The 288,358-nt window shown below is 39.2% G+C and overlaps 1 protein-coding gene across 1 annotated transcript; it reads right to left on the bottom strand.

The window, feature by feature from the left end:
- Window positions 1–102,609: 102,609 nt before the first annotated feature.
- Window positions 102,610–257,850, bottom strand: PHF2 (PHD finger protein 2). Its single transcript, XM_070738534.1, has 22 exons — window positions 256,499–257,850; window positions 184,567–184,652; window positions 169,220–169,334; window positions 159,132–159,292; window positions 155,592–155,733; window positions 152,869–153,055; window positions 151,123–151,285; window positions 147,945–148,032; window positions 146,098–146,204; window positions 143,431–143,522; window positions 142,856–142,945; window positions 141,104–141,532; window positions 139,761–139,880; window positions 137,889–138,007; window positions 129,861–130,039; window positions 129,387–129,460; window positions 127,220–127,377; window positions 121,079–121,356; window positions 117,332–117,427; window positions 114,464–114,573; window positions 110,074–110,335; window positions 102,610–106,121 (listed from the first exon to the last, which is right to left on the bottom strand). The coding sequence occupies exons 1-22, from the start codon at window positions 256,594–256,596 to the stop codon at window positions 106,033–106,035; spliced, it is 3,243 nt and encodes a 1,080-aa protein (XP_070594635.1). The 5' UTR covers window positions 256,597–257,850; the 3' UTR covers window positions 102,610–106,032.
- Window positions 257,851–288,358: the final 30,508 nt, after the last annotated feature.

Below are 288,358 nucleotides of genomic sequence, written 5' to 3'. Positions count from 1 at the left end.
CAAAGGGTTACAGCATTACTCTATTAAGGATTAAGCATTGAATCCTCCAAGACAGCCAAAATTTGAGTTTTACAATGCATTAATAAGAGCCATGGTGGCGCAGTGGTTAGAGTGCAGTACTACACTTCTGCTACTTCTGCTGACTGCTGGCTGCCAGAAGTTTGTCAGCTCGAATCTCACCAGCTCAAGGTTGACTCAGCCTTCCATCCTTCTGAGGTCGGTAAAATGAGGACCCAGATTGTTGGGGGCAATATGCTAACTCGGTAAATAGCTTAGAGAGGGCTGTAAAGCACTTTGAAGTTTAGTTTAGTTTAGTTTTATTGGATTTATATGCTGCCCCTCTCCGAAAACTCGGGGCGGCTAACAACAATCATAAACAATGTACAATAAAATCCAATACTAAAAGCAAATTAAAACCCCTTAATATATAAAAACCAAACATACATACAAGCATACCATATATACAGTTGTGACGGCCTAGGGGAAGAAAAAGTCTTAATTCCCCCATGCCTGGCGGCAGAGGTGGGTTTTAAGTAGCTTATGAAAGGCAAGGAGGGTGGGGGCAATTCGCTATTGCTAAAGTAAAAGCCCTTTTTAATTTTGAGAGATCTATTGGATAAATGTTGCCACCAGTACACCTATGTGTAATCAATACCTGTGATTGTCAGCAATAGACAGAACAGGAATGCTATTTTGATCAGTTCTGAAATTCACTAGTTAAAAAGGCCATTTCCTGCTTACACCCCAGGGAACGTTAAGTATCATCTCCTTTGTATATATATCATCGAGGCAGGAAATAACAAAACATTGATTTGGAATGAGCACACAGAATAAAGATCTAATTCTTGACCTTGTGTTTCTTTGGCAATTTGTTTACATACCTGGTAAAGATTTTCCTAAATAATTAATCTGTAGAACTTTAGAAGTTAATGGGAGTCAAGACAGGGGTTTATGTTAAATGTAAATGAGATTCATTTCACTGTGTACACAACTGACAGAACTAAATTACATAAACATCTTGACAATGTTTCTGCACCATGGGTAGAAGAAAAAACAGAAAATTACACTAAATCAACAATTTCAGATAACCCCCCCCCCCCCCGAAACATTTATCCTTCCTTAAAAACTGCCCCTCTTATTCCCCTCTTCCATTGAGCATTTAAAGTTGAATGAGAAGAATGCTTTGTCATTTGTCTTCCTTCTGCTGCAGAAGAAATGTCACTACACAGATAGACAAGTAAATATTTGTATCCAATTGCATTGGGAGAAAATCGGATGCATTACCTCCTGAAAGGATAACTGCCCTGCACTTTACATGGGACTGCAACTGAAGACCATCTGGGATTTAAGGTGGGTGCAAAATGCAGTTAAATGCAGGTCTTGATTGGCTCATATCTGCTCTGTGAACTGCATTGGTTGTCAATGTGATTTTGGATTCAATTCAATTCAATCCTCAAAGCATTTCATGGCAGGAAGTGGCTTACTTAATAATTCTTTCCAATTGTGTCTATATACCATGTCAGATGTGGTAGGGAAGAATCCTATTAGAGATTGCCATCTAGCAGAACCTAGAAAGAAAGCCTTTCTCTCATGGCACCTGCTGCTTGGAATATAGTCTCTCCAGAGATTAAATTTGGTGGCTTTTCATTTGCCTTTGAAAACTTGGTTATACCACCGGGCAGGGGAGGGAAACATATAACAGAGCCCAGGGATGGCTGTATTGATGTTGATGCCATTTTGGCACAAGTGCTTAGAACAGTGATGGGCCACCTTTTGAGCTTGGTGTGTCAAAATTCGCCCAAAAACCCAGCATAACTCAGGTGGTGTGTCACCTTGAGAAAAAAAAACCATAATTTTGTGCTAAAAGTGTCTGGTAACTGATTCCAGGCACTCCAAATTTCCTGTTCATAGTGGCACTCCCTCTTGATTCTCCAAGCGGCACCTTTCTCGAGTCTTACTTTCACTTTGCAGAATAGTCCCCGGACTCTTTTTTTTAAAAAAACTCCTGCAGGAGAGGGCGAGGCGCCCTTGCCCCAAAGACTCACTGAAACGGCGAATTCTCACGTGAATTGCAGGTTATTTCCAGAAGCCTGGGACAAATATCCTTGCAAAGGTTTGACAGAAAAAGCAAGCAAAGAGCAAACTTTAAAAGAAGGGAAAAGACGGGAGGGAAGGAGAAGGCAAAAGGAGGAAGGGAGGGAAGAAGGAAGGAAGGAAGGAAGGAAGGAAGGAAGGAAGGAAGGAAGGAAGGAAGGAAGGAGAGAGAGAGAAAGGGGGTCTTTGGAAGGAACAGGTTTCGTTCTAATGGAAAGAATCGGCTCACCCAATGAAAGGGAACGCGAAGCGACGATATTTCTTCATCTGGAAAAATGGACACCTGACTTCCTTAACGGCCACGTGTCACTGAAAATGGCTACGCGTGTCAGTGCTGACACGCGTGTCATAGGTTCACCATCACTGGCTTAGAATGTAGTATTACAAGCTAAGTTTGCCCACAGTGAGGCATTTAATCCTGACCAGCTCAAGGTTGACTCAGCCTTCCATCCTTCCGAGTTGGTAAAATGAGGACCCAGATTGTTGGGATCAATAGCCTGCTATTTGTGAATTGCTCACAGAGTGCTGTAAAGCACTGTGGAGTGTTATATAAGTGCTACAGCTATTTCTATTGCTATTACCTTTGAAATGAAATATGGTCAATGCCTTAGTAATTATATTGTGGTAAATTTATCTCTGTATTGCTATGCACACAAGACTTTTGTCATAAAACCACTAAGCCAAAACCCCACTTCAGCCTGTTCCACCAAGTCACTGATGTTCTCAAAATTAATATATTTGTGCTGTACAGGAGAGTGATTGTAATCTGATATGATATGAAGTGTTCCAACAGGCTTCTTTCACAGCTGAGCAAGGCAAAAGAAAGCAGTTTGATCCAGTCAAGATCCTAAACTAATTTACTTCAATTTAATATTCAGGTCTTGGCAAATTCAGGTCTTTTCTTGATAGGAGGTTGCTATGCAGATTAGTTGATTTGCAGATTAGGGGTGACATCCAGATTAGGATGTCACCCCTAATTTGCAAACATCAACTAATCTGCATACATTAACGGCATCAATTACTCAAGGTGTTACTCCACCAACTAATCAGGGTGTTAGAGTACAGCCAACCAACCCCTGTAGCAGCTGAGCCAGCACTCCACACACACACACACCAGTATTTATAGAGGGACGGCAGCTCAGACCATGCTTTGTTCGCCCGAGCACAAAGCCAAAAGCTCCAGCACCAGATGACGCATGGGACCTCATCGAAACGCCGCCAAGATTCTATCAACCTTACACAGAAAAAGACCCGAATATGCCAAGACCAACATCTGTCTGTCTGTCTGTCTGTCTGTCTGTCTGTCTGTCTGTCTGTCTCTCTGTCTCTCTGTCTCTCTGTCTCTCTGTCTCTCTGTCTCTCTGTCTCTGTCTGTCTCTCTGTCTCTCTGTCTCTCTGTCTGTCAATAGATAATAAATATATTTGCCACATGCATAAATTTTACATTCAGGAATATGAGAACCAATGCAATTAAGTGCATAAGACTGCTTTGATACACTACTAAATTCTCCTTCAGAATCATATTAGGGAACTCATAAAATGAAACAATTATATTTTTTTGATAAATCTGGTCAGCCTTGAGCAAATATTGTAATTCCTTTAGGTTGGAAGAACAAACATTTCATTATGTCCTTTTTTATGAGCCAAGTTAAAACGTTGAACTGCATAATTTCCAAAAGCCTCTGGGTGATAAATTAACTGCTTGCTTTTTCTTGCTGATTTAATCTTTTATCTTCCTTTCGTTGTTTAACTGTTTCATTTATTTTTATTATTTTTAGTGGTTATAGTTTGATTTCCTAAGCTCTTTTATGCATCTTATTTAGATGAAAAGGTGGCATAAATGAATAAATATACACATTTTAAAAGGAAAAGAAAACTCCCAATTATCATTATTAATTATCGTTAAAGTTTGCTGCTATTTTGAAAGAAAGAGAGGAAAATAGAAAATATTTATTTTCGCTACTCAAGGTGTTTTAGGGAGAAGACTTAGACAGTAAGTATCACACTGAGGGGCTGCCACCGCTGGCACTACCGGTATGCTTCTGGCGGTGGGTACAGGCGCACATGGGTATCTGGCACAAGCATCATGCCCCCAGCATGAGATTCAGTTTCTGCGCATGCATGCAGAAGGGAAATCTCACATGAGGACACTTGCACGCGTGAGATTTCCGCCTTCTGCCGCATGAATCCCAGCGACCGGTTAGGTCCCACAGAGTTGGCCTTCTCCAGGTCCCGTCGACTAAACAATGTCATTTGGCGGGACTCAGGAGAGGAGCCTTCTTTGTGGTGGCCCCGACCCTCTGGAACCAGCTCCCCCCAGAGATTAGAACTGCCCCCACCCTCCTTGCCTTTCATAAAGTTCTTAAGACCCATCTCTGCCATCAGGCATGGGGGAACTGAGACATCTCCCCCGGGCTTATACAGTTTATACATGGTATGTTTGTGTGTATGTTTGCTTTTAATAATGGGGTTTTTAGCGTTTTTTAAATTATTAGATTTTTTTCTTACATTGTTCTTGTTATTGTTGTGAGCCTCCCTGAGTCTACGGAGAGGGGCGGCATACAAATCTAATTAATAATAATAATAATAATAATAATAATAATAATAAAATAATAATAATAATTTCAGCAAGTTTTGCTGATTTCTTTGTTTCCGCGCATGCGCAAAAGCAAAAAAGCCCGGAAATTGCCAAAATCTCATGCATGCAACCGTCTTCATGCAAGATTTCTCTTGCTGCACATGTGCAACTGGCAAATCTCACACAGGGGTGTGCGGGGGCACGTTGGGGCGTGCAGTTGCACACACATCACCATTTTTACTAACTAATTGGCAATTCCAGTCATACTGGCTGCAGCCCATTACTGAAGTATCAGATATGTACAGAAAGAGAGGACACTCTACTTATTTTACCTCACTAAAATTATGTTTTGATGTTTTAATAATAAGATACTGTTCACAAAATTGAGACAAGAAGATTGAGTTTTAAATATTATAACCCAGATGGGGAAGATGAGTAATGGTGTGAGCACTATGTATTGATATATCACACACACAAAAATATTATTGGAACAATTTAGTGTAAACATACTCAAACTAAAAAAAAAAGTTTAGTTGTAATATTTAAATTTACTTTATATATAATCTACTTTATTATTATAAAATATGATATACTTTCTTATTGGAATAACTATTTTATTAGACATATAGAATTATGGTTTATTAGATTATTTTTTCTGCAATAGGAAGAATTATTTTATATATAACCTAATTGGCTTAAAAGATTATAAAAAAATTGCTTTTGGAATAATGAGCTCAATAGATTTATAAGATTCAAATAAGAAGTGAATTTGAGGACCAGCAATTAATATAAAGGTTATTGTAACGTTTTAATATTAGACAGAGAAAAGCTATACTTTAAGAGGTTTTTGGATATATAAGATGTTATATGTTTTTACAGTTACTTTGTGAAAGAAAGAGATATAAGAGCCTTCATTGAATGATTACAAAGTAAAAACTGCATCTCATACGATCCATCTGTTAAACCAGTGTTTTTCAACCAGTGTGCCGTGAGACATGGTCAGGTGTGCCGCAAAGCTCAGAAAGAAAGCAAGAGAGAGAGAAAGCAAGAGAGAAAGAAAGAGAGAGAGAAAGAAAGCAAGAGAGAGAGAGAACAAGAGAGAGAAAGAAAGAAAGAAAGAGAGAGCAAGAGAGAGAAAGAAAGCAAGAGAGAGAGAGAAAGAGAAGGAGGGAAGGAGAAAGAGGGAGGGAGGGAGAAAGAAAGAGCAAAAAAGAGGAAGGAAGAGAAAGAAAGAGGGATGGAGAGAGAGAGAAAGAAAGAAAGGAAGGAAGTGAGAGAAAGAGGGAGGGAGAAAGAAATAGAGTGAAGGGGAGGAAGAGAGAGAGAGGATTTTTTGTCCAAACTTTTTTTAGCGCACCCCCCCCCCCCCCGCTCAATGTGCCCCAGGGTTTCGTAAATGTAAAAAATGTGCCGCAGCTCAAAAAAGGTTGAAAATCACTGTGTTAAACTACTGAAGTTTGCAGATGATACAACAGTGATCGGACTCATTCGAGACAATGATGAATCCGCATACAGACGGGAAGTTGAACAACTATCCTTGTGGTGTGACCAGAACAATCGAGAACTGAACACACTCAAAACCGTAGAAATGGTGGTAGACTTTAAGAGAAACCCTTCCACCCTTCCACCTCTCACAATACTAGACAACACAGTATCAACAGTAGAGACCTTCAAATTTCTAGGTTCTATCATATCTCAAGACCTAAAATGGTCACCTAACATCAAAAACATCATCAAAAAAGCACAACAAAGAATGTTCTTTCTGCGCCAGCTCAGGAAGCTCAAACTGCCCAAGGAGCTGCTGATTCAGTTCTACAGAGGAATCATTGAGTCTGTCATCTGCACCTCTATAACTGTCTGGTTTGGTGCTGCAACCCAACAGGACCGACACAGACTTCAGAGGATAATCAGAATTGCAGAAAAAACAATTGCTGCCAATCTGCCTTGCATTGAGGACCTGTATACTGCACAAGTCAAAAAGAGGGCGGGTAAAATATTTACTGACCCCTCACATCCTGGACACAAATTGTTTCAACTCCTACCCTCAAAATGTCGCTACAGAGCACTGCACACCAAGACAACTAGACACAAGAACAGTTTTTTCCCGAACGCCATCACTCTACTAAACAAATAATTCCCTTAACACTGTCAGACTTTCTACTAAATCTGCACTTCTATTCTACTAGTTTTTCTCATCATTCCTATCACCCATTTCCTCCCATGTTGACTGTATGACTGTAACTTGTTGCGTATATCCTAAGATTTTTATTAATATTGCTTCTTCATTGCTTATTTGACCCCTATGACAATCATTAAGTGTTGTACCACATGATTCTTGACAAATGTATATTTTATTTTATGTACGTTGAGAGCATATGCACCAAGACAAATTCCTTGTATGTCCAATCACACTTGGCCAATAAAAATTCTATTCTATTTTATTCTAAAAAGAAAAAATTATATATGTTTGACAATAAGCTGGATTTTGTGTTGGAAACTATGTATTGTTTTTTAACTTTGTGTTGGAGAAACAAATAAACAAATAATGATCTGAGATATGTACAGAAAGAGAGGACGCTCTACTTATTTTAGCTCACTAAAATTATTTCTATATGATAGAGATGGTTGGGGAACACATAGAGCTCACATAAGCACCTTTACTTCATCTTTACAATTTTAAAAACAAGCAAATAAACCAATTGATTTTTCAAGGATCTCTCACAGTTACTACTGGTGTCTTTATGTATCATCTCAAATGAAGAAATAGCAAACCATTTTTGAAAGCATGTGTTAAAGTTGACTATTTTGCAAAGCAAACAAAAGGAAGCATCATTTATTAATCAAATTAAGCCAGGAGACAGAGGAATTTGAGGATACTGTTATAGATTGATTTTACTAAGATGGAGAGAAGAGCAAGGCAGAGTTTGTTTGTTCCACCAACCAACCTTCCTCCCTTCCTCCCTCCCTTCCTTTCTTCTCAAATTTAGAGATTGTTTATCCTATTTACTAAGTAACTTTGGGCAGATATTAGAAGGAAAAATAGTATTAAAATATCACATGACAGTCAAGTAACTGACTAATTTATTCCAATTCCAAGTTTCAAATGGAGATATTAACATCTGCATATTTATTAAAATAAAGTCCCATTAACTGGATTTGGAAAGGACAACGTGATTGGGAGCATTAATGAATCCTGTTATTTTAACAGGACATTTGGGAGAGAAAAAAGATGGGAACTTTTGTATCAAGTTGATGGGAAAACTTAACTATTTTAGTTCGGACCATTGCAAGTCTCCTGGTCAAACCAAGTTCACTCTGAAATGAAAAGATTCCCCACTTACAAGACAGAGAGGAGGGGAACAAATGAAGTTAAAAGTGGACAGGTCCTGGGGGGGTACCCTCAGCATTTAAGAATTGCCCTCCTAAAAATTGCAAAAAAATGTGACACTTTTAAGGGTGATGATGAAAAGGGACCAGCATGTGCTGCCACTGCCCACTCCAACTCATTTCAGCACTTTTGAGTTGAAGCAGCTGCAGGCTGCTATCAGTGATTTGGCATTTTTAGAGCTGAAAAGGCAGCTGCAGTGGAAACACCCCTGGAAAAACACATCAATTTGCTCACTTAACTTCAGCACTTAAGCCATCAACCATCAGTTGGGTCAGCCTCAAGAGAAATGAATGACATCAGTCAAAACAATAGGATATGCCTATCTCTCTGCAGTGATTATTCCCATGTAGTACAAAAACTTAAAATAATGTGTGCTTTGAAAAAATGTGATGATTGATTGGCCTCCATTAAGCTGGGATTTTTAAAACATTCCATGAACTCTTAGATAAAATGTCACTAAAATGTTAATGCAATAACCAAATTAATCCAATCTGGCTAGAGTGTGCACAAGTAGTTTAAAACATTAAAAGGACAAACCACTGTGTAAAATAAAAAAAGATAATCAAAGAATGTAATCAATGGAAGATGTTTATAGAGAGTAGATCTTACTTTAAAAAAAACCAAATCTCTATCCTTCCTGTAAAATTACTGAATTTTCTCTTTTACAAAAATATAGTTAAAATACAGGTTTTTAAAAACAATTGTGTTTAAGATTTTAAAATACTTACAAACTAAAGTTAAGCTGCTTTAACATGTGTACATGTTAGGTTACTTAAATTAGAAACTTTAGTGTTGTGAAGACAATACTTTTCCATGTGATTCTCTAAGGAAGCAGAAGTTGGAATTTGAATAAGGATAGAAAGAATATTGATACCTTTAAAATTCTATGTTGGAGAAAATTCTAGAGAATACAGTGGACAGATGAGGACAAAAGCCAATAAATCAACCCAAAATTCTCACTTAAGGACAGTGATCACAAATGACCAGAAATAAATTATCCTTCTTTGGACCCATTATGAAATGACTCGGCGATGAAGTGGACAGACTCATTTATGGTAGTAATGTATGTTTGTTTGTTTATTTATTTATTTATTTATTTTGTCCAATACACAATGAGGGTTTTAGTGGGTATATATCAATATACACATAGTAAAATACATGATGAAGGTTATAGAGGAGATACTCATAGTAAAATATATCTAAGAAATAATAGAAAAGAAGATATAGGAATAGAATATATCAATGAAAGAATAGAAGAAGAGATATAGGAATAGAGGAAAGGTATAGGAGATATAGGAGAGCAATAGGACAGGGGACGGAAGGCAGTCTAGTGCACTTGTACTCGCCCTTTACTGACCTCTTAAGAATCTGGATAGGTCAACCATAGATAATCTAATGGTAAAGTGTTGGGGGTTTGGGGATGACACTATGGAGTCCGGTAATGAGTTCCACGCTTCGACAACTCGGTTACTGAAGTCATATTTTTTACAGTCAAGTTTGGAGCGGTTAATATTAAGTTTAAAACTTTTGTGTGCTCTTGTGTTGTTGTGGTTGAAGCTGAAGTAGTCGCCGACAGGCAGGACGTTGCAGCATATGATCTTGTGGGCAATACTTAGATCTTGTTTAAGGCGTCTTAGTTCTAAACTTTCTAGGCCCAGGATTGAAAGTCTAGTCTCATAGGGTATTCTATTTTGAGTGGAAGAGTGAAGGGCTCTTCTGGTGAAGTATCTTTGGACATTTTCAAGGGTGTTAATGTCTGAGATGTGATATGGGTTCCAAACAGATGAGCTGTATTCGAGGATGGGTCTGGCAAAAGTTTTGTAAGCTCTGGTAAGTTGTGTGAGATTGCCAGAGCAGAAGCTACGTAGGATTAGGGTTACAACTCTTGAAGCCTTCTTGGCTATATTGTTGCAGTGGGCTTTGGCACTTAAATCTTTTGTTATTAGTATACCAAGGTCTTTAACCAAGTGGGGATTATCAGTGATAATTTGATTATTCAGTTCGTATTTGGAGTTCAGATTCTTCTTCCCAATGTGTAGGACCGAGCATTTGCTAGTTGAGATTTGGAGTTGCCATGTGTTAGACCACTCAGAAACAGCGTCAAGGTCTTTTTGGAGAGTAGTTGTGTTATCGGTGGTGTTGAAGAGTTTTACATCATCGCCGAAGAGGACACAGTTGCTTGTGATATAATCACAAAGGTCATTGATGTAGAGAATGAAGAGCGTTGGTCCCAGTACACTACCTTGGGGAACACCGCTTTTAACTGGGACGGGGGTGGATATGGTGCTTCCTATTTTGACCACTTGTTGTCTGTTTGACAGGAATGCTGTAATCCAGCTGTGGAGGGATCCTGAGATGCCATAGGATTTGAGTTTTAGGAGTAGTTTGTCGTGGACCATTGAATCAAAGGCTTTGCAGAAGTCAATATAAATTGCATCTGTAGATTTCCCTTGATCTAGATGAGTTGTCCATATATTTTTGCAGTGGAGGAGCTGCAGGTTTCAGGATAGTTTTTTTCTGAAACCAAATTGTTTGTTAGAGAGCAAATTATTAGTTTCGAAATGGAGAGTAATTGATTTGTTTATAATTGATTCCATGACTTTGCATGGGACGCAGCATAGTGAAATTGGTCTGTAGTTATCTACAAGAGAGGGGTCTCCTTTTTTGAAGATGAGGATGACCGTTGCTTTCGACCATAGCTTAGGAAGTGTGCTGGTTCTGAAGGATTTTTCAAAAATTATGCTTAGTGGTTCAGCTATGGCAGAAGAGAGCTTTTTTTAGGAAGTATGCACATAGACCATCTGTAGACCCAAAGACCAGGTTAAGGAAGAAACTTTCCTCCTGAAGAAAATTCATCTTTGAGGTTGCTAAGAGTTGACAGAAAACTACTGGCACTTATAACAAATTAATCATTTCACTGTGTGACAATCATGCAATAGTTCAGTGGTTTAAGGTAATACATAATATTAAGACTGCCTTATGAATGGGCTATTCCTAAACCAGCTTGTGATGGGTTGTACTGAGACTTTGAAGATTCAGGTTCAATTTACATTTATTATGGATACTTGTTGTGGGGTTTTAGCCAATCAGTCTCTCTCCATATACTTCAACTCATAAGATTGATGTTGTGTGATAAAATGAAAGGTATCCCCATGTAAACTATCACAAACTTTTAGAAGAAAGATGGGATATAAATTTAACAAACATTTCTCTGACTAGATTATGATCAGTCATGTAAAATTCATTGCTTCTTTAAGTGACTGATCCAGAAAGTCTGTGTTTTTCTTTCCTTATAATGCATTTATATAATGACCCACATTTTTGGAAAGTGTTTCTGTTATCTTTGTAGACCAAAATTGAACTCAAAAATAAGTGCAAGTCCCACTGATTTCAAAAGGCCAAAATACCGTCTCACCCTGGATTTTGGCAACAGTCTTGTGTATGGTTATTTAAAATCAAAATCAAGTTATGCATGCATTTATACAGATTGATTTCTACAGTCTGTTTACAAAAGTTCATTCCTCTGCTCCCTCCTTTTTGTGTGCGCATGTATGTGTTCTGGTTTCTTCACAATCAGCTGTACATCTTTGGTGAAAAGGAAAATCTTTGCTTTTTGCTTGTGAAACCCAGATGTTCTAAGGAATCTTCTCTATACGTCTGCTTCTTCCATGAACCCACTGCCTTTGGCAAAAGACTCATGGAAAAAAGAGCCAAATACATGGACTGGTATAGATTGATCCTCGGAGACACCTCAGTGGATGCGTGTCATTGGCTCACGTGCTTTGGCTTGCCAGCTGTGATGGAACGGACTAGGTTCTGAATGAATGACATTGCACTGTTGCTGCCGCCTTGCACTAGTAGGAAAAAATGTTTTACTTGTGAAATTATTTCCTTTGGAAAGAAGCAAGCTGTGTTATGTATTACTTGAGAGGTTATGGGTTACAAATTAAGTAGAAAACACTGTTTTCTGTTCAGTTTAAATTTGCCATGACTTTACATTTATGGCAGCTATTGGGATTTTTTTTCGGGGGGAAAAAAGTTGGACATGGAGTTACAAGATATGGACAATTTCATGGGATCTTATTCCCATTAATAAAACAAGTCAAATATTCAGACCACACATTCTGTCTTCCTCTCTTTCTCCTGACTCAAGAGAGTAAGAAACTGCAGGCTCTTTGAAAGAAACATCACCCTAAAATGAAATGCCAGAGTGCAAATCAATATAGACTGATACATACAGGGTTGACAATAATATCAACTTCTCAGGAATCTGCTACAATCCAAGATTCTTGGCTAAATCCACACCTGACATGTATAACCTCCTAAAACAGAAATGTCAAACTCACGGCCTGCAGGCGGATATGTCAGGGCCACGCCCACCCCCATTTTAGCAGAGGGAGGAGAAAGTTGTGATATGTCACGTGATGATGTGTCATCGCGAGTTTGACATCTCTGTCCTAAGAGGGGCATTTCCAACAAGGTGTTTCCAATGAGGTATTGTCAAGGAAATAAATAGTGATCTCCAGCAGCTATTAGTCCTACACAATCCAGCAGAAGAGACTCAATGATGGAAGTGATCATTGGAGAAAAAGGTGTAAAGAGCCTATTTCTGAGGATCTGACTTCTCTCTGTAGCAATGATCTATAGAAATATAGAAAGGTGCATTTTTGTCTGATGACTAAATGTCCTTATTTACTTTATAACACAACTATAATTAACTAAATTGTTTCTGTGCTTGTATTAGAAGCGATTGATCTTTTGAATTAACAGATACACATAATGTTTTGTAGAATGTGTTGTGATAGCTAAAAAATGCCCGCAATGGGAGACGGTGATTGTCCAAAAAATAATGACCACCAGTATGAATATAGGCAGTTATAAAATATCACCATGCTAAAAGACTATTTTACTGAAAAGAGTAGTAGATGCTTGGAACAAACGTCCAGCAGACGTGGTTGGTAAATCCACAGTAACTGAATTTAAACATGCCTGGGATAAACATATATCCATCCTAAGATAAAATACAGGAAATAGTATAAGGGCAGACTAGATGGACCATGAGGTCTTTTTCTTCCATCAATCTTCTATGTTTCTATGTTTCTAAGACACGGTGGTGTAATTGTTCCTTGCCACCTTTTCTAATTTCCAACTAACTTATTCTATCTTTATCGGGGGTTTTCTTTTTATCCTAAACATTTACAAGCAGAACATTTGGCTGCAGATACTCATCATTCTTATTTTCTAAAAAATACCTAAGAGCTAAATGGAGAAACCAGGATAATTTCTGTAAATATTGGTGGCGCTCCAACTCCAGTGGTCCTTGGAAGAAGCCAATTATCTAGGTCCTCAACAGTCTAGATTCAGGCCCGGCTACAGCACGGAAACTGCTTTGGTTGCATTGATGGATGATCTCTGGCGGGCCCGGGACAGGGGCTTGTCCTCTGTCCTGGTGCTTCTTGACCTCTCAGAGGCTTTCGATACCATCGACCATGGTATCCTTCTGTGCAGGCTGGAGGGGTTGGGAGTGGGAGGCACTGTTCTTCAGTGGTTCTCCCCCTACCTCTCCGGTCGGTTGCAGTCGGTATTAGTGGGGGGTCAGAGGTCGACCTCTAGGTCTCTCCCTTGTGGGGTGCCTCAGGGGTCGGTCCTCTCCGCTGCTATTCAATATCTACATGAAACCGCTGGGTGAGATCATCCAAGGGCATGGAGTGAGATATCATCAATACGCCGATGATACCCAGTTATACATCTCCACCCCATGTCCAGTCAATGAAGCAGTGAAAGTGATGTGCCAGTGCCTGGAGGCTGTTGGGGCCTGGATGGGTGTCAACAAACTCAAACTCAACCCAGACAAGACAGAGTGTCTGTGGGTCTTGTGGGTCCTCCCAAGGACAATTCCATCTGTCCGTCCATTACTCTGTGTGGGGGGGAACTACTGACCCCCTCAGAGAGGGTTCACAACTTCGGCATCCTCCTCGATCCACAGCTGACATTGGAACATCATCTTTCGGCTGTGGCAAGGAGGGCATTTGCCCAGGTTTGACTGGTGCACCAATTGCGGCCCTATTTGGACAGGGAGTCATTGCCCACAGTCACTCATGCCCTCATCACCTTGAGGTTCGGTTACTGCAACGCTCTCTACATGGGGCTACCTTTGAAAAGTGTTCGGAAACTTCAGATCATGCAGAATGCAGCTGTGAGAGCCATCATGGGGCTTCCAAGATTTGTCCACGTTTCTTCAACACTCCGTGGCTTGCATTGGCTGCCGATCAGTTTCCGGTCACAATTCAAAGTGTTGGTCATGACCTTTAAAGCCCTACATGGCATTGGACCAGATTACCTCTGGAACCACCTGCTACCGCATGAATCCCAGCGACCGATAAGGTCCCACAGAGTTGGCCTTCTCCGGGTCCCATTGACTAAACAATGTCGTTTGGTGGGCCCCAGGGGAAGAGCCTTCTCTGTGGCGGCCCCGGCCCTCTGGAACCAATTCCCCCCAGAGATTAGAACTGCCCCCACCCTCCCTGTCCTTTGTAAACTACTCAAGACTCACTTATACCGCCAGGCATGGGGGAGTTGATCCTTCCCCCTAGGTCATTACAAGTTATGCATGGTATGTTTGTGTGTATGTTTGGTTTTATAATAAGGGTTTTTAGTTGTTTTATTATTGGATTGTTACATGCTGTTTTTATCATTGTTGTTAGCCACCCCGAGTCTACGGAGAGGGGCGGCATACAAATCCAATAAATAAATAAATAAATAAATAAATAAATAAATAAATGAATGAATGAATGAATGAATGAATGAGAAAACAGGGGACTTGACAGAACTATAGACACATTTGATGTTCAGACATAATGTTCAGAATAACAGGCTTTCATATTACTCAGTTAAAATGGGCAGATTCACATAAATTGTTACATATGCCATATAGGACAGTGCAATCTTTTCTTGATAAAGTTTGACTGAAACATTCCCTTTAGACCACGTTGTAACAAGTGTGATCTTGGTGTTTCTAAGAGTGAACTGCATAGTTTCATTTCACTCTACTTTGCTCTCTTCTGCCATATCCTGCAGCTCTTCTGATAGCCAGGCCAAACTTCTGTTTCATTGTAGATTTTGTAGGGGTGACAATAGGGGCTGGGGGTGGGGGTTGATGCAAAGCACTTTGTCAAAGCAATTTTCACCTTTATGAAGCATCCAAGCAATACATCATCAAGACAAATTATGTTTCCATTTTGCTTTTATAAGATGAATTGCCTTACTGCATGAAACACCTAGTCAAGCCAAATCAAAGCTGCCACACATGGGTCTAATATAAATGTTGCCATGGTGGGTCAACAGCCAAAGAATGCTATTGAATACACACATACCAAGGTATGTACACTAGGTTTTTCATGCCCTATAAACAATATATAAAGCAATTTGTCCTTTATTTTAGTGAATGTTTTGCTGGATATAGTAGTTTGATAGTACATTTAAGAAACAACTAACTAGAATATATCTAGTTAGCTGTTTGATGGATGTGAAGCCTGGATATTTTTGTTTTTTATCTTTGATTTAATCTTCAGAATATTAGAGTTTGGGGTCTGCACAATTTTGTATTGTTCTTTCTGACATCTGTTTCAGTGTTAAGGAATTATGGCCATTGCAATGGTTCCTGGACTTTTTATTGAATTTTATGCTTTATACTTATCATCACAAATGTCAATATAAAATTATTATAATTTACACATTTAATTAATAAAATAATTTTGTGTTGGCATATGGGATGATGTAAAATAAAAGTACTAATTAAAACTTGCCATAAAATGAAAAACAAGAAAAAATCAATATAATGAATACAATAAATAAATAAAATTGAATGAGAAGTCATTAATTATAATGCAACAAATCCCCATGTTATATAGCCTTATAAACCTGATTGCGCAGAATAATTTTCACATTAATTTACAGTATTAAATTGGCAATACAGTACTGGCAAATAATCATCTTGTCAAGATTTTACCATAACGTTTTAGTGAAATCAGTTCAACATTTCTTTTCAAGGAGGTTTACACAATCTCTATCACCCATTTCAATCCCCTTTCTTGAGAGCATTTATTACTTGAAACAAGCCTGGATCCAAGCAGCATCTGGCTATCATCATCCTGTTCCAATTACATATTATCTTTATTTATTCTCTTGATGTTCTTTGGTTGTCCCGTGTTAGATCTGTCAATGGAAGAAGCTAGACACTTTGGAACTTGCTGGCAAGCAGCTCTTTATTATATACTGTAACAGTTCAGAAACCCAGAAAAAGTCCTGTCTGACAGCTACCCCTGTCAGCCAATCATATTCAAATACTTTCCCACCATAATGATGGATCTGAGTGAAGTCTACGCTTCACTTAAGTTGGATACATTACACCAAGAAAAGATATATTTGATTATGAATTAACATGCCTTAATTTTAACATATTATGCTGGACACAAGAGAAACAAACATGTATGGAAACAAATAAATAGTATTATAATTATAATTTTAGAACCAGAGAGGTGCATGGATAATGATGGTGGTGCAGTGGTTAAATGCAGTATTGCAGGCTAATTCCGCTGATTGCCAGCAGTTTGATCCTGATGGGCTGAAGTATGACTCAGCCTCCCATCCTTCCAAGGTCGGTAAAATGAGGACTCAGATTGTTGGGGGCAATATGCTGACTCTGTAAACCACTTAGAGAGGATTGTAAAGCACTGTGAAGTGGTATATACAGTAAGTCTATTGCTATTGCAATGTACTATTGCACAAGTTTCCGGAGAGGGGCGGCATACAAATCTAATAAATTATTATTATTATTATTATTATTATTATTATTATTATTATTATTATTATTATTATATTATTATTATTATTATTATTATTTTCCCCTTTTGTCATTAAAGTGATAATTTTTAAAACTACAGCTGTCTAGTAACTTAGTCTCCCTGTTTGCATACATGATGCCAATGTTGATCAATCCTTACACCTTCACAGTACATAGTACTATCTGTATAGTACATCTAGGGTTTTTTAACCTAGGTTTTTTTTTAAAATGTATGAACTCATTGGGGGGGGTGGGGGGGAGAGTCAAACTAGTTTTCTATTCTGCGTAGTACAACTAAGGTATGTACATACATGTATTTCTATGTCCTTGCACACATGTTGATCTAGAAACTAAGCAACACAAGTTTCCTGGCATTATAAACAAATAATTATGAGTTATGCATGAATACTATAGGTTTACTTTGGAAGATTAAATGTCTTTGCCTGTAATTTATATAATTAGTATTCGTGTATTAAGTGAATATGTCTGTCCTTCTTAATGAAATAATTCTGGCCATGTAACAAAACATGCGTATGACATAAAACAGTATAAAGCTATAGATGACTGATGACTTATGTTCTATGAATTATTTCATTAGTCAGTTTAGGATTCAGGATTTTTCTTTCTCCATATATATGTTGTTGTTGTTTTGCTGAATTTGAAAATTAAGGGAGACTAGGATAGATCTATTTCGGCCTTATTTTGGCCTCATCAGCTAGCCATACCCACTGGGACTTGAACCTGCAACCTTTGCCTTGTGAGGCAGAGAATTATCCTCTAGGCTACAGTATCCAATCCCTTCAGCTCTGCACCAGGGAAGGGTTACATATTTTTGTGTCGAATCACCCTGGTGTATTGAAGAAACCTCACAGCTCCTTATTTGCCTCTCAGCCCAACCCAGGGCCATTTCCAAGACAGTTAATTTTATTGATAGCCGACAATTCTATCTATATGTGTCACATGTTTTGGGTTTTTTTTGCTGAATTTGAAAATTAAGGGAGACTAGGATAGATCTATTTCGGCCTTATTTTGGCCTCATCAGCTAGCCATACCCACTGGGACTATATTGTCACTTTCAAATAGAATTTCCTTTCAGTCCAAGCCGCCCCGAGTCTATGGAGAGGGGCGGCATACAAATCTAATAAATAGATAGATAGATAGATAGATAGATAGATAGATAGATAGATAGATAGATAGATAGATAAATAAACTAGATTTTTGATATTATGACATGTGATTCTTAACAACAAGGAAACAACAAGGAAAATATGTCATACAAATAGACTTTCCTTACAAAAAATCTTGGATATAATTTATTCAACAATATAGTATGTGTATATGTATGAATATTTGTAATGTGTTAGATTTATTTTATTCACTTATTTAAAAGTACTTTTACATGGCTTCAACAATGAATCAAAACAGCTTAAAAAGCAGCAGTATATAATAAGATACATCATCATCATAATAATAATAATAATAATAATAATAATAATAATAATAATAATAATAATAATAGACCGTCTTAAGAAAATCAAAGCAAAATTAGCACTGCCCACATGTGTTTTGGGTGCTAATGCAGAAACACTTTGCTCCTCCTTGTTAGATGCATCATTTCCATCTAACAAATTGGTTGTTTAATGGTGTAGAATAGAGGATCAGCTCATGTTGTATTTTTCATCTCATGTCTGCTGCTACATATATAAAATAGGTTAAAGCTGGAACACCAAAGGCTCCCCATTTGGGGGTTCCCCTTACTAATTACCCACAGGCTTGTTTCCAATGCACCACTGCCCTCTTCTTCTTTGGATCCAAACATTCACCAAGGTTGGGCTGCCTGACTTAATGCAGTGGACTTTGCTGCTCAGTGTCGACCTCTAAAGAGGAATGGTGGATCGGTGGCTTAATGACATTGGAGAAGGTTTTTGGTTTAGCACTCCAACCTGGTGGAATGAGTTTATTTGTTTGTTTGTTTATTTGTTTGTTTGTTTGTTTATTAGATTTGTATGCCACCTCTCTCCGTAGACTCGGGGTGGCTAAAAACAATAATAAGACAATATAAACAAATCTAATATTTAAGTTAATTTAAAAACCCTAATTTACTAAACCAATCATACATACAGACATACCATGCATAAATTTTGTAAGCCGAGGGGGAAGAGAATATCTCAGTTCCCCCATGCCTGACGACAGAGGTGGGTTTTAAGGAGCTTACGAAAGGCAAGGAGGGTGGGGGCAACTCTGATCTCTGGGGGGAGTTGGTTCCAGAGGGTCAGGCCCACCATAGAGAAGGCTCTTCCCCTGGGTCCTGCCAAACGGCATTGTTTAGTTGACGGAATCCGGAGAAGGCTCACTCTGTGGGACCTAACTGGTCGCTGGGATTCGTGTGGCAGAAGGCGGTCCCGGAGATATTCTGGTCTGATGCCATGAAGGGCTTTATAGGTCATAACCAACACTTTGAATTGTGACCGGAAACCGATCGGCAACCAATGCAGACTGTGGAGTGTTGGTGTGACATGGCATATTTGGGAAAGCCCATGATAGCTCTCGCAGCTACATTCTGCACGATCTGAAGTTTCTGAACACTTTTCAAAGGTAGCCCCATGTAGAGAGCGTTACAGTAGTCCTGTTACAGAGTTCCTGTCACTTGTCTTAGTTTCTGCCCACCAAGTTTAAAACTATCTTATATGCTAGTAGATAGATAGATACCACTTTGGTGGAAACACAAGCAAGTGCTCTGTGCAGACATTCAGAATGATCCCTATCAATGCTGGATCTTTCTGGATGTAACACCCATTTGCAAGGTGAGTTTGACGACATTGCAAGATGCTGTTCATCTTTCTGTCTGGTCAGAACTACCTCTCCCTCTGTAGTGTACCATGGATACCACACAAGTGTGAACTGAGGGAGCCAGCAGCCAAATAACTACTCTGTGTTAACATTGTAGTCTCCTGGCTAATGTAACACTAGCATACAATAAATAAATAATAAATGTCAACTCCCAGTAGCTGGCTGCACAACCCTCTCAACATCCTCTCTATTAACACCTTCTCACCTCACTCACTCAGCAAGTGTAAAGAAAGAACAGACACAATTTTCTCCCAGCAAAAAAGTTGCACCCACAAACCAACTTCAGATTCTCCAGAAAATGAAAACAATTGCTTGGACTCCTTCTGTATTATTTATTTATTTATTATTTGGATTTGTATGCCGCCCCTCTCCGAAGACTGTAGTGGCAGTAACACACACCAAAGTTTCTTCCTCGTCAGGAACGGGATTATTTCTCTGCATGAAGGTTCATTAACATTTGATACATAGAAGAGGTGAGAAGATAATTTGTATTTCCTCATTTCTAGAGAATTCAGGATGGGTTTTCTCTGTAGAACACCCCCACACACACACTCCCACCACACACACACACACACACACACACACACACACACACTTCTTCCAAGCCACAATCACCTCAGCCATCTGCACCAACTGAGAGATTTAATACACAGCTCAGTTACATAATTGTTGTGGGAGGAAGAAGCTGAGCCAGCAACTGGCCAGGGTTACAAATAATGGGAATATCATAATTCACAAAATGTAGGTTATTATTGATAGTTAGTGCTATTTCACAATTGTCAGGAATTTCATTCTGGGAGCTAAGTTGTCATTTCTTTCCCTATTATAATCTCAATTCATATGACTAAGCCTTCTTAGCAGACTAAATGTGTGGCAAAAAAAAAAATATTGCCTTCCTGTAAAAAGAATAAAAGCACTTGAACAAACATTTTGTCTCTGTTAATATTCGTCCTCTTTGAGATCTGCAAATACTAGATGTTTGCTGCTGCAGGCTAAACTTACTCCTGCACAATAAACCACTTCTGCTTGGAATTAGCCAAATAGGTCCATAGTTATCCCCAATAGCATTATAGAGAGTGATTATCAACCCCAGTTGTCTGCCAAATGGTATTAGCCTTAACATTTCCATCCACCTCATCATTAAGCACATGTCAAACTCAAAGTAACAACGGTAATTTTTTGCAATTAAGGTCCCCATTATTATTTCCTTTACTTAAAGAGGGATCCAAAATTGCAGGTTTTAAACGTAACCACAAGTTGCTCCCCACACATTAAGTACCTTATTTTGCAGTAGGAACTTTTTCTGTACACTTAATTGACTATACATTATGTTTGCTACTGAAAGGCTTTTGATATACAAAGAAATAGTTTGTAGAATCTTTCACTTTTTAGAAAATGTTATTTTTTAAAGAAAATGTAGAGATAATGGAGTGTTGTTTTTCTTTCTTTTCTTTTAAAATCTTGCTTAAAAGACTTGGAAAACATAAGCAAAAATCATTTTAGCTAAATGAACATAAATAGTAGGTACTATGTTACAAATTAATATTGTTTGGTCCATATTTGTTTATTTATTACATCAGGGGGATCTGCCTAGGGCAAAAAAAATCAAGATGGCAGCTGCAACAATATAATCAAAGCTATTATAAAAAATAAATATTTATTTATTTTATTTATTTATTAGATTTGTATGCCGCCCCTTTCCGTAGACTTGGGGCGGCTCACAACACAATAAAACAGTTCATGACAAATCTAATAATTTAAAATTTAAAATAGTTAAGAAACCCCATTTTTAAGCAGACATACCTACAAACACACCATACATAAATTATATAGGCCCGGGGGAGATATCTCAATTCCCCCATGCCTGACGACAAAGGTGGGTTTTGAGGAGTTTACGAAAGGCAAGGAGGGTAGGGGCAGTTCTAATCTCTGGGGGGAACTGGTTCCAGAGAGTCGGGGCTGCCACAGAGAAGGCTCTTCCACTGGGGCCCGCCAACCGACATTGTTTAGTTGACAGGATCTGGAGAAGGCCGACTCTGTGGGACCTAATCGGTCGCTGGGATTCGTGCAGCAGAAGGCGGTCTCGGAGATATTCTGGTCTGATGCCATGAAGGGCTTTATAGGTCATAACCAACACTTTGAATTGTGACCGGAAATTGATCGGCAACCAATGCAGACTGCGGAGTGTTGGCGTAACATGGGCATTTTTGGGAAAGCCCATGACTGCTCTCGCAGCTGCATTCTGCACGATCTGAAGTTTCCGAACACTTTTCAAAGGTAGCCCCATCTAGAGAGCATCCCCTTTTACTATGCAGAACATGCGTAACACACATGAAAAGGGGTGGAGCTTTGATCACAAGGTCACAAAAGCCATTATGACTTTTTTGATATCTCAGAATGCCTCTAGGCAAAACTTGGCTGGTTTGGGGCTTGGAAACTAAGCAAGCTTGGTTGTATGACTCTGTGTGTGTGTGAATATCATTATATGAATAGTGAGCCATTTGGGTATCATTCATTTAAATACAAATAATAATGGTAATATTTGTTACATTAACCATACTTATGTAATTGTGGTGTTATTATACATATTTGTATTAGAGTACAGTATGTTTAATTGTGTGGGCACTTTTGAAGGTTAGGCTGAATTTTCTTAAACTGGTTTAAGACATCAAGTCAGGATGGGACACAAATGAGGACTCGCACATTGTGTCATTATCAGGCAAATCTTGCCCTCACGTAATTGTTTCCCCCTGTGGATGTGTGACAAGGGGTGCAACGGCCAAACTGTGCTTGGCTGCAGCAATGTAATTCCACTATCTGCCTCATGAGGTTGTCTTCCTGTAGTGAAAGGGCAATGCTTGCCTTCTGTTTTCTGAATTTTCTCCAGTTTGATTAAATTTGGCCTGCTTTGGATATTGTTGCCTGAAGACTTCCCCGCCAATTTCATCAGCCTACCAAGGATGTAGGGAGTATCCTCTGTTATCTTAACCTTATCCTAAAATAAGCAAAATGACTCAAATCACATTTTCTGCAATTATCTTGCAATCTGTATCATTTTCCAACTGTTGCACAGAAGTATTTTAACACATAGTTGGCCCTGGTGTAGGCCAGCTAACAACTGCTAGCACCACCGCATACGTGTTTAACTGCTTTGTTTCTTGAATGACATTTCCCATTCAGAACAGTGAAAGCAGATGGATTAACCAGTTTGAATATGAGGATGAACTAAACAGAAGGCTTCACTCTCCAAAAGCCAAATTATGTCATTCCTTTTGGAACTGCCCAGCATCTTGACTCATCCAATGCAATTGCTTAGTTAAATAGAGACTCAGAAATGAACTAAGAAAAGTAGGATAGGAGGTCAACACATGAAGGAATCCAAAGCCTGACAAAATGCAGACCTCTCAGGCCCTTGTTACAAGCACATAAACACTTTCCATATCAAGATACAAGGCCTGCTGAAAATGGCCTGCTGAAAATGTCCAGCGAGGTTGTTATTTATCAATTCCTAATTAAGCTGTTAATTTTCTGAATGGTTTTGGGGTTCAGGCAGGACTCTGATTTATTACAGGTCACGCTGACAGCGTCAGATCTAAAGCATACTCTGGGCAACACTTTAACCAGACAATATTGTCATTAATGGAGAATTTTTTAAAAAATGTTTTTCTTTGAAGATTTCATTGCTTGTTCAAGCAGGGAGATAACACAAACGTTATGTCAACAAAGAAAAGGTGACACTTCAATGTGCTAGATGGGTTGACTGATATCTGATATTCAGATATTCCATCTGAACATCCAGCATTCCAGTTAGATTCTTGTATTTCTTTCTCCCATCACATATAGCAGTTCAGACTCAGTTTCCTTCTAAGGGATATAGTCAAATAAAGCAATGTGCACAACTAAAATGGTGGAAAATGCCATCTGACCTCCATGGAATGTTGCATATTAGAAATATGTCTGGTAACATTATATGCTAGTCAGTCACCCAGTAAATTTTATTTTTATTTATTTATTTATTTATTTATTTAGTCCAATACATAATACACATTGAAGAGAATAGATATGTAGTAATATAACTAAAGAAACAAATAGAAAAAAAGATATAAAAGTATAGGTGAACAAATTTGAAAGGAAGAAAGGATAAATGAGATAAGGAGAGACAATTGGACAGGGGACGGAAGGCACACTGGTGCACTTATGCACGCCGCTTACTGACCTCTAAGGAACCTGGAGAGGTCAATCGTGGATAGTCTAAGGGAAAAATGTTGGGGGTTAGGGGTTGACACTACTGAGTCAGGAAATGAGTTCCATGCTTCGATAACTTGGTTGCTGAAGTCATATTTTTTACAGTCAAGTTTGGAGCGGTTAATATTAAGTTTTAATCTGTTGTGTGCTCTTGTGTTGTTGCGATTGAAGCTGAAGTAGTCATTGACAGGTAGAACGTTGTAGCATATGATCTTGTTCACAGTCTTACACTAAACCAGAAATTCTTAGGCCACAACCATGAGATGAAAACTGCATTCTTTTAAAAGGCATCATAAATAAGGGGGTGAGATTTTGATTTATTTAATTTATTTATTTGTTGATTGATATCCCACCTTTATTATTTTTATAAATCTCATGACTGTGAATATATCCGTTGCATCTTACTCATCCTATTTTCCCATGACATCAACCCTCTGAGGTGAACTGGGCTGAGAGTGAATAAGTGATCCATGGTCACACAATCACCTTTCATGGTTAAGGCAGAACTTGAAGTCAATGTCTTAACCACTGAACCACACTGGCTCTTGATTTATGATTAGGGCCGCCATCTTCACTTGTTTTTACTCCCTCACTGTGATGTCCATAAATGACAAGACTCCCAATGTAAAAATTCCCATTGGTTGGCCCATCCTTCATCTTCACAAAATCTTTGCTGCCCATCAGGAACCCTATCTGCCATTTTCCTGCTTTTAACTCCACCAAACCACTTCTGTCCACAACATCTGGGCTTTGACCTATCAGCCCCATTTTGTTCTATATATACATTTTCAGTTTGATCCCTAACTCCGAACCAGTCAACTTATGCATGGAACAGCTCAGGTATTAGAAGATTTGAACATTCCTAGCGATAAATGTATGTGTGAGTAGTTTAGTTGTATTTTTCATCTTAGGCCTTTAATTACACTGGCTTAATATTTCTTACTCTTGCTTATTCCAGAAGAGGAGAGCATGACTAAGTAGGTATCTATGTAATTTCTTTCCCTTTAGTAAGCAGGCAATGTTGGTATTACTAGAGAATATGTGCTTAGATTATCTATTTATAGTTATTACTCATTGGCATGCTTGGCCCTAACCGAATAAGCAAACAATAACTATGTTTGTTATTTAATTTTTATACAGACATTTAAGTAGTTGATTCTATTACAAAATTAAATCAAAACAGAACTCCAACATTCAATAAAGATATGATGTGTATTTTTTATACATCCTACATTTTTTGATTGCAAACTACTATAGGCAAAAAAAGTATAGGAATATTTTTTAAAGGAAGACTCATCAAAGTGAAAAATAGTATTAATATAATATATTGTTATTATATGTGATCCCCATCTTATTAATTAAATGATAAACCTATTAATAAAAAGCAACATAATCACCTTGGTATTGATAGCGCTTTGCTTATTTATGTTTAAATCTGTTTGTGCTTCTTAAAATAATTATTTTGGGGGGGAAGGATTGTGCATCAAATATTTTTTTTGTGGGGGATAGGTTTTTCCATGGCTTTATATGCTTTAATAACATTAAACCATTTTATTATTTGAATGCCACCGGAATGCCAGCAATTCTTAATTTAAGTCTAGGGACTTTCAAGACCAGGGTATCCGGTTTATGGAGATTATAATCACTCATTTTTATCCATTAGTTCAGGAAAATGCTGCAGCTGCTAAGGAACTACCAAATCCAATGTTTACTTTTTCACATATTATTTGGTTTTGCAAAAAATGTGATAAATTCAGTAGTCTGCAGCTGAGTTATATCTTTGTAATGGTTCATAACTGAATTCAGATACTATCCCTGAGCGGGAATCTTTTCACTTACTGTATAAAATGTAGTGCTAATGTTTTGATTCTATCAGTTAGATGAAATATTATTATAAACATTGATGACAATGTGAAGTTACTGTTGCCAGCTCTTTGGCATATGTTAGCCATCATATTTAATTTCTTTCCAGGACGTCATGATGTATTGTCATGCAGGTAACCCATACTTAACAACCAACCACTCAATGATCATTCATAGTTACAATAAAGCTCCCTAAAAATTACTCATAAACCCTTCTTCAAGTTACAATTTCCGTGCCCCTACTCCCACTATCATGTATTTCAGGCATTTGGCAACAAGCTAATTTTTATGACTGGTTGCAGTGACCCATTTAAGACAATGTCCCATAATCATTAAAAACACCAGACTAGAAACTGAGAGACCATGATTTCTCATCTTGCTTAGGTACAAAGTCAGCTGGATGACCTTGGACCAATTATTCTCAGCCTAGGGTTCTCAGCCCTAGGAAGGAAGAAATGGTAAACTTTGTTTGAAATCTTGCCAAGAAAACTGCAGGAAATTCAACACAAGATTCAACTCTGACTTGAAAGCACACAAAAAACAACCTCAAAGTTTATGTATGTCTTGCTTTAGTCACATTTGGAAATATGGCTTCCAAGAAGTCACTGCACGTCATCACCTTGACAAAATTAATTCATCCCAACATCAACTTAACATACTAATTTAGTTCTAATTTTTATCCACGTCATACAACTGCACACAGGTGTCACATTCATAGGACCTGACAGCAAGAAGCTTCACCTGCATGAAAATGAGGAAAGATATCACACAGAAATGCACACACATGCACACACACATTTTGTGAATACATGGTTGTCATAACACTTTTCTATGTAAAACATACCACAGCTATATGAATGGAATTTTTCCCCTCCTGTCAACTATATGTGAATTTGGAAGGACCCATTATACTGCATATAATGGCAGCAGTTGGAATTACTCATATCCAACATTGGAAATTAGAAACAGCCCCATCAAGCCCAATAATAATTTAAAAGATATTATTATCTTGAATCTCCAAAGACCTATTCTAGGGTCCTCTTTGTAGACTTTAGTTCAGCATTCAAAACCATCATACAGGACATTCTTTTAACTAAACTAAATCAACTAGCAGTACCTGAACACACTTGTAAGTGGATCACAAGCTTCCTAACAGACAGGAAGCAGCAGGTGAAGCTAGGCAAAATCACATCAGATACCTGAAAAATTAGCATATGGGCTCCCCAAGGCTGTATACTGTCACCACTTCTCTTCTCTCTATATACCAATGATTGCATCTCAAATAATCCATCTGTTAAACTACTGAAGTTTGCAGATGATACAACAGTGATTGGTCTCATCTGAGAGAACGATGAAACCACATACAGACGGGAGGTTGAACAACTAGTTTTATGGTGCAACCGGAACAATTTAGAACTGAACATACTCAAAACTGTAGAAATGGTGATAGACCTTAGGAGAAACCCTCCCATCCTACCACCTCTCACAATACTAGACAATATAGTATCAATGGTATAGACCTTCAAATTTCTAGGTTCTATCATATCTCAAGACCTAAATATCTATGTTTAATGTTTTTAAACTGTTTAATAAAAAACATTTAAAAAAAAGAAAGTACTGCAAATCATTGTAAAAATCATGGCAGAAAAATGTGAGCACTTTTGAAGCTTAGGCTGAAGATTTGTGGGTTTTTTTAATAGAAGAGAGGTTCATAAATAGAATATATTAATTTAGAAGAATTAGTAATATAATAATAATATAGTAATATAATAATTTACAAAAGATTTGAAAGTAGATATTGATTAAATTGATTTAAATTTAGATGTTTGCCACAGCCCAACCTTATTAGAAATTTGGCAAATATTTCTGTGTGTGTGAGAGAGAGAGAGAGAGAGTTTCTGTGTGAAATATGAGTAATCTGATATTTATGAGAGCCATGATAACTAACTGTAAAAAATAATGAAACTCTTGAATCAGTTGCCTCATTTGTCTTCTGTATTTAGCTGATCTTGTTAACAAGTACTGGTGAACTGATTGCAATCTGTTGAAAAGAATGAATAAATCAGAAATGAAAGAAAAACAGGGATTACAGAATCAAGGAAATGACAGGAAATGGAAGACTGACAAGGAAATCTTAGCAAGGGTGACCTTTTTGTGTCATAAATGATTCTATAAACTTATCCTCAGGGGAGACATACTGAAGAAAGGGCATCAGTGCTTTTATTCTTTAAAGTACCTATGGCCTTTCATGTTTTCTGAAAATGTTGTTCTCTGCTTTTTATTGACCTTCTGTGTAGAATATCCTGTCACATCAAGGAAGATACAAAGGGATAGAGAAGCTCTGAGATTAGACTAACTGTTGGGGTGCCCTTAAAATAACTGTGAGTCCCACCATGTGACATTTCATGCCATTTTCTTCTCATTTGTTTATTGAATTGTTTTCTTTTTTGTACATGGTTACGGGTACAAATATAAGAAGGTAGAAAAGTCAGTACATGGTCATATTCATTCCTAGAAAATGTATGCCTCAATAATGTGAAACCATTCATCTGTGATACCATTAAATTTAAACTCTGGTCTTACTGTATACTTATATAATAATAGGAATAGTTTTACTTATTTTGAAATTTAATAAAACAATATGCCTTCATACTGCAGCCCATCATGATCCATAAGATGCATGGATAAATGGATGGATGAATGGATGGATGGACGGACGGACATATATTACATATGTAAATTATATATATTAATTTACATAAATTATATTATACAATATGGGAATGTGCTGTACTTGATATGCTTTTGATATTGTCCTGTTACCCTTATTTTGCTGTTACCTTGAGGCATATATGAAGAAATTTTGAATTATTGAATAGCTATTAGGTCATATCAGAATATAAAATATAGAACAATAAGACCATGTGTCACAAATTAGAGGGGGGGGAAATAAGGCATTTACAAATAGAAAAAAAGGAAATGCAGATCATGTTTTTGTTCCATTATTACAATTTACCCCAATTAGAGCCACAAATGCACTTTTCAATTGTAAAGTTCTGTCCAGATCAAGAACCTTGTGATATTTGGGTTCTGGCTGCATATGAAATATATTGTTTTAATGTAAGAATCTCAACTAACTCATCAGTTTGTGTTTTTAGCCTTACCCATTGTGTCAACTGCCTTTTTAAAGACATACTAATTGACGATTGTGAAAGTCATAACCAAACATACCTGGAAAAGGCTGTTCTAGTCAAGGAAGGATATATATTTTATCATGTTTGCTTCTACTTTAACTGCTTTTCCACTGCTGAGACACTTGATTTAGAATTAAACCCAAAATGACAAGTAATATCCCTTGCAGCAATGACAAAGCTTAATAGCCACAAGTGTACTATTTCCGCAGCATGCTTTCCATTAATGTGCTAGGCTGACAATGAGCTACAGACAGAATGTGAAAGCCAGCTATGTTCTGATAAACGTCTTAGTAACTCATCTGTTGACAGGAGCTGTCACCTTAATTGGCCCAGCCAAGCTAAAATGAAACTGTTGACAGTCGTGTACTTATGATCATGGAAAGAACAATGGGCCACCCTCTCCTGTACCTCTTCTGTTGAAGAAAGCATCACTTACCTGTTTTTCCAGCTTCTCTGTGTTCACTTAACTACTTTCTTCCCTATTTCAACAGGGCACACAGGAAAAAGGAACTGATTGTTCAGTTATTATGTCTTTTGAGAAATACTATTGAGCCTTCCCTAAATATTTTTAGTGTGAAGTTTCCAAAAGACGCTCTGATTAATCCAGGAGTCATGAGACAGGTACTTCTGAAAATGATGTAATAAAAGCCCAACTTTTAATATTTTTATTCTGAAAATAGGAACACCAGGATTCAGATCCCAAGAACAAGTAAAATAATTAGATGAGTAAGTACTCCCCCAAAGTACACAGAGACTTTCTAGTTGTTCACAATCAGCCTCAGACTTGTTTGATTTTACATCACTACCTAGATGAGAAAAGCTGAATGCATGAAAATATAGGAAAAGGAGTTGAAGCTCTGCAGAATTTATCAGTGGGCTATTTTCTCATTAGCAAGCATTATTGCCTCCTTCTGGATCCTGTTCCATTGAATCTTTTCAATGCAACAGAAGAATTATAGATTCCCTTCATTGGAATTGCTCAAGCACACACTCACTGTCTCTTGTTGGGAAGCAACAAAACCACTGCTCATGACATGAACATAGTCATAGATGAGGAGGCACCAGCAATGGTATCTTCTTTATATATATATAAAGTGGGGGTCATGGGCATATATTCCTAATCATGATTAATAATAATAATAATAATAATAATAATAATAATAATAATAATAACTGGGATCAGCAAACATAATTCGCCGCTAAATCACGCAGTCCTAGGTGTTTGGGAAGTGCTCAAAATCCAGCATAGTGATCTCGTTTGTTGTGTTGTATCGACATAATAATAATAATAATAATAATAATAATAATAACAACAACAACAATAACAATAATGATAAATGATAATGTTCTCGTTGTTGTTGTTGTTGTTGATGATGATGATGATGATAATAATAATAATAATAATAATAATAATAATAATAATAATAATAATAATAATAATAAATACTTTATTGTCATTGTATGTATATACACGGTATACCCATACAATGAAATTCATGTGACACCAAAGCCCAATCTCAACTTACATAACAATCCAAAAGAACATGCTCAACCTGCCACAATTTCCCACCTGAACCATCCAACATCGACACAACAGACCAAGTAGTCTTGTCCAGCAGTTCACTGATGGTGACCTCCTAGTGCATTGTTAAGTGCAATAATAGTTCTGGGATAAAAACTGTTCAGAAAACATGTGGTTTGAGTTTTAATTGCTCTGTATCTTCTGCCAGAAGGCAGAAGTCCAAAAAGATTGTATATATTCCTAATCATGATACTAGCTGCTATGGCCTAGAGATGGACCTCTTGGCTCACAATCAGGAGGTTGTGAGTTTGATCCTAGGTAGAGGCAGATGTAGGGTCTCCTGCTTGAGCAAGGAGTTGGATTAGATGAGCTGCAAGGTCCCTTCCAACTCTGTAAATTTGTTAAATGATTATGCTCAATTGATGACAACTCCCAGATACTTTATAATTTTGTATCCTTTGAGGGTGCACACAAGGAGCTTTTGCAGAAGAGACGGAGTAACGACACGGACACAAGAGCTGGATTTAAACTGGGTCATTTTTATTAACATAAATTAGCATAATTTATTCAACTAAATTAGCATAAATTAACATACCTAACTATGACCCCACAATGGACCTGCAGGGTCAAACAATTGCTTCCGGGGCGAAAAATGACGTCAGATAAACTTCCTGGGCAACTTATGGGCGTAGCTCCATGCTAGTCCAGGTGAGGGACCCCTCCCTCACCTGAGACCCTGCCATGCACTTGCATGAGGGGGGTCCCGCCGGCTAACCCCTAACAGGGGACTTAAAGGTGCGGGACCCAAAGACAGGTTCCCCCCAACTGCTCAGGTCGCTTCCACCACAAGCTTGGAGAGAACCTGTCAATCATCCCCAAAGATGCCCAACGGAGAACACACAGTTGCTAAACCACCACCCAGTTTTCCGCCCCTAACCTGCCAACCCAAATGACCAAAGGTAAGCCAATTAGCCTAACAGGTGCGAGCACCCCCTAACCACACCATCCATCTCCCCGGTGTGGAATGGGCGAAAAAACGGCCCGGCTAAGAGGCAAAGCCGCAAAAAATTCCCATTCGGCCCCCTAGGGCGACTCACAATAGCACACTGCAAAATAGGGAGGGCGGGTGGGTGTCTGATCTCCTGACGAAGTCCGGGCGACAGGCTTAGCCCCGGGCCTGCGCGCCCTTAAATAGGGCCGGCAAGCCCCGCCCGGACACGTCAGCAGTCAGGCCACAATTGGCCTGACTCTCGGCCGAAGTCTCGCCTCGCGAGACTTCAGCCGAGATCCAAGATGGCGGCCGCCAGGAGTCTGATGTCTCCCCGACCCTCCTGCAAACGCCGCCAGCGGGGTGAGTCCGCTGGCGCTATTGTTTTTATTTTTTACTGCAAGACAGGCAGAAGCTTAGAAGAGAGAACTGATCAAATATCATTTTGTCTGCTCTTTTACTGGTCAGCTTTGTGGCACATCAAAGAGCCCCTGCATGCTATTGGCATTATGAGGCTAACAAAGTGAAGATGAATGTGGAGAGGTTTTAAAAAGCACCAGAGTGTTAATACAAAAGTTTCTACACTTAATCTACATACATGATTCTGAACTTTCAGAATAAGGATGGGACAAAATTTAACAAAATTTATCTTTTTGAAACTAAAACAATAAATGATCTTGTGGCAACTTATTTTTTTTTCAAAACAACCCAATTATTACATAGGTTTTACTGTGTCATAGTACATCTTATCAAACCTATGAAACGTTAGCCTGGGAAATCAGTGTTATGTATACCTAACTGTAATTACAGAAATGGAGGACAGTAAAAGGAAAGATTGGAAAAAGTGAGAAATATATCTGTGCAGTGCCATCAACCAAATTATTGTGGGCATTCAAGATGTTCTTGCTTTGTTGACTTAATATGTACAGTATGAAAAGAAACCATTGTATTAATGAGACATTGTAGAGATCTGTGGATATCAATATTTTGAATCTGCCATGTATAATTTCTCCAAGAGATACATCTTCCTCCAAAGTACAAAATACAGATCTATTTATCTTGCAATTATTTTTTTAAATGGAAGTAGAAAAATTGGCTATGCTTATTTACACTGGATTTATAAAATGCATTTAAAAAGTTTTTCTCACAAAGACTTTCAACAAAGCAGTGGCTAAGTATTTAATGCTGCTGTCATGAAGATGGTTTGCTAAAGTGAAATGGGTATTAAGTTGAATAGAGTGCACTATTACTAAATCTATGACTAAAGCAACTTTTATAGAATCGTATAATGGCATACATTCAGCTAACAATGTTGCTGAAAATAAGCAGTATAATTTAGGATTAAAGGCAACATTCCACTCAATCCCTTTTCCCAAACACAGATTAAGGTGGAAATTATTCCAAACTAAACAATTATTTCCAGGCAATTTCAAGCATCTCTTCATATAATTTCAGTTGTATGTCAATATTTAAGGTATGACATTTCCACAGGGTAGTCCATTTTTGCATATGTTTTAAAGACCATTTCTTACAGTCCTGTCTGTAGGAAGTGCAAAGGTTTGTAAGAGCAACAGTACCTTATTTCTAGATATTCTCATACCATCATTATTCCAAATAAACACTGTCTTGAATTCCTATCTCTCAAAGGAAGGTGACTCTCCTTTAATTTCTTTTTCTTTTTCTCTTTTTTGCTGTTGCTGTTGTTGTTGAATTTAATCAAAAGTGAATGTAAATAACACTTTGCAATTATGAGTGTTTAAATTCCAAATTTTTCGGACTAATCACTTTCAGAAACAAACAAGAGATTGAATTTATATCGCCTGCAGTTGTTATTGGAAAGGTATGGCCCAAGATTGCTAAATGAAGTCAGTCCCCCTGCAATTATGACCACTCAAGCGTGCTTTCAGCGTATCGTGCCAAATTAGGTAGATTTGAGCAATTTGACTTCCTGTAACAAATCTCCAGGGCACCTTTGAGAAAGTACAGACTGTTTACTAACACTCTCGGATTTCATGAGTAACTCTGGGCAAGAACCGTTTCAGCAGCGCCCGAGCACACACCTGTCAAACTGTGACAGCATGTGCTTTTCATGCCACATATGGTACAGAGAGCCCACTCCTCCCAACAAGTCCCGCAGTTGCCTGCTTTTTCCAATGTTAGTTGGATTTAATTCCATTGGACCAAAGCAAAACGAAATGAAAATACAAATAGAAACCTCGAAGAACTGCAATCAGCAAAATATAAATTGTGGATGCTTACAGCATTATACTTATTAATCATTACATTAATTCTCACTGTTTTACAATACGAGATGCTTTTGAAGTTACTCTAAATGAAAGTTTATCCTTTTGGAATATCCAATGCCATTTAGAATTCAAATCTACGCCTACACATAGACATTTGATAAGCACAATTTAAGCTACAGTTCATAAACATGTTCAAGTCTCATTGACAGGACTTAATTTTAGTTGAAAAAATAAACACAATTTTTATCTTTAAATTAATGTTCCATTAATTCTGGCTGAGTCATAGCACAGCAGAAACCTGCAGCTTGGCGTTTTTAGACAGAAGGACTGCTACGATAAAAGTTTATTATTATTTATTAGATTTGTATGCCGCCCCTCTCCGTAGACTCGGGGCGGCTCACAACACAATAAAACAGTTCATAACAAATCTAATAATTTACAATTTAAAATATTTTAAAGAACCCATTATTAAGCAGACATACATACAAACATACCCTACATAAATTGTATAGGTCCAGGGGAGATATCTCAGTTCCCCCATGCCTGACAACAAAGGTGGGTTTTGAGGAGTTTACGAAAGGCAAGGAGGGTGGGGGCAATTCTAATCTCTGGGGGGAGCTGGTTCCAGAGAGTCGGGGCTACCACAGAGAAGGCTCTTCTCCTGGGGCCCGCCAACTGACATTGTTTAGTTGACGGGACCCGGAGAAGGCCAACTCTGTGGGACCTAACCGGTCGCTGGGATTCATGCGGCAGAAGGCGGTCTCGGAGATATTCTGGTCCTATGCCATGAAGGGCTTTAAAGGTCATAAGCAACACTTTGAATTGTGACCGGAAATTGATCGGCAACCAATGCAGACTGCGGAGTGTTGGTGTAAAATGGGCATACCTGGAGAAGCCCATGATTGCTCTCGCAGCTGCATTCTGCACGATCTGAAGTTTCTGAACACTTTTCAAAGGTAGCCCCATGTAGAGAGCGTTACAGTAGTTGAACCTCGAGGTGATGAATCAGGATTTGAATCAGGATTTGATTCTTGGGAGGCAGAAGAAATGCCTGAAAATTATCAACAAATCGTAATAATAATAATAATAATAATAATAATAATAATAATAATAATAATAATAATAATAGGTACTTGGCACGCTGGGAGCAGTGCCAAAGGATCTCAGCAGACATTTGGAAACCATCAGAATTGACAAAATCTCCATCTGTCAATTGCAAAAGGCCGCTTTACTGGGATCGGCAAACATAATTCGCCGCTACATCACTCAGTCTTAGGTGCCTGGGAAGCGCCCAACTGGTGATGAAATCCGAAATCCAGCATAGTGATCTCGTTTGCTGAATTGTATTGACATAATAATAATAATAATAATAATAATAATAATAATAATAACAACAACAACAACAACAACAACAACACAGTACGAATCCCAGCGGCCGATAAGGTCCCACAGAGTTGGACTTCTCCGGGTCCTGTCAACTAAACAATGTCGTTTGGCGGGCCCCAGGGGAAGAGCCTTCTCTGTGGCAACCCCGGCCCTCTGGAATCAACTCCCCCCAGAGATTAGAATGGCCCCCACCCTCCCTGTCTTTCACAAATTACTCAAGACCCACCTTTATCGCCAGGCATGGGGGAGTTAAGATATTCCTTCCCCCTAGGCCATTACAAGTTATGCAAGGTATGTTTGTGTGTATGTTTGGTTTTTATAATAAGGGTTTTTAGTTGTTTTATTAATTGGATTGTACATGCTGTTTTTATCATTGTTGTTAGCCACCCCGAGTCTGTGGAGAGGGGTGGCATACAAATCCAATAAATAATAATAAAAATAACAACAACAACAACAACAACAACAATGCAGATGCAGTTCCATTGAGCACTACATGTTGAGTGCGATTGGTTAGACAGTTTTGAATCCATCTGTGGTGTTGCTGTCCATCCCACATTTTTCTACATGTCAAATGCCTTTTTGAAGTCCAGGTAAACCACATTGACAGCATTCCTCTGGTCCACTAATTTTATCATTTTTTCAAAGAATGCAATAATATTAGTCTGGATTAGATGTAGAAATTGAAGGAAATTTGCAAATATGGTCAAATTTAATGCGCTGCATAGAAATAATTTTCCCAAGGAAGGGCTTGATAGCATTCAATGTTGTAACTCAAAATAAGTATAGTATTCTGTATAAAAGAATATGGGAACTTCTGATACAAGCTTAGGAAAAAAACAATAAAGAATACAATATCAGTATGCGGATGATACCCAGTTATACATCTCCACCCCATGTCCAGTCAATGAAGCAGTGGAAGTGATGTGCCGGTGCCTGGAGGCTGTTGGGGTCTGGATGGGTGTTAACAGACTCAAACTCAACCTGGATAAGACGGAGTGGCTCTGGGTTCTGCCTCCCAGGGACAATTCCATCTGTCTGTCCATAACCCTGGGGGGGATTATTGACCCCCTCAGAGAGGGTCCGCAACTTGGGCGTCCTCCTCGATCCACAGCTCACATTAGAGAAACATCTTTCAGCTGTGGCGAGGGGGGCGTTTGCCCAGGTTCACCTGCTGCACCAGTTGCGGCCCTACCTGGACCGGGACTCATTGCTCACAGTCACTCATGCACTCATCACCTTGAGGTTCGACTATTGTAGTGCTCTCTACATGGGGCTACCTTTGAAAAGTGTTCAGAAACTTCAGATCGTGCAGAATGCAGCTGCGAGAGCAATCATGGGCTTCCCAAGGTATGCCCATGTTACACCAACACTCCGCAGTCTGCATTGGTTGCCGATCAATTTCCGGTCACAATTCAAAGTGTTGGTTATGACCTATAAAGCCCTTCATGGCATCAGACCAGAATATCTCCGAGACCGCCTTCTGCTGCACGAATCCCAGCGACCGATTAGGTCCCACAGAGTCGGCCTTCTCCAGATCCTGTCAACTAAACAATGTCGGTTGGCGGGCCCCAGTGGAAGAGCCTTCTCTGTGGCAGCCCCGACTCTCTGGAACCAGCTCTCCCTCCTTGCCTTTCGTAAAGTTCTTAAGACCCATCTCTGCCGTCAGGCATGGGGGAACTGAGACATCTCCCCCTATAGATTAGATTTAGATTAGATTTATTGGATTTATATGCCGCCCCTCTCCGCATACAGTTTATACATGGCATGTTTGTGTGTATGCTTGCTTTTAATAATGGGTTTTTTAGTGTTTTTTAAATTATTAGATTTGTTCTTACATTGTCTTTGTTATTGTTGTGAGCCGCCCCGAGAGGGGCAGCATACAAATCTAAATAATAATAATAATAATAATAATAATAATAATAATAATAATAATAATAATAATAATAATTAGAAGTACACAACTCTTCTGGTTTGAGGGCCAAAAATGTTCTGGGGTGCATAGGGCGCTCAGACAGCATCCTGAGAACAGCTGCATCTTTTCCAGGGTTTAGTGGAAGCCACTCTATTTAAGGGAGGATTCTGAAGACAAGGAAAAAGCTGAATCCTTATGCAAAGGCCAAGATTGGTGGAAATGCAAAAAATAATAGGATAAAAAAAGATACTGAGATGTAACACAGGTGATGTGCAAAATATCATTCCAAAAATGTTAGGGTTGAATGTTTGGGCATGTGGGGAACTGAAGCAGGGACACACAAAAAAAGCAATGACATATTTATTTATTTATTTATTTATTTATTTTATTTATTTATTTATTGGATTTGTATGCCATCCCTTTCCGCCCCTCTTCATAATATCATATAAAACACTGCTAGCTATTTGCAATCTGAAAAATATTACTTGATAGTGCAGCATTTATAAATTTTAGATCAAGTTGGCCACTTGTTATGGAACAAAATTGTATGTTAGAGAACAATGTTTTCATAATCACCTGAACACATCCAAAACAATTACAGTGGTACCTCATCATACGAACTTAATTGGTTCCAGGAGGAGGTTCGTAAGGTGAAAAGTTCGTAAGATGAAACAATGTTTCCCATAGGAATCAATGGAAAAGCAAATAATGCGTGCAAATCCTTCAGGAAAATCCCAAACTTTAGAAGGGAGGCGAACAGAGGGCAGGGAGGAGCAGCTAAAGGGGGCGGGTAGAAGAAGTAAGGCTAGGCTATAGGGTGAGTGGGAAGGAAGAAAGGCAAGGGGGCGCCCCTCCCTTTTCTTTCTTAAAAAGACACCATTTCAGTGCCTTTGCAAGCATGCAAAATCTTTACTCCTCCAAGCTGCCCCTCCCTTTTCTTTCTTAAAAAGACACCGTTTCAGTGCCTTTGCAAGCATGCAAAATCTTTACTCCTCCAAGCTGCCCCTCCCTTTTCTTTCTTCAAAAAAGGGGAAAAAAAGAAACCCCTTCATTCCAGCAGCAGCTGCTTGGGTTCGTAAGGTGAAAATAGTTCGGAAGAAGAGGCAAAAAAATCTTAAACACCAGGTTCGTATCTTGAAAAGTTCATTAGAAGAGGCGTTCGTAAGATGAGGTACCACTGTACTTAGTTTTTAGATTACAGTTAGAATTATGGAGATGGTGATAAATGAACTTTGTCTTGATTTTCCTTCTTCCTCTGTACATAGGAATAGAGTCCACCTGCAAGCAAATGAGTTATCCATAAGGAATGTCTCAACCAGCCTACATAAATAGAGAAAGTGAGCTATATGAACTTTAGAACAGTTAAGATATTTTCATGGTTTGGTACCATACCATGTGTGGTATGGAAAAACCAAAACACAGAGGGAGCAGGCTGCAGAGCCTTACATAGTGTTTCTGGCTGAGGAATTCTGGAGTAGAAGTCCAAACATCTTAAAACAGCCTAGAGGAGTTTTGGATATTTATATGGCCACTCAACTAGAAAATACTAACTCTGAATGGCTTACATGTATAGTAGTTACACACATAAAACCAAAGAAACCAAACAAAACATCCAAAACAGGGTAACCAAGGTCAAGCCACAACATTACAATTCCAAGTCACTTTAGGACAGGCTTAACCAATACTCAGTCCCAGTGCCTAGGTAGAAAACCAGGGGTTTCAATGCCTTCCAGATGGCCAGTAAAATTGAGTCATCTGAATCTTAGGGAGAAGGCAGTTCCTAAGGGCACTCAACTCCAACAAAGAAGATGTGCTTTCTGGGTTCCACTAGGAAATATTGTTCCATGGAAGATACCTGAAACATGCCACTCTACAGAATCTTGTAGGACAAGCAGAGACCATCAAAGACAGGTAGTCCTTCAAAGAACTCATCTATGTGCCATGAAGATCTTCATATTGCACCCAGAAAACCATAGGGAGACAGTGCAGCCCACAAAATACCATCTTTACATGGGTTTCCATGTGTGCCCTTAACTATCCATGTCACTATAGTCTGGACCAATTGGCTTCCTTTAGATTGTCTTACTTTACCACATCTGGACCATTCTGCCTTATTCCAAATTGTAAGTGATAAAGGGATGAATCATCATAAGCAATTTCTTCCAATGCTGGAAAGGGCATAATTGGTGCACAGGATGGATTTCAACAAAGTCCCTCTTGATCATAGCTACATATGTGCTTCCACTACATGCCACAAGAACCCAAATGAAGAAAATGTTCTCTTACCTAGAACTAAAGATGGAAAGTCAGGAAAGTCAGGTTCCAAACAGGAACCCCTAAAACCTACAGCCTCTTAGTCTTGGTAAGCTGAAGTCATTCCCCCACCCATTCAGATTCATACAGAATCCAGATGCTAGGAAAGAATACAAGATGCTGATGACACCCAACTATTTTGCCTGGTGTGACAGCTGAGCAGTAATTAAGGTCAAAGTAAAATACACAGACTGGAGTTTCAGAAACACAAAAATATATTTCATTAACAAGTTGGCTGAGAACTGCAATTACGGCAAAAGAATGTCTGTTTACTGCCAAAGAGTCTGAGTTATCTTCAAGGCCGATAACAAATGTCCCAAAAAACCCAAGGTTTGTAAATAATGTCTCCGAATTGGGCTAAAGCAAGGGTACTCACTATTTTTGCAATAGCTACAGTCTTTCATAAATCAATTTTCCAAAGGCTGGGTTTCTCCAAGAAAGCAGGGATGTTGGTTTAGAGAAAACTCTGGATCTGTTTCTCTTTCTCTGTTAAACCACAAACGATAACTCCTGCAAAGAACACTCCCCTTTTAGGTATGCTACAGAATTCCCTATTACTCTCAGCTGTTATCAAGATCTCATTCTGCGTCTGTGCAACTGTTCCTGTCTCCCCCTAATCCTTCATACCCACACATTTAGGTTGGATCATTAATCTCCTCATCCGACCCAGACAAGGCCCTAGCTGTGTTTCATAGTCATTGCAGGGGCATCCACTCTATCTCTGCAAAACCTTCAGCTTCCTTCAGCTTCCATCTCTCCTTCCCCCTCACTGTCTGAATCTTCTGATAGCCACACAGGTCTCCGATGCTCGGACCGACCTGGCTCATCTGACTCAAAGGCTGCTATCAGATGAGCTGGCTGTGATCCAACCACAGCAATTTCCAAGTTGACTCTCTCTTTCATCCATTATTCCTTGTCTGGACCTCCAGCCATTATTCCTATCATATAGGCAGTGAAGGGCTACCAAAATTTTTACTACCACACTGTGGGCATGGCTTATGCAGGATGCCCTGCATTTTCTTTCAACGTCTTTTGGTGAAAATTGGGTGCTCTGGGGTGGAGCTCCATTTTTGCTATCCCACTGCATCCCCCCTCCATCTGGGCAGCAGCCCACCCCTGCATATAGGTGATGATAGTCATAGCCATGAAGACTCTGTCTAATTCCTCAGGTCCAATAGGCAAGAACTCTCCTTAGAAAACCAGGGATTTTAAGGCTTCAAGGAATTTGTACCACCAGAATCCAACTCTGAGAGAATCCAAATGAATTTATCTAAGGATGTCTATAGTAATTGGAACTAGAAGGCGGTAACTTTGGTCTCAGTCATAGAGAACTCAGCTTAGTTTCCTTTTTGTATGTAAACCATTTCTGGGCCTGGCTACCAACACCAACTTATTTATTTATTTATTTATTTATTTATTTATTTATTTATTTATTTATTTATTTATTTGTTTGTTTGTTTGTTTATTTAGTCCAATGCACATTATTACAATTATTACAATTCTTCCTCTGCATGTGAAATCGCAATTGAATTTATATACTTTGGGAGTATAGAGTGTTTTGTATGCCTGCACTAGAGTAATTAAGAAAGGATGAAAGACTGTCATTCACTAATAGGCATTTCCCAGAATGCCCACATTGTATTTAAGATATGTCAAACTCTTTTTTCCTCTATTTTTTTTGCTTAGCTGCTACATAACACAATCACATTCCAGCAATCACATATGTACAAACAAATAGAGCCCCTTTCTTATTTTGAGGCACTAACAGCAAATAGCATTACCAGACAGGGCATCTAGAATAATGGCTCCATCTAGTTGCCGTATCCATAATAATATCTGAAGCTTTAATCCATCTAGGTAACTAGCTCTCCTGTGCTTTAAACAGCTTCATGAGCAAGAGCAGTGGGACATCTCATTACATTCATCTTACCACTGGATGCAACATAATAACTATCATTAGGAACATATTAGCATACTGAAAAGAATGTTTGTTATCAATTTTGATAATTGTTTTGCACACATACAGTCAAATCAATGTTTTGTTCAAATTAAATTCATTCATGCATTCTTCGTACCATAAAGGCATGGTGAAGATGAGTCACAATAGAGTTCAATCATCTGCCACTTCAATGATCATAATGATTAGTTTGTAGAAAGTGTAACATTAAAATTATTAAAAGTGACGAAAATGCATTGTTATTATCTGTTCACAATAATGTGAAGTCATAGCTGCCAGTACTTTAGCTGGTATTGGCCTTCCTACACATCAAGTTCTTACTAAGAAGAAGAATAGCACTTAGACTTATATACTGCTTCGTAGTACTTTACAACAGTCTCTAAGTAGTTTAGAGCCTAAGTAGTTTTGTTGTGAGCCGCCCCAAGTCTTCGGAGAGGGGTGGCATACAAATCTAATAAATTATTATTAATTATTATTAGAGAGTCAGCATATTGGCAATCATCAATATGACAATCAAACCCAAGAATTTGGGTCCTCATTTTACCTACCTCAGAAGGATGAAAGGCTGAGTCAACCTTGAGCCAATGAGAATCAAACTCCTGGCAGTGGGCAGAGTTAGCCTACTATGCTACATTCTATACACTGCACCATCATGGTTAGGATATCCAAGGATATATGACAGCCTAGGACAGTGATGGCGAACCTATGGCATGGATGCCACAGGTGGTACGTGGAGCCATATCTGCTGGCACGCAAGCCGTTGCCCTAGTTCAGCTCCAGTGTACATGTATGTGACGGCCAACTGATTTTTGGCTTGCACAGAGGCTCTGGGAGGGTGTTTTTGGTTTCCAGAGAGCCTCCGGGGGATGGGTAAGGTGTTTTTACCCTCCCCCAGCTCTTGGACCCCTGGGAGAGAAAAACATGAGCCTACTGGGCCCACCAGAAGTTGGGAAAGAGGCCGTTTCTGGCCTCCAGAGGGCCTCCGTGGGGTGGGAAAAGCTGTTTTCACCCTCCTCAGGCATTGAATTATGGGTGTGGGCACTCACACATGTGCGATAGTGCACATGCACTCTCTTTTGGCAGCTGAGGGAAAAAAGGTTCACCATCACTGGCCTAGGTTATCATAATTTATCAGCATAATATATGTATGTATGAATCTAAGCAATGTGGCTATCTGTCCATGCATAGATATTCTAGTGCTATCCATTGTTATTATTTTAAAGTAGATGATGTAAATTCTCTACAGCAGTGTTTCCCAACCTTGGCAACTTGAAGATATTTGGACTTCAACTCCCAGAATTCCCCAGCCAGCAAATGCTGGCTGGGGAATTCTGGGAGTTGAAGTCCAGATATCTTCAAGTTGCCAAGGTTGGGAAACACTGCTCTACAGAGATGGGGGGGGGGGGTTGTTATACAAATATAGTATTGTATTATAGTATGGTTAACATAATATAAGTATAAAGTAGAGATAGAAAAGATTTAAAAAGACATTAGGACAGAAATGGTAGGCACACAGGTGCACCTATGCACACCCTTACAGATCTCTTAGAAAAGGGGAGAGGTCAACTGTAGATAATGTAAGGTTGAAGATTTTGGGATTGGGGGAAGAAACAACAGAGTCCAGTAGTGAATTCCAGGCATTGACCACTCTATTGCTGAAATCGTATTTTCTGCAGTCTAGTTTGGATTGATTTACATTTAGTTTGTATCTATTGCATGCTGTTGTGTTGTTGTTAAAGGTGAATAGTCGCTAACAGGAAGTACATTGTGATGTATGACTTTATGAACAACAGTTAAATCAGTTTGAAGGCAGCGTAGCTGTAAATTTTCTAAACATAGTAATTGAAGTCTGGAGGAGTAAGGTAATTTGATGCCTGAGGAGGAGTGGAGGACTCTTCTTGTGAAGTATTTCCTTCAATTGTATTAATGTCTGTTATGCAGTGTGGATTCCATACAGGTGAGCTGTATTCAAGAATTGGTCTGACAAATGTTTTGTATGCTCTGGTTAGTAGATCGTTGCTTCTAGAGAAGAAGCTGTTTTGTAGCTCTGTGCTGCCATCTTGTAATTATCTAGATGTTTGCAGTCTAGCCCAAAGGAATATTCATTTTGGCAGACCTTTGTGAATACTGGACAGTAAACAAATCACATCCTTTCAAAATTCCAAATCCCTGACTCCCTATGATTGCCTGCATATTTTGTATCTCCACAGAAAGTGTTACAGTAATCATAAACTCATAATACTTGGAATGAGGATTAGTAAATTCATCCAGATGGTGCTGGTCATAAGTTTGCAATGCAGTTTTGAATCAATATAAATATATCAATACATTTACAGAAGGATTCCTAGCTTAAAAACCCTGGGGAAAAATAGAATGCTCATCAGGAAACCTAATAGATCACAACAGCACCTACACAATTTGTTAAAAATGTAAGCGTTGGTAACTTTTCAGTGAAGCTATATATTTTGCCAAACACCCAAAATACCCTATCTGTGATATAAGAGGCAAGCTGAAAATATTTTACTGTGAATTAATGAACTAATGTATGGATTAAACTCACAGCTGTTACTGGTGATGCTGGTTTAGGTCATTGTAATATATTCTGATAGACCCTGTAGCTAGGGGTAAGGGAACTTCACAAACTACAAAGAGTTCAAAGCTTTTGATTACATGCAGGTCCTTGAAGCTTCCAATCAACTGTTTTCTTGCATGCATGAACTCAATTGTGAAAGAGCACCCAAATGACAGAAGGCTAACTCCAGACTTGCGAGAAAGGCTGCTCCAACAATTCTTTCAAGATGTCTCTAATCAACTAACAGCAGACGTTGACTCAGCCTCCTGCAGCTATTCTGAACAGGTTTCAGATCTGGTATGTTTTTTAAAGGAACCATTATAGTTAATCTCAATACTTTGGAATATGAAACCCTCCAAAAAGGAGATCCAGACTTTGTACACATCCTAGTAGTTCTATTTCAAATAATGACTATTTTATTTCAGTTTCTCCACATTTTTGAGGGTCCTGTGATTTGTTGCACGTTAACCCTCAGACCTCATTCAAAGCCCCAATATATTTTCTTTCCATTTATCCATAACTGACTTTGTGAAGGCCCAAAAGTTGTACCTGCAAAAATGTCCAAGCTTGCTCTTTCTAACAGAGGATCATCAAGGCAACTTATAATGCCATGGTCTCTATCAGCCTTCTTCACCTTCAGAGTGAAGAAGACTTCAACCAGTTCCCCCTTTCTGGGTGGTAGAATGTGGAAAAATCTATAGCCAAGATTATAATATTTTTGTAGTCTTACTTTTGAATGTTATTTGATCATTGTTTCTAGCTGAGCATTTTTAAATGCTCCTGTATTTATTAGTAATTTTTGTATGCAGCCTAAGTCCGTATGATTTGTGTTTACATTTTCTCATTTTTGAGCAGTCTCCACAGAAGAAAAAAAGTATAACTTAAAACAACCATAATGATGCATTTATTTAATTAATGTCATCGTTAGGGCAGGGGTAGGCAAAGTTGGCTCTTCTATGACATGTTGACTTCAACTCCCAGAATTCCAGAGCTAGCATGATTGGCTCAGGAATTCTGGGAGTTGAAGTCCACAAGTCATAGAAGAGCCAACTTTGCCTACCACTAGTATAAAGGAAGGACCTTTTGAGACACAGGAAAGGGATGCTGTCTAAAGTCAGTGGGAGAAATGTATTTCAAACTTCTAAGATTGATATCAGCCTTACTGGGTAGAACAGACAACAAACACGACCAAATAAGCTAATTGTACTTTACACCTGGAGAAACTAGGAAGGATCTTTTATGACGCTCTTGTTCTACCCACTGTCCAGCTGTGGGCTATGTTGTCTCTTGACTGGCTGTTCCTAGCAGCATCTTTTCACCCTATCTTCCCATTCCATCTCCTGTACCTTTTTAATGATATGCATGATTAATCATTTCTAAAAAGGTTCTAATCAGCATCTAAATATGATAACAATATAGTAGAAAGAGTTCAAAGAATAAAAAGTATTTTAAAATAAATTAATCACCACCCTCATCTATTAAGAATCAATTTCCTAGCAATTAATATTTCAAAGAAAATATTCTTGGCAGCCACAGTTGCCTACTATAAGAGATGACCTGCCACCTAATTAATTCTGAGAAAATTTTCATATTATTATCTGACCTTGAAAGGAGGGGTTCCAAAGGAGATGGGCAACTATAGAAATGGCATGGAAAACATTGTAAAAATGAATGGACTGTTTGAATTGTACATGTGAATACATGTTTCACAATCACATATATAATTTCACACACAATAAGAATGGATCCAATCTGAAGTTTTGAAGTATATGGTTGTAGCTAACTATGGATGGCCAAATGTTACCCCCATCTTCAATTATGGGTTTTATGTAAGAGCTATTGTAGTTTGTAAAGTATGTTCTTGGTTTAATTTTGATAGATAATTTTCACTGACACATGTTGCTCAATGTCATAAATTATAAGCTTTGGATATTGCAGAAGAGACGGAGTAACGACACGGACACCAGAGCTGGATTTAAACTTGGGTCATTTTTATTAAAATAAATTTGCATAATTTATTAATTAAATTAGCATGAATTAGCATAAATTTGCATAAATCAACATATTCAACTATGACCCGGAAACAGTGGACCTGCAGGGTCAAACAAACACTTCCGGGGCAGAAATGACGTAAAAGGTCAACATTCCTGGGCAACTAAGGGCGTAGTCGATGCTGGTCCAGGTGAGGGACCTCTCCCTCACCTGAGACCCTGCCATGCACTCGCATGAGGGGGGTCCCGCCGGCTCACCCCTACCCTGGGACTTCAATAGCGGGACCCAAAGACAGGTTCCCCCCAAGTGCGCAGGTAGCACCCACCATGGGCTTGGAGAGAACCTGTCAATCATCCCCAAAGATGCCCAAGGGAGAACGCGCAGTTGCTGATCCACCACCCAGATTTCCGCCCCTAACCTGCCTACCCAAATGACCAGAGGTAAGCCAATTAACCTATTAAATGCAAGCACCCCCTAACCGCACGTCCATCTCCCCAGTGTGGAATGGGCGAAAAAACAGCCCGGCCTAATGGGCGAGGCTGCAAAAAATTCCCATTCGGCCCCCGAAGGCGACCCACCAGGCACACTGCAAAATAGGGAAGGGCGGGTGGGTGTCTGCTCCAGTGCTGGGTCCGGGCGAAAAGGCTTGCCTCGAGGCCTGCCGCCCTTAAATAGGGCCAGCAAGCCCCGCCCGGACCCCATGTCATGCCCGGCCACGTGGGCCAGGCTTTCCCGGCCGAAATCTCATCTCGCGAGATTTCGGCCGAAAACAAGATGGCGGCCGCCATTGAAGGGTCCGAGTCTGCCCGGCCCTTCTGCAAAACCGCCGTGGGCCGGTAAGTCGAGCCGGCGATAATGTCTTTAAAATAAAAGAAAATGTTTGTTAGATTACTATAAAGCAATGTGATCATCAAGATGTCCTCCCAAGAATCCTGTATAGTTTTGACTTAAATATTTAAGATACACTTCAGAGAAAAAAGAAGCCAGATGGAACTGATCTTTCAAAAAAAAAAAGCTGATTGAAAAGTCCTACTACTGTTTCTGCAGATGAAGTCCAGAAGAACCCATTGATTCTATATTGTCTTGGTACATAAATTTAGTCACTCAGAATCACAGACAGACATAAAAGCTGAATTTATGAATGAAGATGTATCCTCATGATCTCAGCTGTTGAAAATTCAAGTAAGACCTCTATAAAAATGCAGGTTTCCCCCCTCTCATAATACTTTACAAAGATTGGTAAGACCAGTTTCAGAATCTGACTCCAGTACTGTGAACAAGAAACTTTCAGAAACAAACAGAAATATCTTACAGACGAAGTGAAAATAGTGAACTCTAACCTGATTTTTAGCAGCTTACCGGACAAGATTATTTGCAAAGTATTTTGAAGCAAAATGAAGCCACCTGAACTATATTTTTGCACATATGTGTTAAATCACACATGTGCAGGAGCCACAACAATTAGAAGAAACCCTTGCAGTTTTGAGAATAAAGATGGATCCAAGCAGCCTAGCTCTGATTTAAAACAGATACCCAGGGCATTCAAGTGTACTGTTTGATTCAAGCTCAGATCTGTTTCATATGCTACCACAGCCTATCGACTTTGGTACTAATTACTATATGCATTAGAGTTTGTGACTAAATCTTAAGATTTATCTGCCTTTGATGGTGACTTTCTATTTGCTCTTTTGTTGAAAGCAACATTAATTTTCCCAGTTCTGAAGGATTCTCCTTTCAATCAAAGTTTTTTTTTTTTAGCAAGAAGTTATTTATATCCAATTGGTTCCTTAAATGGAATACAATGCTGTTGCATTTGGGTAATATATTTATAATTCCTGTCAGCTTGTAGGCACTTTGTGTGCATATGCATACATGTGTGTGTCTGTTTAAGCAGCATAAACAGCTGACAATAAGGCTAAAATTTGTGGGTTTTTCCCAATATACACTAATAGCTAATTATAATGATATGGTTTAGGGCAGTGTTTCCCAACCTTGGCAACTTGAAGATATCTGGACTTCAACTCCCAGAATTCCCCAGCCAGCATTTGCTGGCTGGGGAATTCTGGGAGTTGAAGTCCAAATATCTTCAAGTTGCCATGGTTGGGAAACACTGGTTTAGGGGTTTTTGGGGGGAAGCTTGGGGCCACATATAACTTCGAGGTTTCAGCATACTTCAGGTCTGTATTTTACTTTATGACAAACAGGCTCATATAGTAGAATTCAGGTAAGTTAAGGTCCACATGCTAATATTTAAACTTAAAATCCATTCATCATAACCATTATTAGAAAGTTAGACATTGGTATGTAATCAAAACAGCCACTCAATTTATTTATTTTTTTGAGAAAAAGTCAGCAGCATCAATTTCCAACCCACAGACAGCAAACCCGGCTAATACTTTTCTTATGTATTGTCTTCTTTTTAAAATCAGCCTCGGTTGATTTTAAATCTGGAGAAATGTTAGAAAGGGGAAAAGATCAACAACCCCACTACTTCCAATAGGCATCTTTCACTTCTGCTGCTCAAATTCCTTCCTCCCTTTAAATTTTTTTTAAAAGCTACACATATTTTGGAAAAATTATGTCTAATGATAATCGCTGTTTCCATTTGTTGTTTGCCTTCAACTTGTTAGAAGGGATGGATAGAAGGGCTGATGAATGGATGGATTTATCAACCTCCTTTTTCATTTTCTTATTTTCCTAGTTTTAAATTGGGTTTATTCTGTTTTTACATCAACCTGATAAAGTTATTTTAAAGAGAGGAGGAGGATTTTGTTGACTGTAATTGTAGAAGAATTACATAGAACTCTTCAGATTTCTATGATTTTCTATGCAATTCTCCTACAATGCCCATTTTGTAGGCAGCTTTCAATTCACATGCTCTGATTTTACCTAATCCAATGTATTTTAGTGCATTATTGTCACAAAGAAAAGTAGTTTAATCTCCAATTACCATAATCCACATGCTGATTTCATTGGAGAATTGAATTGCAAAACGGAAATAAATGCAAATTTCGAAAGATAATGAGGTTGAAAGGGAGTTTCTTTGTAAAAACATTAAGGAACTTTTCATTCCAGTGAAAACCAAGGAATTTTTCTTCCTTTTCTAATGTCGTGCCATTAAAACTGGACTTTAAATAATTATGCCACAGTTGTGTTGCTAAACATGCTTGTGCAATTCTATTTTATAACATTCCTTTTATTTTTTCATCTTTCTAATAAATTTTATTCAATTTTTAAAATAATAAAGAGAAATACAGAAACAAAAGTAAAACATATAAACATTTTACACCGATGGTGTCATCGGTGTACAGTTTTTGTGCATTTATGCCAATCTATCACATTCCTTTTAATACCAGTAGATCAGAAAAGAAAAGCTCATCAGGTCAGGTGAACTTGATGTTCTAGCATAGGTATGCAGATTTACACCTTTAATTTAATTGTCTTCCTGTGTCTTTCTTCTCTACTAACAGTTAAATACAATCATGCTTCTTTCTCAAATCAACACATTCAGGCATTGCTCTATATCTGCAACCAATTAGCCCAAAATGGTACCAATTTAAGCTATAATTGTCTTAATCTTCCTATGCTAGTAAATTCCTAAATCTCAGTTCAATATTTTGACAGTTCATTTATTTTATTTGAGAACACTGGCATTCTGTAGAACAGCACAGTGGAGGAGAAAGATAAGCACTGCCTTTTAATAGACTACAGAATAAGTTTGATATCTTTTTTTTAAAAGCAGCAGTGGGTAGGAGATGGATGCAGCTTTACATGTAATCAGTTTCAAAGGGGATGTTATTTTCCCTGTTTTCCATGGCAGCTTTTAAGATTAACTTCCACATTTTTTTTGTACTACACCAGATGTTGTTGGAATATAGCTAGTGCCCATCAATACAAGGCAGCATGGCCAAGGGTGAGGGATTAGAGAAACTGAAGTTCATCAACATCTAGAAGTCATGTAGAATACCTAGAGCAGGGGTGCAAACTCGTGTCATCATGGTGACGTTGCATGGTGTATCATGACTTCCCCGCCCTTCGCTAAACCGAGTGTGGGCGTGGCCAGTGCGTGACACATCAAGCCTATAGGCAGTGAATTTGGCAGCCCTGGTCTAGAGGGTCTTTGGTGATCTGCCATTGTCAAAAGAATGGCATCCTCATGTTCCTCTAGAATTGGTTATCTTGTATTTGCTCTCATTGTCATTACTTCCAATGTCCTAGCTGCTTATTTAATTCTCTCTCTTTTATTTTGTATCCTTTTAATCAATACACCTGGAGCAAAGAGAGGACAGAACTATGTTACTTAGTGATAGCAATTCCAGTCCAAATTGCCCCAGTAAGCTGTTCTACATTGATAACCATTCGCTCTAAATGAGTCTGAGGTGGTAGACATTAAATTCCACTTGGAATGTAAAATCCTTTTATGGGCTGTCTCACAAAATAGTTGCCCAGCACCAAACTTTACCACAAGGCAAACTCCTCCCATAATCTCCTTCCTTCTTTCCTTTCTCTCTTTTTCATATGAAGATGGGACACTTCTAACCAGAGGCTTTCCCCCCCTGTATCATTTCCAGGCTATACACAGAGCCAGAGGCTTACTTAGACATTCTGAGGTTTCTTTATATTCTTGATGGGACTTGTTGGATTATTACTGTTGCTGATGATGTTGTTGTTGTTGTTGTTGTTTTGATGTAAGGAGTAAACTACCCATTACACAGATCTGTGACTAATTGGAACATCAAAGCAAATAATATGTTCTCCTGATAGCATCATGCCTATTCCTTTAACCTTACCATTTTAAAACACTCTTACAAGAGTTACAACTTTCCATCCAATGTTGGTTCTTTCATTCATGAGCCACAGTGGTGCACTGGTTAGAGTGCAGTACTGGAGGCTATTTCTGCTGCCTGCTGGCTGGCTGAAATATGGTAGTTCAAATCTCACCAGGCTCAAGGTTGACTCAGCCTTCCATTCTTCCAAGGTGAGTAAAATGAGGACCCAAATTGTTGGGGACAATATGCTGACTCTGTAAACTGCTTAGAGAGGGCCTTAAAGCACTGCGGAGGACTATATAAGTCTCAGTGCTATTGCTATTAATAAATCTATATTTCTGTTTACATACCTTCATTTATTAATTCCACAAAGTCGACCATATTCATCCAAATTTATTATTTATTGACCTTCTCTTTTTGTCTCCCAGATGTACAATATATTTGAGTTTCTTTTCTTTCATTAGATAATTCATGTGAGTTATCATTTACTCTTCATTCCAATTCACAGTCTGTAATATATCATTGTTATCACTCGAGCCAATCATTTTAGTCAATAAGAGACTTTCACATAACACTTTTTAGGAAAGTGAAAATAGTGTATTATAGCAGACTACCAGCTACAGCCAGATCTGTGCCTTAAGCAGTATTTCTTGTTAAAGGACAGTACTGGGACATTCAGAGCCCATTGTGGTCAGTATGCCACAAGCACAGCAAAAGCTACTTTCATTCCCAGCATATTGTTCTATACAAGCTAGGAGTTTTATTTAGAGATTGCTTGGGAAATGGACATATGCTTGCCTGTATTCCATTAACTAGGAGGTACAAGTAGTGCACTGATATATTCAGAATCACTTTGGTGGAACATAATTGTAAACAGCCAAAGCCAAGCATCCTGTCTTGGAGAAGAACTACAAGCTTTCCATCCATTATAAGGATTGCTAAAGTGTAACAGAAGGCCAATGTCTTTTTTTTTATTCTGAGACTTAACACTCATGATCCCTGGTCAACTAATAATGTCTATGTCCCAGTAGGTTATCTGGTAGGTGAAACAACTTTTAGAAAATCTGTTTGGCTCCATGTTATGTATTCATGGTGAGTTTCTAGTTTTTAGTTACCGTTATTTAAAGAGTCTGAATATTTCTAATGAGATCCAAAACCCTACATTTTGTGAATACTAAGAGAACCACAAAGAATGTCAATAATTTATCATTTTCTGCATATTTTCAAACATCTAAATACTTCAGATTTTGCATGAATGTAAAAAAAACCCAACCCATATATTGCCATACACATTTCCAAATGTTCACCATTGAATAATACCTAGGTATATTTTGACACCAGCGTCGTAGATTTTTCCTTAGTTCCTGAAATGAATCTGTTTTTCAGATGAGATCCTTAAAATTCAATAATGTATTCATTATATAAATATGATTTTAATTCAAATATAATAATATATTTATACTGTCTCTAAAATGACTATGAAAATAAAGGGAATAGATGATAAAGAATTTGATGAACTATGGAATAGTTGGTATAAATGGATTGAAGATAGAAACAAGGCAGTAAAAATTAATAAATAAACTAATCATAATAATAATAATAATAATCATAATAATAATAATAATAATCATAATAATAATAATAATAATAATCATAATAATAATAATAAATTTATAGTGTCTCACTAAATAGTGGTTACAACCTAATCAGCTTGTCTATAGATTTTTTAAAAAGAAGAAACTTTTGTAAGCCTTTTGCAACATCATTAAAATTCAAATATATGAGCAGTATTTAAAGATTAAAATTGGCTGCTCTGGGGTGGAGCTCCATATTCACTGCCCTACTGTGTTTCTCCCCATCCAGGCAGCAGCCCACCCGTGGGTGCACATCTTACAAAGTCAGCAGAGTCTACATTTTTCACTACAGGCAGCCCTTGTAATGGTTAATGGGCAATCAGGAGACCACCACATACAGATAGGCTTTTGGAATACATCTTAGAATATATTTTGCACCGCAACAATTACATAATTAATCCGCTAGTACCCTGTTTCCCCGAAAATAAGACATACCCCGAAAATAAGGTGTAGTCAAGTTTGTATACGGTACGGTAGAAAAACATACGGTACCATTCAAAGCTGTTCATAGTGGTACCGTAATAATGTGGCGTCCCCTGCTGGCCCCTTCCATCGCTTTTTACTGTCCAGTACAGCAGACACAATCTGCTGCTGTCTCACCGCCATTACAGTCTCCACTACAGTGCGTAGACTGTAGTTCCTCTGGTGGCCGGAAGCTGCAATAGTGGGAGTATACTGTTGTACCATATAAGTGCCATCGTTTGTGTGTATGGGTGCCATACTGACAGGTACTGTACCGTAATCAGTGTACCATACGGTACACTTTCTTTGGGGATGTCAGATTTTCTGCCTGTGAATTTGTCTTATTTGAGAAATATAAGGCACCCCCCAAAAATAAGACGTAGCACAACTTTTGGAGCAAAAATTAATATAAGACAGTGTCTTATTTTCGGGGAAACACAGTAGATTTATTTTATTTATTTATTTATCATACAAATATAGTATTGTAGTATGTTTAACATAATATAAATATAAAGTAGAGATGGAAAAGATAAAAAGATTTTAGGACAGGGATGATAGGCACAAAGATGCACTTATGCACACCCCTTACACAGCTCTTAGAAAAGGGGAGAGGTCTATTGTAGATAATGTAAGGTTGAAGATTTTGGGATTGGGGGAGTTTAGTTTGTATCTATGGTTATAATCTATGATTCCTTTACATTCTGAGGGGAGTTTCCTGTGACAATTGAAACCGTTAAGTAGCAAGGTTCAGGGGTACTAAACACTATACACTTTATTTTGATCTGTATGGCTATGTAATCATCCTCTGCTACCATTTCTATATAATATAATAAAATTTTACGACAAGTTGCAGGCCCAGTATCCAGATAAATCCAACATAAGCAAAGTAATACTACAACTCACACAGGGAATTAAGTAAATTATTAGTATGTGAATAAATTTGGCCACCTTTAAGTTGAGTATGACTGCTGAGGTTCTCACCTACCATTTCTACAGCTAAACTGTAACATTATGAAAAACTGGCTGTTTATAAATGGTAAAACCGAACAAATCTCTCAACTGTCTAATGAGTATGTTATAAATTGATGTATATACAGAATATGGCTCATATATATATAATATTCTATTTTTAAAAGACTTTCAGTGCTTTAGACAAAACATTAGTCCCGCCAGACAAAACAGTGGGTGAAAACTGAACATTTCATTTGCACAATATCTTTTTTCACCATTGATTATAAACTGACAACTGTTTCAGTTTGTTGCCTGCAAAGTAAAGATTATTTCTCTCACCACTGCAGCCACAATATGGCACTTCAGTAAATCAGATTGGTTACAACATGCACAGCTCTGCTTCACAGTGCAATAACATCGAGCTAGTCACTTTAAAATACCTGCTAATAAGTCACTAACAGGAAGTTGTTGAACCCCGGACTGAAAGATGGATAGAATCACAGTATGCTGTTCATAAAAGGAACAGTAAATTATTCTCTTTTTTAACCTGTCTTTCTCAATGATATTTCACTCACTAAAGAAGATAAACTATCCTTTGTTTCAGACTTGGAACAAAGGGCTTAAATCATTTCTAAATTATAGCCTCAACTGGAAAAGTTTAATTTATTGTAATGTATAAGTTTCCAACAATAAGGAATCTCTTAATTTGCCAATTGGTGAAACAATTTTTAAAGCATTAATAACAATAGGACACAATACTGTAGTAAAAATTATTCTGAACTTTTAACTGTTTGATGCTGAGTATCTTCTGAGTTATCGCCAGTCTTTCTGCAACTATTTAAGTATCTATTATTTATTTGCTATGCCTAATTCTGAAATGGAATTTCAGAACTAACAATAGGGGCTAACAATAGATTAAATAATGTATTTAAAACTTTATATAATGATGGTGCTTATGAAGAAATGTTTGGTTGTTATTCTTCTAGAATATTTTATTCCTATATTTTCACTTCTATTCTTTCCCTAATATATCTTACTCAAGTATATCCTCTATAACCTTCATTGTGTATTATTGTAAATTGGACTGAATGAATGAATGAATGAATGAATGAATGAATGAATGAATGAATACATACATACATACATACATACATACATACATACATACATACATACATACATACATAGTTTCTGAACTTACCTGGAAAGCAATAAAATGCTTCAGTGGGGCTGGTCTCAAAGATCCAGTTAAGGATTAATTAAGGTAGGAGGGATAATGATTTTTAAAGTGTTTGTTGGTGTTCCAAAACATTTGTTCAATATTCATCCCTATTTAAACATGACTGTATCTACTGAATCTACTTTCATTCTGAACGAATACAGTTTTCCTAGATTTTACTTAATTGGATGCTATCCACTTATTAAAATACTCACTGGTCACGACTGCAATAAACTGAATTGAATTACGTCAATCTCTACTACTTTATAGTAAGTTAAATAGTGAGGAGGAGTCACTATAAGCACCGAAGGGCATAATAAAAGATAATTACATGAAAACAAGAAAAAGCCTTTCATAACTGTTTCTTATGCTTGTCCCACAAACAATAATAATGTATTTCTTTATCTGTCTACTTATCTATCAAATTTAAATGCCAGCCACCTCACTCTGAAAAGTAATGTTGTTGTTAATCAATCTTAAATCACCCTAAGTGCAGTACAAACTCCTTTTCATTGAATGATATGGACCTTTATTTGCCATATTAGTTCAGTACAATGGGTTTTTAACTTCCCAGGCTAGGGCTCAAAAAATGAGGTACCAACTAGCTGGGTCCTATCACTCCTAATCAAGCACCTTAATCACTATACCTTCCTGGTTCTGGTGAAATATAAATGTAAATGTAAGAATGAACATCAAATATTGGAGTTGTTACTTTAACTAAAGAAGAGAAAGTTGTATTTAGAATAAATACACAAAAACAGGGGGTATAGTATTTGTGTGCAAAGAGATGTGGTACATAAAAAGGGAAACTCCTGGGAAGAATTTGATTCTCCTTTTTTCAATAATTTTAATGCCTGCATATGTTAAAACACTAGATTTAGAGAAAGATTCAGAGTAGATTGCATGGCCTTCTCCTCAGTTCTGAGAATTAGGGAGTGACATTAGATGGAATGATGGAAGAAGACCAGTATGGAATGTGCTGCATGACACTGACATTATCCCCCAGGCAGTTCCTGGCAGGGAGTCTTCTATTGGGTGTACTCAGAGAGGATGCTGTCTCTAAGACAAAGAATGATGGGTCCTTGAAAAACAGGCCATGCTCTATCTGGATGGCAAATGAATAGTCCTTGATGTACAACTACAGTTGGGACCAGAATGTCCATCATAATTCAGTCAGAATTTGAGTGATCTCATTATTGGACCTGATTTTATTACGATTTTTACACAATAGTAAAATTAATCACTATGGCTCCATCCAGTTCGTGTCAAAGTCACCAGTTAAGGAGCTTCCGGGTTTAATGGATTAGTCCATTACATGTTGCCTGAGGAAATACCTATGAGGACTTTTTTCATGTTCTCATCAAAGAACTAAAGCAAATGATGGGAGCTCACCTGTCCACATAACAGAACTCGGGTCCTGAACATGGGCTCACTACATTCCAACCCATCATCCTAACCATGCGAGCCACCACACTCCCTGATTAATGACTGTGGTCATTCATTAAGTCACATGGTTGTTAAGAAAATCCGACCAAAGAATGTGGTTTTTTGCCATGATTGCAAGACACTGCAACTGATTGTAAATGCAATCCTGCTTGCCAAGCACTCAAATTGCAATGACACGACTGAGGGAAGTGGTGGATCATGAATATGAGCATAGGTCATAAGCACGTTTGCCCATGGCCACTGTAGTCTGAACATTAAACAATCGTAAGTCTAGGACCATCTGTATTACCATCTTCCCATCTCTTAGGGATCATTCACACATTCACATATGACAGGCAGTTGTTTTTAGTTACTAACATTGTTATCCTTACAATTTTTCTGGAATGCCATTTTGAAAATTTCAGTCAGTCCTTTGTTCAAAAATGTAAGATAGAAGACATGCTGACTCTTTTTCTTCCTTTCTTCTTTTCTTTCTTCTTTTCTTTCTTTCTTTCTTTCTTTCTGTCTCTCTCTCTCTCTCCCTGCAAGTTGTATGGAATCAGAATATATCTCTACTGGGAACCATATGACTCAGCCTCTTAATAACAGGTTTCTTTCATTGCTGGCATGTCAGTGATTATTCTAATACTGAAGTTTGATGTGGCAGAATTGAATGTTGATAGCAGGTTCTTGCTGAAGGCAATGATTTTCTCTAAACTGGTCCCAATTAATTATGCTCAGTGAGGTCAAAGATCAAAAGCCCTGGCTCCTCTGATTGCGGCACCTTGCAAAGAGGGCATAATCCTCAGAGGAACAGTTGACATTTTTTATTTTTCCCACACACAAATTGTTGGTGTAAGATGCAGTCTTACACCCCCCCCCCCGGAGATTAGAACTGCCCCTACTCTTCCTGCCTTCCGTAAACTCCTTAAAACCCACCTTTGCCGTCAGGCATGGGGGAACTGAACATCTCCCCCTGGGCACGTTTAATTTATGCATGGTATGTCTGTGTGTGTGTCTGCTAGCATATGGGGTTTTTAAATATTTAAATATTTTAAATTTGTCTGATTGCTTATGATTTGTTTTTACATGTTGTGAGCCGCCCCGAGTCTTCGGAGAGGGGCGGCATACAAATCTAAGTAATAAATAAATAAATAATAAAATATGGAAGACCTAGACAGGGCTTGATGAGCAGATATCTCCTCCCTGAGGTGTAGGTCTGATAAAATGATCGCAATGCTCTAATGTTCACTTTCCTGGATCCGTGGACTGGAGAGGTTGTCAGGCTACAAAGAAGCACATTTAGCAATGAACAGATTAAGCCAGCATGACTACAAATATATTTCTACAATAAAAATAATGCAATGTTGAAGGGACAGAGGAGAGGAATTAGTATTAATCTGTTCTAATCATGAAAAAAAAAAGAATAAATTTAAGCCACAGTATGCACAGAGCTCATCAGAATGGAATGGAATGGGATGGGATGGAATAGAATAGAATAGAATAGAATAGAATTTTTATTGGCCAAGTGTGATTGGACACACAAGGAATTTGTCTTGGTGCATATGCTCTCAATGTACATAAAAGATGAGTTCATCAAGAATCATAAGAATCATAATAATCAACACTTAATGATAGTCCGGGCACAAATAAGCAATCAAATCATATTAGGAGCCAGTTCATATAAATTGTAAGGATGCAAGCAACAAAGTTACAGTCATACAATCATTAGTGGGAGGAGATGGGTGATGGGAACGATGAAAAGATTAATAGTGTAGACTAATGTGTGAATAGTTTGACTGTGTTGAGGGAATTATTTACTTAGCAGAATGAGGGTGTTCAGGAAAAAAACTGTCCTTGTGCCTAGTTGTACTGGTGTGCAGTGCTCCATAGCTGTCATTTTGAGGATAGGAGTTGAAACAATTTAGCTCCATGCTAATCCAGGTGAGGGACCACTTTCTCACCTGAGACCTTGCCATGCACTTGCATGTGGGAGGTCCCGCCAGCTAACCCCTACAAGGGGAATTAAATGGGAGGGACTCAAAGACAGGTTGCCCCCAATTGCTCAGGTCGCCAATACCACAAGCCTTTGGTGAGAACCTGTCAATCATCCCCAAAGATGCCCAACGGAGAACACGCAGTTGCTAAACCACCACCCAGTTTTCCGCCCCTAACCTGCCTACCCAAATGACCAAAGGTAAGCCAATTAACCTAAACGGGTGCAAGCACCCCCTAACCGCTTATCCGTCTCTACAGTGTGGAATAGGCGAAAAAACGGTCCTGGCTAAATGCCCAGACCGCCAAAAATTCTTATTCGGCCCCCTAGGGCAACCCTAAGTAGCACACTGCAAGATAGGGAGGGAGGGCGGGTGTTTGCCTCCTGACAAGTCCGGGCGAAAAGGCCGAATTTCGAGCCTGCCAGCCCTTTTATAGGGCTGGCAGGCTCTGCCCGAACTCGTCATTGGTCAGGCCATTCTGACTGGGATTTCGGCCGAGATCTCGCGAAGCCTCGCAAGATCTTGGCCGCATGGCCAAGATGGAGGCTCTGCCTGCCTCTGTGTCCCCCGGGCCTCCTGCAAAATGTGCCGGGGGATGAAGACCACTGGCGGTATTGCAGGAGATGCGGAGTAACAACACGGACACAAGAGCTGGATTTAAAACTGGGTCATTTTTATTAAAATAAATTTGCATAATTTATTTTAAATAAATTAGCATAATTAGCATAATTAACTATAACCCTAACAAGGACCTGCAGGGTCAACAATTGCTTCCGGGGCGGAAAATGACGTAGAATAAACTTCCAGGGCAACTTATGGGCGTAGCTCCATGCTAATCCAGGTGAGGGACCACTCCCTCACCTGAGACCTTGCCATGCACTTGCATGTGGAAGGTCCCGCCGGCTAACCCCTACAAGGGGAATTAAATGGGCGGGACCCAAAGACAGGTTCCCCCCAACTGCTGAGGTCGCCAATACCACAAGCCTTTGGAGAGAACATGTCAATCATCCCCAAAGATGCCCAATGGAGAACACGCAGTTGCTAAACCACCACCCAGTTTTCCGCCCTTAACCTGCCACGGAGTGGGGGTCAGATCTCTATCTTGGCCCCCCGACACCCCTCTCTAACTGCACCAGCTCGCGCAGTGACCGCTGCAGGTCCTGTAAGAAGATGGTGTTCCCCTGATCTGACAGGTGAACACCGTCAGCCCGGTAAAGCCATGGCTGATCTAAGGTGATGAGGGGATTGGGCCACTACAACCCCACCTAACTCTCTGACCACCTTACCCAGGGCCTTATTCACTCTCCTCCTAACCCGGTGAATGGCCCTAAGGGAAATGGCATCCCTCCAAGTGATCCTCATGAGGATCTCAGACCACACCACTTGCGTGGTGGGCCACACAGTGCGAAGCCACCGCAGGTCTTCACGAGCCTGGCAGATCAAAGGTAGACCTCCAAGCATACATAGGTCATTGCCACCGAGGTGCAAGACCAACCCCCTGGGCGCAGCAATGGGATGCTGCCCTCCCAGTAGAAGCGGTAGGGGCCCTTCCCACCGCATGCCTCTTCTCCCCATCCAGACGACATTGACCCATCGGCCCAATGCCAGCTGGGTCCCCACGGCGGTTCTTGCTGCTTAGCGGCTGGCCCAAAATATCATGCTGTGACCGCAAAGCAACGCCGTCGGTCTCGAACTGGCGGGGCTATCTGGAAGAGGGCAAGGAGAGGTTACCTAGCCTAGGACCTTGCCCTGGACCCTCAGCTGGCCGTACATAACCTAAATAGGCCGCTGACCACCAGCAGCCGATCTCCCGAATCCTCTGACTCAGGAAACCTGAAAGTGCCGCACTAGTGGCAGCGCTGATACGGAACGAATGCGTTCCATAGCCGGCGGGATCAATACCTATCTTGACCATAGCCCTGGACACTAGAACCCAGAATTGATAGCAGGTCAAAGGGGTACCGTCCTGATGCTTAAAAAGGTACCCCTGCCCCGGTCCTCTCATGCTACAAAAGTGAGAAAGAGCGGCCACCGGGCACACAGACTGATCGGTGGCCGCCCTAAGTTCTATCTTAACCCCTCTATGTAACTGATCCGTCTTGGATTGTCTCACCAAAAGGGAGACACCCCTGTCCCTAAACTCTAAATCAGCAAACTGGAAGGCACGGAGCGACCAGTCAGCCTGCGAGGAGACCATAGCCTCGCTGACATGCAGGGCCCCAAAAAACATGACAAGTCGCAGCCCAAAAGAGACGGGCCTCGTACAAAGAGGCACACAGACTGTCCAAAGCTTGGTTAATAAGCGACAGCTGTTGCACCGTCAAAGCCTGGTGACTATCTGTAGGGGTCCCCTGTTGCTCCCTCACCCAGCCTTCCAGCATCTTCCGGATACGGAAGTCACAAGAAAAGTCCAGAAACCCGCCCGCCTTAGACAAAAAGGCGAGACCTGCTAGCTTGGACCTAATTGTCCTAACTGAAAGGCCATGCTGCCTAAGCTGGACACAAAATTCCAGCAGGTGTTCCACTGGGGCAGGCCAACTATGGGTGTAACACCTATCTTGCCTGAAATCCCCAAACTCCTTACCTGCATGCTGATAAGCCCTCAGGGTGTTTGGTGCCACTGAGAGGGCCATGGCCCTGCAGGCTTCTGCTCTCCACTGCTCGGGAGCCCACCCAGGCTCCAAAGGTGGTCGGGAAAAGCCTCTGGTGACACACGGGCCCACGGAGCCAGGGTCCGAAACCTGGACAACTGACCACGGGACAAGGCGTCAGCAATCCCGTTGTCTAACCCGGGGACGTGTCGAGCCAAAAATAAGGCGTTTAGGGACAATGACCTGTGCACAAAATGGCGGACAAGCCACATGACCCTGTCGCTCTTGGAGGACAGGGCATTCACAACATGGACTACAGCCAGGTTGTCACACCAAAAGTGCACGGTTTTGTCCCTAAACTGCTCCCCCCAAAGCTCTAAGGCCACTACCAAGGGAAAGAGCTCTAAAAAGGTCAAGTTCTTGACCAGGGGAGAGGCCCTCCATTCCGGAGGCCAAGCGGAATGACACCACTGGTCGCCTAAAATAACCCCGAACCCACGGGTCCCTACAGCATCCGAGCATAACTGCAACTCAGCTTCCAAGAGAAGCTCGTGCCTCCAAAATGACAGCCCATTAAAATGATCTAAAAGTCCCGCCACACACGTAGGTCATCCCTGACCCCAGTGCATAGGCGGGTACGATGATGGGGTAAACGCAGCCCCTTCATCGCGTTGTATAACCTCCGGGAAAAAGCCCGGCCGGAAACAATGACCTGGCAGGCAAAATTAAGAAGCCCCGCTAGTTCCTGTAGCTGCTGAAGGGTGACCTTCCGGCTACCTAATAATAAATCGAGCTTACCACGTATCTTGACCAATTTGTCTAGGGGCAATATAGAAGATTGCTCCTCTGAGTCCAATTCAATACCAAGAAAGGTAATCTTGGTAGCAGGGCCCTCAGTCTTCTCAGGGGCTAAAGGCACCCCCAATTGAGCGCAAAGGGCTTCGACATCCCGCATGAGAGCAAAACATTGCTCTGAACGTGCAGGCCCCGCTAACAAGAAATCATCGAGGTAGTGAACGACCGAACCCAGACCACTTCGCCTCCTGAGTGCCCACTCCAAGAAGGTGCTAAAGCTCTCAAAAAGAGAGCATGAGACAGAGCATCCCATCGGCAATGCTCTATCAACATAAAAACCACCTTCAAAGTGGAAGCCCAAGAGCTCGAAGTCGTCTGTGTGTATGGGGAGGAGCCTGAATGCCGACTTAATGTCACATTTTCCCATAAGGGCTACCCCACACTTCCTAACCATGGCCACTGCCGCATCAAAAGATGCGTAGCGGACCGAACAAAGTTCATCTGGAATGAAATCATTCACTGATTCCCCTTTTGGAAAAGATAGGTGGGGAATTAACCTAAATTTGCCACTTGCCTTTTTGGGGACCATGCCTAAAGGGGACACCCGCAGAGTTGGAGAGGGCGGTTCTGGGAAAGGCCCTAGCACCCGGCCCTCAGCCACCTCCTTTTGTATTTTTGCCCTAACAATGTCTTCATGTTCTACAACCGACCTGAGGTTGTCGGACATGAAAGCTTTCCGTATCCCCACATACGGGATCCTAAAACCCTCTGACAAGCCCTGCAGGAGAGCAGCCACACTCCAGCGAGGGTGATAATCCGCTAACCATTCCCTCAGAACTGGAAGCTTAATTGGGCTGGGCCCCTTTTCTCCTAGCGGGCGGGGGTTGCTTAGCCTGACCCCCTCCTTTCTTATCCTTCCCCTTCTTTGGCCTGGGACACACTGTAGTGGCATGGGTACCCCCACAGTTCCCACAAGCATGTCTGAACTTGCAAAAGGGGCGAAAACAAGCCCCCTTTGCAGAGAATTCATGACATGGGGGAGGGGCGGCTTTTGTCGCACCCCCCGTGGTGGCCTTAGCTGGGGTGGACGCTGGAGGCTCCTCTTCCATGAAGTGCCCGCTGTCTGTGTGATCACAACCCTCGTTCCCAGACATGTGGGTTGCTGCAAACCACAGGTCGGGAATGACCATGTCCCAGGGGAGAGTGGGATCGAATGCCACCCGCATCCTGAAAGCCTTGTCATAGTGACGCCAAATTGAGCCCTTGTACTCAAAATGAGCACGGGCTATTAAATCAATATATTTGAGCATCGAGGCAGCCCTAGCAGGCTGCCTCTAAATCACTATGGAGGTGTAAGTCAGATAAGCATACAGCCAAGAGCTGAAGCATCTACTGACTTTCGCCTTCTTAGGCTTATCCACCTGCACTTCCCCTTCCTTGTCCTTCTTGGCGACCTCCCTGTTAAGGAGGGAGAAAAGATCAACATATTCCCCCTTCCAAATGGTTTCCCTGACTGAGGGATGTAAATGAAAACCTAGAGGTGTGGATGGCAGCCCCCACGGGATGGCCCCCGCCCTAATACTGGCAAGAGGGTCCCAGGCCATGGCAACCCCAGCCCCTGACACCCCTGACCCCGACGGGGAGGCCGTCACTGGGGCCGAAGCAAGTGCAACAGAAGCTTGTGGGGCCCAAACCTGGCTACAAGTGACCGCTGGTGTACCCCAAAAGTTGACCCCACTCCCAAAACCCGGTGGAACAATGGCGTGTCCGGGCATCGGGAGGAGCAGTGTAGATGTTAGGTGTGGTGCAATCTCACCTGCCCCCAATGGGGTGGAAGCCATCCAGGAGGGCCCAGCTCCTACCGAGCCAGGCAACGATGTCATCTGCCCAGGCTGGGCCATCTGCCCGGCCTGGGCCGTTGGTTCATCAGGTGCTCTGCCAAGGGCCGCTGGTGCAGATGGGGAGGCACCCCCAGGGCCATACACCGACCGCCAACGGGCATCGAGGTCGTCCAACCTCTCAATAATCCTACCCCAGGAATGAGAGGACATGTCAGGATTGGTAACAGGGGATCCAGACCTCCTGCCCCCCCTTTGAGCCCCTACCCAGGGTTCCCCCCTGACTGGCTCGAGCCCTGGCCAAGGGCCTAACTGCCCTTCTAGGCCGCACCACAGGCTCGACCTGTGCAGCCGGGGCCCTCTGCCTTTTAGGGGCCATTGGATAAATCTACAGGGTATATCAAATAAAAAACCCCAGGCCCTGAGGCTCAAGGGCTGAAAAGGGCCTACTAGGCCGCACCCCCCCTGCCAACCAGATCCACCCCTCGTGGGGCCGCTAGAAACAAACCCCACCAAGGGGAAGAACCCTAGTGCAGGGGAAAACCCCCTCCTCGGTCCTGAGGAGAAATCCTAGGCCTTTCCCCCCCAACTCAAATCCAAAGAAAGCCTCCGATGAGGCTTTCTTAAAATGGCCGACGCCATGAGGCAAGACAAAATGGCCACCGAAAATGAGGCAGACACTCAGCCGAGTGTTTGCCTCCTGACGAGTCCGGGCAAAAAGGCTGAATTTCGAGCCTGCCAGCCCTTTTATAGGGCTGGCAGGCTCCGCCCGAACTCATCATCGGTCAGGCCATTCTGACCAGGATTTCGGCCGAGATCTCGCGAAGCCTCACAAGATCTCGGCCGCATGGCCAAGATGGCGGGGCCTCCTGCAAAATGCGCCGGGGGATCAAGACCTCCGGCGGTATTATATACAAAACTCAAAGAATTGGAGAATATTACAGAATGATCTAAAAGATTGTAAAACCAAGGAAGATTTAACTATAATCAAACATAAAATTAATTTGGTAACCCCAAGAGGAATTAGAATGGAAATTAAAATATCTAAACAAAATTACTTTGAATTTGCAAATAAACCAGGAAAGTGAATGGCTTACAAACTTAGAAAAAAGAGGGCAGAGAGATCAATTGAACATAATAGGTTGGAAAAGAAAAAAACATTGTACATAGTTTTTTTATGGAATTACTGTATATAATTATATAAGAAAGGAGAAATTAAAGAAGACATTAAAGACTACTTGGAGGGAAGGAAATTGCCAACTGTGTCAGAGAAGGATAGGAACATGCTAAACAAGGAAATAACAATAACAGAGATCATAAATGACATCAATAAATAAAAAAGAACAGTAAAACACTTGGACCAGATGGAATAGAGATTTATAATTTTTTTAAGGACTATTAGAAATGGATGCATATAATGAGGCAACGGAGAAGGCAAGGATACCAAAATCATGGGGGGAAAGCCTATATAACATTATAACATTAATGCCCAAAGAGGATACAGATAAACTATTAATTAAGACCAATTTGGTTAATAATACAGATTATAAAATAATTGTTACAATTAATTCACTTAGAGCAGAGCAGATTCTTGCCATATAGACATATTAGGAATAACACCAGAATCATATTAAATACTCTGGAATACTATGACCTACATAAAGAAAGACAACTGCCATTAATATTTATTGCTGCTCAAAAAACATTTGATAATTTGGATTGGCAATCCTTGATAATGCAATTAGAAAAGATGGAAGATTCTCTGGTTTAATTAAAGCAGTATATTTATTTATTTATTTATTTATTTATTTATTATTCATTTATTAATTAGATTTCTATGCCGCCCTTCTCAAGACACTCAGGGTGGCGTACAACATTAAATATAACAATATACAAAAAAATCTAGAAATACAGATCAGCCAAAATTTTAATAAGCAAGGACCTGACAGAAAAGGTAAATATAATGAAAGGGGTATGCCAAGAATGCCCCTCATCCCCACTCTTATTTTATTTTTTTATTTTTTATTTATTCAACTTCTATTTATTTATATTAGCATTAGAAACACTGTTAAGATCAGTAAGATGTAATCAAGACATAAAAGCTTTAAAAAATAAGGAAGGAGGAATATAATTTAATTTGGCCATATCATCACCAAATAGGCTTTTTAATTAGTGAGATCAAGAAATTTGAAAAGGTGTGCAGGACTAAAAATAAATAAAGAATAATAATAAAAAACTAAGCAGAACAACAAAACAGGAATTTGGAAGCAACAATGGATATTAAAACTGTTTAAAAAGTAAAATATTTAAGGCCATGGTTAGCTGCAAAATGTGACTCAATAAAAGAGGATAAATATACAAATATATGTATCAGAAGATGCATAAAGGAGATTTGGGCAAAACTACAGTTGTCATTATTGGGTAAAATAGCTATCAAAATGAACATTCTACTGAAGATATTGTTTTTATTTCAAATAAAATTAAGGATGATTTTTTAATGGAATTGGATAAAATAGTATTAAAAGTTATATAATCAAAAAAGAAGGAACAAATTAAAACTAAATTATTATATGATAACAGAAAGAGAGGTGGATTCAGACTCCCTGATTGGGAAATCTATTATAGAGCTGTTTCATTAAATTGGATGAAGGATTGAATTACACAAACAAAAGGATCTTAACCTTAGAAGGGATTGGATCTTCAAATTGGTTGGCAGGCCTTTACATGGGGAGGGGAGTATAAAACACATGCTTATTTCTAAAGATATTACATAGGAGAACCCTTATTAGAAATTTGGATTAAAATCAAGAGCGAGCACTATAGAAATATCCCCAAATGGTTATCTATAAAAAAGCAATCATATACCCAAACCTGGATGAGAAAAAATTGTAATGTACAAATTACCATATTTTTGGGGGTATAAGATGCACCTGAGTATAAGATGCACCTTAGTTTTGGGGGGAGGAAAATAGGGGAAAGAATCTGCTTACCAGGTATTCATCTGGCTAGCATCCTTAGCCTGGTCACCAAAGATCCACTCCTGGACCACATAGAATTATGTCACTATGCAAGAAATTGTTCTGAAGCAGGCTTTATTTTTTTCTATTACTAAATTACTGAGTATCTCATGCATGGCAGCAATTGCCCTACTAAACAAAATCCATCTGTCAGTTTGTTGGACCTCTGTTCCATTTTGGATCTAGGGAGCTTTTTATTTCCAGACAAACACAGCTAGATGGTTGTTTCCCATATGTCTCAAGAAAAAAAGCAGTTGCAAATTGCCGGCTATTAGTAATCCATGAATGTTTTCCCAGAATATTTTTAGGGAACAGGTGGGACCCAGGCTTTCCCAAGAAGGGCCCTGAGGGGATACGTTTTCTGGGCAGCATTTATTAAGATAAGACACACTGCCATGCTAAAGAATTCCATGTGTTCTTACTTCCCCTTCCCTTAAAGATTGCATGAAGAGTGAAATAAACTTATTGGGGTCTTTTTCTGGACTGCTAAGTATTAACCATAGCTGGAAAATATAAATGAACCATTCATCTTGCAGGTAAATGTTGCTGTTTGTTGCAACAGGCATATAATGGTTTTTCTAATGTTATGCGGACTTCCAGATGTGGTTGACTACAACTCCCAAAATACCCAGCCATCATAATCATTCCCCATACTAATTGGCTTCTGATAGCTGCAACTCCAACACATCTGGACAATATCAGGTAGGGAAAGTTGTTATTATTTTAACAAATCCTGGTAATTATTGTTTTATATTTAATTATATAATTGCAGGTTCCTGGCTTCCAGGTTATTAGACTCCATTATTATTATTACCATTTTAATAGTTCACTTTTATTTATGCTGCCAGATCAAGAAGCTGAAACCACAACAGCAAGTTGGAAAGGTTTCCTGAGCCTGAGTGTCTGAGAAGGGTTTTTTTTTCATCCACAGGGTGCATGGGAGCAAATTGTCTAATAAATACATGGAGATCAAAAGGCTATAAATCTGGTGCGCAGGTGCTATCCATTTAAACCTTAGGAGCTACTACCTAAAACTTGTGAGTACAAAGAAATAACTTGGTAACTGAAGGGGAATACGTGGGCCTGCCCAGAGAGAAATTGTGATGGAAATATAGGGGCTTGGCTTGATATATATCAGAAGCTGACAAAAATATGAATATAAACTTTTCTGGCATAAAAGTGATGGTGAAATTCGGTCCAGGTTCCATTCTCCCTTTTATTTTGAGCCTAGGGTTAACAGGGTTGCATATCGAGGGGGGTTTGAAAGGGTAGACTCCAGATGTCATCTTTAAAAAACAACAACAATCCAGGTTAATCCCAACTGAGAATGTTCTTAATCAATAACCTATGTATTCCAGGGCCATATGAGCCTTACTTCAACCTTTCAGTTCCATTTAACCATCTAATCTCTGTGCCAGGAGCTGGGACGCTGTTTTTTCCTGACTGTATTTGTATTACAGCTTTATTCCTATTCAGAGGAAGTGCCCCAGGTCACAGGGTGTTCAGCTAGGTAACCTCAAGGTCAGGTTTAATTGCCCTAAAAGGTGGCACATGTTAGTGAATGATCTCTAATGATTTAGAGCATGTATCTTTTTCACATCAAGATGCTTGGACTCTGAGGAGGCCTTATTGAGAGTAATCTGAAAATTAGTGAAAATAAAAACCATGCCCATAGTTACCTAAAATACCTATTTCCTTTCATTTTATGCCCCGAATGACCTTATGGCCGGGAGGGGTGGGGAACATTACATCTTTTTGTTTGTTTGTTTGTTTCTACTAATATGCAATTACCTGAGAGAAATGAGAGAGCTCGTTATCAGACTGTGGCATGACAAATATTATTGTTACAATTAAATGTCACCTAAAAAGGAAAGGGAGAGAGGTTTTTCCCAAGATAAACAGAACAAAACAAAACAAGTTGAACAATTCTTTGTTGGATTTTTATGGAAAGTCATCTCCTTCAGTAAAACATTGCCTTCTGTGTAACACAGGTTTTTTTTACTTAAAAAGGATGCTGTAAGAATAGATGCAAAAAATAAAATAAAATAGACAATTGGGAAATGATGAAATGTTGTATATATAAGGTGACCATGTTATCTTTTTTGCAAATAGGACTAGAAATTATTCTTCTGGTAAAAATGCAAAAAAAAATTAAAAGTCCCATATCCAACTTACTCTTATTAAATCTGTTTGCCATCCATTTTGTTACAAAATGATTCCTCTAAATTCTCTATGTTTAAAGGTATGGGTGTTTAATCTTTTTATTACAGATTGCAATGTGCTCCCCATGGAACTGCCTTTGAAGACCACATGGAACATAGTCATCTTAAAAAAGTAAAATTAAATCAGGTGTATCCCTGTATTTCCCCACAAAAGTCACTTGAAGAGGGGGGGGGGAGGGCAAATAAAAAAGAAGTAAATCTGACTTTTTCAAAATGTGTAATGTGTTTGGAAAAAAGGACCTTGTCCCTTGAATGTTAAGAATAGGCTTGAGGTAATAACTTGGGGACTCCTTGAAGATATTCCAAGAAATATTGTACATACGAAAGCAAAAATGCCACACAGTCTCTGTCAAAGAAGAAAAGTAAAGTAAAATGGAATTTGTCATATTTACACAAAAATGGACAGTTCTGTATATACAAGTTTGCAAGACTAAATTTGGAGTCCTATTACATTGTTCTAGTAATGCTGAATTGATTTCAGTATTATTTTTAGTCTCCTCCATATTGGTGATATTATTATATTTCCTTTACAACGTAATTGTCACAATGACAAAAACAATATACAACTGTCCTTAAAAATGTAATAAACTGATAGAATTTATTATCTGTCTGCTAATGACTTGGAAAGGAAAGGAAAGAAATATTGTCCTCATGTGTAATGGCAATAGCAATATAAACTTTCTTTTAGGATGGTTCGTCAATAGAATGTCCACCATGCATCTATTATGGGCAAGTGCTGCATTCAACACAGTTTTATTCTGATATTTTCCTTCCTTCCTTCCTTCCTTCCTCCCTCCCTCCCTCCCTCCCTCCCTTCTGTAAAAAATACTCCCAATAAAATCTTTGTGATACGTCTAACATATCATCTGTATGTATTCGAGCATACACATATTAGCATGCCCATACACAAATTATTTTTTCATTATAGGGTAACTCAACAACTGATGATTCCTTTTAGCAGATATATAACTGAGGAAAAGATAAACATCCTCTTGCTGTCAACAGATCAGCTGCTACAAATCACTGTCTTCATGTCTACTCTGTCTCTCTTTCTCTTTCTAACTCTCCCTCACCCTCTCCCATGTGATCTGTGTGAATCTGATTTTGGTCCAAGTCAGTGGTACACAATCTCATTTCCCAGTGACTAAAATCTATGCCCTGTTGATGAGAAAAGGAATTGGGGAGGAGGGACCATAGCCCATACCTGTATAACATAACACATGTATCCCAAAAAATCAAGTTCAATTCCAGGCTGAGGTGGCAAGACTTCAAAATGAAATTCTGATATGCTGATGCCAAACAGCACAAGTAATATTAAACTTTATAAATCAACAGTTTGGTTGGGCATAAGACAATTTCCTAATATCTTAATACCAAATCAAATATTTCTGCTCATTGAAAAGAGTACAGGGATAAAACTGCCAAATGTTTTAGCATACAGCTCCCACAATCTGAGAGCACAGGTCCAACAAATGGGTCTTTATAAGAATTACATGTACATTCAAAAACAACTGGATGGCAGCAGACTGTTCAGCCTCCCCCAAGTAATGCCCAAACTGAAAGCTTCAGAAGGATGGAATAACCAAACTGGGGAATCGAATCATTATCCAGATTAATTTCTTCTGCTTGATGAAATGTACCTGTTATTTTTTCTGTCCCTTTTATGAGGCAGGTATTTTGCTCCAGAGCAAGGACGCTGTAAAATATAATTTGCATTTGTTAAGATATTGATCCCAGTTGCACCACTTAAAGCCCACAAGTTTCCCCAAATTCAATAACTATGTTTACATGCAGTAGTCAAAGAGGAAATTGCATGTGAAAGCACTTTCTAAGGAGATGGTATTTTGTTGCAATTATCCATAAGCTGTATGTTTACATGGGGTTTTTAAGGAGAATTCAAAGCATATCTCCTTTTCGTGATGCATCAACAAGCATATCAAATGAGTGTTCAAATGCTTGTTCATTTCATAAAATAAGAACCAAATGGCTGAGTAATTTCCAACCCTTAAAATTGCTAGACTAATTCTATGGTCTATTTAGAACATATTTATAAAACCTTTTAAATAATAAAAGTCTAAGCTCAGACTTTTAAAAACCTACCAGATCAGTTGGACTCACATTTCCAAACATTGTGCATTGCAGGACCATTTTCCTAAATGCATTTTTTTCCACCATGGATATGCCAGACTTTTTCTCCATTACATCCATAACCTCCCTTGAGATGTGGGATTTATTTATTTATTTATCTACGGCTGAAATAAGTTGCTTTGGAGTAGCTGATCTACAAACACAAATAATTTGTTAGGGACAGATGGAACAATAACTGCACCTTCCCTTTTGTGGGAATTATATATTTGGACATCAAGAGGCAGTTATTTGCTATCATTGAATAAAGAACTTTCCCTTAATAGTAGAGCTGCTTCAGGTTCAGTCATTACTATTTTCTGGCAAAGTCAAACATTCCCAGAAGGTAGCAAATATTAATTAGATCACTCCTCTTAATTTGCTAGAATATAGGCTAGTTCCTATATTCCTGGGAAAGGCAGCTTCACGGATTACATGCAAGATTTCCAAGTTAGTTTTTTTAAAATTCCAAATTTGATCTGTTTAAGGTTCCAAAGAAACCTGCACCCCCAAACCAAACAGAATTACAATTTTCTAGACCACAATATATTTGATCTCATTCCACATCCATAGCCAAAATTGTTTGCATCTATCCGAATTGAAGTTCGCCTAAAAATAAGAGAAACATGAATTCTCTCACAACTGTATCAATTTGCAAAAAGGATTGTAAATGATCCCGATTACATTTAGTTTGGAATGTCTCAAATTCAATCCAAGGAAGAAGTTTTTAATACTGCAAGAGGACTTTTCTTATCTTTTCCTCATAAATGAATTGATCTTCCCAAACTATTGGTTCAGGCTATTATTGAGCCCATGTGAAAATTGCTTGCTTGCTAATATTTTCATCTTAGACCATAATTTCAATTAACATCTTAAAAAGTAGTTTCTCTTCCTAACATGTTCTGTGCAATCTTTCTATCCATTTAAACACAAATAATAAAGAAATAAAGGTGGAGGTGATCAGAGGTGGGTTGCTCCCAGTTTGGACCTGTTCATAGAACCGGTAGTAACATGGCGGCCCATGTCACTGAAACCGGCAGTGACCCAGGCCTGACATGCCTCTGAGTCGGTTCTCTCCATAGGTGCCGCCATCTCGGTTTTTGCTTCTGCGCATGCACAGAAGCTTTTTTTCAGTACTGCACATGCACAGAGGGTCATTTCCAGGAAGTGATGCACACATGCATGTTTTGGGTCTGGATGGGTGCCAACAGACTCAAACTCAACCCGGATAAGACGGAGTGGCTGTGGGTTCTGCCTCCCAAGGACAATTCCATCTGTCCATCCATTACCCTGGGGGTATTGACCCCCTCAGAGAGGGTACGCAACTTGGGCATCCTCCTCGATACACAGCTCACATTAGAGAACCATCTTTCAGCTGTGGCGAGGGGGACGTTTGCCCAGGTTCGCCTGGTGCACCAGTTGCGGCCCTACCTGGATCGGGACTCACTGCTCACAGTCACTCATGCCCTCATCACCTCAAGATTCGACTACTGTAATGCTCTCTACATGGGGCCAGTGTTCCCTCTAATTTTTTGGGGGGTGGGCGGAAAAGTATAGTGTCTGAGCGGCAGTCCCTTTGGGACTGGGAGGCACAGAAATAATAAATAAATAAATAAATAAATAAATAAATAAATAAATAAATAAATAAATAAATAAATAAATAAATAAATAAATAAATAAATAAATAAATAAATAAATAAATAAATAAATACTGTGTGTCTATAACAGTGAGCTCATAATAGGGCAACTCTATCAATATCAAAATGCCACTTAAATAGTTGAGCTAGTTTCAAACTAGATTTTGATTTTCTTTCTCTCTTCCTTACTCCCATTCTTTTTCTTTCTCTTTTCCTTCCTCTCTTTTTTCTATCTGTTTCTCTCTCTTCCTCTCTTCCTCTCTCTCTCCTTCCCTCTCACTCTTTTCCTCTCGGCTTCTGGGCAGGTTTGGAAAACTCTGAGTTGATGATGATTTTTAAGTGAGCGATTGCTCACTGCTCAGCTTAGAGGGAACTATGCATGGGGCTACCTTTGAAAAGTGTTTGGAAACTTCAGATCATGCAGAATGCAGCTGCGAGAGCAATCATGGGCTTCCCAAGGTATGCCCATGTTACACCAACACTCCGCAGTCTGCATTGGTTGCCGTTCAATTTCCGGTCACAATTCAAAGTGTTGGTTATGACCTATAAAGCCCTTCATGGCATCAGACCAGAATATCTCCGGGACCGCCTTCTGCCGCATGAATCCCAGCGACCGATTAGGTCCCACAAAGTTGGCCTTCTCCGGGTCCCGTTGACTAGACAATGTCATTTGGCGGGTCCCAGGGGAAGAGCCTTCTCTGTGGCGGCCCCAACACTCTGGAACCAGCTCCCCCCTGAGATTAGAACTGCCCCCACCCTCCTTGCCTTTCGTAAACTCTTTAAAACCCACCTCTGTCGTCAGGCATGGGGGAAGTGATATATTGCCTATATTGTTTATGTATGGTATGCATGTTTTTTTAAATTATGGGTTTTTAGTTTTAATTATTAGATTTGTATTCTACATTGTTTTTTCTATTACTGTTGTGAGCCGCCCCGAGTCTACGGAGGGGGCGGCATACAAATTCAATAAATAAATAAAATAAATAAATAAATGCACTTCCATCACGATGCGAACCAGTGGGGAAGGTAAGTAGAACCCAACCCTGGAGGTTATTATCCAGTATTGAAGCCTGCTCCCCAAATAATAAGTGGTTACAAATTCAAAAAGAATGAATCAATTTCATGATGCATTGCTCCAGTTCCAAAGCATTGTCATGTAATGAGTCAGTGTCTATTTGAAAGAGGAATTATCTAAGTTTTGAACGACTGCCATAGGACAATGTAGTCGCGTTCTTCCTCCAGCAATGTTCAGTTGTTTGTTTACCCTTGGAGTGGCGAGTCTTCAGGAAAAGACTGACTTGGGGGCCGAAGACCTTGCTCTTTGTGCTTGGCCTGCGAGATCCCCAGACCTAACCATGTGTAATTTTGTGTGTGTGTGGAGATAAGTAAAAGATTGCATTTATGTTCCATCGCTACCCACTAACCTTGATGACTTTAAACATAGATAGGCTGATATCCGCCTGGGAGAAACTCTCTTATCCATTGATGTTGCCTGTGCTGCAGGTGGTGGCCACATTGAACACTGGTAACACAGGAAATAAAAGTTGATTGTGACTTGGCTGGAGTTTTATATTACTTTTCCTTAATAAAATTTTGTGTCATGAAATTGGTTCATTCTTTTGAGTAACCCTGTAATATTCAGCTGAATTCCTCTGGAAGAAAAGAAGATACAGTCCTATGTCTGTTCATATATTCTCTTGTATATAACTGCTTTTCTGATTAGAGTTAGATATTAAATATTTTCTAAAATATTCTACTGAGAAGAAAGAGCAGGAGGAAAAAGAAGAAGAAGAAGAAGAAGAAGAAGAAGAAGAAGAAGAAGAAGAAGAAGAAGAAGAAGAAGAAGAAGAAGAAGAAGAAGAAATGTGAGTACTCTTAATATCTCTATAGCTGGAATTTATTTTTCTTTCCATTTTCTCAAATACATTTTCTCTTTTTCTTTTTTATTATACATTACACTACTAGGAGAGAGTTGGACTGTTTTCTGGGGAATTGTATGGCACTGATTGTAGATTGTAGTGACTGAGTGATTGATTGCAGAGCATTTTTTAAATCAACCAGAGAATTGCAAGCAAAGTGGTTAAAGATACAGATTTCCATTTGCTCCCTGCTGAACAGATTGCAATGACTTCCTCACAATTCCTCATCACCCATCTTTTCCAAAAACAAATCCCACATACTAGAGAAGAATGGAATTCTTCTCTAGAGAAGAATGGAATTATCTCAAGTTGACATTAAACATTTACACAATTAATTTAAGGAAATTCAAAAATACTGATATTCTTTGTAATATAAACTTAGAAACTATAATTAGCAGCCACAAAACAGCAAAGCAGAAAAGACAAAACAAAAACAAACAAAATTTTAAAACATATATTCAAACAAAGTTAAAATATTGCATATATCTAGAAATGGCCTAATTCAAAACTAAAGTATAAGGATGGCCCAATTCTTTTTAATTTAGGATAAATATGTATAAAATACTCTTTTATAAATATAAAAAATATAGGTTCAGGATTTACAAACCGAAGCAAAGTACTACTTTATATGCTGTATTTATGTGTGATATGCTGTACCGGCCGTTAGTTTTAACTAATTTTAGACGGATTGATATAATTCTTGGAACAGCTTTAAACCAGGCTGATGAAGAAGAACCCATTTAGACAGGCAATAAATTAGGGAAAAACAATGGAAAACCTGCATTTTTCCACATACTGCATTAAAAATCCTGAGTAGTTTTAGATTAAGTTTCCTTCATGGCACCAGACCAGAATATCTTCGGGACCGCCTTCTGCTGCACGAATCCCAGAGACTGGTTAGGTCCCACAGAGTTGGCCTTCTTCGGGTCCCGTCAACTAAACAATGTCATCTGGCGGGACCCAGGGAAAGAGCCTTCTCTGTGGTGGCTCCAACTTTCTGGAACCAGCTCCCCCCTGAGATTAGGATTGCCCCCACCCTCCTCGCCTTTCGTAAACTCCTTAAAACCCACCTCTGCCGTCAGGCATGGGGGAACTGAAACATCTCCCTCTTGCCCATGTTGTTCTGGTGTTTGATTGATTGTGTGTTTGTCTTTTATATATATTGGGGTTGTTTTTATGAATTTTTTAACCTAAAATTGTAATTGGATTGGTGGGTATTGGATTTGTCACTATGTACTGTTTTGCCATTGTTGTGAGCCGCCCTGAGTCTGCGGAGAGGGGCGGCATATAAATCCAATAAATCTAATCTAATCTAATTATCCATGGTACCTTAACTAGAGCACTTATAACACCAACTCCAATTAGGACGGTCCTTTGCTGTTTCCAGGATAGCCCTACCATGGGCCAGATCTAAGTATCCCCTGGGCCCGTTGTTTGACACCCCTGCTCTAACAAATAGCTAATGAGACTCTTCCTCCTTCTCACAAATAAATTACTATAAGAATATCCTATTGCCAAGTCAGAATGATTCACTATTGTTGGCTAAATATTTTTCTTTGTTTCCTACAGTGGGGCTGGGGGAAGAGGGAGAAAGAAAGATAGTGAATTACAATGAACTCGGGATTTTTTTTTATTATTATTATAATAAATGCTGTGAACAAGACCAAACAGGAAACTTTTAAGAGCTTATGAATTGTCTTGCTTTTAAACGAAAAATAATTGTTTATAGTATAGCAAGGGAGAGAAAACAGTCAGGATTTAATATCTGACAAGAGGCTTATCTTTCACCAAGATTTAAATTTCAGCTCAAAAGAGAAAGTTTTTGTGGATGCATCTGTTGGTTCGGCATTTAAGTCTAGTCAATTGATGCTTTCAAAACTAGGACCGGAAATGGTCTGCTGGTGCCTTGTTTGCTAGAACTTCTAGGAATGTGACAAAGCCAACATTTTGCATGGTCTGTTGAGCAGAGTTGTGTACTTGTAGGTGTTTTCTAAATCACATTACTGGCTGTGTGTTTAATAGTGAAGTTCCTCAAACAGGGTGCGGAGAGGGCAGGGCCCGTTGGACTAAATTGCTTGTAGTTTCCTCCAAATGTATTTCCACTCTCAGGTAAGGTGAAAAGGTAAAGCTTTATTATCCTCCTTTTTTCATTTCAGGGATAATAAGCCTTCCCATAAACAGTTTCAACCGAATGATTTTGGCATCCAATCAGAGGTGGCATGCCTGAGGATATCCATTTGAACAAACAGGGGGGGAAAAGAAAGAAAAGAACTGCCATTACCGCAGTAATACAGTCCATAAGCTCTTTTTCATTGCTAGTTAACCATGACTTTTAAACAAAAAAAAATTGCTTTGCATGCTTTTTTTATGACAGATTTATTACTGCTCTCATCATTGTCATTCAGCAGGTCGAGATGTTTAAAATCATGGGGGGGGGGGACCTTTCATTCCTAACTTTGCTTAAGGAATAAAGACCTTGTTGTTACAATAGCATTAAAAAAAATTATCAACCAAGGTAGAAAATGCTTTAGTTAGAAGACAGAAGAATGCCAAATGTTGTTGGGTTTTTTTGAGTCAAAAGTTTACAGAGAACTAGTGTATAAAAACAGAACTTAGCGTGGTCCGTTTTTTTCTCCAAACTTTTTTATTATCATGGCACCATGCTAATTTTTTATGGCAAAATAATATATGTTTATAGAATCAGTGGCAAATATTTATTTATTGTAGTTATGTGCAGACTCTCTGCAGCTTAAAACATAAGGGGGGGTAGGTATTCTAACAATAAAAAAAAGTTTCTAACCCACAGGTATAAAACTTGCCACATCACGTTAACATCAGTTCGGCGAGTGGAGGGAAATTCCCTCTACCAGTTCTACCATTTCAAACCAGCAGGAACCCACCTCTGCTCTGGACAAGCTCTGTGTTTCTGCTGATATTATTGTTAAGATTTCTCCATTCTTATTACCAAAATCATGTACTGTTAAAAAAGTTCACCCTAATTTGTGATCTCCTTCAGAGATATATATATTCATTTATCAAATGGCAGTTATACATTTCTGTCAAGATTAGAATAGGACATTATTTCTCAGGCTTAGACAATTATTTCTTGGCTGATGGGACCTGGAGAAGGCCAACTCTGTGGGCTCTTATCATAAGATGATCAGATGTCCCACTTTTGGTGGGACAGTACCAATTTTTAATATTGTGTCCCACATCCCATGGGGTTTTTTAAAAGTTCCAATTTTCTTTCTCTGGACTGCCAACAGCGAATAAAGCACTTCCTATCTCTGGGTCCTGGGAGAGGGAATAAACTTCTCCCAGTGCCCAGAGAAAGGAAACGCTTTAGGACCAATAAAATATGAATAATAATGGTAAGACCCCGGGTATTTCTACAAAGACCCCCAATTTTTTTACACGTTACAGATTGCCAACCATCAAAAGCATTCCCCAGAATATAGAGGACATGATTTACAAATTCAATGAGAACAATGAAGTGCTTTAATTTCTTGGGGGGAGGGGGGAATACTACTTCCTGTGCTGTCTTTATCACATTTGAATCAATTTTAATCATCTTCCACTCTAAGGCCTCTCTGGTAAATGTAGTTTTTAAAAGTCGTTTCCCGGCAGCCTTTTCGGCGCACCCCATTCAAAGTGGCGGCAGTTGGTTTGAGTGCTCTTGTTCAGCACTGGGTTTTAAAAGAGGAGGTGGCCATACTTCGCATGTGTCTTGAGATTTCTCCGGCAGGCATACTGTAGTATGGATTCCAATATTTACAGGGCCTTCAGCCTGGCTTGTCTATGAATATTGAGTGCAGCAATGGTGAGTGTCGAGAGGAGAAAGGCTATTTGCTTTTGGAAGGGTTTTTGGCTCATTCTGTAGCCTGTAGCTTTGCTGGCTGAAGAATTCTGGGAGTTGAAGTCCGTCTCCCCCCTCCCCCCAGGCAATGGTGTTCTGCTTTAATGAAGTTCAAATCTGGTCGCCTTATCTTATCAGCCACTGGTATGCATGAGGCAAAAGACTTTCCTGCAGGTAATCGGGTCCTAACCACATAGGGCTTTATATTTTAACATCAGCAATCCCCCTAGGTGTGATGTGATATAAATAGAGAACCCAGGCTGTGAAGGACCTATAGTGATTAACCACAGGATACGGTTGATGCAGCAAAACAACTTTATTAACACGGACAGAACCACTCAGGAGAACTGAAGAACAACACACTGACAGGTTATTTATACTTTTTGAACAACCAATAGGAACCAAACCTTGGTCCCACCAAAATAACGTCCCCTGTTGTTGCTAGGGTCATGACAGGACCAATCAGCATTTACCTATTTTGTTCCAACAACGGACCTGAGATGTAGATCTCAAGACACAACAGTGTTTCTATTAAGCTGATGGGGTGGAGGAGGAGTTCCTGTTGAATTTGGTAAAGAAAAGCACCACAAATAGAGCTATTTCAGGGCTTCAGAAGGCCAGGTATGATGAAAAAAAGCCCAAATTTGGTATAGTCTCAGAGAGGCCACACAAACTGGCAAAGATTACATTACATTTTGGACCCAATTAATATTTCATTCCATAGTCAGTTTAAAAAAAACACCCCTTGAGAAAATTTGCAGGCATGAAGTAAAAGAAGCTGCCCCGTTAGCCTTGGGGTATTCATATAAATTCTAGAAAATGAAATTATAGCTTTTGCTTTTATGAGGCAAAAAGCTACGCGTATAGTATGCAATTTGCACATTATCCCATGTCTTGTTTTATGGCTTAGCTGAAATGTTTATCTGCAACTTTGCTGAGAAATCTCCAGCATTCTCCCTTTTGCTATCCCACCCACAAATTCCATCCCTCCTTTCCCAGAGTCAGTCATATTTTGTATCTGCTGAGGCATTAATTTTTCACCCAAAGCCACTGAAAAGTATTTTACACTTAAATTGTCATAAAACAAACTGAGTAGGTGGTCAAGGAGCTGGATTAAAGCTGTAAGTTAATAAAAGGGCTCTTTGGTAGAATTTTATAATTCTTTTACCATAGATGGTAATAGATGACCAGTTTTGTCATTGTCCAGGTCCAATGTCCATCACACACTTCTCTCTTTCTCTCTCTCTTTCACACACACACACTACAATAACAAGGTGGGAAAGGGATGTTCCCATAGTCAGGTACTGTATCTCTGTCCACTTTATTTGTTTATTTGTTTGTCAAACATTATAGGATAGTAGTTTGTATAAACATATCATAAGTAAAAAGTAATGATAAAAAAGGACACTAGGACAGTAGGACAGAGATGATAGGCACAATGGTGCGCTTATGCATGGCCCTTTGTTCTTGCATGGATTTATATGGCTCATTTGCACATAGACTCACAAATTGTGCTGGCAAATTGTATTTCCGGGATATCTCCGGGACCGCCTTTTGCCGCACGAATGCCAGCGACCGATTAGGTCCCACAGAGTTGGCCTTCTCCGGGTCCCATCAACTAAACAATGCCATTTGGCGGGACCCAGGGGAAGAGCCTTCTTTGTGGCAGCCCCGACCCTCTGGAACCAGCTCCCCCCAGAGATTAGAACTGCTCCCACCCTCCTCGCCTTTCATAAACTCCTTAAAACCCACCTCTGCCATCAGGCATGGGGGAATTGAAACATCTCCCCAGGGCCTATACAGTTTATGTATGGTATGTTTGTGTGTATGTTTGCTTTTAATAATGGGGTTTTTAGCGTTTCTCTTAAAATATTAGATTTGTTATATATTGTTTCCTATTGCTGTGAGCCGCCCCGAGTCTATGGAGAGGGGCGGCATACAAATTAAATAAACAAACAAATAAATAAATAAATAAATAAATAAATAAATAAATAAATAAATAAATAAATAAATAAATAAATAAATAAATAAATAAATAAATAAATAAATAAATAAATAAATAAATAAATAAATAAATAAATAAATAAATAAATAAATAAATAAATAAATAAATAAATAAATATTGAGACAAACCATGACATACAATTTACTTGGATGTGAGAACCAAGTCATTGTCCAGAAATTCTGGTTGAAGCAAGCTATGACTTAGTACAAAATTTGAACCCAGCTTAAGAAACCTGCAGAATTGTTCATCCTAGATACATATCTGAGTTGCATATTGCTTGTTAACTAACAGTTCTTATTGTATAACAGTTCAGTAACCCAGCAAAGGCTCTCTCTGACAGCTAGCCTTTTATAGGGAGCTGTTAGACTTATAGGCAAGGTGTGATTGCACGCACAAGGAATTCGTCTTGATGCATATGCTTTCAGTATACGTGTATAGTGTATATGAAAATCCTTTCCATTTTAAAATTGGTTCAGTCATCAGTAATTTAATAGCAGTGATTCTTTCATTCCCCCACAAGAGAAATCACTGATACATTACAGTTCAAAACTTTGGATTATTTGTGTAATCATCATTATATGAATTATGATTCGTGTAATAAATGGAAAAGCCTCAGGGAGTTAGAAAGAAAGAGGGAAAAGAAAGAAAATTAGAACAAACAAGGAATAGGTAATCTATTCTTGTACTTTGAATATCTGGTACTTGGACTGCCTCCAATAAAATATCCCCAGTACATTTTTTAATCTTTGCAGTACTGTATACATAAAGAAACTCAAAACAAAATCCTAATATGAGCTTCTAAAGGAGATTTCAGTTTTTCACAAAAGTTTTTCAAACAATAAGTTATATCAAGAGTAAAGTCATTTGGAGAGTAAAGATCTCGAAAATGGGGGTTCGTGCAGCTGGAAATGTGCATTTTTGCTGTTATTTCTTTTGGCTTCACGAACGGCTATTGCCTGAACCTTCAATGTTGCTGAGAGTGCCTTCTGGCTCCCACAGTCCTTCTTCATGAAAGCACTTATTTCAGACTAATCTGGATAACAGAGTCGGAAGGGACCTTGAAGATGTTCTAATCCATGGATGGCAAACTCGACGTGTCATGTGACTTTTCACAATAATTTCCCCCCTTACAGAACTGGGGTGGGCATGACCTGCACATGATGCGTCCAGCAAGTCTGACCTGCACATGATGCGTCCAGCTAGTCTGACACCCCTGTTTTAGTCCAACCCCCTGTTCAAGCAGCAGACCCTATACCATTTCAGACAAAATGGCTGCCCAGTCTCTTTTTAATATAGAACACATGATTTGGTTCCAGTGAGATCTTTAAGCCATGGATGGGCAATTTTTTTATCTCCAGAGCTGCATCAAAAGCAGAAAATATTGGACATAATATATACATTGACCAATGGGAGATAATATGAAAAAAACCTGTTGCTATAGACCGTATATAAACTGTCGAAGATACAGTTTGGGAGGGGGGAGGGTTAGGGATATATGTTGTAGTGTCCCAAGACAAACATGCTACAAATGTAACTACAAATTGAAACATACAATGCCTTGTTTTCTTTGTTTTTAATATGTATATACCTAATTAAAAAATTCTAAAAAAACACAACAAAAGCAGAAATAGGCGTTGCATGCTCACACACAAGCCATGATCCATGTACCTACCTTACACATTTATCCACCAACTGCTGTAGCTTCTTTCAGCAACCTTGCTTGCTGACAGAGGACAGATGTTAGGCAAGTTCAGTCAAGCGTGGTTGCTTGGACTGGGAAAGCTTCTTGTCCTGGCACCTTAGTGATCCCAGCTGAAGCTGCTGATTGCCTGCTGTCACTGGCAACTGCTTTACTTTTAATAAGGTCTATTTGAATATATATAAATGCAAAAATTATTAGAAACATATCCTAAATTCCTAGGTCCGGGTGTTATCAGATTCATAAATCTGGGCTTAGGGAGGTAGAAACATTTTTCAGCATTTACAATTTATCTAATAGTAAGCAACATCTCTTAAAAAGAAATATTTTAAAACTAGTTGTCTTTTCTTTATCCTCAACCATCCTTTTTGTGATTATACATGGTGCAGTTTATGATTTCTGATTGCAGCTAGTAAGAAGCATTGCTATCTGTATTAAAATTGACGCCAACGTTCCACCAATAATACTCTTGGATTAAACCAAGAGAGTTGGATAATATCTCTGTGAAATTTAGTAGGGGAACAGAGTACCCACAATTCCTCTTAAGAAAATATACAAGCCTCCTTCTTTCTAATGTTTATGTCACAACACAGTGACATAAAGGAAATTATAGCTAATCTTAAATTGTCTTTACTTTTTTCTGCCTCTAATCAGAAAAAAACCCAATTGAGATAAATATTTAGCAAATGCAGGAGAGTAAGGTCAGAATTATTTCAAGTTTGAAATAACATATGTTGCAATAGGTCCCAAGCCTTCAGATATCTGCAGCATCTGAAAAGCAGAAAACCTTCTAATTCATTATCAGTATTATACATTTAAAGCAGCGAAGAAGCAGGGTTTCACATCATTTGTAGGGAACAAATTTAAACTGTTTACTGAACTGCTGTGAAATCTGCTGTTTCTGGGTCCAAACTGATGTCAGATGCTAATGGAAATCTCATCCTTTTTATGGGGAGATGGCAAGCTGCCATTGTTTAAAATAACACACATGCTTTTCTCTAATTTAGCTGGACTGACAAGATGAATGCAACCTTTGCAAGATTGATGTGGGATGGTGCCAAGTGTCAGTTTTGGAAAGACTCTCATTGGTCTGAGCAGAGAAACAGTAGAAACAAAATTTTTATTAGCGATAATTTATCTGCAGCGACGGACAGCTCCATCGCATATAATCCGTGCAGAAATTACCTCTTCACTAATGGCATCCTTTGTTTGGAAAGTAGTAGATTTATGAAGTGTTTCCAGTTGCTGGTCACTATAAAAGTCAATCATAAAGTATACTTACTTCTTCCCCTCACAAAAAAGAAAGTATACTAATAATTCTTACAGGTTTTCTATACTGGCAAACATTTAATAAATAATTTTGTCCCTGAGTGTTTAAAACTGAACTCTTTCCCTGGTGTGGGTGTAATCCGCTAATTCAGTTGAACTTTCCTATAAATGAAAGAAATGAATTTTTTTCCCTGAAAAAATGTTTAACTATTCTTCTGTTTTTATTATGCCTTTTAGTTTTTCACTGCTTGGACTAGGACAATTTGGTCAACAGACAGAAAAAAACCCCTCGCGCTGTCCAACAATTAATCAAACTTATTTTCTACTACAAAAATTGGATGCAGATGAAAATGTTAAGCTAAAATAGACAGAGTTCTGATATAAAATGAAGCTGGAATCATGAAAATCAGTCTATTTTTTTCTTTATGGCTTGGTTTCTCTTATACGCACATGAATATATTAGGAACCAACATATTTAATCCAAGATTTGGTCTGGAATGCAGTGCATTTATGGATTCTGTGACCTTTATGCCCTCCAGGAAAGGATATTCTCACATCCTTTGTGAACACATGTGAGAGGGATCGTGGAGTCCTAGTGGACAACCAATGAAATATGAACCAGCAGTGTGCAGCAGCTTCCAAAAAAGCCAACACAATTCTAGACTGTATTAACAGAGGGATAGAATCAAGATCATGTGAAGTATTAATACCACTTTATAAGGCCTTGGTAAGACCACACTTGGAATACTGCATTCAGTTTTGGTCGCCGCAATGCAAAAAGGATGTTGAGAAGGAGAGAAGTAACTTAGAACTAAGGAGAAATTTCCTGATAGTTAGAACAATTAATCACTGGGACAGCTTGCCTCCAGAAGTTGTGAATACTCCAACACTGGAAGTTTTGAAGAAGATGTTGAATAACTGTTGGTCTAAATTAGTGTAGGGTTTCCTGCCTAAGCTGGGGGTTGGACGAGAAGACCTCCAAGGTTCCTTCCAACTCTGTTGTTGTTGTTGTTGTTGTTGTTGTTGTTGTTGTTGTTGTCGTCATTACACAGCTGTGCCCTCAACCACAATGAACAAGAAAGCATACCTCTTCAGCAATTCCACAGACATAAGGAATCGTAAATTTATCAGGCTTCGATAACTTTAGTTGCGATGCACAATTTAAGATAATTTTTTGCAGTAGATAAGGGGAACCAGGAGATATGTTATATTCAGAAGACCTTTAGGTCCAATGTTATATTGCTCTCTTTGGTCAAAATAGATGGCAATGTCTTCCATGCTACAGCCCAGGGTTAGAATCCTACTAGTACTTCCCCAGTGAAGAAATAGAGAAATGAAAGAAAGTCTACGGAGAGGGGTGGCATATAAATCAAATCAAACAAATGAACGAACGAACAAACGAACGAACGAACGAACGAACGAACGAATGAATGAATGAATGAATGAATGAATGTGCTTGAAGGGAAACTACTTGCTGGAACAGCCACCTTGAGATAAATATGAAATATAAAATAAAAAGATTTTAAAAGGGACCTATATACTTTATTCTTACCTTTGTAACGTAAGATTGAAATAAGGGGGATATAAGAAGTGCTCAGGATGAAATGTGCTAAAGCTATTCTCCATGTTTCTCAAGTACTTCTACTGTAGCTATATTTCCAGTATACTTAATATAATGCAAACATAGGTTTTTATATGGCCAAGTGATATTCAAAGGAGAGAAAAAGCCAAATTTCATCAGTACAGCTTCTCATACTATTATCTCACAATATATATAGTTCTGTAAAAAAAGAAAAAAGGAGAGGGGGGGGAGATGCAATGATTCCTTGACAGCTAAATATTATTTAAGAGCTTTTTCCAAGGTAAAAAGGTTGAGAAAAGCTGGTGTAGAAAAAATGGTTTATCAAATGGGGAAAGAAAGCTTGACTCTAACATACCCCACTTCTTTTGAAAACGTAAAAAAATGATTAATGTTATCTGTAGGCAAGACACCGATATATACTGCTTGGCTGTAACAAAGTGCTTTGAAAAGATCTCATTTTTGCTAAAGGAAGGAACTACAGAGGAGCACAGTGAAGCCATTCAACCAATCAATTTCGGTCCTTTAAAATGGGTCATCACCAGCCATAGCAGAGGTGGGTTCCTCTAAGTTCTGACCGGTTCATCCAAACTGGTAGCAACCCACTGGTCACATCATAATGATGTGACAGAACCAGATTGGTTTGTGCCGGTCCATGGAGGCCGCCATTTTAAAAATAATAATTTTTTTAAATTTTTTCAGATTTTTTTTTCTTCTGAGCATGCAGAAGAGCTGAGTTTCCAGCACTGCATTGTCGCCATCTTGTTTTCAGCTTTTATTTTTATTTTATTTTTTGCCACTTCAGCCACACAGTGTGGGACGAAGCGAACAGCAGTGAAGCAGGTTAGAGCCCATCTCTGAATGGTGGGTTGCTCACGGTTCAGTCCAGTTCTGTGAATTGGTAATGGCAGCAGTGAGAGGCTCCATCCACCCTCCCACCCACCCACCCAGGTTGCTTCTGTGTATGCGCAGAAGTTTGTGCATGTGTAAGCATGCACGCGAACCAGTAGCAACAGATTTAAGAACCCACTACTGGTCATCACCTTGCAATATTATAGTAAAACAAATCTAATATTAAAAAAAACATATAAAACCCTATCATTATTTAAAAAACCAAACAACACATTCATACCAAACATAAAACAAAATACAAAAGAGCCTGGGAGAAAGGTGTCTCAACTCCCCCATTCCTGGCAGAATAAGTGAGTCTTGAGTAATTTACGAAACACAGGGAGGGTGGGGGCAGTTCTAATCTCCGGGGGAGTTGGTTCCAGAGGGCCGGGGCCACCACAGAGAAGGCTCTTCCCCTGGGGCCCACCAAATGACATTGTTTAGTCGACGGGACCCGGAGAAGGCCAACTCTGTGAGACCTTATCGGTCACTGGGATTCATGCGGTAGCAGACGGTTCCAGAGGTACTCTGGTCCAATGCCATGTAGGGCTTTAAAGGTCATAACCAACACTTTGAATTGTGACCGGAAACTGATCGGCAGCCAATGCAAGCCACGGAGTGTTGTAGAAACGTGGGCGAATCTTGGAAGCCCCACAATGGCTCTCGTGGCCGCGTTCTGCACGATCTGAAGTTTCCGAACACTTTTCAAAGGTAGCCCCATGTAGAGAGTTTTTATCAAGAACTAGAAGAATACAATATTCTTAGGGTTGTCTATATTTCTGACTTTTCTACAAGAGCCGTGATGATTTCTCCTTTGTAGAGTTTAATGACTCAATTTATTACTCAGATGTGAAAATTAAAGGTTGAATGATTCATACATTTAATGAAGATAAGAATGCTTTTTAAAAAAGTTTTGTTTAAGTTTTTAAACAAGCAATTTCTTATAATCCTATGCAAAGGAGGATATGAGTTTCAATCGGGTATATATTCGTCTGTTTTCCAGATGTTGACCGCTAAAGGTAGTTAGTGATTAGAGGATGTTGAAAATGTCTTACATCTAAATAAAGATCATAGGGCTGTGCATGTAATGTCCACAAATAATTTTGAAGAAATGATGCATGAGACACCACCTGCTTCTTTTCATTTCCATGAGAATCTGAAGAAAAGATCCTATTGCTTTAAGAGTTGCAAGTACTTGAACTAGCAGTTTCCTTAAGATGTCTCTTAGCTTATGGCAAGAATATTTTACTTGTTTCTTAATGTTGGAACTAAATTACTGGCAATTCAACCTTAGATATTGCAATTTTGCACCATACAAGTTTTAGGCAAGGCTCCAGGATCTTATGCAATGCCGGAAGAGATCTATAAGGATGGTGGTGCAGTGCTTGTCGACAAACCCACTCAGCTGTTCCAGTCTTTTTGGAATCAAGGAATCATTCCTCAAGAACTGAAAGATGTGTCTATCATACACCTCTACAAGAAGAAAGGGAATCAAGAAGTCTGTGATAATCATAGAGGAATATCATAGGCAAGATCCTTGCATGAGTGTTGCTGAACTGCCTGACTGATCACTTGGAACAGGATCTATTACCCGAAGCACAGTACGGTTTCCGCAAAAAGCATGGAACTGTGGACATGATCTTTGCAGTCCGACAGCTTCAAGAGCAGAATTGTGAATTGTACACCACCTTCGTGGATCTCACTACGGCTTTTAACATTGTCATTTGTGAAGGCCTGTGGCGCATCATGTCAAAATTTGGGTGCCCTGATAAATTTATCCTGCTAGTACGTCAATTTCACCATGGTATGATGGCCTGTGTACTGGACAATGCAGAAGCTTCAGAGGCCTTTCCCATCACAAATGGCATCGAGCAAGGGTGCGTGTTTGCCTTCTTTACACTTGTAAGAAGTTAGAAACATAGAAACATAGAAGACTGATGGCAGAAAAAGACCTCGTGGTCCATCTAGTCTGCCCTTATACTATTTTCTGTATTTTATCTTAGGATGGATATATATTTATCCCAGGCATGTTTAAATTCAGTTACTGTGGATTTATCTACCATGTATGCTGGAAGTTTGTTTAAAAATGAAGGCATCAAAGTTTTAGAAGCACCTAGATTAGGCAAACTTTATGAACCTCTGGCTGGTTCATAAAAGAAAGGAATAATGGTGTATGTCAAACCATGGTTCATTGGTGAGCTGTCTAAAGGAAAGCGATCGCATGGGGGGGACAAAGGAAGTGATACAAAGACACTTGGAAAGCCTCCTTCACAAGTCCCTTGATATTTACCTGGTGCAAGATCAACCAACATGGCACATATGATCCACCAAAGCTGCCAGACATCGGACGCCTGAAGAACATTCATAGCAGAAGAGAAGAGAACACTCTGCAAAGCCAGACCTGGAAATGCTGTGACAATGGGGTCCAGACATATCTGCCCAACATGTGGCAGAACATTTTGTGCCCATAAAGGCCTTACCAGCCACCTGCGGACACATACAGCCCACAACCCATTAGATGTCAAGATCTTCTTCGAACATAATGGATGGACATCATTATAAGAGGTGGTCGAATAGGAGGGTTTCTCCTAAAATCTAGCATCATTTCTACCGTTTTGAGTGTTAAGTTTCATATTATTTCAGTCACCCCATTAGGCTAGTTGTTCAACCTTCCATGTGGTTTCACAGTCATCTCAAATGAGACCAATCACTGTTGTATCATCTGCAAATTTCAGTAGTTTAACAGATGGATCATTTGAGATGTGGTCATTGGTATATATAGAGAAATGAAGTGGTGAGAATACACAGCCTTGGGGGACCCCTGTGCTAATTGTACAGGTATCTGATGTGATTCTGCCTAGCTTCATCTGCTACTTCCTGTCTGTTAGGATGCTTGTGATCCACTTACAAGTGTGTTCAGCTACCGCTAGCTGATTTAGTTTAGTTAAAAGAATGTCTGATATGATGGTATTGAATGCTGGAATATAGTCTACAAAGAGGACCATTGTATAGGGCTTTGGAGATTCAAGATATTGTAGGAGGTAGTGCCTTATTTTTTTTAAAAAAATAACGCATACGAGAAATGGGGTCACACATTCTCTGTGTAGATTAAATTAATTTTAATTAAACCCTGTTAAAACAAAATCACTGCTATATCATATTTAAGTTGCATTGTTTTAAAAAATACCAACTTTACAAGGACCAACCTTACCTAGTTTAGGACCACACAGAAGTAAACATATATGGCAACCCGTACTTCCCTAATTGCCATGTTTAAATGACAGTCAATAAATTGATTGATTTGTATTCTGTTAAATATAGAGTGCCTGCTGTAATGTGGAAAACATTCACTTCAGTACCTCCAGGGATAAGATGCTTGGTGACATGTTTTCTAGCAGCAGATAAGGTGTCCTTCCTTTGCTCTGTAAAAATCTGGCCAACAGTGTTCTTCTATCTGACATATGCTGCCCTTTTTAGCCTAATGAATTATTTAAAGGGGCATGTGCTTTCACAGTATTTCAGATCATTGATTTTAAAGTACAGTCTTCAGCTATTTCACACAGTGACCTGGGATACAGTCAGCAAAAAGATGAAAATGACTAAATTGCAAATCTCGAATGGTTTAAATCCAGCTAACCCTAAATTCCTTTGGCTGTCCATATAATGTGTTACATTGATTTAAAGCTCAGAACCAGGGAGGAAAATCATAACGAGTGAGAAAAATATGCCACAAATAAATGCCACTGAAAAACATCAAATGCCACTAAAATAGAAACATTTATTATTGGAGTCTCAATTTGTTCCCTACCTTGTAGTTTTAGCAAATAAAACGAACAAGGCCTGTCTATTTGCATAAATTCTTGACGTATCTATGTAAATGCTTGTATCCCTCAAATACGTGGGATTTGAGAAATTTGCTGAAATTTGCTGAACAATGCGCTTGTCCATTAAAAAGCCGATTAATAGACCAGGAAGGGGAGGAGGATAATCAAATGATTGACAGAAAGGAGACTTTCTTCAGCCACCTTTTCTTTTAGGGAGATAAATAGATCCTTAGAAAGACTGAAAGGTTTTAGATGAAAGATTTATACAAACACCCGTCAATGCTTTAACAGACAAAGCAGCTTGCCTACTTTAACCAACCATGTCATTGTGTAATTTACCTGACCAAAAGCTTGTAATGGACATTTGTAATGCGGGTGTTGAAAACATAGTGGAAATTGCAGACAACAAAAGATAAGGGCACCTTTGAAGGAGACACTTTATACTGATCTACTTTGATGGGCCACAATTAAGGCTCTCCAGGAAACATTATCTATTTAGTAATTAATGTTTATCTTTAATTTGTCAGTTCTACTATAGCCTTTATTTTAAGCAAGAAAAATGAGATGGCAGAGATATTAAGTTGCAAAATTGATCCGGGTTGGTTTTATGACATTGTTAAAGGTATTTTACCCTTAACCTTAAACATTGGTGGTCATCATAATTCAGTATGAGTAAAGACTCAGATTTTAAATCATGAAATTGTTACCTACCACGCAGATGGGCTGCTATATAAATGTATTATATAGTATTGTATGTATATAAAATAAAATTAAAATTCATAAAATAAAATAAAATAATGAAATGAAATAAAATAAAATTTATTGGTTTTAGTATTTTATTACAAATTTACTCATGCAAAATATTCTGCTAACTGAATTTAAAAGGAAAGGCTTTTTAAAAATGTACTGTGCATACTATATATTTTTGTTAAGAATTCAGGAAAAAACCTTTAAAAAGCAGATGCATATGTGTTGAACTAGTCAGTGGAAGGGAGAGATGCTGGCTAAGAAAGCTATATAACTGCTTAGATTAAGATTGACATCATGAGCTGTTAATGATAAATATTTAAGAGTATCATTTCAGTAATTTTAGAACCACTGATAAAATCCTTCGATACCTTGGCCAAAGTAAATTTGGCATGCTTGACACACCATATTGGTATAATAACCGTTATGAATTTAAACAGAGATGTGCATTTGTATCTGTTATTAATTTTACTAGCAGTAGTATTGGTTCGTAATACTGTAACATCTCTTTGGGCGATTTTATGCAGGGAAGAGAAAGATAATATCCCATTTGTCATGTTCTTCATGAGACAATGGGACTTGAATCATTGTTCTCAACCTAACTTACTTCACAAAATCACTGTATATTTTGCACATCAAAATAAGATGTGGTGAGTATATATATGCTGCCCTGAACTTCTTGAAAGACAGTTGAGAAATCAAGTAAATGCATGCTGTTTTGTGCAAAATAATAATGAACTGCTTTGTCTGGGAGTCCAAATATTATACAACATTACAACTAATGATTAGGCGAAGATCAAAAGAAATGAATTGCTACCCTTGGCAGAGCTTGGGCTTTTATTCTGTAACGGTGCCAATTCAGAATGAAGGATATAGTGAGCTATCAAATCACATGCAGTAAAGCTTCACATATTTTATCATTTCATTTCATTTTTCCCCAGATGAGCTTTTGCCACCCAGATAGGGCAAGCTAAATAATGAGATTTCCCTGAGGCGATTGTTAATTTACCCATCCCAGCACTTTTGGGGTGAGGGTCTAGCAGAGGAAATGGGATGTATATGGGCATGAAGCTATTTAGGCCTGTCTGTCATCACTTGGAAGAACCTCCGGTAGAAAACGTGTGCCAAACATATGTGGGTTTTCTACCTCAAAGTGCTGCCTGACCTGTCAATTACAATAAAACCGGCTGAAGACCTTGGAAGGCAAATTGCATACTCAGTTGGCTCTTTCTAGGCTCAACAATGGCGGCTCTATTAAACCCAGGGAGTCAATCTTCCTCACACCAAGAAAAGCAAGACCCTCGGGAATAGATGCCAAGCAAGTCATTGCCTAACAAGTGGTCAGGATCTTTGTAATATACACAGCCTGACTTCAAGTATTTGTGTTTACATCCATATTCCTTCTTTTGCCCATGTTCAATATATATATACACAAAATCAAGAGCTTTGGTTTATTTGCTTTAATCACACTAAAAGAGAACGGAGAACCCTCGTTTGATGAACAAGATGGCACACTGACAGCCCTCGGCTTCACGCCTGGCGTGCTGACAGGCAGGCTTCAAACAGAGCCGTCCCACCTAGTTGCGCTGAGGGACTAAGCCTTCATTTTGAATTGCCTGGTTTGTCCAACACAGGAGTCATCAGCATATCACTGACCGTTGCTCTGTTCTGAGACTTTCTGGCATGTCCCCTACGCCACTCAGGTTTTAAAGATTTCTGCCTAGACTTGAGATTCAGCATACACTTTGTGACACAAGGATAGAAGTGGTCAATATGTTAAATTAGGACCAGAGGATCCGAATTAAAGGCTCCTGGGTAACTTGGGGCCTTCGGTGGCTTTTTAGACAGGAGAACTATCAACAACTCCTTGAGCTGTGGAGAAGGTAAAATAGAAATCTAACAGGGAAATATTTCTGAAGGGAAAAAGGAAAAAAAAATGACTCTAATCAAGAGATGGCATTAATCACCTCAAAATACAAGTGGCTCTTTTTAAAAATAGACACCCAAGTGTCATAGCGTGGAATACATATTCAATAAATAAATTAAAAAGTGTTAATGTAATCATAGCCAGAATCTGGAATTTTCTCTGAAACACTCCGAGTCTACGGAGAGAGGCAGCATACAAATCTAATAAATTATTATTATTATTATTATTATTATTATTATTATTATTATTATTATTATTATCATCATTCCTGTGGATGATCTGCTGCTTTCTCCTATCTTCCTGGATAGGTAACCCATACTCAGGGCCAAGAGGTAGCATAAGACTTCACACTGGCAATAAATTGAGGAAGAATCCGGTCGGTTCTTTCATGCCTATCCTAATTCCTGCAGCTTTGCAGCTTTGAAGCAGATGGTTCTGAGGAAAAGTTTATCCTTTTTAAGGGGTCTTTCAGTTTCAGGGCATCTGTTAAACAAGCAGGGTGCTCATAGGTGCACATAGAATGTCTAATCTCTACGAAAATGTGAAGACTTCCTACGTCCTTGGTTTGAATGTTGCATTGACTTTTAGTGAAAGAAATATATCTGGAAAAATAACACTTTTGCTCGAAATTCCACTAAAGTGATATGGCTATGGATGAGCACATAGGGAGAAAGCCAGATACCATCTTTAAAGTAATTGTCCTCAGTCCTTGTAAAACATCTAACTTGACTGTCTTTACAACCCATAATGATAATTTCTTCTTCCCCGATACATTTGCAATATAGAAAAAGTACATGTTGTGGTTAGCTCTGGCCCAGCTCCTGCCCCAAGGACTGTGGATGTGAGGGAGACATCCACATGCCGTAGACCTGTTTTGCTCCCAGTGGAATCTGCTGATAAAGGCTCCTCTGACCAAGAAGACATGAGTGACAGGGAGGAGGAGAGTGTGGCAGACAGCTCAGAAGGAGATCAATTATCTCTCTCCTCCTTGGATTCAGAACAAGAGTTAATGATACAGCTACGCATGCAGAGAGCAATGCATAGGCAGCAACAACTGAGAGATTATCATAAAAGAAAATGAGGCCACCTGTGGTTGGGTGGGGCTGTGGTAATTAGTGAGGCTGCTATAAAGAGCAGCGTGTGGGTTTGGCCATTGTGGAGGATTATCTGATCGTTGTGTTTCGTGCTTGCCTTGCTGACTTCGACCTTAGTGTGTTGCTTTTTCCCCGCTTTGAAACTAAAGCAGAGCAAAGTGTGTTTCACTTTGTGAAAGAAGGACTGTGAATTGCCTCACAGCTGCAAGCTAAGTATCTCAGAACTGATAAGGGACTTGTACCAATTACCAGTTTGTTTGGAGACGAGTGCTCTTTGCTATACAAAAAGAGGGCTTAGTTTAAGTGAATTTTCGTTATAAAGAACATTGATTTGAATTTTCAAACGTGTGTTTGTCTGAAATTTGTATCTGACTTTTCGGGAGGATTCTGCCAGAGAGCTCGACAGAACAAGTACAATAGCAAAGGTCATTGCCCATAATAACGTAACTTTAATTTATTAAATCTGTATGCCACCCGTCTCTCTGTCACATGATGTTGTGCAGTTTACAATATAATAAAAGCACCAGTGTAGAACATTAAAGCAATAAATATAACATTAAAATTGGGATCTTTCATTGCTTTGCCTTTGATTTCTGCCATCAAAATCTTCTAAGGCAAGCACATGCTGGAGGCTGAGTAGGTAGGAATACACAAAAAGTTGTGTAGTCTTTTAATCCATCAAAACAGTGTAGGGCATGTTGGTCAGAAAACAATTTCAAAAATTGGACAGGGACAACCATTTATTTCCTACTTCTCTTTTTCTTGCCAAATTGCTGACATCTCCAAGTGCTGGGATGAGTTCAGCTGAAAGAGAAGATTTCATGAGGGATTCTATGTCAGAAGTTGAATTTTGGTGCCAAGTTTTTAATGTTTATGGCCTTAATTTCTGTGCATTGTGCTTTATTATTGATAATGTTTTGATTGTGTTTGGGAGATGTCCAGAGTCCAGTATAAGATAGGCAGCTGTTTTGGCCCAGCGCCTAAGCCCCAAATAATTACGCAACACACACAAACTTGGTTTGTTTTTAGAAATTAAATGCGGAGACTCCTAATAGACCTTTTAGGAGCCCAAAACACAAAAAGCATACTTTAATGTACAAATAGTTCAAAGTGTACAAAAACAAGGAATAACAAGGATGTCCTGTTATCTTACTGAGTCTTAAAGAGTTGGCAAAGTTCCTAGAGATTAGTCCTTGAAAAAATCCAAGCCAAATAAAGCAAACATTTTAGAGTCACTGAGCAGGCTATGAACACATAGGCTTTCTCAAAGCTTCTTAGGAACCACGGAATTAAAAATTCAAATCAAGATTCAGACTGGAAACATAGAGGTTAAATACTCAGGAACTATTCAGGTGAATTATAAGATTCGCAGTGCAAGCCTTCTGGAACTACGATGCAAGAATCAATTCAAGATTCAAGATTCAGGATTGGCACTATTCCCAGCAATTAGCCTCAGTGGGGTTAAGATTTAAGTAGTCTCAGGGCATGGCCAATTGGCCTGTAGCTCTACTCTCAAGTAGACCTTACTGCCTCTCAGCAGCTTTACTCTTGAGTACACCTCCACCAGAGTAAACCTTACTGCATTTTGGCAGTTACAGCATTTCGGCAACCCTGCGTGTTCTGGCATTCAGGCAAAGGAGGGGCTACTCCTTTCTCAGCCCTGCCTGATTTTTGCCTGTCACATCTTAGCCAATCCGCAGCCCACATGCAAAATAGGGCAGCATCCTCTGATATACAACAATAACTTTTCCTCCCACATGGGTTTGAGTGTGTATCTCTACAAACACACACGCGCGCACACGCACACACACACACACACACACACACACACATACACACACACATTTTCAAGCACTCTTTTGGTTCTTCATCACTCCTTTGTAAATAATTCACTTTCAAGTCCATAATCTGAATAAAATTAGTTACTTGAAGTATATACTGTACTGTACTTCAAGTAACTAATTTAATTTAATTTAATTTGAGGAGCGTGCATAAGTGCACTAGAGTGCCTTCCGACCCCTGTCCTATCCCATATATCTTCTTTCTCTAATCTATTTCCTTGAAGGTTTCCTCTATTACCTTCGTTGTGTATTATTGTGTATTGGAATAAATAGATAGATAGATAGATAGATAGATAGATAGATAGATAGATAGATGGATGGATGGATGGATGGATGGATGGATGGATGGATGGATGGATGGATGGATGGATGGATGAATGAATGAATGAATGAATAAATAAATAAATAAATAAATAAATAATGGCACCACAGGTTTCCAAAGGCTTTGGCTTCACAGACTGCTAGACAGGCCACAAAAGGCAGCTATATAATTTTTTAAAATAAATATTATAAAGATAGGCATCTCTCTTTGTTTACATGAACTCATTTGGATCAGGAGTCACCCAGTGTCCGTTTGAAATGCAAATAGAAGGTATTAAAACTTTTGATTTAAAGTTTGTCTGCTTGGAATAATTTACGTAGCTCTTGACAAGCTAAGGATGCTTCTGATTGCATTCTCACACTCATTCCAGTTTGTGCCATCCAAAGAGAAAAGAAAGGATAAAATCGTTCCTGCATGTAGCTTCTTTGGCCAACTTGTTCCCACTTTGGCAATTGGAAATCTGGGGTTTACTTACTTTCAAAATATCAGATCGCCCTGTCTACTTGGAGGTTTGAAACTGACAGTCCAGGAAATGGAGAAGAGGCAGCATATTTATACCAGATTTTTCTTCACAAATTAACTCACCAAGAAGAACTGCTAACTAAAAAGAAATTAAAGGACAAGGTCATGGTGTAGAGGTAACATTTCTTGAAAGACAGACCAAGCTGATTCCATGGATTTAGGGTTATTTCATTTCTACATGATCTTCCATTAAGTTGACATTGTTTTAATTGTCACTACTTCACTAGGAAAATCAAAAGGGGGAAAATGCAAGTATCTGCTAAGGATGTTTATAAACATTCCCTTCATATAAAGGATGTTTTCCAGCAGACCAATCTAGTAGATTAGCTAATCCCCTTTTAGAAAGTTTAAACAAGTTTGCAGATGCAAGTTGTTTTGTTAGAATCTGCTGAGACTAACGATGAAGGGATGTGCCTCTAAGATTATCCTCAATGGACACTGAGAAACTGGCATGTTTTAAAAGAAGGAGCCCAAAATGTGAAGGAGTTTAGAAAGCAAGACCAATGAGGAATATTAAAAAGTGTTTGTCTGTTTAGACAATGGAAAATATGGGAGAAGATTGGAAAGTGTACGTAAATGAGCAGATAAAGAAAGGACCCAGGATAAGGAAAGAGGACAGCTTGGTGTTCTGACAGAGCACATCCCATAATACTCAAGCCCTTGGTTTTGGGTGGCAATGGGCACTGGAATTTCATTAAGACATTTCATTGTAAAAAATGAGATTGGAAGACTGCACTGCTTAGCCTTGATAGTTCCTAAGGTCCCAGTTGCAGTTATTAAGTGACAAATACCTGAGTCGTTAAGTGAGGACCTCACGTGACCATGACTTCTTACCAGATTACCCTGGGATTTTGCTTGTGGGAAGCCAGCAGGGAATGTCAGAAATTGTGGTCACATGGTCACGGAAACACAAAGACTGATCGTAACTACCCTTTGTTCAACAACACTGTTGCAAGTTTGAACATTTTCTGAACAAATATTTGTTAAACAAGGACAACCTATATGCATTGCCTAATGAACTAGCACAGTAATCACATTATTTAATTAAAATAACCCCTTGCATCTAGAAGGGACTATTCAGAGAAGAACAGTACAGTGGTACCTCTACTTACGAACATAATTCATTCCGTGACCAAGTAGAAGGGTTTGTAAAAAAAGAAGCAATTTTTCCCATAGGAATCAATGTAAAAGCAAATAATGCATGCAATTGGAGAAACTACAGGGAGGGTGAAGGCCCTGTTTCCTCCCAGGAGATTCATAGAGGGGCCCCACAGAGGCTTCTCCCTGCCTTTTCTGGCCCTGTTTCCTACCAGGAGATTCATAGAAAGGCCCCACAGAGGCTTCTCCCTGCCTTTTCTGGCTCTGTTTCCTCCCAGGAGATTCATAGAGAGGCCCCACAGAGGCTTCTCCCTGCCTTTTCTGGCCCTGTTTCCTCCCAGGAGATTCATAGAGAGGCCCCACAGAGGCTTCTCCCTGCCTTTTCTGGCCCTGTTTCCTCCCAGGAGATTCATAGAAAGGCCCCATGGAGGTTCTCCCCTCCTTTTCCGCCCCTGTTTCCTCCCAGGAGATTCCTAGAGAGGCCCCACGGAGGCTTCTCCCTGTCTTTTCCAGTTACAGTTTTGGAGGCTCGGTTTTGTAAGTGAAAAATGCTTCTTGAGAAGAGGCAAAACAATCTTGAACACCCGGTTCTTATCTAGAAAAGTTCGTAAGTAGAGGCATTCTTAGGTAGAGGTACCACTGTACTTAATTGTTTAGATATGCAACCTTCCTTTTATATTTCCAGAGCAGAGTACAATATAGAAATCAGTAGTAAAATCCAAGCAGTTGTATGCATCTGTATATGCACGTTTGTTTCTGCAATCATAGAATAGTAAGATAGCAAGCAATGACCTGTGTTTGGAATGCCCAGTGGCCTATATATGGAAATGACACCCAGCAGCTTTACCTCTTTTTCAGCTAATAGGATATATCTATTCCAAATATGCATCTGATCAAGGTAATGAAGGCCAATGGGTTGAACAACATTCCAGATGTGGGGAAGGTATTATTCAAGAGTGCTCATATAAGTGGCATTCAGCCTATGTTAAAAGGTGTTAGGCCTTGTTTCGGGGAGACTCATGGGATCCCCATAATAGCTGGAAGAGACTCCTTTTATTATTCTAGATTAATACACAAACTGTGACTTTCTGGGCTGGGAAAGCTACACCAGTTTCAACTTCAATAACTTCTCAATTGGATTGAGAATGAGCTGCAGAAGGAACTACCTTTCAAGAGCATTCAGAAACTTGAAATAGTTCAGCTCTAAAATTAGTAATTGGAACTGACTGATAAGATCATGTTGCCAGCTGAATTGGAAGCCAGCCTATTTCCAAGCCAAATTCAGGATTTGGGTATTGGGTTTTTTTTAAAATTATAGCTCTAATGGGTTTAAAGTTGTTATGATACAGAATGAATTTTTGGACATTGGACTTAGAGGTCCTGCCGTATAAGGTCAAGATAGGCACAACTTCTCTGACCCAGTCAATCATTGCAAATGGGCATCCGCTTGAGAATATCTACTCCCGGAATAATCTTGAGACTGAATATGAAACTATTTTTGTTCTCATTTTAGAACTATCCTTTTTGCTTATTTTATGAAAAATAACTACTGTATAAGGTACGGAATCTCTGATGCAGAAGCAGAGCGCCATCTTGTGGACAATAAACATTAATTTTTTTAAAATGTCTTCTGAATGAATTTAGAAAGTGCCTTTCCAGACTAATTGTTATAAGAAATTAAATCGAGGATGGAGGATATAAAATAGATTATCATATACTTTTGCATTTTTTAAGTCACTGCTTTCAATATTGAAAGCAAAATCTGGATATGGATAATTAGCTACTTACCCTATCCTTGTAAATTTAGAATAATCTCCATTCATTTTAACACGTCTCACCTTTGTACAAGTTTTTGTGCTGAGCTATGGTACTCAAATGTTACAGAAAGCTCAAAAATAAATATTTCAATATCCAAGAAAAATATATTTCCAGTTTTGCAATATGTTATTTTCTATCTTTCCCACATACTCTATGTACAGGTTTTAGACTAAACCCTTGGTTTTCTGAGCATGCGTCCTGCCAGAAAAACTTATTCAGAATACTTACTCAGCATATTCAGAAAATGTATATCTACAACTTTGCTCTGTTATTGGGTACATTGTGGGATGAGAGGTATGATGAGGTATGATGAGAAAAAACTAGTAGAAATAGAAGTGAGACTTAGTAAAAAGTTTGACAGTGTTGAGGGAATTATTTATTTAGTAGAGTGATGGTGTTCGAGTAGTTCATTCAAGTAGTCCTTGACTTACAACCACAATTGAGCCCAAAATTTATGCTGTTTTGCCCCATTTTATGTCCTTTCTTGCCACAGTTATTAAGTGAATTACTACAGTTAAATTAGTAGGACACTTTAACTGAATCTGGCTTCTCCACTGATTTTGCTTGTCAGAATTTTGCAAAAGGTGCAAAATACACATGATGCCACGACACTGCAACTATCATAAATATGACTCCATTACTGTTCTGTCAGGCTCTGAATTTGAATCAAGTGACCACAGGGATCTTGCAATAGTCCTAAGTATTAAAAATGGTCCTAAATCACTTTTTTCAATCACTTTGAACGGCCAGTAAATAAACTCTTGTAAGTTGAGAACTACCTGTACTTTTTTATGGGCAGAAGGATTCTCATTTGCCTCCCAGTAGATACTTATGCCACTTGCTATCTTCATTAAGCCCTAATTGTATGTTTGCCTTACCAGATTTGTACAACCTTCAAGTGCACCATTGTGCTTGTTCCTAGGTCAAGAGGCCTCGCTTACAGACACCTGTTAATTCTGGTAATATACATTGCTGGGGATGCCTTGGAAGTACAATTAGAATTACAATGTCCAGAACACAGTGACATAGTAACCCATTGGGCAGCCATATAAAAGCTGTATAGAAAATAAATCCCCAGGCCCATATTACAATTCTTCATGAACAGAAAGAACAATTTTGGCTTGATATCACCAACAGTAAGGAAGTGCTCACGCTAATGGCATGGTTCCTTCTACTCATGGGAGATATAAAGATGTCAGCTTCATTTTTTGTGTTACTGTTTACTCTTGCAATTTAAATAAAAGTACATCCAGTACTGTTATGCCAGGCTCCACGTTACGAGCCACAATTAAGTCAGGAATGTAAATTCAAACATACACGCTGTTGTAAAGAAAACAAAAAAGCAGTTTATCCAAAATAAAGCTGTGCACATGCACTTTAAACTGAGCAAATTAGCTCACACACACAGTCCTTGAAAGCTGTGAGAGACAAAAACAAACAGAGCAGATAAGAGCAGCTGTGAGAGCGTCACAGCCGAACCTCTTCAAGTCAGTCCACAAGATTGAACTGTGAAATATCCCAAAAAGTCTGTGAAAGTCCAAGAACAAAGCAAACACGACGTATCCTTCACCCAAACAGATAAACTCCCACATGCACTCTCTGCAATGCTGGTAATTTATCAGAAACTCCATTAGCCTAATTGCCTTAGTCACAAGTGTTCTTCCTTATCTCCGACGATACTTTCACACTTGGTCCCTTCTAGCCATGAGCCTGCGCATTCTGGCATCTATCCACTGATCCTCCTCCAAGTTCGATGACCCACTAATGGGGTCATTAACTAATGGGTTGGCTGCATCCATCTCTCTATCTGATTCTTCTTCTCCCCCAGAATGTGACCTTGGCAAGGAAGTTGATGGCAGTAAGACAAGTCTCTGGGAACCTGAGGATTCTCCCAAACCAACATCCAAATTCCCCGTTGCAGGAGCTGACCCAGAGCCAACCACAACAAGTACATACAGATAACTAGATCAAAATTAATAGATAAACTACTGGCCTATAGGCCAGATGTGTCACACACTGTCCGCACCCACACCTGATTTAGCAAAGAGGGGAAAATTGATGATACTTCCACCATGATGGTGTGAGTTTGACACCCCTACTCTACAGGTAGAATGGCCAGCAAATAAACATGCGTCTAATGATCCCTAAATAAACTTTACGTGAGATGCTTGTTTTTTGACTGGTGCATTTATAACACAGCGTCATTAACACTACATTTCTTTTTGTTACTCGATATTGGAGTTTTCTGAGTGTTAATATAAAGGTTGCCCTACCAGTATTGTTTGGGATTTAGTTTCTGCTCGATGGTAGATTAGGATAGTTTCTTCTTTGATGTTTACATGGTGCTATTCCCTGCTTATCTGGATGTAGACTGCTAAGGAAGATGGCTGTTTGTTTCCTTCACTGACTTCTGGTTACATCTTTTCTTAAATGGCACATTGATAGAGTTTGTTTCTTTTTCTTTTTTTGAATTCAAATTTAAAAATAAAGTACAAAAACAAAGGTATCAGACATAAGCATATTTACATTTTATATTCTTTATGTACATTTTCATCTTTCCATATCTACACGAAAGATAGTCTGGCTGCTGTTAAGATATGTATAATTAAGCAGTATTTTGCTTTCATGTGTTGTCTTCTAATAATTCCCAGCAAGTATGTTTCCGGTTTTAATTCTACTTCTTAGAACTTGTGAAGCTTCCAGGAATTCCCAGGATTTGTTCTCAACATGCTGGTTCAGGAATTCTGAGAGTTAAAATCCACACATTTTAAAATTGACAAGGTTGAGAAACACCGCTCGAGAATTTTAATATTTTCCCAGTTAAAAGTTGGCTGGGCAAGCAATCCCTACTCTCCCTTGCATTGTTGATGTTATCCAGCCAGGTAATGACAGGTCTTCCAGAAACAATAAAGCCCAGAGAACACCAAGAAGCTAACTGTCCAACTCTTGAGCTGCATATATTCCTTACCATTGGAGCAAAGTAAAACGGCAGCAGTTGAAGCATGGCTGTTCTGAGCTAAGAATAAGGGCAGACCAACATAAGCAAAAACAGTGCTTGCAATATGAAATTAAAGTAAATAGGTCACTGGCTAAACAACACACAATAACACCAATAAGAACTAAAAGTCACTAGGATTATCCTTGTTCAGGGAGAAGAATGGCTTTTAAAAGATGCGAATTGACAATCTGTTATATGTTTCTTTATTGAAATTTTCTAGGACAGGAAAATTTTCATTTTCTGGGACCAGGATTTAACATCCATTTTATTAGGATGCCAATACTGAACTCAACCGATTGAGCAATATTGAGTTGAAGCTGAAGATGTGGCATATTTTTGGCAGGAAGCTATCTCTGAAAGCCACAAAGCATGGAATGCTCTTCAGCCTGTGGTCTGAGTCCTTCGGCATAGAAGTCAAATTAAATTTATTTATTTATTTTATTTATTTATTAGATTTGTATGCCGCCCCTCTCCGTAGACTCGGGAGGGGCGGCATACAAATTTATTTAATAAGTTAAATAAATCACCAATGGAGAACAACTTAAATGCAGTATATAAATAAACACACCAACACGAATTCTATACAAAACCTGAAATATTTTACTTTTAAAATTTTGATCTAAGTTTACTTAGATTTCATGGACTTGATACAAGAGCATTTGATATGAATTGGTAAATAAAACACTGTAATAGATAGCCACAATAAACTTTGTTAGAAATGTACATGTTGTGAAAATAATAATCATAAACATAAACATAATAATAATAATAATAAAACCAGCATGATGTCTGCGTTATATTATATAAATGCTTGACAATAACAGTATACTAGGGAAGCTTTAAAAAACTTGCTTAACTCTGGGGCCCTATTCAACCAACATTTTTGACGCCAAGAATTCAGACCCAGTCCCTCACCATAACTAGAAAGGTCAGTTAATAAGGCCTCAGTTGTTTTCTATAGCTGTTTTATTTTTTCCTCATGGACATCACATCCAGGTAATGTGTATATAAACAAAGCTCATAAGAAATGTACAAATATAAAAAGCTACAAACATTAATAAATTACATCATCACAAAACACAGAAACACTTCACAAGGTGCTAATAAAATAATTGTATCCCCTCATAATACAAGAATTGAGACAAGGAGCTGGTATTATAAAGTCGAAGATTCTTCTTCATATTGTATCTTAAATAGATAATTTTGTACTATTATTTGAATCTGTATAAGGCTGCACAAAGTTTTACTTGTTTTTCAGGCAATGCCAAAATTAAAAAAGGGAGAAAAAGGAATTAAATCGAGGACAAAAACAGAGTATCTCTTTCGGAGTCAAGAACCTAAAATACTCGGCAAAATACTCAGCAAAAAATCTGTATAAAGGTTAATGAACTATTCTATAGAAAGAAATGTCTAAAGATACTTTGCTCTTATAAAAAAGAAGGTACTTTAAAAAGCTATTTACAGGCTACATTCTATGAAAAAAATATGCTTTTAGACAAGTATCTATAATTGAAAATCTGGAATTGCCTGAGAAACAAATGCAACGCCTTAAGGCTACAATCCTGTACATAGTACTCTACATATGAGAGTAAGTTCTATGGAACACAACAGGTTTGATATCTGAGTAAACATGCATAGGATTGTGCTCTAAGTGTTTATATGCAGACAAGCTAGTTTAATGTAAAATATAATGCATTCTACACCAAACACTAAGAGAGTTCAGAAGCAACAAGTATCCAGTTAAACTGTTGATAAGTTTGGCTCTCATCTGGCCTGACCCTTAGGTGAGCACAGCCCTTGTTCCTTCAGACAAGCATATCTGAAAAGAAGTGCTTGGAGGGATGTGAATGTCAGAATACCTCTCTGATAGGGCTTGCACATTCTTGCTACTTCATTAAAGGACTTGTAACTGAGGTTTATATATAAACAGCTGATCTATTATATTACTAAATGGATTCATAAGCTCAAGAAGTTTGTGTGTATTCCTTTGTGGGGGAAATAACCTTGTTTGGGGCCCTTTTTTGTTCCTGATATGCAGCTCAAGGGTTTGGTCATAGATCAGAAAATAAGTGCTTAGGGTACCAGGACAAGAGCTTCTTTGCTAGATTTGTTTACACGATCCAGGGATTAATCCATGATCTAGGGAAATGGAGGTGAAAAAAAGAACCATTGTCTTCATCTGTTTCATCTCAAGATAACCTAAGTGATTTATGAGGTAAATCATCAGTCGTGAACTTAAGTGTGAACTGCTAGAGGGAGATTAAAAATCCCTTCAAAGAAATAAGGAAAGAGATTTGACTAGGGGTGCCATTTTATAAGATAGTAATAGCACTTAGACTTATATACGGCTTCACAATGTTTCAAAGGCGTCTCTAATGATGAGGATGATGTTATGCCTGCCACCCACTCATGTTTCACAAAGCAAACTGACACTTTGTCACTTTGCAGAACAAAGATCCTGGCAGCAGTATCTTGGGATGAACCTGGCATCTCTTTTCCTATATATTCTCCAATGTCACATGTTATCAGTGCATTATGATCAACCAAGCAGAAGCTACAATGCTGTCATCAATCTAAATGGTGGACTCTACCTTATTATGAAATTAAATTAATGGGGATATAATTTCAAAACAGCAATGCTAAATTTAAAAATATACGGGCATGGGGAAAGAAATACTTCCAGTTTCCATGTTCATGTAAACAATTTGTTAGGTAGATCAGGTGATAGAAAGAGAAACACCCCACCCCACCCCCATCAAATTCAGACTGGATGTAAACACATTAATCTGTTTACAAAAACACAGTGGCTCTATGCACACAATATGAGAAGCTAAAGCAAGCAATGACAGTTTAAAATGATGGTGCACGTAACCTACTAGCATATAGTAAAATTTATTTGATTTTGCTTTAGCTTCTGTAGGCTGTAAACATATTATATAAGTACAGTCAAGAATCAGTGTTCTCAGACTTTGATTTTGAGGTACCAATTCATTTATAATGTTTTACTCAATTACACATAATTGTGAGAGTTTAGCAGGGAGAGAAGATCTTCTGATCTTTAATTCCTATCATTAATTGATATTCAATTATGAGATCAAAGACATTGAGCATGGAAAACATACCATGGGACCAAAGTTAAAACAATATATATATATAAGTAACAGTGGGAGTGCTAAAAATTTATCAATGAAAAGAGATGCAAACCAACACCAACCAAAGCTAATTAAAAAACCCTTTTGATGTCCAAGGAACTGCATCAGTTCATCAATTATCTATATCCAAATCATTATCCAATTAAATTGGCTTCGTAATCCATAATGTTTTTTTAAATCATCTTGCATTGCACATAAAATAAATTAAGTCATCCATAGTTCTCAATGTCTGGTTATAGGGAAAGTTTTAGCAGTGCTGAAGTGCAATTTTAACTTCTCTTCTGAATAAAACATATTTATCATGAACCAGATAAAGAAAACTAGATTATTTCTTTATGCACATTGTTTCATGCCTGTATTGTATCTCAAATAGTCATGGTATAATTTCCCCCCCTGTCTACAAGTCAATGTGAGAAACTTTTTTTAAAAAAACTCTGCCTTTTAACCAGATACCTCTTTAAAATTGATTCAACTTTGATAAAAGAAGCATAATTGAAATGAATGTGCATACGATAAAACAACGGCTTTTTCCTCACTTATAAACAAGTTAAAGGGATACTTTCCTAAAACTGGAATGATCCTCAGTGTCTTGGAGTATTAACTTTTTGCGAACTAGTCACTCTCAGCAATTTGAGAAAGGACATCTATATTAAAAAATATTTATAGCAGTATCTGTACAGGTTTTAACTGCCGAAAGTTAAAAAGAATTTATTAAAGTGGTGGCAAAAAGTTAACTGGTATTGTCCCTAAGATGTTGCACAATACTACTGGAGTCCTTCAAGAGTTGAAGAGCTAGCGTGACAACTCAGGAAATGCTGAGCTTTGATAGTCCCAATTATGACCGGATTTTAAAGGAGAAGTTTCCCATTCCGATGAATTTTCAAAATCTTCCCAAGCCTTTGTTTAGCTGTAGCCATGCCCTTTTTTGTACGTTTCCCTGGAAGTAATAGAAGAGAGACATGGTAAGGCAGAAAACAATAGCAGAAAACCCTAGAAATTAAAGACCATAAAGGATGAAACAAATGCAACTGAAAATTGATTTAGTTTAGTTTAGTTTAGTTTAGTTTAATTGGATTTGTATGCCACCCGTCTTTGAGGACTCGGGGCGGCTCACAGCATATATAAGAGACATAATAATGCAATTGATCCAATTAATATAATTAAAAATCTTTAAAAATTCTAACTCAAAACATTCATTAACATTCACTCAATAAATCACACTAAAAACATAACATATTATGTTATACAGTATTATAAAATATTCAACTGCATTTCTCTTCAACACAAAAGCATTTAATATGCAATATCCAGTTAAATACTTTAAGCATCTCTGAGTCTATGGAGAAGGGCGGCGCAGAAATCCAAATAATAAATAACAATAAAATAATAATAATCTCTACCAGCCCGATAAGGCTCAGGATGAAGAGAAGAGTTTGTTTACACCTAAGCAATTCAAAATTGAAGTGATATTTTCATCTGATCATCCCCAAATGCTCTATTTTACCGCATGACTCTATGCCTTGGATTAAGCAGCACATACAGTACATCATTAAATCACTGCATACATCATTAAATTACTGCAACTCTAACTAATTTTTGCAAGTTCAAATGATCTATCAGAAATGACACACCACAGAAGGAACTGTATCGTTTTCTACACTAAAGTGTAGTCAGTGAAGGGCTACCAATTTTTTTACTACTACACTGTGGGCGTGGCTTATGCAGGACGCCCTGCTTTTTCTTTCAACATTGGATGCTCTGGGGTGGAGCTCCATTCTCGCTACCCCACTGTGTTCCCCCCCCCGTCCAGATAGCAGCCCACCCCTGAGTGTAGTAGACTTGTTTTCATCTGTTGAAAAAAAGCTTCTTAGTTATTCCATTTTATCCTAAATTATTTTATGAAACTGATACATGAAAGCTGGTACTTTTAGATTAGTGCTTAGATTTTATAACAAGTAGTAAATGCTATTATCTTCAATGTGTTTGAGTTTTTAAAAGTAGTCTCTATGTGACCTCTCCTGCATCCCCCCTTCATTGCTGCTTCTTGAATTAGAAAGGTTACAATTTTTTCTATCTTGGAACCTATTTCCTAAATTTTTCTATGGATAATCTGTTATACATTGTTTTCTCCAATCATGCCACTCTCATAATAAAACAAATACCCTATATGTGCCAATATACTGGATGGTCAATTCAAGTTATAAAAACAATTACTTTCAGATAAAAATGTGTACAAATATTTTATCTGAACAACTACAACAAAATCTCTGGGTTATGTTAATAAGCTGTCAGTGACTTGTAAAACCAAATATTGACTTCACATCGATTTTTCAGGTTGACTAAGAAATACGGAGATTATTCATGTTTTATGTTACTCAAAATCCATATGTATGCAATCATACTATTGAAAATACAGTGATACCTTGTCTTACAAACTTAATTGGTTCCGGGACAAGGTTCTTAAGGTGAAAAGTTTGTAAGATGAAACAATGTTTCCCATAGGAATCAATGGAAAAGAGATTAATGCATGCAAGCCCAAAATTCACCCCTTTTGCCAGCCGAAGCGCCCGTTTTTGCGCTTTTGGGATTCCCCTGAGGCTCCCCTCCATGGGATACCCCACCTCCAGATTTCTGTGTTTTTGCGATGCTGCAGGGGAATCCCAGCATTGCAAAAACAAGCGCTTCGCTGGCAAAAGAAGTCCGGAGATGGGGTTTCCCAGCGAAGGGAGCATCAGTGAAATCGCAGCATCGCAAAAACACCGAAGTCTTCAAAACACTTCCGTTGCCAGCGAAGCGCCCATTTTTGTGCTGCTGGGATTCCCCTGCAGCATCACAAAAACACGGAAGTCCGGAGGTGGGGTTTCCCATGGAGGGGAGCCTCAGGGGAATCCCAGCAGCGCAAAAACGGGCGCTTCGCTGGCAACAGAAGTCCAGAGGCGGGGCATCCCAGCGGCAGCGGTGGGTTTGTAAGGTGAAAATAGTTTGGAAGAAGAGGCAAAAAAATCTTAAACCCCGGGTTTGTATCTCGAAAAGTTTGTATGATGAGGCGTTTGTAAAACGAGGTATCACTGTACACTAAAGTCTTCTCCAAACTAATGCCATCAAATATATTTGAACAACAGTTCTCAGAATTCCTAGTCAAAGGGGAAAAAAACAGAAAAGGAAGCATTTGATTATTAAGAATAAACGAAAGATGGATTCAAACTAAATTTCTCAGGTACTGTAGCAGTACCGGGTTGAACCAAAGGCTTTTTCAAAGGTTGCGAGGATAAAGAATCAGGTATTAACCAAAGCCCCATTTTTTAAAAATGTAAAATCCAGTTGTTACTCATCTAGTTCTTCAGAAGTGTTCCACATCTGTTCACCTTTCCAAACATATATGAATAAATGTCTGGAATATTTACAGCACCAGGAAAGAAAAACAAAACGGATCTTGTGGAAGCCATCTGTTCATCTCTTTTCAGCTGAAATATCCATATGATTCCAAAGAACAAGATGCTTCTAGTTTATACTACCTGTATGGGGTTTTTTTAGCATATTTCTTTACTGAGAGTAAAGAGATTTGCCAAATACTATATGTATAATTGTTGGACAGCAGCTAAATGTTCTGAGAACTATATTTAAAGTTTATATACTTTGATTTTGGTTATACTTTAAAACAGGGGTCCCCAACCCTGTGGGTCATGGCCCATTATCAGACCGTGGTCTATTTGGAATTGGGCTACATGAGTGGCTGGTGGAACAAATGCAACTTGCGCAAGCAGCAGACCAGCAATCATTTACGTACATGATTTCGTATGTGTTTCGTTCTGCCACCTAGGCAAGTTGAGCTGCGTGCTCATGCACCAGCCCATTGCTCACAAAAGGGCTGCATGCATGTACGTCAACCTGCCACTCATGTGGTCAAGTTCCTTCCTCCCCCAGCTGCGTCACCAAGCTGCAAAAGTTGGAGGTGTTGCCTTAACAGATCCTCACATTTTATAAATCTGATTGAATGAATGCCTAACAAAAGAAAAGGTGAAATCTTTCAAGATTCTCCCTTAGACTGATCAGAAATGCATTCATTTTAATAAATTCAGATTAGTAGTGAACTTCAAAAAAAATTGCAAAACTATGGTGGAACATTTAGAAACGTAGCTGAATTTGAAAAGCTTGTAACCCAAAATTCAGAACACTGAGTAAAATATTATGGAAATGTGTCTCAAAAATTAAACATGTCAAAGATTGTATAATTAGATTCATAAGCTAAGCATGACAATTAATATATAACAATGAGAATACACCTGAGATATAAATACTATTTATTATGAATATTACAAATGTCTATGGAGATTCTCAGTCATCCAGGTCATGATTGTCTCAAGGCTGCTTTTTCAATATGAATATTACATTTTTTTAAAATGGAGAGCTTGGATAAAATAGAAAACTCACTGTTAATTATTTATTCTGATAACTTTATTATACCGCTTGTGTCCATTAATTACTGAATATGGATTTCCTACTAACAATGGTTTGTAAGGGCTTCATTGATAGAAAATCATATTTATATGCAGCATTAATCCAACGCAACTTTGAAAGTTATTCCATTTGATGTTGCTTGTAAATCTCTTCCATTTTTTTCTTTTTTCTTGCTCATGCTTTCGAGTTAAAAGAAAATAAATAAAATAAAATAGGATAATAATGAAAGACGAGTTGAGATCTGTAAGTTCGTCCAGAGTTATCCTATGTTAAGATGGGTGGCCAATAAACTTTATTAAAAGGTAAATAATAAACAAACAAACAAACACATACATAAATGAATAAATAAATAATTTTGAGCCTCACCCTAAAAAACTTTGATTGGCTGATCAAATCTTACACCATTCTTGAGACAAATCTATGGAAAGTACCTTTGGCAGCTGCATTATTCTGTGATGATGATGAGGCTCTCCGTTGTGTGAGGAAAACTCCTGGGGCCAAGGGCTGAGGGCCCCTGTTTATTTGGGCCACCCCAAGTGTGCTGGCACCAGCCGTGTACTCATGGTCTGCTAAACTACTGCTATGGCACTCCAGCCGAGGTTCAGGAGAGCTGCCTTCCTGAGGGATTTTATTGGCATTGTTGGGAGATAGTTTCTTTTTGGTATTCTTTTTCTTCTTGCCCTTTTGCTCCTCCTTTCACAGGATGAGAGAAGGGGAGGGGGAGAGAGAAATAACAGTCATTAGCTTTCAAAAGTGATAAAGGTACCTGTCCTGAGGTAGGAGAAGAGCAGGCAGAGCTAAACAAATCATTAGCCTAGAGCCATGATGGCAAATCTATGGCACAGGTAGCATGCGGAGCCATATCTGAGGACACGCAAAGCATTGCCCTATATGCATGTGCACACTGGATAGCTGATTTTTGGTGTTCCAGTAATGGACAGCCAAAATTTTTACTGCCACACTGTGGGTGTGGCTTATTTTGTAGGTGTGGCTTGGTGGTCATGTGACTGGGTAGGAGTGGCTTGCCAGCCATGTGACCAGATGGGAGTGGCTTGAACGATCATCATCGTTCAAGTGAACAGTTAAGTCCTCGACTTACAACCTCACCAGTGTCTCTCTCTGGGGTGACAATTTGCTTCTGTTTCCTGTGCTCTCCTTCCTGGGTCACCCCCTGCCTCAGGCTAGGTAGATAGGCTAGGCTGTTGAGAAAAGAGGGGGAAGGAAATGGGCCCCCTTCAACTCCTGCTGGTGCTGGTCTCCCTGCCGCTTTCCGAGGAGGAGGAAGAGGATGGGAGGGGGAATAGTCAGCTGTAGCTAGGCACACAGCTTCATTTCTGCCGGTGGAACTGTGTTCCACCCCGTCCTGCCTGCTGGAAGCCATTTTCACCCCCCTAGGCATCAGGAAAGCCTCCTACTGATAGGTCTTGTTGGGCCTCTTTTTCACTATCCACAGGCTCCAAAGGCTTTCCGGAAGCCTTGGGAGGACAAAAAAAACGGCCCAACAGTTCTACTGGAATCCGGAGGCTTCAGTGAGGTCTGCGCGCATGCATGGGGGAGGGCATTGTATTATGGATGTGGGCATGCATGTGCATGCTATCATGCAGCACACCCTTTTGACACCCGAACAAAAAAAGCCATCACTGGCCTAGAGTCATTACATTCCCATAAACTATAAGTCCAAACTCTCTTGAATTCTGTTGAGCCTTATCTAATGCCAATTTAATGCTGAATTTTAGTCGACTAGATTCTTGGGTATAGGCTTAAGCAGTAAATCTTCTGAACTGCAAAGTAAAATATGACACCAATTCTTTGCACCTGACACCTACTCAAAAAACGTATGCAAGAAAAGTGATGAGCACTGAGATAAATGCAGGCTAAGAGGTATTATGGAAGATTTTTTTAAAAATACACAAGGACCTGATTTTCTAATCTCACACCAAATTGATTTTCCAGAACCATTCATGGGAGTTGATCCTAAAATGTTCCACTGATATTTGGCTGTTGTATAACTTTTTCCATTAATTGTTTGTATTGTACCTCTGTTAAGAATTTTAAGGTTGCTGAAAATATATTAATAATTAGAAATGTTTTATACTGTTCAGAAATCATGTGATTCCTTTGTGATGCACTGACAAAATATTAAGAAATGAAATGCAGTATTTAGCTTTTAGATGTCATGCATATTATCAAATATCTTGCTAGACAGCCATTACACTTTTTAAACAAACAAACCAAAACCAGGAAGCCATGGACTTCATTGAGAAATGATGTGAAATAATATCACCCACAAAAAAGTGTAGAATTGATTTCTGAAAAGATATCACCTTTACTCTCCACAAATCCTCAATGCAGATTAATTACAGAAACTGATTCAGCAGGAAAAAAAGAAGATAGTCTACTTGTCTTTGGGGGGGGGGGGAAATCATCTTTGAGGCTAAGGTTTGCAGCAATCTGAAAGCTTACTTTGAAGGATATTTGGAACTGGAAACGGTGCAAAAAAGAGCAACAAGAATGATCAAGGAATTGGAGCACCTCCCTTATTAAACTAGGTTGCAATGCCTTGGTCTCTTCAGCCTTGAAAGACGGTGTTTAAAGGGAGACTTGATTGAAGTGTATAAAAGCATGCATGGGTTGGAAAAGGTGGATAGAGAAAAATTCTTTTCTCTATCACAAAATGCTAGGATGAGAGGGCATTCCCTAAAGCTCGCAGGTAAGAAAGTGAGGACAAATAAAGGGAAATATTTCTTCACCCAGAGGGTCATTGGTTTATGGAATTCACTTCCAGAAGACATCATGACAGCTGTCAGCCTGGATAGTTTCAAGGCAGGATTAGATAGATTCATGGATGCCAAGTATATCGATGGTTATTGAAACAGATGTCCAAGTGCCGCCTCTATGTTGGTTGAGGCAGGCAGGATTCCCTTGGGTACCATTTGTTGGGGGTCAAAGGAAAGGGAGGGTTTTGCCTTCTCTTTCTGCTCAAGATCCTTATATACAATTGGTGGGCCACTGTGTGACAAAGAATGCTGGGCTTGATGGGCTTTGGCCTGATTCAGCATGGCTCTTCTTATGTTATTATGTTCTACTTTACATTATTTATTATTTATTTATTTATTATTAATTGGGTTTGTATGCTGCCTCTCTCCTGCCGCCCCTGTATGTAGTCCTCTAATAGGTGCATTAGAACAATGCCTTGTGATGGGTTGGCATGTTTACCTGAACTGGACTGAAGACAATTCAAAAGGATACTTCTAGGGTGGCCACCTGGAGAGCAAATACAGTGGTACCTCTACCTAAGAACGCCTCTACTTTTCTAGATAAGAACCCGGGTGTTCAAGATTTTTTTGCCTCTTTTCAGGAACCATTTTCCACTTACAAACCCGAGCCTCCAAAACTGTAACCGGAAAAGGGGGTGAGAAGCCTCCGTGGGACCTCTCTAGGAATCTCCTGGGAGGAAAAAGAGCCGGAAAAGGCAGGGAGAAGCCTATGTGGGGCCTCTCTAGGAATCTCCTGGGAAGAAACAGGGCAGAAAAGGTGGGGAGAAGCCTCCATGGGTCCTCTCTAGGAATCTCCTGCGAGGAAACAGGGCCTCCAACGTCCCTATGGTTTCCCCAATTACACACATTATTTGCTTTTACATTGATTCCTATGGGGAAAATTGCTTCTTCTTACAAACTTTTTTACTTAAGAACTTGGTCATGGAATGAATTAAGTTCATAAGTAGAGGTACCACTATATGAGCAGTGAGCTGCCTCATTGGTGTTGTGGCCCGCCAGCAGCATGTGCAGCTGATAGCAGATCCCATTCAAGAGGAGACTGACTTAGTGAGGCACCAGTGGCCTGTGCAGCCGGTACCCAAGTTGGACAGTGGGGAGGAAGGCAAGGACTCGGTGCCAGAGGCAGAGGTTCAGCCAGGGCCTTCGGATCCTCCCGCACCTGATAGCTGTGATGAGGAAGAAGAGGCTTCTCTTCTTGATGCAAGAGCCCACAGAGCTCTCAAGAGATAGGAATGGTTACTCCACAGGAGGCCTCATCAGGAGTAAGCCTGGGGGCTAATTGGCCACTCCCCTAGTCTGCTTAAGAACAACAGAGGCAGGGAACAACAGTTTTGTCTAGTGTATCTATCTTTTGAGTGTCTTGTGAATCCCTGTTTCTCTGCTTGAGATTTCTTATCATGGAAGACTCCTGGTTATTTTGCCAAGCCTTTGGAAAATGTGTGAGATAGAAAGAACTAATTGCTTTGAGTTAAGACAGTTTGAACTTACATAAGCTGTTAATGAAGGTTAATTAGCAGCTGACCTTTTGCAAGAAGTGATTGCTTTTTTATTTGTGTGTGTGTCTCCACTGCTAAGCTAGTTATTAGCAGTGATTCATTGATTAAAATAAGTTTGTTCAAAAGATGTGCTTGTTACGTTCGTAACTGGGGGCAGAGCAATTGGAGAAGCAGTGAATAGAGGAACTGTGCAGAGAAAAGGAAGGCCAAATGGTAAGGCGAGTAGCAGATCAGGGGCTACCTTCAGGTATCTGCATTACCCTTTAAGGGGTGAAATCAATATCAGTTCCAAAAAGTCCTTCCACTTGAAAGACTAACATGGCATTCCAAGCAGAGTTCTCAAAATGATTTAGAGAGACAACGTTTAGCATTGGCTAGTTCTCCATATAATTCTGAGGATTGTGGAATGGAATAATTCTTCAGACCCAAAGCAGCCCCTCCTTTGATAAATCTTCTCATTAGTCATTTGTTCATGGAAAAACAATGTCCCATGAAATGTTTTTAAAAAGAAACATTTTGGGATAGTGATTATTATTTGGAAAACTTACCTGCTGAGATAATTTGGCAGCAGCTGCCGCCAGGCCAGTTTCAATAGAAGCAACTCTTGTACCTTCTCGGACTGGTCTGTCCTGCCGTGGTACTGATGGACCAACTCTTGCTAAATGCAGAAGAAAAAATAAACAGTAAAGCTAACAGGTAACGAAGTGCATATACAATTCTAATACCTTGCTAATGACAGGAATCAGTGTTCCCTCTAATTTTTGGGGGGGGTTGGGCGGAAAAGTATAGTGTCTGAGCGGCAGTCCCTTCGGGACTGGACGGCACAGAAATAATAAATAAACAAACAAACAAACAAACAAACAAACAAACAAACAAAAAACCCACCCTGTTTTGCCTCAGAGAATTTCAAAATAAAATACTGTACTGTGTGTCTATAACAGTGAGCTCATAATAGGGCAACTCTATCAATATCAAAATGCCACTTAAATAGTTGAGCTAGTTTCAAACTAGATTTTGATTTTCTTTCTCTCTTCCTTACTCCCATTCTTTTTCTTTCTCTTTTCCTTCCTCTCTTTTTTCTATCTGTTTCTCTCTCTTCCTCTCTTCCTCTCTTCCTCTCTCTCTCCTTCCCTCTCACTCTTTCCCTCTCGGCTTCTGGGCAGGTTTGGAAAACTCTGAGTTGATGATGATTTTTAAGTGAGCGATTGCTCACTGCTCAGCTTAGAGGGAACTATGACAGGAATACAACTATTTCAGGCACTACAAAGAAACAAATACAAACCCTGTAATATAAAAAATAAATCCTTAGCCCTGTGGTTAGAACAGTGGTTAGAATGCAGTGTTGCAAGCTAACTGTGTCCACAATCTAGAGTTTGATCCTGATGGTTTGAGTTTGATCTCCCATCCTTCCATGGCTGGTAAAATGAGGACTCAGATTGTTGGGAGAAATAGGCTGATTCTATAAACCACTTAAAGAGGGCTATAAAGCACTGTGGGGCAATATATACTGCTCAAAAAAATAAAGGGAACACTCAAATAACCCATCCTAGATCTGAATGAATGAAATATTCTCATTGAATACTTGGAGTTATATTCTGTTGTTTAAGTGTTCCCTTTATTTTTTTGAGCAGTGTGTATATAAATCTAAGTGCTAGTGCTATTCCTAAAAATACTCTGGCTGGACTCTCATATACTGTACTGTTAAACCTAGATTAAGTAAACATATTTCTATGAGCATATTATTAACTTCTTTGTAATTAAAACAAACCTTACCATGATTCCCACAATTTTTCTCCCAATCCAACCCTCCGCCCCATCAGGAAAGGGAATTAGTTGGGTCCTGAGTACAATATTGATCCTCGGCGTTTCAAAGAATTTTGCAATATTTGTGCCCAAAACCTCTCAGAATATTCAAATAATAATAATAATGTAAGTGAAGTGCTATTGTAGGATTCATGCACAAAATATAAAATTGGTTTGAGAAGATCTTAATTATATCCAGAAAACTTTGTAGAATTTCTTCAAGAATACAGTGATCCCTCGATTAGCACGGTCTCGATTAGTGCGAAATGCTACAACACGGTTTTTCAAAAAATATTAATTAAAAAATACTCCACGGTTTTTTTGCTATACCACGGTTTTTCCCACCCGATGACGTCATACGTCATCACCAAGAGTCACTTCTCTGTCTCTTTCTCTTTCTTTCCTGTCATTCTCTGCTTCAATCATTTTCTCATTTCTCTTTTTTTCTCACCTTTTTTCTATCATTTCTCTCTCTCTTTCTCTCCCTGTTGCCGGCGTGGTATATGAGAGAGAAAGAGAGAGGCAGAGGTCGGGCGCATTACCGGGAGGTGGAGGCGGCGTGGGGACGCTGGGTGCCGGGGACACCGAGGAGGGGGTGGACGTGGCCTCTCAGCTGCAGAGCCGAACAAGGGCGGAGGCAACGGCGGAGTCCGGCGCTGGGGCCATGCGGGGCCGCTCATCCAGGGGGGCGTGGACTGGCAAGTCGCCCTCCTTTCTCTCTCTTTCTCTCTCTTATACCACACCGGTAACAGGGAGAGAAAGAGAGAGAGCGGAGGGCACCTTGCCGGTCCACGCCCCCCTAGATGAGCGGCTCCGCATGGCCCCAGCGCCGCCCAGGCAAAGGGGAAACCCCAAGATCGCTTGCCGCTTGCCGCTTGCCGTATTGCAGCGAAGGAGGCGAAGCAAGGCTCCAAGCTGCAATACGGCAAGCGGCAAGCGATCTTGGGGTTTCCCCTTTGCCTGGGCGGCGGGAAGACCAAGGGAAGGTTCCTTCAGCCGCCCAACACCTGATCCGTTCCGCAGCGCGGCAGCAGCGAGGAGCCGAAGATGGGGTTTCCCCTTTGCCTGGGCAACGGGGAAACCCCATCTTTGGCTCCTCGCTGCTTCCGCGCTGCGGAGCAGATCAGCTGTTGGGCGGCCGAAGGAACCTTCCCTTGGTCTTCCCCGCCGCCCACACGCAAACTCCACCATCTGCGCATGTGCGGCCATGAAAAAAATGGCGCGCATGCGCAGATGGTGTTTTTACTTCCGCACCACTATAACGCGGAAATCGATTAGCGCGGGAGGTCTTGGAACGTAACCCCCGCGCTAATCGAGGGATCACTGTACTATGGTTTTGATCTCCAAAGTCCAATCCTTAAAATAATCATGATGTGCACTTCCCTTATCTCAATCTTTGTCTTTTGTAATATGAAAAGGTAGCATTAATAAATTAAATTGTAATATTAAAATAAAACAGACGATATTAACAGGCAAGCTACTCAGAGCAAGATATTTACTGTATTAAAATGTATTTAATTATAGTTCAATGTATGCCATATACATATATTGCTGAAATCTATCATGATTTTTTCTTCTGTATGAGTTTGCATTTAAAATATTAAAAATATTACCTGTGGGGCTATATGGTGCATCATCAGAACTTTTCCTCTTTTTTGATCGAGATTTGAACACTGGATTATCTTCATCTGATTCAAGGGAGGGATAAACTAAATCATGAAAAAGAAATAAAATTATGAGTCTAGTATGGGTTTAAAAAAAATATTGTGCTTGTAGAAAATGGACCAATGGACCAAAATGGACCAAACTCATCTCATAAAACAATTTGGTTGCATAACATAGACTTTGCCTTTCTCATGCTATGAACCTGAAGCAGCCACAGATTTAGCTACTGGCAAAGTGAAGCTTTTTCCTGCTTCTTGTATGTTTTGTAGCTGGCTGGTCTCCTAAATTGGGAAAACAGTAGAATAAGACTACTCAGATAATTACACAGGATGAAACAAAGTTCAGTAGAAAGGAGATAGAGGCCAGTGTGAGTTATGTTCAAAAACGTTTTCAAAAATATTTTTTGCTGAATTTAAAAAAAAAGTTAAACTGTCTCTTATAAAATGTTATTCATAGTCACAAATATCTAAGTGGACCACAATACTACATGCTTAAAAAGAAAAACAAAAAGCATCGTTTTCATTACAAGGGCAAAAACTTTAATCTTACTGCACATTGCCCCAATACATGAGTGTATGTGTATGCGTGTGAGAGAGGCAGGGAATTAAATGAAGAACGAACGAACGAATGAATCAATGAATCAATGAATTTAGGACTACAATTAGGACTGGCAGTTTGCCGTCTCCATTGGTTTTGTTTATCAGAAACTGGATGAAATTGATTGTAAATGGTGGTCATTATAATCTTGGGATGCTGCAACCATCATAAATGTAAGCTGGTTGCTAAGTACCCAATCATGATCAAATGACCATCGGGAGATTGAAACAATTATAAGTGCATGGATTGGTCGTAAGTCACTTTCTTTAGTTGCATTGTTAACTTCAAATGGTCCCTAAATGAATGACGTTTAAGATTACCTATGTGTGTGTAGGTGTGTATAAGTGTGTGTATGTATGTGTGTTTTATATGTAGCCTTTGCTTATTGATTGCCTTGTTTAGAAACTATCTGAAGTTATATCAGTGTTAAAAAAAAACACTTTTGCAACCAATCCTTGTATTTTATGATCATCACAGTGTCCCTTGGTCATGTGATTTGGGAACTTGTCAACGTATATCCATTTATGACCATGTTGATCATTTGAATGTTTTCCAACCACTTGATGACAAGCAGCATTAATGATTTACAAATGTGGCAACTCACTTAATGACCACATGGGAAGTTACTTTGTAAGTCTGTCATGGTCATGTAATTTTTCTACTTTGCAACTAAGGTACTTAGCAACAGAATTGCTGGTTTCAGTTGTGGTTGCTAAGTGAGGCCTCTCTCTCTCTCTCTCTCTCTCTCTCTCTCTCTCTCTCTCTCTCTCTCTCTCTCTCTCTCCAAGTTAACCAAATAACCTATCTAAAATGGAGACTGTTTTCATTTCTTCTGTTAGGCCAATAATGTTTATACACCAGAAGTAATTGCATCAGTTTAACCGCTGAATGAAAATGTGCTGACCAGATGTGGCACTAATGGAATGTTGGTGGACTAACCATCTTACAACAAAGCAAACCTATTAAGTGGTAGCATAAATACATAATTAGCAAGAATGTTGATCTCCCCAGAACAAACTTCTCTTCTTTCAGGATGTCACATTTAGAACGTGTCTCTACATTACACTTTTGCTGGGTTTTAAAGTTAATTGAGTTGTCTTCAGGTAATGTAATTTTAACATCTGTTTATGTTTTGTCAAATCTGTATAATGAAGAATCACCTTTTCATTTAATGTCAGAGAATTTCAATATGTACCGGTATATATTCATCGCATCAGATACTGAAAGCACAAATTACATCTTTTTAAAGAAGTTGTACCAAGGGCAGCTATTTTAATGCAATGTTATGCATGTTGTGCAACGTTGTGCATGTCCTTAATATCTATATATTTATTAAAAGCTAAATAATATTGTCTTTCTGCCTGCCTACCTGCCTGCCTAGCTAGCCAGCTATTTTATAGATAGTCAAAGTTTGTCACTTTTTTAGTTTATTTTTTTTCTGCTTTGAGTCAATCTTGATTCCTGGCAATAGCCTGAACTCTACAGTTTTCTTGACAGTATTTTCCGCTTGCTATGACCTCCTTCCTAACACTGAGAGAACGATTGGCCCAAAGCCACCCTACTATCTTCCATACCTAAAGGGAGGCTAAAATTCACAATGTTCCAGTTTCTAGACTGGTGCCTAAATCATTACATCAAACTGGTTCTCCTTCCATTGCTAAAGGTAAAGATGAAGATTTCCCCGGCCCATTTGTTTCTGACTCTATTAGGTGCTGCTCATTTCTGTTGGTTAAGACAGAAACAGATTGAGACAGATAGCACTGTCTGAAGATGTTTCAGTGGTCATGTGGCCAGTCTGATTTTAAGCCAAGGCATATACTGGTTATCTTTTCACCAAAGTGCTACCAATTTATCTATTTGTATTTGTATGTTTTCAAACACAGGAGGTGGGCAAGTAACAGGAGCTCCCCCTGTTGCACAATGTTCGGTCTTAAACTTGGGCTGTTAGCTTTCCAGTTGACAAGGTCAGTGTCCTTGAGCCCTCGCTCCCCACCTTCTACTATTACCATTCCATTAAAAATAAAATTATTCTATCTTCGATGAAACACTAATAAGTGCTTTGAATCACTCAATCATTAATTTTAAAAGGTAGAATACAGCTTTCTCTTTTTCTTCCCCTTACCCCAGAATTAAAACTGGGATGCTTTTAAAATTTGTAGAATTTAAAATAGAATAGACTGTTGATAGGATGATGAAGTGTAACACTGAGGTATCTGTCTACACATTTCTAGGCTGGGATTTTATGGTTGATAAGGGCAATAACTTTCTTGAATAAAAAACTTGGGAAAACAAATGTTATTTTGCATAGCTAAGCTAAAGTGATGGTTCTCAACTTATCCGGAATTTGCTTTAATCAACATAAAAGGAAAGATTTTATGCCAAGGCATCCGAAATTATCCTTACACATAGGAACATAAGGAAAAAAATAATTTACATTTTTGGCCAATGTTGAAACAGGGTACAACATATGAAGTCCTGGGTTGAACAGCTTTATTACAGTATTCTAGTGAGAAAGCTATACAGAATTAGCCTGGTACTTACATAATTCTCTACAATTTTGCTACCAAATTAAGGGAGAAGATAAGCATGTGAACTATATGCAGATCTTACTTACACCTTGGAGCTGATATTCAGTTTCCTTCAATCAGCCAGTGGTGGGTTACTCTCGGTTTTTCCCGGTTCTGTGAACCGGTAGTGATAGCGGTGGGAGACTCTGCCCACCCACCTGGGAGGCTTCTGCACATGTGTAGAAGCGCAAGCACGATCCAGTAGCAACAGATTTTAGAACCAACTACTGCAATCAACTCATGTATCATGAGCCTCAACACACCTTCACACATAAGTTTTTGTTACTCTTACTTTGAAATTTTGAAATCTCTCAGCTGAAAAATTTGGAGCAAACTCCCCCTAGGTCACAAAGAGAAAGCATTTGATGTTCACTTTGTATCAGCTGTGCAGGTTAGACCACCCAGAAACATTTGGGCCTCTGCTTCAGGAACTTTGACAAAAAATCAGGGTGCTACTCTTTTCCGACTCAGAAATTTCACTGCCTTTCTATGTTCACTATCCAGGGGAGACCTTAAATAGTATTTTCATACCATAATCAGAATCTTTAAAACAGGCATCTAAATGGTCCTGGTCTTCATCATAATCTTCAATATCAATATTATTTTTTGCAGTCTTTTTCAACAATCGTTTGCCTGCATTTTTGCTATTGCTACTTCCAGATTTTTTGGAGTTGGTGGCAGAGATGGAATTATTCTTTGCTTGATTGGCGCCCCATGAAGGCTGTAGGCAAGAGTCTGAAGCCTGGAGATTTGCCATTGATAACATTCCTTGGATAGCTTCCTGTGTGCTGGGAGATGCAGGAGGTTGACTAAAAGAGAAGGAAAAGGGAAAAGAAAAACCTTTCAAATTAAAGCAAGTATGGGAGCTAATTGAATAAATGTATAATGTTATAAATTGCATCTTATGTCATCCATTGTAATATGTGTGGCTTTTTTCCACAAACAGGTCAATCCCACATAGCTAAATGTGTAGGACAAAATTGGACATTGTTGAGAGAAACATACAGAAACCAACAGAAGGGGAATTTCAGAAGCACATTTGAAATGTGACAGTACTTTCACTTCCCACCTGAATTATAATAACTTTCAACATTTCTTTCTTCAAGGAAAAGATAAAATTGTTCCCTGTTGTTCTGCTGAAAGAAACAGTTTTATCAATTGAATGTTTTAATTGGATCCACCCATTATATTTAAATACAAAAGACCAAGGGACAATTGTCATGAACATTCTAGCATGGATGTTCAATGTTACACTGCATTGCTAAATTAGGAATGGTGGGTGGTTCTTTTCAATTGATTCAAATGCAATTGTATTTTTTTTCTTACAAGGTAAGTTGTTAAAAGAGATAAAATAGGTGGCAAACAATCCCAGAGAGAAGCACATATTTCTCTCCTTCTAATCTCTCCTGTTTTAGTTGGTTGTAATTGTTGTTTTGCTCTTTTTTCAATAACAATGGGCTTTATCAGTTTACTCAATTTACAAATCAGGGGAAAGCATAACAAAAAATCTAAATACTTCCAATTAGATTTTTCAAGTGAGAAACACTGCAAGGAAATAGAAATTTGCAGTATTTGAAAGCAAAACAAGGCAAGAGGTGAAAATACAAGAAAAATCCATTCTAGAACTGTCTGGGACATGATCAGATCTGCAATGTAGAATCTATGGATCACTTGCAGATGACAGTATAATTCTAGAGTTTACTCTGACAGCTTGTTTACAGTTCCACGCTGCAGTGTTGCTGATTCCACAGGGATCTGCCTGAGTGAAGGAAACATTTTCTCTGACTTCATCATAAGAACCATCAACCAAATATGCAACAGAAAACTTGATAAGCATGGAATGTTTTAAAACAAAGTTCCTTGGACTGACTAAACCATAAGTGATTTGGCTACAATTGTGCAAGATACACTTGGGATGGGGGAAGAGAGAAAGGGTGGATGAAAATGATTCTATTATGCTTTGGTATTGTGAGACAGCTGTTGCCATAGAAAATGTTGGGGGTAGGGTGAAATTCAACTAAATATCCACATACATACATACCCTACAATTGTGATAGTGAACCTATGGCACATGGAGCCATATCTGAGTGCACACAAGGCATTGTCCTTTGTCAGCTAGAGCACACATAGCTAATTTTTGGCCTTGGGGAAGGCAGTTTTTGCTCACCCCAGGCTTCAGGAGGCTTTGGAATGTGAAAAACAGCCAAACAGTCAAAACGGAAGTCCCTTTTCCTGAACTTCCAGTTTGTCTGTTGGGCCATTTTTTGCTGTCTCCAGGCTTCAAGAGTCTGGAGGCTTCAGGAGGCAATGGGGTGGGGGGTGGGGAGTGTTCAGTGAAGGGCTACCAACATTTTTACTACCCCACTGTGGACGTGCTTTACATAGGACACCCTGCATTTTCTTTCAACATCTCCCATAACAGAATACGTAACTTTCAACAACTCCCGTAACAGAATACCGTACGAAACTAGACTTACAATCCTGGGCCTAGAAAGCTTAGAACTAAGACGCCTTAAACATGATCTAAGTATTGCCCACAAGATCATATGCTGCAACGTCCTGCCTGTCAACGACTACTTCAGCTTCAACCACAACAACACAAGAGCACACAACAGATTCAAGCTCAATATTAACCGCTCCAAATTTGACTGTAAAAAATACAACTTTTGTAAGAGTTGTTGAAGCGTGGAACACATTACCAGACTCCGTAGTATCATCCTCTAACCCCCAACATTTTACCCTTAGACTGTCCATGGTTGACCTCTCCAGATTCATAAGAGGTAAGTAAGGGGCATGCACAAGTGCACTAGAGCGCCTTCCGTCCCCTGTCCTATTGTCTCTCCTATATCCTATATCCCATATATCTTCTCTTCTATCCCTATATCTTTCTTCTATTCTCTCATCGATTTATTTTATCCTATATTCTCTTTTCTATTCTTTCTCTAATTCTATTTCCTTGAAGATGTCATCTATTACCTTCACTGCATATTATTGTGTATTGGACTAAATACATACATACATACATACATACATACATACATACATACATACATACATACAATAAAATAAAATAAAATAAAATAAAATAAAATAAAATAAAATAAAATATTTCATGCAAATTGGGTGGTCTGGGGTGGAGCTCCATTTTCGCTACCCCACTGCGTTCCCCCCCCCATCCAGGCGTTGTGTGCATGCATGGAGGCAGCATGGGGGTTGTGCACATATGCGGGGGAGGGCATGGGTGTGGGTACGTGCACACACACACTGGTGCATGTGTGCACATCCTTTGGGCAGACAAGCCAAAAAAGGTTCGCCATCACTGCCCTAGAACCTAATGTCCCACAATCAGTAAAGCAATGGAAGTTGACAACAAGCTGGATATTCCAGAAAGAAGGCAAACCAAACTGCTATATGTCTCCAAATTGTCCATGAAGCATTGACAGGAAAGAAAAATAAATGTTTCAGACTGGCCTACACAACCTTAGAATATTGTCAAAAATGGGAGAGGGCGGGGGGGATTTCAATGCATACACGAGGTCTATTTCTGAGCTGGAAGACTTCTGCAGGAAGAAAATTTCAAAGGCTCAGCTGGCCACAAGCAATATTGTGAAGCTACTATTTCCACCAAAGGTGCTGCAAATTACTGACTGGAAGGGAGTTTTGCACCTGCCGTAATAATTGTTTATTTTGAATGCATACACAGCATGCATTCATATCAGCAGAATGGCGTGTTGTTGAAATTTGTATCATGCTAATGTATCAGCGGCCATGCAACTGTATTTATAAATCAATTTTCTTGTGAGGTGCCCTGAAGAAATGAAAACAGCAACGGTAGCTCTTTTTAGTAGTACTGGATATGGGTGAGCACTTGCTTCCCCTCATTAAGAAAATGAGTTCAAAAGAGAAATTCGTAAAAGGAGAGCTAATGCACCAACCTATTCTAAAATATGTCAAGACTCTGGAAAAACACCCTATGATGTTCAGCAGGTTATGTTTGGATCGTTTTTTGGATGGAGTTGGTGTTTTAAGGAATTTGTCCCTTTTGTAGTGCTATGCTAAAAATTAGCAAAGCTGATTTTATTACTATCATCAACTCCAAGAGCATTTAAGACAATTGTTTGTTTTCTCCAAGAGTTCACTTAAAACCTTGAACCCTGAATCAAATGTAAATGGACCATCAAAAGTTGCCTGCCAAATGGGAAAATTAGAGGGGAACTGCCTAGAGGAAGGTGAGTGTTAGCAAATAAATTGTGGGATCTGATCAAAACCAGTGGCTGGCAGGCAGAGGGAAACCAAGTTCTTCACAAACTCTTAAAGTGACAGAGCATTCAAGCACAAACATAAATGGAAGAGACTCCTAAAGGATTATGTTTTTTAAAAAACTGAATTGCCTGTCACTTTGCCTTGGGCTTAAAGATTCTGTTGATCCTATTCTTGAACAATTTCCTTAATATCAATAAGATCTGTGCAAGAAATTTTACATTGGATTGCCCCCAATGTGTTTTTCATTAAGGATATTTGTTAGCAATTCTGGATCGGCTCATAATGAAATATAAAACAGGAAACAATTATTAAACCCTGGAAAATAATATCCCCTTTTTGTACTTGTAGTAATTATTAGCATATATTTTTCTTTAATGAGAGCCAATACTGAAGCTTTTTTATACATAGTATAAAGTATGCAAAATGCAGGTTGCACAGTAAAAAATACTTATATCTAATTTTATCTGTTATGTATCAAGACAATTATTAGTTTTGTCATACTGCCAGTTTTGTTTTGAATAAATAAATTTCAACTCTTCAGTTCATGCCTTATATATATATATATATTTAAAGTTCTGTGTAATTACAAAAAGTTTCTCTGTGAAGAGAATATAATTACAATATAAATTCCAGTGCATTACAAATAATAATTATTTCTCTAACAATGAAGTATAAAACATAATTCCAGTTCTTTTATCCAGACACAGTCTGTTTATTTCCATTTCTGCTCTTTCAAGAATCCATTTAATTCAGAATAAATCAAAAAGGCAGCATGGTTGTGATAAAATGTACTTGAAACCTTATTTTGGGGGAGGGGGAAATTTGGTGAATCATTACTCGGTATTTTGACGTATTATTTCTACAGCACAGATCTAGAAATTTGTGCCTGTTTGGAGATTCTCCAAATACAGTTCCAATTTGCAAAGAATAGGTCCATTTCTACAGGGAGATCTAGCATCTCTCTAACTGTGAATCTAGTATCGACACCTGTATCTTTGTGTCTGGTATTGTGATTTCAGAAGGATAACACCTATTTAGAGAAATAAATTGCATCTGCTGCAATGATGAATACTAGGCAGTCAGCTCAACTGCTGTATAAGTTTTCTGAATTGCTCTAGAACAAGACTAGTCCCATACGTTGTGAGATACTGCGGTGCAGCAAAGCTCAGCCACCAGACAGTTGTGCAATACAAAGGATTGTGGAAACAATGGAAGGGGTATTTTGTCCACAAACTTCTCTAATATAGATTTAATGACATTTATCCAGATTTGCTTGACCAACTCCAAAATGATTTAGAAGTCCTTCTCAATGAAGTACAGGATGATTTATACCTTGAATTTTTCTTGAGTTTCATTTATTCCTAATTCTTTGTTTGAAGCAAACTTATAATGTTCTACTTTGAAATTAATTGTGAGATAAATTCAGTAGGGCAGCCCCTAGCAAAGTGTCCATTTTGTTTTTGTTTTTTGAAATATATTAGTCAAATTAATTGGTCCCAACAAATCAGAGATCATCAATTCAATGGATTACTAATGGTTGCACATACCCTAGGATAAATAACTTAGACTGGGAAGTGGAGGAAGCTAAGATTTTGCATTTGCTTTTGATGGGATATTGAGAGAGAATTTCAAAAGATAGACCAAATCGGACGACTTTCAAAAATTTGATTATACTAATGCAAAATAAATTGTGTAAAATGAAAATATTCCTGAATATTTAAACATTTTTCCCTAGAACTACATTAAATCATGTAATATTGTGGTGGCCTTTGACTGGGTTCTGATGACCAGGGCTTGTAGCAGTCATATATGATGCATTTAAAAAAAGAATTTATCAACATTGGTTAAATCTTTATATTTACCCAAAGCTTTCTCATTTAACCACTAAACTACATTATGTGAAATATAATTAATAAGAAACAGGTTTTAATTCTTCACTAAAGACTTTAGATTACTTTGCACAACCTTAAATGGACTAGTGAAAGGGAAAGTATCTCAGGGAAGCTTCTGCCTTAATATATTAAGATGCCACCATATTCACCATCAAATTTTAAAGTAAAGAGTATACACAGACAGAGAAAATGCAGTTTAAATGTGAAAAAATAGGTTGTGCAACTTGATTAGAACAGGAAAAGGAGATTTATATTACATGTGGGAATCCACATTCCTTTTAATTCCTTTTAATTTTTTTCCTGAGCTTTCAAAGCCAACTTTATCTAGTACATCCTTTCAATGAACCAATAATTATGAGAATGAGCAAATTAGATAGATGGGGGGGGAGGGCAGACGGAGATGGATATAGATATAGATATAGATACAAATATATATAGATATAGAGATAGAGAGAAAGAGATAGAGATGGTTATAGTCTCTTAATTACTCATATTTTTCAGAATATAAGATGCATACCTGTTACTGTTGTACTCTAAACCCCCAACTTCCTTGCTTGCCTGCAAAAGATCTAGAATGCCAGCTGAACTTGCAGCCTCTTTCTTGGCTTTAGAATTGCGCCCTGGCTTGGCCTCTGTGTCAATGTGGAGGGAATCTTCATCAGAGGAGTCATCACTCTGCAAAAGTCAAAGGAAGAGTATAACTCACAGTCACTCATACCCTAATCACCTCTAGAGAGGATTACTATAACGTGCTTTAGATAGAGCTGATCTTGAAGAGCATTAGGAGTACTCAAGTATTGTGACATACTTTGGGGATTGTAAAGATATTTTGCTTACTTTAACATAATTTAGATGTCTTTGATAAGTAATTATATAACTTTTAAACATTTTGTTTGATTAGTTTGTGCCCCCAGCATGGTGCATGTCATACCTCTGTCCTTGAGTTAGGTGGGCTGCCTGTCTGCTTTTGGATGCAATTCAACCTGCTGGTTTTGACCTTTAAAGCTGTTCATAGCATCAGACCAGGCTATCTAAAGGACCACTTCCTCCCGATTATATCTTCTGTCCCATTAGGTCCAGTAGCTGTGGCCATTATGGCCACTGTGAAGACATGTCTTCTGGATCTCATCAGATGGAGCTCTTTACAACTGTATTTTCCCCAAAATAAAATCCCATCTATTTTTTTGAACCCTGAAATAAGTACTTGGCCTTATTGCCATGCACTCAAAAGCCCGAATAGGGCTATTATCAGGAGATGTCTTATTTTGGGAGAAACAGGGTAGATGGGTATACTGTGGTTCCCATCTTCTAAGGAATTCCATCCAATGAGATCCAGAAGACATGCCTTCTCCATATGGCCTTTGCTATCTTGAGCATCATCCCACCTGCCCCACCCTGAGCCCCACGGGATTGGACAGCATAGAAGTCAAACAAACTGACAAACAAACAAACAAACATGATTTTTCCAATGATTTCTGGGAATCCATTGAAGGGAGGAGCTGGGACATGATTGCATTATAAGAATTTATTAGTATTCTCCTTCAGTCTTATTTATTTGACTTCTATGCTGCCCAATCCCATGGGACTCAAGGCGCCTTACAACAATATAAAACACAATATAATACAATGCCTTGTTTTTTCTACTTTTTATTTCTACTTCAATTATTTAATGATTGCTATATTGTTTTGGTTTTCAATATGGCTGTATATTGCCCAGAATCATGCATTCTGAGATGCTATATAAACCTGCTAAATAAATAAAAAATTGTACTAATTGGACTCAATGGACTTATTTGACAGATATTATTCGAAAAATGATTTTGCACAATAAACACTAGTTGTACCATAATAATATAGAAAGACAGGTTGTAAGTGATTCTATTGGATTCTGCTGATGTATTAAGAAGAAAACAATTCTTGTTTGCTTCCATATCCTCAGATCCGGTTCCTGAAGATACTCCACTCACAGCATTATTAGTTAGTTATTATTCAGAAAGAGGAGAAAACAAAATATCCTATGTTAGTTGAAGGCTACTAGAGGGGCACTAAATTCCAGATGGAAGCTTTTCCCCATAAACCAGCCAAATCACTCACCCAACTAGCATAACATAATTATATTGTTGTGAGCTGCCCCGAGACTTCGAAGAGGGGCGGCATACAAATCTAATATATTATTATTATTATTATTGTTGTTGTTGTTGTTGTTGTTGTTGTTGTTGTTGTTGTTATTATTATTATTATTATTATTATTATTATTATTATTAACAATTAGCTTGAAATAGGTACCCAGAGTTTCAGTAGAAAACTTCCTCTACCCTTTTGGGAGAACTTTTTCCCCCCTGTGTAACCAAATGATAAACACAGTATTATGTGAAAATGTATTTTTTCGTCACTGGAAAAGACACTCGGTGGAATGGATTCTTCCTAGAGCTTTAAATACATTCCATAGGACTGAACAATCCATTGAAGAAGATTGCAAGGAATTAAAAAGAAATGAACAGAACTCTCTTTACATATAGACAGATGTTAAGTTCTTCTGGGAAAGAAGTGTACATTACTGTAGGGAGAAAATATTTTTCTTGTCAGTGTTATAAAAAGCAATAAATATGCAGTGTATGTCTATGATTTTGGTAAGCGGCACAAATCCTATTAGGCATGAGAGTAATTATATACTGACAGAATACCTTGTATAATACTGATTCCACTTTTGGCTTCTTCGCTGGAGTGTGCTGTGTGGTTTCTTTTTTATCTGATAAAACTAGGAAGAAATTGAAATAGAGTTTTTAGCTTTACTAAATAAAAAACAGCATGTAAGCAATCCATCTCATTTTTAAAATGTATTTCCAATTACTCTGGTCATATTTCATTTCTGCACATGCACTTTTAGCTAAAAGGCCTTCATGCACATGTACTGAATCATCCCAAGATATAACAAATCTGCAAATAGGTTAAACAAAGCTGGGAAAAAAATAATACTGTCCAAACAATTAGACTCACACCTGCAACAGTCTGTGACTCGACATTTGCAACTCGAAGGGCCACACAGAGACTTAGCTAGTCATTACTTTGGACAGAAAGTTATCTTCATCTCAGTTTGTTTTGGTTTTGCTTTGCTGTGATGAATAGCATAATTTATACAAGAGTAGAAAGAGTCTTACATGATAAATCTCTTTTTGTGGCGTTTTTCTTCCTTCTAATTGGAAATTCATCTATCTTCAATTCTCCATCATCTGAGACATATTCATATTCATCTTTCACAGGTTTTGCTTTATCTTCTTTGAAATTTTGCTGTGACCCAAATATACCTGGATTCAACGGAGTTTTCATCCCCTTTGATCTATTAAAATAAAGGAAATTAAATCAGGAAGGGCAATACCGAAACAAGTTTTTAATAAGAAATGTCATCATATTAGAGCCATTTTGATCTACAATAAATAACAAACACTTAGAATCCACAAATGGGTACATGTAGAAAAGCAGTGCACTACATAAATACATTTTCCAATACTACCAGAAAGTAGCCAACAAGATATATAGTAAGATCAAAATCCCTTCTAGGATTTTTTAACCAACTAGGTATCTAAACCCACCACCGTTACATTTACAATCAGCAGCAGCGGCAGTATTCCAGTTCAACCCAGTGCAGAATGAATCACCACTACAGTTCGGTGCTGACTGAGTTTTTTACTTCCCTATCTAAGGAGAAAAGACACTGACCAATCCAAAGACACCCAGCCAGTTTCAGTGCACAAGGAACAAGTAGAATGTTGGTCTCACAAAGGGGTGGGTTGCTGCCCAGAAAGGGCGGGGGGAATGCAGTGGGGTAGCGAAAATGGAGCTCCACCCCAGAGTATCCAATTTGCACTGAAAGACGTTGAAAGAAAATACAGGGCGTCCTGCATAAACCACACCAACAGTGTCTCACAGCTTCTAGTCCAGCATGTTAACCACTACACCACACTACCTTTAAATACAGTCATACCTCGTATTACGAACCTAATTGGTTCCAGGGGGAGGTTCGTAAGACGAAAGGTTCGTAAGACGAAACATTGTTTCCCATTGTTCCCATGCAACAACAAAAAAACCCGCAAAAAAAACGCTGCCACCCGGCTGTCACCTTTTAAAACAGCCCGGGGGCTTCTCAGCGACCTCCTGAACACCGAACGCCAAACCCGAACTTCCGGGTTCGGCGTTCGGGAGGCCGCCGAGAAGCCCCCCAGCTGTTTTAAAAGGTGACAGCCGGGCGGCGGGGCTTCTCGGCGGCCTCCCAACGCCGAACCAGGAAGTTCGGGTTTGGGGTTCGGCGTTGGGAGGCTGCTGGGAAGCCGCCCGGCTGTTTTAAAAGGTGGCAGCCGGGCTGGGGGGCTTCCCAGCAGCCTCCCGAACCCCGAACTTTTGCCGAACTTCCGGGTTTGGGGTTCGGGAGGCTGCTGGGAAACCCCCCAGCTCGGCTGTCACCTTTTAAAACAGCCGGGGGGGCTTCCCAGCAGCCTCCCAACGCCGAACCCGGAAGTTCGGGTTTGGCGTTTGGCTTCGGGAGGCTGCTGGGAAGCCGCCCGGCTGTTTTAAAAGGTGACAGCCGGGCTGTGGGGCTTCCCAGCAGCCTCCCGAACCCCGAACTTTTGCCAAACGTCCGGGTTCGGGGTTCGGGAGGCTGCTGGGAAGCCCCCCAGCCCGGCTGTCACCTTTTAAAACAGCCGGGCGGCTTCCCAGCAGCCTCCCAATGCCGAACCCAGAAGTTCGGGGTTCGGGAGGCTGCTGGGAAGCCCCGCAGCCCTCTCTGCGGGTCCTTTTTGGCTGGGAGGGAAGGTGAAATGCCGGCAGCTGTAGCAGCTGCTACGAGAGGCATTTCACTTTCCCTCCCAGCCAAAAAGGCTGGCCTTCGGGGATAAAGGGGCAGGACTGCCCGGGCAGAAGGCGTGTCCCTCTCTGCGGCTCCTTTTTGGCTGAGAGGGAAGGTGAAATGCTGGCGGCTGTAGCAGCTGCTATGAGAGGAATTTCACTTTCCCTCCCAGCCAAAAAGGCTGGCCTTCGGGGATGAAGGGGCAGGACTGCCCGGGCGGAAGGCGTGTCCCTCTCTGTGGCTCCTTTTTGGCTGGGAGGGAAGCTGAAATGCCGGCGGCTGTAGCAGCTGCTACGAGAGGCACTTTGTTTACCAGCTTCCCGAAGGTGTGGGCTGGGGTCTTTCTGGGAGAGCAAGTGGCCCGAAGTGAAAAGAAACGCGTGGAGGCTGGTAAACAAAAGGCAGAACTTTCAGCTTCTGGGTGGATGGGAGGATCTAAGCGGCCGGAGGAAACAATGTAAAACGCCGCTCCCATCCACCCAGAAGCCAAAAGTTCTGCCTTTTGTTTTCCAGCCTCCACGCGTTTATTTCGGCTTCGGGCTGCTTGCTCTCCCGGAAAGACCCCAGGCCACACCTTCGGGAGGCTGGTAAACAAAAGGCAGAACTTTCGGCTTCTGGGTGGATGGGAGCAGCGTTTTACATTGATTCCTCCAGCCGCTTAGCTCCTCCCATCCACCCAGAAGCCGAAAGTTCTGCCTTTTGTTTACCAGCCTCCCGAAGGTGTGGGCTGCGGTCTTTCTGGGAGAGCAAGCAGCCAGAAGCCGAAAGAAACGCGTGGAGGCTGGTAAACAAAAGGCAGAACTTTCGGCTTCTGGGTGGATGGGAGGAGCTAAGCGGCCGGAGGAATCAATGTAAAATGCCGCTCCCATCCACCCAGAAGCCGAAAGTTCTGCCTTTTGTTTACCAGCCTCCACACGTTTCTTTCGGCTTCGGGCTGGACAGGAGGAGCTAAGCAGCACGGAGACGTTGCCAGCCCAGCGGCGTTTTACATTAATTCCTCTGGCCGCTTAGCTCCTCCCATCCATCCAGAAGCCGAAAGAAAAGATCAGAAGCTGGGGAGTCGGGGTGTGTAGAAGAGGTCCGCGGGAGAACTGGGGGGAGCTGCAGTGCCTAGACACCCGCCTGCAGCAAAACCACCCCGCGACCACCACCTTTGCCCCTAGGGGAAAGACCCCAGCCCATGCCTGCTGCTTGCTTTCCTGGGACGACGCAAAGACCACCTTTGGGAGCTTCCCAGCCGGGTCCCGTCCACGGAGCAGTGGCTGCGGTTCCCCCCAGTTCTCCCGTGGACCTCTTCCACACACCCTCGCCACCCCCAGCCTCTGCGCCGCCGCCCGACTGTCAACTTGTAAAGAAGTGAGAAGACAAGGAGGAGCTGGGTGCCGATGGCGGTGGAGGAAGGCAAATGCTGCCCGAAGGCTGGGAGGAAGGAGGAATACAGGAGGAGGAGGAGGAGGAGGAGGAGGGAGGCAGGGAGGAAATTCTGGAAATGACATCACAAGGCAGGGAAATCCCTGCTGCAGTAAGAGAGCACAAGGGAGAGCGCATGCCCAGTAGGAGAGCCCACGCCCCCCGGCTCGGGTTCGTAAGGTGAAAATGGTTCTTAAGACAAGGCAAACAAACCATGAACCCCGGGTTCGTATCACAAAATGTTCGTAAGACGAGGGGTTCGTATCATGAGGTACCACTGTATATTAATGGTATTAATAAGGTTCTACAATAGGAGTGTCAAACTGGATTTCTTCAAAGGCTGGAACAGCATTGTAGTTCTCTGTGGACCAGCTGGGAGTGGGTGGGAGACAGGCCAGGCACCTACTGCACACTCTGACAGCCAAAACAGGATCTGGAGGAGCCACATGCGCCCCCCTCACATCCCATTTTTGCCCTGGATGACCTCCTAAAACACTTTGTCAGCCAAAACATATTGTATTGTAAAATTAATATAATAAACGAGTCATTAACTTTTATAATCCATAGGTAGCCTAGTTGATAAACTTTAGAAATTGAAGTCCAACATATTTGTAGGGGAAGCCAAACTAGATTTAAGCACCCCATGGGCCAGATTCATCCCGCAGACCTTGAGTTTTGACACCCTCTTTTATTATTTATTTATTATTATTATTTTATTTATTTATTGGATTTGTATGCCGCCCATCTCCATAGACTCGGGGCGGCTAAAAACAATGATAAAAACAGCATGTAACAATCCAATTAATAAAACAACTAAAAACCCTTATAAAACCAAACATACACACAAACATACCATGCATAACTTGTAATGGCCTAGGGGGAAGGAATATCTTAAATCCCCCATACCTGGCGGCATAGATGAGTCTTGAGTAGTTTACGAAAGACAGGGAGGGTGGGGGCAGTTCTAATCTCCGGGGGAGTTGGTTCCAGAGGGCCGGGCTGCCACAGAGAAGGCTCTTCCCCTGGGTCCCGCCAAATGACATTGTTTAGTCGACGGGACCCGGAGAAGGCCAACTCTGTGGGACCTTATCGGTTGCTGGGATTCGTGCGGTAGCAGGCGGTTCCGGAGATAATCTGGCCCAATGCCATGTAGGGCTTTAAAGGTCATGACCAACACTTTGAATTGTGACCGGAAACTGACCGGCAGCCAATGCAAGCCAAAGAGTGTTGAAGAAACGTGGGCGAATCTTTTAGAATTAATTTTCAACATTAAGCAAAAGATTTTTTTTAAAACAGGGTTCATAACCTCAAACTGACAGGAGGAAAATTCAAAAGCAATATTAAAAAGAATTGCTTTACAAAAAGAGTAGAAGAAACTTGGAATCAACTTCCAGCAGAGATAGTGAGTCAATCCTCAGTAACTGAATTTAAACATACTTGGGATAAACACATGTCCATCTTCTGATAATTTTTTTTAAAAAAATATCCCTCACAGGGCAAACTTGATGGACCACTAGAACTTTTTCTGCCATCAGTTCTGTTTCCATATTTCTACCCCTTTCTCTCTCAAACATGTACACATATATGTTACAAGGTACTGTTCAGAAACATATAACCTTTATTATGGAAGTGAGATATCACAATTCAATAACATGAGAAAAAACAATATAAATACAGAGGGTAAAATTTATTCTCGTTATAAAAAAGAAACAATTTCAAGTTCATTATTAAAAATGAAACATTACTTATTCTGCTTATTTTCATTCTTCAATTCATTTGCTAAGCTACAAGTTTTATCTGTTCATGCACATGATTGAAATGTGACATAAATTGGAAGCCCATGGTGTTTGATTGAGCCAATCACTTCTCTTCCTACCCAGCCCACTGACAGGGTTGGTGTTGTTTGGAAAATAACCGGAGGAAGGAGTATTTGTCTGGATTGTATGATTGCTTTTTATAAGGGTTTTTTAAAACTGTTTTAATATTGGATTTGTATATGTACTGCTTGTTGTGAGCCACTCCAAGTCCTCGAAGAGGGGCGGCATACAAATCTAATAAATAATAATAATAATAATAATAATAATAATAATAATAATAATAATAATAATTATTATTATTATTATTATTATTATTATTATTATTATTATTATATACATTATAAAGTAACAAAGGCATCATGCTGCATTGGTTGCCAATTAGTCTCTAATCACAATTCAAAGTGTTGGTTTTAACCTTTAAAACCCTATATGGCTTAGGAGCTGATTACCTATGCCTCGTGTACCCCAGTTAGCATCTAGAAGCCACAGTCGGCCTTCTCCAGGTCCCATCAGCCAAACAATGCCGACTGGCAGACTCTATGGGAAGAGCCTTTTCTGTGGTAGTTCCAACCCTCTGGAACCAACTCCCCCCCCCCCCCCCCCGAGATTCATACCTCCGGAAGAGCTTAAAAACAGCATGGGGCTGTTGAGCCTGACCATCTTTCTTCAGCCCCTAATATTGATTGGTTGAATGGAAGTGTGATTAGGATTCGTATGGGATGAATGGATTGATGGACTAATTTAATTGTTTTAAAGTTTTATATGATATAGGGTCATGTTTTAGTACATTTGGTTTCTATTGTTATTGTGTATTATTATATTGTAAGCCACCCTGAGTCTCAGGAGAAGGGCACCCTATACATCAAATTAAATGAATGGATGGATGGATGGATGGATGGATGGATGGATGGATGGATGGATGAATAAATAAATACTCCACTTGTGGTACCTATGATATGTCTATAACAAAATCAATTATATGTCTGGTTTAAATAGAAGTATCAAAAATAGATTACCAAGGAATCAAACAAATAATTATGAATAAAACTTCTATCTCTTTCATGTGGCAGATGGCATTTATCTTTCTGCTAAGAGAATAAACTTAAATATAATTATCAGTGCTTGACCAGCATTGATAGACTAATATTAAGTGGTTTATTTTAAAACCTATCCGATGGACTAGATGTTCATTTTCTAGGAACTGATCAACCTCTATTGATCTTGAAAGTTAGAAAAAAATGTACTTTATTAAATTCAAATGCAACACCATCTGGTTCACAATATAATCATATATAAAAACTGTGAAATAAATAGTTCATATGCATTCTACAGACATACCCATTTATGCAGAAAAAATAATATGAAAAATGAAAGATACTATCAACCAAATGTTCTATTATTAATATCTACTAGTACTATCGAATTCAATCTTTGCCAGCCAGGCAGTATCATTAGTATTACTAAAAAGAGATTTTCTTACTTCTGAAGAAAAATCTGAACAAAGGTAGCAAAAATGAGTTCATTTATCTTAGTTGTCAAGACACAGCACGAAATAATTACTTTCAGGTTAGACTGAATGAAATGAAATGTTATTAATGATGGGGATAACATTGATTAAAGCAGTTGCAGATGTTTAAGACTGTTAAAAATTGAGAGGGAGAGTGGTGACATGGGTTTGTACCAATATGAAAGTACATGTTTATGGTTACAGATAAGTAGCATCTATTATGACTTCTATATTCCTTCCTATCCTTTCCCCAAATTGTAAATCAAAAGGATGAAGGCACACTGAAGTCAGGAAAAATAGGAAAATGAATTTATAATGGGTGCCTACTCCAGTAGAGAGTTAAATGACCAGGCAAGAAGGACAGATGGAAAGTCTTCTTAATAGCAAGTCAGCACCATAGCATCATGCAATGGCATGTGTGGGTTTCTAAATTAAAATATTCTTGAAGCTGTTCTGGGTTCCAACAGTACTTCTAACCAGGCATTGCTAGAACCATTCCTTCCCCATAGCTGAATGAAAGACCAGGTTCTTAATTATGTAACAAGGACTCTGTTCTGCAAACAGAAAATCATTACCCTAACTTTGAATCAGTGATGGCTGACTCGGAATTATGCCAAAACATTGGAAACTACCAGGATCTGATAACTGTACTGTCAAATCTGATGCTGTAAGTTACCAAGACTATAGAAAAAGGTTTATCTTTAAGGGATGGGGCAGTCATCCATCAACTCTTCAATTTGCCTCCTATGCTTACAATTTTGTCCCAAAATGAAATATTTATTGACAAGCTTTTTTAAGAGTCAGATTTTAATTAGACTATAGCTTTAGCACTTCTATATCTTCACAGTGATGAATCATTTCTGGATACATCACTCTTTTCTAATTAAAATCCAAAAGGCCTATATAGTGTTCCTTTGCTTATTTAGTCCTTAATTACACAGGCTTTTAAGCTCGCTTTGGTCATTAGGACTCTTATCAGCTCATAGTCAACAATAAAGTACAGTATAAATAATGCACATACATAACAATAGAAATAAATCAAACCATTAAATATATCTTGCATTATTTGAACAATAATTCAGCCTATGATCATCATAAAAGACAGCACCAAATGTCATCAGAACAATGTTACGTTGCAGTCACCTCCCATAAAATCTCAGATCCCTAATGTTTGGGAGTTTTTAAGTCAGTTCTTCTCTCCATTTCTGATTGAGAGAAAAGAGGCCCTTATCTTTGGCGTGTTTGTTTCCCCCCCCCCCCATATTATAGGACTATGGACAAACAAAGCTTCCTTGCCTCCTCACTTCCTCCTTTCCTCCCTCCTTCTCTCATTTAATGACCTGACCAATGAATCAGCTTGGGTTACTTCTGAAGCGATAGGATAGGATAGGATAGGATAGGATAGAATTATTTATTGGCCAAGTGTGATTGGACACACAAGGAATTTGTCTTGGTGCATATGCTCCCAGTGTACATAAAAGAAAATATAGATTTGTCAAGAATCATGTGGTACAACACTTAATGATTGTCATATCTAGTAAGTTATGAAATCTGGAAGGCTTGCAAAAATCAGAGCAGGTACTATTTTTATTAGTCAATGTTCACTTACCCAAGTATTTTCTTGTTGGAGAAAGAAAACATAAATTTATTGTCTTTATTTCCTGATAATGGTGTCTTCTCCAGTTTGTGCTCCTCTTCCATTTTTAGTAATGAATCAGGTTTACTGTTCTGAAAATTAGAGGGAAACAGTTATTATCTCAGATGCGAGACTATTTGTTGCTGCATAGAATCAATGGCATATAAATAGCACAGCGTACATCCCAGTTTGCCTCCCATAAGAACTGTTCTGAGTCATATAATCTGTTACAAAGTGAAAATACATATGTTGACTTAATTGGTAGTAGGGCTGCTCAGGAAAACCCTAAATAGTTTAGTAACACAGCAACAAGGGTACCGAAATGGTCCTCATGGTTGGCTGCCTAAAACAATTATGTTCCTTGGAGCCTTAAAACTGCCATGGAATTTTAACTGCAGACTAAAACATTGAGTTCAATTTTATGTGACAAAATTTAAGGAAAGCAGAAGGAAATTGGGAGTGATAGAAAACAATTATCATTCCACTGGTTATGTACGTAAGGGCCCAATACACTGGTTTAAAAAATGTGCTGTATCTTAAATTTCCAGCAACCAAATCCAATGGGCCATGATATTTCACAGACATGTGCAACTGGATCATAGGGAATACATCTTGCTTATGGATAATAATAATTAATAATAATAATGTATTAGATTTGTATGCCGCCCCTCTCCGGGGATTCGGATGAGAAAATGTGAATCAGGCTTCAGTGAAGTTTATGATGAGACAGGGCACAAGAGCTAGGATGGAATCTCACACTAGCTCAGTGCCTCTGAATGCTATTTGTGAAATGAATGTGCATCTATAGGATCAATTAAAAATGAATCAGTGTGAATGGGACTGTACATTGTACTAATTGCACAGTAAACTGAATTCTAAGATCTCTTGTGAATAGAAGAATTTCAATCTACAAAATGAAAATCCAAGGCACAATATAGGTTTAAAGAAGCGTCAGGATGCATTTTTCACTTATTTTCCTGCCTCGTTGCAGAATATTTAAATCTCCTCCTCACTATTATACTGGTATTTTAAAATTATTTGGAGACAGACTTTCAGCAAAAATTGCTTCTTTTTCCTCACCTTAGCAAAAGTTTCTCATAAGTAGAACTATGCTAAATAAAAATTTTCTTACAAATATTGACAATATTTAGTGTTTATCATACATACTCTATTATTCTGAACTCCAAACAATTTCTTGGGGCTAATTTATTTATTATTAATGATTTAATCAATTATTTTTACATACTGTGTTTCATATGCTGCATTAATTGCAAACTGTCTTTAAATATTGTTTGTTAACAAATGGGCAGCATATACTGTATGTCAACAATTAAATAAATAGTTGACTTTAGTTGAATTGAATAAATTCAATTGGAAATGCAATCATTTTTTGGCAATGCAATCCTACTACAAAACAAACAAAAACAAATCTGTCAATAAGTGAAATGGTTTTCTAGTATTGAGTTGAAACTGCAAAATATCCTTTTTTTTCTGTAACTCTTCCCCACACAACCCAAATAGAGAAACAAAAAACAAATTAACTTTTGGGTATTTTTTTTAGAAAAGAAAAGGTTGAAAGTGCTAATGATATGCAGGAAATCTTTCCCTCACTCTCAATTAGTTTTGTGATTATCATTTCTGAATACTCAAAAAATAAAAAAAGAGCTAGATATTTGAAAACGTTCAATCAAAAAAAATCTTCAAAAGCAGTTTGTTGGAGAAAAAAAAAGATGTCAGGAGAAATTTCAGAGAACATTTATCCAATCAGTATCCCTAATGAGCACTAAACATAAGTATAGTCCTTACTAAAATGTTTATTGATGCCCAAGATATGAGAGGCTATACCTTATATTTCCATTTTGCTTCTGTTTTCGATTTATTCTGCTCCCGAATCTCAAACTTTTCCACTTCATTTTGCTTCTCAGGAGATTCTTTAGTAGGGGTATTCAAAGCATTCTTGGCAGCCTAGTTAAAAGAAATAAAGAGACTGGCAGCTAATTTCAAATGAACAAAACATGTCTCTCTCCTACTGATTCCCATATGTCAAATTGGCTAATATAAATTTTCAAAATAATAGGAGTTGAGATGTGTCTAGAAATAATATGACACTGAAAAGTAAAGCATCAAAGGTCATCAAAGAAAAAAAATCATTTTAAAAGCATGACAAGGTGCAGATAATAAGGAAAACAGGTTAATTTGCTAATCTTAATATTCTACGTGCATATTATGAACCAATTCTCACAACTTGTGCAATCCATAGCCATCTCCAACATGTGGACTATTGAAAAACAAAACTTCATTACTTCATTAAGTCTTAGAAACTCTTAATGAAGTAATGGAGTTCTGTTTTTGATTAGTCCACATGCTGGAGACCTCTATGGATTGCACAAGTTGTGAGAATCAGTCCAAATTCTTTATATTGCCAGTGACACTGGTAAAGGTACTACAACCTTCCATCTTAGAGCCCCACTATAGTGTGGTCATCCACTGATTTATACAATAAAACAAACCAGCAAAGTAATTAAAAAGCACAGACAGAACACTGTCACTGTATCTCAGTGATGGGAAACCTTTTTTTCCCTCGTGTGCTTAAAGAGCATGGGCATTCACTAACGTGCATGTGTGAGTGCCCACACCCATAATTCAATGCCTGGGGAGGATGAAAACAGCTTCCCCGCCCACCAGACGGAAATGGCCTGTTTCCCAACTTCTTGTGAGCCCAGTAGGCTCGTGTTTGCCCTCCCCAGGCTCCAAAGGTTTCCATGGAGCCAGGGAAGGGTAAAAATGCCCTCCCCCATCCCCCTAGAGGCTCGCTGGATGCCAAAAATGCCCTCCCAGAGCCAAAAATCAGCTTGTTGGCACACACATGCACATTGAAGCTGAGCTAGGGCAACGGTTTGCATGCCAACAGATATGGCTCCACGTGCCACCTGTGGCACCCGCGCCATAGGTTCACCATCACTGCTATACCTAATTTAATGAAGGGAATCCATACCAAACCAGGGCAGCTGGAAGTCAAGGGCATGGACTGAGCAGGGTATATCAATTTTGGAAATTATGTTTATAAATTGTGCTTGGATATAGAGAATTTGGAAGCTTGTCTATTCCCATGAGCTAAAGAGGAGAGCAACTACCAAGAGATCTCTTTTCCCAAATTATTACAATACAAATATATTAACTCTGCTCACCTTTCCCTTCTTTGGTGTTTCAATCTTTGTTAGGGCCTCTTTTGTGTGGGCTTCCAGAAGGTCTAAATTTGGAATGGCTGGTGGAGGTGGTTCTTTAACTTTTTTGCCTTTTTTCTTCCCTTCCCCCTTTACTTTTGGTGTTTTGGGGGGCTTGGGGGGCTTAGGTGGCTTGGGAGGTTTAGGTGGCTTGGGAGGTTTAGATAGCTTGGTGGGTTTCGGTGCTTTTATTGCTTTGGGAGTCTTTTTCTTAGGGACTTTTTCAGCCGGTGGTGGTGGTGGAGAAGGTGGTGGTGGAGGTGGCGATGGTGGTGGTGGTGGAGGAGGAGGCGTTTGTGGTGGTGGTGATGGTATTTCTTCTTTCTCCACAGGAGTGATTTCCTCAACAGTCACATTAACACTCACTTCAGGTTTGCTGACTTTCAAAGCATTCTTCATGAAAAGAAAACACGAGCATATTGTCAGATCAACTTTCACATTTTTGTTGCTACAAAGAGCTAATCTTCTACATTATTTTCAAAGATTTCTAAAGATGGTTCTACTGAAGATTGGCAGTACTCAGAGAGAAGGCCAAAGTTGCTTCATGGTTTTATCCCATCTTGCTCCACTTGTGAGAACTATAGAAAACTGAGGATATAATCCATTCTATGGTTACTCTCCTATAGTTTATTTTTAAATTTCATGATAGGACTGAGAATATTGAATCCAAATGGTACGATTAATTGAAAAACAATTTATACCACTTACTATTCCACTTTATAATTTGCACAGTGCTTTTATTTTGTTACATGTAATACTGCAATAAAGCAATGCAATTTTGGTTATGTTTTTCCAGAAAAATCTACCTTATACATCAACATAAAATGTTGTATACTTTGGTTCCGAACATTAATATGGCAGGTTGCCTTCATTTCTTTGTATGTATTCTTTAGTTTATATACAAGATTATAGAAAAACTTTCTATAGTTTCTATACAACAATCTTCTAAACCAGACTCTATAGAAAAAGAGTCATGCAATAAATAGAGGGCAGCATATAATTTAATATAAATAAATAAATAAATCTGAACAGGCCTCACTTAAACATGTCTAAATAACCTTACACTATAAAAATGTTGTTTTTATTAAGAAAACATCAATATTTGATAATAGCAAAATGTAATCATTTTAAATATAGACATTTGTTATTCATTTGTTTTTTTTTAAATGTTAGTTTTTCCCATTTTTTAATTAAAACAATAGAACTAACATAAGAAATGAAGACAGCCTCTTATTTAAAATGCTAATTTTTCCCACCAATTCTTTTTTTTTCCAAATTGGCACTGCACATGAATGAGTGCATGAAGCGCACACGTGCCCACAGCACAGGAGGAAGTAAATTGGCAGTGAGGTTAGTTGGAGACCAGCCCTGAGTTTCCTAATAATTTTATTATTTTATGGTTGGGGGTCACCACAATACGAGGAACTGTATTAAAGGGCCGTGGCATTAGGAAGGTTGAGAACCACTGGTCAAGAAGTACTTGTAAATGTGTATTAGATAAAGCAAACTGTAATGGAATACAGTTGCTACATTTAAACATATACGTCATTGATATGTGGCCCGAAATGAATACTTTTGTCCCACATTAAACTACAAGCCATAGCTGTTGTAATTAAAGGAGAAGGAGTTTGACTGATCTTACAGACATGAGAATAACTTTTCTTGGTATTTTATGAGAAAATGCATGAGGTATTTTATTCAATAAAGGATTCTCACTTCGCTTAATCTTATTTCTTTGGCAAGGTCCTTAATCAGTTGTGCTGGCTTAAAATGTTCTGGGAGTTCATCTTCATGGTCCATTAAAGCCTTGAGTTGAATAAAACAAAATACAAAAGGTTAAAAAATCATCAAGAAATCTTATAAAGATTATGCTATTTAAAATCGTGCAGTATTAACTTTATGGAGCAATCATACAAGGCAAAAACCAGTAGTTTAGAATTATGAAAGGACATGTATGCATTCACATCAAGATCCTACATATAGAAAGGGTCCAGAGCCACTTTTGGAAAGAAAGTGGCATTTTAAAAATCTGTTTCCTTCCCAACCCAAATCCTTTATGTCATCTCCCATTTTCTTGCACTTCATTCTGCCGCATCCCCCTCTTAGAATTTCAAGTGCATTTCGTAAACATTCATTTTAATGATACGACACAAGTACATCTGAATGACAATACAAGACTGGGTGTAAAATGGCTCTGCTCTTACAGAAAGAAAATTCTGTTACCAAGAAAGTTATTTGCGTCCCCTTTTTCTGAATTGCCATGCAATCATATACAACAAAAAGATTCCTACCTGTTTTTTAGTCCAAGATCTGAAAGCACCATTTAGAATTTTTGCTCCCTGGACTAAATGGGAAGGAGGCTGCTTTCCAGCTTTGTGCAATCCTTAACAGAGTGGGGAAAAATAGAATTCCATTCAATGAGTGTGACCAATTGTGTATTTATGTAGCTTTTTAAAATCATACATGTAAGAGATTAAACTGCAGGGTGAATTGCTCCTGGTTTGCTTGTGCCTGTCAGTCGTCGGAGAGCCGGCCGCGAAGGTAGCACAAGGCTCCATCCACCTGCCCAGACTCTACCATTTGGGTTCTTTTACCCTCTGTGCTTGCACAAAGCATTCTGGCCATGCGCAGAGGGTAAAAGAACCCAAATGGCAGCATCTGGGCTGGTGGGTAGAGCCTCGCACTGCCTTTGCAACCATCTCTCAGACAACTGACAGGCACGTGTAAACCAGGAGCATTTCATCCTTGTAAAACTTGCAGTCGAAAAGCTTGTGAATTGAACTTCTATGATCATAAATCAGTAGTTCCGAAACCTTGAAGATTAGTTTGGAATCCGTACTTGAACTTCCTTAGCTTCCCATTTGTATTTTGCTGAGCTAATTTCTGACTTGACTATATGTGGAATCGATGATTTAGTGATGATATTCTTCCTGATAAAAGCTGTGTTGACCCAAATGGCAATGCTCATATTCGAAGACATAGAATTGAAGCCAATACTTCAATTCTATGTCTTGTAACATTTATGGTGGAGACACCATAACCATATCCCCTATTCCTTGTTGTCCCCTCTTTAATTCCCTAGCTAAAAATTGGGCAAATGAAATTTACATGGGCAGCCTCTCAGTACTCCATTTGTAGCTACTGGGTTCACTGGCAAAATAGGACAACAAAACTTTAATTTGGGTGACACATTATTTTTTCCAAAGTAAAGGTGTGAACATGATTGGAAACCTCCACAAAGCTAATCACTTGCATTTGCCTCAAATCACTAAGTTCTCTCAAACAAACTTGATGAAATTTACCCAGTGTGCCTGTTGGAAACACAATTTTTTAATTGTGAAAGGGGATTGGGAATTGAAGGACAAAAATGGGGGATAAGTGTCATTATAGCCCTTAAGAAAGCCCTAAAAATGTGCAGGAAAAATGATACTGTCATTTCTGATTAGCTGAGCATCATTCCAATGATGGATCCACAAGCTGTGAGCCCCTTACCTCACAACATTTATTTCCCACTCATGATACAATGGGTGGTGAAATTATGGAATTTGCTATCACAAAACGCTGTGATGGTATTAAAAGGCAGTTGGGCAAATACAGTAATTCTTCGTTTTTCGTGGGGGATGCGTTCCAAGACCGCCCATGAAAAACGAATTTCCGTGAAAGTAGAGGAAAGATATTTATTTATGTATTTAATGAGTATTTGGACTTTTAAAACCCACCCTTTGCATTAAACAGTCATTCTATAATGCTTCTCAGATGGAACTACATGTGATATCCTACCAGTTTCTTTAACAGAGTAGAGTAGTACTGTAGAAGAATTTTATGAATTTTTAATGGGTTAAAATTTTCAATTGATTTAATGGATTTAAGCCCCCTTTGAAACTCCGTGGAGTAGCGAATCTGCAAAAGATGAACCGCAAAGTAACGAGGGATTACTGTATGCTGAGGATTCACCTGTTAATTTTTGCTTCTACATTGCTACCATTCTAGTCCTTTCTTCAAACAGTCTCATACTCAAATCACTTTCAGGACCAAGGGTACTTATTAACATTAAGGTCAGTTTAGAGATAGTGTATTGTAGTACTGCAATTCAAAGGTTGGTCTTAAGCAAGGGGATATACGGTAGGTTGAAATTTCTATTCAACCACAAAGATCCACAGATGTGGACCAATCTTGACCTACTTCATATTGTTGCTGAACGTAAATAAAATTTTGGAACACTTCTAAATATGTCACTGAGATCTTAGTGGAAAGCAAGATATGAATACATAAATAAATATATAATTTATTTATTTATTTATTACTTAGATTTGTATGCCGCCCCTCTCCGAAGACTCGGGGCGGCTCACAACATGTAAAAACAAATCATAAGCAATCAGACAAATTTAAAATATTTAAATATTTAAAAACCCCATATGCTAGCAGACACACACACAGACATACCATGCATAAATTAAACGTGCCCAGGGGGAGATGTTCAGTTCCCCCATGCCTGATGGCAAAGGTGGGTTTTAAGGAGTTTACGGAAGGCAGGAAGAGTAGGGGCAGTTCTAATCTCCGGGGGGAGTTGGTTCCAGAGGGCCGGTGCCGCCACAGAGAAGGCTCTTCCCCTGGGGCCCGCCAACCGACACTGTTTAGTTGACGGGACCTGGGGAAGGCCCACTCTGTGGGACCTAATCGGTCACTGGGATTCGTGCAGCAGGAGGCGGTCTCGGAGATATTCTGGTCCGATGCCATGAAGGGCTTTAAAGGTCATAACCAACACTTTGAATTGTGACCGGAAATTGATCGGCAGCCAATGCAGACTGCGGATTAGGATTGAATCTGAGTGCTTCATTGGTGAAGTTTATCAATCCACAAAAAAGCATGCAGATTTTGTGGTATGGTTGCCAGCTTAAATATTAATGGGAAGAAACAAAATGGTATAGAACAGGAACAGAAAAGTTATTTTTATTTACCTTTAAATGATTCCAAGAAATACCTTCCTGTATACCAACATGCTGTTTCATAGTTGGGAAACTGGGTTAAACTGACAATTTTTAATCGTCTTTCAACTTCATATGCTCTAGGAAACACAGCAAAAAAAGCTTCAATTGCAAAGATCACAAAAAGTCTTCCCTCCACATCCAAAAAAAAAAAAAAATTCTACCATCATTGCCCAGAATGCATCAGGTATGGCTTTAATTTCAAGGCACTTATCTAGAATTGTCAGTTGCTACAGAAATACACAAATTCAAAACAAAGAATGTTTTACGTGATCTTTGCTGATTTTAAATGAACAGATAGCATTTATATAACTCAGTAATAATCACCAAAGGAATAACAGACTCCAAACAAATGTACATCAAAATTGTACGACACGTACAGTGTTGGATTTATAACACAGGAGGCACTACAATCTTATACATGATTCCTCAAAATTAAATCTGGCTTAATGTATCATACTCGTTTAGTTAAATGTAACATAACCAAAAGTTTGTTCTCCTGAAGCCTAACACAAAATTTACTCAAAATTTTTCAGAAGACTTGAATGTTAATTGTGAACAAATACAAGAAAATATTCAGAGGTTAGAACAGTGGAACGTATCAGTTTCATAATATTATATGACTGCAGTTACAGTAATTGAACAATATTGCAATAGTGTTGTTGCAATAGTGTTGTTTCTTTTTTAAAAAATGTTCTAATAAACCTGGTTCAACACATGAGATAAAAATACGGGAAAATGCTACAAGCTTTCAACGGTGCTTTAGAAAATTGTTACAAGTGTTACAAGTTTGGAAGAACAAGTTGGGAATCTATTTCAATATACAGTGTACCTCGGTACTCGACCATAATCCGTTCTAGAACTGTGGTTGAGAACCGATTTGGTCGAATACCGAATTTATTTATCCCATAGGAAATAATGGAAATTGGATTTAATTGGTTCCCAGCCCCTGTTAACTCGCTGGGAACCAATTAAATCTATTTTCTTTATTTCCAATGGGATAAATAAATTCGCTACTCCAAGCTGCAGGAAAGGTGGGGGCTGCTGGAAGCAATGAGGAAAGGAGCCCCCAGAAGCTGCCATCCCGGCAGCTTCAGGGGGCTGAGGAGCTCTCTAAGAGCTCCAAGCTGCAGGAAGGGTGGGGGCTGCTGCAATCTTGGCAGCTTCTGAGGGCTCCTTTCCTCATTGCTTCCTTTTATTACCTGTAAGCAGCTTCAAAAACTTTCTCCTTCCCTGTGGAATTTAATGGCTGCAACACGCGGCGATTTCCCTTCCAGTAGCAAGAGCGCCGGGAAGTCACGTAATGAAGGGAAGCTTCTGGAGCGGCAGCAATTGCTGAGATGGCTCCGTCGGCTTCCCTTCATCACGTGACGTTCCCGGCGCTCTTGCTACTGGAAGGGAAATCGCCGCGTGTTGCAGCCATTAAATTCCACAGGGAAGGAGAAAGTTTTTGAAGCTGCTTACAGGTAATAAAAGGAAGCAATGAGGAAAGGAGCCCTCAGAAGCTGCCAAGATTGCAGCAACCCCCACCTTTCCTGCAGCTTGGAGCTCTCAGAGAGCTCCTCAGCGCCCTGAAGCTGCCGGGATTACATTTCGTAAAATGAACAAAATTTTCTCTGGCTGTTCGGTATCTGAATTTTTGTTCAGATACCGAAGCAAATTTTTGCCGAAAATTTTGTTCGTTATCCGAAATGTACGAGAAAGGAAGCGTTCGAGTACCGAGGTACCACTGTACATGTTCAGGCATGTGCCTAAAGCTGTAACCAATTTTCAGCTTCTTTTAAAAAAGGAATATAGTTAATTATCTGCAATTGTCTTACCTCATCTGCATCTCAACACTTAAACTATGTAGAAAATGTCCTGCGAAGGCCAGGCAATCAACAGGTGTTAAAGTTGCATAAATCCATCCTTTTAAAAAAAAACAAGGAAACATATTATTTATTATAAATAAATAAAATAAAATAAATGTGTGTACCTCCCGCACCCTCTGCCAGCCAGCTGATTTTCAGACATTTTCAGATATTTTCAGATATCTGCCGTGCAGGTGCAGCAGGCGGGATATAAGAGGGAGGTGAACGTACATGCCCTGGGCGGAGGAGTTGTGTATGCATGTGCTGGGGTGGGGGAAGTACAGGGAGATATGGTGCGCGCACACACACACGTAGCCTATTTTTGGTCCCAGGAGCCTGCAGGGAGGCATCCCCCACAACCCATTTTTGTTTCCCGGAGGCTGCAGGGACACCTTCTAGGCCCATAATGGGGAGGGGGATCACACATACATGCACAGGGGGACCATAGAAACATAGAAACATTGAAGACTGACGGCAGAAAAAGACCTCATGGTCCATCTAGTCTGCCCTTATACAATTTTCTGTATTTTATCTTACAATGGATATATGTTTATCCCAGGCATGTTTAAATTCAGTTACTGTGGATTTACCAACCACGTCCGCTGGAAGTTTGTTCCAAGGATCTACTACTCTTTCAGTAAAATAATATTTTCTCACGTTGCTTTTGATCTTTCCCCCAACTAACTTCAGATTGTGTCCCCTTGTTCTTGTATTCACTTTCCTATTAAAAACGCTTCCCTCCTGGACCTTATTTAACCGTTTAACATGGCAGGCCACGTGCACATAAACAGGGTAGAGCGCCCACGCATTGCATTATGGGTGCCAGCACACATATACTTTCGTCAAGCGATACGAAAATGGTTAGCCATCACTGGTATAGAATCACACATGGAGGCCCCACAATATAGTCTGGAGGTTGAAACATTTAAATATGTTAAAGGATTAAATAAAGTTCAGTAGGGAAGTGTTTTTAATAGAAAAGTGAACACAAGAACAAGGGGACACAATCTGAGGTTAGTTGGTGGAAAGATCAGAAGCAACATGGGGCAATATTATTTTACTGAAAGAGTGGTAGATGCTTGGAACAAACTTCCAGCAGACATGGTTGCTGAATTTCAACATGCCTGGAATAAACATATATCCATCCTAAGATAAAATACAGGGCAGACTAGATGGACCATGAGGTCTTTTTCTGCCGTCAATCTTCTATGTTTCTATGATATCATGAATCAGCAAGACTAGGCTGGATGCACCACCCCATCCTGACCCTTTAAAAGGTCATAAATAACTGTAATGAATGCCATCTCAATCTCAATTTAAAATCCTAAATATCATGTGATATGTCATCTCCTAGAATTCATCTAAAAATCTGGTAATCCTCCAGGATTTGCATACTGTCCAGATTGGGGCAACCTGATCCAAAATGCCACTGCCTTGTCATTCCAAACAATAATCAGTCAAATCTTGCAACAAGACCGCTCCTTCCAGTAATATAACTGGGTCAAACCAGTCAAATAGTCCTTCCGCCTTGTGGCAGGGATATTGCACTGTCTAAGGCAAAACCCCAAAACTAACATATGATTTCCCTGATGTAGGTTGTGACACCTGGATCAAATCCATAGTTGCCAAGATAGTTATGAATTCCCAACATGTTATCAATTCCAAGACCAAGAAAGGCAACTTCATGCACAGAAACTGCAATGCAATAACTGTCCCATCTGATCCTTCATGCATAACTTCACAAATAAGGCTCCAAATCTGTGAACAGCACTTCTAGTAGGCACCCAAGAATCTCAAATAATAATTTAAAATAAAAGATGACTGATGAAAAATAGCCTAATTTGGGTATACCTAAGGTGTACAGAGTAAAAAAAAAAATGGATATTAGATATACAATAAGTACCCTTGCTTCACCTATTCCTGCTTATATTTGCACAATCTTTTGTGAGAACAGCTTTGTGTTCTGAAAACTGGAGTAACATAGGAGGAACTGACAAGGCACAGATGCTGGGAGGAAAGGAATATACCATGCCCTTCCTTTGTAATTTATTCTTTCCTATAGACATTCTTTGTGAACACCTTATTCTTTGCTAGACTTATCTCTGGCTTTCCAGTTGAGACCTTAATGATGAAAAACATTGAATAAGTCAATTACAAAGTGACTGAAGAAGAGTTAAATATGGAATTATCCATTCTACTACTCAGATATCAGAGTTATACAGAGTTATCCTGACCTTTGTAACATCTAGTCCAAGAATCAGCCCCCTACCAATATTCCTGAACTAAAAAACAGTTGAATAAATATGGCCAATTGTGAAGGATTCTGGGAAATGTAGTTCAATAATGTCTGGAAGGCTATTTCCTATTGAGATTCACCCTTTGAAAAACCCAAAACTGGTTAATTAAAAGATGACATGGGGGTGCTACTTATTTGGAATGTAGTCTCTCCACAGATACATAACTGAATATTGCATGCTGCAGAACCAATGGATTCATATTCTAGGGCAGTGATGGCAAACCTATGGCGCAAGGAGTCATATCGGAGGACAGGCAAGGTGTTGCCCTACGTCAGCTCCAGCTGATTTTCGGCCTTGGGAAAAGCCGTTTCGCCCTCTGGAGGCTTCAGGGAAGCTTCCTGAAACCCCAGAGTGTGAAAAACGCCCCATCAGACAAACCGGAAGTACAGGGAAACTGACTTCAGGTTTGCCCATTGTGTTGTTTTTCAAACTTCGGGGCTTCATGGAGCTTCCCTGAAGTCTCTGGAGTTCGAAAAACACCACAATGAACAAACTGGAAGTCCATTTTTCTGAACTTCCATTAGCTCGTTTTCACTGTCCCAGGCTTCAGTGAGGCCTTTGCACATGCACAGTGGTGGTGTGTGTGTACACATGAGCAGTGGGCAGCACAGGGTGTATGTACTCATGTGTTAGGGGAGTGAATGGGTGTGGCATGTGTGCATGCACTAGCATACACACACACACACTTTTGGCACCCAAACCAAAAAAAGTTCGTCATCACTGTTCTAGGGAAATTAACTGGAAATTTTATAACTCTATTTTATCTCTCATCATTTCCGATTTGTACTTCCAACAGACATGTTGAAAGCAGGCCTCTCATTTTTAATTTTTGACTGCAACCACTTCCTTACCTGATGGAATGAAGAGTGTTTGTCCTTGTTTAACTGTGCATTTGTAGCATTTATCCACCTGATCAGCAAAAAACATTTCACTGTGATTTGCTGCTGACTGCCAGCGCTCATAGAGGGAGATATTTGCAGAGGTTGGTTTGATGAGATAAAATATCTTTTCTCCCTGAAATAGAAAAATTATTTTAGATCAAGTCAGGTTTAGTTTCTTATCTTCAAACCTTTCTGAGCCTATCAGCTTTTGAAGAATGGAATCATGAATGGTAAGCTATTTGATTACATGAACCCAAACCTAAGAAATTTTTTTTCTTTTAACCCATTTCTCTATAGTAGAAAAGTAAAGACTAGAGTAGTCTGAACTCCCCAACATTGAAATATCACCTTCTCTCCTTTTTTTCAACAACAGATTGAAAGAATAGAAAGCACATTCTCATCTGGTATTCCCTGATTGTGTGTGTGCATGTATGTATGTGTTTGTATATGTGTGTGTGGATGTATGTATATGTACACACACACACACACACACACACACACACATATATATGTTTTTTACGTCAGAGATGCATATATATATATATATATATACACAGTGTTCCCTCGATTTTCGTGGGGGATGCGTTCCGAGACCGCCCGCGAAAGTCGAATTTCCACAAAGTAGAGATGCGGACATAAATACACTATTTTTGGCTATGGACAAGCCATCCCTTAACACTTTAAACCCCTAAATTACCATTTACCATTCCCTTAACAACAATTTACTCACCATTATTATTGGTATTCACCATTGAATAAGACACTTAGTAATCCTGATATTTATAAACATAATTATTAACAATAATTATTTTTTTGTTATTTATTTGCAAAAATTATTAGTTTGGCGATGATGTGTGACGTCATCGGGCGGGAAAAACCATGGTATAGAAAAAAAACCACGAAGTATTTTTTAATTAATATTTTTTGAAAAACCGTGGTATAGGCTATTCGCAAAGTTTGAACCCGCGAAAATCGAGGGAACACTGGGTATATATATGTACAGTATATGTTTTTAATGTCAGTAAGAACATGTGATACATATATACATACACATACATACATACATACATACATACATACATACATACATACATACATACATCTTCAGGCTGGTGCTTTTGGTTTTGTGCTTGGGTGAAGGGAGCCCGAGCACAAAGCCAAAAGCACCAACCTGTACTCTTGTATTAATTTGGAAGTAGGGCCACCAATCGATTTTAATTCCTTCTTGTTCCAATTTTTGGATTTGTTTTAATTTTCTTCCTTTCTCTAAAATTTCCTAATAGGTAACCATTTTATTTAAATCCATTGTGTTCGGGTGTGTTATAGCTTCCATGCCTGAAAACTAAATTGGTATTTTTGGGTAGTGATGTTTTTTTATTATTTTAGTCCAAATCTCATATATTGAATCCCTAATTTTGTGTTTTCAGAAATATGAACATATTATTGACCCATCACAAAACATGTAGAATTAACCACATTAGAATTAACCACATTTTAGATATTTAAACAATATAAGTTATTCCTCCATTCTTCCCCCTCCGTATATTGAATACTTTTTTCAATATCTATCTATCAAGATCACTGCCAGTACTACATGTGAACATATGCTGTCTTGATTTTTATTATTTCTACCTTCACGAATTGCAAACTCCGAAGTTTAGTGTTAATTTGTTACACTATTCATTTCTCATGATTAACTGGAATAAAGCATCTTACTTTTAAGATGTGATACCAGGCAGAGGCTCCACCAGAGTCAATATGGAAATCTGTGTAGCTGTCCTTCACACAAATCAGACAGTATTTGGTCACTTTTGGTTTCCCTAGTAGAGCATCATCAGGCCAATAATTTTCTACCCACGAGAGCTTTTTCACTATTTCAGGAGACTCTACAAAACTGGACATTCTGTTTTAAAACAGGAAAGAAAAATTAAAGCATCTGAACTCAATTAAAGGACATTGAAAGAACTTTCTTGATTCACACTCCTGTTTCTAAGGTCAGGAAGAGGCCTCCCTGCCAGGAATGCATTCCCCCTGGAATTGTATTTGTTATTGCTGTTAAGATACATCTCTTCTACCAGGCATTTAACTATTACTATATTTTTCGAACTATAACAAAAGTGGGTGGAAATGTCTGTGCGTATTACAGAATGTTGCAGCAATGGAGGAGGGAGGGAGGTTGGTGCATTTGCCATTGCTGGGGAACACTGGAGCCTTCACTGCCAAGCAGCTGATTGGCTATAAGATTGACCTCCCAGAATACCACCAATCAGCTGAACTAAGCAGCTGCTTATTGCAACTGCTCGTCGCCACTGCCAATCGGTGGTGGCAATCCCTCCACCTAGAACAGTTGATCAGCTGTATTCCAGGAGGCTGATCCAACCGTCAATCAGCTGCTTGGCAGCAAAGATTCCAGTGTTCCCCGCCAGCGGCAGCAGTTCAGCTCGCTGATCAGTGGTGGGCACAACAGAGCAGAGCCCTGATAAGCCACATGCTGAGGCTTCGATAATGTGCTAAAGCTGACCAGGCTGTTTGCTGCGAGGATGCTAGCCAGATGAATACTGGATGGATAATGGGAGGCAGAGGCAGATTTTTTCCCCCTTGTTTTCCTCCCAAAAAGCTAGGTTCATCTTAAGCTCCAGAACGTCTTATATGCAAAAACTATGGTAATTTAAATTTTACCATTAATATATATCCGTGGGATTCAAAAATATTGTGCATTTGGCGTTTGAATTACATTTAGGCACCTTGAGGTGAAAAGCAATCAAGAAATCCATTGTGTTCAAATGGGATACCATAACTCTTATATCAGATCTGATGGTTTACAATAGTCCAATTATAAGTGCTGTTGATTAAGTATCTAAACCAGTGCCATTGACATACAAACAGTTCTATTTGAGGAGGTTGAATGGGAAGATGCAAGAGGGAGGGACAACCCAAAAATATATTCTATTTTCTGAAACACGAAGGGAAATTCAGGAAAATGTGATAAATGAAATGGGGTGGATAGAAACCTATTCATTTTTACATACCAATTAGGAATCTAAATTCTACAAGTGTAGTTATGGTGTAAAGAAACCAATATTACCTGTATAAATAAATAGCTAATTGGTAAGCTTGGGAAATTCACAAAGTCATAGAAGTGTAGAATTTGATTATTTAATTTTGATGGGAAATGTTTAGAGTGGGGCATACTTATGAACTATTAGCTATTAGAAATACAGGGGTACAGGGAAATTTAACGAACAGTGACACATCCTAAAAAGAGCACTTTGCAGTAGAACTTTTCCTTACGGGTCTCATGTTTCTTCTACTTAAATTATTTTATTTATTTACGTATCACATTCATAAACTGTCCATCTCACCCTCAGAGCAGTTCTGAATGGCGTACAACAAAACATACAAGGATAAAAACTGTAGAAAAATGTTACATTAAGCAGCAATTAAATATACAGTTTCAAAGTATTTTATACTTTTAAATGTGTTTGCATTTAAATATAAACCTTCTTGAAGTGTACAATAATGGAAGGTGGTGCACAAATGTATTAAATATAAATAAATGAATCAGAACAGAAATTAAATGAAGGCTGTTTTAGCAAAGGATGTATTATCCCAGATGCATACATAATTGAAAAGAGCAAGGAAATAGCACTTTTGGAATGCTTATTTATTCAAAATGAATAGAAAACAACTTAATTAAACTGAGATGGAGATGTGAATTTATTTTTGAAATGTCTCTTTGTGTGAGGTATTAAGTGTAAAATGCTCTCACTGTAAACCTATTTTTTTCATTATCCTCCATGTCAAGGCAGACCTTAAGAGCTTATTAAAATGCTATAGTTTACTGAAGAATATATTTGCTAACCAGTTATTAAATCAGTAGTATATGAGGATACTGTAATACGTGCAATTGTCTGCAATAAAAAATGTCTTTCTTTACTATAGTTTCTGAAGGCTGGGGAAAAAATTAAATGCCTATACTGTAGTCATGCTGTTTAGGAAAAAAAATATTTTATATGTGCAGGAAAGGGGGTTACATTATTAAAACAATAAATAATACAAAGAACTGGACTTTACAAAATAATTTTTTCCATCAACCTCCAGCCTTTTTGTAATCTATATTAACTATCACTGCAGTCTCTTGACAAATAAAATGAAATTCTTTCCCTAGCAATCTTTTTGTTCAGTTGTTTGATTTTCTGAACTTCCACTCCACAAAAATTAATTTATATAGTTTGTTTATTTGTAAATACAAAATTTAAGCAGGTGGAGATGTAGATTTAAATAATTTCTCTGGAAAACGTATTCTAATCTACAGAATAAAGTCAAACTCCAGATTTCATCATTCCAAAGGCTAGAGATGTTACTATTCTTAAAAATATTCTAAATATGATGGGGAAAAAGAAGACCTTTATAATCTGTGACTTCACGTACTATCTCACCTTGTATCTGAAAACTCCAAGTTAGTTACATTCAGGACTCTTTTTCGATTTGTGCTATAATAGTAATCAACAAATTCTTTTAGTTTCATCTTGCAGTCCTTCTGTTTAGTGACATCTGTAACATCCACACTCCTTTCTGGTCCTAAAAAAAACAACCAACCCAAGAAATAGGAATGTAAACATGGGTACAGTGCAAATTATAAAGCAAAGTGTAATTCACAGATGTTCATTTCATGGGAACATGAAAATTTACCCATGCACAGGGGTGGGCTACTGCCTGGACAGGGGAAACACAGTGGGGTAGCAAAAATGGAGCTCCAGCCCAGAGCACCCAATTTGCACTGAAAGATGTTGAAAGAAAATGCAGGGCGTCCTGCATAAGCCATGCCCACAGTGTGGTAGTAAACATTTTGGCAGCCCTTCACTGCCCATGAATTTTTGGCACAAAAAGAACTGGAGTTGCAAAAAGATATTAAGAAATAGGAAACCTATTTTGAAAATTGATAAATTGAAATAGTTCACCTGGCAACCCAAGCCTATGGCTATTTTTATGGTTGCTCTGTCTGACACGTTCAATTTGAAGAATCCCAGTCCCATTTCAAAGGACTTTGAAGTGACTGGGAACACAAATATGTACCTCTCCTTAAGTCACCTGTCAGTTCCTAGGATTGTATGACAGCTGCAGACAGCAGCTAAGGAATCTTGGGAAAATGAACAACTATTCTATTATGCTGGTTCGGAAATATTTTCCTAATTAATAATTATTTTCAGGACAATTTATTTGTTATTCATTTTTCTAAGTTGATGTGCAAGGAAATGCACATGACTTATCAAATAAATATTGGTGGCATCTACATCCCTCCCATCTCCTCAATGTTGTAAAAATATGTGTTGATTGTAAAATACATTTTTTCTGTGTATCTAAATCAACATTTCCCAAACTCAACCTCCTTTGGGGAAGTCCAGATACAGTCCAGGGGAAGTCTAAAAAATCTTTTGGTCACATTGTTAAAATAAATCCACCAAGGCTTCACTGCACTGTTTCCATTGTTCATTTGCGTTCATTTTGGCGCTTGGTTTTTTAAAGAAGGTGTATACATTAAGATTTCACTAAATGGAAGTGCGACGAGAAAAAATTTCTAAGTCTAGAATGTTTAATCAGACTTTCATCAATACTAGTAATAACGATGTTGCCTAGTTTGGATAATGAAATCTCTGCAAGGGCAATCAGGCTTTTCAAAGGCTAAACACTTTGCTTTGTTCTCTTTTTCATGATGACCCTCTTCCTTATAACAGGGTTACTTCAGTCGATAGACAGAGAAGCAGATCCTACATATTAAATGTTAAATTTATCAGTTTTTCTTCTTTGTTTGTACACTATTTTTCTTTTTTCTTTTTGTCATTGCTAGTTTCAATGTATGCTTTTAGAATAGAATAGCAGAGTTGGAAGGGACCTTGGAGGTCTTCTAGTCCAACCACCTGCTTAGGCATACCATGTCAGACAAATGGATCTCCACTGTCTTCTTTAAAACTTCCAATGTTTACAACTTTGGTTTATTTAATTTTGCTTGTTTGTTTTTCTGTTTTCTATTTTACTGTTTATGATAAAACAACAATTTATTATGATTTTTGTTTGTTTGTTTGTTGTTATTGTTGTTATTACTATTATTGTTGTTGTTGTTGTTGTTGTTGTTGTATTATTATTACTATTACTATTATTATAACAGCAGAAATTAAAAGCATCCAAGTAATGAAGCAAAATCTGCCAGACAAGAGATGGATCAGCAAACATAATATTTGCATCAAGGCAGGGATGGTACCCATGCACAGGGGTGGGCTACTGCCTGAACAGAGGGGAACGCAGTGGGGTAGCGAAAATGGAGCTCCACCCCAGACCACCCAATTTGCACTGAAAGATGTTGAAAGAAAATGCAGGGCATTCTGCCTAAGCCACACCCACAGTGTGGTAGTAAAAATTTTGGCAGCCCTTCACTGCATCAAGGTACAAATTGGATGGGACCTGCTATAAAATTATAGTTGAAATGTTTATGCATACACCAGCATGATAACTTTATAAAAGAGCAATGTAAATATTATATTTGCTTTATATTATTATATGTTCATGAAATAATAGTCTTCGGAGAGGGGCGGCATACAAATCCAAATAATAAAAAAATAAATAATACATGATAAAATAATGAAATACATGAATTGTTGGTTAAATACAACATTACAATTTTGAAAAAAAGAAAAAAGAAAACTCAACCATTTTCTGAATGCTTGATGTATAGGAAAAACAAGGTATGATTAAGTTCCTTGTCATCAAATTAAATTTTGGTTGATCTAGCAAGGCTAGGGACAATAATGGGAATCAAAAGGGAGATAATAACAGAATATTATACAGATTATATACAAACATAATTAAATATAAAGTGCTAGTTTCAAGGCACTAATTAGTCCAGAGTGTACAAAAAGATGTGGATGATTCTTGCAAGTAACATTTTGTATTAATGTAGGAAAAGAAATGATCACATTGTCAACTGCATCTCTATAAACTGCCATAAAACTAATGCTAAAATATTCCAAATTTGGTGATTTCACAGGACTCAATCTATTTTAATGCTATTATCATTTTATTTAATTTTAATTTAACTTCAGAGGTTATAGGTGTCATACTATATACTGCATGACAAAATGATGATAAGATAGCAGCTATATAAGTGGAATGAAAAAGTGTCCTACATTTGCATATAGATACTGCTTCCTTGGAACCAGCAAGTCCATCACTAAACAAAGCTTTTGTTAAGTGGAACATCACATGAACACCCTAATGGCAAATTCCAGCAATCCCAATTGTAGTTCTTAAGTGAATCATCCACAGCCATTAATCAAGACATCCTGTGACCATGAAACGCGACTTCCTGCCACCTTTCCCATTGATTGTACATGTCAGAAGTGACTGGGAAGGATGCAAATGGTGATCACATGACCATAGGATATTGTGACCATCATAAATGCTAAGAATCCAAGTTGCAATCACATGACTTGGGGAGATGCTGTGATAGTCGTAAGTGGGAGAACTGGCCGTAAGTCACTTTTTTCAGCATTGTATAACTTCAGACAGCCAAAAATTGAACAGGGACTACCTATATACCTTTTATCAAAAAGTCAGAAATATAGTTGGTGTGTTCGTCTTTATTTAAAGATGTGTAGTTTTAGATTCATTAAATCAGGACTGCCTTTTAAAGTTGTAAATTAAGTCTGAAAGAGAGGACTGCTGGTAAAAAAAATTTATACAGGCTGCAATGTACAATTCTTGCAGTTGGGCCTGATATGACTACATGACTTGGGAAACATGAAGATACATTTTTAATTGGAAATTAAAAACAATGCAAAAATGTAAACTCTCCTAATCCCAAAGTTTTCAGACTACCAGTCCCTGTGAACAGCATGCTACTAACCATTTGATAGGAAATTGCTCAAAGTGAAAGGTCCAGGGATTATTCATATTTACAGTATAACACCGACAACAATACATACCAACATAATTTTCAACATCACTAACATAAAACGTTGGTGCCGGTACTGATAAACCCAAGCCATCCTTCTTTGGAATGAGAATAGGCTCTGTGAATCCGGTTTCTTCCATATATTCAACTGTTAGTTGGCTTCCAGTCACTTTTATTACCACATCTTCAGCACTAAAAATTCAAAACAGAACAAAATTTGCAGTCCAGTTATACAAAAAATTCACACCAAGCTCAGTATTTTCTTTTGCTTCAAGACTGAAACTCCTACTTTCTGTATTGATCCCATTGGCTTTATTTAATCAGACAACTACATAGTTGTGAAGAACCTAAAAATAATATCTTTCTTTTTTGTTATATGCAAGGTAATCCCTGAATTTATTGCTTCCTGGTTTGAAATGCAGGCTCTTCCAGGTCAGAAAGTTTGATTGTATTTTAAATAATTCATAATTTTCTGAGAAATTGTTTTCTGGTTCAGGATTGTTAATGGAACAGTCAGTCTTGGTTGATCTTCAAAAAGCTAGAGTTACATCTGCTTAGTGCATGGAAGAACAAACAGGAATTCCCAGGGCTATAGAATCAAAATCTAAAACACATTTAAACAAAAGTTTAAAGAAGTTAAGCCTAGGAAAATATTAGTGGTCATAGGTATGCCAGTTGGCTTATTCATATATAATTTGATCCTATATTCAGATTTATAACTTTTGAACTAACTGAAATCTGTTAATATCAATGACAAACTTACTTTCTTGGCAAGCAGTTTGTAAAATGAACTGTGCTACATACAATGTAATACAATATTAATATCCGTCTAAGCCTTATCAGTTCTACAATACTTTATTCAAAATAAAATTCACCAGTAAATTCCATATCCATAATTTTTGTCATAGCCAAAGTTCAATAGGCTTGTATCACTGTACAGTACTAGGAAAACTAATTAACAGAATTTGCCTGCTATTTAAAGCCTTTAACATTAATATTTATGTTTAAATAGAATAGAGTAACATAATTGGAAGGGACATTGGAGGTCTTCTAGTCCAGTGATTTTCAACCTTTTTTGAGCCACGGCACATTTTTTACATTTACAAAATCCTGGGGCACACCACCAACCAAAATGACACAAAATGACACCCTAAGACACTCTCCTCTCTTTTTCCATCCCTGTCTCTCCCCCACCCTTGTGTATGTGTATACACACTCTTGAACCATTTCCCAAAACAGGTGAGGGCTGGGTTTTTTTCTCTCTTATTCTTTAGGTGCTTTTTATCATATGCTTTAAATCAAGAGTCACTTCTCTCTCTCTTTTGTTTCTCTCTCTTTCCTCTCATTCTCTGTCTCAATCATTTTCTGATTTCTCTTTTTTCCTCCCCTTTTCGCTCATTTCTCTCTCTCCCTTTCTCTCCTTTTCTCTCTCTCTCTCTTGCTTTCTTTCTCTCTCTCTCCTTTTGCCTTCTTTCTCTCTCACTCTTGCTTTCTCTCTCTTTCTCTTTTCTTTCTCTCGCTTTCTTTCTCTCTCACACTCTTTCTCTCTCTTTCTCTTTCTTGCTTTCTTTCTCTCTCTTTCTCTCTCTCTTTCTCACTCTTACTCTCTCAGTAAAAAGTTGCGAGACTGGAACCTGAGCTTCCTTCTTCGCGGCACACCTGACCATGTCTCGCGGCACACTAGTGTGCCACGGCACACTGGTTGAAAAACACTGTTCTAGTCCAACCCCCTGCTCAGAAATGTAGCCCTATACCATTTCAGACAAATGGTTGTCCAATATTTTCTTTAAAACTTCCAGGGTTGGTGGATTCACAACTTCTGGAGACATGTTGTTCCACTAATTTATTGTTTTAACTGTCATGAAAATTCTTCTTGGTTCTAGTTCTCCTTGATTAGTTTCCATCCATTGCTGGATATCCCTCCTATGCATTTTTTCTTCCTTGAAAATATCTTGGGAGCTAAACATTGGCTTCCTTTTTATTCCCTCTTTCTTGGGCACCCATGGGAATCCTCAAGAATGTCTCCAGAGGAAGAAACTGAAGTATTATATTCAGATTCCCCCACGAGATCACACAAGCAGCAAAGTCCTTAGAAAGAAAAAGAACAGGCTGATCATTTGCCAAAGAAAGGAGGGATGGTAATATACTTATTCCTAAGCCTGGTTTTTTGCTGCATTTCTTGAAACGCAACATTTTCCAAATTGAATCATATTTTTTACTCTTGATCCATAGGCATCTTGAACAGAGCTAAGATTTCCAAATGGCTCAAAATATCAATAGCAATAGCACTTAGAACTACAGTGATCCCCCGATCATTGCGGGGGTTCCGTTCCAGGACCCCCCGCAACAAGCAGGTTTTCGCGAAGTAGTGCTGCGGAAGTAAAAACACCATCTGCGCATGCGCAGATGGTGTTTTTACTTCCCATCAGCGAGGAGCCGAAGATTGGGGTTTCCCCGCCGCCCACGCAAACTCCTCGCTGCTGCCGCGCCCGCCGCTCGCCCACCCTGAAAGGGAAAGCCCCCCCAGGCCGGCTCCGATCCCCCCAGGCCGGCTCCGATCCCCCAGGCCGGCTCCGATCGTTTTAAAACAGGCGCGCCGCTTCTCCGCTGACTCCTGGTGAACCTCCCCGCTTTAGGAGTCAGCGGAGAAGCGGCGCGCCTGTTTTAAAACGATCGGAGCCGGCCTGGAAAGCCCCCCCAGGCCGGCTCCGATCTTTTAAAACAGGCGCGCGGCTTCTCCGCTGACTCCTGGCGAACTTCCCGGGCGAAGGGCAGGCGAGCAGCGAACGGCGGGCGAACGGCAGGTGGCCGGGCGAAGGGCGGGCGAGCAGGTGCTGGGGGGGGGGGCTTCGCCCTCCCGCCAGCAAGAGGGGGAAGACCCAGGGAAGCCGCCCAGCAGCTGATCTGCCCGGCGCCATCTACGCATGCGTGCCCATAGAAAAAAGGGCACGCATGCGCAGATGGTGTTTTGACTTCCGGGTTGAAAAATCGCAAATTAGCCTGTTCGCAATGGTCGGGGACGCAATAACCGGGGGATCACTGTATATACCGCTTCATAATGCTTTATAGCCCTAATCGGTTTAAAGAGTCAGCATATTTCCCCCAACAATCTGGGCCTTCCTTTTACTAACTTCGGAAGGATGGAAGACTGAGTCAACTTTGAGCCTGTAAGACTCAAACTGCCAAATTGCAGGCAAATGGCAATCAGCAGAAGTAGCCTGCAGTACTGTAATCTAACCATTGTGCCACCATGAATCATCAAAACCATCCCATTTCTCTTTACAAGAATACTGTCTACTGATAGAGTTATGAAGCTTGACATTAAAGTTATTAGAAATTATGCCAGAGCATTGCGTCTACAAGCTATTTTGCTGCACCCTCTTCTTCAGCAAAAATATCTCACCATTTTCTTAATCACTCTCTTAGTGCCATGAATTAAAAAAGCGAAGTATTTTCTTGGCATTCTTCTGGAACTATTCCAGGGTGATAGAGAGTCTCCTAGTCAATTCTTCTTTCTATTCTACATTTCCAGAATAGTGAAATCATCTGTGTTAAAAGTGAACAATAATTGAGCCAAACACTGGACATTAAAGTTTTAGGGAGAGGGACCATGACACCTTCTCATGAGGAAAGTCAGACATTACTCTTCCTCTATCTCTGTCTAATCACTCTTAGAGATGTCCATGTGAGTAACGGATGCAAGATATAAGACAAATGAAGAGGGTAAAATCACAAAAATATAAATCTTTGAATAGGATCAATATGGGAGAAGCTACTGATAAAGACAAACAAAGAAGGCAAACATGTACATATTAATGTTCTACAATAATTGTTTATGGAATCAAAACAATTAAAAGTGAATATAATAGTTTAATGCATGAATGAGGAGGAAGCCTAAATTCAGCTAAAAATGGATAATCAAACCAATGTGTTTAAAAAAACTAAATCTTTTAAAAAATCAAATTATTATCTTTAAAAACAAAATGAAGATCACAGAACGGGAAAGTGAGAATGGGGGAAATAGAAGGAAGGGCAGGTAGTTGAGCTAACTATATCTAACATAAATTGAAGAAGAAACAAGGAAAATGGAAATGAAGATGTGGTTTGAAAAAATGTTTGAGGTGATCCTTGCAAGAGAAAAAATCATTACACAAAGTCTGCATATAAGTCTAATAAATAATAATAATAATAATAATAATAATAATAATAATAATAATCAGCAGCAGCAGCAGCAGCAGCAAATATATACTCAACTCTCTTCCTATCTTTTCTACCACACAGGATCTCGAAATCCATCCCAAAAAGGAGATAATGCAGACTATTGATCATTCTTATTTGTAAATAGACCTTTCAGTCTTTGAAGCTAATACTGTACTTTCCCTTTTGTCTGATGAATGACAACTCTGTTGTAGACAGAGACCATATTTCTGGCAAATGACAACATATAGTCTATGTCTTTCAAGAAAACAACTTTTTTGTCCTTACTCTGCTGTTAATATGTCACAACTGACCACCAAACACTGCAATCAAATGTTTTTTAAAATGTTCAGTCTTCACATACTAGAATTATACGTTTTAAATAACAATGTTATGAAAATATTCATCTACCCAGCACATCAGACTTTGTAATAAAGATGTGTAAGCTAGCATGATCATGATTCATTAACGTTTGGCTACTGCTCTTGTCCAATTGGTAACCAAATGCAAACTACCATCCCAGATTGATAAATGCTAATTTAAATCTTGTTTGGATCAGGGATGGGTTGTGGATCATTTTGCTGCCAGTTTTCTCCGGGTCACGCAGGGCATGCATGCATGAACATGTGCGCCCCTGCAGCAATCAAAAAGTAGTTTCTGCGCATGCGCAGAAGCAAAATCCAAGATGGTGGCACCCATGGACCAGCACCAACAGAACTGGCTCTGTGACATCACCGCCACTTTACTAGTGGTTCTAAAGAACCCGTTAGAACAAGAAGGAACCCACCTCTGGTTTGGATGTTTAGAGCAATGTTTCCCAACCTTGGCAACTTAAAGATATCTGGACTTCAACTCCCAGAATCCCCCAGCCAGCATTAGCTGGCTGAGGAATTCTGGGAGTTGAAGTCCAAATATCTTCAAGTTGCCAAGGTTGGGAAACACTGGTTTAGAGAAAGGTTACATGTAACATTCTAACCAGCTACCAGTTGTGAAGTGATGTAAAAATATCTTAATAGTAATATAGTCTCAGAACAGTCAATTTTGTCAACAGCATCTCAGTGTCCAAGGCATGTCAGAAATATCTGAATATTGTGGTCAAAGTTTCTTCAAAGAAGGCATGTCACTTTACTTTAGCCAACTTTATTTTATTAAGTTACTTTATGTACTACACCTAAAGCACAGAATTTCATTGGGATGATAACATGCATCCCTAAAGTACCAAAATCTTTTTAGAGTAATGCATGAGCGCCCTCTTCTGTGCCTCTTTGAAACTACACCTCTTAGTCTAAGCACACAACTGGCTTTCAAAGGGGCTAGCCAATGGAGCTATAAACTAAATTTTAAGTGAGGTGTTATTCATTTTCAGCTATAACTGGGGGAAGTAAAAAATTTTAACTAGCTTTTTAAACCCATGAAAATGGGTTTGCTTTGACTAATCCTGGCTTCCCTCCCCCACCATACTATTAACACTGATTTGTAAAGTTCAGACAAGTTCCTTTAGTACAGCTCTTCTTAATTACTAAACAGTAGTACTTAAGTCAATATAAAACAATGTTGAAAAGTTTCATTCTCTCTTCTCTTTTTGAAGCTACTTTTCTTTAGTTTAAAGATATATTACGCAAGTGAAGGCGGTCCTAGGATTATGGTAAATGCCCCTGTCCTCAGCATAATATACAAAACATTCTGCCTTTGATGTTCATTCACTTTGGACATCATGGATAAGGAAACCTGTATGAATGGAGTTCTAAATCCACTTTGGAAAGCCTAGTATGTGAGTGAATGGATGAATAAATAAATTAGTTAATTAAGGATCAAGTACAAGTTCCTATTAGCTTGCAGAAAAATACATGTAAGGTGTTACCGTATTCCCTTCTCTCTTTTTTCCTCCATTCACTAACAACGGTACAATGTCTTAGAGCAGTGATGGCGAACCTATGGCATGGGTGTCACTGGTGGCACGTGGAGCCATATCTGCTGGCACGCGAGCCATTGTCCTAGCTTGGCTCCAACGTGCATGTGTGTGCAGGCCAGCTGATTTTTGGCTCGCACAGAGGTTCTGAGATGGTGCTTTTGGCTTCCAGAGAGCCTCCGGGATTGGAGGAGGGCGCTTCTACCCTTATTTAGCTCCAGGGAAGCCTTTGGAGCCTGGGGAGAGTGAAATGGGAGTCTATTGGGGCCACCAGAAGTTGGGAAACAAATTGTTGCCAGCATGTATGGTGTAAAGAAAACAATCTTACACTTAACACCAAAAAAACTAAATAATTGACTTTAGGAGGAAGAAAGATGAATATTCACCATTGCACATAAATGGCGAGGAGGTGGAGAGGGTTGGTAGTTTTAAATTTCTGGGCACTTATATCTTGGAGGATCTCTCATGGACTATGAATGTTAATATGCTTGTGAAGAAGGCACAAAAGAAGCTGTACTTCCCAAGAATGCTCAGGAAGATAAATTTATCTCAGGATCTACTGTTGTCCTACTATCCCAGCACCATTGAGAGTGTCTTGACATATGGCATTCTAGCTTGGTATGGGAGCAGCTCTGTAGCGAACAAAAAAGCTCTACAGAAAATTATTAAAACTGCCCAGAACATCATTGGGCTCCAGCTACCCGCCCTGGATGACATCTTCACATCTCGCTGTTCTAGGAAGGTGCATACCATTCTCAAAGACTCTTCTCATCCTGCTTACAATCTTTTTGAACTGTTGCCTTCTGGCAGAAGATACAGAACAACTAGAACTCGGACCACACATTTCCTGAATCGTTTTTATCCCAGAGATATACTCGCACTTAACAATGAACTAAAGGTCACCATTAGTGAACTGTTGGACAATATTACTCGGTTTGTCATGTAGATGGTTGAGTGGTTTAGGGTGGGGAATTTGTAGTGGGTGGGACATTTTATTCTATTTTTTATTCTATTTTTATTTTATTTTTAAATTTACCTATTCTGATTTTACGTATGGTGGGACTGGTCTCTGGGTGTCACACGACTTTCGTTGCCAATGACAATTCGTTGTTTTTTTACAATGACAATAAAGAATTTATTATTATTTATTATTATCCACGGGGGCCTCCAGGGGGACGTTGTTTTCATCCTCCCCAGGCATTGAATTATGAATGTGGGCACTCATGCATACACAATAGTGCACACACACGCTATTTCGGCACCTAGGGGGAAAAATGGTTCACCATCACTGGCTTAGAGCCTTCTCCTTAATTTAAGACCAAACAGACACAACAGAAGGGTCTTCTTTGCTGTATAATGCAAGTAGCAGTTGAACATTAACGACCTAAGTCTATAAGGACAGATAAGTCCTGACCGCTGTTGAAGGAAGCAAGTTTTTTTCAAAAAATTCTGGCTGTTATTTTATTTTATTTTATTTTATTTTTGATTGATTGATTGATTGATTGGATTTGTATGCCGCCCCTCTCTGTAGACTCGGGGCGGCTAACAACAGTAATAAAAACAGCATATAACAATCCAATATAAAACAGTTAAAAACCCTTATTATAAAACCAAATATACACTCAAACTCCACAGTTCCATTTACAGAACTTCTGATTTTAATTCCAGGTCAAAACTATAAAAACAAAGAGATCAAAACTTTTACAGCCAGTGATTCTTCTATTAAACTGGAACTGTCATCTTTCACAGCAGGGGTCTCCAATCCACGGGTTGCAGCTCTCTACTCGGCCACCAGGCCATTAAAGTTGTGGGGGAGCACAGGTGATTGCGCAGCTCCAAGTGCATGAGCAATGGGCAAATATGCTTGCCCGCCACTTGTGCATAATCATTACATCTCTCTTTATTATTATTATTTATTTATTTATTTATTTATTTATTTATTTATTTATTTATTTATTTATTTATTTATTTATTTATTTATATTTGTATGCCGCCCCTCTCCGCAGACTCGGGGCGGCTCACAACAAAGTGAAAAAACAGTTTACAACAAATCTAAATTTCTACTAAAAACATTTAAAAGAAACCCCATTTTCTAAGCACACATACATACACACATACCATTCATAAATTGTATATACCCGGGGGAGATGTCTCAGTTCCCCCATGCCTGACAACACAGGTGGGTCTTAAGGAGCTTACGAAAGGCAAGGAGAGTAGGGCAGTTCTAATCTCTGGGGGGAGTTGGTTCCAGAGGGTCGGGGCTGCCACAGAGAAGGCTCTTCCCCTGGGGCCCGCCAACCGACATTGTTTAGTTGACGGGACCCGGAGAAGGCCCACTCTGTGGGACCTAATCGGTCACTGGGATTCGTGCGGCAGTAGGCGGTCTCGGAGATATTCTGGTCCAGTGCCATGAAGGGCTTTAAAGGTCATAACCAACACTTTGAATTGTGACCGGAAGTTGATCGGCAACCAATGCAGACTGTGGAGTGTTGGTGAAACATGGGCATATCTAGGTAGGCCCATGACTGCTCTCGCAGCTGCATTCTGCACGATCTGGTTTCCGAACACTTTTCAAAGGTAGCCCCATGTAGAGAGCATTACAGTAGTCGAACCTCGAGGTGATGAGGGCATGAGTGACTGTGAGCAGTGAGTCCCGGTCCAGATAGGGTCGCAACTGGTGCACCAGGCGAACCTGGGCAAACGCCCCCCTCGCCACAGCTGAAAGATGGTTCTCTAATGTGAGCTGTGGATCGAGGAGGACGCCCAAGTTGCGGACCCTCTCCGAGGGGGTCAATAATTCCCCCCCCCCCCAGGGTAATGGAAGGACAGATGGAATTGTCCTTGGGAGGCAAAACCCACAGCCACTCTGTCTTATCCGGGTTGAGTTTGAGTCTGTTGACACCCATCCAGGCCCCAACAGCCTCCAGACACCGGCACATCACTTCCACTGCTTCGTTGACTGGACATGGGGTGGAGATGTAAAGCTGGGTATCATCAGCGTACTGATGATACCTCACCCCACACCCCTACACATACACCAGTCCCCCAAACCAGAAAGGTTGGGGGTCACACCATTGAAGTCTGTCAAATTTTGACCTTTGGCCTTAAATTGCTTCTTTTTCATCTCAACATTTGCAATGAAGAATTTCATGAATAACCTTTAGTTTCTGTTCACGACGTGGTGAAGGATTAATTACAGTTCCATTCCTCCCCCTTTTTAATATTATGGAGTTTGTTTGCCATTTAGGGTGCCCTATATCAATATAAAGCTCAAAATAATCTCATTAAAGATGCAAGAGATTTTACCGAAGAATATTTTTGCAAGTAAATACTATAGAAGGATCTTGGCCACATATATTTAATATTGTAAGATCATTATATTTCATTACTTGGCAATTGATAAGAGATTGTTACATAATGACATAAAATGAAATATCTTTGAAGAACATATGAATTTTAGATACCTTAATAAAATGACATAATCACCATGTTAATTTTGTTTCTTCCTAACTATGATGGAGCAATGCCTCAGGAGTGCTAGATGTCCCAATAAGTTGTGAAAATAACTTATGCCACTTGTTTCTTTCAGTTGTACTGTATAACATATGCTCTTTCCACCCACCATTGTGGAGCTGTTCCAGCTTTCTAAGGATCAAATACGGCCTAGTGCTTGTCAATAAGCAGAGCGAGGGGTTTGTTTGCATCAGGAAATTATGCAGAAAGCTATGAGGCCAAGATCTGTACATGCTATATATGGCTCGTCAGGATGGGGGAAATTACTGAGGCGACTCCGTTTGACAGCTCGCTTTTATATGTGGCTGTCAAAACCCTTTAGCCAATCACAACCCTTGTAGTTCCCGCTCCTAGAGCAGCCCCTGGTGGCCTTCCAGTACATGACACCAAGCTTATAAGCTACATAGCTCTTGGCTACATATACTTTACCCAAAAAAATCTACCTGGCCCCAAACCTTGCTTCTAATATCAATGACATAGGAATAGGGTTAGCAACTTACCTGGGGAATGTACGACTTCGAAGTTCTTTGATAAACACTTGACTACCATTCTGGACAGGCTTTACTTCTGTTGCTTGACCAGTGTCTTGTTTGTGCCAATTTCTTTTCTTTTTTACTGAAAGAGAACAAATAAAAGGGGATTAAACATAATAGGTATGGGAGGATGATAATGAAGAAAATTGACATTTTGGCTTGGTTGACAGGAACTCTTGGCTGACATTTTTTTAAATGTCTGTCTGTCTGTCTGTCTTTCTTTCTATCTATCTATCTATCTATCTATTTTGTCAAACAAGTATAGGATTGTAGTTTGTATAAGCATAACATAAGTAGTAACTAATGATAAAAGAAGACAATAAGACAGTAGGACAGGGACGGTAGGCACAATGGCGTACTCATGCATGCCTTACAGACCTCTTAGAAAAGGGGAGAGGCCAACTGTAGACAATGTGAGGATAAAGATTTTGGGGTTTGGGGAAGAAATCGCAGAGTCGGGTAATGTGTTCCAAGCATTGATCATTCTATTGCTGAAGTTATATCTTTTGCAATCTAGTTTGGAGCGGTTTACATTAAGTTTGAATTACATTCTCATGTGTTGTTGCAGTTGAAGGTGAAGTAGTCAGTAACAGGAAGGACATTTTGGTATATGATTTTATAAACTACTGTTAGATCAGATTGGAGGCGACGTAGTTGTAAATTGTCTAATCGCAGTATTTCAAGTCTGGTGGAGTAAGGTGTTCTGTTGCAAGAGGAGTAAAAAACACCGTGAAATATTTCTGGGCTCTCTTTATTGTATTTATGTCTGATATGCAGTGTGGGTTCCATACAGGTGAACTGTATTCTAGAATTGGTCTGACAAAAGTTTTGTAAGCTCTGGTTAGCAATTCAATGTTTATTAGAGTTGGAAGGGACCTTGCAGATCATCTAGTCCAATCCCCAGCTCAAGCAGGAGACCCTATATCATTTTGGACAATTGGCAGTCCAGTCTCCCCTTGAAAGTCTCAAATGTTGGAGTGCTTACAGCCTCCACAGACAAGCTGTTCCAATGGTTGATCACTCTCACTGCCAGAAAGTTCCTCCTAATTTCCAGGTTGAATCTCTCTTTGGTCAGCTTCCATCCGGTATTCTTTCTCTGACCCTCTGGTGCTTTGGAAAACAACCTGACCCCCTCCCCTCTGTGCCAGCCCCTCAAGTATTGGAACACTGCTATCATGTCTCCCCTGGTCCTTCTCTTTGCTACACTAGCCATTCCAGTTCCTGCAAACTCTCTTTGTATGTTTTAGTTTCCAGTCTCCTTGTCATCCTGGTTGCTCTCTTCTGCACCTTCCCTAATGTTTCATAATGACAATAATGCTAACTCTAACAAAATATTATAAAGCTAGTTTTTGTTCTGAAGAGACATTTGACATTTTTTCCCCATCTGTTTATAAATGTTAATACAACAACCTATATGAAGTACGCTGAACTGCGATAATTTAGTAACCCCGAGAACAAGCCCGCTATATAATTAAGTAGTGAGCTATACAATTTTTATAAAGCGAAATGTAAATCCTGGATAGAGTTCAGGTTTACTAAACTACACTTTTAATCTCCACTGTTAAGAGAAGCACTTCAAATTGCAATGTAGAACATACCATACATGTCAAGGGCTGGTGCAAGATAAAATTAAATCATGATACAATGTATTATTTACCTAGGCTCTGAATCATGTATGAAGGAAGAAAGTCAGCCCAGGCAGATAACAAAGGCATAATCTGTCTCTTTTCATAATGTTTATTTTATTGATTAAAATGTGCAATTGAAAAATTGATGAGTTAAATCCTAATGCCACAGTGAAGGCTCACTGTTTAGCTGTTATTCAATAAGAAACAAAGGATGTGTCAGATCAGATTAAGTGAAGACATGAAAACTGAACTCTACATTTATAAGTCCTCCTGATGCAACCCCTTCAGTCATTTATCATTCATGGTTATGATGCTTAGATGGTCATGCAAGTTTAATTATATCAACATTCATGGCCTATGAAAAATTACAATTTAGATATAATGGTTCTAGTGTGTGAACTGGATATGGGGCCGACAGTCCCTATCAGAAAAGGGTTTCTGTATATAATTCTTGTTCAGGTACCTTCTCATCCTCAATGGAATCTGATTCTCATTTTATCTAACCTTCCTAAGGTAAGTCCCAAACTTCTCTGCTTCGGATCAAGAAAAAATGAGCTATCTAATAGAACATACAGAAGTTTTAAAGCAAGGGGAATGCATCCCTAATTTTCCATACAGAGAATTATTTAGTATAAATTAAATTATATTATTTAATTTAATTACAGTGGTACCTTAAGATACGAACTTAATTGGTGCCGGGGGGAGGTTCGTAAGACGAAAGGTTCGTAAGACGAAACATTGTTTCCCATAGGAAACAATGTAAAGTCAATTAATCCGTGCAACCAAAAAACCCCCGCAAAAAACCGGCTTTCCGCGACTGCTGGGAAGCGGCGCGGCTGTTTTAAAAGGTGACAGCCAGCCTGGGGGGCTTCCCAGCACAGGGTTCGGGGGTGCTGGGAAGCCCCCCAGGCCGGCTGTCATCTTTTAAAAGAGCCGCGCCGCTTCCCAGCTGTCTCCTGAAGCCGAACGCGGAAGTTCGGCTTTGGTGTTTGGCGTTCGGAGACAGCTGGGAACCCAGCGGTCTCCCGAACGCCGAAACCGGAAGGGGCAAGGTGGGGGGGGGAGAACGGGAGGCTCAGCATACCGTCAGTCGCAGCGCTGGCTGTCAACTTTTCTTTTTAGCACTGGGGAGGCAAGTCAGCTCCTGCCCAGTTTTAAAAAGAAAAGTTGACAGCCAGCGCTGCGGCTGACGGAATGCTGAGCTTCCCGTTCTCTCTCCGCCCCCTCGCCCCTTCGCCCCCCTGTGTTCCTAGGAGAAGTGCTGGTGAGGAGCAGAAGGTCTGTCTTGCCTCAATCCCCAGCACTTCTCCTAGGAACACAGGGAGGCGAAGGGGCGAGGGGGGGGGAGAGAGAACGGGAGGCTCAGGAAGGGAGCTCGGGAAGGAGCCCACGGTCAGTCGACTGCGGGCGGGAGGAAGGCGATTGTTCCGCTGCCGCCAGCATGGCCTGGCTGGCAGCGGAAGATGTAACGGAGCCCACGGGGGATTCGCCTTCCTCCCACCCGCAGCCGACTGATCGTGGGCTCCTTCGCAACCTCGGAGAGCTTCCAGGGCATGAAAGCTCAAGAAAACCAGGAAGCTCTCCGAGGTTGCGAAGGAGCCCACGATCAGTCGGCTGCGGGCGGGAGGAAAGCGAATGCCACGGGGCTGGGCTCGGCTTCCCTCTCGGCTCACCCCCTTACCAGCCCCGCCGCGGAAGGCTCCATTCTGTTCCCTGAATGGAGACCGCCGGCCGCTCAATCGGGCCGGCAGGGAACAGAATGGAGCCTTCCGCGGCGGGGCTGGTAAGGGGGGGAGCCGAGGGGGGAGCCGAGCCCAGCCCCTTGGCATTTGCTTTCCTCCCGCCCGCAGTTGACTGATCGTGGGCTCCTTCGCAACCTCGGAGAGCTTCCTGGTTTTCGTGAGCTTTCATGCCCTGGAAGCTCTCCGAGGTTGCGAAGGAGCCCAAGATCAGTCTCGGCTGCGGGCAGGAGGAAAGCGAATGTCACGGGGCTGGGCTCGGGAAGGGGCAGCGAAGTCGGTGCCAAGGCACCCTAAGCCCACCGGTGACCGCCAAAGGGTTGGCGAAGGGAGGGTGCTGCGGCGACCCGACCAAGCCTATGGACGCGCCTCCCGCCGCTCTGCCCAATCGCAAAGCCAAAGGAGGCACGGGAGGCGGTGAATGTCATGTCCTCTGGCCAGTCACGGGGGCTGGGCTGGGCGTTTTCCTGGAAGGAATGCCATCCACCACCGAGCTTTTCGTAATCTGTTTAAATTTCCTTCACTCCCCCAACATTCCCCGCCTTGCCTCGCTTGACTGGCCAGAGGACATGACATACACCGCCTCCCGTGCCTCCTTCGGCTTTGTGATTGGGCAGAGCGGCGGGAGGCGCGTCCAATCGCAAAGCCAAAGGAGGCACGGGAGGCGGTGAATGTCATGTCCTCTGGCCAGTCAAGCGAGGCAAGGCGGGGAATGTTGGGGGAGTGAAGAAAATTTAAACAGATTACGAAAAGCTCGGTGGTGGATGGCATTCCTTCCAGGAAAATACCCAGCCCAGCCCCCGTGGAGGCGTTTTTCTAAAAGGAGTGCAATCACCACCACCGAGCTTTTCGTAATCTGTTTAAATTTCCTTCACTCCCCCAACATTCCCCGCCTTGCCTCGCTTGACTGGCCAGAGGACATGACATTCACCACCTCCCGTGCCTCCTTCGGCTTTGTGATTGGGCAGAGCGGTGGGAGGCGCGTCCAATCGCAAAGCCAAAGGAGGCACAGGAGGCAGTGAATGTCATGTCCTCTGGCCAGTCAAGCGAGGCAAGGCAGGGAATGTTGGGGGAGTGAAGGAAATTTAAACAGATTACGAAAAGCTCGGTGGTGGATGGCATTCCTTCCAGGAAAATGCCTCCGGGGGGGGGGGCTGGGCTGGGCATTTTCCTTGGCAATCTTCCCTTGGCTTCCCTGGCCGCCTGGCGCTGCGATCTTCCGATGTTCCCTTGGCTTCCCTGGCCACTTCCCTGGCCACTTCCCTGGCCACTTCCCTGGCCGCCTGGTGCTGCGATCTTCTGATCGCAGCACCAGGTGGCCAGGGAAGCCAGGGAAGATCAGAAGATCGCCAAGGGAAGATTGGAAGATCGCAGCGCCAGGCGGCCAGGGAAGCCAAGGTGGCCAGGGAAGCCAAGGCGGGAGCAGCGGCAACGCTGCTCCGGTTGCCTGGTCCTCTCCTGCCTCCAACGCTGTTGTTCCCCGCTGCGTCAGGCGCCGCAAGCCCCGAGTCAGACACACCCTCGCTGCCGCGCCCAGCCACTGCCCGCCCCGTCCTAGCCAGAGCCTGAGCCGGCCCGCTCGGTCACGCCTCCTCGCCCGCGGCCCGCCCACCCGCCCAGGATGCAGACCTGCTGCCTCTCCCGTGCCCGCCACCGGCCTGATCCTGCGCCTCCTGCTTTCCCCCCCAGCCAAAAATACAAAGGCGGTCTGCCGCCGCCCGCGGAGCAATGGGAAACTGAAGCTGCTGGCGGTTTCAGACTCCCTTTGCTCCACGCTGCTCCGCCCTGCCTGTCATGCGATGGCAGACCATCTTTGTGTTTTTCGCTGAGGGGGGGAGCAGGAGGACCTTCTTGACTCCCTCCCCCAGCGTCGGACCTCCTGCCCTCCCTCCCAGCCAAAAACCCAAAGCGGCCTCCTGAACGTTTTCCGTCTTACGTACCTGCCGCTGCCGCCGAGAAGCCCCGCAGCCCGGCTGTCACATTTTAAAACAGCCGGGTGGCTTCCCAGCAGCCTCTCCAAGCCGAACGCCAAACCCGAACTTCCGGGTTTGGCTCCGGGAGGCAACTGGGAAGCCCCCTGGCTGTTTTAAAAGGTGACAGGTGGGCTGCGGGGCTTCCCAGCAGCCTCCGGAATGCCAAACCCGGAAGTTCGGGTTTGCCGTTCGTAACACGAAAAAAGTTCGTAAGAAGAGGCAAAATTTTTCTGAACCCCGGGTTCGTATCTCGGGTTGTTCGTAAGATGAGGGGTTCGTATCTTGAGGTACCACTGTATTTATATATTTAAGAGATTCCTTTAGTAGTCCAGTTCCCAAAGAAGTCCAGTTTCTTTCAACTAAATTAATGGCGCACATTTCCTTGAAGATAAAAATGGGGACTACTGTAATTGTAAAGATTTTAATTTTACAAAAACGGTGAGGAAAGTTTCGCTGAAGGATAATGAGTGGCCTAAAGTCACAAGTTTTCTTTGTGGCAGAGCGTGGGACTCTCTGACACTACGCTTCAACCACTTTGTTACAGGAGTGGGTTTTAACTTAATTCACTTCCAGTTTACTTCCTCCCACGCAATGTGGATGCCATCATGGGCGTCCATGCGCTTCATGCGCACATCCACGCACAGTGCTGAAAGTCCCCCCCAACCTTCCCCAAAGCCGAAAACAAGATGGTGACACATGTGCAGTGCTAGAAACTCAGCATCTGTGCATGCTTAGAAGAAAAAATATATAAAACAACAGAGAGAGAAAGAGAGAGAGCGGAGGGTGGCTTGCCGGTCCACGCCCGCCTGGATAAGCGGTCCCGCATGGCCCCAGCGCCGGACTCCGCTGTTGATCTCCGCCCCCGTTCGGCTCTGCAGCTAAGAAGCAGCAGCCACGTCCACCCCTTCACCCTTCCCCCACGTCCCCGGCAGCCAGCGTCTGGCCCCACACCACCTCTACCACCCGGTAACGCGCCCGATCTCTACCTCTCTCTTTCTCTCTCTGCTGCCAGCGTGGTGCATGAGAGAGAAAGAGAGAGAGCAGAGGGCGGCTTGCTGGTCCATGCCCCCCTGGATGAGCAGCCCCGCATGGCCCCAGCGCCTGCCTCCACCCCCGTTCCGCTCTGCAGCTGAGAGGCGCGTCCACTCCTTCGCCCTCCCCGGCACCCAGCGTCCGGCCCCACGCCACCTCCACCTCCCGGTAAAGCGCCCGATTTCTTCCTGCAGGAACGGGTGGTGGGGCACCGTGAAGGGCCGCGCTTGAAGGCCACCACGGCGCCGCAGTTCCAGATTGCTCACTTCTACGGCCAGCAAAGCTGGCTGCCCGGGAAAGTGGCGTACTTTTTAAATGTGACTCTTTCCTGCATCAGCCAGCATAGCCGGGCAGTTGGCTTTGCTGGCTGGAGAAGCGAGCAATCTGGGGCTGCGTAGCTTTGCGCAGGGGGGACATGGGGACAGGGCGGTCCCCGCCGCCTGTGTCAGCGGCGAGCTGTGCTCGCCTTGTGCCGTGGGGGGAGGCGATGGAGGTCAGGGCTTTTCAAGCAGCCACCTCCCCCCCACACACACACACACTTAGCCATGGTGCACTTAGCTGAGACTTTCAGTGGACAGTTTTTCAAATGCCAATCGCCTTTTCATGAATTTCGCGTCCACTCACCGCGGAGGAGGAGGGGAGGAGGAGGTGGAGAGGAAAGGGGGTGGGGAGGAAAGCGGGCTTGCAATTGGCCAATTTCTTTCTCGCCTTTAGGGAGAGGAACTGTTGCTGCTCTGCCATAGGGCAGCAACAGTTTCTCTGCCTAAAGGCGGCAAAGGAATGGGCCAATTGCAGGCCCGCTTTCCTCCCCGCCCCCTTGCCTCTCCAACTTCTCCTTGCTCAGCAGCCGACTGCGGTGAGTGGACAGGAAATTCGGGAGCTTATTTTATCGACCAGTAAAATCTCGTGAGCTGCGGCGGGCCGGTTAAAAGACCTCGTTGGGCCGCATCCGGCCCATGGGCCGTAGTTTGGGGACAGCTGATGTAGAGTATTATCTCAACATGTTTGTCGTGTAGCTGTAGTCCAGGCCTTGGTTCTCACTTGCTCGCTCCTGGTTTGCTTCTTCCCGCACTGCTTCGCTGTGCCTTATGGTGTGTGCATGCAGTGGCGAAGAAATACAGCCCCCCCAAGGGGTGGGCTACTGCACGGATGGGGGAGAATGCAGTGGGGTAGTAAAAATGGAGCTCCACCCAAGAGCACCCAATTTGCATTGAAAGATGTTGAAAGAAAATGCAAGGTGTCCTGCATAAGCCACGCCCACAGTGTGGTAGTAGAGAAATTGGTAGCCCTTTGCTGCCCTCCCCCCCACACAAAAAGCCAAAAACAAGATAGTGACACATGCACAGACATGCACAGTGCTGGAAATAATAATAATAATAATAATAATAATAATAATAATAATAATAATAATAGTCGTAAATGAACAAGCAAAACTACTGTGGGACTTCCAACTTCAGACTGACCAAATTCTGAAGCATAACACACCAGACATCCTGATTGTGGAGAAAAAGAAAGTATAGATCATCGACATAGCAATCCCAGGGGACAGCAGAATTGAGGAGAAACAGCTAGAGAAATTAGTGAAACATGAGTATATAAAAATCGAGCTGCAACGACTCTGGCATAAGCCAGTGAAATGGTCCCAGTGGTACTTGGCACACTGGGCGCAGTGCCAAAGGATCTCAGCGGACATTTGAAAACCATTGGAATTGACAAAGTCTCCAGCTGTCAATTGCAAAAGGCTGCTTTACTGGGATCGGCAAACATAATTCGCCGCTACATCACTCAGTCTTAGGTGCTTGGGAAGCGCCTGACTGATGATGAAATACGAAATCCAGCATAGTGATCTCATTTGCTGTGTTGTATTGACATAATAATAATAATAATAATAATAATAATAATAATAATAACAACAACAACAATAACAATAATAATAATAAATTTCAAAAAAAGATGCTGACATGTACGGACCAGCACCAACCAAACTGGTTCTGTGAAATCATCGTGACATCATCAGCAGGTTGCTATGGGTTCAGGCAAACCACTCCAAACTAGAAGAAACCCACCTCTGCTGTATTTCCTCTTTCTAACATGAAAACAGCCCCATAATTTTGTTCAAGACTTAAACCACTAACAACCCAGCTCTCAAAATGTTTGGCAGAGGTCTCATGAATTAAGACTTCTTTCAGGAGAAAACTTAAATCACATTTTCTATCACAATAAAATTCAGATGCAATTCTGGCTTCCTTAGGGCATTTTGTTTTCCCCAAGTTATTCAAGACATATATTTTTAACAAGTGCATGTTTCTTCTACATAGTAGCCTTCTGAAACACTATTAAATCAAAATTACTGTTAATGTTGTATAAGGAAAACATTTTTATAAAGTAGCAAGCCAGCAGGCTACAGTGGTAAAGTAGAGAGCACAAGAAATTATTTTTATATTGACATTTGGAAGGCATCCATCACTGAAAGTGTGTGCCAGACATTCTTTCATTTTTTTTAAAAAAAATGCTATAATTGCAAAAAGAACAATAAACCCTTATCTTTTGTACCTAAAAGTCTGCAATAAATAACAGTCAGCTGACAGATAGGAGAAGACAGAACATTTTTTTCTGATTTGCCCCTAAAATAAATTAATTTCCTAATTAATTAACTTCTACATTCTAATAGCAATAGCACTTGGACTTACACATCATTTCACAGTCCTTTACAGCCTTCTTTAAGTGGTTTACAGAATCAGGATATTGCCCCCAACAATTGTTGTGGTCCACCTGCAGCCTGTGCAGCTGACATTAGAGGCAGACAGCGAAGAGGCTGGGGGGGCATCTGGGCCAGGCATGGAGCCTGGAGAAAGTTCAGTGCCAAAGACCTTCAGAATCTCCAGAGACTGGCGTAAGTAAAGAAGAGGAACAGGAGGAGCCTGTTCTCAATGCGCGCATGCACAGAAAGGCAGGAAATGTTCGAGGAGGACTACTCGGGAGTAAGGCTTGAGGATAACTCGCCACTCCCATAGCCTATTTAAGTGATGAAAAAGAATGAGAAACTTGCAGGAAGCAACTTCGTTCATTTTTAGTCCTTGTCTTTGAATTCAAGCCTCTGTTTTGCTCCTCTTTGAAATCGTCAAGTTTGCCTGCAAATTGTTCCTGGGCCATTTGCCAAAGAAAAGCAAGGTTTGTGTGGGTTATCTGCTGTTAATCTGAAAGCCTTTTTGTCAGACTTGTGTTCTTTTATTTCAACTATTGCTGACTGTTAAGGAGACTAACAGCCATTACACCGGAAAAAACTGGTTATACTTTATTTGAACTTCGAACTGCTAAGGAAGACAATTAGTAGCCGCTACTATGAAAGAGAAGTTTATAAAGATACTGTTTGTGCTGTGTTCATTTATCAGGAGGCTGGGTCAGAACAACAATCTGGGTCTTCCTTTTACCCACCTGAGAAAAATGGAAGTCTGAGTCAACCTTGAGGCTGAAGAGATTCGAACTGCCAAATGGAAAGCAACTGGCAGACACCAGAAGTAGCCTGCAATACTGCATTCTAACCACTACACCCCCCCAAGATCTTAATGTTGAGCAAATCCTTTTGTATACACCAGCCAAAATGTCATGAAAGAGGAAGCATCATTTGAAGCCCTTCACAGCCTTCTTCAAGCCAATCAAGTCCAAAATATATAGGCATAGATGGATAATCAATTTAATATGCTTTTCTGCAGTCTGGGAGTTAGCACAAAAGTACTATATCGTTATCTTTTCTAAGTAGATACCGTCTCCTTTCTGGAATGAAGATGAAGAGTAATGCTATCCTCACAATTTTCTGTGGGGCATTTAAGGCACAGAAAGGGGCCATTAGCTGTGGGGGGAAACTATTCACCAGTTGTTCCCACTCTACGTTGAGGAGGGCAAAAGTTCTACCAGATGACTGAGATGTGAATCAACTTCTTGGCTGCCAACCTCCGTAAAAAGTCAGATCCTTCAGAATGACTTTTATCAGGATTTAATGAAAGAGGCTAGGTTGAGATGTAATTACAGAAATCATAGCGGCGAGACTGTCCTCCCTCTTTAGAATTCAGTTTATGTTCAAGATTCTTACGGTGGGGATTCTCATCTCTTATTCAGCTCCTGTGTCTCTTGAAAGTGCTAAGTTTAGAATGTGAATTGATTTTAAATATGCCATCACAGGAGTTGTAGCCATTTGTCCGAACTTTTTTCTTAAAGTAAGTGCTTCTGTAGCAATCCTGTGCAAAGTGCCTGACAGACAAAAGAAGTGAAAAAAGTCTTGGCTGGCAGGTTGGCCACTTTAGAGAAATCATGGCTTACAGGATTATCTAGTGACCTTGGAGTATCGTAGTCAACACAGAGGATAAACACTATTAACTATTGACAAAGTAGCAATATTGATATTGATAATGATAATGACTGATGACATGATAATGACAATAATGATGATCTTCCAATGTCACCCCAATCCATTAGCACTAACCAAAATGCCAGGAAAGGCAATGATTGCACGGAAAGGGGCATGGCTGGCAGATGAAAAGAATCAGCAAGTCATTACTGCAGCTGCATTTATATAGGATGCTTTGTCAGAAGACAGAAAACACTGTGTCAGGGTTCCAAAGAGCATCAAAAATCAAATCAGAGTCTGAGGCAAAGTATTTCTTCAAGTTCCAATTTATTAGCAGAGCCATGTTGGCACATCTGAGAGAAACCAGAATCTGAAGTCCCAGGGTTTTTTCCACCCGGTTGAAAGTTCAATCCCTTGCAATCCAAGTACATCACATTGAACAATCTTCATCTGCCAACTCCCACCTCCTTCGATGCAGGTGAAGGAGTGCAAAAACAAAGGATGACCTTGACAATCCAGAAGGAATTTGTCATGGCTACATGCAGACATCCCTCATGCAATGACCCCTCCCAAATTCCCACAGCAAAGAATACATTTTAACACAGCATAAAGTGTGGGAGGCCAAAGACCCCAACTAAAGTGGCTTCAGCCTGACACACTACTTCCATATTGAATCAGAAGAAAGTATCTTTGGTTAAACTAAGTATGGATTGGGAATGAGAAGAGGCCTGTGACATGCAGATACGTTTTTAAAGAATGACTAGAATTTTTTCTTATGTAGATTCTCAGAGCACATTCAGATTAAGGTTTGGGTTTAGCAATATGACTCTTATAATATTAGACTAGAATATTCTTTATTGTCCAAGTGTGATTGTACACTTGAAAAATTTATCTCCAGTGCATAATTTCTCAGTGTACATAAACCATAAAATAATATAATCATAAGATACCAATAGCAGAAGGTAAAAGGAAAAAGAGAATAAAAGTAATAGAGCCCTACCACATGGGTAAATTTCCTTGGACATATTATTTAAAGTTTTTGTATTTTTATAGTATGAAAATTTAAATCTCAAATGGTTCCTGGTTAAATAAAATAGAAATAAAATGGTTGTACAAAATTGAAACATTTTAACATTACTTTCAGCTTTGATTGATAACCTAGAATACTTATTTTTACTGATATGAATGCTTCTGCAAACCTGCCATATTGTTCTTTCAATCTCATCAAAGCAATGTTATAGCCAAAATTAGTTATAATATTGTGCAGAATCATGACACCAAATGGCCTCCAGTCCTCTTGAAAGTAGTCAAAATAATTCCAAATGTCTCAATTCAAGAAGTACCAAGGTTGTAGCTCCCTGTATCTAACCAGGAGTCATTTAGTGCTTGAACTGCATATTTGGCTTCAGTTTACAGAGATTCAATTGCTTTTGCAATCATGAGGAACTTAGACAACGTTGTAACAAAGTTATAATTATTGTCCAGTTCTAATTATATATTTGGCAGTGCAGTATTGGAAGATGTGGAGAATTGGCCAAAGGAATCATCAAGAGTCGGACTGATGATGAATGAATAGCATCACCATCATCAATTATATTTTAGCTATATTTCAAAATACAGTGCTTCTGAGATGCAAAGCGAGTCTGCAGAGAGGGGCGGCATACAAATCTAAATGAATAAATAATAAATAAATAAATAAACAAATAAATAAATAAATAAAGCAATTAATGGTTAAATAGTTTTAAACAGATTTATATCATATTTAGATTTTCTATATGATGTATTTGTATAAAACAGTTTACAAAAAGAAGCCATCTGTTGTGAGTCTTATATTGAAATTAATTATTATTATTATTATTATTATTATTATTATTATTATTATTATTATTATCATTATTACACTTGTATGCTGCCCCTCTCCAGAGACCCGGGGCGGCTCACAACAACAATATAAAATATATAAGTACAAATATAATAATTAAAACTATGACTAAAAACCCATCATCTTAAAAAACAATCAATATATCACAATAATATCCACACATAACTTTTAATGGTCAGAAGGGTTGGCATGTACAAGTTGTCCCATGCCTGGCGACATAGATGGGTCTTAAGACTCTTACAAAAGGCATGGGGGGTGGGGCGGTTCGAATCTCTGGAGGGAGCGGATTCCAATCTCAGTTCTTAAAAAGGGCTCAAAGTTGATAGTGTCCCTTACATTGTTCTCTTTTTCATCAGTTCTTATCTCCTCCCCTTCTTAGATCTTAAAATTAATAACGGGGGAGGTTAAAAATCCATACACCCCCTGTTCTTTGGTCCAAACTCAACTACCACCTCCCAGTTTTAAAACTCCACCAGGGGGCAGCAGGCACGATAACAAAGTTCCAAAGTGCACTCAGTGATCTCAGTACAAGGTGTAAAGTGCTCTCAGTTTTCAGTGCAAAATAAGGAGGAATCAATTTTTTCCACCATACCATTCTCAGCGTTTTCAACATTGTCAATTCTGCTCTGTTCTTCTCAGCGTTTCTTCCCAATGCTTCTGACTCACTCTCAACTTTGTTTTTATAGCCCTCAACACTGGCCACCCTCACTTGCCAGAGTCTCCGGTATCTGCTGTTCCAATCAAGAAGGTGCAATTCCTCCAGCTGTTCCCGCAGCTTGTCTACTCTGACTAGCCAATGCCTGGGATCTGTCGCCCATTCTCCTTTCACTTTCTCCACTCTCAGTCGCTGCTCTCGGTGCTACCTCCTCAGTGTTGGTCTCTCTCACCAGCCGACACCCTGGCATTGCTCATTTGCAGCAGCTAATACTTGGGTTGTTGTAGCATCCTAGCTGAAACACTAGCTTTTGTATGTATGCATTAAGTTTATAGACTGTTCCAATCCCCAGTATTGGGAGAGATGATGGCCCAGAGGCTTAATAATACTGGAGATAGTCTCAGTTCCAGTGCTTTGAGCCCTAGCACCATCTGTCAGTCGTCTCAGCTTCTGTCCACCTAATAGCTTGAAAGCATGTTCTGTGCAAGTAGATAGCTAAGTACCATTTGAGCTGGTGCTTTGTGCAGGCAGTCTGATTCCTGAACCTTTCTGATTGTGGTATCAGTTTGCAAGGCAGCTCCGGCAAAGGGGGAGATCTTGAGTGACACTGCAGGAAGAGTCACTCATCTTTCTCTCTGGTGCAAAGGCAGCTCCTCCTTCTGCAATGCACCATGGGAAGCGCGCAAGCATTTCCTATAACAGGGCCAGTACCTTGGCAAGCCAAACAACTACTCCACAAAAGCATTGTGGTCTCCTGGCAATTGTAACAATGCGATACACTAATAGTTTTAATAATAACCCCCCAACATGCTTGTCATAAACACTGAAATAGTATAATTGGTCATCCTTTCAAAAAAAAATCTAGGCCTTTTTTATTTTGAACATTAAAAGTATAAAGGAAGTTTTTAAAAAGTAACAAGATAGGTGGAATTCGTTATTTCTGAAAATATGCTGCAATCAATAATAGCAAAATGTATCTGAGATACACAGCTAATAGAATTCTACCAGCGAACCACATACCATTTGGACAAAGAAAAATAAAAAAGGTATATTATTCCCTCTTTATTTAACATATCACTAGGGTTTTCATAGATGTAAATCTTAAATTGCACAATACGTAATCCAAGGAAATATATAATAGTATCTACCTGTTTTTTTCATACTTATCTTTTTTTAAGCATACTTATCTTTCAAGCGCTGATTCACATCTATTCATTCAATAACAAGTTTATTTTTCAGTCATAATTTTTAAAAATCACATGTATTGCTCTATTATTAAAGAAGAAACCATCCAAGGAACCCAAAAAAGAAATAAAAAATTGTAATGTTTTATTCCTTATAAGGAAGTCATTATTGACAAGGGAGATTTTCTGCCACAATGCTTCTTTCCCAGATAACTTATTCAATTTGAAAATTATTCCCTTGACATGAATCCTTTTAGATGTTCACATTCGCATTTACAATTTCAATCCTATTTTAAAGAAGATGTAATGGTTGAGACTTTATTAATATATTCTTACTGCTTGCCCAAAACAGTTTGCTACATTATGTCAAACACGAAATTATTATTAATATAATCTTTACCATATTGAGTCATTTTAAATTCTCTTATGAGCAGTCCAATCCTATTCATACTTATCTGGAAGCATATTGCATTGATTGTGATGGTTCCCAGTTAAAGCAAACAGATAAAATTATTCATATTGTCCCAAAGATTGTTTTCCTAAAGGCAATTGGACTTTTTTACTTTTTTATTTGAAAATGATTGGCTTCTAATCCAAGAAGCTTCTTCAGTTCTATTCAAATTGATATTCTCTCTCTTTCTCTCTCTCTCTCTCTCCTTCCCCCTCCCTCTCTCCCCCCCTCCCTCTCCCTCTCTCTTTCTTTTTCTCTCTTTCTCTCTTCCCCCTTCCCCCTCCCTCTCTCACAAATCTCTATGAACCAACTCATATCACATTTACACTGAAATATTAAAATGCCTAATTAGCTTCTCTTTTTAATGTTTGTAAGTAATACCATGAATTCTAGTAAAAATTATGTCTATAAAGGAATATACTCACAAGTAGATTTTCCATGGGTTTTCTCACAATTGGGACAGTGATAAATATCAATATCTGGCGCCTCATCTTCATCTACACCAACACAGCTGAAATTTATAAAAGAACAAGTCATTGTTAAACAACAATGTTAAACAAGTAAAATAATCAGATATTTCAAGACATAACAACTCTTGTGACCAAGATCTAACCTTCTTAAATTCTATAACAGGACCTTGGCTGATTCTTTATGACCTTTATCAATTTTGTATAGTACTGAGAAATGAATATACTTCAGTCTCCCTACTAAGATAATGTGTCAGATTGCAAGTGGTCAAGTGCACTTTGGTACATAGCATAACTCTATTTCTTTGTTACAGCTAAATTAAGTGTCAAAAGTCAATACCAAAGACATGCATATTTTTCATCTGAGTGAAGTTAGGCAATAGGGACCACTAATTCTTAGTCTAAATTGGGTTTTGTTTTTTGTTTAAAGAAGCAACATTCCCTCCTGCCCCAAATAATTATACAGTGAGTGCCATTAGATGAGAATGAGTTGGAATTGGTCCTATCTTGTATTTTTTACTTGTTTTACAAATGCCATTTTAATTCATGCTTTGCTCCATATAGATTATAGCTGCAAAGGCTATAGCTCCATATAGATTATAGCGGCAAAGGAAAGCTTGGAAATCAAGATGATTCTGCTGAATAGTTAAAAATTGCTAAGTTGACCACATTCACAACAATAGACTCGTAACATACTCCCAAAATTACTACTGCAGTTATTGTTCCAAATGTTTACAAACACACACCCATAGTGACACTTTTTCTCTGACTACATCTCTCTCTCTCTCTCTCTCTCTCTATATATATATATATATATATATATATATATATATATATATATATATACACATATATATATATATATACATATATATATATATATATATATATATATAGAGAGAGAGAGAGAGAGAGAGAGAGAGATATGTAGTCAGAGAAAAAGTGTCACTATGGGTGTGTGTTTGTATATATACAGTGATCCCTCGGGTTTCGTGAGGGTTCCGTTCCAAGACCCCTCGCGAAACTCGATTTTTCGCGATATAGCGGTGCGGAAGTAAAAACACCATCTGTGCATGCGCACCCTTTTTTTCATGGCCGCACATGCGCAGATGGTGGAGTTTGCATGTGGGCGGCGGGAAAGACCCAGGGAAGGTTCCTTCGGCCGCCCAACAGCTGATCTGCTCCGCAGCGCGGCAGCAGCGAGGAGCCGAAGATGGGGTTTCCCCGTTGCCCAGGCAACCGGGAAACCCCATCTTCGGCTCCTCGCTGCTGCCACGCTGCGGAGCAGATCAGCTGTTCGGCGGCCGAAGGAACCTTCCCTGGGTCTTCCCGCCGCCCAGGCAAAGGGGAAACCCCAAGATCGCTTGCCGCTTGCCCGTTCGCCCGGCCGCTCCGCTTGCCCGTTCGCCCGCCCGTCCGGCCGCTCCACTTGCCCGTTCACCCGCCCGCCCGGCTGCTCGCTTGCCCATTCACCCGCCCGCCCGGCCGCTCCACTTGCCCGTTCGCCCGCCCGGCCGCTCCACTTGCCCGTTCACCCGCCCGCCCGGCTGCTCACTTGCCGCTCGAGAACAAGAGGGGGAGAGATAGAGAAAGAGGGAGAAGGAAAGAAAGAGATGAGAGAGGGAGGAAGAGAGTGTGAGAGAGGAAGAAGCAAGATAGAGAAAGAGAGAGAGAGAGAGAAAGATGAGAAAGGAAGGGAGTGATGTCATCGGGTGGAAAAATCGCGATATAGCGTTTCACAAAGATCGCGATCGCGAAACTCGGGGGATCACTGTATATATATATATATATATATATATATATATATATATATATATATATATATATATATATATATATATATATATATATACACATATATATTTAACTGCCTTGGAAATGGCCCTGGGTTGGGCCGAGAGGCAAAAAAGGAGCTGTGATGTTCCTTCAATATACCAGGGTGATTCGACACAAAATGTAACCCTTCCCTGATACAGAGCTGAAGGGATTGGATACTGTAGCCTAGAGGATAATTCTCTGCCTTACAAGGCAAAGGTTGCAGGTTCAAGTCCCAGTGGGTATGGCTAGCTGATGAGGCCAAAATAAGGCCGAAATAGATCTATCCTAGTCTCCCTTAATTTTCAAATTCAGCTTAAACTTGTGACATATATATATATATATATATATATATATATATATATATATATATATATATCACACACATACACATAAATCTAGCAACACTCAAATTATTTGAGCAACCACCAATTTTAAGTATGAAACTTCATGCACATATACATTCTATATATGTGTGACATTCTATATAATTTGCTCTAAATTCCAAAAGTGAAGTTTTATAGAACAGAATTCTACCAGAGTAGAGTAGAATTGTATCCTTAATAATCAGCATGAAGCAGTGTGCTGATTTTATCAATTCACCCCTTTTCTGACACCTAATCATATATAATTTGGGATATCTGACTTGCACAAAGTATTTTGCTACCAAAATAAATTTCTGCTGCACAGAGGTGGACATAAATATTTTATTTTGAATGTCATAAATGTATCACATGTTCAGAACACCCATGAAGTAAGTAGCATGCAGTATAATACAACATTGTGCTGTCATCTGAATGTAGCCCAGTAAATAAATAAGACTGGAAGGAACCACATATCCAATGCTAAGACCTTTCTCACAGAGGAACTGCTTACAATCAGCTTGAGGAGAAAGAGTGAATCAGAACAAAAAGGTGAAGGAACTGGTAGCCTTCCAGGTTGTTACTAAGCATCCAACAGCCACGGTCAACATGCCCAGAAGTAGGAGATATTGGAATTTGTGCTTCAGTGATATTTTGAGAGTTCAGCAATGTAGGTAGTCCTCAACTTACAACAGTTTGTTTAATGATCAATTGAAGTTATAATGGACCACTGCAGAATCCCCAGGGTCACGTGATCAAAATTCAGGAGATTGACAACTGACTCTTATTGAGTTGCAGGGGTCACATGATCACTTTTGCGACCTTCTCACAAGCAACTTTCAATTTCCAAACATTAGCGGTGCTCAACGGTTGTGACATGCTTTGAGGATTGTAAAGTTATTTTAGTTATTTTCAGATAAGTGAGTATATTATACATCATAACTTGTAAACATTTTGTTTCTTTTATTTGGTAAGCCAAATTCACTTAACAGTATAAGTAACTTAACAACAGTAGTGATTCACTTAACAACTGTAGTAAGACAAAACTCACTTAACAAACATCTCACTTAGCAACAGAAATTTTGCGCTCATTATAATCATAAACTGAGGACTATCTATATTGATTTTAATAGTATAGATATACAGCTGTTCCTGATAAAGCAACTAAACAAAGCATCTAAATCTTCTGTTCAAAACATTAAAGTATAGCAAGAATCTTTCATTCTTTTGGTTTTGTAAATTGTTGATGTTACACAAATTGTGTGAATCTGCAGTCTTCTTCCATTATTCCCAAAAGAAATAGCAACAGAGCTGAAACTAGCACAGGCTCTATACATTTTATGAAGTGGGCTCTTATTTCTGCCTCCACTGCACTGCATTGAAGCACTTTCACAATGCTTAATCTCAACTGATAATGTGTCTTTAAACTAAAAATACTGAGATTAAAATCTTCCAAGAAATTAATATTACTTTAAAGAGATACTGTCTTCAAAATACTTCTCTTAATGATTAAATTGTTATTTGATCACAGTTACAGTGAGCCGCAATGGCGCAGTGGTTAGAGTATAGTACTGCAGCCTCATTCTGTTGATTGCTGGTAGCCAGCAGTTTGGCAGTTTGACTCTCAACATGCTCAAGATTGACTCATCCCTCCATTCTTCCAAGGTCGGTAAAATGAGGACCCAGATTGTTTGGGAAAATATGCTGATTCTGTAAACCACTTAGAGATGGCTGTAAAGCACTGTGAAGCAGTATATAAGTCTAGGTCAGTGTTTCTCAACCTTGGCAGTTCGAAGATGGGTGGACTTCAACTCCCAGAATTCCCCAGTTGAAGTCCACCCATCTTCAAACTGCCAAGGTTGAGAAACACTGGTCTAGGTGCTATGACTATTGATATTTTGAACAATTTGGAAATCTTAGCTCTGTTCAAGATACCTAAAATGTGATTCAATTTGAAAAATGTTGTAGTGTGAAGTGGTATACAGTGTTCCCTCAATTTTCGCGGGGGATGCGTTCCGAGACCGCCCGCGAAAGTCGAATTTCCGCAAAGTAGAGATGCGGAAGTAAATACACTATTTTTGGCTATGAACAGTATCACAAGCCCTCCCTTAACACTTTAAACCCCTAAATTACAATTTCCCATTTCCTTAGCAACCATTTAGATTATTACTCACCATGTTTATTTATTAAAGTTTATTAAAAAAAATATTTATTAAAGGCAGACGAAAGTTTGGCGATGACATATGACATCATTGGGTGGGAAAAACCATGGTATAGTGGGGAAATCCATGAAATATTTTTTAATTAATATTTTTTTTAAACCGTGGTATAGACTTTCGCAAACTTCAAACCCGCGAAAATCGAAGGAACACTGTATAAGCATGGTTATTGCTACAACTTCCAACAGACATATAATTCTATCAAAAGTTATAAATGTCAGATTGAATTCTTGACGCTTTGATGATGACAACTATTTGTCAGGTTCTAATGTGAGCTTTGGATGCATTTGTGTGTGAATCAGTAGCGGGTTGCACCTACCCACATACTGGTGCACTGAGCGCACATCCTGCTGATTCAGGCACACACCCGCGTGCTCCTGCATGAGCATCCTTCTTCCGATCACTGAATCTCCCACACGTGAGCATCCCCTCAAGAGATTTTGCTTCTGTGCATGCACAGGGCACAAAAAAGGCCCAAAAATTCAGAAAAAACCCGGTGCCACCCGAAAAGATGGCACCAGAGTGCTCGCACACAAATTGCACAATCTGGCATCCACTACCAGAACAGAGCTCTGAGGCATTCTGGTAGCAACCCACCACTGATGTGAATATGTGCACATGTAGCTGCAAATACTTCCCTCTCATAGTAATATTTACATTATCCTAGACTAATTACTATGGATGCAAAATGGATCTGTGAACAATCAATGGATCCACTCCCACAAAACATGTTTGAATACTTAAGAAAAATCCTAATTTACTCAGAAAAATATTTATTCAAATAGTTATCCATAAGATTTTCTCCAAATAGTTATCCATGGGATTTTCCCATGATGATTAGTTTTCACATGTCCTTCCACATTCCACATGAGGACTATGCATATGTTGTCCTCTCACTTCTGATGGAAAATTTTCATCCAATTTCTAAGTTTAAAAAGTAAAGATTAATTTTCTGCTATATAATGTGACAGCTTAGGTTTTTCCTTCTTTGTCCAGAATTCCTGAATTATGTTTGCCCTCATAAAACACCATGTTCTTTGGTGAGTAGGCCAGATACAAATAAATAGATAAATATCTTTGTTGTGACATTATTTGGTTATTCAAAACCTTAAGATGAGATCAAAACCTGTCCAAATGTATGTATGTATGTATGTATGTATGTATGTATGTATTCATTCATTCATTCATTCATTCATTCATTTATTTATTTATTGGATTTATATGCCACCCCTCTCTGAGGAGTCTTCTCACTATTACTGTTACCTGTGATCTGTAGTATTTGCAACTATAACAGAATAACAGAGTTCGAAGGGACCTTGCAGGTCATCTAGAAACCCTAAACCGTTTTAGACAAATGTTTGTCCACCATCTTCTTAGAAACTTCCAGTGTTGGAGCATTCATAACTTCAGCAGGCAAGCCGTTCTACTGATCAATTGTTTAAACTGTCAGGAAATTTCTCCTTAGTTCTAGGTTTGGCTAGGTTTTCTCCTTGATTAGTTTTCATCCACCCTTTCTTGTTCTGCCCTCAGGTGCTTTGGAGCATAGCTTGACCCCCCCCCCCTCTTCTTCATGGCATCTTCTGAAATATTGGAACACTGCTATCATGTCTCCCCCAATCTCTCTTTTTGTTAAGTCATACCCAATTCCTGCTGTACAGAGGCCTCGGTAAACCAAACTGTTTATTACATACACATGCCAGACATGGCAGGTACAAGCTTAGAGAGCAAAAACAGAATACAGGCTTATATATGAACGAGCTGCCTGAGGCAGCACCCAATCCACACAGAGAGAAACTTCCCGCTTACATTGTAAGTAGGGACGGGCGGCCAATCAGTACCTTGGATAGGGACGCCTATCGCACGGCTCTAATCTGTGGCTGTAACTGAGCAGATACTGCACCTGCAACCGTTCTTCATATGTTTTAGTCTCCAGTCTCCTAATCATAATCATCTTTGTTATACTATAGTAAACATCCTTGATATTGTTATATCCTTGCAGGAATGAAGGACTGCAGACCTAGGGTAAGTAACGGTTCTTTTTATTTCAGAGCAGAAGGTAACGGTTTAAGGAACAAAACAAGACAACAACATGGCCATGGCTGGCAGCTATATATACCCCTAGCTGCCAGGCTCAGCCAACCAATCACCTTGTAGTATTTTCCCGCCCAAGGAAAATGGGGCGGGTACAAGGCCTAACTGTCCTCTGGACACAACAGTTATATTAAAATTCGAAGCTCAAAACCAAAAAGATGGTGTCGGTCTAGCAAGGTAAACCAGGCAAGATCCAGACAGAAAGCACAATCAGATGGACTAACTCTACTTTATTATAAGATTACATTACCAGAATCTTGCAGGTCTGAAAGTACAGTATACATCTCCCCTGTTGGCTTTAAAGACCAAAAAACTAGAGAATGTCCCTTCACAGACATTTGCCATGCCCAGATTTCTTTTATGGGCAAAGCTGCCTCCAGTTATTCTTCTGTAGATCTTCCCATCTCCCAAGATCATTCTCTCATACCATTACTCTTAGGGAATATGATACCCATTACAACAATGAGCACTTCAAGGGAAAAGAAGCACTACTTTTATACTGAATATCATATTTAGAAAAACTGATATAGGAACTTTTACTGCTGGAACATCATTCCGCTATTGATTGATAAAATGGACAATTTGGGGTTTTTTTTAAAAAAAATGTTGGAAATATAACAATCAGGTTGGATTGCTTTTCCTAAAGTGGCAATGCTGTAAGCATCAGCAATTTTCTTTGGGGGGGGGGAGGTTTATAATAAAAGGAAACAAATTCCAAAAGGTGAATTTCCTTTCCAACCTATTTAAAAGCTCCTACTAAATATTACATGCCCAGAAATTAGTTTTACACATAGTAACTGCTGCAAGAACCTTTTATGGTTTGTGCTGGAAAACACCTATACAGTAATTCCTTAGAAGTATAGCTTATGGGAGTTTGTTTTGATAGCCAAAATAACTTCATGCCTGAAAAGCAAATCTGACACAAAATCAGATTTATTCTATTGTTTTATTCTATTGTTCTCTCTCTCCCCCTCTCTCTTTCCCTCTCTTTCCCTTTCTCTCTCCCTCCCACGTCTCTCTCTCACTCACTCTCTCACTCATATATACACACACACATCCCACTTTGAACATTTGTATTTCCTTAACATAAATTATCTTACCTTCAATGATCTGTTAAATAAGGACAAATCTATTGCTTGCACAGAAATGTGTGATTTTCACCCTTAATGTAGATTTTATACAATCATTCTGTTGATATTTACAGTACATATTATTAGGATTTTAACAATGATGTGGCTTTAAAATATTTTCAAGTGTGTAAAATTAATTAATGCAATATTGAACATTCTTATTATCATGGAAGGAATTGGAAGAGCTAAGAAAGGACATAGACACCAAGCCTAAGAGTAACCCCCTGCGGGGTGTTAAAAGTGATACTAACCCCTGTGTGTTTTATTTATGTTATTTATTTATTTATTTATTTATTTATTTATTAGATTTGTATGCCGTCCTTCTCCACAGACTCACAATCATAATAAAACAGTATACAATAAACAAATCTAATATTTAAAAAGTATCTAAAAACCCATTAATTTAAAAAACATTCAAACGCAAGCATACCATACATAAAACTATATAAGCCTGGGGGAAATGTCTCAATTCCCCCATGCCTGACAGCAGAGGTGAGTTTTAAGAAGTTTGCGAAAGGCAAGGAGGGTGAGGGAAATCCTAATCTCCGAAGGGAGCTAGTTCCAGAGGGTTGGCGCCACCACAGAGAAGGCTCTTCCCCTGGGTCCCGCCAAACGACATTGTTTAGTTGACAGGACCCGGAGAAGGCCAACTCTGTGGCATCTAACTGGTCACTGGGATTCATGCGGCAGAAGGCGGTCACAGAGATATTCTGGTCCGATGCCATGAAGGGCTTTATAGGTCATAACCAACACTTTGAATTGTGACTGGAAACTGATCGGCAACCAATGCAGACTGCGGAGTGTTGGTGTGACATGGGCATAACTGGGGAAGCCCATGATTGCTCTCGCAGCTGCATTTTGCACAATCAGAAGTTTCCGAACATTTTTCAAGGGTAGCCCCTTGTAGAGAGTGTTACAGTAGTTGAGTGACTGTGAGCAGTGACTTCTGGTCCAGATAGGGCTGCAACTGGTGCACCAGGCGAACCTGGGCAAATGCCCCCCTCGCCACAGCTGAAAGATGGTGCTCTAAGTCTAATGTAAGCTGTGGATCAAGGAGGACGCCCAAGTTGCGGACCCTCTCTGAGGGGGTCAATAATCCCCCCCAGGGTGATGGACAGACAGATGGGATTGTCCTTGGGAGGCAAAACCCACAGCCACTCCGTCTTATCAGGGTTGAGTTTGAGTCTGTTGACACCCATCCAGGCCCCAACAGCCTCCAGGCACCGGCACATCACTTCCACTGCTTCGTTGACTGGACATGGGGTGGAGATGTACAACTGGGTATCATTAGCGTACTGATGATACCTCACCCCATGCCTCTGGATGATCTCACCCAGTGGTTTCATGTAGATATTAAATAGTAGGGGGGAGATGACTGACCCTGAGGCACCCCACAAGGGAGAAGCCTCGAGGTCGACCTCTGACCCCCCACTAACACCAACTGCGACCAACCAGAGAGGTAGTAGCAGAACCACTGAAGAACAGTGCCTCCCACTCCCAACCCCTCCAGCCGACGCAAAAGGATACCATGGTCGATGGTATCGAAAGCTGCTGAGAGGATAAATCCCTGTCCCGCACCCGCCAGAGATCATCCATCAACGCGACCAAAGCAGTTTCCATTTTATTCTATTGTTTCAGGAGTTGCTTCTCCTTTGCGAAGGAGTGTGTGTGTGTGCCTGTCCAAATCCATCATTTGGAGTTAGAGACTTTGGCCTGCCACAATAAAATAGAGTTATGGGAACTGGGAGGAGTAGTTGCATGAGAGGGAAAGTTACTAGCCACAACAAATTCCTTTCTTAGAGTCCAAGACCATCTTTTGTTCTGCACAGCGGATGTAAGGAGGAGGTTGGTGTTATCTCTGCACTCGGACTGGTCCTTGTGATGAACTTGGGGTGTGGGGATGGAGGGATGGACCTTAACCTGGCTGGGGTACTGGAAGGAAGTTAATATTGGGATGGCAATGGTGTGACCAACATGGTTCTGTTAATAAATCAAACCTTGTTTGAGAGATTTGGACTGGAATCTGATTTATTTCTCAGATGCTATTTGGGACGCTGACACTTATCTAATTTTATTATGCTTATAAAATTGCCATTTATTCATTTGTGCTTTCTTTCTTTTTCCCTCCCCTTTTAATGAAAATATATAACAATTTCTTTAAAAATATGGTGGTGGCATTGATCAAGAGACTGCAACTGCTGTGTCTGATCCTATTCAGATTGTTGCTCACCTCCAAATATTTGTCTCAACTATCTGTGAAAGGATACATATTCACTCTAAAAGGAATTCCTGTGTAGCTCCAAGCCAACTAATAGGTTCAAGGTCTGCACTGCTGACAAGATGTAGATTAAGATTGCAAGATTCTATCCTTACTGAGAGAAGGCAGGATGATAAGAAGTTAGCATTCCTGACAGCGCAACAATGCAATCAATGGAGCTCTTCGTAGCAAACTTAGCAAACTGTATTTTTCAAGTACAGCGTAGAAATATTTCCTACAGAAAATAATACATGAGGTTTAAGGGTCATTTGTAATTTGGTGGGAAAATCATCTAACATTTATCACAAGCACAATAAATAATAAGTATTACTTATTGAACTCCTTAAATTCCTCTTTGAATAGCTGCCAGGAGACACACAGTTTTCTTCGGTAAGGTCAACAAGATTTAAAACATTTCATCTATTTGCATTTTTCTCTCGCACAAGAAATAAATAAATAAATTCAACTGACTGATCAATTGATCAATCAATTTATATATCTACCTATCTCCCATATCCCGATTCTACGTGGCTTATAATAAAATAAAAAGACATATAGAATATAAAACTAAAACACATAGCAGCCAAGCTTCAATTATCCACAGAGCCAAGAGACAAACTATTAATATTTTTCAATTACCCGTTTTTTTGTCATGTTTCCCCCCAACATTCTGGGTCCTCATTTTAGCAACCTCAGAAGAATGGAAAGCTGAATCAATCTTGAGCCGCTGAGATTCAAACTCTCAAACTGCTGGCAACCAGCAACCAGCAGAAATAGCCTGCAGTACCTCATTCTAACTATTGCGCCACCACGGCTCAATGACAGTTGAAAAAGAGAGAGTTGAGAAAGAGAAATGAACAGAGCTAGAAAGGGAAGCTTATAATTTTGAGCGTAAATCATGCTAGTAAAATTAACTTTCTCATGGTTTTCAGACTTCTTAATCAAGACTCCCAAAGTTCATTTGCTTGCCTCTCATTCTTAAAATTGCACAAACAAAACCAAACAAATGGAGACACTTTTATTCTCACTTCCTCATCCCTCAAAAGCTGCTTGAAACCCACAGTCATCTCTATTGCCACCATTCAAACCACTAAGAATAGTAGTTATTTCTCCCAATTGTCCTACAAGGAATGCTGTGCCGTTCTGTGCATGCTTTTAATTATATGGTGCCTGGGCAGGGCGGAGGACTGTAAAACCAACACCACATTCATTTTCTTCTCTCTACACTGTAGGTGAACATCTCCAGGGAAGGGAAAGTGGCTAGCTCTGCCCAGAAGCCCAGAAGTGTGTTAAGGTGACTTCTGCCTGTGAAGAAATGATCAACCCATAAGATATGCCTACGGCACTGGTTCTCAACCTTTCTAATTCTGTGGCCCCTTAATACAGTTCCTCACATTGTGATGACCCTCAATCATAAGCCGAGCACCAAGTCTCCCAACAAAGCTTTAAGCTGGTTGGCAGAAAGGTCAGAGGGACACCCCCACTGTAAATGCCTGATTGGTTGGACTGTAAAAATATGTTCCAAGGGGCCAGAATAGAAGCTTTAGTTCCTAACACCATGGGAAAATTGTCTGTCTTAGGTGACCCCTGTGAAACGGTCGTTCGAACCCCAAAGGAAACCCAACCCCCAGGTTGAGATCTTCTGGCCTATGGCTTACACTGCAAATGGAAAGATTTTTTTTTTTTCAAATAATTCATGACATGGTACTGTAATTATCAAAAACAGATACTGCAACAAATACTCAAGAGAAAGAATCCACCTAATGAAAGTAAGCAGAGACTCAGGCATTATTGCTGGTTTGCCACATATTTCAGCAATTAGTGCAAGTATTTTCTTGATGCTATGCTCTGTGGCTAGACATTAAAGGTCATGAGTGTGCCTACCTTTATTTAATAGAATGAAGGAGAAAACCAGTCAATGATTCTTAACCTCAAAATAACCTCCTATTACTGCAATTCTGAAATAATTCCTCACCTGGACTTACTCTGGTGCAGAAATTTGGTTCAGAAAGAAGCTCTCCCTTGGGAATTTTTAGGAAGTGCTTTGTAGCCTCCGAGACAACAAGAAGTGGGGAATAGATGGATGGAATGATTGTAAATGAGCAAATAAATGGGGCGGTAAAAAAGGATATTTACTTATTCTTGATTCTTTCCTTTATCTGCCTGCCTGCCTGCCTGCCCGCTTACTCACTCACTCACTCACTTACATACTTATCCAATGTATATTTTGCCACAGAAAATATATGATGTGCAGAAGCATTCAACAAGGCAATACAATTGCAATACAATGCATTACAAGCATTGAAATTTCTATAATAATAATCCCAGTTGGACTAATGCTATATGCTCTTTGTGAGGCTGCCCTGAAGAACACCATGAAGCTCAAACTCAGTCATTCTCAACCTTTCTAATGCCGCAGTCCCTTAATACAGTTCCTCGTGTTGTGGTGACCCCCAACTATAAGTCAACACTATAATATAAACTTGTGTTTGCCATTGGAAAATGGGACAAATCCTCTTCTGGGCAAATATACTACTCTGAGGAATAGTGGCAACCTACCAGATTGCAACTGGCTTATTGCACAATTACCCCAACAGAGCTTTAAGCTAGTTGGCAGGAAGGTCAGGGTAAATGCCTGATTGGTGGGATTGTAAAAATATGTTCCAAGGCGCCTGAATAGAAGCTTTGGTTCCTAACACCATGGGAAATTTGTCTTTTCCTACGGTCTTAGGCGACCCCTGTGAAATGGTCGTTCCATCCACAAAGAGGTCCTGAGCCCAGGTTAAGAACCACTGCTCAAACTGGTTCAAAACATAGCCTTATGCACAATGTTGGGTACCTATGTTCAGTGAAGTTATGCCCCTGTTGTGCAACCTGGTCGTTACCTTTAAAGCTCTATTTGGCATGAGATCAGATTATTTGTTGGGTTCCCTCTCCCTGAGATTAGGTAGAGAGTAGGCATGCTCCACCAGCATCTCTTCCCTTAGATGCGACTGTCTTGCAAGAAATGGCAAGGCAGCATGTCTTTTCTATCACAGCCCCTGTTCTGTGGAATGCTCTTCTCCTTGTGATCAAATAGTTCTCCAGGCTTTTAATGTTTCAGAAAGCCTTAAAAAGATCTGGCTTATTTCCCAAGGCCATCAAAGCTGGAAAGGAAATTTGTGGCCTACATTGGGGAAGTTTGATTGTGGTGCCAGGTTTTTCTGTTTCTGATTTTATTGTTTCCTGTTGTTGCTGTTCATATATATTGTTTTTTTCCCCTTGGTTGTGAGCAACCCAAAGTTAAGTTTTAAGAGGGGCAGCTAATAGAAATATTTTAAGTGAATAAATAAATAATCCATACAAAAATAATTTGAGAGCAAGAGAAGAGCACATAACAATCATCATAGTATTGGCAAAAGCTCTACAGACTTGAACCTCTCTGAAAAGGTCATTAAAGAAGAAGGGGAAAGCTTGATATCTAGTAAGGCTCTAGCAATATCTAGAGGCTATAATTGAAAACCACCATCTCCACCATAAGTAGGGTATCATCAACAATTTCTCCCAGGATATTAGCAGGGAATGTGGAGTTTCTAGTTAAAAATGGCAATCTAGTAAATACCAGGCTTCGATGCATTATTGATATGAGGGATCCCAACAGCAGTGGGTGGAAAGCACCCTGTAATAATAATCAGACACACTATAGTTTAAAAATGACACCAAAATCACAAGAATATAATAAAGCATTCATTTAAAAATACTGTAATTCAGCACTAAATATAGTGACACTCAAAATATTAGTACCCAACAACTGTCATAAAAACAGAAAAAAACAAAGATTTATTTCTGATGTTGGAAACATAGGTGCTAAGAAGGTTCTCCAAGGAGAGGGTTTTTTTAAAAGAACAACACTTATATCCATACAAAGATGTAAAGCCACTGTATTTAAAAGAACTTCAGCAAAGCATTGCAAACACGTCAAATGTTAAAGCAAGATAGCCCATAGCATAGTATGCGCATGAGAATTAAGCATGTGGCCTGCGAGTCTGCGGAGAGGAGTGGCATACAAATCTAATAAATTATTATTGTTGTTGTTGTTGTTGTTGCTGCTGCTGCTATTATTATTATTATTATTATTATTATTATTATTATTATTGTTATTATTATATCAGTACAACACAGCAAACGAGATCACTATGCTGGATTTCATATTTCATCACCAGTCGGGCGCTTACCAAGCACCTAGGACTGTGTGATATAGCAGCGAATTATGTGTGCAGATCCCAGTAAAGCGGCCTTTTGCAATTGACAGATGGAGCTTTTGTCAATTCCGATGGTTTTTAAATGTCTGCTGAGATCCTTTGGCCCTGCGCCCAGCATGCCAAGTACCATTGGGACCACTTTCACTGGCTTATGCCAGAGTCGTTGCAGCTCGATTTTTAGATCTTCGTATTTCACTAATTTCTCTAGCTGCTTCTCCTCAATTCTACTGTCCCCTGGGATTGTGATGTCGATGATCCATACATTCTTTTTCTCCACAATTAGTATTATTATGATTATTATGATTATTATGATTATTATGATTATTATGATTATTATGATTATTATGATTATTATGATTATTATGATTATTATGATTATTATGATTATTATGATTATTATGATTATTATGATTATTATGATTATTATGATTATTATGATTATTATGATTATTATGATTATTATGATTATTATGATTATTATGATTATTATGATTATTATGATTATTATGATTATTATTATTCGGATGTCTTTATATAGCCTTCCCCACCAAGGTGACATCCACTTCCTCTCCCAAACATTTTCAGGCAAATAATTATGGGAATTGGTCTGCATGTCTCAAGGGAACTCAACTGGGAAGAGTGTATAACTGGTGTGCTTTCTGCTGAATATGCTCACAAACTTCCATTCCACTCAGTGAAGGAATGCCGGCTTTGGCGCTACCGGTGTTCCCCCCTGTTGTAGGTGCATGCGTGTCTGGTGCCCGCCCGCCCATCAGTGCTAGATTTTGCTTCTGCACATGTGCAGCAAGTGAAATTTCATGTGGGGATGCATTTGTGAACGAGGTTTCGGTGATTTTCGCCGATATTTTTGCTTCCGTGCATGCACATAAGCAAAAAATCTGTAAAAATCACCAAAATCTCGCTCACGTGAGAGTCTTCACAAAATATTTTGCTTGCTGGGCATGCGCAGAAGCAAAATCTCACACAGGTGCATGCGGGGAGCGTCAGGGACACACAGCTGTGTGCGCATCCTAAAAATCGCTACCGGAGCGTAGTACCTGACCATTCCACTAGAAGGCCATCATTGATTCCACTGAAGAAATTGGTGCTTAAGGAGCCAACTGAAAAGAAGGTAAGCAAGTGAGGCATTGAGAGCGAGGTGCATGCTTCATTGCCTTACCACAAAGCAAAAGTTTTATGGGTAGCTTACACTAAATACACCTGATCCTATACACCTATGCAAAAAGTATATTACACCAGATCCTCACTTGCAATCATTCATTTAGTGACCATCTGAAATTACAATGTCTCGGGGGAAATGTGCCTTACACTTATTATAACCTTTGCATTATTTCCATGCTCATGTGCAAAATGTGGGCACTTGGCAACTAGCATATATTTACAATGGTTGCAACGCCTAATTTCAAGATCACCTGGTTGCCATCTGCAATCTTCCCAGCCAGCTTTTGACAAGCAGGCTTAATAAGGGAAACTACATTTACTTAACAACCATGTGATTCCCTTAACAACTTACAGTGATTTGCTTAACAACCGTGGCATAAAAGGTTATAAAATCACATTAGGTTCATTTAACAACTGTCTTGCTTAGCAATGGAAACTCTGGTCCCAATGGTTTTTGGTAGTCAAGGACTAGCTGTACAATTTGAGTTAAAATACATCCAGTCAAATCAAGTCAAACAAAACCAAAGACACCATATGAACGTGGAACCAGCATGGCAGCCTTCAAAATGTAAACAATGTGGATTAGTATACAATTAGGACACTGGTGAAAGGTTCTCAGGGGGTGCTGAAATGATGCTAATGTGGTACTTCTCTACTGAGAGCATTCTATAAATAGGGACCCACCAGAGAAAAGAATATTTGCAGGACAAGGTGGAACAGTTGGCAACTTCATGCTTTACATTGTCTGCATTACACAAACTAAAGCTACAAGACTCAAGATGCCAACTCTGAACACCAATGGGGATGCTGGACTCCCTCTTCTATATAGCAACCCCTGAGATATTGGAACACTGCTAGTCTTTCTTTTCACTAAACGAGACAAACCCAAGTCCAGCAACTGTTCTTTATGTGTTGTAGCCTTCAGTCCCCTAATCATCTTTGTTGCTCTTCTCCAATGCACTCATTAGATTTACTTTGTGTGCCAGTTCTTTGTTGTGAGCCGCCCTGAGTCTGCGGAGAGGGGCAGCATATAAATCCAATAAATCTAATCTAATCTATTAATTAAGATTAGATACAAACATAACAATTGGAAAAAAAATAGAAAAGGAAATGCAATAATGCATTTCTTGATCTCCTGAGGAAAGGGAGGATATAATTGCAATGAATAAGTAAACAATATCAAGATATGAACTACCAGCTTAACCGGATATTTACTACTCATATTAATCAAGCAGATTTCAAGAAGTTCCCCAGAAAAAAATGGGGTGGATGCCATGCCAGAAATTCTGAAGGAAAAAGTTTTTCTGGACAGTATTTTTCTCCCATGTTTACTAAGAGTCTACCTAAAATGTCCCAAATCAATGTTTTTCCATTAGTTGATGCTGCTATGTGCAATTATACAAGCATCTGCTCACCTAATTAACTCTTCTGGACTCAGGAGTCTACCTAGTACTTTCACTAATGTAGGTTTGACCCCTTCTTTAAAGCTGAGAGAAGTAGGGCATATGACCCAGAACACAACTATGACAATTTTACTCCAACCAGCACTGGACATTTATTGCAATTTCTACTCCTTGGTTCTTAACAATGAAAAACAAGGCACCAAGTCATCAAGAGCCTTATAATTCAATAGCTTCAATAGCTTCATTAATTGGATTTAGACTATTATATTGTATTGTTTTCTTTTGTATATGTTGTAAGCTGCCCCAAGTCCTCGGAGAGGGGCGGCATATACGGTAAATCCAATAAATAAAGTTCATGGTCGACTGAATGCCTATGAGGTGCCCACGTCCTGTGGTTGCAAAACAAGCCCAAATCATCTTCTCTCCATCACTGTTGGTTGGTATGAGATATTTGTGCTGATATGCTTTGATTGGTTTTCACAAAATGTGGCACTGTACATTATAGCCAGACACCTTCTCTTTGGTCTCATCTGTCCAAAGGCAGCAGGGCATAGGTTCCAAAAGTCTTGTGATTTGTTCATATGCAACTTTGCAAACCTGTGCCACGCTTCCGAGTTATATTTTGAGAGAACAGGCTTTCTCCTGGCAACCCTTCCAACAAATCATACTTGCTCAGTCTTTTTCTAATTGTACTGTCATGAATTTTAACATTTAACATGATATAACTGAGGCCTGTGGAGTCTGAGATGTAACTCTTGAAGTTTTGCAATTTCTCTGAGCATTGCACAGTCTGAACTTGGTGTGAATTTGCTGGGATGTCCACTCCTGGGAAGATTAGAAACTATATTGAATATTTTCCACTTGTGAATAATCTTCCTCACTATAGAATGATGAATTTTAAATTGTTTGGAAATGGCCTTATATTGCTTGCTGGGCAGCAATAATTGTTCCTCTAAGATCATTGCTAATGTCTTTCCCCTTTGGCATTGTGTTAAGGTACACCTAAACTACTTCTGATCAACAAACTCCTAAAATGTCAGCTTTTATAGAGAAAATCAATATTTGGTGAAGATAAATTGATCAAGGGCACTTGATTAGCCACACCTGACTGCTATTTAGCATCTTTATACTTATGGAAGCAGTGATGGTGCATTTAATTTTTCACACATTGCTTCTCCATTTTGGCTTTTTGTAAAGAATGTGTAATGCATCATATGTAACACATCATGTGTTGTTGTTCATCTGAGGATTCATTCATTCATTCATTCATTCATTCATTCATTCGACTTCTATGCCACCCTTCTCAACCAACTCAACAACATAATAAATGCAATACAATATAATGTTAGAAATCCAATTTAAAAATACTATAAAGCAAGAAAAATCTTTAAAAACCCCATCTAGCCGACCCAATCATCCACATTCATCCAATCTAGTCACTCACAGCATCGGCCGGAGCCAATCTCAATGCTCATAGTCCCCACAGCCACCAGCAGAGATAGGTCTTCAGAGCTTTGTGAAAGACCAGGAGGAAGGGGGGGTGCATTCCAAAGGGCTGGGTCCACCACAGAGAAGGCTCTTCCCCTAGGTCTCAACAGATGACATTGTCTGGTCGACGGGACCTGGAGAATGCTGACTCTGTGGGACCCAACCGGACACTGGGATGCATGAGGCAGAAGACAGTCCCGTAGGTAATCTGGTCCTAAGTCATGTAGGGCTTTATAGGTCATAACCAACACTTCGAATTGTGCCTACTTTCTACTTTGAAGAATTATTAATCTTTATTTTTACTATGTCCTGATATGTAAAACCATAGAATTCAAATAGGGTGCCATGTGACTGAAGTTTCTTGGCAAAAAAAGGTCCTCATTTTCTTTGATGTAAGTTTAACAATGAATTTCTTAGCAAGTACGTCTTTAACACCTGGATTGCTCAAACTGCCATGCTGTCACAAATTACTCAATTTGAGGATGCCTTCAATTAACAATTAGAACATACGATGGCATTGAAAGAACGATTATAACTTGTCCTCATATTTATGGCCATTGGAGTATTTCTGTAGTTATGTTATCACAATTTGCAACCTTCCCTGATGGCTTCTGACAGGAATTTCTTAAGCCATTGGAGAAGCTGGTAGCAAACTGCAAGACATGGTAATGTGAGGTCTTCTCTTATCAACCTGTGTGATTCCCTCAATGATGGCATCAGAGACTGTCAGAACTGTGGGGGCTAAATGGTCACATGGGTTGGCTATTTATGACCACAATTGATGACCATATCGCTTAACAACCGTTTCCAGTCATCAGTATTGTTAAGTAAAGACTTCCAGTATTTTATAGTCTACACCAATGATGGTGAACATATGGCACGGGTGCCAGAGGTGGCACGCGGAGCCATATCTGCTGGCACGCAAGCCGTTGCCCTAGCTCAGCTCCGTTGTGCATGTGTGTGCCAGCCAGGTGATTTTTGGCTCACCCGGAGGCTATGGGAGGGTGTTTTTGGCTTCCAGAGAGCCTCTGAGAAAATGGGAAGCCTTTGGAGCCTGGGGAGGGCAAAACATGAGCCTACTGAGCCCACCATAAGTTGGGAAACAGGCCGTTTCCGGCCTCCAGAGGACCTCCGGGGGGTGAGGAAGCTGTTTTCTCCCTCCCCAAGCATTGAATTATGAATTTGGTCACTCGCACATGCACAATAGTATGTATACATGCTCTTTTGGACCCCAAAAAAAAGGTTCACTATCTCTGGTTTACACCAATTTAACAACAATAAATTTTGATTTTGGTATCTATGGTCAAGATTTTTGTATAGCTATATTTGTTGTTGTTGTTGTTGTTGCTATTTTATACATGCAGAAAAGCTTTTTTTCCCAAGACCTCAGATTATTGATAGTTTTACCCACTGTGGTACCTGGGCTGGAAAATAACACCAGCCACCAGTGTAATGCATAAGATTAATCCATTATATCACAAGCCAAACAGCTATTCTTCACAGATCAGTGACCTGTTTATCTTGCATAGAATTCATCCTAAATCTGGCCTTATGATATGGTTAAAGCTGTAACTCTTTCCACCACAGTGCATAATAGGTACTGATATTGCAATTCCAAAATACAGTATTGAAAGGAATATACTGGCATGGCTTAGATTATGATGGTAGCTATTTTTATAAAACAGAAAAGTGAAGCAGTTGATTGTATTTCTTCTTCCATCCCAAGGCTCCTGTTAAAAGCTATTATATTAAATACTTTAATACTAATAATAATCCTCTAATTGCATTCTTTAATAGCTGATTCATTATGGAAAAATGTTCCTGATCTGTTTATTTTCCTTTATACACTGATGCTTGATTAAAAGCCTAATAAAGATGATAATAATGCTCTCTTCTATTCCCAGTTCTTGCTGGAGCAAGCAACTCTTACATGTAAAGTCTGAAAGAACAAAGAATACAGGGCCAAACACGGAATTTCTTGTTGCTTAATTCTGTCCCTCATACCTGTGGCAGGGAACAGAATTAGTCAAACTAAAATCCACAGCTGAAATCATTTGCAGATCAAAACCCACATACTCCAGGTTTAAAATGAATCCGCTACATAAAACTTCAAATTTTGATATTGCACTCATCTCACTTGGCAATACCAAATAATCTCATAATGACTGTAATACAATTGTTAATAGCATATAATACTGTACGTTATTGCAGAGTAGGTGTGTTCCAGGTCCTTCTATTAAATGTCATCTCATGGGATTGGGGTAGCTAGCATGCCTTCCCTGTCACAGCCTCCACCCAGAGATACAGATCGCACCCACTCTCCTAGGATTCTGGAAAGCTCTTAAAATTGGCTTTGGTCCCAGGCCTGTTATATATTTTGTATTTTTTTATTATATTTGTGAGAAGGTGTTTTTATTTATTTTTTTTATCCCACTTTTATTACTTTTAATAAATAGCTCAAGACAGCAAACATACCTAATAGTTCTTCCTCCTCCTATTTTCCTCATAATAATCCCATGAAGTGGGTTAGGCTGAGAGAGGGACGGAGGGAGGGAGGGAGGGAGAGGGAGAGGGAGGGAGGAAGAAGGAGAGGGAGGGGGGTCCAAAGTCACCCAGCTGGGTTTTATCCCTAATGTGGGACTAGAACTCACAGTGTCCTGGTTCTTGGCCTGATGCTTTAACCTGGCTCTCTTGTTATGATTGTTATAGCAATAGCATTTAGACTTATATACTGCTTTGCAGTGCCTTATAGCCCTCTCTAAGAGTAAGCATATTGCCCCCACAATCTGGGTCCTCATTTTACCCAGTTCAGAAGGATAGAAGACTGAGTCAACCTTGGGCCTACTGAGATTTGAACTGCCATATTGCTGGCAGCCAGTGATCAGCAGAAGTACCTTGCAATACTGCACTCTAACCACTGCACCACCAAGGCATACACAGGATGTATCTGTGGTTTTATGTTGTATCTGTTTTTATGGATTGTTTAGTTTTATATGCCACCCAGAGTCCACTGGCATTACAGTTGAATTTTGAAATATTTTAACCATATATTCCTTCCTAAAGTTAGAAACATTGTTAAACCTAAAAAAATGACCGTCACTTTTAAGCTAAAAACCCAATATTATCTTTTACTCAGTATCATACAGTTAATTAACATAATTGGGTTCAAATTTATCAGTCAGTCTTGCGCCATTATGCAAATTTAGCCCATTAATTTTTCAGATGTTGCAGCAATTTGTATCAAACATGATAAATGATAAAGTGCCTCCACACATCTTTATATGTAATGCTTATATATTTCATCATATTAAACAATATAGTGGTTTTTGATTATTTATCTTTAAAATTTGCTTAGATTATATACAATCCCTCATGGTTGGAATACTTTGAAAATAAATTCCTCTGATACTTTTATTTAGAAATGTATTTATACAGTAGTATGCTATTTTTGGTAATACTTACAGATCGACTTGATAACATACTGTAGAATATATAACATATATTCTAATTCAGATTTATATCAGAATTATTTATTATATTGTACTGTTGTTCCATGAACAATACCATGCTCTCATCAATAGAATAGAATAGAATAGAAAGAATAGAATAGAATAGAATAGAAGTAGTTCAGAGTTAATTTGTGGTGCCTCTGGTTTTCTCTGAGTTTGCTGGTTTGCTTGCAGACATTTCATTATCCAACTAGGTAGCTTTATCAATACTAGTGAGTATGGGTTTTGCTTAATGAACAAATAGTACTCAATAGCACTGATGTTACCTAATCTGATAATAAAATGTCTGTAAGTAAAGCATCAAACTCAGGGAGCTTGAAGGACTCCACAGTGTTACAGTTGTTCCATGTAACAACATTTAGAGGATTTTTACCTTCCCCTGCCACTCTAGATTATCAGATATGTACTCTCAGAACAGACTTTAGCTTAATATTTATTTTTAGTAGAAATGAGTTTTCTGAAATGCAGCCAAAAGTTATTCCAGGATCTCAGAAGATATACCCTGTGTTTCCCCCAAAATAAGACATCCCCTGATAATAAGCCCAGTCAGGCTTTTGAGTGCATAGGTTATTTCAGGGTTCCAAAAAATATAAGACAGGGTCTAGCTTTTGGGAAAACACTGTATGTATGTATGTATGTATGTATGTATGTATGTATGTATGTATGTATGTATGTATGCATGCATGCATGCATGCATGCTAAGGTCAGCCTGAAAAGAGACATTTAAACAATATAACTCTCTATGAAGCATTGACCAGGTTCTGTTCATTGGATTATAAAGTGATTTAAACTATGCGTAGAAGAATAAAGACAGTAAATATAAAACTAACTGATGAGACAATTAGGGGAATGATGTTACCATTTTCACATTCTTAACAATGTGATTGTCTTAAGTCTTCATTGATTTAAATCTTCTTAAAGATAAATCACTTAATGTGTGTTGCTTCTAACATCTTCAAATTATGTAGGTCAGGGATGTCAAAACTCAAAGCCTGGGGCCTGAATCTTAGAACTTAGTGCTTAGAACTGGACCATGGGTCCAGCCTGGTTCTTCTTTCGCCTCTGCGGCAAACATGAACTCCGTTTAGACTGGCAGAGGGTAGCAAGAGTCCATCATAACTGAAAACAGATCTTGGGAGCCCGTTTTCACTGGCAGAGCACATGGGCCACCACAAGCGCCCCCTGAATTATGTCAATCTGGCCATGCCCGCCCTGACCACGCCCACCCGACCCCTCTAAGATAAAACACAACACTGATGCAGCCCTGGATGAAATCAGGTGTACATTATTTCAAACCAAGTTGAAACTGTTACAAGGAAACAAGCTACGAAACACACCAACTGTTAACTGCCCTGGTTCAAAACAACCCACAACTCATTTTTATTCTTGTTGAATGCTCTTTGGGTGTTAGTCTGGGCTTCTACTTCTAGACGAACTGAGGAAGTGAGGGGGGAATTTAAATGAGAGAAAATTGATTACACTTCAGTAGGAAAAGAATTCAGTCATTTGGGTAGGATGATATTCTCCTGCAAGGACACAATTTACAATATATGTATCTAATCTTGCTATTTAATTTCTAGGCTGTGCTAGAAACTCAGACTACTCTCTATGATTTGCAAACTAATTTGTTGGCTGTCTGCTGAGCTTCACACTTCAATTATTTTGAAGTTATTTTGAAGTTGAATTACCATAATGCACTCCACATAGGGCTGCTTCCGAAAACTCTTTGGTATTTAATGCCATTTTATAATGCCATATATATTCCAATTTTGGTGGCCACATCCCAGTTTTGGTGGCCATAATGTTAAAAATATGTGGAGTGTCTAGAATGGAATGGAATGGAATGGAATGGAATGGAATGGAATAGAATAGAATAGGTGTAATTGGAGACACAAGGAATTTGTATTGGTGCATATGCTCTCAGTGTATATAAAAGAAAAGATTTGTTCATCAAGAATCATAAGGTACACAACTTAATGATGTCCGGATACAAATAAGCAATCAAATCATTTTAGGAACCAGACAATATAAATTGTAAGGATACAAGCAACAAAGTTACAGTCATACAGTCATTTGTGGGAGGAGATGGGTGATGGGAATGATGAGATGATTAATAGTAATGCAGACTTAGTAAATAGTTTGACAGTGTTGAAGGAAGTATATGTTTAGCAGAGTGATGGCATTCAGGAAAAACTGTTCTTGTGTCTAGTTGTTCTGGTGTGCAGAATGCAGAGAAGAGCAACAAAGATGGACTGGAGGCTAAACCATATGAAAAACGCTTGCAGGAACTGGGTATGTCTAGTTTAATGAAAAGAAGGACTAGGGGAAACATGATAGCAGTGTTCCAATATCTCACGAGCTGCCACAAATAAGAGGGAGTCAAGCTATTCTCCAAAGTGCCTGACAGTAGGACAAGAAGCAATGGGTGGAAACTAATCAAAGAGAGAAGCAACTTAGAACTAAGGAGAAATTTCCTAACAGTTATAACAATTAATCAGCGGAACAGCTTGCCTCCAGAAGTTGTAAATGCTCCAACATTGAAAGTTTTTTAAAAGATATTGGATAATCATTTGTCTGAAGTGCATAGGGTTTCTTGCCTAGGCAGGAGGTTGGATTAGAAGACCCCCAAAGTCCCTTCCAACTCTGTTACTCTGTTCTGTTCCGTAATGTGTTTCATAATTTTGTGCTTTATTTTGCCACATAAATTCATTTTAACTAAAAATAATCTTTACATCAAGTTTTCAAACTTAAAAGATATTGCTTCAACTAACTCAACTGTAGGAAAGTTGGTTTAGAAGTGCAAACCATTCAATGTAAAACAAATAAATAACAGTAGCTTGTTTATGTATTACAGGTAGCCCTCAACTTACAACAATTCATTCAGTGACCATTCAAAGTTTCAATGGTACAGAAAAATGTGACTTTTGCCCATTTTTCACACTTACAACTATTGCAGAATCCCCGTGGTCACCTGATTAACATTCGGATGCTTGGCAACTGGTTGATATTCATGATGGTTGCATTGTCACAGGATCATGTGATCAATTCTTGCAACCTTCTGATAAGCAAATGCAATGATTCACTTAACAATTCTGGCAAGAAAAGTTGTAAAATGAGGTTTAACAAATCCCAGTCCCATAGGATTGGGCGGCATAGAAGCCGAAGCAAGTAAATAAATGTTTCACTTTTGCAACATACATTTTGGGCTCAATTGTTGTTAAAATATTCATGAACTAGGAGAGACATGGTAACAAGTTCAGCCAATGAACAGGCATAGCAACTAAGTCACATCTGAGTCTGTGCAGAGAATTGAAACTAAAGCTAGAAGGCACGGTGTGACTCAGGCCACTCTATACTCTGTCTGCTCTGAACTAGAAACTGCTTGTAACTGCTGTTACATTAAAGAAGAATTCTACTACTGATTTTGTAAATACTCATATGTTATTATTATGTATGTATGTATGTATGTATGTATGTATGTATTCATTCATTCATTCATTCATTCATTCATTCATTTATTTATTTATTTATTGGATTTGTATGCCGCCCCTCTCCGGAGACTCGGGGCGGCTAACAGCAATAATAAGACAGTGTATAACAATAATCCAATACTAAAAACAATTAAAACCCATTATAATAAAAAACCAAACATACTTACAGACATACCATCCATAAAATTGTAAAGGCCTAGGGGAAAAGGGTATCTCTTGCGGCAGAGGTAGGTTTTAAGTAGCTTACGAAAGGCAAGGAGGGTGGCGGCAATTCTAATCTCTGGGGGGAGTTGGTTCCAGACGGCCAGGGCCACCACAGAGAAGGCTCTTCCCCTAGGTCCCGCCAAGCAGCATTGTTTAGTTGACAGGACCCGGAGAAGATACACTCTGTGGGACCTAACTGGTCTCTGGGATTCGTGCAGCAGAAGGTGGTCCCTGAGATAATCTGGTCCGGTGCCATGAAGGGCTATATAGGTCATAACCAACAATGTATATAAAGAAGCTGATGAATCCAGATGAATCAGTTTGTGTGTGCTTTCTGGAAATGGTTTTCTGCAACTAACTCTGACAATTGTGGTTGTAACTCGAGGATTGCCTATATATTTCCTGCACAGTCACGTCAGCTTACAGTCCTCAGTTTACAATAGTTCATAGTGACCATTCAAAGTTACAACAGCACTGAAAAATGTGACAAATGACCATTTTTCTGCCCAGAGTCCTTCGGGAGTTGGGCGGCATATAAATTAAATTTTAAAAATAAATAAACAATTTTTTAATATTTTCAACCATTGCAGCATCCCCATGGTCACATGATAAAAATTAAAATTCTTGGGAACTGACTCACATTTATGACAGTTGCAGCATCCCAGGGCCATGTGATCTGCCTTTGTGACCTCCTGGCAAGCAAAGTCAATGGGAAATCCGCATTCGTTTAATAACCATGTTACTAATTTAACAACTACATAGGTTCACTTAACAACAAGCAAGAAGAGTGGTAAAAATGGGGCAAAATTCACAAATGTCTCACTCAACAACAAAAATGTGGGGCTCAGTTGTGGCCATAAGTTGAGGACTACCTGTATTGGGATGTTCCTACAATATCTCTTTGAGATAGGTCAGTATGGCAAACAATGAGTGGCTCAAAGATACCAGTGTTGATGGCCAGGGATGAACTATTGTAAAAATGGGATATTCTGAATTCTAGTCCAAAGCTCCACAGAAGCTTAGTTTAATCATTATTTTAAAAGGGATAAATTAGCAAATGTTTTAAGTGGTCCACTACCCTGTTTTCTCCAAAATAAGACATCCCCTGATAATAAGCTCAATCGGACTTTTGAGTGCATAGCAGTAAGGCCAAGCGCTTATTTCAGGGTTCAAAAAAATATAAGACAGGGTCTTATTTTGGAGAAAACACAGAAGTATAAAATAAATAGTATAAAATACATTATACTGTTTGTGCTTTTTATCCTAATGAAATAAAATACTGAAGTTTGCAATGTTTATCTAGCAACAACCTTTCCTAAGAACTGAGCTATATAGATGGAATGTTTGGAACTCTCCATAAAGTTGAGAATTCTGTTTCCTTTTACATAAAGCAAGCCTATAAAAAGAAGTCTGGAAGCTTCCATTTTCAGATTGATCACAGCAAATTGTCGCAATTGCATATTTCTAATTAAAGATCACTATACAATACAGTATAAGATTTAACAAGCATATTAAACTGAATTAATAAAAAAGGAAGTTTTGAATTCTTACTTGAACTATGTTGGAAGGAGACAGGATAGAATAAATTTAGGCAAAGGGTCACTGGCATTCATTCCCAATACTTCAGATTTGAATTACATTGAAATACAACTTACATAACTTCATAAACAAATGCAGTCTGTTTATATGGCTATAAAAATTATTGGAAAAGCTACAGAGGACATGGACACATTCTGTACATTTCAGTATACTGTATATCATAATTTCAGAATTCAGAAAAGATTATAGGTAGATTGTCTTTGAACCAGAAATGTCCAGCCAGAATTAAAATGTGCTCAAATTAAAAATATGTTCAAACATTCAGTCAAATGGTTGGTCTTCAGGATTGCTCCTACTTGATCCTTAATTCTAATCCTTGTGCTGCTATTAAGCTTGTCAGCTACAATCAAAAAGGATCTTTAGGCTTTAATGCCGATTATAAAATAAAATATGGTCACTGGGACATGTAATCCATCACAAATGCAGTTATTTCATGGGCAATTTCAGAGTCTGTGGATACAACAGTGAAAAATGAAATAAGAGTGAATATATGGTTTGCCATGGTAGTTAGCATTCAATTACAGATTTTACTTTTAATCTACCTGTTTTATCCTACTCATTGCTGTCTCTGCTCGTTGGAGATTTGTAGTTTTAATGGCAATACATACTCTCTGGAAAGCTTTTCTTAACAAATGAGGATGTTCATTAAATTAATGTTCAGTTATGACGGCTGTAATTAGGATACTTATTTCAAAGGCAGCACATTTGACTCAAAGATTGTACTCTCAGATGTTTCTTTTCTTATAAAGATGTAATTTGAAGACTTACAGCTTAATATTCATATCTCCATAACACGTACTCCAGTGATATAATGAGAGGGCCAAAGACTAGCTCCTGCTAATACTTTATCCACAGATTTATTGTGGGGAATATTTCTTTTCCTTTCTCTCCCACTTCTGCTTTCTACTGCTCCAGCCACTTCCCCTGTTAAACTCATATGCATTTCCAGGGCTATCAAAGTAATGCAGTGTAATTCTTGACGAAAATTCAAGGTAGGTAAAACACACTACTTAATTCCTCAACTATGACATTAGCAAGACCAAACCAAATATTTGTGTGCAAAGTAAGTGAGAGTTGTACTTAAATCAGATCACAGCATGCATCTGTACAATGTTAACCTAAGTTGCCACTTGTCATATCTGCCACTTCAACTTCTGCTATCTATCTCACTTCTTGGAGACTTTTCCCATTGTAGATCTTAAAGGCCATGTGAACATTTTGAAAGTAAAAAATGGTTAAAAGCCTATGTATAATTTGATCTTCCAGCAATAGTATTTTTTTAAATAGCAATATATTGTGAAATAAATTCATGTTTGAACACAGATCTGAGCATGCTGTGGCCCTGTGCAGTTCAGTTCTGTGCATGAAACATATGAAATCCCAGCAATTCAACAAAATTGTAGGCAGGCAGGATTCCCATGAGTACCATTTGTTTGCCATCTCTTTTTGCTCAAGATCCCCATGGACAATTGCTGGGCTACAGTGTGGCACAGAATGCTGGACTCGATGGGCTTTGGCCTGATTCAGCATGGCTTTTCTTATATTGTATCTTTAGGGTGTCATGTCTTAGAGTTTAGAGCAGTGGTCCCCAAACTACGGCCCGCGGGCCGGATGCGGCCCGCTGAGGTCTTTTAACCGGCCCGCGGCAGCACACAAGATTTTACCGATCGATATAATAAGAGGGAGAAATAGAGAGGGGGAGAGAAATGATGAGGAGAGAGAGAAAGGGAGAAATAGAGAGAGGGGAGAGAGAGAAAGTGTGAGAGATACAAAGAGGAAGAGTTAGAAAGAGGAAGAGTTAGAAAGAGAGTGAGTGAAAGAAAGAGAGAGAGAGAGAAAGAAAGAGAAAGAGGGAGAGATAGAGAGGGAGAGAGAAAGGAAGAGGGAGAGATGGAAAGAGAGAGAGAGAGAGACAGAAAGAAAAATGAGAAAATGATGGAGGGAAAGAACGAGGGAGAGGAAAATGAAACAAATGAGAGAAAAGGAAGAGGGAAGAGAGAAGTGGAGAGGAAGGAGGGAGGGAAGGAAGGAAGGAGAAATGGAGTTTGTTGATTTAAGTTTAAATTTACTTGTTAATGAAGAAGTATAAATTACTTTATTACTTATTTACTTAATTACTTCTTTATTTTAAATATTGTATTTGTTCCCATTTTGTTTTTTACTTTAAATAAGGTATGTGCAGTGTGCATAGGGATTTGTTCATGCGTTTTTCTTATAGTCCGGCCCTCCAACAGTCTGAGACAGTGAACTGGCCCCCTGTGTAAAAAGTTTGGGAACCCCTGGTTTAGAGTAAGGGGAAAAGTGGGCTAAAATCCCTTTCCTAGTATTTCTTGGGCTTCAATCACTAATAAACTGCCTGCCTGACAGAATGTCTGTTTTAAACGTATCACAATATCTTCCGAGGTAAAATTAAGTTTTTCCTGCCCAATAACAAAACAGAAAGATTTATAAGCATACATTGCCAACCTAAATTTTAACCATTATCAAAAATTAAAGCTCAATTCCTTTCAGAGTTGCATACTTTTTTTAAACCCTAAAATATCTTAATAGAATGAAAATCACAATTTGGTAAACCTTGATGCAATGAGCATTTCAAATAACAATAATCTTGTTATGTTTATTTTAGTTAAGTTAGTTTATTTAATTATTTACATATACTGTACCTTCAATTTTTCAGATTGTGTCATTTGCATCGTACATAATTTGCATAATGATCTTCTTACACAAATGACACAAATGGAGGCAAACATAATTTGAGAAATAAAGTTGCCACAGATGACAGACTCTGTGAATAATGGACATTCAGGGATAAAAGACATTTCTTTCCCCAAATTCACGCATTATGACAAAATTACTCTGCAAGATAGTTTACAAACTCTGAAATAAGTCACTCTGTTCCACCTCGGGCCTCATTTACACATAACTAATTTACACTAAAGTTATTAGTAATAGCCTTGATTAGATAAGATTTTTATTTTATTATTTCAACAACTTAACTTTGATCACATAATCATTCTTCTGTCCTTCTCCCTGACTAAAATTATGCCTTAGAGATCTGGCAGTTATTTAATAATATTTAATTTTTAACCAGTTGGTTGACTAAGCATGTGATATACCCTCGTATCCAGAATGTTAAATAATAAAAAAGCTGTGCACTTCAAGTTATTGTTTATTCTCAACACTAACCCCTTGATGATATCTATTTACAAACAGGTGTACCAAGTTATAGACAACATTCCAAAGATACAGTCCTTTAAATTGACTGGACATTCCAGCTATACTTGGCAAACAAGCTCCTCAGCCTTCTTTAGTCCTCTATATACTACTTCTCTCTTCTAATATTTTCGATGAAACAAATAAATATTTTATTTAGTATATATGTGTGTGTCTCTCTCTGTGTGTGTAACATATTTTTGCCCATAATGAAAATGAAAGGAGACTAGTATAGATCTATTTCAAGCGATTTAGCTCTCATCAGCTATCTCATCAACAGAAACGCAAATACACACACACACACACACACACACACACACAAATATGATACTGGAAGTTTTATTTTAGATCCCTTTCCTAGTATGAGTTTGGCTTTTCCACAGCTTCTCCAACCTGATCTGACAGGTTCAGGAAATGACAGAGACAAAACTGTAAAATCCAATGATATTACACAGGTCTTGACAATTCCAATAGCAAATAATTCCACTGACTATACTTGGAGTTAGTTTGCATTCAAATTGCTCCTATTTCAATAGACAATCTTATCATTCATGCCTGTCTTTCTAATCCCTGTCATGGCCATAGGATGTTATCTGGAATTATCTTCCAAATGTTTACAAAAGAACTAAGTTATCTTATTCCAGGAGAAACCATGACAGCAAAAACAAAAAAAAGAAGACAACACTCAGATTTCTAGGTCAATGATATGTTAGCATTCATGACCAGAAGCTGGAGGAGAAATAGTTAGAGTGTAAAGCAATCGTAGTACACCAGCTTCCAAAATGTAATCACTCTGACATTGCTATTTTTCAACTTCATTGAAGCACGCTTTTCATTCTTATGAACAAGGCTATACATAGCACATACTGTATTTTTTGGAGTATAAGCCCCACCTTAGTTTTTGGGGAGGAAAATAGGGGGGGGGATCTTCTGGCTAGCATCCTTAGTCTGGTCAGATTCAGCACATTATTTTATCCCCTGGTTAGGGCTTTTAAAAAGACTTATTCAGAGAGAGTAACAATGAAAGAGCTTGCAAGCTGCTGAGAGCTGGGAACATCATTAGCACCTGGTTAGGGCTGGAAAGAAACATCCTGAGTAAGTAAAGCAATGAAAAACAAATCCACACAGACTTAGTGCTTGGAAAGCATTCTTTGCAAAGAGTAACAATGAAAGAGCTTGCAAGCTGCTAAGAGCTGTGAACATCGTTAGCACCTGATTAGGGCTGGAAAGAAACTCATTTGGAGCAAGTTAGAGCAATTTAAAAAACCCTGCAAAGACTTAGGGCTTGGAAAATATTCTTCTATGAGAGAAATAATGAAAGTGCCTGAAAGGTAGGAGCTGGGAAGATCGTTAGCAGCTAGTTAGGACTGGAAAATACATTCAGAGTATAAGACGCACTGAATTTTCAGCCTCATTTAGGGAGTAAAAAGCTACGTTTTATACTCCAAAAATACGGTATATGTCCTTTATAGTTCACATTTTTTAAATTCTAAAATAAAAGATAACACATGGATCGTGTTACTGGCTAGCTGATGAGACCAGAACAAGGCAGAAAACTTCAGAATGTATATCAATACATAAAAGGGAAAGGATTAAAGAACAATACAGAACAAAATTATTAGTAGAGATACATATGGAATGATGGAAGTAAAAAATATGTCCCTCTTCCTCCATTTCAATAAATATGTGTTACTTTTGCAAGGCCAAGAATTTGGCAAACAACTATGCAGTTGCAAATAAAAATGGAGCTCAAAATTTGGAAAGCCTTATAAACATACAGAAACATATGGAAAGCCTTATAAAAATACAGAAGAATGCATAAATAACAGAGAAACAATAAGAGCTTTTCCAGAAAATGAAGATAATGAAATTAACTAAAAAAAGAGAGAAAAGAATCCTTTCCCTTTTATGTATTGATATACATTCTGAAGTTTTCAAAAATCAATTGTCCTGTTGCTGAATAACTTATTTTGCTATTCAATTAAATATTAGTTAGATTTTTATTAGTGCATAACACAGAGTTCTTACTCATGCATGAGAGACCACAGACCTTTGTGTGTGTTTTAAAAATAGGCCAAAAAACAATACATATGTATATATATGTAGAAGCTAAGTAGTTGTATATGATATGATTTCACTGTTTTGTTGTTAATGCACCATGTACATATTTATTTTTATGATTTCTCCTCACAAAAAAGCCTCAAATGTTAATTTTAACTTGTTCAATCTTTTGACAGTTACATTCATATTTCCTCTGGCTTTAGTAGGGCCTGAATGTATTTAATGGAGAGTAATAGAATCTTATCTTCACACAACTAAATATTAGGCTTTTACAAAGGCAGTTTTAAAAAGGCCTCTGCTCTGCACTATTATGTTTATGTTTGTTTGTGTTTATTAGATTTGTATGCCGCCCCTCTCCGTAGACTCGGGGCGGCTCACAACAGAATAAAAAACAGTTTATAACAAATTTAATAAATTTACAATTTAAAATATTTTCAAAAACCCATTATTAAACAGACATGCATACAAGCATACCATACATAAATTGTATAGGCCCAGGGGAGATATTTCAGTTCCCCCATGCCTGATGACAAAGGTGGGTTTTAAGGAGTTTACAAAAGGCAAGGAGGGTAGGGGCAGTTCTAATCTCTGAGGGGAGCTGGTTCCAGAGAGTCGGGGCCGCCACAGAGAAGGCTCTTTCCCTGGGGCCCGCCAACCGACATTGTTTAGTTGACGGGACCTGGAGAAGTCCCACTCTGTGGGGCCTAATCGGTCGCTGGGATTCGTGCGGCAGGAGGCGGTCTCGGAGATATTCTGGTCCAATGCCATGAAGGGCTTTAAAGGTCATAACCAACACTTTGAATTGTGACCGGAAATTGATCGGCAACCAATGCAGAATGCGGAGTGTTGGAGTAACATGGACATACCTAGGGAAGCCCATGACTGCTCTCGCAGCTGCATTCTGCACGATCTGAAGTTTCCGAACACTTTTCAAAGGTAGCCCCATGTAGAGAGCGTTACAGTAGTTGAACCTATTCTCTGGGAGATCCCACAATATTCCTCTACCTTGCTGCATCTGACCCTAGGTGGAAACAATCACACACTGTTGTATTTGGATATAGTGTCAAATTTTCATTCTCCCTTTTCTAGCAATAATACCAGAGCAGTCAGGTGATTTTTTTTTTAACTTTCCTATAAGCTGATAAAAATATCCAGATCACCAAAAATGAACTAGGTTTTGCTATTTAGCTTCCAGTCAGCCTCAGATTCTTGCTGAATACAATGTTCCACTCACATGAACCTTATTTGTTTATTTTCTTCATGTTTGTTTTGTTGCTTCTGGACATAATAAAGAGGGCCAATGCATAATGCATTGGCTGTGTTCCCAAGCCTGGGGCACTGAATATGTTAAGGACCCCATTTCTTGGTTTTACTGTTAACTAGTTAACTATCTTGGCTGCTGTGTATATTTGGATGTTTTTATTGTTTTCAATGTTGTTATAGTTTTGGAATTGCAAGCCACCCAGAATCATGGGCTGAGATTGGGGGGGGAGGTGTGTGCTATAAAAATTGTATTAATAAATGAAAATGCAATGCAAACAAATCTAAACCAGCAGGAAAACAATGTTTTCCGTCTAAATGTACTTTTATATACCGGTATATTAATAAGAACCGGGGTGGTGCAGCAGGTAGAGTGCTGTACGGCAGGTCACTTCAGCTGCCTGTAGATCTGTAGGTCAGCGGTTCAGATCTCATCACCGGCTGAAGGTTGACTCAGCCTTCCATTCTTCTGAGGTGGGTAAAATGAGGACCCGGATTGTTGGGAGCAATATGCTGGCTCTGTTAAAAAGTGCTATTGCTAACATGTTGTAAGCCACCTTGAGTCTAAGAAGAAGGGTGGCATAAAAATCGAATAAGTAAATAAAATAAATAAATAATAAAATCCAGAACCTCTGCGTCGAGTCCAGATTGAGACCTAAATACATGAAGAATAACAGGAACTGGGATAGACTGTACCCATAATCATGTTTTAAGCCAGCCATGCATTTTGGTAAATGACTCCATGCCAGAGATGGATTCCTATCGTTTCATCCTGGTTCTATAGAACTGTAAATAACTTGGCAACCTGGGTCACTGGAACCAGCAGTGATGCAGGCCTGCCACGCCCTGAGCTGGTTCTCTCAGAGATGACATAGTTGCCACCATCTTGTTTTTTGCTTCTGTGCAGAAGCTTTTTTTAGTACTGTGAATGTATTTCCATGTGGCGCATCCCTAAGTGAACCAGCAGTAGCAGAATCCAGAAACCACCCCTGCCCCTGATTTAGATGTTTAGTTAGTTTAGGGGTGTATGGGGTGGGATAGCACCTCTGGTGTAGGAGCATGTCATGTCCTTTTACAGCAGCTCATTTAGTGCAGCTTTTAAGGCAGCTGGTTCACCTTTGTCCCCACCTGTCAGTCAGTTCTCACCTGTGGCTCCTAGTAGCTGTAGTATGCGCAGTGGTCACAGCCCGGGCAATAGCTTTAATAGGCTGACCAAACTAGGTTGAGAGTAGCTGATGGGTAATTGATCTTCGGCAAAAACTTGTCTATCCCAAGCATGTGAAAACTTATAACTTATTTATCCAATCAATAAACAAACCAACAAACCAACAAATCAACAAACAAACAAATCAACAAATAAACAAAAAAGGAAATAAATAAAAAAGGAAATAAACAAATAAATAAATAGCACAGATTCTGGCAAACTAAGCAGATGAAATCTACTAGAATAGATCAATGGTCATGAAGATGGTCTCTGCAAATGATGTGGTACGCTAAGGGCATGGCCAAAAACAAAAGACCTCCTGCTCAACTACTAGGAGAAGGGAAACTCTGACTGCAAACCTCCACTTCCTTTTGGCTATATCCATCATTGAAAAGGCTTCAGGAGTAAACATTGAGGCAAAATCCAGAGCCAGAGTCCTGGAAGCAGTTTGTGACTGTGTACAGCCATGTTCTGATAATTCCTGCGGTGTAGCTGGAACCAATCGCATTGGCCTTTGTAATTCCATTGGATTATTTCAGAGATGTGGAGAGGGGGGATCTGCTGCTTGGGTAACAGTCTATCTGCCATACTAACCTACTCAGGCTTTGTGTTTTGGAGAGTCCAGAGCATGTTACCATGGTCTTTCAAGACTGAAGGATGGCAATGCAGATGTTTGGTTGTCCTTAGCAGGTTTATATTTTTACATATGTTTATACAGTAATACCTCATGATACGAACTTAATTGGTGCAAGGAGGAGGTTCGTAAGACGAAAGGTTCGTAAGACGAAACATTGTTTCCCATAGGAAACAATGTAAAGTCAATTAATCCGTGCAACCCAAAAAAAACCCGGGAAAAAACGGCTTTCCGGCTATTTTAAAAGATGACAGCCGGCCTGGGGGGCTTCCCAGCACCCCCCCGAACTTGGGTTCGGGGTGTGCTGGCAAGCCCCCCAGGCCTGCTGCGACCTTTTAAAACACCTGCGCCGCTTCGCAGCTGTTTCCTGAAGCCGAACGCGGAAGTTCAGCTTTGCCGTTCGGCTTCAGGAGACAGCTGCGAAGCGGCGCGGCTCTTTTAAAAGGTCGCAGCTGGCCTGGGGGGCTTGCCAGCACCCCCCTGAACCCCAAACTTTTGCCGAACTTCCGGGTTCGGGGTTCGAGGGGGTGCTGGCAAGCCCCCCAGGCCAGCTGCGACCTTTTAAAACACCCGCGCCGCTTCGTAGCTGTCTCCTGAAGCCGACCACTAAAGCCGAACTTCTGCGTTCGGCTTCGGGAGACAGCTGCGAAGCGGCGCGGGTGTTTTAAAAGGTCGCAGCTGGCCTGGGGGGCTTCCCAGCAACCTCCCGAACCGAACCCGGGGTTCAGCAAAATTTTGCCTCTTCTTACGAACTTTGTTCGAGTTACGAACCGGCGTTCGGGAGGCTTCTGGGAAGCCCCGCCGCCCAGCTGTTACCTTTTAAAACAGCCGCGCGGCTTCCCAGCAGTCTCCGAACGCAGGTTCGTAACTCGAAAAAAGTTCGTAAGAAGAGGCAAAATTTTTCTGAACCCCGGGTTCGTATCACGAGTTGTTCGTAAGACGAGGGGTTCGTATCTTGAGGTACCACTGTATCTTGTGTTTCTATGTTTACTTTATATGTATAATTTTAGTTAAAAAAAAATTAAAACTTTATATAAGTAGATGCAAGTATGACATGTATGGCAACGGTAATGATTAAATTAGGAGCAGACCATAGTTCATTGTAAGAAAGGTAACCATAAAAATGTTTGAAATGATTTTTAAAAAAATGTAAACTATTTATGGGGGGAAATTCAGATTTTGAATACAGTATGAGAGGAAGCCTGATCTTGGTCACCATGTCTCTTCATAAGCCAGGGCACCCCAAAAAAGTTTGAAACAATTTATTTTGATTAAAGAAAACAAACTTTACTTTGAAACAAAGTAAAGTTCCACCCCCAACATCAATCAGGCATTAAATTGGGGGAGGCTGTTTTTAAGACTGGGCAAGCTAATACAAAAACACACAATTGTGGAAACAATTTGCAAAGCCCATCACAACTTGGCCCTGGTTAACAATCTTTTGAATTGAACACAATAATATGCAGGAAGCAAAAAAAAAACAATTGTTGCAAAACATGTATGCTTTGTTTTGAATGATCTCTCAAAGTTTGTAGCCTTCAACAATACTATCCCACTGTGTTTTGAACCATTTGAACTTTCCTAATATGTTTAAAGTAGATTAGACAACCTTGTGACCCATTGGGTCATGATTTGACAGAAAGATAATGCAGACTGATATAACAGAATGAATATTAAATTTTAGGTTAACCACTCTTTTTACTACAATTCTATGATTGTCTAAGACAGCGGCCCCCAATCTTTTAGGCACAGGAAACTGATTCCATGGAGATTTATTTTTTCATAAACCAGGGGGGTGTTGGTTTTATGCGCTACCTGCATCCTGCATATGTGCAGTTGAGGTTTCGCTCATTTGCGCAGCATACGGATGGGCAGTGGACTAGTGTTGATTCATGGACCAAGGATTGAGAACCCCTGATCTAAAAAATGCATGTATCATAAATAGACAAAATAATTGTAGTGGCATTCTTAAAGTTGCAGGGTTTTGGTGCCTAGAATAAAAAATTGTTGCCATACAATGCATTGTTTGCGCTAACTTGAGGAACAGTCAGATAAACACTAGAGTTTTAGTAGTTTATACATTCCCATTATGGCAATTTTATTACCAAACCACAGGTGACTATAGGCAATCATATCCAAGTTCCTGGTCACATTACATACCTGGAAATACTAATGTTGCTATTTCTGAATCAATGCACAAATTTGGGGAATACTAGGAATGCCTGAATTATAATTATTGTGCTAAATTTGGCTTTTTCCTTTCCATAGATGAATGATATGTAGTTGGATATTCTGCGTATATGTGTGTGTGTGTGTACTTATACACATACATATATATGTGCATACACATAGTAAACACATACATACACATAGTACCATGCTGTGAAATCTTTTCAATGTAAAGCAGTACTAAACATAATATTAATGTGTTATGTTAAATCATAGTGAGCAGTTGCTTTTAAGCTGTCATCCCAAACTGCACTCTGTTATGATGCCCAGATAATAACATAAAATCTCTCTTAAGTATCTCAGATCATGAAACTCCCATTTTGACAGAAAAATTGGAGTTATTCATTTTAGTTTCACACTTAACAATAAAGTATGTCAGTTTTTACCCTGAATGTGGTATCATGTACAACCACATACCATGTTATTTTCTTCCTCCTTTCAGTGATGTGCAATTTTAATGTGCATTAGGCAAGATCATCATAGCTGTACTACTTGTCAGAATTATGAAGAAAAATACTGTTTGCTATATGGCCAACAGCATTTATGTCTTTTGGAGACATAAAATGATACTGTTTTCTAAATGAAATACATACATAGCTGCTAAATCACAGCAATTTAAAGTATACCATCGTTTTATTTTGTTATTGGTGGAGGTAGCATTCTGTTTAGAAGTAGTAAATTTTGGAAACACAAAATGGTTTTCTTGAAGACAACTAAAATTCCCAAATCATCATTAGAAAGACCATTCTATTTGTTCAGTGGGCTTAGTTTGGTCTTAGTTATTGGTAAGCAGTAAAGAGGTGGGCTCCTCCCACTTTGCTTACCAATTCCATAGAACCTCTGCCAACTTCTGGTGATGTCATGGTGGCATCACGGTGCTGGTTCTGTCAGTGCCGGTCCATGGACACCGCCATTTTTTTTGGATAATTTTTTTGCTGTTCTTTTTTTCTTCTGCGCACAATGCACAAAAGCTGAATTTCTGGCACTGCATATGCACCACCATCTTGTTTACAGGGTTTTTAACATTTTTGTTGAATTTTTGGCACTGCGCATGTGCTTTGTGTGCTTTGCGCAGGCATGGCCACATGGCATGGGAGGAAGCGAACCGGCAGCAAGGTAAGTTAGAATCCACCCCTGAAGCAGTAGCATTACTGAGTAACTGGGAATTCTTTTTAAAATTTAAAATATACCAAATTTCGTGAAAACCATTTTCATTCTTACTATTGATAAAGAAAAATCTACAGGAACACCATACACTGATTCCATTTGCAATACTGTCGGGTCCATATTTTGCCATTTAAAAAGCACAAGAAACTGCAATATAAAAGGCCTTCTGTTTAATTTTCAAAGAAACTACAGAAGCTAGCAAGTGTATACTATGCAATATCATAATGATGCCAAGACCTGATTGATGGTTTTCCAAGAAACTGATCAACTAGCCATCAGTAAACTGGAAGCAAAAGTTTGGGAGGCAAATCAAGCCAAAAGAACATAGCATGCAAGGAGAAAAGGCACATAGCCCTAAACTGTTTGTTTTGTTGAAAACTCATCAAGATCACATTAATGGCAAACTGATTTGGAACTGACATAACTAACCATGAAAAACAGGAGAGACTTTCAAAGTTTCCAACTCAAAAATTAACAGTTTACATTGTTTCACAGCTCATCACTACTTAAAGTTTCCCCAAACCAATGTTAAACCTAGCCAAGGCAGAATTTAATACTGCCTGAAATTGGAAGGATCAGCACTCTATTCTCTATGAAACAGCAACGGCTTTAGATTTAGAAGGATGGAGTAATTTCCCCTGAACACATTCATATCACTGTGGGTTATTGTAAAAAGCTGTGTTTCTCTTGAGCTGAACTCATCATAGTTTTCACTAGCAATTTGCAAGGTTTTAAGACAGGAATCCTCAAACTATGGCCCACGGGACACCTCCGGCCTGCCCACACACTCTATCCGGCCTGCCCAGTGGTGGGATTAAGCCCCACCCCTCACCTCACAGCCACTCTTTGCAAAGCTGGCTTTTCCCGTAGCCCTCATTGTCCCTCCTCCAGCCTATAAGACCTTACAGATTGCAGCCACACTTCTGTGAACTTCAGCTCATTGCTGCCCACACACTTCTGCAGACCACATCTTGCAAAGGTTAGGCTGAAGAGCGAATACAGCTTATGAACGACAAAGGTAAAATGGAGTGCTAAATTGGCCACGCCAACCCCAATCACATGACCACCTAACTATGGCCACCTAGCCACATGATGACCTAGCCAAGTCTGCCTATCCTGTCCCCAAGAGTCTGAGGGATCGTGAATTGGCCCCGTTTTAAAAGTTTGAGGACCCGTGTTTTAAGAATTTGCCAATTCCAGAATGCTTTTTGAAAATTGCATTGCTTTCTTTGGAAAATTCACTTCATTTCAACAATTAAAGATGCAATTTTCTGCCATAACAGGATTATTTGAGGGTTATTTAAATATTTGGAAAAATTCAATACTTTCCATGCATAGTTTGCCATTTTTCCTAAGGTTAACCATTTGTGAACAATTTAAGGAATATGGAACAAATTCTTGAAGTTGCAATCCCAGAACATGTGTTAAATGTCAGGTTGGAAAGGCTAATATAAATCAAAAGCATCGCCCTCATTTTTAATGTATATGGTATTTTTTTCACGATAAGTTCATAAGAAGAACAGACAAGAGAATATCACTGGAATATATCATTTTATTTTGAAATACAATACAACAAACTACTCATTTTTTTTAAAAAAAACCTTAGCATTGTAGCCTTTTAAATTCATTCACCTAATAGACAATATCAATCATCACCATACAAAGTCAATGGCACTTCTTTATGAATAACACAGAACCAAAAATAAAATATGCTCAACTTCCCAGTGCTGTGGGATATTAGTAAGTAATATAAACAACTTTCAATTCTTCAACAGTGGCAGGTGCAGGAACCAACATCCAAGTTTCATGCAGCACATAACTATTCCCTCATTGTATTTTAGTTCTTCAACCAAACTGAGCTGTACATTTAGTCAATTCCCTCTTGGTACTAAGTATTCCTGCTTTAATTGTTACTACCACCACGCATAATAATTTCGTTATTTGTAAGTTTGGCTCCCAAGGTGTAATAATCTCCAATGTGTGGAATAACATCAGAGAATTCCACTTCTACTAACAAAGAAACGAACAAAATCCCATGTTAGATAACACTGTAAACTACCTATTTGGCCATGACAAACTTATAAGAATTATCTCTGAATCTTCAGGAAGACAGTGAGAATAGTAAAAATAGTAGCAACAGCAACAATTTCAAAAAAAATTGTGGGAGGGGAGACTATTATGATTGAAAGTAAGAAATATGTCCCTCCAGATGTTTCTAAACCCAATTCTCAAGATCTGCATCCAACAAGGCTGTAAAAGTTTAGTTTTTGCCAGTTTGGTCTGGGCACCAGACTAGAAACTAGGAGCCTGTAAGTTCTAGTCCCTCCTTGATATAGAAGCCTTTCTCTCTCAGCCCAACCCACCTCACAGGGTTGTTGTTGAAGGGAAAATAAGAAGAGGATGGAATATTAGAAGTTTGTCATCTTGAATTACTTATAAAAGGTAATAAAGGCGGGGAGGAAGGCAAACTAACAAATGCCTGGAGGCTCATATATGGCCTATTTTGCATAATTACTAAATTAAAAATATGAAACTTACAGAATATAACATCTACTCATAATATTGGATTATTATCCACGTGTAATTTCTAACGGCTGATCAGTGATTATTTTTTTCATCTCAGCACTGACACATGAATGGTAAAACTTCACATGGTGTAAGACTGCTACCCTTATTATGGCATGATGGGACCTAATTATGTGAATAATTCTGTCACGGTCCAATACAACAATAGCAAGCATATTGGCCTTTGCGCCCTTGAAAATACTGGTTCTACTGATAATCAAGTTATTAAGTTTCTTTCCTTCCTCAACAAGCACATTGCTAACACTTCAGGATTCATAAGCTCATAAGTTCCCTCCAGGCAAGCTATGGAAATTACAGCATCTAATGTCTCTTTCCATAGACCCCAGTTGCCTCCATTGCTTAAGAAGCTCGTTGCAGTGTTTGATGAGTAGACAAGCCTACAGCGGATCAGTTTTGCTGAGACTTTAAAAGACTGGCAAAAACTTAAAGAATATACAAGGGAACATTTAGAGGACAAAAAGAATACTTGTTATGATGTAGTTAATTCCACACTGACGCAGTTGGGACGCACACAACATAACGTAGTTGGGAAATTATTCATAAGGAGTACTGTTCTCTGCAGCACAATCATATTATTTATTTTTATAATATTTTACTCTCCAGAAATAATTTTTTTATTTGCAAGCAAACCATAATCAGTTCAGTGGCAGTGGTAGGCAGGTGAATACAGCTGATAACAGTCTCAGTGGATGAATCAGGGAGTGCCTTTATCTGGTAATTATACTTATTGATTAATTGATTAGTGGAGGTAGAAGAAAATTAATTGAATATTTTACATATCACTGCCTAACAATACTTACACACAGGTGATTTAAGCCTACTGCTCCTCTCTATTCCCTAAAGTAATTTCCAGATGCAATAGAAGCATAGAAACATAGAAGATTGACCGCAAAAAAAGACCTCATGGTCAATCTAGTCTTCCTGTATTTTATCTTAGGATGGATCTATGTTTATCCCAGGCATGTTTAAATTCAGTTAATGTGGATTTACCAACCACGTCTGCTGGAAGTTTGTTCCAAGCATCTACTACTCTTTCACTAATATTTTCTCACGTTACTTCTAATCTTTCCACCAACTAACCTCAGATTGTGCCTCCTTGTTCTTGTGTTCACTTTCCTATTAAAAACACTTCCCTCCTGAACCTTATTTAACCGTTTAACATATTTAAATGTTTCGATCATGTCCCTCCTTTCCCTTCTGTCCTCCAGTCCAGACTGTACAGATTGGGTTCATTAAGTTTTTACTGATAATTTTTATGCTTAAGACCTTCCACCATTTTTATAGCCCATCTTTGGACCCGTTCAATTTTATCAATATCTTTTTGTAGGCAAGGTCTCCAGAACTGAAGACAGTACTGTATTCCAAATGTGGTCTCACCAGCACTCTATATAGCAGGATCATAATCTCCCTCTTCCTGCTTGTTATACCACTAGCTATGCAGCCAAGCATTCTACTTGCTTTCCCTACCACCTGACTGCACTGTTCACCCATTTTGAGACTGTCAGAAATCACTACCCATAAATCTTCCTCTTCTGAAGCTTTTGCTAGCATAGAACTGCCAATACAATACTGAGACTGAGGATTCCTTTGGCAGGAATATGCTATTGAAATAATTTTCCATATCTGGGTTTCAAATATCCAGATACCCATCATATGGTAGCATAGAGTTAGACATTTCTTTCTCACTTTATTTCTGTATTTATTTTTATTTCTTCAATTTCTATAGCCCCCGCCTCAAATAAGTGACTCTGTACTTGCAAGCAATCATAAAATCTTGCTTTTCTGCTGTCAAATGGTAAACCTAATTTTTGAAATCCCAATAAGGCGTGCCCATGTTATCAAAATCAGAAATGAAAAACTAAATATTTAAGATGGCAGAGAAAAGCTAGTATAAATTGTAAATAATTTTTAATACATTGTCCCCCATAAAAAGCAATGAAAAACAGATCAGGTAGAGAACTGATGGTGAACTCAACAGATGAAGTCTCTGACATAAGTGTCCTTCTTATGTAAGACTGCCAATTACATTTCAACCTCTATGTCATTCAGTATGTTTAATAGATAATAATACTGATTCAGAATGGTTTAAGTTGAATCAGTAATTAGACAGTAAAAGATCAGATGATTAATTCAGATAAACCTTAGCTTATCGGGAATAGAATTAGCAACAGCACTAGACTTATATACCGCTCCAAAGTGCTTTGCACACTCTCTGAACAGTTTACCATGTCTGCATATTTTTCCCAACAATATGGGTCCTCAATTTACCAACCCCAGGCTAAGTCAACCTTCAACCAGTCAAGATCAAACTCCTGGCAGTCAGCAGAATTCATACTGTATTCTAACCCACTGACCTACCACGGCTCAATGTTAAGAGCTATCATTAAACTCTTTCTCTTCAGCCAGGCCTTCAAGTTTTACCAGTTATAATTTTTGGTTACTTTATAATTTTCTAATTGTGTGTATTTTGGGGCATATCGTTAACAGTGAATTGATATACTGAAACAATACATTAATGATACATTAATAAATATTGCATATAACATAAATTAACATATATTTCTAAAATAGAATTCTAGCTTTATGCTTCGAAGGAGCCCAGAGTCTGGAATGTGCTCTCCCACTGAATAGTAAAGAGGTACAATTCTATATAGAACTTTTTAATGCAATTATTATTCAAGAGTATGTGTGTCAGAGGTGAATTGCTCCTAGTTCAGACCGGTTCTATAGAAGCAGTAGCGGGAAGCTTCCCCTGCTTACCAAACCAGGAACAATTGCCGGTAGGCCAAGCTCCCGAAGCAGCTCTAAGGGCAGCACCATAGTGTGTGTGTGTGAAGAATCTATACTGCTCAAAAAAATAAAGGGAACACTCAAATAACACATCCTAGATCTGAATGAATGAAATATTCTCATTGCCGAGAATGAGCCAAGGTGGCACAGTGGTTAGAGTGCAGTACTGCAGGCCACTAAAGCTGAATGGTGGTAATATTTGCAAATCCAATCAAGAATTGCTAAAGATAAAAACTCAACAGGAATAGAGAAAGAAAAACCTTTAGATAAAGTTCTACTAGGGGCACAAGACCTAATTAATAAAAAATTATACTTCTGTCTATTAAATAACAAAACAAATTTACCCGAAATAAAAACTAATATGGAAAATTGGAACTCGAACTTTAAATCAGAGGTAAAAATGGAAGAATGGCAACTGCTATGGAGTGGGAACTACAGATTAACTTTGGCAACGTCCTATAAAGAAAATCTAATCAAAATGTTCTACAGATGGCACATCACGCCAGCTAAACTAGCAAAAATTAACAAAAAATTATCACACCTTTGCTGGAAGTGTCAAAAAGAATACGGATCATACTACCACATATGGTGGCAGTGTGAAAAAGCCCAGATTTTCTGGAAAAAATTGGGACGTGGATTTAGAGATAAATCTAGAAAAAAAACTCCACAATGCTTCTTATTAGGGATTATTCATCAACAGTTTAATCAAAATTACATTTATCTGATTATTCATATCACTACTGCGGAAAGACTAGCTTTTGCCCAAATGTGGAAAAAAGAAGAAATCCCACAAGAAGAGTTAGTATTAGAAAAAATAACTCAATGCGCAGAAATGTCTAAATTGACCCTTGAAATCAAAGGCAAAGAAGAATCACAGTTTTATGATTGTTGGAATTTACTCTATCACTGGTTAGAAAATAGAACACACTGTGAACACTCAAATATGTAAAAAATTATACCTGATGAAAGCCTAATAGAGCAAATAAGATAAAGTTATGAACTACCAAATTAGACTATTATATGTTTTCCATGTTACTTATATGTTTTGCTTCTATTTTTTTTTGTGTGTTATCTAAAAGAGATAAATCGATTTTTGACAATAACTATAACTGGGCTAAAGAAAATATCGTTTCGGAAGAATACATATGGTAGACTGATCTTGTACTCGCCTATATTTTATTATGTGTTTTTTATGTAATGTGTTTTGTATTGTTTTCTTTTGTTTTTCCTTTCTGTATTGTAAATAAAACTTTAAAAATTACAAAAAAAATATTATTATCTGAAGATTTAAACTTTTGGTGCACAATTGTATTTATATAATCCATTACTTTTTCCCAAAACCTAGTGTCAGACAGTGTAAAAACTATGTTTTACATAAACATTATCTTATTATATCTCCAACAAAATGCTGCTTATAGCAGTCATTTTCTATATATGCAAAACAGAATCCCAATATATTTTTTAAAAAAATTTTAATTGTAAGAGTCCACTTATACTCTTTTGGAAATTAAAAGTCTATCATTGTGTAAGCAATACAGGAATCTCTGATTTTTTATAGCTGTCATTTCTTAAAAACAGCACAGTAAATTTATTTATTAATAATTAATATATATAGAAACTAATAGTAGGATTTTAGTTTTAAAAGGTATCACAGGTTTTACTTTGTTGGTTTTTCTTTTTTTAAAAAAAGCACTTTCTATGTGTGTGTTTTTCATTGCGCTCTATGTATATTTATATTTATAGGGTTTTAAAACATTATTTTAAAAATAATCAAATAATGAGTTTTAAGAAATGATCTAGCAGTGAAACCTGTTGGCCATAGGATAATCAAAGCAAAGATGAAGTAGCTAAAGAATCTTATTTTCCTAGCTGGGAAAATAAATTTTAAAACTTCTCCAAATTCTAGATGAGTCAGTTCCCTCCTAATCAAATTCCTCCCTCCTCCCTCCTTCTCTTCGCCATGATTTTCTAAAACCACAGATTTATTTGAATGAAAAATTGGAAAATATGTCTACACTAAAAACCAAAGGGATCTTTTCGTAAACTAATTTAATAAATATTCTTCACAGTGGCTTCAAGATGAGGTTGGTGATAAGAACACAGTTTCCTCCTTGAGAGCTTTTTTTTAATATGGCTGTTACAGTCCTCACTCTTACGACTGCGCCAGCTGCCACTTGAATCTGATTGGCTCAGATGCAAGCATCAGGTAAGCGGAAAAGAAAACCCTGCTATTGGTTAAGAACTTGACAGCTCTACTATAAAAGGGAGATGTCAATCCACTGTTTTCTGTTTACTTTGGGGCTGAAATAAAACTTGCTGTTCATGTTACCTAGTCTGCTTCATTACTGTCAGTTAATTAATTAATTAATTAATTGGACTTATATGCGGTTGCAGCCTGCCTGACAATACAACACCTAGAATCAAGCTTTTTCAGAAGTGGTTTGCCCTTGCCTCCTTCCTAAGGTTAAGACGGGGTGGCTGGCCCAACTAGTGGCTAGTCTCATTTCTAAGCCAAGCGCAAGGCTTCTTGTGAAGTCACTCCAAATTATTTTAATGTAGCTCCCAGCAGCATTCAATTCAGGGTATGAATTGCCTTGTAACACTATACTGTATATTAAAATATTTGATGCAGTAAAAGCATTTCGGAATACAGTACATCCAAAATCATTAAAAAAATTAAAACCAGAAATATCCTCAGTATGTCTTCTTTTTCTTTCTTTTTTTAATTCCGTAGTAGAACTGCACCATTTCATTGGCAAGTACAGTATGCCAACAGCTGAAGCTAACAAAAATACTATCTCTTCGTTAGACATTTAGCTGTGCTCCACTGTAAAGGAAACAGCTGCTTTTCTCAAAACCAGACAACAACTTCAGTTTTGCTTTTTTTTTTTAAAGGGAGATAGTGAGAGCAGTATGACACTTAAGCATTTGTTTTTGGTCCTGTGATATATATATATTTTGCATACAGTACTTATACAAGGCTGAAAAACCTATCCCAGAGCAAGCCAGCATAAAACCATGGACTTTATTTTAATACTAAATTCGTGAATGCAAACAGTGTTAAGAAGAAGGCAGTAACTGCTTTGTCTTTCATTTGCAGACCAGTTACTGTACCTATAACCATCAGCCCAATCTGTCACTTCCCCATTTCTGGCATCTCAGCCCACTTGGTATCTGCTATATATTGAGAATTAGGCTTTCACAATTCTAGAGGGAAACGTGAATCAATCCATTGGACTTTAAAGACCATTTGCTGTTTTATTTGTTAGTGTACGCCTTTTATATAATATCCAGCATTGGACAAAATGCTGGTTTTTTTATTTATTTATTTTATAATCTTATTCATTCATTCATGTATGCCACCCAATCCCGAAGGACTCAGGGCATCTGATAGAATAATATAATCTATTCTATTCCTTTCTTTACATGTAGCCCTTCACTTATGACCATAATTGCACCCAAATTTTCTCTTGTTAAATGAAACATTTGTTAAGTGAGTTATGCCTCATTTTAGGACTTGTCTTGCCACAGCTTTTTTGTGAATCACAGACGATTAGTAACACAATTACTAAGTGGAATCTGGCTTTCCCCAATGACTTTGTTTGTCAGAAATTCACATAAGGGAATCACATCACCTTACGACACAGCAATGGTCATAAGTATGAACTAGTTGCTGAGCATCTGAATTTTGATATCATGACCTTCCAAACTATGACAATTACACATAGAATTTCAACATTCATCAATAAATATTTAGAAAATTTCTTAACAACCACAGGCTGTTCTTCATAGCTATATTAATATAACATTAATTTTTCCCACCCTTGGGTGAAAAGGAAAGTATATTAATATATATTGGATTGCCCCCACATCCCAGTCTCAATAGCAAACTAGTGATGCTGCCTTTATACAATTTAACTTTGTGTAACCTGCTCAATGCTGAAGATGCTACTTGTAGTCAAAACAAAAGATCGGCAAGCTTACTAATAAAAATCAAAGAGATTAAAATTTTAAAAAGAACATTATAATCACAGAAAGTACGACAACCAGCCTTACAACTGACAATGAAAAAATGAAGACGTGAATAGTGTTTGCCTTTTAGGAACAGCCGTCAACAGAAGAAATAAGCAATGCTAATAAAATATCTAGTCTCTTAAGCACACCCAAATATACTGCTCAAAAAGATAAAGGGAACACTTAAACAACACAATATAACTCCAAGTAAATCAAACTTCTGTGAAATCAAACTGTCCACTTAGTAAGCAACACTGATTGACAATCAATTTCACATGTTGTCGTGCACATTCAACTTTGTACAGAACAAAGTACAGTATTCAGTGAGAATTTTCATTCATTCAGATCTAGAATGTGTTCTTTGAGTGTTCCCTTTATATTTTTGAGCAGCGTATTAATTCAATACCCAGGAACTCATCAGAAGGGGTAGTCCCATAACAGATTTGTTGGATCGACTCTACAGCTAAACAGATTTCTCTCCCTGACCAAAACTGATTCAAGGATTCTTTTAGGTATCCTTTATTGCTGGAAAAGTCTGCACAAAGTTAACAGAAAAAATACACTTTAATATGGAAACCAGCTTCAGGGTAAGGAACATCTTCATTTTACAACAAGCAGGATAAGCCCTAGTTATATTTAATGTAAGAATAAATCTAAGACATAATGTTTAGTTCTTTCCTCCCAGTTATGATGTTCTGACATCCCTTCTTTAAGGATTTCCATCCTCTTTGGAGTGATTCCATCTTCTCTACCAACAAAAAGAAGCCTGGAGACAATAATCTTATCAAGAAATCTGTACATTGTGTATTTCCATGCAGCACTCAAATATGAGATGTGCCTTGTTTTAACATTTAGTATTATCTTTTTAAGTTATTCCTAAAGATTCTTGGCTTAAAATTTTATGAGATACAGTACTTTCATATTAACATTCCAATGTAAATCCATTAAAAAGAACCAAAACAAATAAACTTTTCCTGGTCATATCATATTTATAGGTAGAAGAGACTTAGAGACTGCGAGACAGAGTCAATGAGAAGATAAAAATATCAATTATAGTCAAGCCAGTTTATTTCTTACTAGTTAACATGAGGTTCCCACATGAACGTCAATACATGCCAAACCAAGATCAGCAACAATTACCGTATTTTTCAGAGTATAAGATGCACCTTTTTACACACACACACACAAAAGAGGGTGAAAAATTGGGTGCATATTATACCTCAAATATAGCCCCACCCAGCCACCCCCATTCTTTGGTCTCTGCCTGCCAACAATTTACCTCCTTGCAGCAAACAGTAGCAAAGCTTGATTAGCACAAACCACTGATTATCTGCCTCTTGACACTCAGCTGATTGATTGAAGTTGCCGGAAAGCCCACATGCTAAAATGAAAGTGAAACTAAAGCTGCACAGAGGCAAATTGCTGCAGGGAGAGGCAAAGGATGAAACCGGCTGTTTGTTTTTTGCTGCAAGGAGGTAAGTCAATAACTATAAATGTCTACAGAATATTCAAATTATTAGACATCTATTTTTAAAGACTGCTTTATTGTTGCTCTAGACAACTTAGCAAAATAAAGAAGCTTTTTAAAATAAATGCTTCATCCGAAGAGGTCCAGTGCTATTGTATCTTCTTTTAAATAGCAGAGAATACTTTCAGAAAGCCACATCAAATTTAAAGATCTGTAAAAGTATAATCTGAAATGTCCTTTTTTAGTATTAAGTATTAGTATTAAGATAAGGCGACTGAGTTAAATTCTGACTTAGTTGTGTTTGGAGTATATCTATTTAAATAATTGGGAGGAGCTAGTATGATTACATTTAAGGAAACTTTCTGGGATTAATATACTGCCATAATGTACATTTTCCCAATTCTCCACCCCATGTCAGTTCAGTGAAGTAGTGGGTGTGATGTGCCGGTGCCTGGGTGAGATGAGGATCTGGATGGGAGTCAACAGGCTCAAACTTAACCCTGACAAGACTGAGTAGCTGTGGATACTTAAATGCAAGCCAATTAACACAAGAAGCATTATAAACAAAATACCCGAACTCCTCCTAAAAACTGCTAAATTTGACATGATATTAGTCTGTGAAATATCGCTGAATGCATCCCTCCCTGACACCATTATCAAAGTAAGAGACTATCATGTTTATCTGTCTGGTTGCAAAACCCACAGAGCAGGTGGAGTTGCCATCTTCTATAAAAAGTCACTACACCTAAAAAATATTCAAGTTACACATGAACTTGCTCCACCAGAAACCATCATCTGCCATCTGTCCTTAAAAACCACACTTTGCTTCCCAGTATGTTATAGAGCCCCCAAATACGATATCACACATGCAAACACGTTAACCTCACTACTAACATGGGCAGCCCCTTACCCACATCCTCTTATTTTGCTTTATGATCTCAACCTACCTGATATTAACTGACACTAAATGAATGTACAATTTAACCCATTCATTCCACTCTATACAATGCTATTACCAATCTAGGGCTTGATCAACTAGTAACAAACAACACTAGACTCAACAATTGCCTCGGTCTCATCTTCGGAGTCTTCAGAGAAGGACAGCATATAAATCTAATAAATAATAATAATAATCTTCTGCAACACTTTACATTCAATTTATGGACTGCAAATAAAATAAGCTTTTTTCAACCACAGCTTGATTGACTTTTGTCTCAATATACATCCTTATAAAATTTACTTTATTTACTTTATTTATGTTTATATTTATACCTATAGCTGCTATGTTGTACATATTCGATGAATGAAAGAAAGAAACAAAAGAAAAGAAAGAACCTACAGTCAAGAAGACAGACGCAATCAACTGGGTACATAAAACCCAACTGCATCATGTCAAGATTATGCTACCTCATTCCCATCTCATTTGTATTCCAAGCAGACAGGATAGAGGTATTGCCCTACACAAAGGTTTGTGCCCAGAAATAGTTTGTTAGGACACACCAATATGCAGGAAGGCCACATTAGGTGAAAGGTAAACAAGTGCATTTTAAAGACAATAAGTTAAGAAACACAGTCTGTGTCTCTTAAGAGTACAAATTGTTACTCTGTTTCTTGAATTGAAAAGAAATGTGCGCTATTCTGTATCTGAAATTTTCTTAAAAAGAAATTTAAAAAGAGAGACAAAGACAAAAAACCCTATCTTAATAAAATATTGCATTCTTATTATATTCTCTCCTTTTTTTCTTTTTATCAAACCAAACTAATTTTTAAAACAAAAAGATCTACCTGTGTTTACACACTAGAAGTAGATTTTTTTTAAGTCCATAGAAAAGAAAATAAGGAACAACTGATTCAAATTATGTTGAGCACATTATGATCATGCAGAATTGATCAGGATGCAGGTATAAAAAAACTTTTTATTATTACCATTATGGTAATAATGGTCCCAGACCAACACTTTCTTCCTTCCATTCTTTCATTCAGGTAATGGACTTTATTTCTTTTTCTTAAGTTTTATATTCATGGAATGTTACTAAGAAGGAGTTATATCTTAGAGGAAAAAGAAAGGTTTTCAATATGGCTTCATAGAAACTACTCCCCAAGGTAGATCTTTTCCATTGACCTTCTTTGGAATCATTATATGATATTCTAAGGGTTTCACCAAAAGCTCCACAATCTTAACTATTACTGTAGAATTTAACTGACAATTTACTAAAGTTTTCCTTGAATATCTCCCCAAATACCTTGCTGATAATTCATACTGACTTGAACACAGCAGCAGGATTCCAAAATCATTGTTAAAAGGTCATTGTTAATAGTCCAGGAAATTATAACTTTATTTACTGAATTCAATAGTTAGAACAAGTTGTTATGGAATATGTATGAAAGATAATTATATATGATAATTCTATACGATAAGCGTATCTATTTAGATAAGTGTTAGACAAACTTATATAAGTATTATCTATATGATCATAATTCTATATGATAACCAATCCTTGCTTAACATGACTTTCAACAATGCTACTTACAAACCAATCATTTACCTAGGACTACTATTTTAACTTCCTCCTCCTTCTCCTGCTTCTAGTTCTTTTCATCCTTGCCCTCATTCACTTCTCAGTAACGTCTTCACATTTAGTTGCACCCATCACCTCCTTAACATCAATAATTCCTTCATGCATTTTCTTAACATTTCTCAAAAACACTCAAAAATGTTTACTCAATAAAAATCTTTTACTAAGGGGGCATGTGTAATTCTTCTGGTCTACTTATACACAGCAACCCATTAATATTTCATATACACTCTTTTTCATCTTATATGGAGAATATTGAACTGAGGGTTTTTTGGTGCGGAGGGTGTTGTGTATGGTATTGTGCTCTATTACTAACTATATTATTATTATTATTATTATTATTATTATTATTATTATTATTATTATTATTATTATTATTATTTTGAAAATGCAATAGGTGCATTTCTGGTGCATTTCTGTAATGGGTGTGTGACATCACTTTGAGATTTTTCAAGCCTAGAGGCATCACTTTTCTCTTGTTAGAAAAATATGTTTGACAAATAAAGATAAAATCAGGGAATGAGTATGTTCTCACCCATGAAGAGATTGCACTCTTAGTATTTGGTATAGAATGGATTGTAATAGATATAAAAGAACAGCAACCATTGAAAAGTGGCATGTTTATATTATTGAACCTTACTTAGTCTGAAATTACTACTACAAAGAGGAAACAAACACAATAGATTCTGTTTAACGTAGCAGTAGATATTAAGCCACTATGAAGTCCCGGTGTGTGTGTGTGTTATTGTTTTGTTCTGAAATCTGGGAAATAGACGTGACTAAGAAACATTAACTTAAAAACCTGTGAAGTTTGTAGGCTGTTGTTTAAAGTTATTTGTCTGTTACAGGCAGTCCTCAACTTACAAACAAAATTGGGTCCAAAAATTGTCTGTTCCTAAGAAGGCAGTTGTTAAATGAGTAACACGGCATTTTTATTACTTTTATTACCAAGGTTGTTAAGTGAATCACTGCAGTTATGAAGTGAATCACACTGTCGTTAAATGAATCTGCCTTCCCTCATTGACTTTGCTTGTCACATATCAGCTGTAAAGGATCTTAAATGGCGATTACATGATCTGGGGGCACAGCAACTATCATAAACATATGCCAGCTGTCAAATCTCTGAGATAAACACGTGTGATACACACACTGTATTTTTCAGAGTATAAGATGCATTTTCCCCCACCCCTAAAAGTAGGTGAAAATGTTGGTGTGTCTTATAGACCAAATATGGCATTTTGGGGCTTCATAACCCTTCCACATGTCACGTTTTTGCCCTCCCTGGTCCCCAGAAACAGTCTGCAATGCTCTGTATTTTTGCCAAAAACAGGCCCATTTTCGGGGCTCCCGAACCCTCCACACATCCCATTTTTGCTCTCCCTGGCCCCAGAAGCACTCTGCAGGCCAAAAGCAAGTGCATTTTTGGCCAAAATGGGCCATGAGGAGCACTACAGTGTTTCTGGGGGCTGGGGAGGACAAAGATGGGCCGTGAAGAGGGTTCGGGAGCCCAAATTGGGTGCTTTTTTGCCCAAAACAGGCCTAATATATATACACATACATATTTTATATATTTACATTATACACACATACACATATATATTCAAAGGCAAAGGCACAGCAAAAGAGACCTTTAAAGGGTATCTGGGTTATATGTAATAATACATTATTTCATTTCAAATCTAAACACAGCACACAGAATTTGTGTTTTCAACCGAGAGTAGTTTTAAATTATTGAAGTATAGGGAGTTTCAGATATGAGCTTAATCAAAAACTCATTTAACCGAAGTAATGAACTTCATAAAATTTATAGATTTCACTTTAGCATTACAAATATCACAGTACTATTATTACTCTATACATATAGTTTTTTGGAGAGAGAATTTCCCCGGTCCACTAATTTGCAAATATTAAGTAGAGATATAGAAATTCTATTCAAGGCTGATCCACAAAAGATTTCTACAATCAATTTCATAAAACTTTTAACTTAGCAAAAAAAATGCCCCAAAATATACCTAACCTTGTAGTGTTTAGCTACATAAACAAAATTTTATATCCTAAATATTGTGCGGATGTAATAAAACCGAAGCTTATATCCATTTGAGTTTATAATATACAGTGCTGTATAAATTCTGAACAAGATAAATTGAAGAAAAATATCTTTTAAAATGCTGTACATGTATGTTACACATACAAATCTCTTATAGCTATATTAGTTATGTGCTCTTGACTTCATGCAATTATTTTACTAATGCGTTAGTAATCCACATCCTGCAAGCAATCTGATACAACAATCAAAAATGGATTGATGCTATGATGCTATTAGTTTGTTCTTTTCATCCATAGGAAATAAACACCCTTGGAGTAATGGGAAACCTGTCTGATTAGCAATTGGTTACTTCAGGAAAACAGCCCTCAAATGGGGGCGGGGGAATCGATCAGCTTATATTGTGTAAATACACCTTGCCTTACAGTACTATAACATCTTTTCACAACTTGAAAGGATTTCTGCTCAATTTCAATTCTCAAAAATCAATTATGTGGCAATCTAATGTTTGCTCCTTCTATTATTAATTAAAAGCTAGTAGATGTCCAGCAATGTCCACACAATTCTTGCAATATTCCAGAGCTGGAACTCTAAGCTAAAGGAAAGGCCAAAATGCTACCAAATATGGAAGATTTCTGGAAATTATCCAGTTCAACTTCCTACTCGTTGCAGGTTATTGCTCCATTATCCTTTCTCCAAATAAAGCCAAGCTTATTTCATTTTCACATTTATCATAGGTTTTTAATGATAAGTTAAAATCTGCTCAACTTTGGCTGTGAGAACTTTAAAAATAATAATTATACGGCTCTTATAACATTCAATGATTTCTAAATCCTTTTCAACATTAAATCAATTTTATAAGTTATACAAATCTTTTATAAAATCAAATTTTATTTTAAAAATTAGTAACTATTTAAATTTTGTAACCTTCCAACAATTGACCTACTATAGTTTATGTTCCCTTTTTATCCTCAACATTTAATTCAAACCATCATGTACCAATATAATATAAAATTATTAATTTATAAAAACAAACTTTTAGCAAGATAATTATGTTAATTATATATACTGTACTTATTTACAAATAATAGTGTTAACGTGGATAAATGTAAAATAATAATTCTATTTTTTTCCCTTTCTATTGACTTTCCCCTTTTCATCCATTCTCTTTTGGTCTCTCAAAAATTCCACTTTTTATACTTTTTTTCCTTCCAACCTTTTCTCTTATTTTTTTATTTTTCTTTCTTTTACTTTTATGCTAATGACTTCTTTTTTTCCAAATTATTTTTCTTCTTTTTAAGTCTATTATTTGTATAAATCTACTCTCAATTCCTCCTAGTCTCTTCTCCCTATTACCCCACTTATTTTTTATTTGCTTCTTATGATACCAATATTCCCCTCTTACTTTTTCTTTGTCATTGCAAATTCCAGTATAATAATTGTTGTGATTCAGCCTGAGGCTCCTCAAGGACCGGCTGGAGCTCTGCCGGATCCATGCCCAGAGGAGGAGGACAGTGAACAGGAGGGGGATGACCAGGCAGACGGGGGAGAGGAACGTCAGGAAGAGGAGGAGGGAGAACAGCTTGAGACCCCCGGGTGGGGGCTCTCCCCAGCTAGTAGCCTGGATTCATTGGATGAAGACGCACAGGCTATAATAGACATGAGGCAGCGACGTGCAGCTCAAAGACGGGACCAATTAGAAAGGTATTTCCATCCCTGAATTGGCAACAGCTGGGTTTGGGTGTGGTTCTCCTCAGCAGGGTTGAAAAGGCAGGCCCGCCCTTACAGTCTTGTGGAGAGTTATCAACTGGGAGTCCTGTGACCTTGCTTCGATTCTTGGCATCTCTGATTTTGGCTTGTGGCCTAGAATTCTGGAAGACTTGGGGGAGGCGTGGGGTTTATTATCTCCAGCGTTGGTTATGCATGTGTAGAGATGGACGAATTCACGAACTCAATTAAGGGAAATAAATTAATAGAATCAAAAAGAACATGGCAAAAATGGCACGAATGGGTTCAAAAGAGAACATAAAAGCAACATAATATGAAACAACAGTACAATTGAAACGACCTACAGTTACTGTGTATAATTAATGAACGTAATAGATTTTAGAATTTAAAAATATAAAATACAATGTATATAATGAAAGGAAACCGGTCAAAACTTACTGTCAGAATGTTAACTGAGAATATGTATAATCTGTAATTCAAAATAATATGTGATGGGAATGACATAAGAAAAATTAATAAAGAGATTTAAAAAAAAAAAGAATCCTGTTTTATTGCCTGGCCTTCGTGAAACCTCTGTGAAGCTTCATAGTGTTCCTGTCTGTAAGAACAGTTTTTGTTACCTGTGTTTGCGTTCAATGATATAAACTGCCCTTGCTTTTTACCAGTGTGTCTGGATACTCTTTTTGGTTGGGGTTGGCATCTGGGGGGACCCAGACAGAACAATAATTAATCTGTTTTTTATTCTCAGTCTCTTTTTCATCTGTGTAATCTCCTTGTTCTTCATTTTCTTCATTTTCCTTTTCCACCATTGTAAATTCTAAGTGTTCTTTATGATCCAGCTTCATTTCTGTTTTCTTTCCACCTCTGATTTCCAAAAGGTACCATATTTTTTGGAGTATAAGACACACAAGACATACAAGATGCACCTTAGTTTTGTGGAAGGAAAATAGGGGGGGGATCTACTTACCAGGTATCCATCTGGCTAGCGTCCTTAGTCTGGTCATCTTGAGCACACTATTTTATCCCCTGGTTAGTGTTGTGAGTGATCCTTGTCCACCTCAGGCCATGCCTGATTCTAAGGATGATGAGCCAGGTCCCTCAGGATACCCTGGGCCAAGAAGGCTATCAGAGGAAGATGATGCTGAGAGTGAGGCAGACAGTGATTTGGGAGAAACAGAGTGGGCTGATGTTACAATGGGAAATTGATTTCTGTCAGATAGTGAGGAAGATTTATCAGGAGATGATTCTTGGATTAATCCACGCTATAGAAGGATAGCAAGAAGACGAGAGGAAATCCAAGAATATAAGGTATTAATCCACAGTTTGGTATGTGATGTCACTTCCAGGATACATATAGAAAGGTGGCTGGGAAAGGGGAGGTGTGGTCTGACAACGTTGTGACAAAGAATGGCTGAGAACTTGTAGCGTTCCTGAACAAATATGCTAAAATCCTGAGTTTTGCTTTCCGAGATGTTCTGAAAACTGCATCTGTGTGTTTGTAATGAAGCTTGTAATGAACCTTTGATTTAAGCCTTGATTTGTTAGCCTTGTAATCTAAGAATTTGCAGAGGATTGGAATGTTAGCACGCTTCCCAGAGTTTGAGTCTAAGCCGAGATAGACTGCGTTATTTTCTTGCTCCTGAACATTGCTTTGCAAAATATTCATATATTATGCTAAATTATAAAGAGTTTTATTTCAAAGAAGTGGGTTTTTGAGCCTTGGAAAATTACCAAGTGTAGAACAGTTAGGGCTTAAAAAAATCCTTATTCAGAAAGAGTAACAATGAAAGAGCTTGCAAGCTGGGAACAATAGCAATAGCATTTAGACTTATATACTGCTTCACAGTGTTTTACAGCCCTCCCTAAGCAGTTTACAAAGAGTAAGCATATTGTCACTAACAATCTGGATCTTCATTTAACCAACCTTGGAAAGATGGAAGGCTGAGTAAATCTTGAGCCTACTGAGATTCGATCTACTAAACTGCTGGCAGCCGGTGATCAGAAGAAATAGCTTGCAGTACTGCACTTTAAGCACTGCACCACTAAGGCTCCTGGCATCAATAACACCTGGTTAGGGCTGGCTGCTCTAAGTCCTTCAGGATTGGGTGGCATAGAAGTCGAATAAATAAATAAAATAATAAATAAATAAACATATTCGGAGCAAGTATGGCAATGAAAAAAAGCCTGCAAAGACTTAGGGCTGGAAAACCGTTCTTCACAGAGAGTAATGATTAAAGAGCCTGCAAGGTAAGAACTGGGAAGATCATTAGCACCTAGTTAGGGCTGGGGGGGGGAGGGAAAGCATCAGAAAAAGATACATTTAGAGTATAAGATGCACCCAAATTTTCAGCCTTTTTAAGGGAGGAAAAAAGTGTGTCTTATACTTCAAAAAATATAGTAGGTTTTTGTGTCTTCGTGGATGTATTTTAACATCTCCATCAATTCTTCATAGATACACACCTTCATCATGTCAAGTTCACAATTCACAAAGTTCACCAATTTTTTTTACTGATCTTAAATCCATATTATAATTTCTTTGTATTTCACTCCAATCCAGTTTAGTCCTCTTATCTTCTATCTGAAAAACAGTGCACCATCAAGCACAATAGCACAACACATACTGCTTTCAAGTCCTTTCAAGCTCCTAGTTATCTTACAAGGTCAGTCTCCACCTGCTAGCAAATTCAAGCTTTCCACAGTCTGTTGCAGTATTCTCTTTTAACTAGCAGATGGCATTGCCAGTTTCTCAATATAACAAAACAACTCTCTTACAAAATAGTCCAAAGTATTTTAAATCCACTTACCACGTATAAAATATTTTCTTCAAATTTTTATTAATTTTATTCAGTCTCTTTAACTTCCACCAAGTCCAATTATAAAGACAACCTGAAATTTGGGTTTTTAAACTTGTTCCTTTAATTTTCTTTATGGTATTTCCAACTGCTGGATAGCTGTTTACCGTACTCTATTTTAGTCTCTTTTGTCTCCTTTTGAATTTTATTTTTTTCTTTTGTCATTAAATTGACCAAGCACTTTTTCACCTCTCTCCAGCACGAACGCTTAGATCTTATCACCCAAGAAATCCAGGATCTCTCCATTTCAATCAATCTGATCGTGGTCATCCCAGCTAATGGAGGGAGAGTTGTTTTCCACAACTGAGAGGATGGTGCTGGCTCCCTGGGGGATTTGTAAGTGGCCCCAGAGCACCAACTGGTGCCTCTTTTCTGCAATGCCCCTACAGGGCATATCTGACCTAGTTCCAATCTAGTTCCAGGTCTCCAAACAGCTGGGATTGTGGTTCCCTGCAGAGGGCAGGAGACACCCATAGCATTGGGATGTTGGCCATGCCCCCTCTCCACCACCAACTAATCTGACTCTGCTTTACAAACTTCCTGGTGTATTAGGCAAAACAGAGAAGAAATAAATACAGCAATCTTTATTTTCTTAGAAAAGAAAATTAATCTAAAGGGACGTGCATCAAATTTACTGCCACAAAAAGGAAAAACTGGTTTTAAAAAATATTAACATTAACAAAAAATATTAATGCAAGTTATTTTGTCTTTTTAAAAATATGAATATAAATATGAATTAACCAGAATCCAGTTCAAAATAACATTCGATTAAAATGAAAATTACAATTAAGTGTGCTAGGCAGCAACTACTATAATCAAAACAGAACCCCAAAACTATATAAATAGAGACATTCAAATAGCTATTCATATAATTTGCTGTACTAAAAATAGATTCCTGTCCAATTTGTCTATGCTTCAAATTTAATTGACTTTTGCAAACTATGAAACTCTGTTTATTATATTATGATGTTTCTTGTCAAAATGATAAATAAGTTACATTTATAGCTTCAAACCTAAATCCTGAATTGAAATATTTGGTTACTGATATTATATAGTTCAAAGCAAGCAGGAAGATGCCATACTTGTTTTGCTAGATGTTTCAATATTCAAATGATAAATGCTCATATTATTTGCTGGATTAATATATTGTTTGGTTCATGGTTCACCTATGCTATCTTTGGATAGGGTAATTATGGATTGTTCAGTAAACCATGGCTAAAATCAAGGCATATTGCAACTGAAAACTTATTTTATTTTTATTCAGAAATGCTATTATAGTTTTATTGGATTGATATTCACCCAGCGCTAAAAGCAGAAAAATGTGGTTGTCTCAGCTACTGCGGGTGTAATTTACAGATATAGTGCAATTTGACTCAATTGTTGCTTAGCAAGCACAGGAGTAACTGTCACTCATGACGTTATCTAGTTTGGGTAATGAAATCTCTGCAAGAAAACAACTAAGTTCAGAGAGCACCAAGGATTCTTAATTTCAACCCTGAGCTACTAATACTCTACTTTATGGATAGTCTCCAGTCCTTTCCAAAGTGCTAGTCTTGGCATTATGTAGGCAGATGTCCCTGCAGAAACCAGGGATCTGATTTCTCTTGCATACAAAAAAAAAAAGGTCATGAACAGCCATCCTCATAGACCAGAGGGAAGGAAGTAGCTATGCATGTGGAGCTGGACAGATCTCCATATTATCAACCATATCATCAAAGAAGCCCCACAGCCTATGGCCACAGAAAAAAATGGCCTAGAAAACTTTTCTTTTAAAAAATGGAACCATACAGATATAAGCTGCTTCCTCCACAGTAATTTAAGAATGGAACAAATGCAACATTGTAAGACTGTGCCCTTTAAAACTGGTTGTGGGGCTTTGTGGCCTACAATTTAAGGGACCTGTTGGTGAGTCCTCAAAGATAAACAATAAATTCCAGGGAGAAATCCCTATAGTAGAAATAATAATATCAATAGCACTTAAACTTATAAACTGCTTCATAGTGTTTTTACAGCCTTCCCTAAGTGGTTTAGTGATTTCGGGGTAGTGATTTCTGACAGTCTCAAAATGGGTGAGCAGTGTGGTCAGGCAGTAGGAAAGAATGCTTGGCTGCATAGCTAGAGGTATAACAAGCAGGAAGAGGGAGATTGTGATCCCCTTATATAGAGCGCTGGTGAGACCACATTTGGAGTACTGTGTTCAGTTCTGGAGACCTCACCTACAAAAAGATATTGACAAAATTGAACGGGTCCAAAGACGGGCTACAAGAATGGTGGAAGGTCTGAAGTATAAAACGTATCAGGAAAGACTTAATGAACTCAATCTGTATAGTCTGGAAGACAGAAGGAAAAGGGGGGACATGATCGAAACATTTAAATATGTTAAAGGGTTAAATAGGGTTCAGGAGGGAAGTGTTTTTAACAGGAAAGTGAACACAAGAACAAGGGGACACAATCTGAAGTTAGTTGGGGGAAAGATCAAAGGCAACATGAGAAAGTATTATTTTACTGAAAGAGTAGTAGATCCTTGGAACAAACTTCCAGCAGACGTGGTTGGTAAATCCACAGTAACCGAATTTAAACATGCCTGGGATAAACATATATCCATTGTAAGATAAAATACAGGAAATAGTAAAAGGGCAGACTAGATGGACCATGGGGTCTTTTTCTGCCGTCAGTCTTCTATGTTTCTATGTTTCTATGTTTAAGAAGCATATTGTCCTCAACAATCAATGACCTTAAAACAACATGTGAAACCTCCCTCTCCCTATCATATGTACTAAAAATTTAAATAATCTTTTTTAAAAGTGTGATTTTTTTAAAAATCCTACTTTTATAAGAATTCCATACAATTCAAGGCAATGTACATAATGTTCCCTCTTGCACTGAATACAATATTCCTCAGTGTAGGAATAGAATAAGGACAGTCATCCAGATGACTTCTGCACTGAAGAGAAAATAGAATTTATAGTCTCCTAATTTGTAATCTGACATCTTAATTGTTACATCAAACCTGCTCCATTTTCCAGGAACTGGATCAAATAATTAAAGTGCATATTAAACTTTAACTCACAATGCAATGTATCTAGTACTGTATACAGAATCCACATAAAATAACGGTAAATGAAAAATAGAGATATATAAATTGAACTTAATTTTCTAGTTTATTATTTTTTATTTATTCATGCTTGTCAATCTATTCTGACCAGTATTCAAGAAAGCTAAGTGTTGTGGTTGGCTCTGGCCCAGCTCCTGCCCCAGGGAATGTGGAGGCGGATGCAGAGGAAACCTCAACATGTCATAGAAACATAGAAACATAGAAGTCTGACGGCAGAAAAAGACCTCATAGTCCATCTAGTCTGCCCTTATACTATTTTCTGTATTTTATCTTAGGATGGATATATGTTTATCCCAAGCATGTTTAAATTCAGTAACTGTGGATTTATCTACCACGTCTGCTGGAAGTTTGTTCCAAGGATCTACTACTCTTTCAGTAAAATAATATTTTCTCATGTTGCCTTTGATATTTCCCCCAACTAACTTCAGATTGTGTCCCCTTGTTCTTGTGTTCACTTTCCTATTAAAAACACTTCCCTCCTGGACCTTATGTAACCCTTTAACATATTTAAATGTTTCAATCATGTCCCCCCTTTTCCTTCTGTCCTGCAGACTATACAGTTTGAGTTCATTAAGTCTCCAGAACTAAACACAGTATTCCAAATGTGGTCTCACCAGCACTCTATATAGCGGGATCATAATATCCCTCTTCCTGTTTGTTATACCTCTAGCTATGCAGCCAGGCATCCTACTTGCTTTCCCTACCTCCTGACTGCACTGTTCACCCATTTTGAGACTGTCTGAAATCACTACCCCTAAATCCTTTTCTTCTGAATAGGCCTGTTTTATTGCCGACAGTCCGGTAGTTTAGTTTCCTCAGACAAAGAAGAAGGTGGGAGTGACATGGAAGAGGAGGGCTTGGCACACAGCCCAGGAAGTCAATCTCCATTATCTTTGGTCGATTCGGATACGGAAGTCTTAGACCCACGCAGGCGCAGAGTTATGCGTAGAAGAGACCAATTGAAGACATATTACAGGAGATAAGAGAGGCCACCTGTGTTTGGGTGGGGCTCCAGTAATTAGTGCTGCTGATATAAATAGCAGCGTGCTGGCTTGGCCGTTGCGGAAGATTATCTGATCGTTGTTCTTCAGGACTGCCTTGCTGTTTCAGGACTTTGTTTGTTGATTTTTCATGACTTTGAAACCAAAGCAGAGCAAAGTGTGTGTGTGTGTTTCACATCGTGGAAGAAGAAGGGCTGTGACATTTCTTCACAAATGCAAGATAAGTACTTAAGGACTGATTAAGGGAATTGTACAGACTACCAGGTTGTTTTGGGACGAGTGCTCTTTGCAATACAAAAAGAGTGCTTAGTTTATTTTGAATTTTGTGATAAAGAGCATTGTTTTGAATTTTCAAACGTGTGTGTGTCTGAAATTTGGACCCTTGAATTTTCGGGAGGCTCATACCAGAGAGCCCGGCAGAACAGCTAAGTAACTTTTCAATAGCAGAATAAAAAAGCTAAAAAATATGCATTAGATTTAATATAAAAATTAATACTAACATTAATTAGAAGTTAAAAGTTAAGACAAACTATTCAGAACTCAAACACAAACTTGCATCCTGTAATTGTTGCTTTTTCTAGAAAGTTCAGAAGTTCTGTTCAGTTCTGGAGACCTCACCTCCAAAAAGATATTGATAAAATTGAACAGGTCCAAAGATGGGCTACAAAAATGGTGGAAGGTCTTAAGCATAAAACTTAATGAACTCAATCTGTATAGTCTGGAGGACAGAAGGGAAAGGGGGAACATGATCGAAACATTTAAATATGTTAGGGGGTTGAATAAGGTTCAGGACAGATGTGTTTTTAATAGGAAAGTAAACACAAGAACAAGGGGGTACAATCTGAAGTTAGTTGGGGGAAAGATTAGAAGTAACGTGAGAAAATATTATTTTACTGAAAACTTCCAGCACAAGTGGTTGGTAAATCCACAGTAACTGAATTTAAACATGCCTGGGATAAACATATATCCATCCTAAGGTAAAATACAGGAAATAGTATAAGGGCAGACTAGATGGACCATGAGGTCTTTTTCTGCCGTCAATCGTCTATGTTTCTAAAGTGACGTTTTCTTTATATCTGTTTTTCTTTCTATAATTTTTCATAAGCTTACCTTAGCTCCTAGTTTATAAAGCTTGCCCCATTCTTTAACTTTATTACTACACATACATAAAATTCTAATTTGAGTAACTTGTTCCATCCCAAACCTGGATGTAATTATGTTTTATACATAGAGAGCAAATAGTTCTTAGAAAAGCAAACGTATATGGACTTTAACTTTAGCTTTTTTCTTTTCAACTACAAGTTTTTACACCTAAAATAATAATATAAAATAAAGAACTACAACTCTTGAAAATGTAATCAACTGAGTAAAAAAAGGTAGATTGAGAAAGCTTTTCCCATTGCATAAAGAGTTTCTGCATACCATTCAGAAGTTTTCAGAACTCCTCTGAAAATATGGAAAATATACCACTTACTAAAATTCATTGTCTTACAATTTTCAAAATGAATATTGCAATGGGATGATTCTTTATCCCTTCATTTTTAACTAGGTTTGATTGATAAATTAGCAATATTACTACATATTGTGTCATGAAATAGTTACTTATTAGTGTATTCTTTTTTCATTCTGTCCATGGCCTATTACTTCTCAAAACATCATGGATTTCTTTTACAAATTACCATTACAAGCCCATAACAAAAATGCTTTTTATATTTCAATTGGTTTCAGTTATTTAAATCATATTGTATGTTTTGAATGCTGTACAAAATAGGCTATAAAATTATAGAAAATTGTTCCCTTTCTTGTTGAACAAGCTCATTCAACCCGAGGAGAAAATGTTGTTACTTTGAACAATTATGAGTAAAAACTACATAGTTCTTACCAAAATGGGTCAAAATATTTTATTTCTTTTGGAAGTCTGAATATTAATTACTCTACAATTATACTTAATAGAATTTGTAAAAGACTATTGTGCAAAAGTAATACATTATTGGATTCTGTCTCCCGTTCTTATTGTATGAAATATTTTTCATAAATAATACACAGTTTTCCAGACCTGGGCATATTCAATCTAAAATGCTAATAAGTGAATACAAATATACTGCTCAAAAAAATAAAGGGAACACTTAAACAACACAATATAAGTCCAAATAAATCAAACTTCTGTGAAATCAAACTGTCCACTTAGGAAGCAACACTGATTGACAATCAATTTCACATGTTGTCAGCACATTCAACTTTGTACAGAACAAAATATTCAATGAGAATATTTCATTCATTCAGATCTAGGATGTGTTCTTTGAGTGTTCCCTTTATTTTTTTTGAGCAAGGTATAAATATAGTACCAACAAACAAAGAAAAATACAATTGAAATGAAAATAAAAGTATGACATGCAAAATGAGAAAATATAAGCACTTTTAAAAATTAAGTAATTTGTCCAAAAAAATCCATTTTTAACAAGCACAAAAAATAACCCAACAACAACCAAGAAATTTTTCTGATTCTATCCTGAGAGAGTGAAGCAAGTGACATCACATGCATCATAATATTGAACAAATGATCTGAATTACATAATATGCTTCATTTGTACTCTGACATTTTGATACCAGTATCGCTTCTAAAGATGGCTGTGTCATCAGGGCAAAAGCCTTTACTTTAGCAGCAATCCACGTCATTTGGCAGAATCTTTTAAATTGTGAAGGATCAACATGGGGATTTCAGGTGCTTTTCACATAGCAATAGGCACGAGTCTAAGCTTTTTACATGGGGATAGGCTCACATTGTGAACCACAAGTCACAATTACTTCATATTCCTTATGATCTCATTGCATAAATAATATTTAAGTTGTATCGGTGATGTTGTGATGCAACTGATGCAAATTATATAATTTTCACAATGAGATTATGACATAAATTACCTCACTTGCTCATTTTCCTTTCCCTGTGGACACTGAGTGAGATGTGTTCAGCAATGGAATATACATTCTGCTAGATCTTAACTGCCATCTCAACATGCATTGGAAGTTAAACAACTTCCAAGGTCAGCATCTCATCCTCCATAGTTTTAACACTCAAAACAGTGACGCCTATAAAAGATTTGTGTAATATAGCTCAAGAATTTGTCTCAATCCAAAAGCAATAATCTCACTATCCTAACTTGTGCTGACCAAAATTATTATACAGGGCCAAAGGCCGCCGCATAGTTAAGACAGAGATTGCAATAATCCAGACAAAGGATGCTTAAATATCAGCAGTTACAGTAAGACATATGCCCAAATAAGTTCACAATTGGTGGTATTAAGTTAAAGCTGATAAAAGTGCTCAAACCACAATTCCCTATGACACCTGCAACTCCAAAGTGATTCCTTAAAGTAGTGCTTCTCAATTATTTTCTGTAACACCCCCCCCCACCAGAAGAAGTAAACATTTTGCACCCCTAACTGGCATGCTTCTTGTGGCCTGCCCCATCTGATATGCCACCCCCAAATTGCACCTCACTGCAAGACATGCGTCCTACCTGACACTTGTACCGGTACCTCTGTCGCATTGCTCAGTGTGGTGTCCAGGGCAGCCTGTTCTAAAAGAAAATGTCTCAAGAGTTTGAGAAGTTTGATTGCATGACATTTTCCTTTAGAACAGGCTGTCCTGGACACAACGCCAAATGTGACGGAGGTACCAGTACAAGTGTCAGGTAGGATGCGCATCATTCTCCCTGTGGCAAAAAGAAGCATGTTCCCCCAGAGTCAAACTCCCACCCTGGCATTACTCCGTGCCTCCCCCAAACTATTTGAGCACTGCCTTAATGGGACTGCCTCTCCTGTTTTGTATAGTTGAACAATCTGCCATCTAAAATATCAAGACATTAGGTAGCAAATAATGTTTTGACATTATATATAGAATATAATTCATGACTGCATCATTAATGATTACATCATTAGGATTATATTCTCTTATTTTTAAAACCAGATTCAGACCTGATGTATAATATTTGTTTATGCTTAAAGGTACAATCTTACACATTTCAACTAAAAAAGCATTTTCTATTGAGTATGAATACACAAAGGTAGAATCAAGCTATATGAAAACAACAGCTAAATCTATACATATCTTGCTAGACCAAAACTTAAGAAACCATTACTGTGAGGTATGAAACAACCATAATTAATTTAAAATATAGCTTAGTAGTCTCCAGATAAATTGAGAACTGATTACAGTTCCCAAAATGGCATGATTTATTGGTCATGTATTCTGGTTAAATCCATTATAACTTAAAGGTGTAAACATATATCTGCATTTATTTTAGAACTGAAGATATCACACTTCATTTTTTAAAAATAATCTCATGTCAGGGTACCATAGTCATCAAAACTGCTTGGGTTTCCTGCTTGGGCAGGGGGTTGGACTTGATGAACTGTAATGTCCCTTTCAACTCAAATAAATAAATAAAACTGAAAAATTAGATACAATTCAAGAAGTAAATCAGTGTCCTTCAATATATAGCTCACAGATGAGCTGGATTTAAATTTCCAGTGCATTTTTCTTGGGAACATCAATCCTCCCCCCAGAAGTTCATAAATACATGCAAAAAACCAATACTTTCAAAAGTAATATAAATGCTGGATTTACATGTAGCACATTTTTAAAATGTATTAAAATTAAAGGACATTCCAAATATGGGGTTTTTTTCCAGTTAAATTGGTCACATATCAATTAGCTAGTGATTTTGTATATAATGAAATTTTAGCTAATAAAACCCATCCTATTTTCTGGAGGAAAACTTTATTGGAGTACCTTTTTTTGTTCTCTCTTTTGAACTTCCCCCTTCCTGTGTATATGTGTATCCCTTTGAGAAGCTCCTCTTTTAAATCATAATGGCAACAAAATGTTGTCATTACACAATGTTTCCCCGAAAATAAGAGCCTGTATTATATTTTTTTGAACCCTGAAATAAGCGCTTGGCCTTACTGACATGCACTCAAAAGCCCAATTAGGCTTATTATCAGGGGATGTCTTATTTTGGGAAAAACGGGGCATTATGTTTTGTTGTTGTTGTTCCTTTGTTCTGAATGCTACCCAGTTTTCAATTACTCAGCAAAACTATTTCACAAAAGTCTTGTTTAGGTACATTCTTCACATGTTTTTGTTTGTTTAAATAGCTGTTTTTATCGCAAAAGGTAGCTAATAAGTAGTGAGATTTACAATATAATGAATCTACTTTCTTTCCCCCCATCCTAAAATCAGATAAAACTAAGGAAATAAATACAGATGCTTAAATTTTCTATTATTCAACTTTTAATTCTTAGAACTGAAACATATATGGTAAACAGCATTCACATTTTGCATCATGTACATAGTAAGGAGTGAACATAAGCAATAAGTATAGTAAGGAGTGAAACTAAGCAATTAAACATTTCAACTTACAATTGTGTGAATATACCTAAATAGCCACTTATCTTTATTATATTTATCTATAGAGGTCAGTTGTAACTAAACAGAGGCAAAAAGTTTGTGAGTATTAAATACAGAACTATTTTCTTTAAAACATTATTGTATTTTTAATAGTCAGTTGTCAATTTGAATGCATGGATGACATAAAGGGAAATTATAGTGAAATCAATTTATTTTTTTAAATGAAAAATATATGCTAGCTAACAATACCCTGTTTTTAATCACAGCATGCACTTTGAATTATAGATAGTTGTGCAGATACTTACATATGTGGAACTAAAGATTTCAAGACAAGATCTGCTTGTACTCTCTCCTATATCTCTCTGTCTTTCCTTTGTAAACTCAGGCTAATTTTAAGCAGTTTGTTTCAAAGCAGAAATAATAGAGTATGAATCTACTGAAATTAATGGGCTGGACTGAGTTATTACCAATCTTATTTGAAGAAAGTTTTTTTATAGTATACAAAATTATTTCTTATTTCAGCATCAAGTACTGAAATGTCCTTTAGTCTTTGGGGATTAAAAAAAACAACTATTATTCCTTAGCAATTCATGGTGTGTGTGACAGACAGAGAGAGTAACATCCTCTTCCCAAAAGAGATCAATACAGTATTATGGGTTGTATACAAGCACTAATTGGCACAACTCTTTAAAGCTGGATGATTTTGAAGGGTACAACTTTATTCTGTGCATCAGACACGAGGAATTATAACCTCCGATCAGATTATTTATTTATTAGATTTGTTTTAATGATATCCTTCTCCTTAGACTCAGGGCGGCTTACATGTTAACAATAGCACTTTTTAACAGAGCCAGCATATCGCCCCACAATCCGGGTCCTCATTTTACCCACCTCGGAAGGATGGAAGGCTGAGTCAACCTTGAGCCACAATGAGATCTAGCAGTCAGCTTTAGTGGCCTGCAGTACAAATTATATCAAATTTTCCCAGTTTTGGCCGGACAGTGACTTACTGATTTTTTTTAAATAATGGTTTTTCACAGTTCATAATGGACAAACCCCATAGTAAACAAACTACTGAAAAAAAGCATCCACCACAACCAAAGAGACCCCATTTTCCTCATCAGTTCTTTCACACCACTTTGTCTATTCCTCCGAGGGGGAGGCACTCATCCTTGCCCTCGAAATTGCCTTTCCCCGAAGGTCAACCTGCTTTTTTTTTTATCTCTTGCCCGCTGCTTCGTCAAGAAAGGCGAGAGAGACCCCCTGCAAGTTGTAGACGAAGTTCAGCGGCGAATCGCAGGAAGATTATTCCATCGGAGACACCTCCCTATCGTCCAGGCGCTGCTAAAAAGCCTTATAAAACATACTCCAAAACGAAACGCCGAAATCCTTTTAACTCCTGCCCAGAGCACCAAGAAAGAGAAGCCCGACTAAAAGAGCCTCAGACTGGAGTTTACCGGTAAATTTCGGCAGCCCGAAATTTAGAGACAAACAGATCCCAACCGTTTCTCAAGCGTCAACCGGCTTCCATCGGAGCTGCCTCAAGTTTCCACAATGTACTGTATATTGCAATATATACACAGTATATTGCAACAACGACCTAAAAGACGAAGCTGAACGAAGTCCCTTCCCATTCTTCCTGCAGCTCCGCGTGTTATTCATTTTATTTTATTTATTTATTTTATTTTTAAACGAGCGACGTGTCTTGCCTTCCGCAGGCAACACAACTCCAGCCACCGCGAGGCACAAAGATCAGCTCGATCCGCCAAGATTCGTATCCCAGAGAAAGTCCCCTGCAAAACAACAAGGCAGCCGCGGGAGAGGGTGAAGCGATCATTTAAAGCCCCGAGAAAGCCTGACAAAGACGAGAGGGCGGAGGGGGGGGGGGAAGACCACCCCCACACACACACACTCCTGCCCGAATCCAGTTCTAATCGAAAGCGAGGAGACAAGCGGGTGGGCGAGGGAGTTTCCAAGCCCCCGCCGCGTACATTGTCTTCAGATTCCGCTGCTTGGCGGTGGAACAAGGCGAAGGAAAACAGTCCGCCGCCCAAGGAGACGGCAGCCCGAGCTTTGACCGGGGGGGGGGGGAGTGCCAAGGGAAAATAAGCTCTCCTCAGACTGGGTCAAAGAACCCACACCGTCCCTTGTATCTATATTTCGGGAGCAGAAACACACACACACAAAACCGGGGGGAAGGGGGGCACCGGGAAAGTGTCAGAAGCGGACGTGGCAACCGTGGGGGGTGAGGGGGTGGGCTGTGGCTTTCCACAAAACAGCGCTACCTCAGGAAAGACTCAAAAAAGGGGGTCTCGCCTTTCTTAACGCTCTCCTCCGCCCACCTTTCGAGGGGGGTGAGGTGAAGTCTGGCCGGGGATTCTATTTGGAGGAGCGGACTGACTGGGTCGCTCCATACTTAAAAGAGTCCAACCCAAGGCGAAAGCGGCCGGGCTTCTGACAAGGCTGCGAAACAAGGAATGCCCTCTGTTGGCCGCGGCTCTAGGGGAAAGCCCCGCCGGCTCTCCGTTCCGAGGTGCCAAGTCGGGGCCCGCGCGCTCCCTTGGCCAAAACGCGGCGCCTCAGCAGGCGAGGAAACATTCGCCACCACCTCAGTCGCCCCCTCCCCTCAGGAGGCGCGAAGCAAGTGACCGCCCGGACCGCGGTCTCCCTCCCACCCACCCAAGAGCCGCCTCAGCTCCGATTCCCGCTTGCTCCGTAAAGCCAGCGAGCCAGTCCTTTCCCGGGACTGGCTCGCTGGCTTTTCTCTCTCAGCCAGACATTGTGGAACCGCTTTCCTCTCTCTCTCTTTCTCTCTCTCTCTCTCTCTCTCTCTCCCCCTCACACACACACACACACACACGCTCCCCGCCTCCGGTTCTGATCTCTCCATGCCTTCTGTGGAGAAAGTGAGGGGGGGAAGCTTCTAACCTTAAATCCTTAACCCTCCCCCCCATACGATCCACCCAATAAAGACCCCGGTCGGGGGAGGGGCGGAAAGGCAGCGGGCGAGAAACCGGGAGCTAATAAAATAATAATAATTTTTAAAAAGGGGGGGGGAGAGAAACACCCTTTAGCACAAGCAAGTCAGTCAGTCAGCCAGTCCGCCCGCCCGCCGTCCCTCCCCGAGTAAAGGACAATAGCTCTCGCCGCCGCCGCCACCGCTACCCGCAGCCCCTTGACACCAGAGCCCCGGGAGCGGGGGGGGGGAGTCCATTGTGTATGCCCGGGCTCGACAATTTACGAAACAAAAACAAAACCACCACACACACACACCAAAAAAAAAAAAAAATACAAGAGAGGGAAACGAGAGAGTGGCTCCTCCTCCTCCTCCTCTTCTCCTCCAAAAAGGCCTGTTGGAAAACTGCACAGAGCAGAAGCAGCGAGCCAGGAGCCCACCATCTCGCTCGCTCTCGCCGCTGCTGCCCTGGCGAGCCGAAGAGACGAAAAAGGCCCCGAAGCGATAGGAAGGGGGGGAGATCTCTGCCCTAGAGCGGAGGGTGGAAGTGGGGGGGGGGAGAGAGAGCAAGGCCCGATCGCTTTGTGTTACCTGCCGTGAAACCAGTCCTTGCAGGCGTCGCACTCGATCATGAAGCGGGTTACGTCGTAGGGCAGCCTACAGATGCAATAGACGGGCACCGTCGCCATGTTAGCTCCCTTCAAAACAACACTGGATCCCAAGGCAAAGCGAGCCGTGCGGGAGAGTCAGCCAGCCAGCCCCAGCCAGCCCAGCCAGCCAGCCAGCGGAGGCAGGCAGGAAGGCAGGGCGTTTTTGCTGCGGCTTCCTCGCTGTTGGGGAGCTCGCTCGATTCTCTCCCCTCCTTTGCCGCCACGGGCAAAAGCGAATCCACCGGGCCTGGAGACGGCGGGAAAGGTGGAGGGAGGGGAAGGGGAAGGAAGAGGGGGGGAAAAGCAGCAGCAAAACAAAATCCGGAGAATCCAAGTGAGCGATCCTCAAGGGCGAGCTGCAATGTCAGAAAAAAACAACCAAGGCTTCCCGAAAGTTTGACTGCATGGCTCCCTCTTGCCTGGCGCCGGTTCCAAAAGCTCGCTGGCAGCTCGCTGTTGTTGTGGAGGGTTTTTTTTTTCTCCCCCGTTTTCTTGCTTTTCTTTTTGTTTTTGGTCGTAGTGCTTTCTAAACGATCATTATCCCAAATGTTGGACGAAATGCATTCTATGGCATGCCCCCTGGTGACAGTACAGTACCGAAGCTTTTCATAAACACTCCGAAATGTAGCCCTTTCCTTGTAATGTCCTTACGTCAGCTTGCAACATTGTAATATTTCCTCTGATGGGGCTGGGGAAGGAGGCTGCAGAAAAGGGGAGGCGAATATGCGAAAACTCCCAAGCTTGGCACCGTGCAAAATATTTTTTTTTTAAAGGGTGGCGGTGGTGGGGGCGAGCAAAGGAAAGACGACTGAGAAAATAAACAGAGAAAATAAACAGAGAGGCGTGCTAAAGCGAAGGGAGATTATTATTATTATTATTATTTTAAAAAATTACAACCGATTTAGCCGAGGATTCTTGGGAGGAGAGAGAGAGAGGAGGGGAGGAGAAGGCGGGAAGAAGCTTCATTGAAAGGAAGAGAAATATCGCCGCGACTTCTCCAAAAGTGGCGCCTGCAGTTGAGAGCCTCGTCCTATTTTTTTAAAAAAAACCCTCTAAGAGGGACGGGTAGAAATTATGGAGATGGCCAAAGAATCGATGCATCAGCTGAGGTAATAAAGCGGAAGATCGAAACGTTGGACAACGCGCTGCTCTGTTTTAAACTCCTGAGGTATTTAACAGCCTGCTTTCCTCTTCATTCTCCCAGCTTGCCAACTTGGTTGGAGGAGAAAGAAATACTGAGAGAGCAAACCAGAAATACTCTCCATCCTTAGCCTCTACTACTTCTCCCCTTCCTTTCGCCCTCCCCCCCCTCCTGGTTTTGCAACAGGACTGACTTAAAAAAGAGGGAGCGAATTACTTTTCCGGGGGGGGGGTATAGACTTCTAGGGCAAAGCTTGGGAGGTTTCTCTCCCCCTAACAAACGAAAGTGCGACTCCGCCTCCTTCCTTTCTCTCTAATTGTTCATGAAAGTAGAAAGCGAGTCTGAGGAGACGATCCGAGGAAGTAGCAGTTCCGCTCTCAGGCGTTCCGGTATTTGGCGTTCTGCGATTTTACCCCGAATCCATACAAAATAACTTTTTTTAAAAAACGATCCCCACCACCACCCGGTAGCTAAACTGCTACTCTTAGCATAGCCCCTCCCCTCCCGCCATCCCTGCTCAAAAAGTTTTTGAAAGTAGTACCACGTGTCACTTTGCTGCTTTGCTTTAATTCACAGTTGTGGCCATACGTTAACTCTCGCGGTAGTACAGACCCCCCCCTCACCGCCCCTGTGTCTCCCACCCCCACCGCTACCCCCACCCCTGCTCCCGATTTTTAGCTGTCCTTAATTTTTCGGTAGTGGACGTTAGTAATGCAGCGAGGTACTCGTGCAGGGCCAAAGTTGTGAGTTCACCATTCTTGCCTTTCATAGTGACGCTTTTTAAAAAAATTGCCAGCAAAGCGTGGTGGTCACCTCCTGTTGCTTCCCCGGGCACATTATGGCTCTTCTATATATAGGTGTACTATATCGGATCAAGGTGGCTTTATTTGTAATTACCACCGTTCATTATTATTCCTTGTGTGATAGGGTGGTTGCCCTGGTCAGAGTTACTCTGCTGTTTTAAAATGGGGAACCTTTGAGTTTATTCCGGCTTTAGATCTGTATCTATGTTCCCATATGAATACATTTTCCAATCATTCTTATTTAAAACAGGAAACCATCATGTGCTTACTCCCTTCTCTCTTAAATTTCTTTCCTTGTTTCTTTCTTTCTTTCTTTCTTTCTTTCTTTCTCTCTTTCTTTCTGGAGTGCGTAAGCACACCACTGTGCCTATGGTCCCTGTCCTATTGTCCTCTTTTATTGTTATTTTTACCTATGTTTATACATGTTATGTATATCCTATATACGTTTGACAAATAAATACAATAACTGTCTATCTCTAACTCTATTTTATCTATCGATCGATCGATCGATCGATCGATCGATAGATAGATAGATAGATAGATAGATAGATGTAGATATAGATATAGATAGATACAGAGATACAAAAAACATTACATAACATACAGTAGCAGGAATCCTAGCCCAAGATCAGTCCACAAAATTTTTGTATACTTCTAATATAAATATTTTTGAATATATTTATACGTTATATCTTATACCTTTTTCTTCTTCGTATATCTACCCTCTGGTTTATTTTTGGACATATCATATATCACTTATATGGATTTTTTCAATACATATTCCTTTTTCCATTTCTATATACATTCATTTATATATATATGTCTTTTCCATTTTATCTAGTTTTTTATAAACAGTGTGTGTGTGTGTGTGTGTGTGTGTGTGTCACATGTTTTTGCTGAATTTGAAAACTAAGGGAGACTAGGATAGATCTATTTTGGCCTTATTCTGGCCTCATCAGCTAGCCATACCCTCACTTGGGATTTGAACTTGCAGCCTTCGCCTTGTAAGGCAGAGAATTCTAGGCTACAGTATCTAATCCCTTCAGCCTTATACCCTGGTACACTAGGGTGATCTGACAGAAAAACCATACATACATACATACATACATACATACATATGAAAAAATATGTTTCATTATCAGCAAAAATATGTTACATATATATGTGGGGTTTTTTGCTGAATTTGAAAATTAAGGGAGACTAGGATAGATCTATTTCGGCCTTATTTTGGCCTCATCAGCTAGCCATACCCACTGGGACTTGAGCCTGCAACCTTTGCCTTGTAAGGCAGAGAATTATCCTCTAGGCTATAGTATCCAATCCCTTCAGCTCTGCACCAGGGAAGGGTTACATATTTTTGTGTCGAATATATATATATGTATGTATGTATGTATGTATGTATGTATCACATGTTTTTGCTGAATTTTTAAAATTAAGGGAAACTAAGATAGCGCTATTTCAGCCTTGTTCTGGCCTCATCAGCTAGCCATACCCTTACTGGGATTTGATCCTGGGGCTTCTAGGCCCCAGGATCTGATCCCTTCAGCTTTGTGCCATGGAGGGGCTGTATGATTTTTCTGTTGGATCACCCTGGTATATTGGTATGGCTAGCTGGTGAGGCCAGAACAAGGCCGAAATAACGCTATCCTAGTCTCCCTTAATTTTAAAAATTCAGCAAGAACATGTGATACATACAGAATATAGTTTGTCGGCTATGAATAAATTAACTGCCTTGAAATGGCCCTGGGTTGGGCCTAGAGGCAAAAAGGAACTGTGTCGTTCCTTCAATATATCAGGGTGATCAGACAGAAAAATCATCTATCTATCTATCTATCTATCTATCTATCTATCTATCTATCTATCTATCTATCTATCTCTAAAAAGTTGATATTTACATTTTTCATAGTTAGGAATCTCTATTTTTTCACCATTCATAAAACCTGTTCCAAATTAAATAGTATTCCGATTCTTCCTTTTCACTTTTGCACATATCCCCCATTGGTGATAACATGTACCATATGCTTTTTGGTATTTCCAACATATTGGCGATATTTTAAACTTTTCAATAATTTTTAACATGGTTATCTGCAGAGGGTGGGAAGGGCAAGGACCCCAGCAAGAGGCAGTGATGATGATGATGATAATAATAATAATAATAATAATAATAATAATAATAATAATAATTTATTAGATTTGTATGCCGCCCCTCTCCGAAGACTCGGAGCTGCTCACAACATAACATCAATACAATATAAATACAAATCTAATATTAAAAAAAAAAACACCTAATTTAAAACACATTGTTATAAAAAACTTATGTACTACACTACACACTCAAACTGACTGAACATAAACATAATAAAAAAGGAGGGGGAGGTTAATCCCCCCACACCTGGTGGCAAAGGTGAGTCTTCAACATTTTATGGAAGGCGAGGAGGGTAGGAGCAGTTCAAATATCCGGGGGGAGTTGATTCCAGAGGGCTTGGGCCACCACAGAGAAGGCTCTTCCCCTGGGTCCCGCCAGACGGCATTGTTTTGTCGACAGGACCCAGAGAAGGCCAACTCTGTGGGACCTAATCAGCCACTGGGTTTGTGCGGCAGAAGGCGGTCTCATAGGTACTCTGGTCCGATGCCGATGATAATTGCATAATGACACCACCATACAAATGTTGAAATTTAAATCCTTTCCTCTGACACAGCAATACAAGAACAAAATCATGGCATTTGCATGCGGACATTATTGTTGGATTTTTGGTGCTGCTAAGTGGAATATTTCCATTTTATTTGAATATGAATGCAGTTTTTGAGCTGAATTGCTCACACTAATGTCCTTTTAATTGCAACACAAACATGTCCCAGTTCAGGGATGTCAAACTGGTGGCCCACCAGCCGGATGCGTCTCACACACAGGCCATGCCTACCCTAGCTCCACAAGGGAAAAAAAGTTGCAATATTTCATGTGATGGCAACAGGACACTGTGAGTTTGACACCTATGCAGTAGACCTTCCAAAGGATGTGACCTTATTGTTTTGGCTTTAGCACATCCCCAAATCATAGGCATGTAAAGTTTTAAAAAATCTTCTTTAGCACATGCAGTTTTAAAGTTTGTTAACTTTTGCTCTGGATTAGGTCTAGAATGCTTTTATCAATGATGAAGTTACCAATAACTGGGTGGCTGGGCCCACCACTCACTCTCTCTCAGTCCAACCCACTTGTGAGGAAAATATGAAGCAGGAGTACTGTATGCAGTATGTTTGCAACCTTGAGTTATATATTTAAAAGAAGAGATAAAAATATACTTCTACTACTACTACTAAGAAAGAAGAAATGCCAGGAAAAAGACATGGAAAGGCAAAATATTGCATGGTCAGTACATTTTAAAAAAATACGGCAAAGCAGATAACAATAAAGATCTAGACATGACTAAGAACAGAAATTTAAAGAAATGACATGAGACTAAGTCTTAAGAACAAACGCATGTAATAGCAACCAATGGAAAATTCTGTCTCTGCAAAACAGTTAAAGTCAGTGGCCCGCCTGATGCTGCAAAAAGATTACACAAACTGACAACAAACAATGGCATATCAAACTAGCAATGATGGTTCAGTGGAATATCTGCAACAAATACTATTTGCCTGCAAGCAAGACCCATCTCTGCCGTCAGGCATGGGGGAACTGAGACATCTCCCTCGGGCCTATACAGTTTATACATGGTATGTTTATGTGTATACTTGCTTTTAATAATGGGGGTTTTAGTATTTTTTAAATTATTAGATTTGTTCTTACATTGTCTTTGTTATTGTTGTGAGCCGCCCCGAGTCTATGGAGAGGGGTGGCATACAAACCTAATAAATAATAATAATAATAATAATAATAATAATGACAACAACAACAACAACTGGTGGGACCAAAAAATAGACAAAGTAATAGAAAACGAAGAAGTTCTGGGACTTTGAAATTCAAACAGGCAAGCACCTGTCACATAACACCCCAGATTTAACTATTGTTAATAAGAAAAACAAGTCTGATTAGTAATTGAAGTGGTAGTACCTGGAGACAGCAGAGGAGTGGGGGGGGGGGGGAAATCACAAAATACAGAGACCTGCAAATAGAAATAAAATGATTGCAGTGAATGAAGGCAAAGATAGTATCAATAATAATAGATGCCTTGAGTGCAATCCCAAAATATCTGGAACAACCAGTTGCACACCACTGGCATTAACAAAATCCCCACCAGTCAGTTACAAAAGGCAGCTTATTGAAACAGCTTAGATCCTGTGACAATACCTTTAATAGTATTAAACATTTGCCTCCTATGTCCTTGGGAAGGACTTGATAGGTGAATAAAATGCCCAATCCAGTCTAAACCTCCAGATGACTGTGTGACCGACCATAATGAAGATGGTGATATAATACAGGGCCTAAATTTAGGCTGCTGCATACACATCCCTTACCTGAACAATATCCCACATAATTATTTTGGCTTGGGCTGAAGGATAGACTGATTATGTCTAAAGATTTTATATCTTTAAGTTATTAGTAGGTCCATGTGACAGATGGCAAAACCCAACTTTCCAAGCATTAACCTCTACCTGCCCGATCCAGGCCACCCCAGTTCACCTAAGGGGGAGTGACTGTTGATTGTTCTTCCTTTGCAGGATTATGTTCCTTAAAAAGGGAAACTAATCCAAGAACCATTATTGCTTTCCCTACCTTCTCAGGAACAAGGTCATTTTTGGCCTTGTTACTGAGGCCCAAAAAATGCGGATCACTACACAGTAGCTGCTCTTAAGGACTACAGTTTTGCTAAAATATGATCTAGACCAGGGCTGTCAAATTCCAGCCCTACAGTCCGGATGAATCATACACTAGCCACACCCAGTTTAGAGAAGGGGGGGAAAGCCCCAATATGTCAGATGACATCACCGTGACAATGTGAGTTGACACTCCTGATCTAGACAGTTTGTTGGCATAGCTGAAAACAAATCACATAGCTTTTGTAAAACCATACTGTAAGTTAAATTTCAAGTTAGCCCATTTTTATTTATTTAGGTAGTAATATACATACAGTGGTACCTCGAGATACGAGTTTAATTCGTTCCGGACCTGGGCTCTTAAGTCGAGCAGCTCTTATCTCGAACGACTTTTCCCCATAGGAATTAATGTAAATAATTTTAATTGGTTCCAGCCCTCAAAAAACTCACAAAGTTAGTCTAAATTATGCAGAAAGACATGTTTTTAATGAAGAAATGTACATGTACATATAAATGAATAATGAAGTTTCTTTCACTTAACTTGTAAACTTTCTTAAACTTTTAAATTTACATATGTTCAACTTCTCTGCCACCCAATCCTGTAGGACAGAGGTCCCCAACCCTTTTTGCACCAGGGACCGGCTTTAAGCGATCAAGAGAGGAATGGGTGAATGAATGGACGGAGGGTGGGAAGGAAGGAAGGAAAGAGGGAAGGGACAGGAACAGAGGAAGGAAGGAAGGAAGGAAACTTATGAAAGGGGAGAGTAAGAGAGGAATGAGTGAAGGGAGGGAGGGAGGGAAGAAGGTGGGAAGGAGAAAGAAAAGAAGAAATAGAGGAAGGGAAGGTAAAAGAGAGAAAGAAAAAGAGCAAGAAAGAAAGAAAGAAAGAAAGAAAGAAAGAAAGAAAGAAAGAAAGAAAGGGGGAAGGGACAGGAACAGAGGAAGGAAGCAAGGAAACTTATGAAAGGGGAGAGTAAGAGAGGAATGAGTGAAGGGAAGGAGGGAGGGAAGAAGGTGGGAAGGAGAAAGAAAAGAAGAAATAGAGGAAGGGAAGGTAAAAGAGAGAAAGAAAAAGAGCAAGAAAGAAAGCTGCAAGCACCCCCCCGAGCCCCCCAGGCCGGCTGCAACCTTTTAAAACACGCGCGCCGCTTCGCAGCTGTCTCCTGAAGCCGAACGCGGAAGTTAGCGTTTGGCTTCAGGAGACAGCTCCTTGGCGCTTGTATCTCGAATTTGGGCTTGTAAGTAGAACAAAAATATCTCTCCCCTCCGAGCTCTTATCTCGAGTTGCTCTTAAGTAGAGCAGCTCTTATGTCGGGGTTCCACTGTATAATATCTAACCACTGTTGTGTTTTTTAAAAAGTATCCAGAAATGGTAGTAAAGAAAAGTTGATTATAAGCTTTAGAATCACTCAGCAAGCAGTAAGGAATCCCATAAATAACCAATCCTGTCTCATGTCACTATAATCTTGTAAGTGGTAACAGTGCTGCTAGAAGACAGAATGGGATCAATATAGTCCAATTGCTTCCATCAATTCCTATGAGGAGATAATTGATCAGAGCAACAAATGCAATCTTAGTTGCATACATAACATACCTGGTTGTCAACTATGTCGGCAAATGTCCAAGAAGCTGAGAGAGTCTAAGCAAGCCCTGAAAGTTTGGGAAGAAAGCTTAGGTGCTAATTGTCATGGATGTGGGAGTGAGTCATGGTATTTATCCATACCATGCACTGGGTGCATTATATTTTTAAAAAATCAGGATTTACGGCAGGGGTAGGTTCTGATTTTCTTTGCTGCTGGTTCACTCCTTGACATGTCGTATGGGTGCATGCACAGTGCTAAAAACCCAGCTTCTGTGCATGCGCAGAAGCAAAAAACAAGATGGCGGCACCTCTGGCATTGCTGAGAGACCCAGTTCAAGAATGTGGCAGGCTTGGGTTGCTGCCGGTTATAGCAACCCAGGCTGCCAAGTTTCTACCGATTCCAAAGAACTGATCGGAACCATGAGGCACTCACCTCTGTTTTAAGGTATCTCTCTTCTCTGAATGAATCTCTGTAAGCCAGGCATGTCAAACTGGATTTCTTCAAGGGCCGGATCAGCATTGTAGTTCTCCACAGGTTAGCCAGGGGGTGGGGAGACAAGATGGATGCCTGTTGCAGCACCTGGCCGGCCAAAATGTGCACGGCCCCATGCCCCATTTTGGCTGGCAGAGTGCTACAGAAGGCCATCCAAGCCAAAAATAGGGTGGGCATGGGCCATGCATGGAATATATTAAAAATAGATTTAAACAATAAAAAGTACCCTCACTCTATTTTAATTAATTGTCCAATATAATAATTAAATCCAGAAATTCTATATTAATGTTATCATAGCTTACTACTAAAGCATAGCACTGAAAATGCTAAGATGGGTTTACCTGATTACGCAAGGTCTTGGTCTTAAACCCCTAATTACCTCTACCCTCTAATTATACATGCTGCCAGAGACACTGTGGGCCAGTCTTTTGCTATTCCAAGACCATCCCCATGGGCCGGATCTGGCCCACGGGCCTTGAGTTTCACACTCCTGCTCTAAGCTACATATTGCAACATATAGTTTACAGGTGGTTGTATCTGTAAATCATATGATCCTTCTTTGCTCAATTGTCCATCAAGGCTAAGAACATCCAAATGCATGTTTGGAACCCCATTTTTGGGGTTCAGTGCTTGATTTATAGGAAATGTGACAGAATTGCATTTCAGTTCCTGCAAAGTTCCAGAGATACAAACCTATTAGCATCCCAGCAATAATTAAGAGTGGTGAATTCTTTAGCCCTCTAGGACTTGTCCTGAATTTATTTGTGGTTAAATAAGAGCACTTTTGTGCACTCATGTCCAACAAAAAAGATTTATTTTCTGAAAAGTTGCTTACATCACCTGAAAAAATAAACTAATAAACTACCGTAATTCTGTGATCCAAAAGAAAGGAGAGTTTAAAAACACTAGCAATATTTTTTCTGCCATAAAAATGCTATGGAAAACTAATAGATATTTCATAATGATTGATATATTCATGTGTTTTCCAATTTAAAATGTATGTTGAGATATTTTCTCTGTGTGTAAAATTTGGTGCAGCTGAAAAGTTGATCAAGAGGAGGAATAAGTTTTCCATAGCCTTTCTCTCCTTTTCCTTCAAAGAAAAATTACGGCTTCAATAATCTTAGATGGAATGAAGACAATTGCACATCTCAACTCTAATATTCTCCTCCAAGTAACTTTGCAATCACATCATTGCAGAGAAAATATTACTCTGAATAATAGGACTTCTATAACAACTGCAGCGATTCACTTAATAAATATGGCAGGAAAAGAAACTTGATGGTGCAGTGGTTAGAGTGCAGTAGTGCAAACTACTCCTGCTGATCAGTTTGGCAGATCAAATTTCAGTATGCTCAAGGTTGACTCAGCCTTCCAGCCTTCCAAGGTCGGTAAAATGAGGACCCAGATTGTTGGGGGCAGTATGCTTACTCTCTGTAAACTGCTTAGAGAGGGCTGTAAAGCACCGTGAAGTGATATACTGTATGTCTAAATGCTATTGCTATTGCGATAAAAGTTGTAAAACAGGGCAAATTTCTCTTGCGATAAAATTTCTCTTGCGATAAAAGTTGTAAAATAGGGCAAATTTCTCTTGCGATAAAAGTTGTAAAACAGGGCAAATTTCTCACTTAATAATATACCAAAGTTGTGGTTGAAGTTGAGCACCAACCTCAGCTCCAATATTCAGTCCTTGTCAATTGAGTGTATAAGTCTTTCCTTGTAGTGGAGTAATTGAGTTCATACTTTTCCAAGTCTGCAGGATCCTTTTTTCAGTTGCTGTTGCCAAAACCATGCACAGTATTCCAAATGTGGTTGCAATGAAATTTATAAGGTCATTACTGCATTGGCAGTTTTATTTTCAATATATTTCATGGCATTATTTTTTACAGCAGAGGCACACGCTATTGACATTTTCATTCAGCTCTTCACCATGACTCCAAGATTCTCTTCCTGACCGCTCATTGTCAACTCAAAGCTCCATTAACACCTACGTGAGATTTAGACCTTATATGCCAATGTGCTGCACTCTGCCCCTGATTACATTGAGTTACATTTGCCATTTTGAAGCCCGTTCATTCAACCAATTTGGAGAGATGCTTTTAAAAACCCTTGCTATCTTTTTTTCTTCTGCTGCGTTACCATCTCCAATCTTGTAATAAAATGTAGTTAACAACATATTCTTAACTCCAGGTCATTTATAAACAAGTAAGAAGCCAGACCGGTCCTTGTGAAATTTGTATTTATGCCTTTTCCCTACTGTCTGCTTGCTGTTTCTTAAGGAAGTTGCTAGTCCATAATAGTATCTTTTCTTTAATTCCAAAGGGTGTTGAGTGTTGACAGTGAAGGTTTATTGAGAAGCATTGCAAAAATATAACCTATTTGAAAATTCAAGTGCCCTGCCCTTTTTTCACTTTTTTGTGGATTACCCCAAAAGCAATCCAGAAAAATAAGTAACCCACTGCTTTTGAAGAAGCCATTTTAGTTATTCTTCAGTAAAATTCATTCTTCTATATGTTTGATTTCTTAACTTTAATAATATCTTATCGCAGTGATGGTGAACCTTTTTTCTCTTGGGTGCCGAAAAAGTGTGTGTGTGCTATCTCACATGCGCATGTGCCTGCACCCATAATTCAATCCCTGGGGAGGGTGAAAACAGCTCCCCCCAGAGGCTGGAAACGACTAGTTTCCCAACTTCTGGTGAGCCCAGTAGGCTCTTGTTTTGTCCTCCCCAAGCTCCAAAGGCTTCCCTAGAGCCAGGGGAGAGTAAAAACACCCTTCCCCATACCCTCGGAGGTTCTCTGGAAGCCAAAAATATCCTCCCAGAGCCTCTGTGAGCCAAAAATCAGCTGGCTAGCACACAGATGCACATTGGAGCTGAGGTAGGGCAATGGCTCGCTTGCCAGCAGATATGGTTCGGCATGCCACCTATGGCACCTGTGCTATAGGTTCGCCATCACTGCCCTATCTGATGCAAATGTTGTCAAATCATACTACAGTGCAATTGTATAACATGGACTTACCATCCCTGTCCTATTGTCCTATTGTCTTTTATCGTTACTTTTTATCATTACTTTTTCGAATGTTATGTTTATACAAATTACCCTCCTGTAATTGTTTGACAAATATATATAAATAAAATAAATAAATATTCTGAGCTGCTTCCTATCTAATTGTACAATACATATTTTTCTCAGTGTTGGTTTCTAAAATACATGTACATCAGTTGTCCTCCCATCCATAAGCTAAACATGTTATCTTGGGTTTTTTTTATTGGTAGTAAACATTATACTGCAGGACTGCAGGGGATGTTTTATTTGATAGAGTAAAGCCTTACCGTTATGGTGCTCTTAAAAGAAACTCTCCCGGGAATAAGAGCACATAAATTCCTCCTGGATTCACAGGGATGTGATCGAAGATTTCTGATGGATGGCTTCGTTGCAGTTTTCCAGGAGTATCGCTGATTTGATGCCTAGCAGAATTCTAGATTTATGGACATGATGATCAAAATTGACTAACAGTGAGAATCTCTCTTTTCTAACCCAATAGGCTGAAGATGTCAGTGGGTAATTTACGACTAAGGGGATGATCATTCTTTGTGCCCTGTCTTATCATTTTAATGGCAAAGACTTTCATTGATAAAATGGATGCTTTTTCTCTCCCCTCCCATTTTCTTTCTTTGGAATAAGTTTATAGATAACTTGTAAGACGGTGTCACCCTTTTAATGTACTGTAATAGGATAGGAGTAACAGAATTTCTAGTCTACACCATACTGGACAGTGATGGCTATGTTATTTAAAAAAAAACAGCAATGATTTTTTTATGACTGGCTGTGAGAAGGAAACTGGTAAATTAATTTTACATAATAAGACTAAAGGTGAACATTAGTTTGGAAAGAAACGATTGAATGTCGTGTTTACATTATTATTATTATTATTATTATTATTATTATTATTATTTATTAGATTTGTATGCCGCCCCTCTCCGCAGACTTGGGGCGGCTCACAACAGTGATAAAAACAATACATAATGACAAATCTAATAATTAGAATCTAAAATAACAATAGTACATTTAAAAGTCTAAATGCTGCTGAAGCTGTTCTTTGATTCAAGCACAAACTCACATGAATTGCTGATCCACAGTATTGAAAAGTGTTTTTTTTTCTCACAGAGGCAACCACATCGTTTTGAAACTGGATGATTTGGATCCAAGCAATGTGTTCAAGTTGCGACTTTGCAGGCAGGAACTTATGTCTGTAGGGGGTTAAATGTTAGATGCAGAGTTTTCTGTGTCTGTAGTAGATTTCATGAAGTATCATGGATTTAGTGTTAGTATAATTTTTTTTAAAGGCTGTGCCATCAGGGTGGCACACATAGATAGATCTCCAGGATAATCTGTTCCTAATCTGGCACTTCAGGTTTTCCACTATTGCTGTAATGGTGTCTATCCACTTTGCTGCCGGTCACCCTTCTTTCATTTTCTTTCCTTCCATATTAACCATCATTGTAGATCTATCAAGAAAGCTGGATCTTTTGTGTATGATATAGGAGGATGCTCTGAGGGATAGGAAATTTTGGGACTTTCCCAGAAGCAAATGATTGAATTTCTCATTCAGATATGAATTCCACCAATTGTTATTTACTGAAATTTTAAAAATAATAATATAACCATCAATCTCTTAATTATCAGGTTGGGTTAGCCTGCAAAGCTGGTATCCCAAACACGTGTCATAAAGTCTAGAGTTAAAAAATAGTAATTGATCTACCATACTTGACATTGAAGTCATTTCCAGGGGGACAGAAAGAAAACAATGTAAGTGTCCAAATAGGATAAGAAAGTCCACATTAGAGAAAAGGTTAAACTTAGTTTTGTTTCATTCTCCATCACTGGAGGTTATTAAGAAGAAATTGGACACCCATTTGCCTGATGCAGTGAAGATGAACCTTTTTTTGTTTGTGTGCCAAAAGGAAGTGTGTCCCCATCATTCCCTTCCCTCACGTGTTCCCATCATTCCCTTCCCCACACACGTGCACCCCCCCACACTGCCTCTGCGCATGCGCACAACCACCCCCATCCCTGCACACAGGCCTCACTGAAGCCTGGAGCAGTCGGTCAAACTGAAATATTGGAAAAACAGAATTTCCTGAAGCCTTCGAAGTGTGAAAAACAGCTCAATGGGAAAACCAGAAGTCCGTTTGCCCATTGTGCTGCTTTTCTGAACTTCTGGTTTGCCTGTTGTGCTGCTTTTCACACTCCAGGGCTTCAGAAAACTTCTCTTTTTCATTTTTCCAAACTTTCAGTTTGCCCGTTGGAGAGTTTTTTTGCACTCTGGGGCTTCAGGGAAGTTTCTTGAGGCCCAGGAGTGTGAAAAGCAGCACAACGGGCAAACCAGAAGTTCAGAAAATGGACCTTGCCCAAAGCTGAAAATCAATTAGTATGCACATTGGAGCTGACATGAGACAATGCCGCCCGTGCCCTCCAATATGGCTCTGCATGCCATTTGTGGCACGTGTGCCATAGGTTCACCATCACAGATATAGGGCCTCAAGAAACTTGGACTGGGAGGTACCTTCCAATTTTGTTATACTGTACTGTTATATTATCCTTCACCAGTAGGGACAAACCTCCACCAACCTCATCTCCAATGTTCAGTCCTTGTCATTTGAGTGTATAATTGTTGACTTGTTGACTTCTTGGTGTTGGAAGTCTTTATTGCAATTGGTACTGCATTTCTAAGCACTTTTCTTATTGTGGAAATATAAAGATCTATATAATTTTAGAATCATTGGGATATTATAAACCATCTAGTCCATCTTTTTGCCCAATGTGGAAATATACTGAATTGAAAGCAGGGGTGGGCTCCACCACCACCAGCTATGCATGCACAGTGCACACAAGATTTGGCTTCTGCGCATGTGCAGCAGCTAAATCTCGCCACCCCAGCCAGCGTCAACAGCACCCTCTGTTAAGTGGACCCAGAGAATGCAGGCGTGGGGCACTTCTGCCGCTGCTGCTGCTGCCAATTGGATCGGCCTGCAGCCACAGGGCTGGATCCTGTGAGGAGCGGTGGAGGCGGAGGTCAGTCCCACTGGGAGCCACCAACAGGAAGACATCCTCCAGGAAGGAAAGCAGCTTGTCGGGGAGACTCTGGCAAGCGGGTTACAGGGCTGATGGGAGAGCATTGTCTCCCGGACGAGCTGCCCTCCTTCCTGGAGGATGTCTTCAAGCTGGCAGCTCCTGGCCAGGAGCCAAAAGCAGGAAAATCCCCTAGGAAGGAAAGCAGCTTGTCGGAAAGACTCTGACAAGTGGGCGATGGGGGTGATGGGGGAGCAATGTTTCCCCAACGAGCTGTTCTCCTTCCTGGAGGATTTTTTCTCCCGTGGCTCACCTGCATCTCTGTATGTCATTTCGCTACCTGCCCAGGTGCAGTAGCACAATTGCACTGGACTCCGCTAGCACTCAGGGCCACGGGGGCGAGCACACCTTGACTTAGCACCGTTTCACCTTAGCAGGCAACTGGACTTTTAGGGGGGGTTTCCCCCTTGAAAATGTTTCACTTCTCATCCAGGAAACTTTTTGGATAAGAAGTGAAAGGTTTTTAAGAGAAAAAATAGTACAGTTGCCTCTTGAAAAAGCACTTTGGAACAATGAAGTTAAAGGTTTCACTTGACACAAGTATAAGCAGGTGTTTCCTAGGTGATTTGAAGCAACTTTTCTTTTAATTATGATGTTATCTTATACTGTCATACATCAATGTGACTTTTTAAAGCAATGCTACCCAAACATTACTGAGATAAACCCAAACCTTCTCCATGCGTGAATGCTTCAAAAAGGTAAAATATTTGCATTCCAGTCATTTGATAGGGGGACACTGTCAATTTGCCATCCCTCTGTTTTCTAAGCTTAATTTTCAAAAGAAAGAATGTGCAATTTTTTAGCTGGGACTGGCAGAATACAGGGAATCCATGTTTAAAAGAGAGCACAACCACATGGTTGTGTCCTCTCTTGATTTTTTGAGACACTTCCAGATTCACCTGATGATTGGGAATCGTATTCTAAAAAAAAATCGTCTTTAAACCAACCAAGCCACCAAAGAGACATTACTTTTACTTTGCAGCTTGAATTTATATTCATAAGGTTTTTAAGGCAAATTGAAAAACATCAAAGTAATTTTACCTAATTAATGATGGCATATTCCAGCTATTAATTGGTTGTGGAGGAGATTCACATGTATTTAAGATCATAAATAAAAGCACTCTGCCCTTGTAAATTGTTACGTGGCAACTATAAAAATGACACCTTAAAGACTAAACTCTTGCAGCTTTTTTCCCTTTTTGGCATCAGTTTCTGTCCTTCCTACTTCATAAAGCAGACTCTGATAATGCTCGGCAGCCCTCTTCAGGTTCTGCATGAGAATTAATGCATTTCTAATCTATGCTTTTTCATTATTTTATTTACACATTCATTGGAGGCATTTTTGCACCACAGTTCTACATATGAACTCTGTAGCAAAAGCCATGACTTGGAGCTGAAAAGTTTACGAGTCTTTAAAGTTGTTAAGGATTGTTCCTTGCCTTTTTTTAGCCTTAAGTGTCAGCTTTCTACCTTTTAACTGTTCATCTAGGGTAGTTCCTTTTAACAGCAGTCAGTCTGATGCTGAAAACATCAACAGAAATTTCCAAAGATACTCCATTCTACTTGAAGTTAAGAGATAAGCTGTATGGCTGCATGCCATCTTAACGTCCTTAAAACTAAACAAAAAGGAAGTTGCCTTCTGAAAATAGTATGTGGAGTGCAGAAACAGGAGTGAGAAATTTTCCTTTCCTTCTATCATTTTTCCACACAGCTTTAAGTCTCTGTTTTTTGCAGAAATGCAAAATCTGCTTTATTTTCTATTCTATCAAACTTTGGCTGGTGGATCAGTAGCTGCTATCCCTGAAAATGAAGGATCTTGCACAAGTTATTCATGTTCTTACCTCCATGTGTGCAGACTAAAGATATCCCCTGTTTAGCAACAACTGGGATCAGTGACTCAGTCATTAGGGAAACAGTCACTCTGTGAAACTTCCACTGTACTTATGATTTGTTTTCCGTTTTCCTTTGCTTTACAGTTTTACAGAGGTCATATATGTGAGGATCCATCACAAAGTTACTTTGTCGTCACCACTGTAACTGTGAAGAGCTATAAAAGAAAGACCACCGGGAAGCCCCAACTGGTACTGAGTATTACTGAAGCTCAATTGGCAGGGCTTAACCATTAGGACATGTTATATTGGTTCATGGCTCCAGACTGATTATTAATATTTACAGAATAGAGAAGAATAGAGTTGGAATGGACCTTGGAAGTCTTCTAGTCCAGTGATGGTGAACCTATGGCATGGCTGCCACAGGTGGCACGTGGAGCCATATCTGCTGGCACATGAGCTGTTGCCTGACCTCTGCTCCAATATGCATATGTGTGCCAGCCATCCGATTTTTGGCTCGCACAGAGCATTTTTGGCTTCTAGAGAGCCTCCAGAGGGATGGGGGAGGGCATTTTTATCCTCCCCCAGCTCCAGGCTCCTTTGGAGCCTGGGGAAAGAGAAACTGGGCCCACCAGAATTTTGGAAACAGTCCGTTTCCAGCCTCCAGAGGACCTCGCTGCTGCTTGTGGTGGTGGTGGTGGTGGTGGTGAGGGAAGCTGTTTTTGTCCTCCCTGGGCATTGAATTATGGGTGTGGGCACTCGTGCATGAAGGTTCGCCATCACTGTTCTAGTCCAACTTCCTGCTTAGGCAGGAAACCCTACACTAGTTCAGACAAATGGTTATCTGATATCTTCTTAAAAACTTCCATTGTTGGAGCATTCAAAACTTCTGATTCTGTCAGGAAGTTTATCCTTAGTTCTAAATTGCTTCTCCCTCCTTGTTTAGTTTGCATCCATTGCTTCTTATCCTACCGTCAGGTGCTTTAGAGCAGTGTTTTTCAACCAGTGTGCCACGGCACACTAGTGTGCCGTGAGACATGGTCAGGTGTGCCGTGGGGAAATTAAACATGGGTCCCCAAACTACCATTCCTGCCAGGATATCCCTTTCGTGTTCATTGAAACAGGCCCAGGTTTCACACTAAGTGAGTATAAATACATTTAGAAACGATATTATTAACTATATGTATAATATGTACTGCGTTAGAGTGTCATTTTGTGTCATTTTGGTTGGTGGTGTGCCCCAGAATTTTGTAAATGTAAAAAATGTGCTGTGGCTCAAAAAAGGTTGAAAATCACTGCTTTAGAGAATAGCTTCACTCCCTCTTCTTTGGGGCAGTCCCTGAAATATTGGAACACTGAGATATTGGAACATTGTTGTCATGTCACCCCTAGTCCTTCTTTTGATTAAATTACTGTAGACATATCCAATTTCAGCAACCTTCCATATGTTTTAGTCTCCAGTCTGCTGCTCTTCTCTGACCTCCTTCAAGAGGCTCAACATCTTTTTTTACATTGTGGCGACCAAAACTGGATTCAGTATTCCAAGTTCGGCCTTACCAAGGTACTATAAAGCAGTATTAACAGTTCATGTGATCTTTATTCTATCCCTTTGTTTGTGCAACCTAGAATATGATTTGGGTGCAATTCAAAATGCAAGTCTTGATGCATAAATACTATATGATTTTACTCTAAAATTATTCCAGGCCTGCCTTTTGCCACCCAAACTGTGGTTTTGCGGGGGTTTTTGTTTTTGTAGTACATATGATCAGGAAAGAAAATTGTGACCATCCCAGTTTTAGGGTAGAATTTTAAATATTTAATTAATTTTAATATTTGAATAAAATAAAATATTGCGTAGAAAACTTTAGACCATCTTAGTATTATTCTAGTATTTTATTTCTGTATTTACCAATTTAAAATTTTATTTTTTATAACATTTATTTGCTGCCCATCTCATATCCAATGACTCTGGGTGACTTCTAACATAAAAAATATTATAAATATATTGTCTAAAAAACACAACAAATAAAAACATTGACAGATAAAATCATGTACACAAGATGGCAGAAAAGGGGCCTGGACACAGGTTTGTGGGTGGGAAGCTGGGGTTGAATTTTAATTAGTTAAACATTTTCAATATGAAACTCCCCCATTGGGTCCCAAGCCATCTGGCAGAGTCAGGAGTAATATATAAGACAGACAGACAGACAGGCAGAAAGACAGACAGACAGACAGGCAGATAGATAGATAGATAGATAGATAGACAGACAAAAATTAAGACCAAGTAATATATAACAGCAGTGGTCAGCATCGTATCAATTATAAAACAAGATGTTTATGATTATTTTTGTATTTATTATTATTATTTTTATCTCCCAATGGAGGTGAGAACCACTCCATCCCAGACAGAAGTTTATTTATTTTTGCTGCATAACATGTGCAAAAATTGCTTTGAAGCCAGGAATCAGAGAAAGGAGGAAAAGACTCAGACTTGCCTCTCCCCAATGCCCTGAAATGTTAGAGAGGTAAGAGAAAATTTAATCAGGCTTGTAAGATTGTCAGTGATGGTGAACCATTTTTTCCTTAGGTGCTGAAAACGCATGGAGGCACACTATCACACTCATGCGAGTGCCCATACCTATAATTCAATGTCTGGGGAGGGCAAAAACCTATTCTATTAATTGGCTTAGAAATGTTTTATATATTGTATCTTATAATAAATAAATGAATAAATGAATGAATAAATGAATGAATAAATGAATGAATGAATGAATGAATGAATAAATAAATAAATAAATAAATAAATAAATAAATAACCCTGCCCCCCAAGGCATTTAAGGGGCTGGAAATGGCCCATTTCCTGACTTCCGGTGGACCTAGCAGGTCCATTTTTTGGTCTTCCCAGGCTCTACACAGTTCCCTAGATTCTGGGAAGAGTGAAAATGCTCTCCCCTACCTGCCCGGAAACAGAAAACGCCTTCCCAGAGCCTCTGCATAAGCCAAAAATCAGCTGGCCAGAGGGCACATGCATGCTGGAGCTAAGCTAGGATAACGGCTCACGTGCCGGCAGAGATGCCTCCACGTGACATCTGTGGCACATGCGCCATAGGTTCACCATCACTGGCCTATCTCAACAAAGTGTAATTCTAATTGTCTTATGGAGTCTTTTTGTTCAGAGCTTTAGGTTTTGTTTGTTTTTTGAGACAGGCCTATAATTTTTTCCGATTACCTTGAAGATTTTCTGATTAGGTGTTACTTTTTCCATTGCCTACATACATATATGACTGAAATTTGGAAAAAAAAATCACCAATTCTTATGAGAACTTTAAACAACATGCAGAAGTCTTACCTAATTGCCAGTAGACAGAAATCTCAGGATCCATAACAAGTCTTGTCGGAAATGACCAAAGTCTGGATCTAGCCATTTAGATCGGCCGCACAAATCCCAGCAGCCAATCAGGTCCCACACAGTTGGTCTTCTCCAGGTCCCATCAACCAGACAATGTCATCTGGCGGGGCCTAGGGGAAGATCCTTCTCAGTGGCGGCCCCGGCCCTCTGGAACCAGCTCCCTCCAGAGATTCGGACTGCCCCCATCCTCCCCGCCTTGCGCAAAAGCCTTAAGACCTATCTATGTCACCAGGCGTGGGGCAACTAGCATATGCCCCCCCCTTCTGACCATTAAAGTTATGTGTGGATATGATTGTAATATTGAGTGTTAATTGTGTTTTAAGATAATGGGTTTTAGCTATAGTTTTAATTATTAGATTTGTATTTATATTGTGTTATTGTTGTTATGAGCTGCCCCGAGTCTCCAGAGAGGGACAGCATACAAGTCTAATATATTATTATTATTATTATTATTATTATTATTATTATTATTATTATTATTATTATTATTTTTTATAGATTTTAACTAATTGTTTTATGACTGGAATTTTTAATGCCCTGGGAATTGAAAACCTTTGTTTATGTTTTACGTTTACTTTATTTATTTATTTTTTTAAAAAAATACTTTTGTTAGTTATTTACATTAAAAAAGGGGTATACACAATACAACAATACAACATTTACAAAGTGCATGTTTTACGTTTACTTTAATTATATTGTGGTTTGTAAATTGCATTAGAAAGGCTTTCTTGAAAGGCTTTTTGGAAATCTGTTAAAATAAAAATGCCAAGAAATAGTGAGAATGAATGCTCATAAAATTAATTTACATATGTGTTTGCCACCTAGCCAATCAAATCCGTCTACCACTCCTTTAAAACCTCATCAAGCAGCAAAAACAAAATTGCAGATTACATGGATTGACAAAGTAAAAGAAAAGTTCATTATAAGATGTTTAGCAGCATAGTTCAAAATAATTAACTACTAATTATTAAGGAAGTTGGGATGACTAAAACAGCTAAGTACATCCAAGATCACTTAAAGACCTCCTGCAGGTTGATTGCTGTCTTGTTAAAGAAAACATTATTCTTCTACCCTGCTAAACATTTCTAACATCCACACTTCAGATGAATACCCAACCATGGTGAAGGCTCTTAAGGATTCTTCTTCCAGCATCTTATGCAAGCATGAACAATTCATCAACTTAACATGGAGATTTATTTAAACTTTAAGTCTGCCCATGGGATAATAACATGCTGAAGTACTCTCATCACCCAACTTTATTTAATGTTTTCTGATATGCTCAAAAATCACAATGCAGTATAAAACAGACGAAAAAACCTTAACATTCTAATATGTAGATTTTTCTTTTTAAAAAATAAGACTAATGGTATCATAACAATTCTTATAAACAAACTAGCTCATGATTTCTCTTCCATAGTTTGTGTTGTTGTCTCAATATTGAACAATAAATCTGGATCCTTTGTTTAAAAGAGTGCAGAGAAAAGGGCTTGTCAGTGAAATCCTATTTTATTGATTTGATTTTGATCCTGCCTTTATTATTTGTATAAATAGCTCAAGGTGGTGAATATACATAACACTTGATCTTTTCATTTTATTTTTGTAATAATCATGATCCATGTCTCTTTTATCAAGGACCCACATTCTAAATTCAAAGAACGGGGAGAAAAATAGAAGCTGAAATAAAAAGGGAGGAAAAAATGTCACACCAACACTCCGCAATCTGCATCGGTTGCCGATCAGTTTCCAGTCACAATTCAAAGTGTTGGTTATGACCTATAAAGCCCTTCATGGCACTGGACCAGAATATCTCCGGGACCGCCTTCTGCCGCATGAATCCCAGCGACCAGTTAGGTCCCACAGAGTTGGCCTTCTCCGGGTCCCGTCAACTAAACAATGTCATTTGGCGGGAATCAGGGGAAGAGCCTTCTCTGTGGCGGCCCTGACCCTTTGGAACCAACTCCCCCCAGATATCAGAGTTGCCCCCACCCTCCTTGCCTTTCGTAAAGCTCTTAAGACCTATCTTTGTCGTCAGGCATGGGGGAACTGACACATCTCCCCCGGCCCTATACAGTTTATACATGGAATGTTTGTGTGCGTGTTTGCTTTTAATAATGGGTTTTTTTAGTGTTTTTTAAATTATTAGATTTGTTTTTTACATTGTTCTTGTTATTGTTGTGAGCCGCCCCGAGTCTACGGAGAGGGGCGGCATACAAATCTAATAAATAATAATAATAATAATAATAATAATAATAATAATAATAATAATAATATAAGGTCTTCTATCTTTGGTCACTTGGTCATACATAATGTTGGTTGTCTTTGAAATAGCTTTCATTATTTCACATGATTGCCAGAGATGGAACTTGAATAGTGTATTCCCAGCTATATTGTTGTCTTGAAATGACACCATTTCAGAATTGTATTTTCAGAAAAATCGCTGAATCTCCATGGTTAGCTACCTGAAAAGGCTTTTGAAGGTTACTCTTAATCCATAGGCATTATGTGATTGTCGTGCCTCTCTTTTCATATTTTTTGCCTTTTTGGTAAAAAAGAAAAAAGGAGAACCAATGCAATGAAAAAAACAAGGAAGGCTTATAAGTGAAGGACAATTATCACAACCCTATGAAATGTATAGTCTGCACAACAATATCACCTGAAGTGTTTTGTGTCAGTCTGGTTGCTTGTTTCCCTGAACTTAATTATTTCAGGAAAATAATTTAAGAGAAAGGGATTTTTCTCTTGCCAAGTGCGCTCCACCTTTCCTTGAGTTAAAAGAGAACTACACTAGCAGGAACTTTTTTTTATCCATTGTTGATTCCTGTTCTCTTATTTCTCTTATTTTTCCTCAAAAGTCTTGGGAGGTGGGGGTGAACAAAGGCTAACAGAACTGATACATCGGCAGGTTCCACTTGATCTCTCATGATGTAAAATATCACTTTCATATAAATTGAGTAGTAACTTATTTATTTTATTTGTCAGGTACGTATTTGTAATATACATAGAATAACATTGTTTATATACATAATATGGGTACTGATAAGAGGGAACAATTGGGCAGGGATGGTAGGCACACTGGTGTGCTTATTATGCACACCACTTACTGACCTCTTAGGAATCGGTTAAGGTAAAAAAAATGGACAGTCTAAGGGTAAAGTTTTGGGGGTTTGGTGACAAAATCAGAGTCAGGTAGTGAGTTTCAGGCATTAACAACTCTGTTGCGAAAGTCATATTTTCTACAGTCAAATTTTGGGCCAGAGCATTCGTTAGTTAAGATTTGGAGTTGCCAGGTGTTTGACCATTCTGACACAGAGTCAAGGTCTTTTTGAAAGGTAGCAGTGTTGTCAGTGATGTTGAAGAGTTTTACATCATCAGCAAAGAGAACACAGTCACTTGTAATTATTATTATTATTATTATTATTATTATTATTATTATTATTATTAATTAGATTTGTATGCCGCCCCTCTCCGTAGACTTCGTAATGTGATTGCGAAGGTCATTTATATAGAATATAAAGAGTGTTGGTCCTAGTACGCTGGCTTGGGGTACACTGCTGTTAACAGGGATGGGATTAGGTAGGGTGCTCCCTATTTTGACCACTTGTTGTCTGTTTGACAGGAACACAGTTATCCAGTCATGTAGGGATCCAAAGATGCTGTAGGATTTCAGTTTCAGAAGTAGTTTATCACGAACCACTGAGCTGAAGGCTTTACAGAAGTAAATAAATTGTGTCTATTGTTTTGCCCTGGTCAAGTTTTGAGGTCCATATGTTTTTGCAGTGCAGTAGTTGTAGATTGCAGGATAACTTTTTCCTGAAGCCGAACTGCTTGTTTGAAAGTAGGTTGTTAATTTCTAGTTGGAGGGTAAATGGGTTGGTTTATGATTGATTCCATGACTTTGCATGTGACACAGCATAGAGAGATTGGTCTGTAATTTTTTACTAGACTGGGATCTCCCTTTTTGAAGATGGGGATGACTGTGGCTAGTGACCATAGGTTTGATATAGGGAACTGGTCCTGTAGGATTTTTCAAAGATTATGCTTAGTGGTTCAGTTATGGCTGTGGAGAGCTTTTTTAGAACTTTTTTTAAAGAAAACTTAGAACAATGTAAGTCACCCATATGTTGGCTGAGGACAAAGTTAAGGCTAATCTGTGACATTACAGGAAAAAAATAGATACCAGGGCATATCCTCCATATTACAAAACCAATATGTCTCCCACCCCCAAATCCATGAAATTGGTACTTTGGTCCACTAAGAACAGCCTGCACAAACTACCTTTATACCTCAACGACACCTTGGCAGAGCTGCCCAGAAATGAATGAAGAGTAGTGTCAAGGCAGTAACGGATGGATTCCAACTATTGGTTTCTCTTCCTTTCTGTATTACCGCCACCATGCTACTTGAGGTTCGACTACTGTAATGCTCTCTACATGGGGCTACCTTTGAAAAGTGTTCGGAAACTTCAGATCGTGCAGAATGCAGCTGCGAGAGCAGTCATGGGCTTCCCTAGGTATGCCCATGTTACTCCAACACTCCGCAGTCTGCATTGGTTGCCGATCAATTTCTGGTCACAATTCAAAGTGTTGGTTATGACCTTTAAAGCCCTTCATGGCATCGGACCAGAATATCTCCGAGACCGCCTTCTGCCGCACGAATCCCAGCGACCGATTAGGTCCCACAGAGTGGGCCTTCTCTGGGTCCCGTCAACTAAACAATGTTGGTTGCCGGGCCCCAGGGGAAGAGCCTTCTCTGTGGTGGCCCCGACTCTCTGGAACCAGCTCCCCACAGAGATTAGAACTGCCCCTACCCTCCTCGCCTTTCGCAAACTCCTTAAAACCCACTGTTGTCGTCAGGCAATGGGGAACTGAGATATCTCCCCCCGGGCCTATACAATTTATGTATGGTATGCTTGTGTGTATGTCTGTTTAATAATGGGGTTTTAAAATATTTTATATTGTAAATTATTAGATTTGTTATAAACTGTTTTTATTGTGTTGTGAGCCGCCCCGAGTCTACAGAAAGGGGCAGCATACAAATCTAATAAATAAATAAATGAATGAATGAATGAATGAATGAATGAATGAATGAATAAATAAATAAATAAATAAATAAATAAATAAATAAATAAATGCAAGAGAGGGATGGTTCAACCTATTCCCAAGTGGGTTGATACTTATTTGCTGCTTTTTTTTTAAGGCTCCCATCAGCTAGAATATATCAAAAGGCCATTCCATGATTTTCGCCCTGTAGGCCAGTCCTTCAAGACCTTTCTATATTACTGAGCCTTAGTGAATTTAGTCAATTTCACATTTTCCCTCTCCTTTTTATCTCTGCAAATGAAGATGGAATGAAATGAATCAGACAAACGCTTGGATTTATATTACTACTTGGGTAAGCGAGAAGCACCAACCCATAAAATAAATTCTGAATTGCAAAACTAAGAACGCAGGCAGTTCTTTAAAAAGAGCTGGTGGGTGGAAATGAAATTGGGAGGTTCTTTCTTTTCAGAAAAAAAGAGAGGACTCAAGTAGCAGATTTAAGAGGAGACCAATCTTTTCTCCTTGCAGAAAGGGCAAACTGCTACAATAAGGGATAATAAAATTGACCAGGCAATACAGAGCACTCATTTAAAGCAAATGCTCCTTTGACTTCTACGGGGTTTATGATTTCAAACCCTACCATGTGACCCTTCTACGACCTGGGAGAGCAGGCAGCAGCATTTGTGACTTGATCTAGTTGCAATCCAATACATAATGGCTATGTGCATGCAACACGTTTACATACCACAGATTTTATATTGGACATTGAATTTAATATCACTTGCAAGTATAATTTTACTTGCAGCAGTGACAACAGACAACAGCAGCAGAGGGAGCAGGACATGCCTCCAAGGACTGAATTTAACGGTGGGCCAGGGACTAATTTCTCCAGGCTAGAAGCACTTAGCTGGGGCACCTCTACTAGTTTAAATGCATTTCTCTTTTTTTAAGCCTTATGGTACTCTGCAGAGGCAGAGTGAAACCAGGTGTGAGTCCAACCATTACCAAGGGAATGATTCTGCAGCTGACTTCAGAGACTATACACAGAGCATTAAATTAAAAAAAAAGAATCTCTGCAAATGGCTGATAGGTGAAGCAATAGCAAATATTTGTCCTTAGCAAATGGTTAGAACTTGGTATGCTACAGTGACTGACTATTCCGTGAAAGGAAGAGGCTACTACCAATTCATACGTTTCAGTGGCACAAACTTTCAAGTTAATGATCTCATGAGAAGACATAGACCATATCAGAATGATTTGAAAGATACTGCTTTTTTCTGTTGGATCCAATAGTCTTATAATGAAACTTATATAAATCAAGAGTTTACTACTCAACTATGGCATTCTAAAGAGAAATTTATTTATTGTTAGAGTTGAAAGGGACCATGAAGGCCATCAAGTTCAATCCCCTGCCCAAGCAGGAACCCTATAGCACACCAGTCAAGTGGCAATTCAGTGTTCTCTTAAAATGTCCAGAGTGTTGGAGTTCACAACGTCCGCTGGTAGGTTGTTCCATTGGTTGATCACTCTGACCGTCAGGAAGTTCCTCCTTATCTCCATGTTGAATCTCTCCTTGGTCAGCTTCCAGCCGTTGTTCCTCATCCGGCCCTCTGGTGCCCTGGAGAATAAAGTGATCCTCTCCTCTCTGTGACATCCCCTCGTATACTTGTAGACTGCTATCATGTCCGCTCTGGCCCTCCTTTTCTCTAGGCTATCCATGCCCAGTTCCCTCAGTCTCTCTTCGTAAGCCTTGGTTTCCAGTCCCTTAATCATCTTGGTTGCTCTTTTTGAATTGCAGTGCACTCCCAACGCCCTTATTAACATGGAGCCACACAAGTTGAGGCTTTTTTGGTAACAGGACCAGATTTAATAAGCAACCATATTTAAATGGGAGTTCCTTTTCCTGATATTGCTCCTGGTCACAAGAGCCTCTGTCAATGCATTCCATACAAGTAACTCTCCAAGTATTCCATACATCTGTGAACCAAAATTCACTTCTTTTGAAATTCATTATTTTGTCACGTCCCCTCATTGCCAAAAACAGTGGAAGTAGACTGAGAAATGGATTTCAACTTTTGGAAAGTGAGAGAATAATAGAGTTGTAAATTTTGAGGTTTCTAAATAGCTCAGAATATGCCCCAGATGTTTTATTTATATTGAATTTGAACCCAACATTATTTTAACCTCTACATGGTTTGAATTATTCTTTAGATGAATTAATCTGATGCAACAGTTGCGGCCCTATTTGGACAGGGAGTCATTGCTCACAGTCACTCATACCCTCATCACCTCGAGGTTCAATTACTGCAACGCTCTCTACATGGGGCTACCTTTGAAAAGTGTTCGGAAACTTCAGATCGTGCAGAATGCGGCCCGGCCGCGAGAGCCATCGTGGGGCTTCCTAGATTCGCCCACATTTCTGCAACACTCCGCGGCCTGCACTGGCTGCCGATCAGTTTCCGGTCACAATTCAAAGTGTTGGTAATGACCTTTAGAGCCCTACATGGCATTGGGCCAGAATACATCCGGAACCGCCTTCTGCCGCGCGAATCCCAGCGGCCGATAAGGTCCCACATAGTTGGCCTTCTCCGGGTCCCATCGACCAAACAATGTCGTTTGGCGGGCCCCAGGGGAAGAGCCTTCTCTGTGGCGGCCCCGGCCCTCTGGAATCAACTCCCCCCAGAGATTAGAACGGCCCCCAACCTCCTTGTCTTTCGCAAATTACTCAAGACCCACCTTTGTCGCCAGGCATGGGGGAGTTAGGATATTCCTTCCCCTAAGCCCTTACAAGTTTTGTATGGTATGTTTGTGTGTATGTTTGGTTTTTATAATAAGGGTTTTTAGTTGTTTTATTAAATTGGATTGTTACATGTTGTTTTTTTAAACATTGTTGTTAGCCGCCCCGAGTCTGCGGAGAGGGGCGGCATACAAATCCAATGAATAAATAAATAAAACAATAAATAAATAATCTGTCAATCTTAGTAGTTTAGAGACCAGCACTAGCCCTTTCTTTAAAAGCATACTTATTCACCCAGAATAAAGATCAAGGTAAGTCAAGAGTAGTGGGAAGTTACAGAGAAAGTTTGAGGACTATCCTCCCATATCTTCTGGTCAAGTACATTTTGTGACTAGAAACACTCACAATGGTAGCCCGCAGGTGACTGAACAATTGAAATACTACCATCATAGCATGTTTTTAATATGTTACAAACATTTGTTAATTTGGAGAACTCTAGTAGAATTATTCTCTTCATTTGTAAATGATTCAGACTGTACAATAGGAAGCAGTATAGATGGAGGTCTTAAATTAACCTGATATCTGTTGAGAGGCAAATTCTGCTACATATGGTTCTCCTAACAAATTATTGACTTGTCTTGCTGACAACTTTCACCTTGACTAGAGGAAAGCAAAACAAAAACAGCTATCCTTCACTGACACTAACCACAAAATACTTAGTTGAAGATATAAAAGTAACAGGAATATTGGAGAAAAATGAACATATCATGCTGGAATTATTGACTTTTAAGACGAACTACATTGGTTGAATTGATTAAAAAAAAATTCAAAAGAACAATGACAGGAGATTCCACGAAAGGAGAATGGGAAAAAAGGAACCTAATATTAAAGCAACAGTTATGAAGAACTACAAAGGATAGATGGATGCTGGGGGGTCTAGACATATATGTCATCGAAGACTTCCTTTCCATCATTCTGGAGTGCAAAACAGTGAATACAGTATTTTATTTTTATTTATAAAATTTTTACCTTACCACAGAGTAACTCTGGATGGTTCACAATTATATAAAAGATACATATTTATACATACTAAAAAAATAAAGCCAAATAGAAACATACCGTAGAAGACTGACGGCAGAAAAAGACCTCATGATCCATCTAGTCTGCCCTTATACTATTTTCTGTATTTTATCTTAGGATGGATATATGTTTATCCCAGGCATGTTTAAATTCAGTTACTGTGGATTTACCAACCACGTCTGCTGGACGTTTGTTCAAAGGATCTACTACTCTTTCAGTAAAATAATATTTTCTCACGTTGCCTTTGATCTTTCCCCCAACTAACTTCAGATTGTGTCCCCTTGTTCTTGTGCTCACTTTCCTATTAAAAACACTTCCCTCCTGGACCTTATTTAACCCTTTAACATATTTAAATGTTTCGATCATGTCCCTCCTTTTCCTTCTGTCCTCCAGACTATACAGATTGAGTTCATGAAGTCTTTCCTGATACGTTTTATGCTTAAGACCTTCCACCATTCTTGTAGCCCGTCTTTGGACCCGTTCAATTTTGTCAATATCTTTTTGTAGTGAGGTCTCCAGAACTGAACACAGTATTCCAAATGTGGTCTCACCAGCACTCTATATAGCGGGATCATAATATCCCTCTTCCTGCTTGTTATACCTCTAGCTATGCAGCCAAGCATCCTACTTGCTTTCCCTACCGCCTGACTGCACTGTTCACCCATTTTGAGACTGTCAGAAGTCACTACCCCGAAATACTTCTCTTCTGAAGTTTTTGCTAACACAGAACTGCCAATACAATACTCAGATTGAGGATTCCTTTTGCCCAGGTGCATTATTTTACATTTGGAAACATTAAACTGCAGTTTCCAAATGTAAAACAATGCACTTGGGGAAAAGGAATCCTCAATCTGAGTATTGTATTGGCAGTTCTGTGTTAGCAAAAACTTCAGAAGAGAAGGATTTAGGGGTAATGATTTCTGACAGTCTCAAAAAGGGTGAACAGTGCAGTCAGGCTACAAAAGCTACAATCCAATAAAATATGGCGAGGGCCAAGGCAGGTTGTGGGGAGGTATGGTCTGTTGTTATTTGATGAACCACCTCCAATGTGATGTTCCCACATTGGAGCCCCAAGCTAGCTGGCCTGGGCAGGTCTTTAGGCTCTTAAGAAAGGTCAGAAAGGTTGGAGTCAACCTTACTTCAGGGGACAAGATGTTCCAGAGGGCAGGTACAATGGTAGAGAAGGCCCTTCTCCTGGATTCCATCAGCTGGAATAATGAGGGGGCTGCAGCATGCCTCTTCTGCCAGCACAGGAGGGAGAGGCCTATCCCAGTGGGATGGGATGGTTTCTCAAATAGCCTGGGCATATGTCATGAAGAGCATTCAATATTACTATTGACACCTTGAATTGCATCGGAAGCAGATTGGCAACCAATGCAATTTGAGGACTAGTGGTGTTACATGAGCCATTCTTTGGGCCCCAAGAACTGCCCATGCTTGTCATGGTATTACAATAGACTAACTGAAATGACTAGGATCTGAATGACTTACTTTCAATTACAGATCAGATTCCAAGTTAATGTAGTAATAATTCAACAATAAAATTAGCCAAGAGATGAAAAGTTGGGTCTCATTGGATATGTTCAAGTAGAAATTTGGATAGCTATCTGGTAATACTTTACTGAGCATTTGACTGGAGGACTTGAGCAAATTCTAGGATTTCTTTTTCTATTATTATAACGCTCTAGAGTATTTGTAAGCAAGGTGTTATTAATTCACCAGGCAGCATTTAGTGCTGCTTGTCCACAACCAAAACAAAAGGAATGGATTTCACCTTGCAGTGCCATCCCACAAACCTGCACCAGATGGCTAGTGATTTGCTTCAGTGCAATTGGAAGCAAGGGACAAAAATAGTATGATTGCTGTAGAAACTAGACTGTGCTCTACTTTGGCACAATCAGCACAAAAATAGCTATTAATGTTTTAACGGAATGCACACACACAAATAGTAACAATTTGGGGACAATGCAACAGAGATACAGAGGATGGGGCAAAATACACAACTGGGAATCAGAAACAATATATGAAAGACCATGGGAATGGATGCTTCATTATCTTTAGCAGTCTTTCCCTTCCTGTTTTTCTGTTAGCCAGAAAAGAAATGCACTGTATATATTACCATCTATTTAGATTCTGTCCTGTTTTTCCCGTCATACTGAAAAAAGTAGAAAAGTGGCAGAAAGTAGACTAATTCCATACAATTATTTATCTATCTAAATTGTTGTCTTCTTTTAACAATGATGAGATTCTATAAGGCACTTCATTTGTTAAAACTGCTGCCATCCCCAAGGTGAATATCTCACTTTGAAAATGGCAGTTGCTGTGGAGTAAAATCCATGCTGTCCCAACCTTATGCGCATTTAAGATGTCATCCTCTTCCCAAAATCAACTTCACACTAGATGGGAAACTAAAAAACCAGGAGGCAATCTCTCCGACCTAGAATGGCTGCAGGTTATCCTTGTTTCACTGAAAACCATTCATTAGGGAAGTAGCACTTCAGATATGAGTTGAAGTCCTTCTTGGTTTCTGTTGAGAATGTCATGGCTTTGCGATTGAATTCAATTATAATAATTTTATCATTAAATAAAGGAGCACTGAGGCTGTTGTCCAAATGGAATAAGAAATCAAACGTTTGTTTTAGTTTGGGTTCCATAGCAAATTTTGCTAATACTGTACATGTTATATGTCCTCTCAAAATCACTGGTTTCTGTCAGCAAGTTGATTTATGGCATATGGAAATCAAAATAGCAAGGTTTATTATTTGATTTCCCAGTATTATGAATTCTAATAGTAGAGAG

Source organism: Erythrolamprus reginae, chromosome 2 (genome assembly GCF_031021105.1).
Source record: "Erythrolamprus reginae isolate rEryReg1 chromosome 2, rEryReg1.hap1, whole genome shotgun sequence".
NCBI classification, from domain to species: domain Eukaryota; kingdom Metazoa; phylum Chordata; class Lepidosauria; order Squamata; family Dipsadidae; genus Erythrolamprus; species Erythrolamprus reginae.
Note: the sequence above shows the minus strand (reverse complement) of the source record. Positions and strands in the feature narration are given on the sequence as shown.

What these genes read in the sequence shown, in the direction of transcription:
- PHF2 (XM_070738534.1), bottom strand. Translation starts at nt 256,596, where the DNA reads ATGGCGACGGTGCCCGTCTATTGCATCTGTAGGCTGCCCTACGACGTA. An exon ending in AAGAAATAAGATTAAGCGAA is followed by an intron (nt 141,533 to 142,855) that starts GTGAGAATCCTT and finishes CTTTTCATGAAG; the next exon opens with AATGCTTTGAAAGTCAGCAA. An exon ending in CTGCCAAATTATCTCAGCAG is followed by an intron (nt 110,336 to 114,463) that starts GTAAGTTTTCCA and finishes ATCCTGTGAAAG; the next exon opens with GAGGAGCAAAAGGGCAAGAA.